Source organism: Neomonachus schauinslandi, chromosome 8, assembly GCF_002201575.2.
Source record: "Neomonachus schauinslandi chromosome 8, ASM220157v2, whole genome shotgun sequence".
NCBI classification, from domain to species: domain Eukaryota; kingdom Metazoa; phylum Chordata; class Mammalia; order Carnivora; family Phocidae; genus Neomonachus; species Neomonachus schauinslandi.
In genome coordinates this window covers 50375757-50664114 of record NC_058410.1, presented here as the reverse complement: position 1 = coordinate 50664114, position 288358 = coordinate 50375757, and the positions used below count along the sequence as shown (strand labels likewise).

The 288358-nt window shown below is 40.0% G+C and overlaps 3 protein-coding genes and 1 pseudogene across 5 annotated transcripts in view; 1 reads left to right on the top strand and 3 right to left on the bottom strand.

The window, feature by feature from the left end:
* SLC22A16 (solute carrier family 22 member 16) overlaps positions 1-39154 on the bottom strand; it is a 110626-nt gene extending 71472 nt beyond the window's left edge. Inside the window, exons 1-3 of the mRNA XM_021693350.1 lie at positions 39088-39154; positions 38891-39006; positions 18438-18493 (exon numbers count right to left, since the gene is read on the bottom strand). Coding sequence (XP_021549025.1) covers positions 18438-18493; positions 38891-39006; positions 39088-39154 — 239 coding nt within the window. The remainder of the gene's footprint in view (positions 1-18437; positions 18494-38890; positions 39007-39087) is intronic.
* Positions 39155-59586: 20432 nt separating this feature from the next.
* On the bottom strand, positions 59587-229827 carry CDK19 (cyclin dependent kinase 19). Its single transcript, XM_021693283.1, is given in 14 exon segments — positions 59587-60268; positions 64653-64856; positions 64858-64920; positions 65822-65900; positions 66796-66893; positions 67296-67368; positions 72092-72161; positions 72329-72472; positions 76834-76965; positions 82277-82334; positions 105513-105653; positions 107866-107976; positions 166616-166691; positions 229635-229827. Coding segments are annotated over 14 exon segments (1509 nt in total). The 5' UTR covers positions 229763-229827; the 3' UTR covers positions 59587-60136.
* On the bottom strand, positions 136457-137236 carry LOC110583133 (annotated as a pseudogene).
* A 49727-nt stretch (positions 229828-279554) lies between the features above and the next one.
* The window catches only part of AMD1 (adenosylmethionine decarboxylase 1), a 22917-nt gene continuing 14113 nt past the window's right edge, over positions 279555-288358 (top strand). For all 3 annotated transcript variants that reach the window (XM_044917381.1, XM_044917380.1, XM_021693315.1), the window contains exon 1: positions 279555-279976. In XM_044917381.1, the coding sequence (XP_044773316.1) occupies positions 279867-279976 (110 nt within the window). In that variant the 5' untranslated portion in view covers positions 279555-279866. The remainder of the gene's footprint in view (positions 279977-288358) is intronic.

Here is a 288358-nt window from a genome sequence, read left to right as displayed (position 1 = left end):
ATTATCTTAAAAAAAAAACACAGAAATGCAACAGATTTCTGTACATTAATTTTGTTTCCTGCAACTTTACTGAATTCATTTATCTGTTTTAACAGGTTTTTTTAATAGGTAATATTATGTCATCTGCAAATAATGACAGTTTTACTTCTTCCTTCCCAATTTGGATGCCTTTTATTTCTTTTTCATGCCTAATTACTCCAGCTAGGGATTCTAATATAATGTGAATAAAAGTGGCAAGAGTGGATATCCTTGTCTTGTTTCTGATCTTAAAGGTAAAGCTTTAAGTTTTCCACTGTTGAGTATCCATGTATGTTTTTATATCCCTATTTAGGCTATAAGTTCCTGAAGAATGAGGAGTATCTTACACTTATAAGTCTCAAGGCACCCAGCAGCAGTGTCTCCATGTATTAAACACTCAAGAAATATTTGGCTAGTGAGTCAACTTGGCACAGTGGAGAAAGTATGCAGGCTTATGGAATAAGGGAAAGATTAATTCAAATCCCAGCTCTGCCATTTACTCGTTAGGTAAACTCGAACAATACTTAATATCCTGAGCCTCAGTTTCCCTAGTTTTGAGATAAAATCGGATAGTGTATATAATCTACTGTTATTTATAGATGTGGATAACTATAAAATGTTTAAAAATGAGTGCATTTTAACATTAAGCAGAAAATTAAAATGCCAGCTTTGAAAACATCATGATTCCTTTTGCCTCCTACTCCCCTGAGTGTAAGAATAACCCCACTCAAATGTACATGCTGGAAGGCACCCCAGCAATGACCCTTTTCTGCAAACCATCTTTTCCCTTGAATAAACTTTCCCCAAAACAAATCTGATGAATAACTAAAATAGGCCAGAGCGTCTTCTGAATTCTGAGTATAATAATATTTCGGCCACAAGAGGGCAGTGTGACTGTGGCTACTGTATGAAGTAGCCATTAGCATTACACAGCAGGACACTCTGTGCCTCAGTAACTGTTTTCATTTGAAGATTGATTTTATATACTTGAATTAATTTTATTCTTTAAAGCAAGAATAATTGAAAGCAGGATATTTCCACCACTTCCTTCTGGAACATCTTTTCTCAGGCTATAACTGGTTAAGTACAAACTTAACATCATTCTTCTCTGTTTAAAAGAGTGATTCATCTCTTTTCCTGGAGTCATTTCCTGTAGGGCCTTAAGAGGCCTTCTAGCTCCAAATTACTGTACATTCCCAGTTCTTGTTATGTTTCCTGCAGGCCATGAAGTTCATGGGTTTTATTATAGCCTTGCAAATTAGTAGAAAAAAATTTACTAGCCCATAAACATTTTATCAGCCTCATCTTGTTCCTGGGGGCAGATTGGTAACAAAATTGCTGAAAGCACTATTAGGCGTAACCTGCTCAGCTATGAAACTAATGATTGTTACGCAACCCGTTTCTAGCTTTTTATTTCCTCCTTGCAAATGCTGTCAACGTACAGTGGCTACGGGCCTGAATGTAACCAGGTAAACCTGTGACCCAACCCTGTGCAATCTGTAGCATGCGTGGTGAAAGTGATACACACACACGATTTCATTGGCAAATGGCAATCCCGCTCTCTTGAAAAGCCTCACTGGCCTCTGCTCAAGGGGATGACTGGCCAGAACATGCCCGCTCTCTCCTCCTCCTCCTTGTCCCTCTGCTCCCCCTACCCTGCAGCCAGACACCCAGAGGGAGAGTGGGCAGAACCTTGGCACACTATTTGACAAAGGTTTCTGATCTCCGGGCTGAGATGGATGTTTCCACACTCAGGAAGCTGACACCTAGGTGGTGTGGTGCAGTGGCCTAAGTCACTGTCTACTTTTATCCCTTTGCAAAGTCACACGTGTTTCTTTGTGGCTGCTATTCCCCACGTCAACTTAGACTTCATGTGGGCCGGCCTTAACATGGCTGAGGATAAATATCCTTAGCCCTACATTTTGGGAATGCCTGCCCCTTTCTGTAAGAGTAGCTGTGGTTCTACATCCTTCTCTTCCACACTGGTTATGGCTCTGCCCACCCACACTGGCCCACCTAGCACAAGGTGGCAGATGAGCCACACAATAATTAATAATGCAAGCAGATGTACCACAAAAGAGAAACAGTTTCCTGTAGGCAAGAGGGCAGGTGAGGACAACCACGGAGAAGAGGCCAGTTCTTTTTCAACCATCAGGACTTCTTCCCTCTTAGGTCAAGGCTCTGAGTAAGTAAGTCAGTGGGAGTTGGACTGGTCTCATTATTGGGCACTGGCTCCTGATTTGAGCTCTGCCCCATAAACAAAGGGAGTTGGTAAGGAAAGTAGAGAGCTGGCAGCAATAAGAGAGGGCGGTTGAAAGTAGGCTCCGCAGTGGTTCCTAGTCCTGGGCTGCTGAGCAGAATGTGAGGATGCTGATGACATGAATTTCAAGACAGACTTCAGGACCACTTCTTCCCAATGAATGTACTAAGAGAAGTTAAGAGATGTCCTGTGAAAATAGACTTCCACAAGGTTTTCTTCATTACAGGATTTCTCAGTCTTTCATAGGCCAAAATTTATATCTCCCAAAGGGAGAGATTATTTTACCACAAAACCTGTTTTTGAAATAATGTCATACAAACCTAATGTTTTAAGTTGCACACAAGGGAACTGTTTTTCTAATCATCTAATTTGGACCAGTTATTCTAAAGGAAAAAAAAAAATGTGGGCAGCTACATGCAAAAGAATGAAACCGGACCACTTTCTTACACTATACACAAAAATTAACTCAAAATGAATTGGAGACCTAAATGTGAGACCTGAAACAATAAAAATCCTAGAAGAGAGCACAAGTAGTAATTTCTCTGACAGCAGCCATTTTTGTTGGAAAAAAATCAGCATTTCCTAGATACATCTTCTTTTTTTTTTTTTTAAAAGATTTTATTTATTTATTTGAGAGAGAGAATGAGATAGAGAGCATGAGAGGGGGGAGGGTCAGAGAGAGAGGTAGACTCCCTGCTGAGCAGGGAGCCCGACGTGGGACTCGATCCCGGGACTCCAGGATCATGACCTGAGCCGAAGGCAGTCGCTTAACCAACTGAGCCACCCAGGCGCCCCTAGATACGTCTTCTATGGCAAGGGAAATAAAAGCAAAAATAAACTGTTGGGACTGCAACAAAATAAAAGCTTCTGTACAGCAAAGGAAACAATCAACAAAATGAAAAGACAACTTACTGAATAGGAGAATATATTTGCAAATAACATATCTGATAGAGGGCTGGTATCCAAAATATATAAAGGACTTACACAACTCAACACCAAAAAAGCAAATCATCCAATTAAAAATGGGCAGAAGACATGAACAGACATTTCTCCAAAGAAGACACACAGATGGCCAACAGACACATGAAAAGATGCTGAACACCACTCATCATCAGGGAAATACAAATCAAAACCACGATGAGCCATCACCTCACACGCATCAGAATGACTAAAATCAACAACACAAGAAAAACAAGCGTTGGTGAGAATGTGGAGAAAAAGGAACCCTTGTGCACTATCAGTGGGAATGCAAACTGGTGCAGCCACTGTGGAAAATGGTATGGAAGTTCCTCAAAAAATTAAAGATAGAATTACTATATAATCCAGTAATTCAACTACTGGGTATTTGCCCAAAGAATATGAAAACACTAATTCAAAAAGATATATGCACCCCTATGTTTATTGCAGCATTATTTACAATAGCCAATTTACAGAAGCAGCCCAAGTATGCAATGATAGATGAATGGATAAAGAAGATGCGGTATATATATATATATACCATAGAATATTATTCAGACATAAAGAAAGAATGAAATCTTGCCATTTGGAATGACATGCTCTAGAGGGTATAATGCTAAGTGAAATAAGTCAGAAAAAGGCAAATACCACATGTGGTTTCACTCATATGTGGAATTTAAGAAACAAAACAAACAAAAAAGACAAGCAAAAAAAACAGACTCTTTAATATAGAGAATAGACTGGTGGTTACCAGAAGGGAAGTGGGTGGCAGGATGGGGGAAATAGGTGATGGGGATTAAGAGCACACTTATCATGAGGAGCATGAGTAATGTATAGGACTGTTGAATCACTATACAGTACCCCTGAAACTAATATAACACTATATGTTAATTATATTGGAATTAAAATAAAAATAGATTAATTTAATTTAATTTAAAAATGATAATGTGTTGTTCCTTATTAAATAAGAGCAAAAATGGTTTTTCCTGTGTGACCAAAAAATAAGATTGAGGACTACCTCCAGGGTGTCTTTAGGGGGTTGGAGGTGGCATTCTCACGTTACATTTACAAATACCCAGGGTCCTAGTGAAGGGTACAAAAATTGCTTTTCATGCAGCTACATCTTTATTTCAACAAGCTCTTAATTCTTCTCAGATGTCACCTTGTAAGAATCCCCAAGTTCTAAAAACTGGTTTAGAGGTTGCCTGGCTCATGGTGTGATAAACTGATAAATGAAGAGGCTCAATGTTTTTTAGGCAGTCTCTGAATGCCTGATATCAGGAAAACCTGAAATAACACGTAACTTGGTGTTGCTGCCATTGTTTTAAATAATTGCCATGGTAACACATGAGATGAGAATGCAAGAAAACGTTTTGGCTGGGTCGTTTTGCAGGTTAGGGAGTGCTCCCTACCCATCTACAAGGCTTCCATGAGTCCTGCTAATCTTGCTCTGCTCTGCACCGTAAGGGCAATGATGAAGTTTGTTGTCCTTAGAGCATGTCTGAGGAAGTGGGGATTGCCAAGAATTACCGTCTGAATTCCAAATGGAGGAAACCAACCATCAGTGTTCAGGGCTCAAGAATAAATGACAATAACTCAGTACATATTGAATTGGGTTCATGTGATCTAGCCACAAACCTATAGATACTTTGCACCTATAGAAACTTCCTCTAGAGTGTCTTGTATGAGTACCTGTGTCAAATTGGCCCAAAAGGTGACCTGCAGAGCTCTGACCTGGTATGAAACTCAGCCATCTATTCTGAGAAACCAAAGTCTGACTTCAAGATGAAAAAACAGAAACTCAAGAAAGAAAGGAAGGAAGGAAGGAAGGAAGGAAGGAAGGAAGGAAGGAAGAAGGGAGGGAGGGAGGGAGGAAGGAAGGAAGGAAAGAAAAAGAAAGAAAGAAAGAAAGAAAGAAGAAAGAAGAATCCTTAATCTCCTCCAGAAACCTAGGGAGAGGGAGGAGGTGCATACCAATACTTGCGGCCACACGGAGAGAGGACTTAAATGGCCTGAGAAAGAATGTGTCATTCTAAGTGGAGAAGAAAACCGCTATTGTCTAACACTTAAATCAAAAATACTGTATAAACAGCTAACAGCTGTTTTTCAGCCTTTGCTTTTTAGAGCAAAAGCCAATAAAAGAAAAGACATACTCCTTCAAATGTGGTTTTTCTTCAGAGCCCAGATTTTCTACAATTAATTTCCAACCCAGAAGTAGGTCCTGCTTTGGATCGATCGTCTTGTTTTGAAGACTAGAGAAAACGACAAAGTTTAGTGCAGCACCACAGATCTGGATGGAGGCTGAGCCAAACGGACTTGCCATACCAAGGGGAAGGCATATACGAGTCAGGGGGAATCTTAGTATTAAAAACCAAAAACCAGTCCTCTCAAAACTCTCCTCAGTAAGTGCATATTGTAAGGAAGAAAAGTTAACTTTGCACACAGAAGTAGGAAACAAGGTGCGTGTCTTTGAGGTATTGTTTGATTTCAGGACCCTGAACTACAAAATCATCAAGGAGAGTAAATGACATGGTTCATTCTTTTGTTGTCCATGTTTGAAAGTCACCTGGTAAGACCAGGAGAACGCTAATGAGCACCCATCTTGTAAATAAGGAAATTACAGGGGACTTTTAAAAGGGATATTCATATGAAAAATTACTAGCTAAGTCTTATAATTATGAAACCAGAGGAATAAAATAACAGTGAGGCGAGGTCTGGTTTATAAACAGAGACTCAAAGATAAGGCCTTACTTATTCCCTCTTGGTGCCTCTGTTAATGCTGTTTACTCCGCCCCGAATACCAGCTTCAGTCCCTTAAAGGAAGTATTATACCTACTTCGGGTATCAGCTCTTCACTCATCTCTAACTTTTCTATTATAAAAATGTAATGTATGTACACACACACATACATGTATATGAAGAGTGACAGAGAGAGCTTTTAAACGTTCTCTTTCTCATATCTGTATTTTATCTTAAAATGTTGATGTGCAGTCTGTGTTTGCTTCCGCATGTGTATATCTTGCTTCAGTGTCCATATGACCTGAATATTATGAACACATGATACCTATTCCCAGTATCATGGCAGAGCCGATCCTCTGAAGGCCCTTCTGCTACCATTCTCTTAGATCCTAAACACAGTGTCATTTTTTTTTTTAGATTTCATTTATTTATTTGACAGAGAGAGACACAGCGAGAGCAGGAACACAAGCAGGGAGCCCGATGTGGGGCTCGATCCCATGACCCTGGGATCACAACCTGAGCCGAAGGCAGACGCTTAACGACTGAGCCACCCAGGCGCCCAACACAATGTCATTTTTAATGTGGGCTTGCAGATAGCAAAGGAACCCTCCAGAGTCCAAAGAAATGAGCAGCGAGCTGAAAGCCAAGCTGAGGTGTTAAGGTCAGTACAGGACCAAATCAAACACTAAGTCCTGGGCCCACTGAAGGTGCAAAAGCCAAACTCAAGTCCTGCTTTAAACTCTGACCCTTGAAGGGGCTAAATCAGTTGTCTCGGTCCTGGAGGAAGCAAATGAAAACCTCTTTTGGGTAAATAACTCTGATTTAGGCCTTCTGCACTACCACAGATCAAGCAAAATGCGTTCAGAATCAAACATCACCAAACAGCAAGAAAATAAGCCACAATAGGTAGGAGAAAGCAGAAAGCACAAACAAATTCATACTTCCAAGACTTTGGTACTAGAATTATCAAATGCAAATTTTTAAATACTGTATATGAAATATGACCAGGCAGATTTGGAAAAGAGCTAAGTAAAACAGTTTTTAATAAAAAATATAATTGTTGAAATTAACAACTCAATGGCTGGAGTAAACAGTACCTAAGACAGTTGAAAAGAGAATCAGTGAACTAGTGTGTCTGAAGAAATTACCCAGAGTACAGCACATAGAGACAGGAATATATGAAAGAGGGGTGAAGACATGGAAGATGGAATGAGAAGTTCTAATATGCTGATCATAAGAGTCCCAGAAAAGACTAGGGAGAACAGGTGAAAGGCATTATTCAAAGAGATAATGAATGAGAAGTTCCAGCACTGATGAGTGATATGAATCCACAGATAGAGGAGCATAACAGAGACCATGCAGGATTAAGAACAAAAAATAAAATCTGCACTAAGATACATCATAGTAAAACTGTAGAATGCTAAACTCAAAAAGAAGATCCTAAAGGCAACAAGCAGAAAAAAAAGGCAGATCACCGACAAAGAAACAATTAGGTTGTCAGCATAGACCTATAAAGGTGTCAACAGAAACGGAAACCAGAAAACAGGTAGAATATCTTCAAAGTGATAAGAGAAAAGAACCCAGAATTGCATGTGCTGCAAAAGCTGCTTTTAAGAATGAGTGTGGAATGAATTATTTTTAGATAAACATGATATGTGAACAAAAAATGAACAATATGAAGGGTGCTATGCTTAAGCCTCTTTCTGGGCATCATACCAGGAATGCTTTTTTGTGAAAAAAGAAAAAAAAAATTTAAGCAGGAGTTTAACATTTACTTAGCTGAGTGACAAAGAGGGTTTTTGGTGTTCCCTGACTCCCTGGGAATTCAGGAAACAATTGAGTTATTGGTGGTTTAAAATGTCAGAGAGCAGTAATCACAATGTGCTTCCCACTCTCAATTACTTTAAGCATTGTCTGATTTTGAGGCTTATTCTTGAGAACTAAATGTTTTTCTAGTATATATTGTGCAGTTTCCACATGCTCAGTATGACTAATGCATTAGTCACAAGTGACAATATAAGAGATTCAAGAAAAGACAGTCTTGGGCTCTGGAATGACTTTCTTCCCAATACTTAGCTCCCCCCCTCCCATCCAACCAATTATTGTCCCCTACCTCTGAGACCCACTCTATTCTGGGCAAGAGGTACCTCCAGAGTACAACCTGTTGCTTCTTGAAGACTTTACTTCAGTAAAAAGTTCCATCATCTCTCTTGGGCAGACATTCTCCCTGTATTTCTCATTCCTTTCCCTATAATCTCTTATCTACCAGTGGGGAAATGTGTGAGCCCAGCTGTTAAGAGAAGAGAAAGGAGGAGACAAGAGAAAAACTTACCTGGGGTTGGTACAACTTCAACAAAGATATTTTAAGCTGTAGTTTTTGTAATATGGAAAAGCAGGAACCAACCCAAGTATCCACCAATTAGGAACCAGCTAAGCAAACTTTAGCATCTGGAAAAAAATGGAATATGATCTTGCCATGGCTGATGATAAATGCAAGCCTGTGTGGACTCTGGCTCCATGTGGATTATGGGATTGCATCCAGTTGCTTATGTAAACTAATGTCAAACTGATAAACATAGATCACAGACTCAATTATGCACCAGGGTTACAATTAGTCATGCAGATAGAGAGCTAAGAATTAAAAAAAGATACAGAGTTTTCTAACTTATTAGTAAATTTGTTACTTATTAGTAAATTTGTGGTGAAAGTGTTTTTATGTTGTTTCCATTGCTTCCATGAATTTTTACATGTTTTTTCATAGAAGAGATACATCTTTATTTAAAATGGCAGACTAAAAAAAAAATATATGGTAAATATATTAGAGTCTAAACAGGAGACAGAAACCACACAGTAATTTCTACAAGGGAAGTTAACTATAAAGAATTATTAGGGGCGGGCGCCTGGGTGGCTCAGTTGGTTAAGCGACTGCCTTCGGCTCAGGTCATGATCCTGGAGTCCCTGGATCGAGTCCCGCATCGGGCTCCCTGCTCGGCAGGGAGTCTGCTTCTCCCTCTGACCCTCCCCCCTCTCATGTGCTCTCTCTCTCTCTCTCATTCTCTCTGTCTCAAATAAATAAATAAAATCTTTAAAAAAAAAAAAAAAGAATTATTAGGGGCGCCTGAGTGGCTCAGTTGTTAAGCATCTGCTTTCGGCTCAGGTCATGATCCCAGGGTCCTGTGATGGAGCCTCGCATCGGGCTCCCTCCTCGGTGGGAAGTCTGCTTCTCCCTCTCCCACTCCTCCTGCTTGTGTTCCCTCTCTCACTGTGTCTCTCTCTGTCAAATAAATAAATAAAATCTTAAAAAAAAAAAAAAAGAATTATTAGCAGGGAATTGGAGTAACAAGAGATTGGCTAGTAAGAAGTAAAGACTGCTCTAAAGAAAACAGTAATCACAGACACAGAGAAGAGCTATCGCCCTTATGGCTGAGACAGAACATTCAGGAAGAGGCCACCTCCTTCTAAGACTGAGATCTAGACCTCATTGGAGAGGGTACAGCCATGGAGCTCCAGAAGAGTTCATAAGGGGCAGCATGGGTGGGACTTTCCAGAGCCTGCTGTCTGGAGTACTGAGGAAGCCATCCATTGAGTGAGATACCATGCCCCAGAAATCACGACAAAGCTCTCCAGTGGGATGCCAGGGGACCCATCCAATGGGAGACAGGCCACCTTTGGCACTCCATTGTGAACGTCCTGTGGGGGCTCCAGCAGAAATCGTTCACAGGGAGGGGCCAGGGGAGCTGCCCCCAGGAAGGCCCCACAGCTGCCGGCCAGCTCGCAGGGCAGAAAGAGCCGTGCATGCCGCAGGACCCTGTCAAGGCAAGCCCGCCGGAACCTGACAGAGAAGGCCCAGCCTCTCACAACACCCCTCTAGGACCCTCTACTGACAGAACTGCACACCACACTAGCTGGCAAAGCAGAACCGCCAATAGGGGCTGGGTCCATTATTGCAGAACAATAATGAAGGGTGAATCAGGATGTGAAAGGCAACAAATTGGCAACTTTCACAAGGAATTAAGCTGATGGCTCTGCCTATGTTCATTCCAGATCGGAAGGCCTGGATTTTCCTATCAGAGAGCCAAGCTCGTGCCGGGAGCCTGGCTGCTGATCAGACAGCTGAGTGAGCTGGTTCTTAGCCTCCCTGTGTGCAAGAGCTTCTATGAAAGCCCGCTGGCTTTCCTTATGAATCATTTCAAGTCTACCCGAGGCAGGCTGGACCAAATGGGTCTCCCAGTCCTGTTATTTAAAATGCATATCTAACAGTACAAATAGATCCTTTAGTTGTGTCAAAGAAAATCATGAATTGAGAATACTGTAAGAATGATTTAAGAATAATGAACAATGAATATGTTTAGTGGTTAAATAAATGCCACTCGTGGTTGTAAAATTTCTGCAACATACTCTGGGACAATGCAGTGAACAAGAGCCTCGGCTCGGAGCGACTTACTGATTGTGTCATCTGGGGCAAATTACATCACCTCTCTGTGCCTCGGTTTTCCCACCTGAAAGTGGGGATAATTACGGTACCTGCTTCAGAGGATTGTTGGGAGAATTACGTAAATTCATGGTAAAGCCCTGCAGACCAGGTAGCCCAGAGCCCCCAGGGAGCACTTTATCTGCGAGGTATAATTATTAATATTTGAGAACAGAGGGGCGCCTGGGTGGCTCAGTCGGTTAAGTAACTGCCTTCAGCTCAGGTCATAATCCTGGAGTCCCAGGATCGGGTCCCGCATCGGACTCCCTGCCCAGCAGGGAGTCTGCTTCTCCCTCTGACCCTCCCCCCTCTCATGCTCTCTCTCTCTATCTCATTCTCTCTCTCAAATAAATAAATAAAATCTTTAAAAAAATATATTTGAGGGCGCCTGGGTGGCTCAGTTGGTTGGGCGACTGCCTTCGGCTCAGGTCATGATCCTGGAGTCCTGGATCGAGTCCCACATCGGGCTCCCTGCTCGGCGGGGAGTCTGCTTCTCTCTCTGACCCTCCCCCCTCTCATGTGCTTGCTCTCTCTCATTCTCTCTCAAATAAAGAAATAAATAAAATCTTTAAAATATATATATATATATATATTTGAGAACAGATACACCCAGACCTATGTATGCGAGGCCCCTCGCAAGTCTCCTACAATCTCTGCCGTTCTCCCTCCGTGGAATGTTGACCTTCCTCCCAAATGCTGTTCCTCGGGGGTACACAGCACCGTGCAACCATGGAATCATGCCGTGCAGCCCGGCCGTTCCTCTGGTCACGTAGGACACTGGCTTGCTCTTCTGTCATCAATGCTGGACAAAGAGGCCGAAAGCCAAAACAAGTAAGCTGTTCCCCACAGCACTGATCCGAACGGCTTGGGGCCTGGCCGTACCAGTGGAAGAGCTTGAAAAGAAAAACAACCAAAAACAACACACAGGCGTGTCTTTGTCATGACTGACCCAGCTCGCAGCCAGGCATGGAAACAGAGCAGCTTTATGAGAAAATGCCTTTCTTTCCACGCAGTAATTGAATCCAGTTGTGGGTTGAGGTTGTACATTAGTGGGATTTAAGAAAGTTTTGCGTCTTAGATACATCTCCTCCGGCTGAACAGTCTTTTCTTTCTATTAAATTCTCCTTAAGCAGGGTGTTAAAGCATCCACGGACGGTACGATGCTTTGGGATCCAGCTCTTGCACTCACCCTAGAGATACACGGGCAATCCCACAGACACTTCAAAAACTAAACTCATGGGTGAAGTCCAAGACGGTCCACTGGATCCTGAACTCCACTTTGTAGCAAATGGTGTTTGGGGCAGTTTTGGGGCAGCTGAATGTCCAGAACACGTTAGATGGACTTCAGCAGAATTCCTCTTCCAGGGGGCTTTCCTTGTCTGATTTACCATCCTGCTCCTGGAAAACCCCTACAGGGGAAGTGTGCTTGAAACTAGGACAGGATGTTTCGGAGTCAGATTTGGTTGCATCTTGTCCCGTGGCTATCGCTGCCTGCTGACAGCACGCTTTGCTCTGTTAATGAAACGAAGCAGTCCCCGTTCTAGCAACTGCCACCCACGTGAGGACAGCGAGTCTTACACCACCCAGCTGGAGTCCTGCCCTGGAGCCCTTGGGGCACACATTCAGAGCTCTTAGCCAGAAGCTCCTCAGCAAAGCATGCTTTTTAAATTTTTTAATTATTTTGGTAGTCTCGCCATGATGAAATGCTCCATATGGGTAGTAGAGTGGGATATGAGTTAAGTTGGAAAGAGTATATTTCCTTTATAAACATATAAGCAAAAGAGGTTATTGGGCGTGAGACTCTGATGTGCAGAGCTTACACCATGTGGCAGTCTCTCCTGTTCCCAGACTGTGAGCTTCTGTCTTCCAGCTTCCCCTTGGGAAAGGCTTCCCACCCGGATAGGTCAGGGTGCAAACACCTGGGGGACACAGACTGCAGGGACCACCCACAGAGGTGTGGGCAGGGCGTGCAGAAACCACAGGGATGGACGATGCAGTGGCGTGGAGCTAGTGACAGTGGGCACAGTTACTGTCCCTTGCCCAAGGATTAAAGGCAACCCACCGTTACTAGATGCAGAGAGAAAAACCAGCAACACTGCCTACCAGGGCAACTCCACAGGAAGGAGCTGGGGGAGCAAGACCCCTCCAGCTCAGAGCTCTGCTCTCCTGCAGGGGATCTCCACCGGCAGAGCCCACCAGAAGCGGGGACGGGGGTTAGGGGCCTATAGATGGCGCCACACAGGTCAGCCTCTCAGGCATAAGCAGGGCAGCGGATGGATGTGGAAGAGCCAGGGGGAGACACCCAGCACACACACCATAGCCGAAGCTCCTAGAAGGCAGGGACTAGGTTTTACTCATCGTTATGTTCAAATGCCTGGCACATAGTTGGTACGTGGTATATTTGTTTCTGAACAAATGTATGAAGGAGAGGATGAGAGCATACATACATCCATGAAAATGATCAGTGCCAGATGAAAAGTGAGTGGGAACAGGGGACAGTACTACCGAACCAGAAACTTCCACAGGAAAGAGAAGGCACTGTGGACCACCGAAGTGGAAACGGCTTCGTGGAGAAAGTAGGAAAGCTGGGTCTCAAAGGAAATGCCTGGTTAGATCAGTGGCGACACCATTCCAGGTGGAGGAAACAGGATGAGCAAGAACCCAGAGCCACATGTTAAGGAAACAATAGCCCAGTGTAGCCCAAGTGGAAGGTTTGGGCAGAGACCAGGAGCTGTCATGGGGACCAAGTTACACAGGGCAGAGGGTGGTGGCCGAGGAGCCTGCGACGTGCTGTGCATGCCGTGGGCAGGCTCTAGGACCTGGACAGCTGAGCACGCAGTGGTCAGACCAGGGGGGACAAAGACCAGAGGTTCCAGATAGGGACACCTGAACAAACAGGAATGAGAAGGAAAGGAGAGAGATGCCCCAAGTGAGAGAAAAGAGGAGTTGGTGCCTTGCGGGGAGGGGGGGTACACTGTGACCACGAGAGAGGCTGGGGAATGACAGCGCTGGTGGTGGAGGACCCTGTCGGAGCTGTGCTCTCCCCGAGGGCCACCCTACCCAGCAGTCATGTCTGTGGCCCCCCGTCACTGTCGTCACAAGAAAACTGAGGCAGCTGCCAGAGGACACTCCCCAGCTCTGCCACTGAGGTCCTCTCCTCAAACTTTGAAAGCTCCCAATGCAAAACTTCCAGGAGATGTGGGGAGCAGGCAAGCTCTGGCGGGGGGCGGGGGGCAGCATGTAAGCCCCACCCCACCTCCTTCAGGCCTCAAAATAGTAGCCGAGCTCTGGCCTGGAGGGGGATCCTGGCCCACATCCATCTCCCCATCTCCGCTAGGATGACACTTGGGTAGGAAGACAGAAATCTCTGTCCCTGGGGAGCCTGGCCCCCAGGAAGGCCCACCGGCACTGGAATTTGGAAGCATGGGCATGGCTGAAATCAGCAACTACTGTGCATCCCAGTTGTGAGGAGCAGGCCCATCTCCAGGCCTCCCCAGAGCTTTTCCCTTCGCCAGCTGCTGCCCCACTCAGGCACAGACTCCCTGTCACCTGGCCTGTGATGAGCACAAGGTGCGATCTCGCAGGGAAGTTCTCCCCTAGAGCCCTCTGGCGCTCACGCGGCTCCACAGCCATGCCTTCAAAGACATAAAGTAAAGAGAAAGCCCTCAGTGCTGAAATCTTTGTTGATTTTCTAAAATTGAGTGGGAAAGAGGAAAAAATGAAGGCAAAGGCAAATTGTCTGTGAGTGAAATCCTGCTATTTCTATTTGAAGCCAAAATTTCTAAATTAATAACAAGCACCTACTTGTGCTGGCCCTGGGCTGGGCACAGGACACTAGATGCCCAGGATACAGCCCCAGGTCTGTTTCAGGACCTCAGCCTGTGACCAAATACCCCCACCTGCACCCACGTTCGTTTCCGAGGCTGCTGGACAAACGCCCACAAACGTGGTGGCTTAAAACAATGGAAATGTATTCTCTCATAGTTCTGGAGGGCAGACGTCTGAAATTGAGGTGTTGGCAGGGCCCTGCTCCCTCCAGGGGCTTTGGGGAAGATTCCTTCCTTGCCCCTTCCAGCTTCTGGTGACACCAGGCATCCCTGGCTTGTGGCTGCATCCCTCCCATCTCTGTCTTTATCTTCATATGGCCTCCTCCTATTCTTTCTTTGTCTTCTCCTGTGTCTCTTGCAAAGGTACTTGGCATTGGATTTCCAGCCCACTGGAGACTCCAGATGATCTTATTGCAGGGTCCTTTAATTACATCTAGAAAGACCCTCTTTCCAAATAAGGTCACATTCCCAGTTCCAGGGGTTAAGATGTGGACATATCTTTTTGGGTGCCACCATTCAACCCACTCTACACCCCCCACCTTCATTCTCCCCCTGCCTTTGGATCCTATACTCAATCCAGAAACATGGTCAAGTTACCTCATCAAAAGAAAAATAAATTCTTTCTATCCTGTTACCCTTTCAAGCTGTGCCATCCTTCCTTTTGTTTCTACACTCAGCTACCAATTTCTCTAAAAAGTAATCTGTATTTGTTACCTCCATTTCTGAGTTACCACTTAATTTTTTTCCCGCTTACTTTTTAAATCAGTTTATTTCAAGCATAGAGAGAAGTATAGAGAATAGTATGACTTCTTTTTTTACTTTTATTTGCATCTATTTTATACAGAATTTACTCCCGGGCCCTAAGATTTTTGTTTCTTTGCTTTCTTCTGGGATATCTTTTTCTTCTCTGCAACCTCCTCTCCTGGTTTAGGAACGGTCTGCTCTTGTTCAGTCAGGATCAGCTCCATGTGGCAGGGAGAGCTCACATACAAGTTAATCCGACCACGAGCCCTCTTAAGTTCTATGCCTCATCTTGGGGGCTTTGTTGGATGTACTTGACGACCAGGGAATCTACATCTAGCCCCTTAAGTTCAGCATTACTCTCTGTGTGTGTAAGCATGTGCAGTAAAAATTCAGCGCTCTATTTGGGCCACCGACCCTTTGTCCAACCCCAGTGTTTGGCCCAGGCACACCTACCAACTCCACCATTGTCTCGATGAAATGGCGCATACACCTTCTGCAAAGTGATGTCCTTCAGAGACTCAGTGGCTTTTCAGATCTGCATACTCTTGATGGCCCGGGCAGTTTCACGTGTGTTCTTAAAGTGAACACGAAGATTTGAACATCTTGATGTGCATGATTTTGTAGGGTTTTCTGGGTCAAGTGAATAGAGAGCCATTTTCAGAGATCACCTCAGGCCACTTACGGAAAGAGAAGACTTTTTTCAATGTTTACATTTTTCTCCCACTTACTTTTTTTGTGGTAAAAGGTGACATAGAGTTTGCCATTTTAATAATTTTTAAATGTACAATTCAGGGGCGTCTGGGTGGCTCAGTTGGTTAAGCATCTGCCTTTGGCTCAGGTCATGCTCCCAGGGCCCTGGGATTGAGTCCTGAATTGGGCTCCTTGCTCAGCGGGGAGCCTGCTTCTCCCTCTCCCTGCTGCCCCACCCCCACCCCGCTTGTGCTCTGTCTCTCTCTCTTTCTCTGTCAAATAAAGAAATAAAATCTTAAAAATAAATAAATATGCAATTCAGTGGCAATAATTATAACCACTTACTTTTTTTTTTTAAGATTTTATTTATTCGTTTGACCGAGAGAGACACAGCAAGAGAGGGAACACAAGCAGGAGGAGTGGGAGAGGGAGAAGCAAGCTTCCTGCTGAGCAGGGAGCCCGACGCGGGGTTCGATCCCAGGACCCTGGGATCATGACCTGAGCCGAAGGCAGACGCTTAACGACTGAGCCACCCAGGTGCCCCAACCACTTACTTTTCAATGTTTTGTAATTTGGTTTCAACCCTCACCAGTGTCCTATAAGCATTCTCTCAAAGGTCAGCAGCTCCCATCTTCAACTTTCTCTGCCTCTTTACCAAATTGGATATTGCTAACCACAGCCTTCTTAAAACTCTTCCCTCAGCTTCCAGGACCCCTGTTCTTTTCTGGTTGGACTATTTCTCTAACCCCTTCCTCCCATTCCCTAAATCAGTATTCTTCAAGGACCTGCCCAGTTCCCCTTAGTTTTGATTGCTCCCTTGGGAACCCCTCATATTCTCATCCAGTGTTACGGCTCCAACCAACCCCTCAGTGTAGGTGACATGAGCTAAAAGCTTAGCTAATAGTTTAATGGGGCGCCTGGGTAGCTCAGTCGGTTAAGCTTCTGACTCTTGATTTAGGCTCAGATTGTGATCTCGGGGCATGAGATGAGCCCCATGTCAGGTTCCGTGCTCAGCAGGGAGTCTCCTTCTCTCCCCCTCGCCCCAACACTCTCTCTCTTTTCAAATAAATAAATAAATCTTAAAAAAAAAAATAAAAACTTAGCTAATAGTTTAAGCCTCTGAGTTGTAGGGGCACACATCCAGTTGCCTTCTAAGCAAACCCACTTAAATATCCTATCGACAATTAACATAAGAATAAATAAATAAATAAATAAATAAAAAATATATATCCTATCGACACCCCAAACTTAGTATATCCAAAAGGGGTCTCATGGTCTCTTCTTTTAAACTTGTGCTTTGTAGAGAGCAAAATGGAGTCTCTCATGTCAAGCAGGAGCCTGGGTCAAGCAGGGACCTGTGTTAGGCAATGACACAAGCAGTTAAGGTACTGCAGCTAAGAGACATCGCCAGGACCAACGTCAGCTGACGCCCCAGAACTGATAATGAGCAGAACCAGAGGAGTCTGCAGAGACCCAAAACTGATTCAATCCCTTTAAAAAGGGGAGGATTTAGGCAGCAAATGGCCAGACTCTTCAGACCTGACCCCTCTATGTCTGACCACTTAAAAAAGGCAACTGCCCCGAAGGCTCTGTCTGATGGGTCTCGCAACAGAACCGAGAGCCTTCCCTGCTTGAACATCAGAAGCAGGAAGTGCTGAGAAATGACCTGGACCAGACCTGAGGCCTTATCTCAGCTGTGCGCCCAGACTGACTTCGAGTTTGGTTTGTTCACTTCCTGCACCCTTCTGATCTTGTTTGCTGTGTGGCGTGTCTTCTGTCCTGCTCTGGGTGGTGTAAGAAGCCAAATTTAATTCCATGGCGAATTGTCGTTGAGTTTGGAATCCTGAACCTGCTTTAGAATTGTTATTTAACTTTGCTTTATGACTGAATAAAGCTGACATCATGGAAAGACACAACTCGTGTGTGTGCCTTCAAAGCGTGCTCATGACACCCTTCCTCCGTGTTCCCCCACCTCTGAACATGGCACTACCGTCTTCCCTGTGCGGAAATCTTGGCACCGTCTTTGCCTTCCATATCCAAATGCAAACTCTGATCCTGTAACTTCTGTCTCTACAGTAGCTCTCCCCCGCCCCCATGCCATCTTTTCCATCCTAACACTCTCCAGATGCTAATGCCTGCCTTCCTGCTTCCACCCAGCAGACTCTAGTGGACCTCTCCTGGGCCTCCCTGTCTCCACTCTCTCTATATTCCATTCTGTTTCACATATTAATAAATTGTTCTCCCTGAAACACAGTTCTGATCCACTTCACCAAAAGCCCTTGGTAGCTCCCACTGCTTTGAAAATAAAGCCTAAACTCCTCAGCTGAACCTTCAGTGCCCTCCCTGAAAACTGGCCCTGACCTCCTTCTGACCACCACATCTCCTTTGCTCCAGCCACACAGATGAATAGTCTGTCCTCTGGACACATCCCATATTTCCTTCCTTACCTTACCCCCATTCAAAATATGGGTTTCATGGTCTTCTAAAAGGCCTCTTTTCTTTCTGTTAAAATATGAGTAACAAAATAAGTGATACTGACTAAAGAGAAGAACTGCCAAATTCCACCAAGTAGGATCACCCGCCTCTTATTTCCTGTACCGAACAGAAAACACATCCCAGATTATTCTTATCATACAGGGTTACAAACAGAGCTTTGTTTGCTTGTGGAATTCACCAGCTTGGAGTGGAACCATCACCTTTGGAGGACTCAAACATTTTCTTGGCAACTCACCTGTCGGGAAAAGCATCAACTTTCCTGCTCTGAATTTCTGTGACAGAAAGGGGACTCTGGGAGCAGATAAGATGGTAACAGAAACTATCACTGCAAACCTGAAATCTTTTGACTGAGAGTTTCGGAAAGCCAAATAACATTAGCGATGTGACGCAAAAATTAAAAGAAAACCAACCCAGAGAAATAAGAGGAGGTACAAAGAGAAAAGGCTGTAATGTGCTCCCCTGGGTGCTCCCTTCTTGTGCATTTCAGTTCCCAAGCCCTTGGTCTGACCAAGAGATGGCATCAGAATGCTTCTACGAAGCCCACGTACACCTCACCAGTCCGGGCACACCAAAAGGAAAGAGTTCTTTTGGAAAACCTAGGTGTGGCATCCTTTAATCCATATTAAAAGGCCCAAGTCGTGCATCTTTTTGGTCTATACAATATCTGAAATTTTAGATTCTTCTTTTAAATCCCTTGTCCATGTGGTGCTATTTCTGTCCCTGTGGCCTTTGAGATGTTCAAAAGCAACTGAAGCTTTGGCTTCTGAAGCTGCAAAAGCACTCTGAGCACAAAAATACCTCCGACGCTCAACCAAACACAAGTTTAGGGAATGGGGTATTTTCTTAGCGGAGAAGGATACTCTGGCGTATACAACCGTGGGCTTGAATCCTGTAGTGGGAGCTACTAGTTGTGTTGCTCTGGGGAAATTATTCACCCTCCCTCGGCCTCACTTTCCTCATCCCTGCAATGAGATGATTAAGTTACTCTGCAGAGTCCTAGTAGGATTAAAAATAACATGTCCAGAGTGTAGGGCAGGACCTGGCACTGAAAAAGTTCTCCTTAATGGTGAAATTATTTTTAACACTGTGAATTTGGTTGGAAATGAAGACTAGATTATCCTTCATTTAGAATCCTCTTTTGTTTAGAAGACACATGAGGGTTTTTTCTTTGAAGAAAAGGAAAAAAAAGAGAAAAAACCCTGTAATATTAAATAAATTAAGGTATGTCCTTCAGATTTGTGTCCATTTAATATGATTTATTTAATTTAATCACACCTCCAGTATGACCCTGGCACTTACTACACTCAAAAGCAAAATCTTCCCATAATCTATTTTGTCATAGTTCTTCTGCTCCATACCAGGAGCTTTCCATATTTTCCTGAGATAGAGATTTCCAGGATATTATTCCCAGAGCAGAGCCCAATTTTCGGGTGAGGATCCAACTCTCCCCGGCCCTTTTAGCACCTGTGGGCTGTATGAGGCTTCAGCCCCCAGCTCCAGGGCTTGGGAAGTGGCCCAGAGGTAGCCAATCAAAACATCGTATTCTCCGGCCAGTCATTGGTTCAGAGATGAGCATGTGACCCAAACCAATCCGGTGAGAGAGTCCCTAGGGAATTGTGGGAACCACACTCACTCTTCCCCGCCGTAGGTGGGCAAATCCGAGAGGGTGCGAAGCGGAGGCCGCGGTCGCTGTGTTATCGCGACATGGCAGTTAGGAAGTAGCACAGAGGCAGGCGGAGCAAGGGAGAGAAGGTTCAAAGCCCCGCGACAGAATGGGATTTGAGCGTGGGGGGAATAATCCAGAGTTGAAATGGCAGAAGGGGCAAAGGACGAAGAAATTAAAGGATGAAAGAGAAGAGGTAAGAGGAAGACTAGAAAAAGAAGCAGATGAAGCAGGTAAACAGAAGGAAGAAAAGGACAAGAGCAGTTTCTCCAGCGTTCTCTGAGGTCCAGCCCTTTCTGTTCCTCCACCTTTTCTTCTCTTCACTTACCTGTATGTTCTCATTTATTCAACTAAGAATGTATATTACTTGCAGAGGAAAAAGAGGATAAAATAACCAAGTGTCGAGGCTTCAACTGGGGTGGAGCTCAGCTGCTAGTCACCTGGCGGGAAGGGCTCTTTCCAGGAGAGCCAGATACCCACCCTATCCTCAAGCAGAGGCATTACCTTTGCCTCTCCAGTAGGACTAACCTGGACCGAAGCTGCCAGAGCCTAGGGAGGCTTGGCCTCAGAAACCACCCCTCTGCTGAAAAGGGACACATGGCATATGAGGTCTTTCCTTGCTGGACCAGGTCTCTCTCCTGTTTTCCTTCCAGGCAGACAGGCAGGCCATGCACTAAACAGCCAGCTGCAGAGAAAAGGCACCAGTCCAAGGGCCAGGCATGCTGGGAGTTCCCCAGGAGCAGGGTAGAGAGGGTGGATGGTCTCATGGCCCCTTTCTGGCCTCATTAGCATCTCACTCACTGCTGGGAACCAGAGTACTAAGATGAAAAGTCTTCACAAAGGTACTGTGCCTTTGTGGGGAAGACAGTTTTTGGGTTTTTTGTTTTGTTTTGTTTTGTTTTCAATACATTAAAGCTTTTTATTTTTCTTAAACACTCTTCCCAAATGTACTATACTAAGTCTACCTTCTCCATTGGGTAGTCTACCTTCTCCATTGGGTAGTAGATCTTTCAATGGCATCTTTGGCAGATCCACAATTTTCCAGTTGTTTTCAGATATTAAACCTCAGTAGAATTTAAAACATCCATTCCAGACTCAATTCTATTCTCACGTTCTCACCTCCCTCATCCTGTGCAACCTAGACCGTGATTGATTGAAGGTCGAATTCTAGGCCACTTCCTACCCCTACTTTCTCCTTCCAGGTCAAATTCCTCTAGTGTGTTGGGCTAAGAGTTAGAGCAGGGAGAGGGCAAGCGTCTTATACAAACAGACCACTGCTGTAGCCTAGCGGTGGTGGCTGCTTCGCTGGCAGACCTAGACTGACTGTTGATGCCCTCCAGGAGGTAGACACCCAAACACTTGCTTCCTGGGGGATACATGTGAGTTCTTCAGAGGGACTTGCAAGGCAGGGATATGGTAAATCCAGGTTCAACCCTTCCATGCTCTTCAGCTCCCATCACTGAATGTATACCTACAGACTCTTTGAGCTCAAGCTCCCTGGGGAGTAGGAGAGAACTATCTTGGGATGGAAATGGAACAAATCCAACTACTTTCTAAGTAACATGCACATGAACCACAGAGAACTCATTCCCTAGCCTTGACAAACTGGGTGCGTTCCAGCTTCTCCTTGCAACCCTTTTTTGTGCCTTCTCTTCTTTCTCCAAGACTCTTCTCTGCTCCTAATGATGTATACTGGTGAATCAGTAAATCCTTTTCTTACTCAATTGTCCAACTGGAGAACTACTTTCTAACCCAATCTTTATTAATGATTTTCTTTGAAACCCCTTAGTGGAGAGAAAATACAGCTATCTCCACTCTCATCCCCACAAGAAGGAGAGGAATTGCCTCTCCTCATACCCACTATACTCCAATGACTCTTAAATTAACTTCTCTCTTTCCTCATCTTGTTACAGAGAAGATGGTGGTTGGTGGTAATAGGGCCACATCTGTCTCCTCTTAGGAATCCTTGGTTCTCTGGCTCTTATGAATGTTGGCTTGAGTATTGAGTAATTTTCTTTTCTCACTCTTGGGTCCTGGTACCCAGGTCAAAGGAAGAGTCCCACCTAAGAGCTTGTTACATGTTTAAATGAAGTTCCATTTCCAGAGTTCTCCATCCCTTCGTGTAGAGGAAGAATTTTATCCTGTTTCTTTTTCCTTCTGCCTGAAGGACTTTCTTTAACATTTCTTCCAATACAGGTTTGCTGGGGATCAATTCTTTCAGGTTTTGTGTGTCTAAAATCTTCCTTTTGCATTCATTTTTTTTTGAGAGATACTTTTGCTGGGTATAGAATTCTAGGTTGACAATTTTTTCTTTCAGACTCTCAAAGATTATTGTTCCTTTGTCTTGCAACTTGCTTTACTTCTAACAAGAACTCTGCTTTCATCCTTACCTGTGTTCCTCTGTTCATAACATAACTTTTTTTTTTCTCTGACTACTTTTAAGATTCTCTCTTTTTCACCAGTTTTGAGCAATTTGATTATCCTGTGCCTTGGCAGAATGTTCTTCATATTTCTCTTGCTTGATTTTCACTCTATTGAGTGCTGGATATTCTTTTATTTTTAAGATATTATTGGGTGTTGTTCTGAGACACCGTTAAGTTACTTGGAAATAGTTTGGTCCTTTCAAGACTTGCTGTTAAGCCTTGTCAGGAAGGACCAGGGCAGCCTTTAGTCTTAGGCTGATTAGGCCCATTCCTGAGACAATACCCTTCTGAGTACTCTACTCAATGCCCCATGAATTACAAAATATTCAACTCTGGCTGGTGAGGATAGGAACTATTCCCTGTCCTAGGTGGGCTCTAGGGATTATTCCTTCTAATCCTTGTGCTTCTTTCCCTGGTCTCATGGAGTTCCCTCACATGCCATGTGCTGATCAGCACTCAGCTGAAGACTTGAAGAGGATGCTCTGTAGAACTCCACAGTGTCCTCTGGTACAGTTCCCTCCTCTGCAGTATTCTGTTCTGTGAATTCTGGCTTCACTGGTCTCCCTGGGATCCCAGCTCCATCTCCTCTATTCAGGGATACTGCTGGGCTCCACCCATATTCCCTTTCCCTGCACTATAGCCTGGAAATTCTCTGAAGGTAGTCAGCTGGGGACGATCACAGGATTCACTTCCTTTGTTTCCACTTTTCCAGGAATCAGTGTTGTGCACTGCTGGGGGTCCAATGTCTGAAAATCATTGGTTCAGTTATTTTTCTGGTATTTCACTCATCAGAATGCTAGTTTGAGTGTGCATTTCCTGGAATTCCCAGAATCTGAATGTTAGCCCTTAGATGGGCTTTAGAAATCAGCTAACTCCATACCTCCCATTCACCAGTGAAGAAACTGAGGTGGGGAAAGGGCCTGTCTGAGTTTGTGGCAGGCCCTGAACTGGGCCAGTTCTTCTGACTTCAGATGAAAGTTGTTAGGAAAGAAATGAGCTCCCAGGAGAGAAGAAGGAGCTTGAGGAACTTCAAATCAAGAGTCCTGTGTGTCAAAGAGTAAGAGTCAGTTTCTCTCACTGTCCTCCTCATTTCAACATTTGCCATGTTTAGTGCCTTCACTGACGTTGACCCCTTACCTCAATTTCTGCATTAATGAAGAGGCTTTTATTCCTTCCCTCCATCCTCTACCATGTCAGTCTTCTAGAAGGATATTGTGGAATCTCAGAACCAGGAAGAGGCAGATAGTAGAACTGGAATTTGAGCTCATACCCCAGAGACTTCCCAAGATCCTCTGAGCAAATGCATCATTGTATAGACAAGGAAACTGGGACCAGACAGGTTCACTGGTGCACCCAAGCAAGGCAAAGATCTTGGTTTTGCACTTGGATGCCCATGTCTGAGAGACAGTGTGTTTTAAGTGTTAAACAGGCAGCTCTTAATGATGCTGTATTTTCAATATATGTTCAGCTCACTTTGTTTCCCTGCAAGAACCACTTCACACCCAACTGGGTTTCTGTGTCAGAAACTTTTCCAAGTCTTTTCGTCCATGTTTTCAGTGCACTTATAACAGTCTGTTTTGTTTGTTTATCCATGCAGTGGGGTGAAAATTCCCGACAGAAACCTGGGGTCACTGTGAAAGGAAGCTTTGGAGAGGAGGATGAATGCCAGAGAAGAGAAGGAGGAGGAAGGAAGGAAGCAATGAAAGCAATAAGCCCATTTCTCAGGTCACTTCAAAAGCCTCCAATCTGAGATACTGAGCAGATAAGTGTCTATTTTTCTTTGCTTTAGGAACTGCCCCTCCCCGTTTGCTTTAATACAATACTAAGCACACACTTCTCAGCACGTAAAAAGTCAGGGACGGTCCAGGTTTTGATGCAGGGGGCAAACTTTGCTTTGCCTTGTTGACTAGTCAGCACAATGGGGCCTTTCAGTGCAAAAGCACATGGTTCTGGGCAACGTGACCTAAGAGCTGGCAAAGGCTCTGGGCAGCACAAAGGAACGGAACTTGTCTTTGTGCTGTGAGTGCTGTGTTAGTGTTTGGAGTTACTTGTGATTGCCCTGTGGTTCAGGGCTCGGGCAATGGTCTGCGCCACTCAGTTGCACTTCCTGATCCCTTTTCCTACACCTCTGTAGCCTGCCCCCCCCCGCCAGCAGGCCTGGAGGAGGAGGTGGGGCCAGGGCGAAGTGCACCCGGGGAAACACACCTGTGTGCATATGAAGCAGTTTTGTAGCAGTCAGAAAACACCCCTCTGTGCACACTGGTCATTCTTTTCATTTTTTTGGTGAACGTGTAAATTTTCAGAGAGCGTTAAATTAAGCAAAGTCTGCAAGTGGAGAATTTTCACATGGATAAAAGTGGGTCATCAGGAAGAGCCTCATGGCAAAATACATCTTATATCCAACTGAAGGAAGAACTATTTCGAACACTGTCCTTAAGGCAATTTAATGGGTGCTACTTAATACCCCCACACGGCCCCTACAGCATGAGGTGGGGTCTCGGGGGACTTTTTATCTCAATCCACAGGGCGAAGAGGAGGGAGCAGGGGGCAGCTGGGCTGGAGTGGCATTCTGTCCATTGACTGATCTTCACCTCTTCCTTAGGGCAGCAAAATACTAACCTGGCCTTCTTAAAACAGCAACAACAAAACCTGAGGAGGTCCTGATGTGTTTTCCAAACATTAGTTCGGCATGTTCAGCATAGTTTTGGGGATTAACTTGAAAAGGTACTCAGCATATGGCATTTACTGAACATCTACTACGTGTACTCTGGCCCTGCTGCCATCCTCCGTTATCGCAGTTTCAGGGAGGACCGATCACCAAGAAAATCTAGAAAGCCATGAGACTATTAATGACAAGATAAAGGATGTTTATCAGACGCTATAGTACTTTGTACTAGGCTCTTCCATGCAGTATCTCATTTCATGTTCAAAACAATACCATGAGGAGGGGATGAGCCTCTCTTGTCTTACAGAGGAGGAAACAGGTTCAGAGAGTTGAAGTGGCCCAAGATCACAGAACGAGAACCTGGACTCGCAGCCAGCAAGTGGACCCACAGAGCACACACTTACCCAGCAGCTACTGTGGGAGCCGGGGAACAAGGAGTGGGAGGCGGAAAAAAGGAAGAGGCAGGAAGGTGGGGTTGTAGTGCAAGTGGGGCTCAGACAACATCCGCTGGGAATCTCCCAGAGCTGACATGGAGAATTCCCCTCCACTGCACCAGACGGAGAGACCGGTGAGAGAGAGAAGGAAAAATAAATAAATAAAAAACAACAAAACCCAAAATACCACCCCTGCTCCAAATGAGGAGCCAGCAGCGGAGTGTTGATGGCAAAATATCTGGAGACATTGCAGTTTATGCTCTTTGTCGTCCTTCTCTGGCTCCCCTAGCAACCGTGGGGTAACTGCAGCGAGCGCTCAGCACGCTTACTTGCTTCTTGCTCCAGGCACCAGGACTGCTAAACAGAAACGCATGCTGATTTCTGCTCCCTTAAGCAAGGGAAACATCATCAGAGTCCGACTGGTGGAAAAGGACCGAAAGCTGACGGAAAGATGCTTAAATTTCAAGGTTACGTGAGAACAAAGAAGAAAGAACAGGTTGCAAATTATTTTGTGAAATATTAAGCTACTAACAAAACCCTGACACTCACTAACACAGACAGCAGAGGAAGTAAAATGGGGCGGTGGGGGGGGGCGGTAGTCGTAACTGAGACTGCTTTGGCACAGCATCTTGCTGCTTCCACATTCTTCTGGAGTGTCTGAAAATCTCAGTCTTTAAAATACATAGGCATTATTTTTTGAGCCGTGTGTGTCTATAGCCCCAGGGCTGAAAAACAAACAACTCTGTTGCCATGAGCTCATGTTGGAATCGGTGTAAATTGTTTCCCTCCTATGTATGATGTTTCTAATTAGGACTCTTACGGAGGATGAGCTTTGTGGGCTGATGAATTGGCTCTTTGTGCTAATTGCAAACAGAGGGCTCTGTGCCGGCCTGTACTGGGCTGACCTGCTTCTTAGATGCATCACTAGGTGGGGTGACCCCTCCAACCCCGCTCCCTGATGGCCCGCATCAGGGGGAACACTGAGGGGATGTGCTCTCTCCGGGTCATCACGCTGACCATTGAACACAAGACCGCGTGAAGAGAGGATGACCCCGGCTTCTAGTTGGCCCTTTCACTCTGATAAAACCTTTCATTCACAGAAGTCCGGGGTGAGGCCGTTTCTCTGAGAGGGGACGGTTGACCTAAAAGGAGGAGGGTGAACAGTATACACTGGCTCCTCCCTCCATGTCAAGAATTTTGGGAAGATCCCACTTTGACGTTTGTGAAATGCAAGGGGAGAAGGCCTCCGCTTCCCTGAACCGCTGAGGCCTCGGAGGAGGACGTAATCCGGAGGGTTTGAGTCTCCCTGGCTCTGACTCTACAGTTCCCCACTTCCCTGTGTCGCTCAGAAACACTTAAGAAATCAATCCTCAACCACCTGAGTAGCTAAGCGCAGGTAATTTGCCTTCTACAGGTAAAAACCTCGGTCATCCTTTTAAGAACCATCTTATTCATTACTACCTCCCGGGTCTGGCTGAGGTAAGCAAGGCCTAGAAACACAGAGCCGGCTTGGCTTAGAGGTCTCTGCATTCTTGGTCACAGAGGACCACGGAAAGGTCCCTTGATGATCGAGTGAAACGTTTCCATTGTGGGACTAGAGGCTCCAGAGTCCACAAGAGGGGCCAGAATTTTAAGGTGGGTGGAAGCTGGCACGGAAAAGACTCCCCCAGGGATCCTGGTAAGCTCGGACGGGGTGATGGCAGTGGTCTTGGGCACGCTTCCCGTTGCCTCAGGCCAGATGTATCAGTGCCTCGTCCAGGCCTGCAGTCAGAATAGCCCAGCCCCCAAAGCCAAAGCCACAGGGAAAGGAGCTCAAACTGTGGCCGGAGAGCCTGACAGCTGCCAGAAACAAGCCCCATCCTTGCCACCCCAAGGCAAACCCTAGACAACAGGCAGATCCTCCTGCCTTTGGGCCCATTGGCAGCTCCCTGGGCCCGGGAACGGAGTAGGGCAGTGAGTCCCCGGAGCCAGCACGACATGGGGTTCTGGAGAGTCTAGCCGCAACCTGGGCCGAGGGGGTAGAAGCAGGCTGCTGGTCTGAACCCCAGAGTCATTCATGCCTAATGCCTGCTGGTCCATCTGGAGACCCTACCCGTGACTGAGTTTTTTACCTGGCTTAAAAGGAGAAAAACCAGTATAGTATAGTGTATTTTTAATGAAGCTCAGTTTGTTCAGTTTTGGAGAACTACCATTCGTTCTGGGACGATATCCTTTCTACTTTTTGTAGAAAAAAAAAACGGGGGCTTATTATTTCAGAAACAGATAGGATAATATAATAGATGATAACATTTTTTGGCTTCGTTTTTTAATATTCCTGTTTATCAAAATAAACTATGGCAATACTATGTTAGTCTTCCCTTCTGTTTGTGAGTGTGTTTTTGTTGGTGTGTGTAGTAGCTTAAAGATGGTCACAAATTCTTTGGCACTTCTCCCATTGATAGGGGCGTCTAATTTGTCTCCCCTTGAATCTGGGCTGGCCTTTTTGACTTACTTGGCTGATAAAATATAGTGGACATACCAGGCGAGATCTTCTGCAACTAGATCATAGGAAGCCTTGCAGCTTCCTCCTAGGCCTTCTGGAACTCTTACTCTTGGAACCCAATGGCCATGCTATTAGAATGCCCCAGAAGCCGTGAGGAGAAGCCTATATAGAAGGGAAGCAAGGCCCCTGGCCAGTACTGGATGAACTCCTCACTGATAGCCACCTCCAACTTGCCAGATATTGAGTGAGCTCTTTTGGAAGAGGATTCTTGAGCTCCAACTGAGCTACCACAACTGATAACCACATGGGCCAGAGATGAATTCCACCAATGCTGCCCAAATGGCAGATTTGTGAGGACAATAAATGATTTTTGTTGCTTTCAACCACTAAGTTTGGGAGTGATTTGGTACACAGAAATAGATATCCAAAATAGCTTGTTTGTCTAAACAGTTTGTGAAATTCAAAAGTCAGAGAACTGTGGGTTCATGTTGTTTGTTAAACATCTGTATTAGGCCGAATAATGCCCCCCTTCCCCAAAGATGTCCATGACCTCATCTCCAGCATCTGTGAATATGTTCTATTACATGGCAAAAGGGAATTAAGATTACAGATAGAATTAAGATTGCCAATCCGGGCGCCTGGGTGGCTCAGTTGGTTAAGCGACTGCCTTCGGCTCAGGTCATGATCCTGGAGTTCCGGGATCAAGTCCCGCATCGGGCTCCCTGCTCGGCAGGGAGTCTGCTTCTCCCTCTGACCCTCCTCCCTCTCATGCTCTCTGTCTCTCATTCTCTCTCTCGCAAATAAATAAATAAAATCTTTAAAAAAAAAAAAAAAGATTGCCAATCCGCTGACCTTAAAATGGGGAGACTTTTCTGGATTATTTGGATGGACCCAATTAATCACAAGGGTCCTTCGTGTGGAAGAGGGAGGCAGAAGAGGAGGTCAGAATGATGCAGGATGAGAACTTGACCTGCTGCTGCTGGCTTTGAAGATGGCGGAAGGAATGTGGATGGCCCCTCGAAGCTGGAAGAGGCAAGAAAAGAAATTCTCCCATAAAATATCCAGAAAGGAAGGCAGACCTGCCAAACCTTTGATTTTAGCCCAGTGACAACCCATGTCAGATTTCTGACCTCCAGATTGTAAGAACATACATCTGTGTTGTCGTAAGGCACTAAATTTGTTGTAATTTGTTACAAAACCATAGAGAATGAATACAGTGCTTAGCTTGTCTACTATGTGCCATTGACCTTTTAGAGTCAGAATAGATGGTTAAATCTGCTTGAAGATCTTGTACAGCCCCTATTTTAAAGATGGGAATATAGAAGCCTAAAGACTCTAAAGTCAAACAGCTAATGTGTAATATAGCCAGGACTGGAACTCAGGTGCCCTCAAATTTAAACTCCTTGAGGAAAGGAAATTTGGGGGATGATGGGGAGTCCTCTTTGGTTCATCATTCTATCCCCAGTGTCTAGAACAGTGAGTGCTGGCACATGGCAGGTATTTGTTGAAAGAAAGGGTAAAAATCAATTCCTCCATGTTCTGCTGTTGTCACTTCCTCCAGTAAAGTCACCAAGGGACAAAATCCATAGTTTCGTCAAAGACAAAAAAAATCTCCATCACATCTTATATTTTACATCCGATTATGTGGCTTTTAACAATGTTCTGTCTTGGGGCGCCTGGGTGGCTCAGTCTTTAAGCGTCTGCCTTCGGCTCAGGTCACGATCCCAAGGTCCTGGGATCAAGCCCCACATCGGGCTCCTTGTCAGCAGGGAGCCTGCTTCTCCCTCTCCCCCTCCCCCTGCTTGTGTTCCTGTTCTTGCCATCTCTCTCTGTCAAATAAATAAAATCTTAAAAAAAAAAAAATGTTCTGTCTTCAATCTCACCATTTGCTTAATGTCAATTATAAGTTATGTATATTTTATATAGATACATGGCACAAAATTTTAAAAATAGGAAAGAGTACAAGGAAAAATAAATCTCATTTTCATCCCACTCTCTACATGTCACCACGGTTACCACTTTCTTGTGCATTCTCCCCAAGATATCGAGCCATATCTTTGAGACTTGAGGCTGAACAGTTTTAAGTATGTTTACTGTAGTCATTGGATTATTACCTTCTCGGCACCTCTGTTGTCATTTGTCGCTTTGGCTCTGAAAGAGTCTGAGCTACTCCCTGTAACTGGACAAGACTCACCCAACAAGGCTCCCCCTGCCCGAGGTGGAAGTCAGGGGTCTTCCCTGGTGCCGGGGCTCACACAGACCTCAGGAATAGGGTTTATGGTGGTTATTTAGCTCCAAGGCTGGTTAGTTGAGGCCCAGGTGAATCTGATGCTGTGTCCCACGTCCCACGGCTGGTGGATGACATGAAGATCTCAGTCGTGCTTTCCCGACACACTCTACAGAGGTTGATGTATATACAGTGTTCTGCTTTAACCACTGGGCACTAATTTAGTTCAAGAGGCGAACTGGCTCCTTTGGCTCCTTTTCAAGAACCACCCGGTCCAAGGAGTAGCCGGTGGGATGCTAAGTGAAAAGGTGGGGGCAAGGAACTGTCATGCCTGTCAGCCTTCCCCAGACATTCCACCCCAGCCCAGGTGAGAGTCCTCATTATGCCCTCTTCACACTACACACACCGCCCCTTGCAGCTCCGTCTCTCCTTATTTACAATTCTACTACAAAAAAAAAGTTTGTAACAGGTACAACTGATTACAGTGTAATTATTTGATTAAAGTCTAAAGACACTTCACATAGACTGGAAGCTTCCTGAAGGCAAGGACAGTGCTTCTTTGCCTCGTGATTGTATCTCCATCACCTAAGGCAGTTCGTGGCAAGTGGGTACACAATACAAAGGTGTTGAGAGGGGGGGGCCTGGGCGGCTCAGTCATTAAGCGTCTGCCTTCAGCGCAGGTCATGATCCTGGAGTCCTGGGATCAGGCCCCGCATCGGGCTCCCTGCTCAGCCGGAAGCCTGCTTCTCCCTCTCCCACTCCCCCTGCTCGTGTTCCTTCTCTCGCTGTCTCTCTCTTTATCAAATAAATTAAAAAAAAAAAACTTAAAAAAAAAAGGTGTTGAGTTGGGCGCCTGGGTGGCTCAGTTGGTTAAGTGACTGCCTTCAGCTCAGGTCATGATCCCAGGGTCCTGGGATCGAGTCCCGCATCGGGCTCCCTGCTCTGCGGGGAGCCTGCTTCTCCCTCTCCCCCTCCCCCTGCTTGTGTTCCCTCTCTCGCTGTGTCTCTCTCTGTCAAATAAATAAATAAAATCTTTAAAAAAAAAAAAGGTGTTGAGTGAATAAATAAATGAGCCAAGAGCCAACCTTTGTGCCAAATGCCAGGCATTCACAAGTGCCCAGTATGTACTTATTCTTCCAATTCTTCCAACAACCTTCGGAAAACAGGCTGTATTATTATCCCCCTTTACGTAGAGGGAAACTAAGGCAGAAAGTGCTTGAGTAATTTGCACAGTGAATGGCAGCCTGGCCCAGAGCCTACCTGCTTAAGCACCACATACGTTGCCTTTCAATAAAATTTGGGGCAGGTGCCCAACGACAGAGGCTCAGATGCCCAGTAAAGCAATAAGCTTGCAGAGCCCAAGGAAGCAGAAGCGTGCGCAAGACCAGGGACACGGGAAGGAGAGGAGAGCCACAGCCCAGTCGACGGCCTGTCCACAGTGACTCTGGGCCGTGCGTCACAGGCGGGAATAGGAAGGCTTGACCTTCAAGCCTGAGGGGTTTCTGCTCAAATTCCTCCTGTGCGTCCTGGCGGCGGCCAGATGCCAGCAGAGCAGATTCTGCGGTGAAGCGGAGTGGAGGCGGTGTTTAGGGTTTGCGGGAGAGGACGGAGGCACGGGCCGGCCGCCTCAAGGGAGTCAAGACGTCACCGGCAGTCCCAGCCTCAGGGGAAACTGTTGCCACACACACCCTGCCCTCAGTGGGCCTCTGCAGCCTGTCCTCCTCTGCCTGTCCCCGGCCGCTCTAGGAGCCCTGCACACTTGCCCCCAACCCCAAGCCCCTCATGCCTCTGACTCCGGCACATGGGCTGTTCTCACTCTCAGTTTCGGTCTCGCAGCCTCTTGCCCATCAGCCACCCTCCAGCCCCCGCTGCACTGGTCGGAAGCTGCTGGGCCAGCCGCCGAGGCCCTCCGATTACCGCTCCTCCCAGTAAATCAGACCCAGCACCTCCTCACTTTCAGTGAGGGATGTACTGTGCGTGTGGTGCTTCTCGGCGTGGTGTTAGGTGCGCGCTCGGAATGAGAGCTGCCACTTCGGTCGTTTGCGAGAAGTCAGCCATGTCGCGGCATAGAATTCCTGGGTATCTGTTATTTAGCCCAGAGCCCGAGGACCCAAAGCTGTTCTTTGACAAGAATACAGAGGCCGTTTTTAGGTCTGGTGGAGAGATGGCTTCCAAGTGTGGACCCGATCCTGTAGGAAGCCCCCTTGGGGGACCTGGAAGTCGCCGCGGTTGGTTCTCTGAATGGGCTCCGTGTCAGTTTGAATACCGGCGCAAGGCTGTCCTCTTCTACAGCTATTAGCACTCTGGACACATGAGGAAATGCTTTCTTGTTAAAGGAGGGTGGGTTACTGTCAAACAGGTGGGGAGGCGTTTGGGGCCCAGGTAGAGAGGGACCCCACAAGTCGCAGGCCCGGTCGCCCCCAAGCCTGCACCCTGCTCATCGGGGCATCGGCACCAGCTCCGAGATCGGCCTCAACTGTCTCAACAGTTAGTCTCTGAATGAGCCCGCTCTGCTCCGGGGGCGCCTGCGTGGCTCAGTCGGTGAAGCGTCTGCCTTCGGGTCAGGTCATGATCCCAGGGTCCTGGGATCGAGCCCCACATCGGGCTCCCTGCTCAGCGGGGAGCCTGATTCTCTCACTGGCTCTCTCTCTCTCTCTCTCTCTCTCAAATAAATAAATAAAAATCTTTTTAAAAAATAAAATAAAATAGGGCGCCTGGGTGGCTCAGTTGGTTAAGTGACTGCCCTCGGCTCAGGTCATGATCCTGGAGTCCCAGGATCGAGTCCCGCATCGGGCTCCCTGCTTGGCGGGGAGTCTGCTTCTCCCTCTGACCCTCCCCCTTCTCATGTGCTCTCTCTCATTCTCTCTCTCTCAAATAAATAAATAAAATCTTAAAAAAAAAAAAGATATGAAATAAAATAAAATTTAAAATCCCTCCCGGTGCTTTCAGAGGTAGACCAGTCCGGGCCTCTCCCCAGCAGAAACTACACAAATGCTCAATAAAATCTTCGGTTTTGGTGCAAGAGCAACTGTCTATTTATAATAACGTTCAAGGTCCCTGCTAAGAACAGGGGATGAATTAATACTTAGGAATTTCTCTTCTCTGCAAGTGTGCTATTTTAAAAAAACTGCCATTTTGATGATTCACATTTCCCTCAAAGAAGAGGAGATAAGCACCTTGATTCATACCCATGTGCAAACGCCCCCATCATGCATGGAAAGTGGTTCCTCTGAAGGGCTGGAGGTCTGAGAAGCCCCTGGTTTTCGCTGAGGACTCTGCCGGACCCCTGCTGGTTTTCGGGAAAGAGGAGGGGGCATCCGGTCACATTTACTGGTTCCTATTTCTTCGTTCCACGCTTTCATTTTAGCTTTTACTTTGTAGAAAGTGAGAAGTGTTTTGTCTTTGTGAATCTTTCAGCCCAATTAGTATTTCTTCTACTCTCTATTGACTCCAGAAAATTCTGCAAGAACATTCTTTGTATGTCTTTTAAATAATAATCAAATTCTTGTTGAGGAAGTAAGCCATGTTCATTATTGGAAATTTAGAGGAAAACAAACTGCCCATAATCCCAGGATCCAGAGATAGTCATGATTCATAATTTGGATGACCAAAATAAACCTGCCTAGGTCCTGATGTGTTACCTTTTTATTCATATTGCTGGATGTGATTTGCTAATTTTTGTTAAGGATTTTTGCTTGTGTGTTCATGAGGAATTTGGGTCTGTAGTGTGTGTGTGTGTGTGTGTGTGTGTGTGTGTGAGATATTTTGTCTGGTTTTGGTATCAGGGAAATGCTTCCCTAATAAATTGAGTTGGAATGTGTTTCCTCCTCTTCTGTATTCTGGAAGAGGTTGTATAGAATTGGTATTATTCCTTAAATGTTAGTAGAATTTGCCAGTGAAAATATTTAGACCTAAAGTTTCTTTTATTGAAAGTTTTAAACTATATATTCAATTTCTTTACCTGTTATAAATTTATACAGAATTTCTCTTTCTTCTTGAGTCAGTTTTGGTAATTTGTGTCTTTTCATGATATTCCTATAAAATCCTTTCATTTTATCAGGGGCACCTGGCTGACTCAGTCAGTAGGGTATGTGATCCTTAATCTCAGGGTTGTGAGTTCAAACCCCATGTGGAGCGGTTACTTAAAATAAATAAACTTAAAATAATAATTAAATTTAAAAATAAAATCTTTAAAATAAAAGAAGTACTTCATCTTACCAGATTGGTAGTGATATCCCCTCTTTCATTGCTGATTTTGATAATTTGTGTCTTACCTCTTTTTTTTAATTGTTCACTCTAATTAAAGGTTTATTTTTTTTAAAATCTTTTCAAAGTACATAGTTTTGATTTAATTGGATTGATTTTCTGTATTACTTTTCTTTTTTTATTTTATTGATTCCTTCATTGATCTTTATTTTTTCCTTTCTTCTGCTTACTTAAGGTTTCATTTGTTCTTCTTTTATAATTTCTTAAGATGAACGTTGAGGTAATTGGCTTGCAATGTTTCTTCTTTTTTAAAGATTTATTTTATTTATTTTAGAGAGAGAGTGCATGCAAGTGAGCATGGTGGGGAGGGGCAAAGGGACAGGGAGAGAGAATCTCAAGCAGACTCAGAGCTGAGTGAGAGCCCAACTCAGGGCTCGATCCCACAACCCTGAGATTACAACCTGAGCTAAAACCAAGAGTTGGGGGCTCCTGGGTGGCTCAGTCGTTAAGCGTCTGCCTTCGGCTCAGGTCATGATCCCAGGATCCTGGGATCGAGTCCCACATCGGGCTCTCTGCTTGGCGGGTAGCCTGCTTCTCCCTCTCCCACTCCCCCTGCTTGTGTTCCCTCTTTCGCTGTGTCTCTCTCTGTCAAATAAATAAATAAAATCTTTTTAAAAAATAAATAAATAAATAAAACCAAGAGTTGGATGCTTAACCCAACTGCACCACCCAGGTGCCCTAATATTTCTTCTTTTTTAGTAGAAGTATTTAGTGTTATGACTTCCTCCCAACCACTGCTTTAGCTGCAGTTCATAAATTTTAATATGTTGTGTTTTGTTTATTTTAAATTCATTATGTTTTGAAATTTCCTTTCTTAAAAAAAAAAAATTTATTTATTTATCTTAGAGAGAGAGAGATCGGGGAGGGGCAGAAGGAGAGGGAGAGAATCTCAAGCAGACTCCACCCTGAGCATGGAGCCTGAGTGGGGCTTGATTTCACAACTCTGAGATCATGACCTGAGCCAAAATCAAGAGTCAGACACTTAACTGACAAAGCCACCCAGGTGCCCCTCCTGGTTTTTGTTTTTTGTTTTTTAAGTAGGTTCTACGCTCAGCATGGAGCCCAACTCAGGCCTTGAACTCATGACCCCGAGATTGAGACCTGAGCTGAAATCAAGAGTTGGATGTTTAACAGACTGAGCCACCTAGGCCCCCCTGAGATTTCCTTCTTGATTTCTTTTGTGTGTGGGTTATTTAGAAGTACATTATTGAACATCCAAATACTTGGAGAGTTCCCAAGTTTCTTACTGTTGATGATCTTTAATTTAACTCCATTGTGGTCAGAGAATATCTTTTGAATAATTTCAGTCATTTTAAATTTACTTAGCTTTGTTGTAGGACCTAGTATATGATCTATCATCCTGGAGAATACTTCATGTGCAGTCTAAAAGGGCATATATTCTGGGGCACCTGGCTGGCTCAGTCAGTAGAGCATGTGACTCTTGATTTTAGGGTTATAAGTTCAAGGCCCATTTGGGTATAAAGATTACTTAAAAATAAATCTTTAAGAGGGCGACTGGGTGGCTCAGTCGTTAAGCATCTGCCTTCGGCTCAGGTCATGAGCCCAGGGTCCTGGGATCCAGTCCCGCATCGGGGTCCTTGCTCAGCGTGAAGCCTGCTTCTCCCTCTCCCTCTGCTGCTCCCCCTGCTTGTGATCTCTCTCCCCCACCTCTGTGTCAAATAAATAAAATCTTTAAAAAAAAATAAAAATAAATAAATCTTTAAGAAATATAAAAGGATGTGTATTCTGCTGTTGTTAGAGTTTTTAAGACTCATTCTACCCTTATATTCCGTCCAGTTATTCTGTCAGTTATCAAAAGGTGCGTATTGGAATCTCTAATGATTCTCTTTTTATTTATTCTGGATCTCTTTTTATTCTGCTTGGAGTTTGTTGAGCTTCTGGGTCTGTAGATTACTGCTTTCACCAAATTTGAGAATTTTTCAGCCATTATGTCATGAAATTTTTCTGCCACTTTCTCTTTTAGCCTTCTGGGACACCAATTACATATATGTTGTTATGCCTGCTGCTATCTCACCAGTCTCTGAGGCTCTGTTTACTTTTCTCTAGTATTTTTACTAGCTGTTCCTCAGATTGAATAATTTCTCATGAACTGTATTCAAGTTCACTGATTTTTTTCTTCTGTGACCTCTTCTAGTAGATTTTTAAATTTCTGTTTTTATATATTTCAACTCAAAATTCCCATTAGGTTCTTTTTTATAATGTCTACTTCTCTGTTGTGATTTTCTACTTGTCAAGTCATTATCACTGAACTGTTCCTTAATTCTTAAGTACAGTTTTCTCTAGTTCTTTAAACATATTTATAAGAGCTATTTTGAAATTTTTTTCTGCTAAATCTAGCTTCTGGGCCTACTCAGAGTTTCTGTTGTTTTGTTTTGAGTATGCGTCACATTTTTTTAGGGTATGAATCAGATTTCTTGTTTCTTTTCATGTCTCATCATTTTTCTTGAAAATTTGACATTTTAGAAAATATTCTATAGCAACTCTGGACTCTAATTTCTTTTTCTGAGGTGGTTATGTTGTTTTTATTAACTTGTCTGGACTTAATCTGTGGAATCTGTGTCTCCTGCAGTGTGTGGCCGTGAATGTTTCTGCTCAGTTTTTTGTTTTTAATTCTTATGTTTAATTTTTAGCCTAGCTCCAAAGCGTTGTCCCTGCGTCTGCATAGTTTTGTGGTCAACTGATGACTGGGCAGAGGTTATGCTCAAATACCTTAAGCCTATAAGATCCATCCTCTGTTGATGGATCTGTGTGTGAGTTGAGGAATGCATTCAAAGGTCAGTCAGTTTTCAAGTCTGCCTGACTTGTACTTTCTTCCAGGCTTTCTTGGCTCTTCCCTGTACATATGCAGTGTCTTAGTCAACTAGGGATGCATGGAGAGCTCACATAGCTTTATTTCTAGGATTTCCCCATTGAACGTCTGACTGGTCAGCCATTCACTCCAACCAGGACTGCAATCTCAGGCTAGTAGCACTGCGAGGTTTCCTTTTTAAATCCTACTGAGTTTGCTGCTTTTACTGACAACACTGCTGGGTGTGGGTTTTCACCTTTCATTCCAAATCAAAACTACCCCCCTCTGACAGTGAGGCTGCTGGTTTTCACAGCCAGTATGGTGCTGGTAAAATTACCAGGCTAGATGTGCTGGGGGCACAGGGAAGGGAGCCCATGAAGGCCACAGACTCTCATCATTTTAACATAAAAGGTTAGCAGCTTCTCATGACTAAATGCTTCTCAATTAGTTCTTTCCCTTTGTTTGATTTCCCAAACCCTGAAATTGTTTTTGCCATTTTGCTCAGTTTTATATTTTATTTTTTAGGGTGAGAATTTGTCAGCGTTTTCACTCTGCCATAGCCAGAAGTCCCACCCAATATATATTTTCAAAATACAATCACACTGCACATTCTGTTTTCTATACTGAAAAGACTATCTATTCTAGATTTTTAGTTTCATTTGTGCATTTGATAAGTTTTCTTCTTTTGGTTGCTTTTCTGAATTCCCAAATTGAATTTTGAGGATCTTTACCTCCTTTGACCTAAGATCACTTTGAAAAACTCAAAGAAATTGTAAATGACCACGTAGTCAGGAGACTTCTAGCCAGGACCCCTTAACCTTAGGAGTAGGCGAAGTAGTGACAGGGACAGGGAGGGGCAATTAATAAGATAATTTCAATATTTGAGAAACACCACATGAACATTGTACAATTACCAGACACAAGGCAAAGCTTACCACAACGTCTCATTTCTAAGTTCTGGGCTGGAATTACTTCACCTCAATATACGGATTCTGGTAATCTTGTGCTGATCAGAGGTTTTTGCTGGTAGTTATAAATAGTGTCAGTTAACAAAAGTGGGAGAGTAAGCCAATTATTACCTAATAAAGCAGTTTATTTTAAACATGGGTGTGGGTCCAAGGGAACAAAGTAACAAAGGGACCTTACAGATAAAATAGATAGAAACCTCTGATGTGGCCCCCACCTCCCTGGTACAGATGAGGAAACATGAAGCCAGTCCAGCAGGCCACATGGCAGGTTAATATCAGGACCCAAACCTACATCTATGGGCAACTCAACTTCCCCTTCCAGCCTATAAACATATTATAGCACAGAGTCCACAGTCACTATCAATTAAGTCCAACAATTTAAATAATATAAAATATAGACCAATGCGGTCTAACAGAACTTTCTGCAATGAAGGAAATATTCATATTTGTATTGTCCAAACGGTAGCCACTAGCCACATATGGCTATTGAGTACTTGAAATATGGCTAGTGAAACTGAGGAACTGAACCGAATTCTTTATTTAATTTATAGTGACTAACGTTTTGGAGAATGAAGATGTAAACCTTTGAGTCATTCATAAAATTAAATTCCTCCTCTAAGCTATTCAAAGCTTAAGGCAGTTAAGTAAAAAAGGTACTTTGCTTTTACATAAGCCATTCATTTTGAAGTTCTCTGCCAACTATGTTTGAAACCTTACAAATTGCTAAATTAAGAGTATTGCTAATACTGACCCTTGTGAGAACTTTGAAAGTATTAATGCCATCATCTACTGCTCTTTCTATATCGTCCATCAGATTGTCTGTAGAGCCTCGAAGCACTATGGTCGAAATGGCACCCTCTTCCTTTTCTGTCAAGAAATTTAAATATATTAATACAAGCAAATGAACACCCCATACTTACATAAACATACTTGACCATTTCTACATACCATGCTTAAAAACCACCACCTGTGTGTCACCAACTTCTGAGAGGTAAACACTGTCACAATGTCCCATTTCTTCAAGAACAGGAGGAGTCTAAAAGAAAGTGACTGTTATAATAAAAGTAATTAAAAAAAAAAAGCTTAAGGCAGTTATTTTCAAAGTTGTTTTTTTTTTTAAGATTTTATTTATTTATTCATGAGAGACAGAGACAAAGAGAGAAAGAGAGAGAGGCAGATTCCCTGCAGAGCAGGGAGCCTGATGTGGGACTCGATCCCAGGACCCTGGGATCATGACCTGAGCCAAAGGCAGATGCTTAACCAACTGAGCCACCCAGGCGCCCTATTTTTTTTTTTTAAGATTTATTTATTCGCAAGAGAGAAAGAGCATGAGAAGGGGGAGGGCCAGAGAAAGAGGGAGACAAGCAGACTTCTGTGTGAGCAGGGAGCTCAATTCGGGGCTCGATCTCAGGACCCTGAGATCATGACCTGAGCCAAAGTCAAACCCTGAACCAACTGAGCCACCCAGGCACCCTTCAAACTTTAACTCACAGCATCCATTCTTTAAAAAAAGAAAATATTGTTCCCAAACTAATAATACATAAACCAGCAGGGCTAACGTGAGGGTGGTCATGGAACCAAACTGCTCCCTCCTCTGCTTTCCACCTTTATTGAGTCTCACCTGCCAGGCCCACCTGGGCCCTTGGGCACCTCCTCAGAAGCCCTAAGACCCCACTGAGCGTAGTGTGATGATCACCAACAAAAAGTGCAGAGAGAGCAGCCGCAGGTAATTCCCCCAACAATATCTACTGAGCAGCAGCTGGGTCTCGATACTCTAGGAATGACACAGTGCAATGAAGAGACAGGAGAAGACAATAATGCTTATCAATAATATCTTAGCCAGATGCTATCTATGCCTTATCTCATTTTATCATCATGTTAGCTCTGTGACGTGTTATGATCTTTATTCCCAGTTTAGTACACTAACTAGGCTCTGGAGAGAAACAGCTCCACCCAAGACCACACACACAACTGGTCAGGAGGAGCTGGGAGCCAGGTCTGCCAGACCCAAAGCTGTGTTGTGCCCCCATCAGGACTCACCAACCAGATGGGGGGAAGGGCTTGTCTGTGCCCAGGGGCTCAAGTACACTCCCTTGGGAACTGGAATGAGAAAAAGAATGTTATTCTGAGGGTTAAACTGTCATTGGATCAAAGAGGACAGAGTCACAAGTAGCTCCCAGAAGCTTCTGCTGTCACCAGATGGAGATAGGGGTAGGTCAGCCATAAAGGAACAGGAAAAGAGAGGCTGAGGCTGATAAAGACAAAGCAGACAGAATCACACAGCAGACAGAATCTCACATCGGTCTCCCTGCTCAGCGGGAAGCCTGCTTCTCCCTCTCGCACTCCCCCTGCTTGTGTTCCCTCTCTCGCTGTGTCTCTCTCTGTCAAATAAATAAATAAAATCTTTAAAAAAAACAAAGAATCTCACTGAGCCCTTAAACTGTGGGGTCTTCACTAAATCCAGGTAATTAGTATCCGAATTGAATTAAATTATTAGACATCCAGTTGGTGTCTACAGAGAATTGAAGAATTCTTGGTGTAGAAAACCCCCACGTTTGGTGTCGCAAGTGTTTTGAGTACAAATGGATCATATTAATCAGTATCTTGAGCTTACAACCAGAGAATCTTCTCATCTTCCAGCTTCCCAGATTCTGTGTCCAGGTTCCCTGTGCCCTTTCTCGTGGGTCGTCTACAAGAAGGATGTGCCAGCGAAGGACACTCTCTTTGGTGATGCCTGTACTCCAGTTCTTCCAGAAGGCCAGACCTCTGAGCCAAGCCACGCAGCCCTAGTTCATATTTCTGTCTTCCCCTACAGCCCTCTATGCTTAGCTGTTCTAAGCCCAGAGGAGGGTGGGAACTGATAAGCAAGTCCATAACCTGAGAAGTTTCTGTCATTGGACAGGGATTTCTCATGGTTTTCCATAAAATTATGACCACAGGAAGTGAATGTGCTGATTGAATATTGAGATGCGAGATTCAGAATTGAGTGACTAGCAGAGCTCATGGACTCTGCTTGGGCCCAGAAATTATATTAAGCAAAGACTTCAAAACAGCTATTATAAATATGTTCAAAGGATTAATGGAAACTATGATGACAAAGACTGAAATAGATACAGAGTCTCGATAGAGAAGTAGAAACTACTAAAAAGAACCAAAGGGACATTCATTTATGGCATGATGGAGTGAGGAGGTCAACATTTCCTCTCACAGAAAATATAAATCTGGACAAAACTGTCAAAACATATATAACATTTACTTCTTGAAACTGAGGAGCCCTTTGCTCAAACAGAAGTATAGATGAGAGCTCATCTGGTAAATGGAACAAATGAATACATCGGCTGGCGAAGCAGACCACCCTCCACCCCCAGCTGAACTTGCTGCGTCCTATGGTTCATCCACAGCACCCCCTTCAGAACTCTGGCAGTGGACTAGTAAACCGACATTTTGGAGCTCACCTCCCGTTCTTAGGGCCTTTAAAGCTGAGGGTCAGGTTCTGGATTGTCTAGTAGTAATCCCAATACCCACTGGCCTTGGTTTAGCTCAGTGGATGTCATTAGAACCAATTCCCCCAGAGGTCTTTTTAGAAATTTGTGGGGACTTTGGGGGTAATCTAATGATTGGAGGGTACTGCTGGCCTGCAGCAGGTGAGGGCCAGAGTTGCTGAGCACACTAAAATGTGCAGGACTGTGCCCCGCAATGAAGAATTGTCCTGCATCCATTGCAACTTTTGAATGTCCTCTCAGTCATTCATTAGGTGAATTTTTTTTTTAAGAGAGAGTGAGTGCACAAGCAGGGAGGGGGGCTAGTACAGGGAGGAGGGGAAGAGGGAGAGGACTTTAAGAAGCACAGGACCCAAGGTGGGGCTCAATCTCACAACCTTGAGATCATGACCCGAGCTGAAATCAAGAGTCAGATGCTTCACCGACTGAGCCACCCAGGTGCCCAGGTGAACATTTTGTTTATAATTATTTGAACCTAGAACCAAACCTACCTTATATATATACAAAAAGTATTTTTGCATTGTTTTAATATACACTGAATTGCTAGGAATGAGACTACCACATAAATCAAAGTAAGTTGTACTTTTTTGTTTATCATTTAAATTGTTTATCATTCATTTATCATTTGAGAAAGTCCCCCCACTAATAGTACCACGGCTTGTGGCATTTGAGCTGCCAATACCACACATGACATCAGTCTGCATTTCTCAGTAATTCACTGTGGCTTCTCCTGCCGTCGTGACAAACATTTACATATTGATATATATATCACTTTATCATAAGTTCCTTTTCCTTTTCTTCTCGATTATACTACAGCTAGAGCATTGAATTCATAAACGGTTGACCTTGAACAACATGGGCCACTTACATGCAGATTTTTTTAATGCAGTACAGAACTGCAAATGTATTTTCTCTTCCTTATGATTTTCTTTCTTTTTTTTTAAGATTTTTTATTTACTTGACAGAGAGGGAGAGAGAGAGAGAGTACAAGCAGGGGGAGCGGCAGGCAAAGTGAGAGGGAGAAGCAGGCTCCTCACTGAGCAGGGAGCCCGATGCGGGGCTCCATCCCAGGACCCTGGGATCATGACCTGAGCCGAAGGCAAACGCTTAACGACTGAGCCACCCAGGCGCCCCTTCCTTATGATTTTCTTAATAACATTTTCTTTTCTGTAGCTCAATCATAAGAATACAGTATATAATACATATAACATACAAAGCATATGTTAATTGACTGTATATTTTTTATTTTTAATTAATATATAATGTATTATTTGTTTGGGATGTACAGCTCTGTGATTCATCAGTCTTATATAATACTCAGTGCTCATTACATCATGTGCCCTCCCCAGTGTCCATCACCCAGTTATCCCATCCCCCACCCCTCTCCCCTCCAGCCATCCTCAGTTTGTTTCCTATGATTAAGAGTCTCTTATGGGGCGCCTGGGTGGCTCAGTCGTTAAGCGTCTGCCTTCGGCTCAGGTCATGATCCCAGGGTCCTGGGATCGAGTCCCACGTCGGGCTCCCTGCTCGGCGGGGAGCCTGCTTCTCCCTCTCCCACTCCCCCTGCTTGTGTTCCTGTTCTCGCTGTCTCTCTCTGTCATATAAATAAATAAAATCTTAAAAAAAAAAAAAAGAGTCTCTTATGGTTTGTCTCCCACTCTGGTTTCGTCTTATTTTATTTTTTCCTCTCTTCCCTTATGATCCTCTGTTTTGTTTCCTAAATTCCACAGATAAGTGACATCATATAATTGTCTCTCTCTGACTGATTTATTTCACTTAGCATAACACCCTCTAGTTCTATCCATGTCATTGCAAATGGCAAGATTTCATTTTTTTGGTGGCTGGATAATATTCCATCGTGTGTGTGTGTGTGTGTGTGTGTGTGTATATACACACACATAATATATATGTATATACCACATCTTCTTTATCCATTCATCTGAATCGACTGTGTATATTGTTGGTAAAGCTGCCAGTCAACAGTAGGCTATTAAGTGGTTAAGTTTTAGGAGAGTCAAAGGTTATACAGGATTTTCAACTGGGGGGTTGGTGCCCCCAAGCCCCATGTTGTTCAAGGGTCAACTGTATTTTAAAGTTATATGTATAGGCCAGTTGCCTTATCTATGAATTTCATGCTAGGTAAAGGGGTGTTACAAAAGTATTTTTCTTTTTTTTTTTTTAAAGATTTTATTTATTTATTTGACAGAGAGAGACAGCAAGAGAGGGAACACAAGCAGGGGAGTGGGAGAGGGAGAAAAAGACTTCCCGCTGAGCAGGGAGCCCGATGCGGGGCTCGATCCCAGGACCCTGGGATCATGACCCAATCCGAAGGCAGATGCTCAAGGACTGAGCCACCCAGGCGTCGCTACAAAATTATTTCTTATAGGAGCGCCTGGGTGGATCTGTCGGTTAAGCGCCGCTATACTCTTGATTTCGGCTCAGGTCATGATCTCAGGGTCACAAGATTGAGCCCCGCGCTCAGTGGAGTCTCCTTGAGATTCTCTCTCTCTCTCTCTCCCCCTCTTCCCCCCCATACCCCACCCCCGTTCACATGCACTCTAAGTAAATAACTAAAGAAAGAAAGAAAATGTCAAAAAAAAAAAAAAAGGCATTTCTTATAAAATGGGTTTGTTGGACCGGACAGAGTTGAGCCACTGACCTGCACAATACTCTTATCATGCCCACCTTCCCTCCACTCCTTTCATCCAACAAATGGCCTAGACAAAACACAAAGGAATAAGAGAAAATGTAGGGTGTTTCAATTAAATGACAAAGTGAATGGTTCAGACTGGTTATCTAGGAAGAACCCTTCCAAAAGGCTGTTTAGTGGAGGCTGGAGTAACTGGGGAGGTTCCTCACGGATGGGACTTCAGCAGGACTGTGATGGGAGTAGGACTTGGAGGAAGGGGATGGGACCTTGCCCAAGCTTTGCACACGGGGAGAACTCGATGCAAAGGAGAGAACAGTCTTGGCCCTGACAACATGCAGCATACGCTGGGCAACCGACAGGGAGACACAGGGCTGTTGTGTGCGTCCTGCTTCCGAAGTACAGCTCCGGCCCCGGGGCTTGTGGTGAGTTAGGGATTTCACTGTTACAGTACTTTGATGATTGTTTATCATCTTAGCCTGCCCCTGCTGTGAAGGAATACATGTTTCATTTTCTAATTTAAAGCCACTAAAAATGGTAATATTAGAGTCATTCGTTTAAATATAAAGGTTGCAGATCCTGGTAATGGTAGTAGACACTCAGTTTGTAATAAGCTACTGCCTTTTAACAATTAATATTTCCCAAAAAATTAACATTTTCAGAAGCAATGCTTTGAATGTTCTGTACTTGTACCAATGGTATTAAGGCTCTGACTGGTGAGAACCCCATATGTGGATGATTTTGAATGCAAATATTAAAAAAAAGAAATTGATGTTTAAAGTAAGGACTATTTATAATGTCCCAGAAGAGAACTCCAGAGAGAGGGCAGTTCCAAGGCTGGCAAAATGGGTGATTCAATGCAGTTCTCAAGACTACAGGCTCTTTCCATTTTTCTTTTCAGTGATCCTTGGTATTTCTGTGTGGCCTCCAAGGCTGGCTCCCTTCATGGTCTTGAGATGGCTGCCACGGCTCATATTTAGAAGACCAGAAATAGAAAATGGAATGTTGGTGTCTTGGTTATCTTTTTAAGCTTAAAACAAATCCTCCTAAAAACCCTCCCTGAAAGTTTTCCCTCAAATTTTGTTGGCCAGGATTGCATTACATGCCCATGCTTGAACCAGTGGCTTAGCAAAGGGAATGAGACCAATGTGTTGGGTTTGGTCCAATCACAATTCATCTTCTGGAGCTGAGGAGGGGCCCAGCCTCCATGGAAGGAGAAAGCCACTCTGGACAGAGTAAACAAATAGGGCTTCTGACAATAAGGAGGAAGCAGGGAAAGGCCATGGAGGAGGCAACAACATTGTCTGCCACAACCAGGGATTTCTAAATTGGTTTCCACAGAACATTCTTTGGAGGTGCAAGAAATAGGAGTTCGTTGGTCAATTAAGTGTGGAAAGGGTGCACTAGATCATCTCCCTGGGAATTCACAATACCATCAGCATATTAAAGGCTCTGAGAAAACCGGTACTTCATGTTAAACCCAGAATTTTCCAGATGCGTGTAAACTTTTTATTGTGAAAACCTGTAAACAATCCAACAGAAGTAGTGTTTCATGAAACATCTGTTTGTGAGACACTGGGTTGGCTATTGGATCTTTTTGTTCAGCTTTTATAACATTTTAAGTTGGATTTAGGTGTTAGTAAGTTTTATGTTAACAAGTTTATGTGTTTATATATAAACAATGCGTTTATAAGAAAATTTTAGACGGTTTTACTTTAGAATGTTTTGCTACTTTTTTAAAAGACCTTAAAAATGTTGCAGAATTCATTTGTTCCCTCCTCCAAATTAGAAAGGGTGTGGTGGTGGTGGTAGGCTGGAGACCAATTCGTTTGCTGAAACTAGATCTGGTGTAAAGATCTAGGTTCTAAATCTATTGTTTTCATTACTTAGCCTTTGAAGCAAACAAAAGTTAATTCTGTTGGCCAGGGTAAGCTCCAGATAAGATGTCCAGCCTTTCTATTATTTGTTTTCCCACAGAACACAGGGACAGGAAAAATCCAAAGAGACTATCCAAGTCACATGGTACATAACCCACTCCAAGGGCAATATAATGGTTAATAGTTTCCAAAATGAGGGTATGCGGCCTCACTTAGGTTCACGAACCAATTAGAGCAGTTTCAACTTAGGAAGTTGCTCCATATACTCAACCTGAATCTTCTGTATAGCTCATTCACAAATGCAATTGAATGTTCATTATATGTGTAAGGCCCTGGGAATTTCAAAGGTGAACAAAACCAGAAGCATGGTACTTGCTTTAACAAGTGCCCTATCAGGGCACCTGGGTGGCTCAGTCAGTTAAGCATCTGACTCTTGGTTTCCATTCATGTCATGATCTCATGTTCGTGAGATCGAGCCCCACGTGGAGCTTTGAGCTCAGCACGGATTCTGCTTAAAATTCTCTCTCCCCCTCTGCCCCTCCCACTTGTGCTCTCTCTCTCTCTCCCCCTCTGAAATAAATGAATAAATCTTTAAAAAAAAAAAACAACAACAACAAAAAACAAGTGCTCTATTTAGTTGGCGTCAAGATACAAGTCCAAATGTTAAAATGATACCAGGATAGCTAAATGATGCAGGGCAACTTCAGAGAAGTCACCAGAGAATATTAATTAAGACTACATGAGACACACCCTGAATTTCTGCCTAAAAACTTATTTTCCTTTGTCCAATCCTCACTGGAAATAAAGAACGTGTTACAACAAATTGTACAAGAATTTTTCACATAATTTAGTTGTTGGAAGCCCCCACTTAACCTGTAGTTCTTTGAATCATTTTCATATGAAAGTTCTTATGAATTACAAATAAGTAATTATATGTGAAAACTATGTACACACATATATTATATCAATGCTAAGCTCTTTGTTCATAGTATGGGTGGGGAAGCAAACATAAATCTATTCCTTGTTTATATGGAAAAAAGTGTGTGGGATTTTTTAAGCCACTGGAAAAATCAAGAAAGTGGTTTTTGAAACGGCTTTTAGATACATGTACAGAATTGAAATGATCATGATTAAAAGAGCTTAATACATTTCTGCAAATACCTTAGGGGGAAAATGCCTCTGGATTTTCTGGACCCATCTCCTCTGCTCCATCCCCTATTTTCATTTGGATCTTCTCTTTCCTTTGGCCCTCTAGCCTATGCCCTGCTCAGTTTGGATGATGATGGCTTTCTGGAAGGGAACTTTGTTTTATTGGTTTGGAGTTTGTGCTCAGACTGCTCCAACTCCAGCAGGCCTTTCCTCCATGGCACTCTCCAGCAGACTGGAGTCTCTGAGTCTCCCAGACTGGGAGTCTCACCTGCTAAGGGCTGCTCTTCTCAGGGGGACCCCTCATGTTGTCTATGTACAGAGAGAGGAGCTCTTTCTCTCTTCCCTCCTATCCCTTGAGCGGCACAGACCTTCCAAACTCAGCCTAAAAGGGCTAAAAAGCAAAACTCAAGAGCTATTTTTAATCCTGGTGATCTTTCTCCAATGAATGATACAAAAGTATTGGTAGCAGAGGGGTTTTGCAAATCTCTGGACCATGTCTTTGTGAGATGTGATGACTCAGGAGTTGGAAGTACAGATGGTAACTTATGAGAACCACAGTGAGGAACTGGAGGAACATGTTCTCTTTGGACCTAGACTTTGTGGATGGCTTCTGCTTCATGTTGCAATTTCATGTCCAGAAAAGATAGTTGCTCTCATTGGTGTAACCATAGCTATAGATGGTATGGAAACACTACCTAATGCATTTATTATCTTTTTTTAAAGTTTTTCTTTTTTTTTAAGATGCATTTATTTATTTTAGAGAGAGAGCATGCACATGAGCGGGGGGAGGGGCTGAGGGAGAGAGAGAGAATCCTCAAGCAGACTCCCCGCTGAGCACAGAGCAGGTCGCAGGGCTTGATCCCAGGACCCCAAGATCATGACCTGAGCCAAAAACAAGAGCCAGCAACTCCACTGACTGAGCCACCGAGGCGCCCCTAAAGTTTTTATTTCAATTCCAGGTAGTTAACATAGAGTGTAATATGAGTTTAGGGGCACACTGTAGGGAACTGTGGGAAAGCCAGAGAAAAGGTGATGGGTAATACCAACAGAACACAGTGAAAGAGCCCCTCATTTTTTGATAGTGTTTCCTCAAAGAATGAACCCAGATGCCTGTTACATAGCCCCCTGCTTAGAAGAGTGCTCCTTGGCACAATGGGTGGGGTCTTTGGCACTCAAATGCCAGGCAAATAATCTGTGCAGATATAGATGTCATTCTCTGTACAAAGAGAGATCATAAGATAAAGGAAATAAAGGATAGTAAACTTCCTATTTATACTAGAAACACATTCAAGCACATAGAAATTTCAGAGGGAGGAGAAAACCAATGGAATCCACATTTACTGAGCGCCTACTATGGGGCAGGGATTCTTCCATGTACAACACATATTAAATCATTTAATCCTTAAACTCTATGAGGTAGGAGCTACTTTTTGCATTTTATAGACAATAATGTAAGATCAGAGAGGTTCAGTAACTTATCCAAGGCCACATAGCTCAGAAGTAGAAGTGCTGGGTTTCAAGCCTAAATTTGTCTCCAAAACCCATGTTCTTTCTGTCATGTCATGTTGATATGACTGATGTGGAGGTGAATATCACAACTCAATAATTATTAGAGACTATAAATGGAAATTAACCCAGTGATTTTTTTTAAGTAATCTTTATGCCCAACATGAGGTTCAAACTCACGACTCCAAGATCAAGAGTCCCATGCTCTACCAAATGAGCCAAACAGGTGCCCTAGCCCTGTGATATTTAACCAGCTCAGTTTTTATGGGGTCTTTTCTGCAATGTGGTGAAAATATAATGGGAAACACCATGAAATCAAATCATGGGGACCTTTGGTCAATCAAGGTTTTTCTGTTCTTGGACATGAGAAAGGTACTCCCTCCCCCCAAAATGTCAAGATCAAGGATTAGGTTACCCCAAACACTTCTGAAGCTATCACTTGGGGTGATTACGAATCTCTGTGCTCCTACACTTATTGTCCTCATTGATATTCAGTACACGGGCACCACAATGCCAAGAAGTACACAGAATTTCAAGGAAAATACACATTTTAGAAAAGGATTGTCATTAACAAAAGTTGAAGAAGACTGTATTTCATGCTCAGGAAACAAAAAAAGATTTTTATATTTATATAAAATAACCTATTTGCTTCTCCCCACTCCTAAAGAATGAGATTAATTTAGCACTCAAGTACCACATGGTTGCCTGACAAGGTTAGAAGGGTTAGAATTGAGAACCCACCCCCAAAAAAGGAAGGTCAATGGAGTCAAAGGCCATGTAGAAGAGAGGAGGCCCAAGCAGGGCAGGAAAGGGGACAGAAACTGACTCTCACTAAAAGGAGAACAAAAAAATACATATATATATATATATATATTTTAAAGATTTTTTATTTATTTGTTTGACAGAGAGAGAGATAGCGAGAGAGGGAACGCAAACAGGGGGAGTGGGAGTGGGAGAAGCAGGCTTCCTGCTGAACAGGGAGCCCGTTGCGGGGCTCCAATCCTAGGACCATGGGACCACGACCTGAGCCAAAGGCAGATTCTTAACAACTGAGCCACCCAGGTGCCCCCAAAATATATTTTTTAAAGGAACAAGACAGGAGCACCGGGTGGCTCAGTCAGTTAAGCGTCTGACTCTTGATTTTGGCTCAGGTCATGATCTCAAGGTCCTGGGATGGAGCCCTGCCTTAGGATGCACACTCAGCGGGGAGTCTGCTTGAGGATTCTCTCCCTCTGCCCCTCCCTCTATGCTCTCTCTCTCAAATAAATAAATCGATTTTTTTTCCTTAAAAAAAGGGGGGCAAGACACTATTCTTTGCCTATCAGATTGGTACATAATTTAAAGATTGCTCATAGTGAGTTTTGGTAAGGCTAAGGGACATGGACACTCTCATATGCTACTGGTGAAAGTAAATTAATCCAGCCTTTTTAGAAGGTAATTTGGGAGTATATGTAAGAAGATTATGGTGCAAATCTGGGGTTCTCATGCATCACTTTAGCATGCATCAGAATCACCTGGAGACTCATTAAAACACAAATTGCTGGGCCCTGCCCCCAGAGTTTCTGATTCAGCAGTATGGGGGAGAGTTGGAGAATTTGCATTTCTAACAAGTTCCCACATGATGCTAATAAGGCTGGTCTAGGGAATACATTTTGAGAACTACTGGTATAAATGGTTGGGAATTTGGCTCTAATGCTTATCAGTTGTGTGACATATACAAGTTACTTAACCTCTCTCAGTTTTGTTTTTCATTTATTAAAAATGAGGACAACAGGGTACCTGGCTGGCTCAGTCAGTGGAGAGTGCAACTGTTGGTCTTCGGGTTGTGAGTTCGAGCCCCACCTTGGGTGTAGAGATTACTTAAAAATAAAATCTTTAAAAAAAATGAGGACAATAAATAGTGTCTACCTCATATAGTTGTTGTGAGAATTAAGAGTTAATAAATGTAAAGTGCATATGGGAAGTGCTCACTAAATGTTAGTTCAATAAATGTTTTAATGTTTTTTTTAAAGATTTTATTTGAGAGAGAGCACACGCAAGTGCACACATGCACAAGCAGAGGGGAGGGGCAGAGAGAGAGGGAGAAGCAGACTCCCATCTGAGCAGAGAGCCTGACGTGGGGCTCTATTCCAGGACCCTGAGATCAAGACCTCAGCCGAAGGCAGACGCTTAGCCTACTGAGCCACCTGGGCGCCACTCAATAAATGTTTTCATAATTTAAAATGTTCATTCTTTTTGATTGGACAATTCCATGTCTAAGTATATATCTCCAGAGAAACATTTATATTACAACCTAGATGAAATAAATTCATTTTTTTATTTTAAGATTTTTTTTTTAATTCATTTAAGACACAGATAGAGAGAGAGAGAGAGAGAGAACATGAGTAGGGGGAGAAGCAGAGGGCGAGGGAGAAGCAGGCCCCCTGCTGAGCAGGGAGCCCAAAGTAGGACTCGATCCCAGGACCCTGGGATCATGACCTGAGCCGAAGGCAGACACTTAACCATATGAGCCACCCAGGTGCCTGATGAAATAAATTCATTTAAAAATATAACTTAATAAAATATTCTTCACTGAAGAATAGAAAATCTGTATAGCTCTATAACCTTTAAAGTAATCCAACTTATAATTAAAATGTTTCTCATAAAGAAAACTCCAGAAGTCCTCCCTGGTGTCTTCTACCAAACTGCTTAAGGAAGAAATAATACAAGTATTGCACAAACTCTCTCAGACAACAGAAGGAGATAAAACATTTCCCAAATCATTTTGAGTCCTGCATAACCTTGACACTAAACTTGACAAGGACATCACAAGAAAATTATAGACCAATATCCTTCATGAATATGGATACAAAAATTTTTAACAAAATATTAGCAAATCTGTTGTCAAAAACCGACCTCCCTGCTCCAGAGCCAAAATATGTATTGCAAAGACAGAGTTTGGGTATAAAGAGGAACAATAGCTTTATTGCTTTGCCAGGCAAAAGAGGCTGCCTTCAAAATTGCAAACCCGGCCAGAGGAAGGGGCTGGGAGTTTTATAGGGAAATACAGGATCTAGCCAGTTTTGGCAGGAATTGTGTACGTGCCGCCAGCCTCCTTTGCCATGTCTTCAGGGTAGTATCAGGTTCCCAAAACAAAAGACTAAGGCGGAAGGGGAGATTTGCTGAAGAGAGGGAAAAGGTTACTTAAAGATTTATGCATTTATTTTAGAGAGAGAAACAGAAAGAGCGCACAAGTCGGGGTAGGAGCAGAATCTTTCAAGCAGACTGACCGCTGAGCACGGAGCCCCACTCGGGGCTCAATCTCAACCCTGAGATCATGATCCTGAGATCATGACCTGAGCCGAAACCAAGAGTAGGATGCTTAACCGACTGTGCCACCCAAGCGCCGGAGGTTACTTAGTTTAAAATCAAGCTTTGCTGAAGCAATAAGTGCAGCCATTTTGATTTTGTTCCACTTTATGTTTTAAGCAGTTTCAAATCAAACCTAGCAAATTAGAAAAATGGTAATACACCATGACCAAAATCTGTATTAGTTTCCTATGCTTGTTGTAACAAATTACCACAAACTTAGGGGCTTAAAACAACAGAAACTTGTTCTCTCTCAGTTCTAGAGGCCAGAAGTCAGAAATCAGTGACGGCAAGGCCACATTCCCTCCAGAGGCCAAAGGAGAATTCATCCTTGCCTCCTCTAGTTTCTGGTGACTGACAGCATTCCTTGGCTTGTGGCTGCATCACTCTAGTCTCTGCTTCCATCTTCACATCGCCTTCTCTTTGTGTTGATCCCAGGAATGCAAGGTTGTTTTAACATCCAAAAATCAGTCAGTGTAGCCCCCGATACACACCCTACACAATTCCCCTCACTTGAGCAGGACTTGCAAATATGATGGAATAGTCACATCGGTGATTACATTATATCATATAAAACTCCACTGTAACAGACTAAAGAGGAATTTCCCTGGCAGCCTTGAAGAAGCCAACTACCATGTTGTTGAAAAGGCCACATGGCAAAGTACAGTCTCTAGGAGCTAAGGATGGCCCTCTCCCGATAGCAGACAAACCCTACAACCACAGGAGCTGAATTCTGCCAAAAACTAGTGATCCTAGAAGAAAACTCCAAGCCTTAGATGAGCTTGAAGTCCCAGCTTCCACCTTGAGATCTGGGGAGACTCCGAGCAGAGGACCCAGTCAACACATGACCACACTCCTGACCCACAGAAACTGTGAGATCATAAATTTGTGTTGTGCTAAGCCAAAAAAAATTTTTTTTAAGTTTATTTATTTATTTAAGTAATCTCTACACCCAACATGGGGCTCAAACTCACAACCCCAAGATCAAGAGTCGCATGCTCTTCCGACTGAGCCAGCCAGGCGCCCTTGGCCAAAAATATTTTTTAGTGTAATTCATCATATTAACAGCATAAAGGAGAAAAATCATATAATCATCTCATATGCAGGAAAGGCACTTAACAAAATGCAGCACCTGTTTGTGATTAAAACTCTTGTCAAAATAGAAGTGGAGGGCGCCTGGGTGGCTCAGTCGGTTGAGCGACTGCCTTCGGCTCAGGTCATGATCCCGGGGTCCTGGGATCGAGTCCCGCGTCGGGCTCCCTGCTCTGCGGGTAGCCTGCTTCTCCCTCTCCCACTCCCCCTGCTTGTGTTCCCTCTCTCGCTGTGTCTCTCTCTGTCAAATAAATAAATAAAATCTTTAAAAAAAAAAAAAAAAAATAGAAGTGGAAGGAAACTTCCTCCATTTGATTTAGGGCATCTATGAGAAACGTTCATCTAACATCATACCTATTGGTGAAATATAGAATACTTTCTTTCTACGACTGAGAACGTTATAAGGTGTTCATTCATACCAGTTCTATTCAACATTGTATTGGACCTGCTAGCCCATGCATTTAGGCAAGAAAAATAAATAAAAGTTATTTAAATTGGAAAGGAGGAAGTAAAACTGTCTTTATTCACAGATGACATGATTGTATATGTAGAAAATCTAGGGGAAACCTCTCATATTAGAACAGTGAATTTGGCAATGTTGCAGGATATAAAGGCAATATGCAAAAAACAATTGTATTTCTGTATACAAATAATTACAAAATGAAATTTCACCCCTCAAAATTTCTACCTTCCATTAAACACTAGAGAACAATTCAGCCATGTTCTTTGCAACTTTGTAAAAAGAATTGCCTTTTCTCCAGTTTCCAATTACCTGTTCCTCATTTCCATCTGAGACGTCACCAGAATGGCCTTTATGTCCATATATTTCTACCATCATTCTATTCACGATTATTGATGTGTTCTCTAAGAAGATGGAAGCTTTCTCTCCAGCTCTCCTCTTCTTTCTAAGCTCTCAGCCGAATTGCCTCTAAAATTTCTCATTTCTAGCATGCACCTCTGACTCCTCCAGCCTCCCTCCAACCCCCAGTTCCAAAGCTGATGCCACACTTAGGTACTTGTTATAGCAGCACCCCTTTTCTTGGTACCAAAATCTGTGTTAGTCTGCATGAGTTGCTGTGACAAAATACCACAGACTGGGTGACCTCAACAACAGAAATTTATTTTCTCACAGTTCTGGAGGCTGGGAAGTCCAAGATCAAGGTCTGGCAGGGTTTGGTTTCTGGTGAAGGGTGTCTTCCTGGCTTGCCAGTGACAGCCCTCTTGCTGTGTCCTCACATGGTAGGAAGAAAAGGCTGTGGGGAGAGAGAAGAGAAAGTGGGGGAGGGGGGCGCAAGGTAAAAAGGAGAGGGAAGAGAGCTCTCTGGTATCTCTTCTTGCAAGGAAATTAATATGATTATATCAGGGTTCTATCCTTCCCCCCCCATCACAGTCTTATCCTTATGACTTCATCTAACTATAATTACTTTGATAAAGGCCTTATCTCCAAATATAGCCACACTGGGGATAAGGGCTTCAACATAAGAATTTTGAAGGGACACAAACATTCAGTTCATAATAGCACCTTTAGGTGAAAAAATTCAGCAGTACTTTCTGAAAAAATCTAAGCTGCAGAAAAAGCCTGAAAAAGCAGAATGCACTTAATACATCTTAATGTTTTAAGTCAGTATTTTCATCTCTTTCCCTTATATTATATTCTCTCATTTAGAACAAATGAACAAATGTTCCTGTTAAGCTTGTGTTTTGCTGGTCCAAGCTGGCTTTCCACTGCCTGCAAGATAAAATGATGCTATTTGAGGTTTTAAAATGCCCACCATTTAATATGATCCAGGAATTCTATGCCAAGGTAAAAAAAAAAAATGATGCTAATGACTTGCTCTATTAATTGCCTGTTCTGTGTTGGGTATCATGACAGGTGCTGGGAATGCAGGAAGAATAAAACCCGGGGGCTGTCCACAAAGAACTTATAGTCGGCCAAGGACATGGACCCATCCTTTCAAAGTGTTCTTCCCAGGAGCAGTAAGAGGTTTGTACCGTCCTCCACATTCTCTTATCCAGGTAGCTGGTTAGAAAGGCAGCTATGGTCAAAGAATAGTTTTCCAAGGGAAGCTCTACCCTCCAAATAGCACTGTATTGAATATACATACGGTCCGTGCCAAGCTGTGAAGCAACTGGACGTGTGCAGAAATGGAAGTTTTGTGTTTGTGCCACTTAAACATTCTTCAATTCACTCCATGATGCCCTTAACCATTGGGGTAACCACATTAGGTTCATCAAGTAAGTTATAGGGGACAGCCAGGTAAAAAAGAGTGTTCTTATAAAAAGGAGAAGAACCCAATGCCACTCTACCCACAAAATGCTGCCTATTTGTTTTTTTCTAAAATATCATTCTAATCTTCATTTTCTTATAGAAAGGATGTTTTCCCAAGAAACGTTTTTAAAACTGTCATTTTGCCTCTGAGGTATATGTAAGCAGCGTGTCCGTGGTTTTGTGACATCAGAAGCATCCTGAATAAAACAGCATATTGCAACTCGCAGGGAGACTTTGCGTCTCTGCAGAACAAGTGTTATCTGAAAAGCTTCTAGGCATGCAGATAAAATTTTGACACTAAAACTTATTAACAGGAGTTTTTCTAGACTTAAAAAAAATCCACAGAGAAACAAAGTCAATTAAATTTTATTACAACCAAGAATATAAAATAAATGCAATGTAATTTATTTTAGTTTTAACAGTCATTTCAAGAAGGATGTCAGGACAACTCAAAAGCGGGGAAACACTCGGGCTCCAAAGTAGCTGCTCTCCTGCCCCCCACGGAGCGCGCCTCGCTGAGGGGCAGCCGGCTCTGAGCGCACGCCTCGCGCCAGAGTGGGGGAAGCATACACGGTCATCTCTATCATCATAGAAAGAGGGGTGCGTGCAGAAAATGGCTGAAAGAAGAGACAAAGACAGGTACACTTCACAAATAGGAATTATGGGAATTACAAACTAGGCAGTTTAGAAAGGATATACTACATAACATATATAAAAAGTACTTTAAATTGTTGTTAAAAAGGACATCTTCAGTCCAGATTTTGTGTAATACTTTTAGTGTCTACACAGACAAATCTTTAAAAAAATTAAATAGTATTAATTTACTAAATATTTAGGAGATAACAGTGCATTAAGGGTTTTTTTCATATAATACATACATATCACTCCTTTGCAGTGATAGCATAGAAGAGTAAGTATGGCCTTAGGTACAACACATTTTTTTAAAAATCCTAAAACAATGAACATTGCTTTATATGATATCTGTGACTACTCTTGAAGATGATGGGGGCCTAAACTGCTATGTTTGATATAAAATATTACTTATACTTGAATCCTTCAAGCCTCCTTTAGGTTAACTGCTATTTTATTGCCTTTCTCCACTCCCTAGAAAGATATCACCAGAGAGTTCAGGATTTGTAATTTTCATAGAATTCTTCCTTCATTGTATAGTTTCTGCCACATCATTTTATTCAAAGCAGATTAAGCTGCAAATCTTATTGCCGACGATGTTTCCTTTTCCCTTGAGCAGAGAAAACAGCATCATTTCAGAGGTATACACCCAGCAGTTGCTTCACCAGGAGTGAGGCAGTGAACATGTAGGTAAACGTCGTCCCTTTCCATTCTTCAATGTAAATTAGGTTTAGAAGAGCGAAAGAGTAGTGCAGAAGGCCAAAGTTCTAAGTACTAAAGTTTTAAAAACACACAGATATAAAAATATACATGCCCTTGGTTTTCATAAGTTACTGCACGATCTACTTTTATCACAAGGATTGCTTCAGCCTCATAGTAACAGCCCTGCCACCAGGCTACCTTCCCCTTGAGCTCAGCTCCCCTGAAACTCTAGAATCCCTTTTCTCAAACACACACCTCACCAGAAAGCTAATTCGAAAAGTGATTTGTAATAGGGAGGGCAGAGAACCTTCACTTGTATTCCTTCCTTCCTTTCAAATAACCTCCCTTGGTTTGGGTGTTCTCATGGGCTGAGGGGGTGGGGGCCCTTCCTGCATTCTCAGGAAACAAGACAGTAATATGTTTTCAGAGAGGAATGAGGTCATTTGGGGACTACAAAGGTAAATTTTAACCTCAAAAAGCTTCACAGATCTCCCTCGAGGTCCCACAGTTTAGGGTCCAAAAGAAGGTTAAAGGCTTTGTTCCCCTTCACAGGGAAAAGGGAATCATGAGCCAAAATTATTTCAAGGGTACTGGGCCCAACTGGGCATCCCCAACTCCGAGGTAAGAACAAGAAGAAAAGGGCCAGTACCAGCACAGTGACCAGAATAATGGGGATATCTGGCTGTATCCTGGAGAACACCGTGGACTAGGAAAAACAGATGAAATCCCCTCATGGTTTCTCTATCAGTTCTGCCAATAAAACTAGCTATCTGCAAGGAAAGCAGGGTAGTTCTGTGATTATATAAGCACATATCACAAGAATAGTGTATCAAAGTTGCTTATAAAGTATTCAGGGGCATGGTATTTTGGTCTATGCACGTAGGTGGGCTTTCCTCTTATTAAATGTAAGTGCCCCCCCAAAGGCAGCAACAGAGCTTCTGTTTTCATTGTAATTTCCCACAACCACTTAAGGAGTGCGTTCTGCTTATAAGGGCCACCCAACTGTTGCTGAAGGCTGCTGTGAACATTTCAGATCCGCACTAATGCCTGTTGTGATAGTTAATCACTGGCTTTCTCTAAGGTAGATAGAAACCTCTGGATAACACTGTTTCTCACACAGCAGAATTTGGAATAATAAGTCTATCCAAGTGAGTTTAGAAGTAAACAAAAGGACCTTCATACTCTTATAAGCCACTCCTCTCATCCCAGGAGAACTTACTGTCAATGGAATGGATCCTAAGCTCCTTAAGGACAGGAAGTGTGTCTTGCCCTTTGAGTCTTCTGGCCAGCCTGGCACTGGGCACGTGGTGAGGGTGCAGGGAACATCTGATGACCCATAACTCTGGACAGTGAGGCTTCAGGGCACAGGATAGAACTTTATACAGGTAGCTATGTTATGCAAAGGGCTATTAATTTCCCATTTAAAAAAAAAAAAAAAACAAAAGGAAGGGGTGAATTACCATTGAGACGATCAGAAATTCCTTCCAATGGAGCAATGCCGACTGTTTCATCTTCGATGTTCATGAGTGTCACTATATAGCTTTTATTATTAATAAGCATTATTATGCTGAGATCAGGAAGGTCCTTGCTGGCTACAGTATCACATTAATAGTGCAAAATGTATACTGGCTTCTGTCTAAAATCTTATTTTGCTTGTGTATGGACCCAGAGTATCATAACCAGGTAGATAAGTTCACAAAGAATAGTTTTTAAAAAATGCATATAACTTGCATATACAACAATCAGCTATTTCTTCTAGCTCAAGAAAACATTTAAAACAAGGCTGGTGCTGCTAGTAGCATTCAGAAGAACACAAATTTCTTGCCCCTTACACTACAATGGGAGATCTAAGTCTTTACATTTCCTGTGACTCTGGGGAGTGAGGGGCTCCTTTCACTGGCTAAGAAAGAACTCAACCTCTAATTCATAGATCGTGGAAATGCAAATATGCACTTTAACTAGTATAGTCATGTATACTATCTGCCCATAGCTTTTTAGGCACAATTATTAAGTTTTCTCCTAGGGGCAAAGAAAGCATTCAGTGCAATGAAAAGATCCTTGATAGAACTAAGTTTCAGTAACAACAGCAAAATTATGCATACATAATACATACTTGAAACATGAATAAAACCTAAATTTTTAACATGCTTTAAAAATAGTCACTCTATGTCTAATGCAAATATGAATGCAGAACGCTGCTCTTTATTTTAAAAGCAGATTAATTTGCAAATTAATTTGTAGGCTTCTATTTGAGTACTCTTGATTATGTAAGAAAGTTACTCAAGCTAACCCCGATGCGAAGAAACCAACAGTTCTTTAGAGAAGCCAACTTTATATACAATACACACTAAAAGCTTTTCCTTCAAAGATAAGTAACACATCCTTTGATCAACATTACTCCTTAAAGAAACCCTAGTGCAGTTAATACTCTCTTCTGCTTTCTGGTATGGGGCACCAGAGGGCTGCAGTTCATCAAAGCTCTTGAAACCCTTTTTAAGGTAGACTTAGCTACATGAAGGTTAAAATGAGAATTCTTAAGTACTGAATACTCTTCAGAACAAGGTGATTCTGGGAACTACGTTCCATATGAATGACTGATTATATAAAAACTAGCACATACTTCAGTTCTTCGTAGCATAAAGCATAGTAACTGTAAAGATCTAGGCTGTTTTTGGTTGTAAGTTCCCTCTGTCCCACGATTCGTCTTTTTTTAGACCTTCCCTGAAACTAGATAAATAAAAACGTAATAGTAAAGTACTTTGGGACAGTAACAATTGCTGTTTAAGACTTCCATGAGCAAAACAGTCATATTCTGTGAAAACAACGTAGTGCTTTAAAAGGTGCATTTTTACCTGTGTTGCTAGATCAGTTCATGAAGTATAAAACTATATACCACTGGAGTCCTGTGTCTAAAACATTAAAATCCTATTAAAAGAGCTTTGAAAAGATAAATCATAGTGATTGCTACAGCATGAGAAAGGTGCACCAGGAAATCCTTCCAAAAAATGCTGAAGGTTACAGAAGTTAAGTGCTGGGATTAGATCAGACTCTGGATCAAAGTCACAATGGAACACATGCAGGGAAAGGGTGTTGGGGAAACTTCACAAAAATCTTCTTTAAGCCCATAAAGAAGAGACATCAGTCAGTCCTGCAAAATGCTCAGGATGGAGTCTTCCTCCTAAGTGGATGAGTTTTAAACGGCATCATCGTTTGCATTTTTTGGTTCTTTCCAATGCGGACATCATATTGCTGGAGTCTGGGCTCTGGGCCGCGGCGGTCAGTAGCGGTGGCCCTGGTGAGACGGGTGGTACTGTGCACTCTGCTGGGACGAGGACGAGTAGCCGAGTGTGCTCTGGGACTGAGAGGATCCCTGAACACTGCTTTGGTAATTCAGGCGAGAACTGGAGTGCTGGAGGAAGGAAAGGGAAAAAGGGAATCACTGGGGGAGGCAGAGAATGGCTGAGGGTGTTCATCAGGACAGGACGGGGCGCAGGAACCATTTTCAGAGGCTCCTGGTTCAGAGTGACAGCAGCGGACAGCTGATGTGAGCTCGTTAACACATCTTGCGTGCTTGGAACCACGACCTGCCGCCACTGTGACGTGTTTTGGCAGGCATGAAGTTTGGCTGGATTTCTTTGGGGGCATAAGCCGCAGTGGCAAAGAAAGGCAGAAGGGAAATGTAGGCTGGCCCCCTGCTCTTGATACTGACTAACTCTGCTTAGTTGTTCTTTGTGTAACTGAGATTTGCAAACAAGAACGCTCAATTTGGCACTGAATTAGTGGTATTCATAATGTATACGGATGTGCTGTTAACTTCCTCATTATAAATAACAAAGCGATGATTAAGAAGTCATTTCTAGAGAAGAGAATTTTCAGAGGTGGAGGTTCCGATAGGACAAAGCAAGGCAGGGTAGGCAGGGTGAGGTGGCAATAAGTGTGTTGTATAAACCTCAGGTAACATTTAGAATGAAAAAAAATGTTCATACGTGAAAATGCCCTCAAGAGAAAGCAGAGACAAATGTATTTCAATTCAATGTTTTTTTATTACCTTAAATGAAACATTCATCTTCATGGTACCAAGGGCAAATATGAAAAATATGTTTAAAAAATCATCTATAGAATAAGAACACGGTGCCTAGTTAGAGATAAGCAGAGCTGGAACCACTGTCTTTAGCTAAGCTCGGAAGGCTGGTTTTTCCCGTGAGCAAAGTGGGAAAGATCTTACTAATAAAACCATTACTTGGAGTAAAAAATGTAAATGACCTTGAGGTGGCACCGGGGGTTTAAGGAAGGACAAACCAGCAGGTTGCCCCCTACTCAATGTGCAAAGGCTGCCAAACTGAACTTGCAACATCTGGTCTAAGACAGCAGGGCCATAAGATAGTCTTGGTGAAAAACAGCTCTGCTTAGCTCCTTCCCCATTACAGAACTCTGGCTAGTTGCAGAGAGCAAGATGGAGTCACTCATGTCAAGCAGGGGCCTGTGTCAAGCAATGACACAGCAGCTAAGGGGACTGTAACTCCCAGATATTGCCGAGACCAGCACCAGCAGATGACACCTCAGAACTGATTATCAGCGGATGCAGAGGAGGTTGGCAGGGGCCCAAGACTGATTAAATCCCTTTAAAAAGAGAGAATTTTTGCAGCAAACTGTCCCACTTCTCAGACACTGACCCTTCTATGTCCGACCACTTCAAAAAGGCACCTGTAGCCGAAGGCTCTGCCCGACTGATCTCTGAACAGAACTGAGATCCTTCGCTGCTTGAACATCCAAAGCACGAAGTGCCGAGAGCTGACCGGGACCAGACCGAGGCCTTATCTCAACTCTGCGCCCACAGACTGACTTCTCATCTGGTTCGATAACTTCCTACCCCTTATGCTACCTCATTTGTTGTGTGACTTGGCTTGTGTTCTGCTCTGTGTGCCGTGTAAGGAGCCAAGTTAATCATGTGGTGAAAAGTCACTGAGTTTGGAACCCTGCACCTGCTTTATAATGTTAATCTTGCTTTATGACTGAATAAAGCCAACATGTGGCAAGACGGAACTGTGTTTGTGCCTTCGTGGCGTGCTCATGACACTAGATGTGTTGTGTAAGAAGCCTTTCGGGCTTCCAAATTCACATGTTTTATTTTTAAGTTTATTATGAAAAACATATTCTTGCCACTCACATGACCTACAATTGCTACGCTGGCTATGATTATTTTACTTTTGCAGATTAAATTCAGCACGAGAGTTCCTCCACTCTAGGCAAAGAACAAACATGTTGAAATGTGAGTCGCAGGTAGGTGCAATAGGGTTCTCCCACCCCCACGTCATGCTGATCTCTCCAACTAAGTAGCTGAAATATCTACCAATTCCATAGATACGCTGTTTTATTTTTAAGTAGATAGCACAGTATGGGACAAAGAAACATTTTGAAGAATTCTTGGATTTGAAAGGAATACAGTAGGAAGGTAATCTGTCCATAATGGACTATACTCAGGTTAATATAATAAAATCAGAGACACAAAGATGAACCAGTATATAATAGAGGTCTGGTGCTCACATAATAGGAATAAACTAAACTACAGTCGGGGAGGGGGAAAGGAATTTATAATAAAATTCAAATAATGTTCATGACTACTACCCAAATAGCAAGCTCTTTTTAGTAGATCAAAATGAAGCCCTTGATTAGTTTCATTGTGTTTAGAGAAGAAAACCACAGGCACCAAATAGTGTCACTTAGGCCAAGTCACCAACCCAGAGCTTAATACCTAATCTAATTGCAGTTTCAACTTTCCCCAGAAATGTAGTTTACCAGGTCAGTCAGGAAATTTTCTGATGGTTGCCAAAGAGTCTGCCACCTGGGCCCTTTCCATTCCCCCAAAGGAAGATGAGGTAATTCGCACACTCAGGCCCCTGCTCTTTCCCCCTAAGGGAAAGTGACCCAGCCTGGAACAATCTTTTCTTCTCTTTTGCTAATAACTTTCTTGCCCTGCCCTCCTTCCTATAAAAACCTTCCATTCTGCACAACTCCTGGGAGCTCCCCTCTGCTTACTAGATGGGGTGCTGCCCAATTCACAGATCATTTAATAAAGCCAATTCGATCTTCACATTTACTCTGTGGAGTTTTGTTTTTTCGCCAGCAGAACCAATGGAAGTATATTGTGTACTCCTCTGCTTGCAGGGACTCTTCCAAGAGAAGTTTTCAGAGAAGAGGTTGTGCGAACACATTCGTCTGCAGATATATTCCAAATGTAAAGCCAGTTGAGGCAGCTACTTATTATGTCTTTCTCGTTAATGTTTCTCTTGGTTCCCGTTCCTCATCAGTGAGTTTATGACTCCCTTGCCTGTGGTTTTGTTTTCTATTATCTCCATCGTCTTGCTCCTCTTCCACCAGCACCCTGAGGATCTACAAGTTTTAAGGGTGTTCCCCCCCCCTTTCTTAGATCTTAGCTGGTTACTTTCCTTGAAAATGAGGGCTTAAAAAAAAAAAAAGAAAGAAAATGAGGTTTTGTGGGGTTTTGTTTTGTTTTGTTTGCAGTATTCCCTATGGTTTTCACAGGTATTTTTACCTCTCTCTCCCCAAATACTAATAATCCTTAGACCTTTTTCCCTTTAGTTTCCCAAATTAGTAGTACAACCTGTAGAGGCCACTTTTAGACAATAGGCTTGAGCAATGAAACTTGATCAAGGCAAAAGAGCCCACAGCGACCCCCTGGCTGCTGAACACAGACAGCCCCCTCAGGGGACCCACCTCAAGATATCCACAGGCCCTAGCTGACCAACGGGCTACTTACAACCAGGCACAGTCACCAAAAAAGGGAGAACTCCATAGTCATCATACCTCCTCACCTTCCCGCTTTAACTACAGCCCCCACCCCCAGCCTCCTGGCACACAGCCTCTCCTCTGTGGTCCTGCCCACTGCTCTCTTGCACTGTATTCAGTAAACTTCTATCTCCTTTGTTACCCTTTCACCGCCTGGACCACCAGCTTCCACCCATCCCCACCCCACACTCGGGGAGCCCCCAGCCCATCAAGAGAGACACCACATTTAGACAGATACCACACAATTGTAGGGGTTTTTTTTAATCTTAATAATAAAAAGTATTTTCTAGTCTCAAAAATACTTACAATGAGATTTAACAGTGATTTCTGAGAAGTCTCAAGCTTAATCCCTTTCTATGTTTACATGGCTACTGACTAATTATTTCCTCTCGATGACAGCAAATCTTTCTCAAGTATGCAGCTTATTTTGTCCAAAATAAGCCGCTGCTCTGCTCTCTTTCAGTTGCTTATCTGTTATCTTTTTCTGACCCAAAGCTGACAGGCAGCTGGAAGGGTAATATGAGAAAGCTTCTTTGAGGAGGGAGATGCCTGCCTCACCTTCCCTCCTCAGGAAGTCCGGAAAAACAAGTCAAGAAATGAAATGTTTTGCAATTACATGAAATATGGCCACAATCTTCATTTTCATATAATGACCTAGAAATAGGATTGTACCATTTGTACAAACTTTAGAGTCAAGTACTACTTAAGTCTAAAAGGCTCTATTATAAAATTGATTTCTGGGGCTCCTGGGTGGTTCAATTGGTTGAGCATCAGCCTTCAGTTCAGGTCATGATTCTGGGGTCCTGGGATCGAGCCCCTCATGGGGCTCCCTGCTCGGCCTGGCGTCTGCTTCTTCCTCTCCCTCTGCCCCTCCCCGCTGCTCGTGTTCTAGCTCTCGCTCTTTCTCTCTTTTAAAAAAAAAAAAATCCTACTTCCCATTTCATAAAACGTATGGCCGCTAGCAAGAACAAAAGCGAGGGCCGTACCTGATAATCTGACGGCATAACAGGCCCGCCGGAGTTTGCGCCCGAAGGCCCCAGGCGGGGCTTCTTGTTGGGAGGCACCTGGTTGAGGCCCGCGTCCTGACTGTGCTGCAGGCCGGCCCCCGCGGCCCCGGCCCCGGCGCCCGCCCCGCCCGCAGTCCCGTTGGTCTGGGTGCTGTTCTGCTGCGGCGGGGGCGCCTGCGGGGGGGGCCGCCGCCTGCTGCGGGGGCGCTGTGGGCTGCTGATGTTGGTTCTGCTGCTGCTGCTGATTCTTGGAAGAAAACCCAAAAGGCAAACTCGGTATGAAACTACATTAACAGGACAGTGCTTTCTTTTTCTTTTCCTTTGTAACAGGACATTACTTCGATTACTGGGTATGCACACGTGACTGCGACCGAGCTGGAGAGCGACCTAGGTGGGACACGGCAGTGACTACAGCCGGGGCATGCAGCATCCCCAGAGGTCCGAGTACTGAGTCCTGAACAGGTTTCATTCTCTGGGGTTCATTTAAGATTGCGCAGTCATCCTCCAGCCCAGTCGCAGACAGCCCGCTGGAGAGCACGCGGCACCCAGGAAGTCGTTCTGCACGCACGGACCCAGCGGTACTGGTCTCCCTCAGGAGTTTGGAGAAGTAGAGGGATACGGGGAGGGCCTGATATATCCAATTACAAGCAAAGAAGAGAAAGATGCTTTGAAAGCAGGCTGCTATAAAGTGATGGTGTTGACACCGAACAAACAAAATGCAACAATTAAGAATGCTGGAATGGGGCGCCTGGGTGGCTCAGTTAGGTAAGCGACTGCCTGCGGCTCAGGTCATGATCCTGGAGTCCTGGGATCGAGCCCCACATCAGGCTCCCGGCTCAGCGGGGAGCCCGTTTCTCCCTCTGACCTTCTCCCCTCTCACGCTGTTTCTCTCTCAAATGAATAAATAAAATCTTAAAAAAAAAAAGAAAAAAGAAAAGAATCCTGGAATAAAATGGGCTCTAAAAGAAATCAGAAATTCATTTATCTGTAAACTTATTATATTTCAAATTGCAAAGTACATCTGCAGTCACGTCAATACATACTTAAATAAAGGCAGTTAAATACGTAGGAATCAGTAGATTATACTTCCCTAAATTCTCTTTTTGCCTCCCTTACTCTCTGGAAGTGAAGTGTACCATAGCTTATACCTTGTCACCTTTCTCTTCGGGTTCATCTTCATTAAGGAATTCCCGTTTGGGGTATGGAATCTGGCAGCCAGCAAACACACTACAAAATCATTAAAAAAAGAATATACATCATGACCTAAAATCTACAATATCATTGACCTTAAATGTTAACTTAAGATCCCACTTTTTTTCCTTAACATATTTTCCACTCTTCGTCTATAGCTAATATTTGCTGGATGCCTCCCAAGACAACTTAATTCAAGCAAATAAGAAAAGAATTTGTGGTATGCCTGGGTGGTGCAGTCAGTTAAGCATCCAACTCTTCATTTCGGCTTGGGTCATGATCTCAGGGACATGAGATTGAGCCCTGCATTGGGCTCCCACCACGCTGGGCCTAGAGCCTACTTAACATTCTCTCTCTCCCTCTGCCCCTCGCCCCCCTCTCTCCCTCTCAAAAAAAAAAAAATTTTGTTGTCTAAGTTTTTTTTTTTTTTTAAAGATTTTATTTATTTATTTGACAGAGAGAGAGAGACAGCGAGAGAGGGAACACAAGCAGGGGGAGTAGGAGAGGGAGAAGCAGGCCTCCCGTGGAGTAGGGAGCCCGATGCGGGGCTCGATCCCAGGACCCTGGGATCATGACCTGAGCCAAAGGCAGACGCTTAACGACTGAGCCACCCAGGCACCCTGTTGTCTAAGTTTTATACTAATTGTATAAACTCATCTGGCTGACTGATCTAAAAGTCCCACCTGTTCTCAGCTTTAGTTTTTTTCTGTAATACTGAATAATGGTCATTCCTAAAATACTTGTTTCATTCACACCTCTCTATAGCTTTGCCTGTTTCACAATACAGGCCCTTTTTCTTGCGTACTTTTTCTCCAAGGTAGTATTAATGGAGAACTTCAGTAACACTGCAGTAAAGCGCTTCTCTTACTTTCAGCCACCATCTGACACCCTCAACCTGGAGCAAAGGACACAGAAAATGTAGGATACATACTCTAATGTCGGCAAGGGGTCCTCCTGAAAATAGGGATCCTGCAGAGCCTGCTCCGAAGTAATTCTCTTGGTTGGATCCATAGTAAGGAGTTTCTGAAGCTAGAGTAACACATGAGAAACCGATAGCACATGGAAAGATTGCTTATAAATCAATGTTTTGACTTTTGTACAAATGTCTAGCAGGATTACTATCAATGCCATTTTGTAGAGCTCACCGCGCTGTTAGTACACTACACACATTGATGTGAAATTGGCAGAAATCATTAGCGTTAAAGCCCTTCGAAAGTGTAACTTTTCTTCCCTGCTGATAAATCATTGGAAAAAATTAAGTCTAGAAGTCAAGGGTGACATCCCCAAAGAAAAATACTTCATTTTGCCTCAGCATCCACCAATTTCTTTTCTTTCTGAAGAGGAGGAAGAGCTAGGACAATCCCATGGTGAACGGGACAAGGTGGCCTGTGCCACAGATCCAACGTCCCCGCCTGGACGAGAGGCACCTACCAAGAGGAACACTTTGCTGTCAGGCTTGACCTTGTGTTTCTCCATGTACTTTATGAGGCTACTGTTGGCGTACCTGCAAGAGGACATGACAATCACACATCACTGGGAACACTCGCACATTTTTTTCCCCATAAAATGTTTATTACTGAAGTACAGTTTACACAGTCTGTATTTTTTAATGGAAAGCTCCCAGATTGGTTTTCCTATAAGATACACGTTTATTAGGCCATTGTTTTTTCTGCTTAATAAAAGAACACATAACCGAATACTGGCAAACGTGTGAAGAAGTAGGAATTGTTAAACACCCTGCGCAAGAGTTTCTATTGTTACAACGGCTTTGGAAAACAATTAGACATTAACCATTAGAGTTGAAAATGTGAACAACCTAAAATCTAGCAATTCCTTTCCTAGGTAGGTACTCTACGAGATTCCTTTGTGCATGTATATTACAGGATACATGAACAAGAATGTTCTTAGCAGCATTTCTGTAGTAAAAAAAACCAAAAAACTGTAAGCAACACAAACGTCTATCAATTAAAGAACGGCTACATTGTTATATATTCACAGAATGGAAAGTTACACAATAGTAAAAATGAATACAGAGGTTGAGTGGGGAATAAAAGCAAATAAAAGCAGACTATAATTTATAAAAAGTTCAAAGATACATTAAACTGAAACAATAATCCACTGAGAGATACATACATCTGTAGCAAAACGAGAATAAAAAATGTGGAATGATAAATACAAATTCAGAACCATGTTGACCCATTGGGAGGGACATGAACAGGAAGGCAGGGTACACAGAGCACTTCAGTAATCTTAGTAATGTTCTATTTCTTACGTTGAAGGGTGAGTAGAGGAGTATTCATTTTATTATTCTAAAAAGACTACGTATCGTGTTTTCATCATATGTTCTTTCCTATATATGAAATATTTCACACTAAAAAGGCCAAAAAATAAGTAATATATATGTTTATGGTAGAAAATTTAGAGAATACAGAAAAGTATAGAGAAGAAAACTGAAATCACTCAGAGTCCAGCCATTCAGTGATTAAAAAAAAGAAAAACAACAAAGCACCCAAACACTGTTGAGATTTTGCTAATTTTCCTTTGGCATTTTTGCTATGTATCTATGTATGATACAAACACAGAGGGGTTTTTGTTTTTATAAAATTGGGATCATACTATACAAACTGTCCTACCTCTTTTCACTTAATAATAATAATGTTTCATAAACATTTTTCCTTGTCTAACACTACCTAAACGACTAATTTACAGTGGTTGTATATTCCTCCTGTTACTGATGTTGTTTGTTTCACAATAGTTAAGAAATATGGGTCCTTGTAGGTTAATCTGATCCGCACGGTAGGGAGACAATGCTGCACAGCAGGTGAGAATCAGGGACCCCTTCTAGACCCTGACTCCTGGCATTTACCAGCTGTGTGATCTTGCGTAGTTCGTTAACCCCTATGAAAGCCTTAGGTTCCTCCTCTGGAAACTGAGGATTATAATCACACCTATCTTATAGAGTTGTTGTGAGGACCGTATGAGAAAATGTAGGTCAGGGCTTAGCACCACGTCTGACACATAGTAAGGACATAGTGAGCCATTTGTGGCTGCTCTGACTGCTCCCATAGGATAAATTCTTGGATTTATTAGGTCAAAGGATATGTACATTTCAAAGCCATTTTTACGTGCTCTAGAACCTTGCTACACAAAGCTGGCCCTCAGCTCAGCAGTATGGGCCCCCAAGAGCCTGCATTTTTAACAAGGTCTCCAGGTGATTTGTATGTACGTTAAAGTTTGAGAAACATTGTGCTCAGCAGTCGCATACAAGGGAGAGTGCCCATTTTGTCGTACCCTTGCCAACTCTAGGTATGTTCATTTAAAAAATCTTTGCCATGTGTATTCATTTAAAATTGCCTCGGAGTGCCTGGCTGGCTCAGTCAGTAGAGCATGTGACTCTTGATCTCAGGGTTATTAAGTTCAAGCTGCACAGATGGGTACAGAGGTTGATTAAAAATAAAATCTTAAAAAAAAAAATTTTTTTTTTACATCTTTTCCCCCAATACCAGGAACATTTTTATTAGCAAGGTAGCCACTAAGTTTGTTAATGGGAAGAAATTTTAAAGTTTATATAGAAATGGAGTTTGTCCACATATATGTCTTTGGTCTTCATGTTAAATCAACTGATCTCTTGGGTTAACTCCAGATTCTAAGTTATTTCTTTCTTTTTTTTTTTTTTTAAAGATTTTATTTATTTGACAGAGAAAGACACAGCGAGAGAGGGAACACAAACGGGGAGTGGGAGAGGGAGAAGCAGACTCCCTGCCGAGCAGGGAGCCCGATGCGGGACTCGATCCAGGGACTCCAGGATCATGACCTGAGCCGAAGGCAGTCGCTTAACCAACTGAGCCACCCAGGCGCCCCTAAGTTATTTATTTCTATCATAATATTGAACCATGCTTATTGGAACATTCAATTTTAAAGTCAACTTAGAGATTTCCTTTTAATTCTACTTTCACCTTGCCTTCTACTGAGCTAATAAGAGCTCTGGGAAGATTACAGAAACTTCTATTCACTATCCTTCCCAATTCACTAAAGAGTAATTTTTTTGGTCCTTTTCATCTGATACAATGAAAGCAAGTTATTTTACCTTTTATGTCATTTCACATCATGTTTTCTGAAATTTTTAAATTATATTTTACTTTAGTGACTTGTATGTACTCTATTAGATTTAGCTAATTTTTAATACAGTCCTTTCATCTTTTGTATCAGTAGCCTGCTTTCACAGGGGTAGAACCATTTGCATAAGACATATGGGCTCTTATGACTGAGCTTTTCCTATTACTTTTCCAACTGAATTTCATTTATCTTTTAAAACTTCTCTCCTTTTATTTCTGGTTACTGTAAACACTATCATTTTATGTGAAAATTTTCCTTTGGTCTTTAAACACTAAAATAAATGTTAAGTGCTTACATTAATTTTCTCTATCTTTTACACTATTAGCGTGTCTTCAACTACTTGTACCACTTTCATTAATACCATTTGACAAGTAACTAATGAGCATGTACTATGTACCAGGCCCTGGGGATACATATAATGGTGTACAGAGTAGACATAACCCATACTATCTAGAGGGAAAGGCAGAGAAGCATTCAAAAGCAAACCGTAGTGCAAAGTCATCAGTGCAGAGAGAAGCAGCAAGGATGCTATGGGAGAACTGAGGGGGACGACCTAGCTCAGACCTAGAAGGTCAAGGGAGACCTCCGCAGGCAAGTGATGCCTAAGCCAAGACCTAAAGGATAAGTAGACAGGAAAAATGGGAGTTAATCTGAGGAGTTAAAATGAGTGGGAGGAAAGTACATCCTAGACTGAAGGAACAGCATATATAACAACCCAGAGGTCAAAAAAAGCTCTGGGTTTTTCAGATTCTTAAAGAAATTCATGATGTCCAGACTACAGAATACAAAGTGGACAGCGGCTTAGTGGATGAATTATGGTGATGTATAAGCCAAAGCTCTATAAGCCATCCTAAAGAATTGAGGGCAGTGGTGATTTAAGAGCAACTAGGAAACCAACATGATCCAATTTGCTTTTGGCAATGACTGCAGTATAGACAGTGAGTTGGCATAAAGACTGGGGGTAGCAATACCACTTGGAAGGCCACTGCAGGATCCTAAGTGAGAGACGGTGGTCTGGACTGTAGTAGTGGCAGAGTAGATGGAGAGGAATACAAAGAACTGACTAGACTTACTCACTGTTTGGACCCCACCAGGTGAAATGGGAGAGAATGGGATAAGAGAAGGATCAGGGATATCTCAGGTCTTGGGCTTGAACAACTGGGTGACTCATGGAGTCATTTCCTAAGATAGGAAATACAGCGGGAGGACAGTGTGGGAGGATAGATGATGAGTTCAATTTTGGACATGTAACTTGAAGTATTTATGGAACATTCAAGTTGGGATTCCATAAGGCAATTAGACAAGTGGGTCTGAAACTTGGAAAAGAGATCCTACTCGGATGCATAAACTGGGAGTTATCGGCATAATCAACGGTAAATTGTCGCCATTAAAATCAGAGAAACTGCCCAGGGAAACGTCCAGAGTGAGAAGAGAGCCCAAGACAGAACCTTGAGCAATATGAGTGTTATCTTTAGGAGACAGATAGAAGAAAAACACTCCACCAGGGACTGTGTACAAGAGGGGCCAAAAATGAGTGCCGTTTCCTACTTCTCTTTATCATGTCTGCTTTTGTTCCTACAAGCCATCCTGTCCTGAAATTTTCCAGTTAAGTTGCCTGAAAGAGAACCTCTTTCGCCTTTTTTCCTCTAGGCGTGTGCATTTATAACAAACTCCTCTCACGCTGTCACCCTTATTCTTTCATTTCTGCTCAATATACCACCAGTGTGTTTTACTCAGCTTCGGGGCCATGCATTCATCCTTCTGCTATCCTTCCTGGTTGCCTAACCCAGCATTTCGGTCACTAGTCATTATTCAGATAAAGATAAAATCACAGTTGCGACCTTGAACTCAGCCCTCATCATGCTAAAATAGGAGAGACGTTTAAACACTATACTGACCCTTAAAATTCTTAAAAGTTTGTAAAATACTACAGCCTAAGCCTCACGTGTACGTTACCAACATCTGGGATATCGTCTTTAAATCATAAGCATAATTAATATATTAAAATCTAAATTTCTGGCTTAAATACTAATCTATATCTGGTTTTTAAAAGGATTAATTTAAATATTCCCATTGAAGTTACTACTTATATTTAACATGAAATTACTTACGTTGTTCTTCTAAAGTCTTTCTGAAGTGTGGGGTATTCTGGCATCTTTCTAATATCTTCCCAATCTTTATCTTACAAAAAAATATTGAATATTGTTATAGAAAATAAGGTTACTTATATAAAAAAATCTACTTATGTTAGCTTAAAAATATACATAAAAATACTCAAAATATGCTTTTGAAAAGGAATTATTTTGAATTATGACTCCAATACTATTTTGGAAAGAAAAATAAATTACCTGCAGGAAACCCCATGACACTAAATATCCGATCAAGTTGATCATGATGAAAGGGATTGCTTGTTTTTATATCTTCCTGACGACAGTGAAAAATAGGTTCTGAAGTCAACAATTCAGCAAATATGCAACCTATTGCCCATATATCTATGAAGGAAGAAAAACAAGTTTTTACACACATTTATTATAGTTCTTGGGTTATAATTCCTGAGTATAATCACAACCTACATACAAAAATACTTTTCAGTGATGGAATATACAAAGTCTGACAACTATATTAAAAAAACATATATATATGACATGAAATAGCTGTATCATCACATAACAGATTAAATGCCAAATAAAAAACATTTACTTATATATTTCCTAATGAAGATATACTTGGGAAACTCAATTTAGCAAGCAATGAATTTACATTTAGGCAAAAGCCTTTCTAACCACTATTAATAATGTAGTCACTGAAGCATTCAATTATAATCTAATGCAGGGTTAAATACTCATGACAGAATAAAACAATACCCAGGGATACATTCCTTTAAAGCAATCAAATGCATAATGATAGAGCATAATTTCTGATTTGTGAGTATAGACAGACAGTATAGACCATATAAAGTGTTTTGGAAAAACTCAACTTTTGTATGCAAGGCTACCAACTTCCATTTTTTCAACAAACTGTAAGGTCTAAAAGCTGATAAATACAAGTACCTACAGGTACAGCATGACACCCATAGAGCTCGGTGTTATTTGAATATATTCACTTGGATTAAGCTGCTCCAATCCTCCAACACTCCAAGACAAAGTTAAAAGTTAAAAGTTTTATTAACTATTTTAAATCACCAGTTATAGATTATTCTATTTGGATTTTACACGTTGAAAAACTGTAATTTCGATTCTGACTATAATATTATATTCACGTTTTGCCAAATGTACAGGTGAATTAATTTTTGTAAGATATATATTCACACTTGCCCACTTAAATAAATACTATTTAATAGTTTAAAAAAAATAATGCACGGGGGCGCCTGGGTGGCTCAGTCGTTAAGCATCTGCCTTCGGCTCAGGTCATGATCCCAGGGTCCTGGGACTGAGCCCCGCGTTGGGCTCCCTGCTCTGCGGGGAGCCTGCTTCTCCCTCTCCCACTCCCCCTGCTTGTGTTCCTGCTCTCACATCTGTCTGTCAAATAAATAAATAAAAATCTAAAAAAAATAAATAAATAACACACAGACCACGGTACAGTATAGAAAAGCAGTGTTTAGTAGCCTACTAAATGTGGGAATCACATTCTGTAGACAAGCTAAATAAGAAAAAAGTCTAATTATATCCATTAGCTAGAATTAACGTTGGTATGCTATTTCATAAAACAAACTGCCAAATGAAAAAAAAACATAAGAGTAATGTCTTACATAGCTGACTCCATTCAGGAGTGGCTTCCTTTCACGTAATGTAGTCTTCTGGATAATGGAAACATATCCCTTCAATAATTTTTTTATTACACCATTACCTGCCATCTTAAGAGGCTATAAAATAAAACCTTTCTTAATGATTCAGAAGGGTCATCACAAACATCCATCATGAAAGAATAGAGTAACAATACTCTTCAGTGTCTACTTTTAAATTCTTTTCTCTCTCCCGCAACATGTTGTTGTCACTCTTGCCTCTGACACAGTCCCATCTCTCTTCCTGCTGGCTGCTTCTACTATGCAGTCAACTGGGGCTGGTACTGCATGTTCCTGGTCATGCCAGTTCCTTGTTTGCCTTCCATTTAAAGGACAGAAGCCAGGATCTAGATTCCCCTGAGAACTGCTAAGAGAAGGAACCTCAGTGTAGCAGGTAATGTTAAGTTCTAGGCTTTCTTGCTTCATATTAGCCTCTAATTTTAAATGGTCATCTGGCTCTTGTATCATCTACACCATTTCTCAGCTCTCATTCCTCTGTCAATGACTTGTTTCTCCCTCCCTCCCTCTAGACACACACACACACACACACACACACACGCACAAACGCTGTCACTCCCCTCCCCCTCTAAACGTTACTCCATAAAATTTCACTGATACCAAATCATCAAACTCTTCTTTCATATGCTCTGACTAGAAATAATACTCATTTCTGGCATGAACCAGGTATGGAGGAGAGTAAGAACGAGTGAATGTGTACATATTATATTTATAATGTCTGCTATGAATATATCTGAAGCCTAAAAATAACTGATTTGGGGATTATTCTTTTTGTGTGTCAGGGTATCAGATAACCCTGATAATTATCTATCCAGAATGGATAATTGCAACTTGACTAAACTTGGAAATTAGTGATTATATTTTTATCTTTATCTGTAAGTTGCAAACGTTTAAATTCAATTTCAGTTGTTCTTGCCCTGAGCAAATAGGAAACATAGTTGATTTCCAATTCATACCCAATTATCTTTATTTCCCCCCAAAACATCTAGTTTTATTTCAATAGTAGAACAGTTAATCAGAAAATATTCACAGAACTGCGCTTCTCAAAGTGTGGGCTGTCAAAGTGTGTGGACCACATACACAGAATCATATAATGGCACATATCAAAAGTGGGACTTACTACCATGGATTTGCTCTATAAGAATCTCTGAGAGTAGGACAGACTTTGGTAGGGAGTCATTTAGTTCAATGGAAGGTTTTGGCTGAATGTGCCTTTTCTTACTGGAAACCTCCCTTCTAGATAAAGACTGTATGGAGCTTGGTAGGAGCCCAGCACATGTGGATTTCTACTGTTACCATGTCCTCTACTCGCTGCCCTGTGCCCTGGGTTATCTCGTCATCAATTCCGCTCTGAGGCACCGCCTGTTACTTCCCAGCTGACAGACCTTTTCTCTGGTGCATTTTCAGTCTCTTCCTATCCCCTGGTGCCTTCTGAGATTGTCTAAGAGACTTTACTGTCCTCAACTGAGAGATCTAATAGAACAAGCAGACAATTCTAAAAGTTGCAAAGATACAGCTCCTCAGTAAAAATCACTCACTGGAATGTAAGTAGAGTCACGCTCTGATTTTAACCCCTCATTCTGAGAGCACTCCATTCCTTCCGTCCGCTTGTGTAGTTCCCCTGTCTGCAGCCTCCACACAGCTGCCATGGTCCGGCCCGATGCCAGTAGCCTGGCCTTGGCAGCCTCTGAATGCGGCCTTACTCTGGGCTCAGCTGCTAGCAGAAGGGTAGAGGGTCGGTTTCCCACTGGCCTACTGTCAAACACTCATAGGCTTTTTCACGAATTTAACAAAATCTTTCAGCAATACTTATAAAGTATTACAAGATTCCAGCACTGTCCTGGCATCTCAATCCTTGGACAAAGTATAAATATGTGCTAGGTGTCAGAGTTTTGCAGAAACCAGATCTCCAGGTGAACGAGGACATCACTATGGTTTAATCTTTGTTTCTCCTTTTACCCACAAATAGGTTAATTAGCGGTCTAATCTTTTCAAACATAGGAACTACCTTTGTAGTTCTTTGCATGCCATCAGGTTTTTTTTAAATAAATTTGACAGAGAAAGTCTTGTGCTCATCTATTTTTAATAATTTTATACTTGTAGTGCCTTTATTCAATGGAACTTAACCAAAGCAGCTAAAGGTAGTAAAAAAAAAAACAAAAACAAAACAAAAATGATATTAGTCTAATACGAGTAAATGGAAAATTCAACAAAAGGAAAATTTCAAGAAATACACCTGGCAGATTTCGGTACCTTAGTGAACTAGCTCATCACAGTGACAGGGCTATCTACCCTTCTCTATCCTCTCTTTTTATCTCAGTTAAAGAAATCTCATGGTTTGAGGAGAGCTCTCCCTTCCTGACTGCCCCAATTCACAGCTGGGCCCTCCGTGGACACTGGAGTGATCAGGTAGCAAAGTCTCTGCTGTCTCCGTTCGGGGGCAGACTTGAAATCCTGCAGGGCGTGTGTTTGTAACAGGTTTTCTTACTCCGTTTTTTTTTTCACTTAGTGAAATGGCAAGATGCTGGGCACAGCTAATCCACCCAGACTCTATTTCCTACTGTGATGGAGAAACCGCCACCCTGATAACGGCAATGGCAGGAGACAGAAAGTAGTCACATTATTTCTGGTTGAGGAAAGGACTGACTGACTGACTTTTCCCCAGATAGAAGGGGCTCTCTCCACACCACACTGTGCCTGCTTTCTGTTGTTCTTTTTGTGGGGAAAACAATTCTAAACCTCTCTCCAGGTCTTCTGATCGACGGTAGGTACGTGCAAAATAAAGTTTGCACATTATCATTTCCATAGCAACTCAACAGGGTCTGATAACTTGATTCCCTAAAAGAAAATGCTTTCTTTTTAAAAAACCATATTCTCCTATAAAGTGAAAAATCCTAATCTACCAGAATATAATATCTAGGAATACAGAAGACAATAGGACTTTTACAAAGAGATATAAAAGTGGTTTTTACAAAGCAGCTTCATTATTATTATACCATTTGGTATTTATGATAATTCGATGCTATGACAGTAAATCATTTTAGACTAACTTACCAATGGCCTTTGTATAATGCCTTGCACCAAGCAGAAGTTCAGGAGCCCGATACCAAAAAGTCACAACTACTGGATCCAAATCTGCCAGTGGCTTTAGAGGAGAATTGAATAATCTGGCAAAACCCATGTCAGCTTAAAAAAAAAAAAAAGAAAGAAACAATATATAGCTCAGTTTGGCATGCTACTAGAACCATGCAAGGTTGATGACAATAGCCACTAGCCTTATAAAGCAATCCTTTCCTCCCTTTTCAACCAGGGGTCTGCACCAGGCACCAGATTCCCTCTTCTGAGGTAGATATTATTACTGTGCCTATTTTACTGATAAAGAAACTGAGGCTTAAAGACATTCTGACTTGCCCAAGGTCATAGAGCTAGTAAACACAGGGTCATAATTAGAATCCAGGTCTGACTTCAGTCCCCTGGCTTTCAGAAACATTGCAATAATCTTAAATGTTTATAAAATTGAAATAGTCTAAAAGTTTCCATGATTAATTACGGCCTCTGTATGCCTATGCATCTAAAAACTGATGCATCTTAGTTTGGTGTGAGCTCAAGTTGGCTCGTGGACACATGAGACCCAATCTGTACACATTTCTTCCCAATTCTGGGTTCAGTGATGTCATGTCAATGACTTGAAATTGGCTATGATTAGGGAATATCTGCATCATGATAAACAGCAAATGCTACAAATTGGGGCTTTTTCACCCCAGAGAGTCACTGTTGTATAATTACCAGCACATCATAAACATGTTTCCAAAGACACGTAAGAGATTATTTGTTATACTTTGTTATAATTCACGATTTAGCAAAGGTCTATACCAAAGCTAAGTGATTTAAATCTTAAGAGGTGTACGCGAGTAGTAAAAAGAATAGTTATTACTATAAAAAGTTCCTGGAGACTATCTAATTTTCTTAAGATTTCATAAATAACAAATGCCTTTTATCTATCAAGCACTTTAGAGTTTACAGATGGTTTTCACATATATCATCTATCACTTCATCTAATCCTCATACGAATGCTGGTTTAGTAAGTATTTTGCTCCCCACCTCTGAGATGAAGAATCTAAAGCCCATGGCAGCTAAATGACTTGCCCAAGGTCATAAGGATAGGAAGTAAAAATGCCAGTATTCAAACAAACCATGTTATAATTTAGCAGCTATATTCTGAATCATTGATCTGACACATCCAATAGAGATACGCCCATGTCACAAAGATAAAATCGTGAGAATGAAAACCCTCTATAACTTGAAATATATGATATACACAGTATATTTTGATTGTATAAGGGATAATGTACATTACGTAATAGTAACTAAGGTTTCAACTCTAGAGAATTATTTAATCTAAAATTAACATGCTATGATATAATGTACATTAAAATTTTAATTTACAGCAATTTTGTTTCTTTGGAGCTTGAATAATTTACAAGATTTTCTGAGAATGCTTTGGAGAACACAGCTAATAAAAAATAAAGCTATCCAAGGAAGCCTGTGCCATGCTTACTCTTTCTTAACTAAATTTCCCTAGAGCAAACAAAAACATTCAAAATCATTCTACCAACACTACGCCTACTTCAAAGCACTGCTTTATGTATTGAATAGATGCTGATTGTTACTGATGGCAAAGTAATATGATGCAATGCTGTTTATCCACTGAAAAGCATGTTATTTTTAAGTAAAAGCTAAAGCCAGTATTTCTCCCCTTATTCTCTACCTTCCTAGTTTTATATAAGCCTCATCTATTCACTGTCAGATGACATTAAGTCGAAATCAAGTCCAAAGGAAACAACAAACATTCTTAAAAATAATTCCTGTCTATTGTTTGAATTTTAAAGGAGTTTCAAATCCTTCCTCAAATAATACTTCAGACGTAAGGTAACTAACAGTTGTTTTCCTAAAATTAGATATGAGTGAAATTGTTCAATTCAATGGACTGCAGTAATAAAATTCTAGTGGGAATGCTAATTAGCTAGTATCAAAGGACAGAGACAAGCAGGAAAAGGCAGTGTCTACCACCAAGGAACTTACACGAAGGTGAGGTGACAAAATACATGGAGTAGATAAAAACAAAAAAGGGTAAGGGCTGTAAGGCTAAAGGAGAGCTGCCAGTGGCTTCTACTAGACTCGACGTCCTTTGAGGGGAGGGCTTATGTCTCCTTCCTGGCTTTAACTGGAACAGTGTCTGGTAAACCTCTGTAGCACTGGACTAAATTGAACGCGGGACTTGAGCTGTAGTTCTGAAGGGTGAATCATTGTGAACAGTAAAGGGGACAAGCAAGCACTTCAGGGAAGGCCTGAAGTCTTTAGGCTGCTGGGGTGGGGGAGGAGGCTCAGGTGCAGCGAAAGTCACGTTGCATTTTCCATTTGCGCTTTTCTTTTCTCTCAAAAAAGGACTGTATTAAAGTGTTAAGCATAGGCATCTGAGCATTACTAATTTTTAAAAAGTGATGTGCTATTAAAACAAAATTCAAAAGCAATTTTAAAAACTAGATTGTTCACTAGACTATTGGTATTGCTTATTGCTTATTTTAACCCTGATTTTACCCCTAATCTTGGATAGAATTACAATCCTAAAACTTATTTTTTTCCCCATTGGAAAGGAATTTGAGTTTTATTCAGGAGGCTGGTCCCCCAATCCTAAAACTCTTAACAGGAGGGCAACGAATGGGCCTGGCTGGAATACAGAATTTATGGTGAGGAGTACTAGAGATATCTGGGAGTGGTGAGAAGAAAGTAAGTGTGGGTGACCAGGATAAACGTGATGACTGGTACAAACAAGGGAGAGTACGGGATGGTGATGAGGAATTTGGTTTGAAACAACGGAGGAGAGGTTGCCAGCAACAAATAAAAGTAAAGATTTCGGCTAGGGTGAGAGAAGAGAATCTGAGATTCAGATCGTAAAATGATTTTTATAGAATCCATGATTTTAAGGCCATAACTTATCAGTTCCTTAAAGGAATAATTATAGAGGGGAGGCTGGGTGGCTCAGTCATTAAGCATCTGCCTTCGGCTCAGGTCATGGTCCCAGGGTCCTGGGATCGAGCCCCGCATCGGGCTCCCTGCTCGGCGGGAAGCCTGCTTCTGCCTCTCCCACTCCCCCTGCTTGTGTTCCCTCTCTTGCTGTGTCTCTCTCTGTCAAATAAATCAATACAATCTTTAAAAAAAAAAAAAAAGAAAGAAAGAAAGAACTGTAGAGGGAGGCCATGCCCCAAGCCAGTGCCTAGGAGATCTTGAAACAAAAGGCTAATAGGAGTAAAAGCCAATAATGAATAAAATGCAGAAGAAAGAGAGAAAGTGGTAAATAGAAAAATAGATTTCTGTGATGCCATATAAGGGAAAAGACAGCCCTGAAGTCAGACTGGTCAGAGGAAGGAATGACTAAGGCAATAAAGGAAAACGGTGACTAACTACGGGCCACTGGCTCTGCTGAGACAGAGGTCATAGGTGACTGACTTGGGAGAGCAGTTTCCATAGAGGGATGGAATTAGAGGACAGATTATAACAAATGAGGGTGGGTGGAGCCCGTGGGTGAATACTGTGTGTTCTAGAAGTAGAGGAACAAGGGGGGAAAAATGAACACATGGTAAAGAAAACACAATGGATATGAGAAGATTTATTCCAGAATTGGGAAAAGGGTTATGAATGTTGAAAGGTGAAGAGGAGAAACCCAGGAAGCGGAGAGTGGAGACACAACAGTGTGAGAGCTTTTTGGTTTTGGGGTTTTTTTTAAATTTTTATTGTTATGTTAATCGCCATACATTACATCGTTAGTTTTTGATGCAGTGTCCATGATTCATTGTTTGTGTATAACACCCAGTGCTCCATGCAGAGCGTGCCCTCTTTAATACCCATCACCAGGCTAACCCATCCTCCCACCCCCTCCCCTCTAGAACCCTCAGTTTGTTTTTCAGAGTCCATCGTCTCTCATGGTTCGTCTACCCCTCCGATTCCCCCCCTTCATTCTTCCCCTCCCAGCAGGAAGATATTTAGAAGCTGGGGGTGGGCGGGGCATCAGACTGGACTCAGGAGGGGAGAGTCACTCTTTGTCGGAGACCCTTTCAAAGGCAGCGCTGTGCTGACAGAAAGTGGTTGGTGAGGGTACAGCAGACAGCTTTGATATGGCTGGGCAGCAACACTTGTAGGGAAAGAGACTCCGGACGGGGAACTCAAGTCCTCCCTCGGAGTGGCTGCGTAAGCTGCAACCTCTCTGAAGCCAGCTCCCCTCCTTGCTCACATTCCACCAGGCAGGGTGCTTGAGTAAAGTAAGTGAGGAAATGTGTGACGGCATTTACCACATGGGACACTGAACTGTCTCTGTCACTGTCCCTCACAGGGAGGGCTACCCGTCACTAGCATTTCCCTGTCACCAATGTCTAGCAAAACGTAGGGCCTCAAATGCCTACAAGAAAATGTGTGAGCGTAAAACAGGAGCAAGTGAGGAGTGCTGGAAAGGGGGTGGGAAGGGGGAAGCAAGGAATGCAGCTACCTGGTTCTTAGTGACCATCAACAATATTTTTTTAGGGCTCTGAATCTCAGTAAACTCAGCGTAGAGGTTTAAAGAAAGGGAAGTTGGTTTAAAACAGCTTCTTCTGGAACTGGGCTAGCAAACTAATTGAAGAAGTAGAAAACCAGGCAGGAGGCAGGCTCAGTTGTAGTAGGACAAAACAGATGGGTAGCTGGTCCAGTTAGCACAATTTTGCATCACCCTTAGTATGATATATTCTAACAGCAAAGAAAGCAGGTTGATGAAACAAAATTTCTTTTAAAATCCTTCTAAAAACCATCAAACATTTAACAAAAGTAATTTCTACTACAAAAAATTACAATAAAGCATTTCTTTAGCTCATTTTCTTCCCCAGTATGTCGTGGGTATAGATGATGCCAGTTTCTTTTAGAACAACCTTCAGGGTTGCAAAGGAAATTTTAATATATAGATAGGGTTCCTGCTGCTGCCTTAACCTAAGACTACCAAGTAAGAGAGTCTATAAACATGTATGCATTTGGAAAAAATATGTTGGTACCTGGCACAGGACTGCAGGGGGCGGGGGACAGGTATCTGGGACGATGTGTGTATCGGGTCAGGTGAGAGATGGGCATTCAGGGAAAGAACACTGGTGAAGCTGAGATGAAAGCAAGACTTAGCAGATTATGTTTAGGGTAACTGTGTAGGACAGTAATCACAGCATAAGCACATGCTTGGGGACTGTATGGGAATAAAGTTTTTGGGCTTGCTTGCCTCAGCTTAGAATCACAGAACCTTCTTTGGGGAATAAACCTAAGGAGTTTTATAAACTATCTATCTACACTCCCCAGTATATTTCCTAAAAATATGATAAGGAAGTCATTTGAAAATTAGCTACTTGAGTAAGAGTCTTAAAAAGGGGATACCACTTTTGCAGTCACTTCAGTTTCTTAATAAATTATTTTAGAAATAATTACCTACCTATTTTGACTCTCCCCCTTTCAGGACCTTCTCCCATTACTAGGATATTGGCTGGTTTCTAGAAATAAAAATAGAGCATTCAAATTACTATGTTTATTCTTTTGACATGCTCTAAAATGGAAAGAAGTTCTTAAAATATGAAAATATCACTTCTGTATTTGCATCAAAACCACAATAGAATATTAAGTACCTTCTATATAAAAGCATTTGACATACCTGAAGTTAGCACTAAACTCCTATAAACATCTTTGCTTTGAAAACATCTTATTTTCAAAATTATATCATACAAGTAATTATAAAGAAATTGAAGCTATCATTTTTGTTTACCCCACAGAAGTAACAAGTAATAATAATTTTTTTAAAACCTGCACATATTATAAACTGTCCACTTGCTGCCCACAACAAAGAGTTTTTGGGGTTGAAAATTTTTATGTAAAATTTCCAACCACAACATCATTGCCTCCATTTAAATTAATCAAATGGAATATTCCTTGCTCAATATTTCTAAACTACTATAGGAAAACATGATCAACATTCAACAGACTCTATTAAAATCCACATGCATTTTCAGCTATAGGTCATGCAAAAGTGAGAAATTCCAAATAGGGGGCGCGTGGGTGGCTCAGTCGTTAAGCCTCTGCCTTTGGCTCAGGTCATGATCCCGGGGTCCTGGGATCGAGCCCCGCATCAGGCTCCCTGCTCCGCGGGAAGCCTGCTTCTCCATCTCCCCCTGCTTGTGTTCCCTCTCTTGCTGTGTCTCTCTCTGTCAAATAAATTTTAAAAAGAAAGAAAAGAAAAGAAAAGAAAAGAAAAGAAAGAAAGAAAGAAAGAAAGGAAGGAAGGAAGGAAGAAAGAAAGAAATTCCAAATAGAATTTCAAAATGTAGGAAAATAAAAACCAGGGCTAATACAGAGCTATATAAAGAAAAGAATAAGCTGCAAATGCATCTGCTGTTTTTTAAGTCATCCTCATTTGTAGATATTTAGAAACAGAGGAACTGTGGAAACAGGCTTTTGGGCAAGTCAGTCTCCTCTGTAAACTATCTAGGGAGAAAATTTACGATTCATTTATTCAATCAATGAATATATTTTTAGCATCTTCTAGGGACAAAAAACATATTAACAATAAAGAGGAAACACAAGCGCCTGATGAACCAAATTCCTAACCTCCAGATGCTCATTATATAAATAGAAAGAAAAAACAGGAGCTTTGTATCTTAAAAGCTAATGCCATTTATGAGTTACAGAGAGGAGTGAGGTCTTGGGTTAGAGGTTAAACCAGATTACTTTTAGATCCCTTCCAATTTGCTGGCTCTTTTTGAAGTTTCAATGAAAACAATAAGACTTTAAAAAAAAAAAAACAGTTCAAAGGGGGAAGTGATTAACCAGAGTTTCCATTGTTGAGGGAAATATTCATTGGATGTGAGGGCAAGGGTGGTGTCCGTTATCCAGATCCTGAAAAATGAACAGGAACTAGCATGGTGGAGTAGAAGGGCAACAGAATGACAGGAGGTACAAAAGGCTATGAACGAGGTAGGCTTAGGAGACAGTAACCTGGACAGAACTCTGGACAGAAACCAGAGGACTCATGTTGGGGGTAGTAAAGTGCACCTAGACTCAGGATAGTCTTAAATACCAGGTGAAGTCATCTGACCTTTATATGACAGGCCGTGAGATGATAGGAGAGGGGGCAGTCTCAGAACTAGGTTCTGTCCAAGGTCTTCTCCACTGAAACAGAGGGGGAGGTATGGAGCTGAGTAACACTCTGAAGGAGAAATTAATAGGACTTTGTGACTAGTTGAAGTCAGAAGACTAAGACAAAGGGTGATAAACATTTCAAAAAGGTTTTGAGTTTCTGTAACTGGAAGAATGATGGTGCCTTTATTATAAAAAAGTTATGAGAGGTCCTGGTTAGGAAGGGGGAATAATGTGAGATGCCTAAGTCCCACTAGCCAGGGGAGTGGAAATAGGAAGATTTGGATTTGAAAGTCATTGTCACTGGAGTGTGATGACTGAAGAAGATGAGACAAAATTAGTTTATCACAGCCAAAAGAGAAAATAGCACTAGACGAAACCCAGACCTGCAAGGTTCAAGTTTGACAACAATTTATCAATGATCCATTATAGATAAAACACTGTACTGCAGACTTTCTGGAAAGAAAGAAAAATAAAACATGAAGCTCTTGACTTCAAAGAGCTTTCAAATCTAGTAAGGAAAGACAGACAAACTGCTTTTTGGAATATTAAGCAGGTTATGAAAAGTACCAAAATAAACCAAAAGAAAGTAGAAGTAAAAAGATAACAGTAAGGGCAGAAATCTATGAATGAGATGGTATTTATGAAGCCTCTAGACAACTACTACAAGAGAAGAGAAGGTACAAATAAACATTACAAATTACAAGAATGACCATAAAAACAGGTTAGAAGGATAAAAGAACCCCACAAAGAACTTTATATTAATTTAAACATGTATACAAAATAGACAAAGTCAAGAAAATGTAACCAACAAATTGACTCAAAATGAATTAGAAAAGCTTAAGAAACCAATATGTGCTAAATAAATTGAAAGTTAAAAATCTTCCTACCAAGAAAACACTGGACCTCAAATCATCACAAAAGCAAGTTCTCCAAATTTTCAATGAACAGACTGTTCAATCTTATTCAAACATTTGCAGAGAATAGAAAAAGAGGGAATGCTCCCAATACATTCTAGAAGGCCAGTATAATCTTGGTAGCAAACCCAAAGTACGGGAAAGAAAAATTTCAGGCCAACCTCATGAATATAGATACAAAAATACTCATGAGTATAGATGCAAAAATATTAAACAAAATATTATTAAGTCAAAAGCCATTAACAGGAATTCCAGGATGGCTTAACATGAGAAAGCCTATATATGTCCATCACCATATTAACATATTAAAAAAGAAAGATGATATAATTATGTTGATAGAGGCTGAAAAAGCAGTTGATAAAACTTAACAGCCATTCTATGATAAAATCTCTCAGCAAGTTAGACTAGAAAAGTACCTCCTTAAACTGATAATGGGTATGTATCAAAAACTAAGAAGTAACATGGGAAGCATTCCCTTTAAAATCGGGACTAATGGGGTGCCTGGGTGGCTCAGTCGGTTAAGCGTCCGCCTTTGGCTCAGGTCATGATCCCAGGGTCCTAGAATCGAGCCCCACATCGGGCTCCCTAAGTGGAGCCTGCTTCTCCCTCTCCTCCCCGCTTGTGCTCTCTGTCACTATCTCTGACTCTCTCTCAAATAAATAAATAAAATCTTAAAAAAAAAAAATCAGGACTAATGTAGGGATACCCACCATTATCACTTCTAAAATCAACATCACACTGTAAGTCTAGTGCTATAAAACAATAATTAAAGGGATACGGATTGGAAAGGCGGAAACAAAATTATTGTTCATTGCAGATGATGTAATTATTTACATAAAAACTCAAAGTATTTACAGACAAATTATTAGCAATAGTAAGAGGGTTTAGTAGGATGTTTGCCTAACTGAAAAATATGAAAAAGTCAACTGTATTTCTATATAACAGCAAAAAAAAAAAAAAAAAAAGGTAGGAAATACAATTTTTCAAAGGCAGCATTTCCATAGCAATCAAAAAAACTATTAAGGCACCTAAGAATACATTAAAGGATGTACAAGTTTTTTATACAGAGAATCTTGAAACTTGATCTTAAATGACATTAGTTAAGTCCTAAATAAATTAAGGGGCCATGTTGACAGATAAGAGGACTCTCTATATAAAGACATCAATTTTCCTCATACTTATCTGTAAATTCAATGCAATTTTTTTAAAGATTTTATTTATTTATTTGAGAGAGAGAATGAGATAGAGAGAGAGAGCATGAGACGGGGGAGGGTCAGAGGGAGAAGCAGACTTCCCGCGGAGCAGGGAGCCCGATGCAGGACTCGATTCCAGGACTCCAGGATCATGACCTGAGCCGAAGGCAGTCGCTTAACCAACTGAGCCACCCAGGCGCCCCAATTCAATGCAATTTCAATCAAACTTCCATCAAAGTTTTGTGTGTGTGTGTGTGCGTGTAAACATGACAAGCTGATTTTAAAATGTATGTGGAAAATAAAATAAAGTAAAATAAAATAAAATATATGTGGAAGAGCAAAGCCCTAAAGATGGCCAAGATACTCATGAAGTGCTAGGGGTAGGGGATGAGGAGAGGCATCTGGCTCAAAACAGACATCACAGTTTATTTTAAAGCCACAGTAATTAAGACAGTGTGATACTGTTACAGAGAGAGACAAATGGATCAATGGAATAGAATGGAGAGCCCAGATAGACCCATGATACTGGGAGAAGAGGAACTTCAGGTCAGGGGAGAAAAGAGGAACCATTCACTAAATGGTGTTGGCACAACAGGTCATCCAAATGAGAAAAAAATAAAATAAAATGAATGCTCGCCTCATACCATACACACAATTTCAGGCAGATTAAGGATTTAAACATGCAAAACTTTAAAACTGGCGGGAGGGAGGGAGAATGTAGAGAATATATTTCTGACCCTCAGGTAGGAAAGAATTTCTTAAACAAGATTAGAAAAAAATCAGAAAAGAAAAGACTGATAAATCTGGCTATTATTAAAAATAACTTTCAATCATCAAAAATAAAGAAAATAAAAAGACAAAGCACAAACCAGCAGAAGTATTTGCAATATACATCAGTAACGAAGATTTTGTATCCAGAATAAAGAACTCCCACAAATCAATATAAAAACAACCTAAGAGAAAAATGGGTAAAATGTCCAAACAGGCATTTAACAAAAGAAGAAACATTTAACCACCAAGCATATGTAGATGCTCAACCTCATCAGTAATGGGGGAAATGCAATTAAAATCACAGTGAGATACCATTTTACACCTAGTATATTGGTTAAAAGTTAAGAACTGTTGGGGTGCCTGGGTGGCTCAGTTGGTTAAGCGACTGCCTTCGGCTCAGGTCATGATCCTGGAATCCCGGGATCGAGTCCCGCATCGGGCTCCCTGCTCGACAGGGAGTCTGCTTCTCCCTCTGACCCTCCCCCTCTCATGCTCTCTGTCTCTCATTCTCTCTGTCTCAAATAAAAAAAAAAAAAATCTTTAAAAGAACTGTTGAGTAGGAAGCGGGTCAGGGGGAATTCCAATACATTGTTGGTAAGAGAATAACTTGGTACAACTTCTTTGGAAAACAATTTGGCATCATCTTGCAAACCTGAACAATTACATACCCTTTGACTCAGTAATTCCATTTTTAGACACACCAGAGAATGTTCATAGTAGCATAGGTTGTAATACAAAAAAAATCTGTGGACACAACCCAAATTCCTAGCTAATAGAAAAATGGAGAAATTAATTTTGGTAGAATCACACAATGAATTTTAAAATAGCAGTGAAAATTTTGGAGTTACTAATAAAGGTAAAAAAAAAATTTGAATCTTAGAAGCATTACGTTGAGTAAAAAAAGCAAGTTTAGAAGACTATATACGGCAGAATACTATTTTCATAAACCTTTAAACCAAGCAAAGCTAAAGAATATACTGTCTAGGCACACAAACAAATGTGATAAACCTATTTTTAAAAAGGAGTGAATAATGGATTCAAAACTTAGGAATATTTGTTACTTCTTGAGGAGGCAGGACGATGGGATGGAGGGGGGAAGCATAACTAGAAGCAAGCTATCGGTAATGTTCCGGTTACTGGGGTAAGTGACAGGCTCTGGACTGTTATGCTTCGTACAGTACATAATGTTCCAAATACTCTTTTGTATATATCATATATTAAGACAATGATAATAAAGACAAAAAACAAAGCGGTGGGGGGGCGCCTGGGTGGCTCAGTCGGTTAAGCGTCTGCCTTCGGCTCAGGTCATGATCCCGGGGTCCTGGGATCGAGCCCCGCATCGGGCTCCCTGCTCAGCGGGAAGCCTGCTTCTCCCTCTCCCACTCCCCCTGCTGTGTTCCCTCTCTCGCTGTCTCTCTGTCAAATAAATAAAATCTTAAAAAAACAACAACAACAAAGCGAGGCATGGGGATACGCATTGCTGGGAGGGTGTCATTTTCAACAGTAATAAGCACTATTTTAAATTGCTCAGAGAATGCCTCCTTTTGAGAAGGTAACTTCTGGGATAAGACCTGAAGAAAGTAAAGTAATAAGCTGCTGGAATCGAAAGGAAGAGCAGTCTAGGCAAAGGGAAGGGGAAGCTGAAATGTTTGAGACAGGAGCTCGCCTGGTGAGCTGGAACTTGCTAGGGAGAACAGTGGGCATCTGGAAGCACAGAACAAGGCGCTGTTGACACCACAGAAGGAAAGTCAACAGAGGGCTTGCTTTCTGTTCCCGATGGTTCTGCTTTGGGCACAAGTCATTTGAGTACCAGAATTGGGTAAGTTCTTGAGCACGGTCTGGCCTGCGCTCTGAGAGTAGGGTGAGGGCTCCTGAAAGATTTGCAGAAGGGCAAAGCCATGGTAGAGCAATGAGGAGAAGCCGTGGTGAGCTAGCAGGCTGGTTAACTGGACAAGGAGTGAAGAGGTCAATGTGGCTGAAGTCAATGAGACAGGAAGAGAGGTGGTACAGGAGAAGCAGTGGAGAGGTAAAGTGAAGCTGGCAGGGGGCCTTCAATCATACAGAATGATGTAGGAACTTGGAAAGGCTAGGTTTTACATGACTAGAATTAGCATCATTTTATTATATATTATCTTTCTGTCTTACCCATGATTCTTATAGGTTGTACAATATGGATTTTGTCATTTTGCCAAATCTCTGATAGAAGGATATGGAGAGACTATCATTTTGTACAACATTATATATTTCTATAATATTTGACTTTGTATTTTTTGGTATGGTTTCTCATTAGAGAAATAGTATTTTTTAATAAAAAATAAACAATGCTGAGAGAAATAAAAGGTGTTTAGAGGAAAACGAGCCTAATGAAAAACCCTATGAAGGAGGAGCCACGGTAAGAAAACAGATAGCATAGGGTTCAAGAAGCTAAGAGAGCTTAAAAAGGATGAGGTGGTCTTAGGTGCAATAGAATGAAAGATGAGAAGAGGCAACTTCTGTCCATTTACAGAAGCCAGACACAGTAAATGAGACCCAAATAAGTAGAAAGAAGGTAAAGGCAGAATTAGAGTATACTATTGAAGGCCTTAGTGAGAATAGACTCTCTGGGATATAACAATTCTTGAGGCGCCTGCCTGGCTCAGTCAGATGGGCATGCAACTCTTGATCTTGGGGTCATGAGTTTGAGCCCCATGTTGGGTATAAAGGTTACTTAAATTAATAAAATTTAAAAAACAATTCTTAAAAATTATCAAATTATCAAATAAACCACCTTACATACTCTTTGCTACATTATTTGTAATTCCTAAATTTTGAGCTTAAACCCTTTCAAAATAAATCTGTAAGATAAAAACACAGTATGTGATACGGGAGCAAAGTTGCTTCGCATAAGAAATGAAAATAGATTGGGGCGTCTGGGTGGCTCAGTCATTAAGCGTCTGCCTTCGGCTCAGGTCATAATCCTAGGGTCCTGGGATCGAGCCCCGCATCGGGCTCCCTGCTCGGCGGGAAGCCTGCTTCTCCCTCTCCCACTCCCCCTGCTTGTGTTCCCTCTCTCTCTGTGTCTCTCTCTGTCAAATAAATAAAATCTTTAAAAAAAAAAAAAAGAAAGAAAAGAAAATAGATGACGAGCCTTTGAATGGGAGAAAAGCACTGGAAGCTGGTCTCAGATCACTGTTAGCTAACTCTCAGAAGTTCCTACAGTCATGCTCTCTAGAAACAGAATATGAACACCACAACGGAATGAGGTTACAGAGAGAGAGAGAGAGAAAAGAGGATTCTAGCAGGTACTGAAGTTTGTAAGGAATACCTTTTATCTAAGATACTTGAAGCCTATGGAAGCTCTAAGTGTGGGGTCCCCCTGTAGAGCCTGAGATGAGGGCAGAGGCAGTGACGTGGTTTGGGGAGCAGTGGCTATAAGCTCTTTTGTACAACCTAAGAAAGGAACCCAGGGCTTGGGCAGTATCCACAGAGAAGGGCTCCTGTAGTCAAGTTAAGATCTAGAATTGCACAGGAAGTCATTTTTAAATACGCACCCCTTAACTGGGATTACATGTCCCCCTGCCCAGAACAAGTAAATACATGTCCAGGTCACAAGATATGTGATGTTTCAAAATAACAATGATAACAACAAAACAAATGTTCTAAGCACCATTAAAATGCGTTTACATTTTCAAAGCATCTTCATATCAATCATTTCCTTTCCCTTAAACAGAAATATTCAAGGGCCTATAGGTCTGGGGCAAGTCTCAGAACTCCACCTGATCCTCAAGATTCCAAACCGAGTCATATTTACAGATATTATGCTTAGTTTTCAAAAAACTAACTTTAACAGTGATTACTTCAAGTGGATGTATATGCTTTAAAAAAAAAAAATTAAGGCAACTGCAGCTCGCGCACACACACCCACACCTGAAAGAACGAAGAAAGGGCACCAAAATTGTTCTGACCTACTTACATCCCAATTAGCACGGACTATGCTTTACTAAAACTCCTCTTACTGCGAACACAAAATGCCAGCTGTGAAAGAAAGTGATACTGCTGGGTTTGCACACTTCTGTTACCATAGAAACAGCAGAGATGGCAGGCGCTGGATGCCTCGCATTTAAGTTATCAGCGATAAAATCGGACAGACAAACCAAGGCTGCAGGGTTCATTTTGGTTAAATTGCATTTGAAAGGCAAAAGTCAGGGAAATCATGTGATAAACAATATGATTACTTAGAAACTATTCTTGAAATATCTGCATCTTAGCAAAATTTAGCTAATTCTTTTTTTTTTTTTTTTAAGATTTTACTTATTTATTTGACAGAGAGAGACACAGCGAGAGAGGGAACACAAGCAGGGGGAGTGGGAGAGGGAGAAGCAGGCTTCCCACTGAGCAGGGAGCCCGATGCGGGGCTCGATCCCAGGACCCCGGGATCATGACCTTAGCCGAAGGCAGACGCTTAACGACTGAGCCACCCAGGAGCCCCAAATTTAGCTAATTCTTGAAGTTACATTCATGATGCTTTGCGTGTACTTCAGATTTGCTTTTTCCTTCTATAGAATCAATTTTTCCCCCCCACAGGGTTAAATTTATTTTAGTTAATTGGCACCTCATAAAAGAACACCCTGAAGATACACAATTATCCTTTACTACATTTCCTTTTGCATTCCCCACCCCAGGACATTTGGAACAAAAATATGAAGCCACATGATGACTCTTATCAAGACCAATAAAGAAGACAGGAAAACACAAACACAATTGTCTACAATCCTAAATAATAGGGACAAAACCAATCAGAACATCCATCGGACTCATTTCTTTTTTTTTTTTTTTGAAGATTTTATTTATTTGAGAGAGAGAATGAGAGAGAGAGAGAGCACATGAGAGGGGGGAGGGTCAGAGGGAGAAGCAGACTCCCTGCCGAGCAGGGAACCCGATGCGGGACTCGATCCAGGGACTCCAGGATCATGACCTGAGCCGAAGGCAGTCGCTTAACCAACTGAGCCACCCAGGTGCCCCATCGGACTCATTTCTGAACAATGAATAGTGCCGGTCTAATACTGATAGCTACAACTATTCCTTTACTTAAATATGGTAGTGGCACAACTCTCCTCACATTTGATACGGAAGTACATTCTCAGGAGAAAACCCTCCATTTATGTTCCTTTCTTTATACTGTTCTCCACTGCTGACCTTAAACAAAAAAGATTTGTGTTGTAACAAACTGCGCAAAGAACTATGAGTGAGATATATGTGCTTTTTTTTCCTTACCAAACACAAGAGTCATTTGCTAAGACCATCAGTTTATCATAACTGTTTATGCCTTAAAATAACCTCCTTGATAGTAAAGGATTTAAAAATATAGAGAATCTGGTCATCGTGATTGGAACCTCCCAAAGGGCAAGGAAGATACTTCTATCACCACTTTCTGTATCAGCTGAAATCCAGGGACACAGCATTTAATAAATATTTATTGGAAGAATGAATAAAGATTGTCAATGGTTAGTAAACACGGTCCTTTGGTAGGCAAGTTTTCAACTTTTTAAAAAGAAGTTGCAGGGCACCTGGCTGGTTCAGTCGATGGAGCGTGCGACTCTTGATCGTGGGGTTGTGGGTTCGAGCCCCATACTGGATGTGGAGATTACTTAAAAATAAAATCTTTAAGGAAAAAAAAATAAAAGAAGTTGCCAGAAACTAGAGTCAGTGCTTACCCCAAAATATGCCAAGCTCACTTCTGAATATGGGTCTCCCCTGCTTTCTAAAAGTTGTTACATCCCTTTACTTTTACCAAAGACCTGCATTAATACCTGCTTTTTCTAATTGAAAGAAATACGAAGAAGATTTTGCTTTTACAAAAAAGGTGAGAAGCGAAAATTGCGTTCAGCTTTTGCTGCACAGCAGCTCTTACCGAGGCAACTGGTCCCGAGCAGGGAGACTGGCTCCACCAAGCTCCTTCCCCCGGAACACACTCAGCATCGACCTGCCATAGCCCTCGACTATGAGCATCATCTGGGCTTTCTCTGGATTGACTGTGTGCATCTGTTAGCAAGATGTGTCCTAAGGCATCAGAAAAGCCTGACAGAGGTTATTTTTGGGGTCTAGGAAAGCTCAAAAACTTTTCCGTATAGAGTAATGGTTACCACTTCTTTACTCCATTTCAGCCTATAAAAGATTTCACAGGAACACTCTACTTTCGGATAGTGGAGAAAACCTGTAGAGGTTTTTTTAAAAAAAATCATGATTTTAGTTTATTCTGGAGTTTCAGCAACCACCCATATGCTACTGATGCTCAAATCTATAACCATAGGTCTCTAAACTTCTATATGCTTAGAGTTATGACAACGGTACGTTGGCTGTCTCCACAATCATCTCCACTTGTTCAAACTGAATTCTTACTGCCTCTTTTTCTGGTATTCCCTTCTCAATCAACAAAAGCAGAAGTCTGAACACCCTGTTCTTTATCCTTCAAATCAAATCCTCAGATCTGATTATCTTACTTCCTAAATATTTAGCTACTATTTCCCCTCCTGTCTATCTTGATTACCTCTGCCAGGTTTTCATCACTTCTCCACCACCTGATTACAACAGCCTGATAAAGCTGCTATCCCTGCACCCTCAAACCAATTCTCCATATCCCTGTGGAGTGTCTGAGTGGTCTTCTTAAGCAAAAAACTGACCAGCTCAGCTCCAACTGGCCACAGGAAAAGTCCACGCTTCTGAATATGATGGTGAAGAATCACCATGGTTGGGTCCTTCCTTTTCTCTTCTGCTTCGTCATTCACTACTTCTTGCTTCATTCCAATGACGCCAACATGCTTGCAGTTTCTTACCCCATGCTCTTACTCCTGCTGTCTCCTCTGCCTGGAATGCTGCCCCGCCTCTTCCCCCTTTCATCTTATAAATTTCTACTCCTCCTTTAGATTCAGCTCAGTGTGAGTCCTCTCAGACAGCCCCCATCCCAACTGGTCGGATGTCCTCCTATGCTCAGTACTTTATGCATAGCGGATCCCTGACTATACCTCATAATGTCTTTTTTTTTTTTTTAAAGATTTTATTTATTTGAGAGAGAGAGAGAGAGAGAGAGAGCACAAGTGCGGGGGGTGGGGAGGGTTAGAGGGAGAGGAAGAAACAGGACACGGGGCTCGATCCCAGAACCCTGGGATCACGATCTGAGCCGAAGGCAGACGCTTAACCAACTGAGCCACGCAGGCGCCCCCATAATGTCTTTTTTAAACTTGTTGTTATATGACGATCCATTTGTGTATCTTCCCCAGCATGCATTCATTGAGGGAAGGGGTTGTATTTTATTTATCTGTGTAGTCCTGGTGCTCAGCATAGCTCCTGGTACATACTAGGAGGTCAAAATCTGTTTATAAAGCAAATATTCTGAGTCCTTCTTTCAGGACTTCCTCCACAGAGATCCAGTTATAAATAAATAATTTAGTTAAAATGACAATTAGGGGGTCACCTGGGTGGTTCAGTCCATTAAGCATTTGCCTTTGGCTCAGGTCATGATCTCAGGGTCCTGGGATGGAGCCACGCGTTGGGCTCCCTGCTCAGCGGGGAGCCTGCTTCTCCCTCTCCCTCTGCCTGCCACTCCCCCTGCTTGTTTTCAAGCTCTCTCTCGGTCAGATAAATAAATACAATCTTAAAAAAAAAAATAAAATGACAATTAGGTTCCACAGTTCTATAAGTGTCACACTTTACTTATATTTTGGGTGAAATGGGCCTTTGTGTTCAGAGAACCTAACCACTGTTTAAGTTGCTGTTTCTAAGCAAAAATGCCTTCTCAGGTCAAAATTATTTATCTACAACTAGATACAGACTATTTGTAACTCAGGAGCCGTCTACAGTATTAAATGCTGTGATTCATTTCATTTTACCTTAAAACGGTCTGGAGGTATCTATAATAGGTTAATCTGAATAACCTCTGTTAATCAAACCTTGGTGTTCACAGTAAACAATGCCTGCCAACCCAGGACTGCGCAACAGTTAACAATGCACTTCTTTGTTTTTGCCTTTTAGGAGTGGTTACAGGCCTGGACAGCAGAGATAAGGTTTTCTTTTCTCTAACAAGAACCAATAAAAAGCAGCCATTATAAAAAGCTTAATGCAAGACAAACACAGGTATCTAGAAGACTACTTACCTAACTAACTGCAAGGTCACTAAGAGTGTAATCAAGATAAATCCTACATTGATGGCAAAGCCAGGACCAATGCTACAAAGACATTCAGATTCTATCTTACTCATTAACGAGTACAATCTGTCCTCAGAGTACCCATGCTGGTAGGAAGTAGTTTTCTATTTACATTTGTGACATTCATATTTAAATCAAGTAATTCAGTCTGATTATCATGAGAAATTCCTGGCCATGTCTTCTCACAAGACTTTTAGCATCAAACGATTCCTGGCTGAGAAGCAAAAGCAGAATCCTCCCATTCCCCCAGTGCATTTGGATGAAAACTGGTGATAAAATCAGGTGCAGCTCCAAGAGGAGACTTGAGAGAAGAGCCAAGCTGGGTCTCTAAAGGATTGCGCATGAGACAGCACACGTGTTTACGCCGCATGCAGGTCACGTGCTCCTACCCTATCACTCCGTAAACATTATGCCTACCTGAACAATAGACATGTTTTGGGGCGGGGGGATGATTGTTCTCTGTTGGTTCAGCAATAAATATGGGAGACCTTTGGTTTAGGGGAAAAAAAAAGAAGGTCAGAGGTAGAAATTATGAAACTGAGCCCTCTCTTTTGACTCATGAAGACACGAAGGTGAAAGACCTACAACCTTACCCAAGTTCACTGTCCCCCCAACAGTGGCAGGCCCAGGCAGGATTAGAACTCAAGTCTCTCAGAAATGCACCACAGGCCAGGGTTATGAGAACAAAAGCACACCTGGAAAATGCACAACACTTAATTGATTTATGGCCCTTACCTCTAGAAGGCTTCTACTCGGATGAGTGCTTAGTTGAGAATACGATCACCCAAAATAATCATCATATGCAGTCTCCCAATGAAATAAATAATCAGTCCATGCATGTCAGATCCCCTCTTGATTAAGACGCTGTCATTCTCAATGAGGGATCCTGAATCACCCTAGAGTGCTAGTCACAAAGGATGCCTGTGGTAGTGATTACCCTCGTATATACATTTCTCCAAACTGATCAATTTCTAACTAAAATGGATACATGTTATTGTATGTGAATTCTACCTCAATAATACTAATTTAATAAAATAGTATGCCTGAAATGATTCTTCAGTTTTAAACACAGGCCTCAAAGTGCTGGGACTCCTGTCTGTAGCCCTTGATTCTTAACCAGGCCCTGCCATTCCTACCACTGTGGAATATATCTTGACTATCACCTCTCAGTGACTTTGGAGTTAGTTTGGCAAACCACCTTCTAGATACACGTGTTTGTCAGTACAGGCCACTAAAACTTTCCGCTTAAGTCTGGGATCATCACAAGAGCCCTATCCCTGAGCTGAACCTTAAGAGCTCTCATCCCCTTTGAAGTGGGTCCTCTGGAAGTGTGATTCTTAGTGTGTATCACCTGTCTGTGGAACAGATGGTGCAGCATTACACTCCAGCTGACACCCACAGAAGGGTAGGACTCTGTAGAAAGCTCCTGTGACTGTGTTATGGGTGTGCACGATGAAAACCTGTCATGCCAAAAAAAAAAAAAAATCACAGCCCAGGGGCGCTTGGGTGGCTCAGTCAGTTAGGCGTCCAACTCTTGATTTCAGCTCAGGTCATGAGCTCAGGGTTGTAAGATTGAGCCCCACATCTGGCTCCATGCTAGGTGTGGAACCTGCTTAAGATTCTCTCTCTCTCTCTCTCCCTCTGCCCCCATCCCACTCACACACTCTCTCTCTCAAAAAAAAAAAAAAAAATCACAGCCCATATCTAGAAAACACCTCAGTAATACCTTCTCACATTTTAAGGTATGTGTCACAGTATCCAGAGCATCTTAAGAAACATTATCTCGCCTCATCTCCACAAGGCCTTATGTACAAGCAGAGTAAGAATCCCTGCACAGGGGTAACATCACTACCATCAAAAGCCTTTAGGCTGCAGACATGAACTGCTGAGCTACAGACTCTCGAGGACCCAGCCCTAAGGAACTAGTAAGGGACCAAAAGTCACCAGCAGGAACCCCAGTGTGATTCATCAGCATGACAAGACCTGCAATCATCCAAAGTCACCTAAAATCGCAAGTTAGAAAATAACCGGGGCGCCTGGGTGGCTCAGTCGTTAAGCGTCTGCCTTCGGCTCAGGTCATGATCTCAGGGTCCTGGGATCGAGCCCCACATCGGGCTCCCCGCTCTGCGGGAAGCCTGCCTCTCCCTCTCCCACTCCCCCTGCTTGTGTTCCCTCTCTCGCTGTGTCTCTCTCTGTCAAATAAATAAAATCTTTAAAAAAAAAAAAAAGAAAAGAACCAAGCCACATTTTCCTTTTTCGTTGCTAGCTCTGCATTCTAAAAGAAATTATGATGATTAAGTCATATTAAAATAAATACTACTTTCGGGGCACCTGGGTGGCTCAGTTGGTTAAGCGACTGCCTTCGGCTCAGGTCATGATCCTGGAGTCCCGGGATCGAGTCCCGCATCGGGCTCCCTGCTCGGCAGGGAGTCTGCTTCTCCCTCTGACCCTCCTCCCTCTCATGCTCTCTGTCTCTCATTCTCTCTCTCTCAAATAAATAAAATTTAAAAATCTTTAAAATAAATAAATACTACTTTCTGCCATAATTCTTTAAGTAGACCATTAACTTAATAAATCAAATAAAAAATAATAGAAAGTCATTCAATTAGCATGATTATTAGAATGAAAAGTAAGTTATTTGAGGCACTTATTCATTTTGATTTCACTTAAACAACTTTTTTTAACTCATATTTTTAAATATGAAGACTTGGCAAAAAATATTAGCAATGTTTAAATATAAACAAGTTGAAACACAATCTATTTAAAAAACAAAAAAACAAAAAAAAACAAAAAAACACAAGAAGCATGTTCACATATTCCTAATAGGGCTCTACTTTGTAAAGCAGAAGGGGCTAGAGTTTCAGGCTAAAGGAATTCTGGGGAAGAAGGCAGTTAAAAGAAAGGGCATCTTTGGACTGCTGATGGGATCCAGAAGCTTCTACAGAAGGGAAATGAGGAGGAATTCAGGAACTCTGGAGCTAAGACTGGGAGACCAACAACTGTACAAAGTACCTATCCTTATTCCCATTTCATAAATCAGTAAGCTGGGGTTTACGGATCAAGATTAGCTATCTTATGCTGTATATATATACGATGGAATATTATGCAGCCATCAAAAAATGAAATCTTGCCATTTGCAACAACGTGGATGGAACTAGAGGGTATTATGCTAAGCAAAATAAGTCAATCAGAGAAAGACAAGTATCATATGATCTCACTGATATGAGGAATTCTTAATCTCAGAAAACAAACTGAGGGTTGCTGGAGTGGTGGGGGGTGGGAGGGATGGGGTGGCTGGGTGATGGATACTGGGGAGGGTATGTGCTATGGTGAGCACTGTGAATTGTGTAAGGCTGATGAATCACAGACCTTTACCTCTGAAACAAATAATACATTATATGTTAATAAAAAAATTTAAAAAGAAAAAAACAATTAGCTATTTTAGAAATAATTTTTTTTTAAGTCTAAGATCTCAAAGCTCCCATTTCATAAGAACTAAGCAAGGCTAAACTCTAAAATATTACTAAAGTTCTTCAAAATGCCAGCATGATGGCTGCAGTCAGATTTTAAGGGGTTCATTGTGGTATAACACATTCACCTTGTCAGGCCCTGTTTAGCATAGACAAAATTAAAGACTTGATGTATCTCCTTGTCAGACAAGGTATGAAGAGAAGCTGTGCCGCACACAGAGATTTCTAGAAGATTCTCTAACCACCAAGCACTTATTTTAATCAAACTTTCACAAAGATTAACAGTACAGTACTTCTTCTCCAACTGAGTGGAGACAGAGGCCATCTCTGACTTTCATATATTGGTCTTTTATACAGCGATGTTCCTAAAGCACCTTCAAATGCTCTCTCTTAGTTAAAGGACTATAATATTTCATGCTTCCACATGGTGTCCTTTCACCGCTTGTCAGCTACCTGTTACAACTCAGCAGCACTACCAATTTTTGGTAGTGGGAAACTTAAATTTTTCTTTGCATTTTTGCCTTCGTTTGACACAAATGCGTGAAAAATAGAAATAAGAAAGTAGTAGTGATAAGCATAGGCCTCAGACAGTGTAACAAAGGTGGGATCTCTAGGTATGTTCAAAGTGAAGAAAAATCCTGGCTCTCAATTGAACATATCCTCTACATTTAAACAGATTAAACCTGTGGTTCAATAATGGGGAAGGAATGGAGGGGACAGGAGAGGAGGGGAAATGTAAGGAACGTATACTGAATTCTGGAAATAAATCACTGAAGAATGTTTGCAAAAGGGAAGGGATAACTGGTACATTATAATATTTTTTAGCTCTTTAGAACCAGAAATATCCCCAAACTCTTGCCACCCAAGCAACTTTTCAACATGGAAAAAAATGATGTATGAAAGAAGGGACTACTTGCACTTTCTTATGTTTCCACTAAATAACAGAACAATAACAGGATCCAAATATCATATGAAAGCCTCTTAGAGTTTGTGGTAGGCAGCTTTGGACGTGGTTTCCGATATCCCCACCCCTAGCAAACACACCCTTGTGTAATCACTCCCCCTGAGTGTGGGCTGCACAAACAACTTCTAGGGAACAGGAGAAGGCAATGGTAATGGGATGTCACTTCCATGATTCACTAACAGAACACTCTGACTTCCATCCTGCTAACACGCACTCTCTCGCCTTCTTGTTGGCTCACTCTGGTGAAGAAAACTGCCATGTTGTAAGACGCTCTGTGCAGAAGCCCATGCGGCAAAGAACCAAGGGAAGCCTCCACCTATCAGCTCCTGAGGAAATGAATCCTGCCGACAACCATGTGAACAAGATGCTTCCTAGTCAAGACTGGAGATGACTGCAATCTTTCAAGGCGACTCTGAAACAGAGGATCCAGATAAACCACAAGATTCCTGACCCACAGAACCTGTGAGATGATAAATGTATAAACATCTTTAAAGCCACTAAGTTTGGGGGGCAATTTGTCATACGGCAGTAGGTAACTAATACAGACTTAAAACATACACAGCCAACAGGTCGTAAACAACCTAGAATGCTGTTGAAAATCAAGTAAGTATTCTGCCTGAACAAGCTGGTGTCCTAAGGAAAAAAATAACAAACCAAAACTATATAGCTCTCTATGAGTTAGTATGACAAAGTATCCAGAGTCATATATTACACATTTCTCTGTAGCTAGAATATCTATTACACCATTTTCTTTAATCAACTGAAATATATCTGACTCTAAGTACTGGCAAGTTTATTATTATTACTATTAACCTCTAATAGAATAAGTAAGTCTTTAGGTCTGTGACAGAAGTGACTTTTTGACAACCTTAAAATGTTTCAGTAGATGTTAACTAATAACAAAACTCAAAAGATTACTGGATACAAAATTATTTTCTCCCTCAACCAGCTCTCACAAAATTTCCATGTACCATGTTTGCAGACGATATAGTTATTTGTGCCCATAGACTTCAAAAGAGTACAAGTTCACCCACTATTGTGAATAATAATTACCATTCAAACCCAAAGTTAGAGTTTTAGGATGGGACTCCCACAAATATTTTTTTAAAAGACAGGGCAGGTCAGGGCCCTGGAGCATTTACTCAGATCTTTCATTTGATAAAGACCTAGCATTTGTCATGTGTTAGGTACTGAAATATGAAAGTGACAGAGATAGTTTAACTTATTGTTCAGTTGATGCCATTGATCCAGTAGCAATACTGAGTAACTAAGGAGCCATAAATCTTAACAACACTATCATTTAGCCAGTATTTCTCTACCTTTGCTAAAGAACAATAGGCAATTGCCAGATGCTTTGCTGAAATTCAATTTAAGTAACTTAAAACACAAACAGTATACCAACGCCAGGAATACAAAAATTACTAAGATATGATCCTTGCTCCCCCGAAGTTCATAATTTTGAAAAAGGGATAAACTATATCTTGGTAACCTTCCAGCCTACCAGAATAGTAATATCATAAAAGTGAGTCATCCTATATTTCATCTTCTTACTCTTAGCTATATCCTGCTGTAAAATTAAAATACATCTTTTTTCCTGTGTGTTTACAAGTCCCAAATATTTATAGACTCATGTCTCTACTTCGCTGTCTCTCAGCCAAGATGAATATATTTAGCTCCTCTTCTCCTTTCCTTTTAAAGCAATTCCTTAATATAAGTAATCTTTTTAGTGACTTTATTTAAATTCTCTATTTCTGTTTTAAGTTCTTGGATTCAAATGGCATAACTAAATACTTACCCCAGATATGTAATCAATCACAATGAAAAACCCCAACTTCTTTGATGATATAATGCCTCTGTAGAGTCCAAAACACTGAATTTTGATTTTCTTTTTAAATTTGGGGGGTTAGACTATTACATTGCAAATTTACATTTACTCTAATGCCTTTAATTATATGGATCTTGCAGGTTTCTCACGTCAAATGAAAATTTAGAAATGGTACATACTCTGAAACAACTGTGACCAACAAATAGTATAAAGCCAAATTTCTTATAGCAATAGGAAATGAAGCATTAAAAAAAAACCACTCCTGACTAAAATCGCAACTCTATTAAGCTCACACAAAAAAATAATTTTTCAAATGTCCCCATCATATTTTTTTTTTTAAGATTTTATTTATTTGAGAGAGAGAGAATGAGAGACAGAGAGCATGAGAGGGAGGAGGGTCAGAGGGAGAAGCAGACTCCCTGCCGAGCAGGGAGCCCGATGCGGGACTCGATCCCGGGACTCCAGGATCATGACCTGAGCCGAAGGCAGTCGCTCAACCAACTGAGCCACCCAGGCGCCCCTGTCCCCATCATATTTTTAACACCACATTCATATTTGATATACTTTATATTTCTATACTGACTACAGAATACATCTAAAGTAAACATACAGTTTAAATCTTCTACTCCTGAAAATACTTTGGCAGAACCATGACAATATGGTCCAGCTATCAGGATTCATGATCAGCGGTAAGAACTGAGCAGGCTGTCCCAGGTAGATTCCTACTGGTTCAAAGTTTCAAATATTATTAGTTACTTACTTGAGGAGTAGAGGCATTCAGTGAATATGAGTAAATTATGAATGTGCTATATAAGGTCAGAACCACATTCAGAATATATTTTTTTCAAAACTGTGTTCATGCTATGGATGAGGTAATAATCAATAGTGGCTTCTTTAGTGGGAGAAAAATTCTCATTCCGGGAAAAAATGTTCATTCTGTTGCTCCCAATTTTTTTTTTTTTTTTTTTAAGTAATCTCTACACCACATGCGAGGCTTGAACTCACAACCCTGAGATCAAGAGTTGACTGCACTACCCACTGAGCCAGCCAGGCAGCCCTGTTGCTTGTAAACTTTTAGTACTTAAGAACAGACAAGGGCGCCTGGGTGGCTCAGTTGGTTAAGCGACTGCCTTCGGCTCAGGTCATGATCCCAGGGTCCTCGGATCGAGTCCCACATCAGGCTCCCTGCTCGGTGGGGAGTCTGCTTCTCCCTCTCCCCCTGCTTGTGCGCGCTCTCTCTCTCTCTCTAATAAATAAATAAATAAATCTTAAAAAAAAAAAAAAAGAACATCTCCCTAGCCTGATATCTTGGGCTTCCTTGATCAGGCTCTAACCGATATCTTTCTAGTCTTTTTTTTTTTTTTAATTTTTATTTATTTATTTGACAGAGAGAGACACAGCGAGAGAGGGAACACAATCAGGGGGATCGGGAGAGGGAGAAGCAGGCTTCCCGCTGAGCAGGGAGCACGATGCAGGGCTCGATCCCCGGACCCCGGGATCATGACCTGAGCCGAAGGCAGACGCTTAACCACTAAGCCACCCAGGCGCTCCCATATCTTTCTAGTCTTAACCACATACTACCACTAGCTTATCCATAGTGGAATCAGACAGAACTTCATACTCTTTCTGGGATAATTCAAGAGCTTTCTCACCTCAGAAGTTTTTACATCCAACACTCCCTTAGGTTACCCTCCTCTCTCAAACCTCTACTTAGGATGTCAGTATAGCCGAGTGGTCTAAGATGCCAAAGTCAAGCTTCACTTCCTCAAACCTCTATTTCAATTCTACTTATCCCTCAGTGTCTAGCTCAAGTGGTAGCTCTGTGAAGCTTTCCCTTCTCCCCTTGCCCCTCGTAACCTCTTCTAACCTTGAGTAGCATTTAGTCTGTTCCTGTCACATGGTCACGATCACATTCTTTCTCATCTGGCTTATAGTGTAATTGCTTGTGTCCGTGGCATATTTCTTCCCTCAGAGTAAAGCCCCGAGGAGAAGGTCTTCCATGCAGTCATATCTGTGCTGTCCCCATCCCTCATGCTTTAAACATACGAGGTAATAATAAATGTTTATTGCAGACAGTGTGCTGAAATGTGTAAATATGTTACGTGATCCAAGAGCACCCCATAATAATCAGTATTCTTACTCATATTCACTCACTGAGGAAATATTTACTCAGTACCTGTTGTGTACTCAGGTACTACTAGTGTGCCAAAATGAATCGTAGACCCTCCTCTCTCAAAAAGTCTAGAAGATGTTCTAAGGCAGCTACATACAGTGCTATAATACTAACAGGTAAGTGTCTTAAGAGAAGGAAAGAAGGACAACAGCAACCAGCACGAAGGAGACATTATTTCCAAGGAGGAATGGATATGAGGATAAGTTTTAACATTTGTGCAAGTCCTCAAAGACAGGTAGTATTTGAATATGAAGAGATGGGGTAATAAAGGCCACTGAGGCAGGAAATCTCAGGACGACACAGGGAACAATCAATAGTTTAATGGTACAGTGTAAATGAAAGACTGTAGGGATAAAGAAAAATTCTAAAGGCGGTTGGAGCTATATCTGTTATGACCTTGAAAGCCCAATAAGGAACTAGAGCTTTAGTCTGTAAGCAAAGAGGAACTATCTCAAAGTTCTTGAACAGGAGCTGTGTAATTATTCAGAAGGTCCAAAGTGGATGGAAGAGAAAGAGACTATTTGCGAGGAGACAAGGTGAGAGGCTAGTACCATCCTTCAAGAAAGAGATAATAAAGGCCCGAACTAGGAATGAGGCACCAGGGATGGAAATGGACAAATGGAGGAGAGATTTTAGAGGTGAAACTGACAAGACTAGGCAAGGTCTACATGTACAGTGCAAGGGTCTGCAAGGGGTAAAAGAACTTTCTAGGCTGAGAGGAGGGTGAGGCCATAACTAAAATAGACACTAAAGCAGCAGCGAACCAACTAGGAGAAAACCGAGCCCTAGTCATACTGAGTTTTAGCACAGGTGGATACTCAGGTGACAAGATCAGAAATAAAATCTGTTAATCTATGCTTTCAGAATAAACTATACAATTTTGTGAAAAAAGAGTTGAAATTAATCTTCAATAAAAGATTCTGATCGATGATTCAAACATGATCAGGAACTCAAAAATAACATCGGTTATATTAAGTACATAGCAAATTAATATCTAAAACCATTTATGAAGAAGGTTTTGAACTGGAACGACCTCATGTACGCATGTAAAAATGTGCTGATTCATGGTTAGTAGTAAAGTGGATAGGTGGAAGTCTTTGAGAACAGTTCAAAATTATGAGGTGACATGCATCTATTGAAAGGGTAAGTCCATCTTTGTGGTCACTGTCATTTGGGTCCAATTTAACTTCAGTGTCATAGCAAGAGATGGTCAAGTCAGACAGCAAGGGGTACTAACTAATGTCCTTGTGTATTCATCGCTTTCTATAACAAATTCTTCTCCTCAATTAGTAAAACCAAGTCGACCTAGATTTATCCCTACCATATCCCTAGAATCTCCAAAAGCCTAAGAAATAATGATCACGAAACCACTTTTTTGAGGAGCGTTGGGGAATAAAATTTCCAATTATAAACTCATGGGTATAACAACTATCCAGTAACCATGTTTTCTCACAAACAAACCAAAAAGATCTCATCAACATAAACTAACATGACAATAATGCAAAGATAACTAGAATTTGACATTAATAAATGCTTGTTACATGTGTACTGAAAAAAAAGTAAAATCAAACATTTGATTTGTTGATAATATTGATAACATTTATTGATAATATTGATAACAACATTCTATTTACTGGATGCAATGTCATTATTTCAACTTAGCTCTTAAGGAAAAAAAAACAATGAGAACTCAATCTTTAATTATTAATGTTTTTACTAACAATGAGCAATAATATGAAAAACAAAATGGATTAAAAGATACTTATTTCACATATGACTATTCCATTAAGATTACGCCAATCATTCATTGAAAACCACACTGACATTTTAGAGCTATGCATAAATATAATGGAAGAACATACACAAAATATTAATAATGTTAATCTTTTAATTGTAGGCTTATGGGTGATTTTATTTCCTTCCCTTTTGCTTATATGTGTTTTCAAAATTTTCTACAATTAATGTTTATAATAATTGCACTAAGAGGAAAAGATATTTTTTAAGAGAAGGTAAAAATCATATGGATCAATTTAAAAGAAACATACTTACCAGATCTCTGTGAAGCACCCAATTTGCATGGAGGTAATGGATACCATCAAGAATCTGGTAAAGTAATGATTTAACCATAGATCTTGGCAACTGCATGGGCTTTTTATTTGCTTTTGATGCACGGTGAAACTTAATAATATGCTAAAAATTAAAAAAAAAAAACATACTAAATTATATATAGTATTTGCTAATATCTATATCAATAAAACACAAGTCTGCAATAAACCCTCTATGTTTAAAAAATACTTATTAAAGGCCAATAATGATGCAAAGAAAAATAATTTGAATAATAAGGTCAACCAAATGGAACCTATATTGGCGGTGAATGTGACAGTGTTACTGAGGGTATGATGACTAGATTTACTGAAACCATTAAGATTTTCATTAAATAAGACCGAAAGGTAAAAAGCATTGATGTTTAAAAGCCTGCATAAAAATTGTACTAGTTGTATTTTCTATTGACAGAATGAAAGACTAAAAAAAAGAAGAAAAGACCCTGTAAATCTTTACTGTTCTTTGTTTTGTTTTGTTTTATTTTTTAAGGAAACTCCATGCCATACATGGGGCTGGAACTCACGACCTTGAGATCAAGAGTCACGTGCTCTACCAACTGAGCCAGCCATGCGCGCCTATATCTTTACGATACTATAAAAAGTTAGCGCTTAGAGCATTTGTGTAATGTCACTATGTGTACATTTGAATTATTGGAAAGTTCTACCTTGTTTTGGCATAGAATGAAATTAAGATACATTCCTAGTAGTTAATTTTAAATAGGAAATCACTAGAAAGGAGAAGGGAGAGAAAATTGGGGCATTCAATCCCATTGAAATAAATATAACTGCATCAACATATTCAAATTTTTATGTCCACATGTTATTTTGTAGGTCATGAAAACATTATAATGATAGGGAAGAAATGCTACCTGAACCCCAAACCTGCACCTCCATCTCCACCTCACCCCTATGCAAAACATGACATAAGGGTATTAAAGGCCATTTAAACCCCTATTAAACAACACTGTTAACATTGCTCTACTAACTTTAAAATGGCCAAATGGTAGGGAAACATTTTAAGCTATTTACATAGCTTTCTTGCTTTTTTATAAACTGTTCAACAATATGTACTTTATTTAAAGAACTAATAGAAAATTAGGGTTCATACTGTAGCATCAGTGTCCCCCCCCCAAAAATATATAGTAGGAGCTACACATATATAACTTTCAACTTTTTACAGCCACATCAAAAGAAAAAAAAAACAGCTAAAATTGATGTACTATATTTTAATTAACCCAGTATATTCAAAATATTATCATTTCAACATATAACATATTAATGAGGTATTTTACATTTTTTTCCTACTAAGTCTTCAAAAGTCAGTGTGTATCTTATATTTATGATGCATCTCAATTTAGACCAGCTACACTTCAAGTGCTCAATGGGCACACGCAGCTGGGGGCCACCATGTTACAAACAACACAGTTCTACAGGACCTGACTAGTCCAATGCACTACATGTTCTTTCATCACATCACTGACATTCAAAGTGAAGTGCACACGTTATCAAATAAACCTTGGCAGAAATATAAAAGATACAGAGAAATGGGGAAAACATAATTTTTATGAATATCCATGAGAGAAATTCATTGGACATTCTTGTCAATATGCTATAATAGCATAAATTCTGAAAGTTCCTTCAAGACCTGTAAGTCTGTTAAAGTTACTCCTAAACAGACGTGCCATATATATAGACACACCAAACTATGTTAAGTCAAAACTTAACTATCAAAAATGTGGACTTACTGCCAAGTTTGAATTTTTGTACTTTTAGCAACTCCTTGGATAAAATGCTTAAATACCCTGATTTCTAACTTAAAAAATTTGGAATTAGAATTTTTGGCTAATATTTGTAAAACTATATATGTACTTCCATTTGGTGGAGTCAGTTTTAATTGGAAAAATGCTGCAAGAGACGGACCTTAACTTAGAAAGGGAAATTATTCACAAGTACATAACTGGTGAAAGCTGAACTACTGTGTGTACCACAAAGGAAAGCAATTTTCACTACACATTATCGGTAAACTGTCATTGATGATTTGCATAAAATTACAATCTCACACACATTAACACTTTCTGAAGTGAAATTTCTGAATGTTACAAATACCATCTTCTCAGTATATGACAGTGTTTATTGCTCGAGTTCTTTTAAATCTGCATTTGCATTTAATATTTATTTTAAACTCTGGTCAACAAAGCAAGTTTTCCTTTACGTGCATTAGCAATATGCAGTGCTTATATACAACTGTTTCTCTGTACCTAGAGGAAAGGGTCCTAAAAATAAAGCGAGTTTAGACTTACCCACAAATCATGTTCTGCATAATCAAAGAGCAGCCACACCTTCCTGTCACTGTGAGAAAGGAACACCTTCTGCAAGGCGATCACGTTAGGGTGCTTCAATTCTCGCAAAAGCTGAATGCAAGAGGAAGAAAGGGGTCACTCTCCTGTTCGCAAGCAGGGGGAAATGATGCACTTTCTAGTGAAATTTTTGAAAATTTAGACAATCCAGATAAGCAAAATAAAATAAAAAAAAATACCCCTACTCCAAGATAAGCTCTGCCCCATCTTGGTGGATACCCTTCCAAATTCTTTTTCCACATGTATGTGAGTGTTTTCAAAACGGGATCATTTTAAACAGTAAAATGTAAAATGGTAAACAAAAGTAAATATTGTATCATGAAGTAATTAAATATAATTTGGAGTATGCTTATTTTTTTTTACTATTGGGGAGCAGGAATGACATATTCATTCTGTTTTTTTCTACCCTAGCACAGGAGGTGTTCAGTAAATATTTGACAAAAAAAAGGAAAGAGATGTAACAGTCCCCACACTTATCCATGCCTACAGCATGTCGTTGAGGTTTTTTAGAAAAACAGTGAGTATAAGGTAATGTCTCTCATACCCACTGATAAAAAAAAAAAAATTGGTGTGGAGAAGAGGTCCCATAAATAGAGAATAAGGAAGAGGCCCTCATAGAGTAGAAGCTGAACCCTGATAGTAAGAAGGAAATCATAAAAAGATAAACCAGATCCACAAGTGAAACCTTAGCACTTGGCACATAACAGGCAGCTGCTTGATAAATTATTTAGCAACAACAACTTTCGCTGTTCAAGGGGAAAGCCTTATAAACATGCCTGCCTCAGGTGGTCCTTAACCAGGGTTCAAATTTAACACTAACATGCTCAATTTGATATTTTGAATGTCTTTTAAACATAAAACTCTGTGGGAGACACAAAACGGAAGAGGGAACAAAATTTCTACTGAATACTTTGTGTGTAGGATGATCATATATACACGTTTTTCTCTCGTTAAATCCTTATAACAACCCTATGATGCACATGGAAACTGAAGTCCAGTGTTATAAAAATAACTTGACCAAAACCAAACACCTAGAAAGAGAAGCGGTTTGGATTTAAAGAGATCTGCCCAGTTCCAAAGTCCATGCTTTGTCCACTATGGCTAAAGTCCTTGTCTTCAATTCCTACAGTGTAAGGGGCAAGACAGACCTACAAATTGATCAATGAGGCAAGAGAAAAATGAATTGCTTCCCCATTCTAATAACTTTTATTATTTTTTCCTAATAACTTTAAATGAGTAAAGTATACCTTCAGTGCCTGTGCTGGAATCCTATAAAAAAAATCATGTGAATTCCATCTCTGGAACTTTTATAAATTTCTTCGCAGTTGCCGAATTCTTCACTACTTTCAATGTTGTTTCCCAGTCCTTCAATTCTCTCATTTTGGCTCTGTACTTCAGCTTTTTCTCTTGACCTGCACTTTGACCACCTTGCTGGAAGGTGGTGCTCTACCAGCTATAATCTGGGCATGGTTCCCGGATATGACTCCCTGGGTTCTCCCTCAAACCACATGCCCTGGGACACAGCTAAGAAGCAAGAGTTAGGATGGGCTGGGCTGCCCCAAGACAGCCTTCTACTTTACGCAGTCTGCCTCAGGGTTCTATCCACATTTCCTACTGGATCTAGGTGGGAAAGGAGAGCTGGAAAGAAATGTCTAGAGAAGATATAATAGTCCTACTCCCTTGGTGGGGAGGGCAGGAGGGGGGCCACTAGGTGGGTGCTCAGCTATCGGCAGCTCTCTCTGCTCCCACTGCCTAAGAAAGGTGAAACAATCCTGCTTCTTGCTTCAGATGCAAATGTTAGACATAATATGCTCCTAATTAGTGACCGAATCAGAGAAAGTGGGGGGAGGGATGCAGAGCTATATCCAGACAGTTTTCCTGTTTTTGAATGGTTAAGGCTCCCAGACTCAGTAGCTTAATATATTTAATGACCCTATTTGCCATGGTCAACCTTCAAGCATTTGGACCCTGGTAAGAGGCCTCATTGCAGGTGCAATGTCTTGTCACCCTCTCTTTCTGACTCTTGGTATTAATGAACTTAAGAGAGTTTGGCTTTATTAAATCTCTACCCAGAATACGTTCTCTTTGTTGCCTGCAGTGGAAGGGAGGTGAAACTCACTTCTTCATCTAAACCAGGCTCTGACTTGTCTGGGGGAGAGGATGTCACATGTAGCAATATTTCAATCAGTATCTCTAAAAAGCTGTTTTCTGTGGCTACAAATTGATGATCCCTCTACAATGAAACCACTTTAACTCCCATGTTTAAACATTATTTTGAATAGGTAATACATTTACATGGTCCAAAAATCAAAAGTACATAAAAGGATATTATACATTGAGATGTCTCATTACCACACCTGCCCCTGGTGACCTTAGTCCTCCTTACCTGCTAGAACTAACAACTTTTATTAGTTAATCCTTCCAGTGTTCCTTTATGCAAATAAAAGCAAATATGACTATATATTTTTATCTGTCCTTATTTACTCAAAAGATAGCACTTGTTTTCAATACAATCTATCCTAGAAATTCTCTCCAATATCAGTATACAATTTTAGTAGGTAGAAATCTTTCTTTTTTTTTTTTTATTACAGCAGCAATGTATTTCTAGGTCTTTTCCTTTCTAGGTTCTATTTTTTTTATTGTGGTAAAATATACATAAGTTTACCATTTTAACCATTTTTAGGTGTACAGTTATCCTTTGATACTCGTTTTGCAGAAATATCTCACTTGTACTAACATGAAGCTGTTACACTCTTTATTCATTCAAGTAAAGCAAGGGATAAGACAAACGCCAAATAATGGAGAGCCCTGTAAGCCATGCAGAGTGTCACCAGCAAGGCTCTCTAATATCACTGAAAGTTTGCTGGGCAGAGGGGGTTAGTGGAGAAGCCAGCTGATATTAAAGGTCTCACACTTTGACTATCTTCTGTGCATGTCTCACGGTCAGGTCACCAAACGAGGAAGTTTGAGGGTGATGGAGTTTAAGATGACGCTCAGATTTGACTTCACGGAATCATCTGTACTTTATGTGTATTTATATTAGTATATTTTTATACTGCTTTAACTGTTTATAACTGCCCCCATTAAACCTTGAGAACAATTTTTAATTTATCCCTGTATCCCCAGGGACTAACGCAGAGCCTGGCCCATAGAAGAAGCCCTGTTTTTAGTGATCTCATCTAGTTTGAGGGCTTTAAATGTCACCGACGTTCATGAACTCCCCAATGTTCATCTTTAGCCCGCACATCTTCCCTGAACTCCCACGATGTATATCCAACTGCATCAGCATCTCTACTTGAATGTCTAAGGGCCCAAACTGAAGGGGTGATCTCCACCTCCCCTGCCCTCTACCTCAACTGCTCTTCCTCCGGCTCAGTTCATAGCAACCTCATCATTCCAGTTACTCAGGTAAACAACTTCATCTACTTTAACTCAACTCACAATATCACCTTCTCAGTGAGTCTTTCCTGGCTCCTCTATTTGAAATTGTAACCTCCCTCTGTACCTTTATTTTTCTGCAAAGCACTATCACTGTCAAATGTATTATGCCTCTATTTCCCTTATCTATAATTCTGAAGAGCTCAGAAAACAAAGCTTTCTAGGAACTCATGTAGGAAAAAAAAATTTAACCTCAGTGGAAAAAAAAATACACTGTCAAGGGCACATCCTTTCAGGTTATCAGATTCTAATTCTATGGAAGCTATTTTCAACTCTGTACATTATAGATAACTGATAACAATGCAGGATAATTCTTGTCTATACTGTCCTGTCCAGAAGAGATTCACTGACTTCCTTCTCCTGTTATGGAAGAGGTGAGTTTTGCCTCAATTTGCCCATCATTTTAATATTCCTGATCTATAAATATGAATCTAAGGATTCTCCTTTGAATGGGCTATACCATCTATTGGGTTCCTTCATTTAAGTTAAATAAAATCTTCAAAATGCATTCATTTTATATCTGTATCACATCACAATTTTATCTTTTTTGAAAATTATCCTTTGATACTCATTTTGCAGAAATATCTCACTTGCACTAACATGAAGCTGTCATAGTCTTTATTCATCCAAGTGTGAATGATCATACTTCGATACTGAAGAATATTAAAAGGTTTGATTACTGCTTCCCTGGGTGTTAGGTAACATAATATATACACCATATTATCTTTCTAAAATCTTCTCAAAATTTTTTAATCTAAAACACATCTGGTTCCCAAAGCTTCATTTAAGGACTTGGGGACCTAGGTATTGTTTATTTATTTTATCTTGTTTATTGTCTGTTTCTCTCCATTAACATATACGCTCCATGAAGGCAAAGTTTTTGCTGGTTTTATATCCCCCGTGCTTAAAATGGTGCCTGGCACATGGTAAGCACTCCATAAATATTTCTCAAAAGAATTAAATCTACTGAACTTATCTAGTTCTTACAAAACAAATCAGTAAAGAGCTTGGAATATTATAAAACTTTGGTATCCTTCCAAAAGGTGTTTTGAACGATTTTGTTTTTAATAAACTGAATAGACTACGTCTAAAGTAGTTTTTCTAAAGATACTGACTTTCTGCAAGCTACATCTATTTTAAGCTTAAAAAGGAATAGTTCTCTCAACCAGCACCCACACTACCAGAAGCAGAAGAGAGCTGCCTTGATGTGAAGAGCAGAAACATAGCTCAGGGTGAGGTATTTCACCTGTGCAGAACCTGAAACGGAAAAGGGCGCTGCGAGGGTGTTTCCTGAAAGGGCTGTGAATGAAATAAGCACTACAAAATTCTGAAGAAAATGCGCACAGGAGAAGGGGACCTGGGGGGGACACACCTGAGGAACAAAACAGAGATGAGTCACTGGTTACTTTCAAGGCTAGTTTACTAACACAATGCTAGACCCTAAACAGATGCCACACAAGAGTGTATTCTCTACCCCAATTTACTGAAGCAGACAAACGAAAAAAAAGGAAATTTCTCTACCACTATTTACTGAAGAAACAAATGAACAAAAACAGCAAACATAAATGTCTGATAATAAGAAATATTATTCACTGACAAGTGAATTACGGTATATCCACACATCGTAGCCTCATGCGCATATACCAAGAGTTTTTTTTTTTTTTTTTTAAGATTTTATTTATTTATTCATGAGAGAGAGAGGCAGAGGGAGAAGCAGGCTCCCTGCTAAGCAGGGAGCCCGATGCGGGACTCGATCCCAGGACGCTGGGATCATGACCTGAGCCGAAGGCAGACGCTTAACCATCTGAGCCACCCAGGCGCCCTATACCAAGAGTTTTTAAATACATGAGAAAAGACTTATAATATTGTGATGTAGTAGAAAAAGCTGCAAAATATTAAATGTCTGTAAAATAGGAAACACATCAAAACATTAACATAGTTATCTTTGGGTGGTGGGATTAGGTGGGATTTTTTAGTTCTATTTTTCTATTTTACAAGTTTTCTATAATGAGCTCTTATAATTTAAAAACTTACTCTTATCATTTAAAAACTCACACACATGTACACACACACACCCAAAAGACAGTTCTTTCTCTCCAGAAAGATATCTCCTGCTAAGATAAGATACTATCAAACTATCACGGTTCTTTACGTGATTGATCTGAAAAGGGACCTGAAGAAAGGAGACAGTTGTGCTTGTACTTTCCTTCATTCTTGGCAATATCAGATTTTACCAATGGACTTGAATCTCTTGTCACACAAATATTTGTTCATCATGACATCATGCAACTATAGATATGCTTTAATCATATCTAAACAACAGTTAAATATAATGTGATTTTCCTGTGAAAATCCCACACTAAATGATAGCATCTCCTGTGCAGATACTTAGAGTACTAACATAATCTCAAAGGAGCCTAATGAAGAATGTGCAATGAACATCCCAAGATTTTACCTGATCTTCAATGGCATCTAAGTGACCATAAAGAGTATCTACTTTTCACTATCCTAAACATATAATTCAAAGTTACAATCCTAATCTTTTTTCTCGAAGGCACTATTTAGGATCCTGACTCACTTTGGGGAGGCTTGGGCTAGACTACCAATTACAGAACCCATTCTAATTTTTATACACACATCTTTCTTCCCTTCTTACCCCTCTTTCTGCTCTCCAAGTCTCTGATGCCCCCCTCCCATGGGTTCCAGATTCCTCTTTTAGGGCATCTGAATGGAAAGGGTCCTCTTATACTTCAATGACTCATTTATCTCAAAGTAAATTCAATTTTCTATTCTTTTTTTTTAAGAGAGTGAGAGAGAGAGAGGTGGGGGAGAGGCAGACGGAGAGAGAGAGAGAATCTTAAGCAGGCTCCACACTCCGTGCAGAGTCTGACGCAGGGCCTGAACTCACGACCCTGAGATCATAACCTGAGCCGAAATCAAGAATCGGACACTTAACCGAGTGAGCCACCCAGGTGCCCTCAGTTTTCTATTCTTATTTGATCTGTTGAAAGTAACTGCAGGAAAAAAAAGAAAGAAAGAAAGAAAGTAACTGTAGGATTCATTTGACTATCAATCTTTCCCGTGGTGAAAATGCCTTTACTTTAGGAAGCACAGAGTTATATCATTTTTTTAAGTGTATGACCCCCTCCCACCCACCCCCCCACACACAAAAGGAAGACAAATGAAGCAGGTTTTTTTTTAATTTTTTTATTCTTATATTATCCCCATACATTACATCATTAGTTTTAGATGAAGTGTTCCATGATTCATTGTTTGTGCATAACACCCAGTGCTCCATGCAGAACGTGCCCTCCTCAATACCCACCACCAGGCTAACCCATCCTCCCACCCCCCTCCCCTCTAGAACCTTCAGTTTGTTTTTCAGAGTCCATCGTCTCTCATGGTTCGTCTACCCCTCCGATTTCCCCCCTTCATTCTTCCCCTCCCGCTACCTTCTTCTTCTTCTTTTTTTTTTCTTAACATATATTGCATTATTTGTTTCAGAGGTACAGATCTGAGATTCAACAGTCTTGCACAATTCACAGCGCTTACCAGAGCACATACCCTCCCCAGTGTCTATCACCCAGTCACCCCCTCCCTCCCACCCCACCCCCCACTCCAGCAACCCTCAGTTTGTTTCCTGCGATTAAGAATTCCTCATATCAGTGAGGTCATATGATACATGTCTTTCTCTGTTTGACTTATTTCGCTCAACATAATACCCTCCCGTTCCATCCACGTCGTGAAGCAGTTTATTTATGGCAAAGAGGGGACTCAGCTAATTCCAAAATGCTGCAGTATTCCTAAACTGCAAGCTAAGAATTAGCATTTAGAAATTTGCCACTTCCACATCTGTGACAGCAGCCCTTTGGGAAGCTGGTCTTTGCAAGCACATAGATACATTATAACCTCCCAGCAGGTGGCACTCATACTCTGAAAAGGGGTCTATAAAACAGTAACCCAGCTCTGGTTCAAGGTGGCCCTAAATTATTTTGCTTTATTTTACTTTAGGGACACTGCTTAGGTACCAGTCATAAGCTTCAGGGAGGTCAATGCTCCGACTGCCCCAAAGGAGAGGCAACAGTGAAGCAGCACGCATAATGCAAAAAGTACAGATTGTAGAATTCCCAGATCTGAGTTTGAGTCCTGACTTACTAGCTGCATGACATAAAGCAAGTTGATTTCAAAACCCCTCTGGGCCTCATGGAATAATGAATATCTACTGCCAAACACAAACACAGGGTCTGTAAGAATTAAATGAATATAAGTACATTGACTATGTAACACAATGCATAGGACATATTAAGTGCTTGATAAATTATAGTTATTACTCTTATTAATTAACTCTTATTAACAAGAATGTGATGTGGACTAAATGACATAATATATGCAGAATGCCTGGCATACTGTAAGTTCTTGATGAATAATAGCTATTATTGCCCACATACATGAGTGGAAGAGACCAACCACTCTGGACAGTCGGAGAACCTGTTAAAGGGAGATGTGCTGCTGGGGCGCCTGGGTGGCTCAGTTGGTTAAGCATCTGCCTTTGGCTCAGGTCATGATCCCAAGGTCCTGAGATCAAGCCCTGCTCCCTGCTCAGCAGGGAGTCCGCTTCTCCCTCTCCTCCTGCCCCTCCCCCTGGTTGTGCTCTCTCTCTTTCAAATAAATAAGTAAATTCTTAAAAAAAAGGAGATGTGCTGTGATCGAGAATGCCATAGCATTTCCTTACCAAATTCCTGAAACTCCCCTGGTACGATCTATAATAATACCATGGCTATAGGAAAGTTACTTTCCTTTCCATTTTGTAGCAATCTGGTTTCCTTTTCTCTCTGACCTCAAGTACTACAGGTACTTGAGAGATACTTGAAACCAAATAAGATCTGTAATAAATAAATAAATATCCCCTCAACTATGATAGCTGATACGTTCTTTTTAAACTATGAGTGTTTTTTAAAAAGATTTAATTTATTTATCTGACAGAGAGAGCGAGAGAGCACAAGCAGGGGGAGCGGCAGGCAGAGGGAGCCTGATGCAGGGCTCGATCCCAGGACCCTGGGATCATGACCTAAGTCAAGGCAGATGCTTAACTGATGGAGCCACCCCTAACTATGAGTGTTTTATAAGCACTCTGAATATACAAAGCTTAAATATGAAAAACAAAACCAATGCAAATCAAAATAAAGAGTTTACAAAGTAAAACCTAAGGAACTGGAATTCTCAAGGGCTTTCTGAGTCAATGAGTGGTAATCAGAAAATCTTTTCTTGTTTCAATGCTCCTGGTTGAAAATCTTCCCTACCTTCACAATTATTGAAACTAAATTTGTCTTTGACTCTGGACATTGTTTTAGAGCCTTGGGGTTTCAATAAATAAACTTCTAACAAATGCTTATTTTCTTCTCATCTATCCTTGTTTTTGTCCTAGAAGCAAAATGAGGAAGGGAAAAAAATCTAATTTAAAACTCCTTAATTAGATTCTTGCTTTAAAAAAAAAAAAAGTATTGTCTTACTCTCCATAATTCTGTCTCTAGTCCTCTTTTCCTTCTCTATTCTGCAGTCCCTCTTAACATCTTACTCATGTGTCTGAGGTTTAGCTACTACTTTTATGGAGAATCCCAAACCTCTAGCTCTAGCTCTAACCTTGCCCCTAAACTCTGACGTCAATTTCCAACTATGCATATCTACATCCACATGAATCTCTCTGTACCTCAAAATCCACAGATCCAAGACTGAACATCACTTGCCCACCTCTCCCTCTTAGTGTGCCCACTATTCCTGCAATTACACTAAAATTTCCTAATTGGCAAGGTAAGCTCAAAACTTATCATCAATCAGTGTTCAGGCACTGAACAAGTGCTACATACCCTGCCTTTTAAATATCACTCATGAATTCTCACCTTTACACATGGGCCCCTGTCTCTGCCTGGAAAGATCTTCTCTACCCTCTGTCTGATTAATGCCTACTTGCTTTTTTAGAAAGGAGTAGTTTGGGGCGCCTGCATGGCTCAGTCATTGAGCGTCTGCCTTCGGCTCAAGTCATATCCCAGCATCCTGGGATAGAGCCCCACATGGGGCTCCCTGCTCGGCGGGAGGCCTGCTTCTCCCTCTCCCACTCCCCTTGCTTGTATTCCTGCTCTCTCTAGCTCTCTCTCTGTCAAATAAATAAATAAAAACTTTAAAAAAAAAAAAAAAAAAGAAAGGAGTAGTTTATCACTGCTTCTAAGAAGTCTTCCCCGAAACTCCTAGTCAGAAGTAGGTATCTCTCTTCTGTTTCCATCCATCCTGTATTTCTTGTTAACACACCACTAATTAAATAAAATTATGATGTAGTTTAATTATCTATCTCCCTTAATAGATTGTAAGGTCCTGGAGTGCAGGGACTGTGTCTTCCATCTCTACATTTCCATTGTCTTGAACGAGCCAGACACACGGTAGGTGTTCAACAAATGCTAGCTGAATTAATGAGTGATGATGTATCACCTATCTCTTCTATTTTTTTAAAAGATTTTTATTTATTTATTTATTTGAGAGAGAGCACAAGCTGGGAAGGGGGGACAGCAGAGAGAGAAGCAAACTCCCTGCCGAGCAGGGAGCCCAACACGGGGCTCCATCCCAGGACCCTGGGATCATGACCTGAGCCGAAGGCAGACGCTTAACTGACTGAGCCACCCAGGCGCCCCTCTCTTATCTCTTCTAATACATCCTATGCATTGACATCAAAATATCTTCCTAAAATAAAAAGTCTGATAATGTTAACTCTCCCATTCAAAATCTTAAATGGCTTCAAAGTTAAAACTCTAAATAGAACATTCAAAACCATCCACCCCAAAGGCTAAATCTATTTTTCCAGAAATAATCTCTGGGGAATGGGGTGCTAGGGGGAGCTAAGACTCAAGATAAAACCGCACTGTAAAGGAGGCAGATGGATAAGATCCAAATTAAGGGCCAGTGAGCTTTTAAACTATGAGTGTTTTTTAAAAACACTCCCTGACAAAGGGAGTATCATAACTGCCATAGGTTGTGGCCTTCGCCATAAGGATACTCCCTATGCCATCATCAGGAATGGGCTCCCAAGGTCTCCACTGCTCAGAATGCTGCCCATTACCCAGTATCTCCCACAAAGCCTTGGCCTAGGACATGCAGATGAGGCAGAAGCATGACAGAAAATACCCAGCAGGTAGCAATGATAAAGAAAAAAAAAAAAAGAAGTCAAAATTCCTTAATAAACCTGAGTGCCTAGCATACTGCGGGCACAGGGAGCCTCAGGTTAAGTTTACGGCATAATAGAGACCAAAGAGGAGAAGGAGTAAAGAAATAATTTTTAAATTAAAATTATGATGAGGTTATTAAGATATATGCATACACAGCAAACCTAACGTGCTCTGGGAAGTCAGAGAAGGTGCTCCTAATGCAGCATACTTGTTGGAAAGAGACCTGAGCAGTACAGAGCCTCCACCAGCCAGCAAGTGCACTAGCAGCTAGCAGTTACTCTCACTATGGCAGGAAGACACCAACTCTAAGAACTCCTTCACCATTCATCTTTTAGGAGCACATATCAAATGAAATTCCCACTTTGTTCTAAATTTGCCATGGCAGACTTCTATCACTGTGTAACAGAGATGTGTCTTTTCTTCCCAGATGAATATTTATAAAACCACCTAGCACAGGACCTGGCACAAAGTAGACACTTGGCAGGTTTTGTTGAATGAAAAAACGAAAGCAGCAGGACATGAATTGGTTTTCAAACACATTGCTTAAATGACATTTATTCCACATAGAAAAAATAATATTTTCAAAACCAAGAAACAAAATTTCTAACAAGGAATTTAGTAAGTCTGAAAATTGAAGTTGGCATCTGATTAGTTAAGCAAATAAAGTAGTAATTTTAGGGACACCTGGGTGGCTCAGTGGTTAAGCGTCTGCCTTAGGTTCAGGTCATGATCCCAGGGTCCTGGGATCGAGCCCCGCATCGGGCTCCGAGCTCCCCGCTCAGCGGGAAGCCTGCTTCTCCCTCTCCCACTCCCCCTGCTTGTGTTCCCTCTCTCACTGTCTCTCTCTCTGTCAAATAAATACATAAAATCTTAAAAAAAAAAAAAATAGTAATTTTATCCTAAACGGCCATAATAAACCTTATTTTTATTTCAGTGCACTCTCAAGCTATCTGGGTTCACACCTAACCCATACCCTTATAGCTTATACTTCTAAAATATATGGTTTACATTTTCTTTAATAAAAGCAGGCAACCAAGTAGCCCTGAAGGTCATCCCTTACCCACTCCCTCCCTGCCCGCCATCTAGATGGTTCCAGCTGAGGATCTTGAGGGAGAGGGAGAGGGTTTTGCTTTCTGAAGGAACTTGTTTCATCCATGTTGGATGTTCTGCTTTTCAGAATGACTGACATTATCAGTGGTCAGACACCCCTCCCATACAACTACAAGAAATTGCACTCATATTTACAATTTATAGCTAAAGGTTTTGATTAATTTTTTTTTTAAGATTTTATTTATTTATTCATGAGAGACAGAGGCAGAGGGAGAAGCAGGCTCCCCGCGGAGCAGGGAGCCCGATGCGGGACTCGATCCCAGGACCCTGGGATCATGACCTGAGCCGAAGGCAGACGCTTAACCGACTGAGCCACCCAGGTGTCCCTGATTAATTATTAATAGCTAAAATACCAATACCAGTAACTCAACGTTTTTCACATCACTATGCTTCCAGAGAAGATAAACACAGTGAAGTCAAGGCTCAAATAAATTAATCATTTATAGCTCCTGAAGACCTCACGGGAATTTAAACAGTAGTAATAAGTAAAGCTACTAAATGATCTGACCAAAATGCAATCCAGGAAATGTCTACTGTATTGTTTCCATTAAACAGAAAATCTACTTCCTTCCTACTCCGCTAAAAAACCTTTGTAGGCATTATAAGCAAACACAGAGGGGGGTGAGTTTCCACAATGAAATAAATGACTTCTTTTATATTAAACATCTACTAGAATAAATCCTAAATATTTCTACTGAGTATTAACTTTACTTTTTTTTTTTAAGATTTTATTTATTTGACAGAGAAACACAGTGAGAGAGGGAACACAAGCAGTGTGGAATGGGAGAGGGAGAAGCAGGCTTCCCACTGAGCAGGGGGCCCGACGCGGGGCTCAATCCCAGGACCCTGGGATCATGACCTGAGCTGAAGACAGATGCTTAACAACTGAGCCACCCAGGCGCCCCTAACTTTACTTTTTTAAAAGAGCTACATTGTGACATATGTGACTTTTATGAAAATATGTTAAAACAATTAGGGGAAAAAAACCCTAGTAATTACTACATTATAATAATGAAAGATAATTCAAAATACTGTAACTTTCAATAATATTATGTTTAGCAGAGCACAGATGCAAAAAAGGACATCAACTTTAAAGTAAGCCTTTTTTGAATAATCTTGGAGCTTTGAAATGTCTTCATTCAGCTGCTTGAAAAATACATATAAAATGTCAAATCTCACTAGACTCTCCTCTTTGAAATGTAATTCTCCAACATAAGTTCTGGTCACATTGAAAACAAACATCTGCCAAAGGGAGAAGCTCCTTTTATTTTTTATTTTATTTTTTTTTAAAGCTTTTATTTATTTATTCATGAGAGACAGAGAGAGAGAGAGAGAGAGAGAGAGAGAGAGGCAGAGGGAGAAGCAGGCTCCCAAGGAGCAGGGAGCCCGATATGGGACTCGATCCCAGGACCCTGGGATCATGACCTGAGCCGAAGGCAGACGCTTAACCATCTGAGCCACCCAGGCGCCCCGAGAAGCTCCTTTTAAATAAAATTCACAGGGAAAAGGTTGATAAATCTGACAACAAAACTGTCTTGTTCAGAAAATATATCCTAAACAAAGTCAAAGGCTAACAACAAACGTGGAAAACATCACCAAATTGTAAGACATTAACATTAAAGGGCTAATTTGCTTGATTTATAGGGCTTACAAAAATCATTAAGAAAAAAAAACCACTTTGGGGCACCTGGGTGACTCAGTTGTTAAGCAGCTGCCTTCCGCTCAGGTCATGATCCCAGGGTCCTGGGATCGAGCCCCGTGTCGGGCTCCCTGCTCAGCGGGAAGCCTGCTTCTCCCTCTCCCTCTGCCTGCCGCTCTGCCTACTTGTGCTCTCTATCTCTGTCAAATAAGTAAATAAAATCTTAAAAAAAAAAAAAAACCACATCAATAAAACAATGGGCAGAGAATATGAATAGACATTTCACAAAAGGAAATACTAAAATAGTAAAAAATTATATGAAAATATGACTATCTCACAATATAAGAATGCAAACTGAAGCAATGGAGATATCTTTCATCTATGAGATAGGGAAAAATTTCTGAAGGAAATTTTAAAGCTTAAGAGTATCGGGCGCCTGGGTGGCTCAGTCGGTTAAGCGACTGCCTTCGGCTCAGGTCATGATCCTGGAGTCCCGGGATTGAGGCCTGCATCGGGCTCCCTGCTCAGCGGGGGGTCTGCTTCTCCCTCTGATCCTCCTCCCTCTCGTGCTCTCTGTCTCTCATTCTCTCTCGCAAATAAATAAATAAAATCTTTAAAAAAAAAAAAAAGAGTATCTAAATGGGGGGCGCCTGGGTGGCTCAGTCGTTGGGCGTGTGCCTTCGGTTGGGGTCATGATCCCAGGGTCCTGGGATCCAGCACCACATCAGGCTCCCTGCTCCGTGGGAAGCCTGCTTCTCCCTCTCCCACTCCCCCTGCTGTGTTCCCTCTCTCACTGTCTCTCTCTCCCTCTGTCAAATAAATAAATAAATAAAATCTTTAAAAAAAAAAAAAAAGAGTATCTAAATGGTATCAATAGGAAACTGGCTGAATAAATTAAAGGCCCATCCCTATGGTGGAAATATTATATAGCCATTAAAAAGAATGCAGTAAGAATTAGATCTGAATTGTTGGTATGGAAAGAGTACCAAGAAAAAATGTTAAGTAATATAGATAGAACAGAATATATAACATCTTTTGGTACTTTTAAAAGATACAGGGGCGCCTACGTGGCTCAGTCATCGGTTGAACGTCAGACTCTTGGTTTAACCTCAGGTCTGATCTTGGGGTCGTGGGATCGGCTCCCTGTCAGGCTCCGTGCTCAAGGCAAAGGCTGCTTGTCCCTCTCCTTCCCTCTCTGCCCCTCCCCACTCACACGCACATTCTGTTTCTCTAAAATAAATGAATAAAGGGAGGCTGGGTGGCTCAGTCGGTTAAGCGTCTGCCTTCGGCTCAGGTCATGGTCCCAGGGTCCTGGGATCGAGTCCCGCATTGGGCTCCCTGCTCCGCCAGGAAGCCTGCTTCTCCCTCTCCCACTCTCCCTGCTTATGTCCCCTCTCTTGCTCTCTTGCAAAAATAAATAAATAAAATCTTTAAAAAAACAAAATGAATAAAATCTTTGAAAAAATTTTTTTAAAATAGAAGATATATATGTGCTAATAAACACATAAAAATACATTGGAAAGGCCAAAAGAAGTCACTGTATTTTTATGTCTATATTAGCACATATATAGCTACTTTAGTACAGAAGCACCAGGCTGAGAAAGACAGAGGTTTAAAATTTTTCCTTTTAAATCTTTCAATATTTTTTGAATTCCTATTATGCTATATTTCTTCAATATTTCTGAAATGTCAACAGGAGTTACCTGAAGGAACAAATTATGCATAATTTGAATTTGCTACCTCATACTGCTCTGCATTTTTAAGTTATATTAAGTTATATATTAATTTATAACTTAATATTATATTAATATTAATATATTAATATTAATATATTAATTAATTAATATTAATAGATATATAATATATTAATTGTATATTAATATAATAAATAATATATTAATTAATATTAATATAATATTAATATTAATATATTAATATTATATTAAGTTATAGATTAATAATATAATATTAAGTTATATATTATTTTTTTAAGTTATAAAACCTACTCTAAGATACAGTGTTTCAAACTGCAGCTTATAACCCAGCTTAATGGATTATGAAATCAGTTTAGTGAGTTGCAACCAGCATTTCTCATCCATCAGGGGAAATCACCTCAATTGGGACTAGAGGAGAAAATAATTGAAAACACCATGTACCTCAAAGGTTATAAGTAAGATAGAGCCAAAGCAAGAGTGGATCAGTCAAAAAGAGCTTGAAAACCACTGCTCTTGGATATTATATGTTAATACTACTGAGTCAGGAAAAATCTTAATGACCTTATCATTTCCATTCCAAAGCCAAGAACCATCTTATATTAAACTGTTTTTATATGCCAATTCTTAGTATGACCAACTTGAAAAAAATACTAATAGTTGAAATGGTAATGAAGAAAAAATATAATTTCTGAAAAATCTAAAGAGATGTATTAATAAGATACCTATACAATGTACATGAAGACTTGAATGAATTTTTTTTAATGAGTGAATTTTTAAAAAATGAATCTACATACATTTATTGGGAACAGCCCTACATTTTAAATTATAAACATTAATAATCTCTGGAATTGAGGGCGCCTGGGTGGCTCAGTTGGTTAAGCGACTGCCTTCGGCTCAGGTCATGATCCCAGGGTCCTGGGATCGAGTCCCACATCGGGCTCCCGGCTCAGTGGGGAGCCTGCTTCTCCCTCTGACCCTCTCCTCTCTCATGCTGTTTCTCTCTCGCTCGTTCTCCAATAAATAAATAAATAAAATCTTTAAAAAAAAATAATCTCTGGAATTGATAAGATCAAAATTAAATAAGTTTGGTTAAGATTGTTTATCTATTAAGAAATCACCAAAATAACTGACTTTTTAAAAATGCTAGGCTATCTGAGAATTTCAGAATATTGACAGAAGATCACATAACTTGAATATATATACAAAAGATATTCATGAAGGCATGTATTTTAGGTTCTTTTTGGTGTCAAAGGATGTGTTTATTCTGGTTACAAACACAATCTATTGCCCAATCACCTGTTTGATGAGGGTAGATAAACAACTAAAAAATGATTAGCCAGGATTAGGAACATAGTTTAGTCACCATAAATTAAGTAAAACTGAAGAACTACAGGAGAATGAAATCAAAAGACTTTTTTTCACTAACATGGCAACTAAACCCTATACATTATGCAGTCAGTGCATCCATAGAAAACTTGGTTTTTTTTAATTTGACAAACTTTAATTTCATGTATCTTTACTCCTTCCATCTTTTTCTCCCTTTCAGCCATGCCCCATCCTCCACTAACCCTTGCTGGCTTTTTGCTTCCTTTGTTCTCTTCCATTCATGAAGGGATTTACCATTAATGATCTCTCACTCTTCTAAATCCCTATGGCAATTATATTATACCACTCATTTTGAATTTAACATATGATGACTTATATTATCTACCTTTTTATACATATTCTAATACTTCTATATATAGTTATATACTTATGTTAACTCTTTGTTAAACTATATGGTTATTCCATACGATGAATATAGTAAACACCAATAAATCCTTTTAGTTATATTTTTAAGTTCTCATATAACCTAGAAGTCAAAAGTTGTTCAGGTTATGGGTTCCATGACTAAATAGATTCTGGTAATCCACATACATCCCAGGAGTGTGGGACCATAGGCCAAAACCAATTTTGGAAGCAGTGAGTCCAATAAGTCTTTAAAAAAGAGATAGGTAGAATACTACTCAGCCATGAAAAAAGTGAAATCTTGCTATTTGCAATGACGTGGATGGAACTAGCAGTATTATGCTAAGCGAAATAAGTCAGTCAGAGAAAAACAATTATCATATGATCTCAGTCATATGTGGAATTTAAGAAACAAAACAGAGGACCATAGGGGAAGAGAGGAAAAAATAAAACAAGATAAAATCAGAGAGGGTGACAAACCATAAGAGACTCTAATGATAGGAAACAAACTGAGGGTTGCTAGAGGGGAGGGGGTTGGGGGGATGGGATTACAGGGTGCTGGACATTAAGGAGGGCATATGATGTAATGAGCACTGGGTATTACATAAGACTGATGAATAACTGACTTGTACCCCTGAAAGTAATAATACATTATATGTCAATTAGTGGAATTTAAATTTTTTAAAAGGTTGGGGAGAGACAGGGAGGGAAGATATTACTGGACATGAACAATGGCAATAAGGATAGAAAGGAAGTCAATAAAAAGAGGGCTGGGCAGAATTAATATGATATGTTAAGGGTGAATGATCCAGGATGGTACGAACCACTGAATAGATAGTGGTGCGATTTTGGGGCGCCTGGGTGGCTCAGTCGTTAAGCATCTGCCTTCGGCTCAGGTCATGATCCCACGGTCCTGGGATCGAGCCCCGCATCAGGCTCCCTGCTTGGCAGGAAGCCTGCTTCTCCCTCTCTCACTCCACCTGCTTGTGTTCCTGCTCTCACTATCTCTCTCTCTCTGTCAAATAAATAAATAAAATCTTTAAAAAAAAAAAAATGGTGTGATTTCTTTGATTTTTTTTTTAAGATTTTTATTTATTTATTTGACAGAAAGAGAGCATGCACAAGCAAGGGGAGCCAAAAAGGAAGAAGCAGACTCCCTGCTGAGCAGGGAGCCCGATGTGGGCTCAATCCCAGGACCTGAGCGGAAGGCAGATGCTTAACCTACTAAGCTACCCAGACGCCCCGACAGTTGTAAAATTTAGAGACAAGGAAAAGCATTAAGCTTTGAGGTTGGGAGAAATGTTGATTTTACTATCAAACATGATTGAGTTTGAGATGTTCGTGGGGCACCTTGATAGCAGTCTTGGATATGTGGATCTGGAACTCGGGAGAGAGTGTGCAATTGGAGACAAAAAACTGAGGTGTCATCAGCACAGGGATAAGATGGCCCCAGAAGTGTTTTGCATGCAAAGGTGAGAAGGGCAATTAGTAGAGAGCACTTTTGGGAAATAAAAACTTTTTTTTTAAGGATTTTATTTATTTGGGGACGCCTGGGTGGCTCAGTCGGTTAAGCGGCTGCCTTCGGCTCAGGTCATGATCCTGGGGTCCTGGGATCGAGTCCCACATCGGGCTCCTTGCTCAGCAGGGAGCCTGCTTCTCCCTCTGCCTGCCTCTCCCCCCTGCTTGTGTTCTATTTCTCTCTCTGACAAATAAATAAAATCTTCAAAAAAAAAAAAAAGGATTTTATTTATTTGACAGAGAAAGAGAGAGCATGAGCAGGGAGAGGGGCAGAGGGAGAGGGAGAAGTAGGCTCCATGCTCAACAGGGACTCGATCGCAGGACCCTGGGATCATGACGTGAGCCAAAGGCAGACGCTTAACCGACTGAGCCACCCAGGCGCCCTGAAATAAAAACATTTAAGAGTCTGAAAAAGAAACATTTAAGAGAAAGAGGATGACACAAAGACTCAGAATGTGTACTCAGAGGGAAAGCATTCTTCTCCCAGGAGAGAGGATATTGGTATAAAAACCAGAGGGCTTCCCTCCTCTCAGAAGGGAGAATAGATGATTTCAAGTGTTGAGAGAAGTGTCTATTAGATTTGTCAACATCTATTGGAGGTCTTTAGGAAGCTTAGAAAGAACAGTTTTCTCCACTGACACTTCCAAAGGAAAAGTATCACAGCTGTCTTGTTCACTGTTATTTACTGCATGGAGAACAAGGCTGGTTATTTGGTGGGCACGCAATAATTTTTTTTTTTTTAACTAAACTGAAAGTGGAAACAAAGTCAGATTGCAACAAATGCTAGGCTGCCCTTAATAGTTAGTGGTGAGGAGAAACTGACAGGCTATGAACGGGGGCACTAAGGCCTCAGAGAGGTGGTTTTATACTGTTTTGCTTTCTGTGATAGGAGAGTCTTCAATATTTTTTAAATATGGAGAGAGAAGAATCCACAGGGCAGGAAGAAAAAGTAAACATCTGCCCAGACTTCATATAAGACCCTTCCCAGAATTATTTGCTAACTTTGGCCCAAATGAATATCTAATTGGTTAAAGATCTGAAATTTTGTTTTAATGAGTAGGAAAAAAAACAAAGCAAGCAACTAGGATTATGATCCAGAACAGAACAGCCTCCTTATAAGCGAGCAAGTATGGCAAAATCAGCTACTGAACCACTACAGGTCTTTCCCCAGCTTCCTCCCTTCCTTTACTTCTAACTCACAAATTCTTTAAAGGGTCCCTATAGCAGGGGCAACAAGACCTCGTGGGAGTCAGAGTTTGGTACAGGTGCAGTGGTAAGAAGGGGGAACTTAGGGAATAGGGAAGGAAGAAGGAGCTGAAAGAACCTTCAGGAAGGCTATTCTTAAATCAGGAACTACCAACATAGTTTCAGTTGTCAATTTAGTGATATGGTAAGATCCACATCGTTTTAAAAAAGAAGAAGGAGGAGGAGAAGAAGAGGAAAAGAAAAAAAAAAAAAGAAAAAGAAAGAAAAACTATGATCTCACATAAAACTTCCATGGTTCAGAACACCTCAAATCTAAATCTATGGCATCTATTAAATGTGAGCATTTTGGGGGGTGCCTGGGTGGCTCAGTCGTTAAGCATCTGCCTTCAGCTCAGGTCATGATCCCAGGGTTCTGGGATCGAACCCCGCATCGGGCTCCCTGCTTGGCAGGAAGCCTGCTTCTCCCTCTCCCACTCCCCCTGCTTGTGTTCCCTCTCTCGCTGTGTCTCTCTCTGTCAAATAAATTTAAAAAAAAGTGAGCGTTCTTTAAAAGATCTGATCAAACAAAAAAATGGTCAGCAGTTTCTCTTATCCTAAACCTATTTCTGAAAACATCAACACTAGAGTTCCTTGACCTGATTCTCCAGCTTTCTCACTGGCTGGCCTCTGGCTTGTATTCTACCTTAAGCCACACCAACCCACTTTCAGGCTGCCCAATACCCCATGCTGCCTCAAACCACAGCTGGTTCACTGCCACAAAGGCCTTGACCCCAACCTGCAAATACTGAGACACTCACCTTCAAGATCCAGCTCCACATCCTGGCCTTTTCTTGATAGCCCCTTTTTACCTTTCTCTGCCCACCATCCGCCCTCACTCAAAATATAATTGACCACTTCTCCACTGGTACCCTACTGTACCCACTTACTTTTATCATACCCACCTTTAAGATCTGACTATTCTGGTTGTTTGATTGCCTACCTGGAAAGACTGCCACCTTTCTTGTTCATCTCATTCCCCAGAGCCTAGAACAGAACCTGACACATGTAAATTCTAAGCAAAGTGAAATATAAAAGATTGTGGCCAACAATTTTGGAAATACAAAATTCAATGCTCTCCACCAAAGCAATACTCTACCTAGATGTCTACAGCTTTGCCAACCATCTACAACACCATTAGAGCGACTGAACCCCAGAAATAAGCAATCACAAACAAAACCATTTCCAAATAGAGATAAATGTACTGTTTTTGCCCAGATTATGAAGGATACAAGTTAAAACATAACTTGTCTTAGTCTTCCCAGATGTAAACATGATTAAAACTCTAATTCTACATTTAGGAATGTGTTTCGATTACACTACTACATTTCCAACAGCCTTAATTTTACAGATTTTGTATAATCACAAAAATAGTTGTGCATCTCTAAAGAGAGTGATGAAATCCATATTATAAATCTGTATCATAAATCTTTCATCCACTTACCATGAGTCATTTTTGCTTAACTGGTATTATCATTTGTTAATTACCTAGGCACACAGAAAGTTGTGGGTTTTTTTAAGATTTTATTTATTTGACAGAGAGAGAGAGAGAGAGAGAGCACAAGTAGGCAGACCTGCAGGCAGAGGGAGAGGGAAAATCAGGCTCCCCGATGAGCAGAGAGCCCTGGAATCATGACCTGAGCTGAAGGCAGAAGGCAGAAGCTTAACCGACTGAGCCACCCAGGCACCCCAAAAGTTTTAAACATTTTAAACATTTTTAAATTATAGAAGTAATATTGCCCAAATGCAATACCAGAATCCGAAAACATAGAAAAGCACAAAGAAGAAAACATAGGTCACCTGCAATCCTACTAGACATCTTTAAGTACTTTTTATGTACTCCTAAGCTTTCTCCTACGCACATACACGTGTGATACAATAATAATCACCATGACCACGAAAAAGCTGATGCTTTATATGATCTTATAACAGGATAATACAGGCATCCTGCTAAGCAATTCTGCCATGTTATTTCATTTAATCTTTAAAACAACCCAATGAGATAGGTGCTATTTTTAATCCCTCTTTTACAGTGGAAAAACTGAAGAAGCTGAGAGGTTAAGTAACTTGCACAAAGCGAATGGCAGAACGAGGATTAAGATAAATCTTTTGGGGGTGCCTGGGTGGCTCTGTCATTAAGCGTCTGCCTTCGGCTTAGGTCATGGTCCTGGGATCGAGCCCTGCGTTGAGCTCCCTGCTCAGTGGGAAGCCTGCTTCTCCCTCTCCCACTCCCCCTGCTGGTTTTCCCTCCCTCACTGTGTCTCTGTCAAATAAATAAATAAAATCTTTAAAAAAAAAAAAGATAAATCTTTTGATGCCTAAATTCCAGATCCTATTTATCTATGTATGTGTTTACATACACACACACAAAATATCTTCAAATATTTACACAAAAATATGGGAACACACTAACCACATGGTTTTGTAACCAATCTCCTTTCACTTAACATACTGGAAAAACTTTTCTGCCCATAAATGTCTATCTATATCAGCATTTCAATGGCTGCATACTATCCCACTGTCTGGGAATGAAACAGACTGCTTTAACCAGTACATTTCTGTTACTCTGATATTACATATGCTTCTTAATATTAAAAACAATGTTGTAATGAATAGCTTTTGTCTATCAACTCCTTAAGAGAAAAATAACCGAAATAGGAAAGCCCTTTTTAAGGCTTTTGGTGGTTATTCAGTTCTTAGCCACATTTCAAGGGCTCCAAAGATGTGTGACTAGTGGCCACATACTGGACAGCACAGATATTTCCCTAACTGCAGAGAGTTCTACTGGACAGCACTGGCCTACACTGTACTAGATGGTGCAGATCACAGCTGAATTCTTGAATAGGGCACAGCCTCCCCATTTAGCCTGAAGCTGGCAGGGGTAGGAAACTCCACTATATTCACTTACTACTAAGGACCCCCCCCCTCCACCATGACGTCTACTCTGACCCCACAGCTGCAGCACACAGGATATACACTGGAGAGTCAGCTCCCTCCTGCAGCTTCACCCAGGGTAGGATACAGATTTTACCTACTGACAACACTGGTCCCATTTTTGTCTCCAGCCCTAGCTCCCAGCCTGCATGTGCTACTAAGTTTACATGGAGAGGCAGGCTTTCTGATCGACCTCCTTAGCCAATTTCTCCTGAATGGGCTGGCTGGCAACTGGCAGGCTGACGTATACCCTCACCCTGCCCTTACCTTTACTGTTTCCTACCACAGCTCTTCAAAAGGATGACAGTGGGAATGAGACTCTCCATTAGTTTTCCAAAGGTGATATAAATTTTTTTGCATTCTACCATTTGGGTTGTTTCAAAAGGAAATTGGTAAGAGGGTGAAAATAAAAAATAATCACCACCATGGACTTAGAAGTTAAAGCTTTTAAAGTTTATAGATATTAAAACAGTTTTAGATAGATATTAAAACAGCTTTAGATAACAACTTGATACCTCAACTATCTCTCTTTACCTTTCCATTTAGAATCCTCTTAAGAAATAAGTACCTAGTGATGTAATGAGCACGGGGTATTAAATAAGACTGATGAATCACTGAACTCTACCTCTGAAATTAATACTATACTATATGTTAATTAATTCAATTTACATTTTAAAAGTGTTTTTAAAAAACAAAATAAAAAAATAAAAGAAATAAGTACCTAGAAAAGGTTTGCCTTGGTAAAGTGTCAGAATACATTAAGCAAGAAATAGTAGATTATCCCAAATTTACTACATAAATAGCAACTAGACTTTACATGGGATCTTTATTCATGGCAATGCAATTTCTTTGAGGTAGAAAAGAAGGAGGTATTTTCCAATTTTTTACATAAGAAAATAAATACCAGCCCACATGTAATTACAGAATGAAAGAGCAAAGACTAAAAAACAAGAATTGAAATTCCCAGTTCTTGGGCGCCTGGGTGGCTCAGTTGGTTAAGCGACTGCTTTCGGCTCAGGTCATGATCCTGGAGTCCCTGGATCGAGTCCCGCATCGGGCTCCCTGCTCGGCAGGGAGCCTGCTTCTCCCTCTGACCCTCCCCCCTCTCATGTGCTCTCTCTCTCTCATTCTCTCTGTCTCAAATAAATAAATAAAATCTTAAAAAAAAAAAAAAGAAATTCCCAGTTCTCGTTCACAATCATGCTAGAAAGCCTTTTTTAAAGAGTTTATTTTTATTTATTTATTTGAGAGGGAGAGAGAGCATGAGTGGGGGGTCAGGGGAAGCAGACTCCCCACTGACCAGGAAGCCAGCCACTGGGGCTCAATCCCAGAATCCCAGGATGATGACCCGAGCAGAAGGCAGATGTTTAACCGACTAAGGCACCCAGACACCCCATAGAAAGCCTTTTTTAAGAAGCTATATTATTCTCTAAATTTTTACATACCATCAAAATATATATAGGAGAGTAGAATCTGACCAAAAACAGTATTCAAGATAAAACTTCCAGTGGACAAATCATCTGTTTGCTAGGGATATATATCTATATATCATTATGGGTTACTATTTTTCCAAACAGACAAATAGGATTTTGACTTTAGGAATTCATCATCACAAAAAAAAAAAAAAATTTACAGTAGCAATTCTAATTTCATTCTCAAACTCCCTCTAATTCAGACAACAGAATATGTACAGAATTGAAAATATTATGCCATAAGAGCCGGTAGATCACATCTAACAATGCAAAGTACATGACACCATTTGAGAAGAAAGGCTGCCTGTGACTAGAAAAAGCAAATACAAGAGAAAAACATTAATTTCTAAGCAAACAAAATTAAAATTAGTCTTAAAGCCAACTCAAACAAAAACAAAAAGCTTTCACTTCATGCTTTGTCGAAATGCCAAGACGGTCTTGTGAGAGAAGATCTGTTCTGGTTCATCAGGAACGCACCTGCGAGTCATTTTTACTTCTTGGTAAATCTGGGCGAATCTCTGAAAGACCATGTTCTATCACTGCCCGACATGGCTGAGTTGTACGGGACCAGGAGCCAACCACCCAGAAACAACTCTGAACAGAAACCTGGGTCATCATCAGTCAGAAGACAGAGGAGGAGATCTAAATGGAAATATAATACACCCCTAAAAACACAAGAGGAATCCAAGCCACAACGCCGGAGGCTTTATTTCCCCATTAGATTCAAGCACTGTGCCTAAAGAAACAACAAAAAAAGGGGCAAGCCACAACAATCTAATCTTATCCCGTCTATAATAAGAGAGCCTCACAGATTATTGATGAATATTAGTGATATCCATTATAAACTATAAAGTTCTCAAAAACAAGAAAGACAATGTAACAAGAAAGACAAAGCTAAAATCCTACACTAATTACACCTGAAAGAGAAAAAATGATACCTACTATGTATTTCATAGGAATGTACTGTGATACATAATTTCAGTGCCTACATATTTATATGTTAATAAAGGATAAACACTGAGTGCCAGCTCTTTTCTGTAGAGAAGAATTAACAAAGTAATGAATTGTGCTTATTTATTAATTACACCTTCTACATCCAAGGCTAATTACTTTTTTTAAGAAAGGGCCTGTCTCAACAAAAATCCTATTTTTGAAACATGACTTGGATTTCAAAGGGTGTTTGAATTAGACAAGTCTGAAATTTTATAACAGGCTCAACAAATACATGTACTACAGCTTTAACAGAGCTGTTTACTTATTTAAAACTGGGAATGTCCTAAGTGCTTTAGTCACCCTTTCAAAAAAATATTTTGATATGATTAAGGAAGAAAGAACAAGAAAATCACTGAAAGACAACAATCTGACACTTGTAAGGAAAGGGGAAAAAATGAGGTCTATCTTGATAGAGAATTTATAGGTTAACTATATACATATGATGTATATTACATAGAACATATGAAGGACAGGTAGTTTTTGGTACTAGCCGGTAAAAGTAGCTACTTTTTGGAATTAAAATAAAAACTAAAAAAAGGAGCGCCTGGGTGGCTCAGTCGTTAAGCGTCTGCCTTCGGCTCAGGTCATGGTCCCAGGGTCCTGGGATCGAGCCCCCATCAGGTTCCCTGCTCAGCGGGAAGCCTGCTTCTCCCTCTCCCACTCCCCCTGCTTGTGTTCCCTCTCTGGCTGTCTTTCTCTCTGTCAAAAAAATAAAATCTTAAAAAAAAAAAAAAAACTAAAAAAACTAAATAATAGAACAGTATATGTTAACTAACTGGAATTTAAATAAATAAGTAAATAAATACAGCTACTTTTTTTTTAAGCTGCAGTTGTAGAAATTTACAATGCTCTAAGACAATGTCTTCCCAACTGATATTATTATGTAAGATATTAATAGCTATGCTGTCTCTTTCCTCCCCACCAAAAGTTCTGGGCTCAAGTAAGTTTGGAAATGCTGAGTCAAACAAGTTTCTTGACTATGTTTCAGAGACCTTAAAGACTACAGTGTGCTATGGACTTCCAAGAGGGGATCAAGCAGCATTTTCTAAATATATTTGACCATGGGATCCTCCCCCTTCCAAAGCAGAGCTTCTAGTAATAATACCAGGGACTAGTATTCTGTGGAACGTATTTTGGGAAAGAAATAACTACTCTCAAGACAGCCTATATGTTCTACATTGAATAAAAACACAAATTTACTAGATAAGCTGTACAACAAACATTAAATAATGTTTGATTTCTGGAAATAGCAGGTCTATATGGAACCATACTGCTCACATCTATGGACAGTTCCTCTTCTAACAGATTTCACAAAGAAGACAGGGCCTTTGTTTCATTAGCTCTCATTCACCCCTCCCCCTATTCCTGTCCTTGCGGTCCTTGCTGTCCAGGTTTCCTTGGCAAGGTCGAAGAAGTGAGAATGCTGAAACATAAAAGGATCTAGATAACTGAACAGGACCGTGGGGAAGCAACATAAACCAGGTGTTTATCCAAAGTGGCTGGAAACAGTGTCAGTGAAGGAGTAGGTTAGTTAACGATAGAGACCCTATTAATGCTAATTGAGCAGTATATAGTTTCATGTCAGAAAGGCATGCATGAAGCTCACAACAGTAAGCAGTCAAGCAGATCTAGAAGATGGCAAGGAAAGTGTAAACAGTTGAGAGACACTGCTCATGACTACAAAGAGGGCCAGCCAGTTAAAAAGCAACGTACTAGGGGCACATGGGTGGCTCAGTTGTTAAGTGTCTGCCTTCAGCTTAGGTCATGATCCCAGGGTCCTGGGATTGAGCCCTGAGTCCGGCTCCCTGCTCAGCGGAAAGCCTGCTTCTCTCTCTCCCACTCCCCCTGCTTGTGTTCCCTCTCTCGCTGTCTCTCTGTCAAATAAACAAAAATTTTTAAAAATTAAAAAAAAAAAAAGGCAATGTACCAATCATAGTACCCAGCATGAGACTGCCTCCTAGTGCTTTATTCTACCCGGCAAAATCCCTCTGAATGAGGCCCAAAACACACATACCTTGTATTGAAACCTGCTCTAAAGAATATTTATTTGACTTCATACATATTTTCACGAAACATGTTGTGTAATTTTTCTAAGCACAAAATAACAATGTTGAAATAAAGTTTCCTTTGATTTTAAAATTCTTACTTTAATATTTCACTGAGAATTATAATCACACTGAATATTCTTTTTTACTGAGCTAAAATTCCTATAATATAAACTTTACCATTTTAAAGTTTATTTAAATGTACTGGATGTTCAGTGACTTCCAGGACATTCATAATGTTGCACAACCAGCACCATTATTTAATTCCGGAAAATTTTCATCATCCCAAAAAGAAACCCCATACCCATTGAACAACTACTCCTCACTCCTTGCTCATCCCAGCCCCTGGCAACCATTAATCTGCTGTCTCCACAGATTCACCTATTCTGATCATTTCAAATAAATGAAATCATACAATATGTGGCTTTGTGTACCTGGCTTCTTTCACTTAATATTATTAAGGTTCATCCATATCGTAGCAAGTATCAGTACTTCACTCCTTCTTATGGCTGAATAATATTCTATTGTATGGATATACCACATTTGGTTATCCACTTATCAGCTGATAGACATCTGGGTTGTTTCCCTTTTTTGGCTATTACGAATAGTGCTACTATAAACATTTGTGCACCTGTTTTCAGTTCTCTTGGGTATTTACCTAGGAGCAGAGTTGCTGGGTCAGATGGCAGTTCTATGTCTAACTTATTGAAGAACCACAAAAATATCTTTCACAGCATCTACCTTATTTTACATTTCCACCAGCAATGTATGAGGATTCAAATTCTCCACATCATCATCAATAGTTCATATTTTCCTTTTATTATTTTTATTATTGCCATTCCAGTGGATGAGAAGTGGTATCTCACTGTGGGTTTTAAGTTCCTTAATAACTAATGATGTTGAAAATCTATTCATGTGCTTATTGGCTATCTGAATACCTTCCTGGGAGAAATGTCGATTCAAGTCCTTTGTCCATTTTTAAATTAGATCGTCTTTTTTGGTGAATATTCATTTTTAAATCTATTAAACAACTATCTTTTCTTTAATTCTTCATGTCTAGGGGCGCCTGGGTGGCTCAGTCGTTAAGCGTCTGCCTTCGGCTCAGGTCATGATCCCAGGGTCCTGGGATGGAGCCCCGCATCGGGCTCCCTGTTCAGCGGGGAGTCTGCTTCTCCCTCTCCCTCTGCCCCTCCCACCTGCTTGTGCTCTCTCTCTCTCAAATAAATAAAGTACTTAAAAAAAAATAAAGTACTTAATTAATTATAAGTCTCATGAGTATTGAAAATCTTCACAATGATGCTACCATTCATTTCATGTGTTCAGTTCCTTGGCAAAAACTTTATTTAAATGATCTAATCAAATCTCTGAACTCTGAAATGTCATGTAGTTTGCGTTTCATAGCACTTTTTTTTTTTTTCTTTTTCCGTTCAGGAAGGATTTTATTGTTGCTCCAAGTTTAGGAATTTTCACTGACAGAAAATCAACACTTTCAGAAAACTTCCCGCATGGCCCTGCTGAGCTTCTGAATCTTGGTTTTCGCAGACATATCAGTGTATCTCTCTCCAATACAGACAATCATTCCACCCATGATTGAGGGGTCAGTCTTAACTTCCAATTTCAAGACTTGGCCTTTACTTAGGAAGCTCTTCAGGACCGTTTTTAATTCAGTAAGAGTGGCTTCATCTAAAGGAGATGCAGTGATCACTGTGCACGGTACTTCTCCACAGTGGATGCTCATCATGGTCGAAAAGGCAGAAATGACTCCAGGGGTATTGTCCAAGCGACCATTCTCAGCAAGCAAATTGATCAGGTTGAATGTGAGAGGAAAGGACCTCTCTTTTGCGCTCATGTCATTTAAGCTTTTCACTTTCATGGAACGCTTTATATAGGGATTCATAATAGAAGCAGCCATTTTGGGTTCCTTCAAGATTTGTGCTACTCTCAACAATTCTTTCTCTACTTGTTCCAGTTTATTCTGTTTAGATGCAGCAGAATAAAGAGCAGTGGCATAGCGACTTTCAATACCATATACCTGAACAGGCGGCCGCATGAACTTGGAAAATGGCCTGACAACAGTCATACTAAAGCATCGCACCTAAGTTGCGAGGTGTCATGACATGCAAAGCATAGTGTTGATACGTAGTATAAAGAGCACGAATTTTCCTTCCAACTCCATCTTCTACGTGACTGTGTGGGTTAGAATCTCAGCTCTACCTACCCCTTACTGGCTGAGCTGCCGGGATAGCCCGGACACTGCTGGGACGGCCATCTTCTCCCTTTTCATAGCACTTTTATAAGATTAAGTAATAGACTAAAAACAATGGAACATCTTTCTAAGAATAATCTTAAAGTATTTTTGGATTGTAAATATTTTTATGTTAGTATCCTAAAATAGTTGGCACTACTCAATGACACTCTTCATGAACAAAAGCATATTACATTTATTTAAAAAGCATACATTTTCTCTATGGAAGGAAGTGTAACAATGCCAATTGTGTTTTAAATCCATGGGGACCATTAAAAGGAGTTGCATAAATAATACTGTGACTTTTCTGAGCTTTGGGGTGGGCAGATTATGAAAAAAAGATAAGGCAATTAATTTACAGATATAAAACATTTCTTTCATTCCACATCTAACACTCAACTTTTAAGAACTTTTTTTAAAATAAAGAATGCTCAAGTATAAGGAAATCATAGATATAGCAACATATGTATCATTTTTATCAGAGTATTTAACATGATTTATACCATAGAATTAATAAGTACTCTCTGTATAAAAAAAAAATCAAGCCATAAAATTCATACTTTATCTATTTATAAAAAGTACCCATCACTGGACCACCTATTAGTTCAACCATTTTATCAAACTTCGGGGCACCTGGCTGGCTCAATCAGAAGAACATGCAACTCTTGATCTTGGGGTCATGAGTTTGAACCCCACATTGGGTGTAGAGATTAATTAAATAAATTAAATTAAGAACAAAGTGCCAGAGCACCTGGGTGGCTCAGCTGTTAAGCGTCTGCCTTCGGCTCAGGTCATGATCCCAGGGTCCTGGGATCGAGCCCCGTATCGGGCTCCCTGCTGGCAGGAAGCCTGCTTCTCCCTCTCCTACTCCCCCCCTGCTTGTTGTGTTCCTGCTCTGGCTCTCTCTCTCTCTCTGTCAAGTAAATAAATAAAATCTTTAAAAAAACAAAAACAAAGTGCCAATCCAAATATTTTATCAAACTTTAATTTAAAAAGCATGACAGGAGCGCCTGGGTGGCTCACTCAGTTGAGTGTCTGCCTTTGGCTCAGGTCATGATCCCAGTGTCCTGGGATCGAGCCCTCAGCGGGGAGCCTGCTCCTCCCTTTCCTCCCTGCTTGTGCTCTCTCTTGCTATCCTCTGTCTCTCTCTCTAATAAATAAATAAAATCTTTTTTTAAAAAAAAGCATGACAAAGAAGAATATCTAATGAATGACAAGGGAACAACGTATACTATATAATCCCACATAATGCTGGTACTGAGGATTTAGGAACCATACTCTAAAAACCACTACCTTAGATTATGGCAAAGAGTCTTTCTATAGAAAGATTCATTTAAAGAAGTATTAAAAAAATCTTCCAAGATCGTTAGTCATGCCTAGGGTGGTTGCAGACTTTGATAGACTCAAGTTAAACAGGAAACAGGAGCTCAAGGGTATCGTCCACAAGGGCTGTGTATATAACAAAATGTCACTTTTAATCTCTTGGTCAAATAAAGCAATCAGTCAATCAGTCAATAAGAACTCAGAGCTCTGGACATTATTAAACACTTCAGCTAACATTAAGAATAGCACTCTGGAGGTGCGCCTGGGTGGCTCAGTCAGTTAAGTGTCTGCCTTCGGCTCAGGTCATGGTCCCAGGGTCCTGGGATCGAGACCCGCATCGGGCTCCCTGCTCAGCAGGAAGCCTGCTTCTCCCTCTCCCACTCCCCACCGCTTGTGTTCCCTCTCTTGCTGTGTCTCTCTCTGTCAAATAAATAAATAAAATCTTAAAAAAAAAAAAAAAAAGAATAGCACTCTGGAAATCTCCTGTGGTAGAAAAATAAATCTCCTGTTTTCAAGACTTTCATTTTTTTGTTTCCTACTGTTAAACACATGTTAAATGGAGAATCCAAAAAGACAAAAAAGAAGATTCCCAGGTGCCAGGAACAAAGAGAAAAATCGAATCAGAGCCAAAAGAATAAGCTGATGTATAAAGCCCATGGAGATTTGCGACCTGGATACAGGCCCTAAGAGCTGAGATTCTAAATCCCAACTGGAAAATGGAAGACGACATCTTCAGTATTTAAGACTGGGGTACTGGGACAAGCCCCTCCACAGAACCCTGAGCCCAGGAGGTGCTACAGTGAGAAATCAGTGAAAAAGGGACCACAAACTCTATCCTCTGGCTGGAGAAGCAGTAAAGAAGTTTGCTGTATATCCTGGTCCTTGCGTTGTGCAGTATGCAGAACACGTCAAAGGCAAAGGGAAAACCTTAAAATCAGAGAGAAAACGAATTACCCAGAAAGGCAAGACCATTACGCTGACGCAGACATGACATCAGCAGGAATCAAGGCCAGGGGACCATGGAGAAATCCTCAAAGTGCTGAAAAAAACTGATATTTAATTCTATATCTACCTAAATGATATTTCAAAAGTGAGGGCAAGACAGACATTTTCAGCCAAAGACTAAAAACACTGGTTAAACAAGTCCTTGCTGAAAGAACCACTAAAAATATACCCCAATAAGGAGTGTATGCAAAAAGGAATCATAATATAATAATAATAATAAGTAAATCTAAATAAGTCCTGACTATAAAGAAACCTAAAATATACAAAGTTGGGGGTGGGGAGAGGGGAGATTAAGTAAAACCAAGGTAGAACAAAAATAATAGAAGTAACAGGAGGGAGAGAGCGGAGTTAAAGAGATTTGAAGTCCTACCACTTGGAGGAAATGGGGTAAATTTGAGAATTTAATTCAAATATGCATGTAAAAATATTAGAATAATTGCTAAATTAGAAAAAAATGTGATTTTCAAACCAGAAGTTTAGAAAAAAGGGAAATAAAGGAAACTCAACCAATACTTTAGGAGCCAGAAAAGAAGGGGGAAAAAAAAAATCAAAGCATGAGACATAGAAAACACAAAAATTAGAAATAAAGCAAAATACATGAATAACACATTAATGTAAACTCTCCAAACTTAAAAAGGATGCTTAGATTAGAAAGGAAAGGATATTAAATTTAACAGAAAAAATTAAAATTAATTCCACAAAAATAAATTTCAATTAGAAGAATGCTAGCGTTTCTCTTGAATAAAGAGCTAAAATAATAAGCAGAATGGTTTTTAACATGCCAGTGGTTTTAACAATCCAATAGATTGCTACAAGTGTTCTGGAAACTCTGATTCACAAAGTTATGTAACAGCAAATGGAATCAGAATTCCCCAGTGGTTTGAGACTTATTCTTTGGAGAATCAATGAACTTCTCTGCAATAGAAAACAACCTTATATTCCACTCCCATCTCACAAGAGAAGCTCTAGACAAGGCAGTAATTCAAGGCCCTGACTGGGATAAAGTGTGACTTTCAAGACATCGGACAAGACTTCTTTCATGATCTTTGGCAGAGTCTTTGATGCTAATGTAAAAGCAATGATTCATAGAGACCTATGGAGCTTCCTTCTTCATCAAAACAGCAAAACCAGATGTATCACCAGGTATGCCATCAGTTTTGATGGCAAGCCACTTTTCACTGTTTTATCTCTCAATGGTCTTTCCAGTGTCCAAAATGGGTTCACAAAACAAGAATCTTGATGGCTTCAGCATGCTCTTAAAGGACACAAAAGAGCAACTATCTTTACTAAGGAAACATCAGAATTTCATTTGGTTACATGCTCAAAGAAAATGGCTAACTGCCAATTCCTTTAAAACCTTGATTTGAGAGAAAACAAGGAAAAAGCATCAACCGTTCTAGAAGAATGTCATCTGAAAGAGGCCTTCATGGTTTGGCTCCTGGTCACAAACCGTCAGGAGTTCAGAGAGCTTCACTAAGGCCTCTCCAATCATATCACTACTTTCACTTACGAGATTTTATAAGATAAGGCTTTTTGGTGCTGGGGCAAATCCAAATTTCGGTAAGGTTCAAGCCTTTTCAAAGTAAGCCACCTTCTTGTCAAAAGAATTCACACTATCCAGTATGTTTTCTGGCTGGGCAGACATAGAGGCTTCTTCAGCTGTGTTGGCTTCAGGCCTCCATTAGCAAGAATCTTGCCAGAGAAGGGCGCCTGGGTGGCTCAGTTGGTTAAGCGACTGCCTTCAGCTCAGGTCATGATCCTGGAGTCCCTGGATCGAGTCCCGCATCGGGCTTCCTGCTCCGCAGGGAGTCTGCTTCTCCCTCTGACCCTCCCCCCTCTCATGTGCTCTCTCTCATTCTCTCTCTCAAATAAATAAATAAAATCTTTAAAAAAAAAAAAAAAGAATCTTGCCAGAGAAAAAGCAAGACTTTGTATCTCTGCATATTCAGTCTTCAGAATAAGATCAAAGGACACAGGAGTTTTGTCTTACTTTCTTTTTCTTTTCTCTTTTTTTCTTTCCTTGTCTTTTTAATTTTTATGTAGCCTCTGTATCAATACAGATAGCATGGTAAATTTTCATTGATTCTTTTTATATATATATTTTATTTATTTGAGAGAGATAGCAAGAGAGAGCATAAGCGGGGAGGAGAGAGGCAAGCAGACTCCCAGCCGAGCAGGGAGTCCAATCCCAGAACCCTGGGATCACGACCTGAGCTGAAGGCAGATGTTTAACCAACTGAGCCAACCAGGTGCCCCCAGTTTTCATTGATTTTTTTTTTTTAAGATTTTATTTATTTGACAGAGAGAGAGCAGGGGAGCACAAGCAGTGGGAGTGGCAGAGGGAAAGGGAGAAGCAAGCCGCCTGCTGAGCAGGGAGGATGCAGGGCTCGATCCCAGAACCCCGGGATCACGACCTGAGCGGAAGGCAGTCAGTCGCTTAACCAACTGAGCCACCCAGGCGTCCCTGGTTTTCATTGATTCTTATCAGTGGGAAACTGTCTGACATTGTCTCCACATGCAGCAACAATGAAAACTGAACATAATCTAACTAGATACACTAGTGATCCACGACACTATACTTGTTTAAAGTAAGAGAAAGAAAAAAATACCTAAGCAATTTTGACTTTAAGGGGGATGAAAAAATGTTTTTAAAAAGCCAATTGTCAAAGTAATAGATACTTTTTAAAACCTTTTTTGTGAACCTTCAGTTCACAGACTCCTAAAGTCCTAAACTCCCTTCACGTAAACAGGTAAAGAATTCTTGGTCTTTTATCTCTAAAGTCATTATAAATATGCATTTGAAATGAAAAAATATTAGCAAATATTGGACTTGACTATTGTGGCAGGATGTATTTTCCAAAGATGGCCATAATAGTATCTCCAGTACCAAATGCTTTTCTAGAATTTGCCACCCTCCCAGCAAGAGGTGAAGTCTATCTGGGTGTGCATATGCACATATTTATAACCAACAAAATGCAGCAAATGTGACATACATAGCTCGTGAGGCTTTATTAAAAAAACAAAACAATCCAACTTTCTCCTCGTTCACATTAACACTTAAGTTGGATCTGACTATGCTGAAACTACCATGTTGCACAGAAGCAAGGCCACATATATGGGTACTCTGGTCAATGGTCCTAGACTCTTCAAGTCTTCCCAGCCCCGATGCCAGAGATGGTGGTGACAAACCTTCAAATTATGAAATAATTATCCAAATTATTCCAGCCCCTAACAGTTGATCCCAACCTTCAGGTTTTCCCAACTGTAACAGCCATCATCATAAGAGCTGAGAAAACTATCCCTACTGTGTCCTTTTGGAGTTCCCAACTCACAGAATCTATGTGCATAATAAAAAATGCGTTTTATGCTCTTAAGTTTTGTAATAGGTGTTAGGCAACCATCCTAACTGGATCTGAGGGGGAAGAAAGTTAATCTCATTTCTAAACTTGTATATTTTTTAATCTAAACAAAGTGAGTCTTCCTATCTACAAAAGATTGGGGAAAATGTGATAAAATTATACCTGGGCTTTCCCTTTGTCTACCACCAAAACCTTTAAATAAATAAATCAAAATTTGTACTAACCACTCCTGATTTTCACAAATACATTAAAGTTCTCTTATAATTCAACTCTTAATTAAGTCCCACAGAAATTTTATGAACAGGCTCATAGGCTAGATAAACTGCTTATCTAAACTGTGATTTCCTTTCCTTTGTCAGAATTAGAAGAATATTCTCTTCCCACTATTTAGAAAGAATGATTAACACAGTCCAACAATACCTAATATGTCTTCTGTATGTAGTCTACAATTGATAGTGATCATTACTGCACAAGCTAAGAGCCTGGAAAACATACAAACATTCTAAACAAACTAGTTTTAAAGAGAATAATCCAAACCAGCCATTATAAATGCAACAAAGTAGATGAAATCTTACTAAAGTGCAAACAATGACTCAAGGCAATAGAAACTGGTTCTGAAATAAACTGTCTAACGTGATTATTCAGAAGATTCCTTTTATCTCTTCTATAGTCTGGAAATAAAAATAAAGAAAAAACATATATATCAACAAAAGTACATAACCTGGTGAGGAGTGAAAAAGCATGACTTACCACTGCCCTGCTAATCCCCAGGGACACCAAGGTTGGGTTGCCCACCACCCCTACCCTCCCCAAATCTTAGTGTATGGTTCTTGTTCTAGCTAGAAACACTGTGGAGCAAGGAACTGGTAAGATCACATCTATAGCTTAAGAAGACCAATCTGGTGGCTATGTTTGGGCCAGGAGAGGCAAGGAGAAAGAGAATACTGTTGCTAAAGTTTAGGCACAAAGACGGCTTAGATGAAGGCGATGAAAATAAAAATAGAAAAGCTAAAGATGAAAAGCTTTTTGAAAGAAAAATTAACAAGATTTGGTAACCCAGCTGGGTAAATCTTGAGCTATTACAAAAAAATACATTAGAGAAGATATATACCTAGGTAAGATTAAGTTTTGGTTTCTGTGCCTGAATTAAATATAACTGAAACTATAGTGCAACACCAGATAGTATTAATATATAGACATCTAGCTGGAAAATGAAATATACAAAGTCACCCAGAACTCTAAATTATACGGAAATGGAGAAGGTATCAGCCAGTGGGGTCTTTCAAATTGGCACTGTGAATATAGAGATGAAAAGAGCCAACTGAATAAATGCAAAGGGTGTTCACAAAAGCATTCAGAATAGTTAAGTCTTGGGAGGGGAGTGGAGGGATGGGGTAACTGGGTGATGGACATTAAGGAGGGCATGTGATGTAATGAGCACTGGGTATTAAATAAGACTGATGAATCACAGGCCTATACCTCTGAAACCAATAATACATTATATGTTAATTAACTGAATTTAAATTTAAAAATGTTTAAAAAAATAGTTAAGTCTTCAGTTGATATCCACTCTGTAAGCTTCATTGGGACAGAATTTTTTTTTTAAGATTTTATTTATTATTATTATTTTTTAAAGATTTTATTTATTTGAGAGCGAGAATGAGAGACAGCATGAGAGGGAGGAGGGTCAGAGGGAGAAGCAGACTCCCCGCCGAGCAGGGCGCCCGATGCGGGACTCGATCCCGGGACTCCAGGATCATGACCTGAGCCGAAGGCAGTCGCTTAACCAACTGAGCCACCCAGGCGCCCAGATTTTATTTATTTTTTGACAGAGAGAAAGATAGCGAGAGAGGGAACACAAGCAGGGGGAGTGGGAGAGGGAGAAACAGGCTCCTCACTGAGCAGGGAGCTGACAAAGGACTCGATCCCAGGATGCTGGGATCATGACCTGAGCCGAAGGCAGACGCTTAGCAACTGAGCCACCCAGGCACCCTGGGACAGAATTATTAATGTCAGTATTTTTTTCACTATTATATCTCCACATCTGGAATTTATTGAATGAACCAGTAATTAAAGTACATTAAATACCACCGCCATAAATATATATATATCTCCAAAAAATATAACCTATGGCAACTTCAAAGGATTTCTTATGGATCTATAACCTTCAAAAATTCCAGCAAGAGAATGGAAAGGAAAGAGCATGCTAGCCAAACTAGAACATACACTTTTGGAAGTGTGAAAAAGCCAGAAAGTCTGAGTTAATAGGAATTAAACCAAATTCAGAGTAAGAAAACTAAAGTAATTAGAGATTATTACACTGAGTAAGTCAGAGAAAGACAAATACCATATGATTTCACTCATATGTGGAATTTAACAAACAAAACAAATGAGCAAAAGAAAAAAAGGAAAGACAAACCAAGAAACAGACTCTTAACTGTGGAGAACAAACTGATGGTTACGGGGGGGGGGGGGGGGGGGAGGATGGGTTATAGACGGGATGGGCATTAAGGAGTGTACTTGCTGTGATGAGCACCAGCTGATATATGGAATTGTTGAATCACTATATTGTATACCTGAAACTAATCTTACATTGCATTAATAAAACTTATTAATTTAATATAAAATTTAATTTTATATTTAATTTATTAATATTTTATTTAATTTAAATTAAAACTTTTAAAAAGAAAACTAAAGTAAACAGAAGAGGAAAATATGGTTTAATAATTTGTTATAAATATAATGTCTTCCCTAAACCTCCTTGAAAAAATAATGAATTAAATTCTGAGATGAAACTGAGTATTACTAAAAGCAAACAGATAGTAAGAAGCAGCTTAAAATGGATAAAACTTATAAAATTTAAATGTAAAAAGATTTAAAATTACTTGACACTGATTTTACAAATGAGTAGACAAAAAAAACTCACAAAAACAAAAAGCAAAAAAGAAAAGAAATCAGAGGAACAGATCCTGAACAAAATCCACCATGTAGCCTAAGAGGTTGGAAAATCATAACAAGAGTATTATGAGCATTGCTCTTTGCTCTAACAGTCTTTTTTTTTATGATTTTATTTATTTGACAGAGAGAGAGCGCATAAACAAGGGAAGCAGGAGAGGGAGAAGGAGAAGTAGGCTCCCCCTTGCTGAGCAAGGAGCCCAATGCGGGGCTCAATCCCAGGATTATGGGATCGTGACCTGACCCCAGAATCATGACCTGAGCCAAAGGCAGGCGCTTAACCGACTGAGCCACCTAGGTGCCCTGCTCTAACAGTCTTATAAGCAGCCTACAAACTTCTGTGTACAGGTATTGCATTTAAGCAGAACTTACAAATTATTTAAGTGAAATTTGGCAGGATTTCCATTTTTTATTTAAGCTGTTCAAATCTTATTATGAGGGGAAAATGTCAATTTAATACAAATTCAAAAATGAACTTTTACATAAGCAAGAAATTCACTGGGAAGCTCACATTACATCGATGTGTAAAATTCTCTCTTACAGTCTGCTTTAAAATGCTTTCTTAAAAATAAACAAGTTATGTTCTGTTGGCTTGATTTTATAAATAAACTCTTCCTGAAAGCATTTCTCTTTTTCAATCCAACTTGTGAAAGATGCAGCATTTGCCATAAGAAATCGGTAAGGTGTTGCTATGGGAACAATATTTTAATATCATTTTAAAACACCAGTAGCTTCAAAGAACAATGAAGTAAAGAAAAATTAAGGAAAAAAGGGGGGGGGAAGAGTACCCTAATATTTCAAACAATATTGAAAAGAGTACCCAATAATACAACCATTATTAATCATGCTGCAACAGTTTCATATACCTTTTTCTTTCTGTACCTGTAGGGAAAGTATCAGGAGACACTTTAGGAGATAATAGGAGACTATTAGAGAAAGCCTAATAATCCCAGGTGTTTTGAGTAAACAGCTATAATCAGGTCCTTCTTCCAAGAGTTAAAGAAGGAAAGGACTCAGATGTGAGTGGAAACTATTAAAGGGCCATCCCCCATTCATAATTCTGGAAAGCCCTCAGAATCAGAGTAAAAGTGTTCTCACAACTCAAGCCTGGAGAAAATGAGGCAGGGGGAATTGATTAAGTAATAATTGATAACAGGTATGGCCTGAAAATATTCCCTACCTAATCATAGATACTTAAGTGGGGTTTTTCCTTAAATCTTATCTTTATTGGGTAATTGAGAAAAATGTTTTAAACTACTGGATTAAGTTTATTTTAACTATGTTAATAAAGAACTATTTTTTTTTAAGATTTTATTTATTTATTTATTTATTTATTTATTTATTTATTTATTTGACAGAGAGAGAGAGAGAGCACAAGCAGGGGGAGCAGCACAGGGAGAGGGAGAAGCAAACTCCTCGCTGAGCAGGGAGCCTGATGTGGGACTCGATCCCAGAACCCTGGGATCATGACCTGAGCCAAAGGCAGACGCTTAACTGACTGAGCCACCCAGGCACCCCAAGAACTATACTTTTGTTTATAGCAAACACACCATAATTAAGTGGGAAGGGAAGAACACTATATAATTCCAAAATATCCCTTGCTACAGAGAATGAAGCTCCTCAGACCCCTAAGACAAAGACTTAGGAGGAAAAAAGTCCACTGATGGCGATCCTTTTGCTACAGAACAAAGAATGTTTACTTCTAGATTCTAAATAGTAGCATAGAACATATGGAAGGGTTAATAACAATAATACTTTGCATTAGCATAAAACCATAAAGTCTACAAGGTACTCTCACATAAATTAAATTGGATGCCATTTTTTTCCCTAAAATATCAAGCTAGAAAGATAGCCCCTACTACATGGCACATCTGAACAGGTCAACAATATAATACTGAGTTTAAATAATATGAACTTTTCAGTAAGTAGGAAAGGTGGAACCATATAAGATAGAATTGTGTTATATAAGACAATTTTTCATGAGGGCTATCAAAACACATTATACAAGTCAACTTAGATATAAAAGATTCTTGGCTGAGTTGTGATTAATACTAATCTAATACTAATACTAACACTAATATTATCTATGAAACTTTGAGAATACCATGTCCAAAGTGGCCTCACTCCACTTACTTTACTATTCTTTCAGAATGTATTCATTCAAAACCTTGTAGCACTAATTATATTCAAAAATGTGTCTTGTGGGGTGACTGGGTGGCTTGGTTGAGCATCTGCCTTTGGCTCAGGTCATCGTCCAGGGTCCTGGGATGGAGCCCCGGGTTGGACCCCTGCTCAGCGGGGTGTCTGCTTCTCCCTCTCCCTCTGCCAACCCCCCCGCCATGCGTTCTCTCTCACTCTCTTCCTGTCTGAAATAAATAAATAAAAGCTTAAAAAAAAAAACTGTCTTGTCTCCCCAGCCAGCATATGATCAGCATATAAGCTCCATAAGGGAGAGAACCATGTCATAGATTGCTATCTTTGACAGGTGATATATAGGCCCCTAAAGTTTGAAAATTTCTGGACTATAGAATGATGAGCTGTGATAATAATGGAGATAGGATAATATAGAAAGAATACAGGCAAATTCATAAAGATAGAAAGTAGATTAGTGGTTGCCAGGGGCTGAGGGCAATGGGGGGGGGAAGGGAAATGACTACTCCTGGGGGGTACAGGGTTTCTTTGTGGGGTAATGAAAATGTCCTGGAATTAGATAGTAGTGACGGTTGCATAACTCTGTGAATATACTAAAAATCAATGAATTGTACACAAGAATGTAATAGCACTGGGCCCATGCAGTCCCTCCCCTGAAGGAGTCTGATTGCTTCAATACTATACGGTTGACTATTAAAATTAAATATGGAAAGTTACACGGAAAATTATTCTCTTGAATAAAACCACCCAACTTCCTCTATTTGTATAAACTATCCTTTGTTCAGTAGTTGTATTTTATATAGACTGTGAATGGCAAATCATCTATGTCTTCATAAAGAGAAAAGAGAAGGGATAATGAACAGCTTCAGCAGAAAGAAATATATAATAATTGAGACCATAATAATTCCTTGAAATTTTTGTCTTATTATATTTCTAATTATATTACTATTATATTATCTTCTGTATCTTTCCCAAAACTAAGCAATCAAATCTGTGAAATTCAGGTCACCATCTTCCCCTAACCTCCCCGCCTCTTGCCTACCTCTGCTCTTTTGCTCAGTATATCATGCCATCATCCACCTAGCTGATCAAGAGAGAAATGTTGTGGTCAGCCTTGTTCTCTCTTGCATTCCCCATCACTAAATGTCTGCTTCCTCCAACCCCTTTATTACATTCCAATACAAACTACTATCATCTTTCATTTTGGCTTCAGCAAAAGCTTCTCAACAGGTCTTCTACATCCATCCTTGCCCCTCTCCAATCCACTGAGAAGGCAAGTATGGTTTTAAAATCGAATTTAATACTGTCTCTTAAAAACCTTCAATGGCTTCCTGATATTCTTAGGATAAGCCTTAGTAATTTACAAAGTCATTCAAGATGGCCCCAGCCCAACATAACATTCCTACCCCCAACTCTTCCTCTCAACCCAACCATATTAGACTTTTGTTCCCTTAATGCACAAACTCTCTAGTCTTTATTTTGTATTTTTTATACTACTAGTATTTTACTGAGGTAAAATTTACATACAGTAAAATACATAAGTCTTAAGTGATCGGCTTGAATTCTGACAAACATATACATCTATTTAACCATCAACCAGATCAAGACAGAGAATATTTCCATCACTCCATAAAGTTCCCATGTGCCCCTTTCTACCCAACCCTTCCCCCCAACTCCACGCAATCACAATTCTGATTTCTATCACAATAGATATTTCTGTCATTCCTGAATTTCATATAAATGAGATCATACCCATATGTATTCTTTTGAGTCTGGCTTCTGTTATTCAACTTAACATTTCTGACATTCATCTATGTTACTGTATCAGTTTTCTTTTTTAGAGTTGAGTAGTAATCTTTCTTATAGATATACCATAAATTGTTTATTCATTCTCCTATTGATGGACATTTGAATTGTTTCCTGTTTGGGGCTATTATTAATAAAGCTTTTATGAACATTCTTCTACAAGTGTCCTATGCTCGTATGCATTAATTGTTCTTGGATATATACACCTACAGATGGAATTACTGGGTCATACAATAGGTCTATATATAAATTCATCAGAAACTGCCAAGTTTTTTACCAAAGTGGCTATACCATTTTATACTTTCACCAGTGCCAGTTACTCCATATCCTCACCAACAATGATCACTCTTCTTAATTTTAGACATTCTAGTGGATGTATAGTAACTTTTAATCTAATTTTTAATCAAAATAATAATATACTTATAGTGCTCAAAAACAAAACAACATAGCAGAGATTATAATCAAACAATCCTCTGATCATCCCTCCCCTTCCCTATATACAACTACTTTTAACTTTCTCTGGTTTGGGTTCTCCTGATTATTTCCTATCTCTAAGTGTTTATATCACAATTCTTGACTTAACTTTAAATATTATTGGGGGCGCCTGGGTTGCTCAGTTGGTTGAGCGTCTGCCTTCGGTTCAGGTCATGGTCCCAGGGTCCTGGGATCGAGCCCCACATTGGGCTCACTGCTCAGAGGAAAACCTGCTTCTCCCTCTCCCTCTGCTGCTCCCCCTTGCTTGTGTGCTCACTCTTGCTCTCTCTCTGTCAAATAAATAAATAAAATCTTAAAAAAAAAAACAACTTTAAACATTATTGGTTTTCTGGTATAATAGATGGAAGTATAGTTCATTTATAACCCTCCATCTCTATGTTCCCTCTCTATCTTCTTATACTCAGATGATCCTTTTTAGATCATCTATTGTTTACTTTAAAAATTATCCTTAACACAAATTTTTTGTTTCAACTTTGGATAGAAACTTTATTATTCATACATTACTGAAGGTGACCCGAGCTACCGTAGTAATTAAACCCAAAAATTTCAGTTGCTTAACACAATAGAAATTTATATAATGCTCTTACAATAACTAATAATTTGATAGGCTTAAGAGAATTAAAACGGTGTACTTCTCCATAGTTGTTCATAAAATTAAGAGCATCATCCAGGCTCACTCTCTCTCACTTCTGGGCCTTCCTGCCTGTTGTTTCCTTAGGCCAAATGCTCTTCCCACTTCTTCCCTTCTTTACCCAGACAGCTCCCGAAGTGTCCTTCAGACTTATACTACCACAAAATCCCTATGGAGCCCTCCCAGACTCCCACGTATGGGCTATGTGTTCTTCCAGCATTCTGCTTAACTGTCATAGCACTGATTACATTGTGTTGAAATCTGTGTTTTCTTATCTGTGTCCTCCAAAACTATAAACTTTTTAAGGGAATAGGAAAAATTTTGTTCATTTCTTCTTCCTGGATTACAACAGATACTCAAATACTTCATGAAAAATCAACTTATTTAAATAATTATTCATATACATATTATTTCTATCACTTATCCATTAAGTCACACATGGTTAGGGGAAGGAGAATCAGAAAGGATCCCAAATTTCAGATAATACAAATAGTCCACAAAGTTTAATTTTATATTTCAAATAATAATTAGCTTAAGTAGAAAATTTTAAATCTTCTACTACTGGGAAAATTTCAGAAGAAACACAACTGTTAATACTGTTAATGTAACAAATTCAAACTGTTGCTTTTATTCAATAATTTATGAAGAGCCCACTTTGTTCCAAGCACTGTACTAGACAGATTCCAAAAATTCAAGAGTGAAAACATCAGACACAATCCCTGACCTAAACATTATGAAGGTAGGGTGAATCTATACTAAAAATACCTTTAAAATGCTAATATATGAACAACAACAAAAAACCCACAACAATGAGAATCTCAATTTCAAAAAGTCCAATGGCTTAATTTTTGTTTTACAAAAAAGCACTTCAAATTATTAATTAAGAACTTAATTGAGAATTGTTTATATAATAAAGGATTTCCTTATGCCTCTGGGAAAATTCTGAGTATGAACCTACATACCTTGCATAACTGAACAGATAGGAAGACAGTCCCAGATAAGAAGAAAAACAGATAAAACAAGGATAGTCTTTGTGGCTACAGTTGTGAAACATCTACTATTGGCAAAGGGTAGAAAAAAAGAAAACACATAAGAAATAAGGCAGAAATAAAAAGAGAAAACAGCAAATAGGATAAACACTAGGAGAAAAAGAAGTGAAGTGAAAATTCAAATGACAAGATAAAAATATTATCTAACATGCTAATGAGCTTCACTCTTACATTCCAGATCCAAGGTAAGAACCTGGGGAACAATTAGAACTTCTTTTCAGAATCTCCTATGGAATTGTGAAGCCCACAGGTTAATTTATATATACCACAGTATACATTTCGCACAACACAAAAAACAGCGCTAATTCAAAGGTACCCAAAACCACATACTGCATCACCCCAATTCCATGTTTCACAATTAGATATGCAGCTAGGATCTGATTAGCATTTAGATATCATAATAAAAATGCCTGATTCTGCGGCGTCTGGGTGGCTCAGTTAAGCATCCGACTTTTGATTTCTACTTAGGTCATGATCTCAGGGTTGTGAGATTGAGCCCCGTGTCGGGCTCTGTGCTGGGTGTGGGGCCTGCTTAAGATTCTCCCTTTGTCCCTCCCCCTCTTCCCTCTCTTTAAAAAAAAAAAAAAAAAAGCCTGATTCTTATATATTTAAATATGTTATTTCATTATAAATTACTTTCTTTTGCTTTTTTTATAATAAAGGATTATCATCATTTTTTAGGTATGCATGAAAATAGGTTATATCATCTATGCATTTCAGTTCAGGGTAGTAAATAGACCTATACAATAATTCTTATAAAGGGGGAATTAATTAGGTCAACTGGGGCTGAGAAGCACTGCTACAGCATCTACATCTAGGAATGAAGTTATTGGGTAATAAGGCATGTGCATCTTAACTTTACTAGATAAACAAATTGTTTTCCTCAGTGTTGTAATATAATAATTTACAATTCTACTAGCGCTACATGACAGTTCTAGTATTCCAAATCATTGCAAATACTGGATACTGTTACCAATCTGGTGGGCAAAAAGTATATCTTATTGTGGTTTTAGTTTTTATTTCTCTGACAACATAATTGAGCATCTTTTTTATTTATTGGCCAATAATGTTTCACTTTTTTTTTTAAGTTCCTATTTAATTCTTTAAGACTCTTTTTCCATTGGATTAAAAATACCTAACTTTAGTGGCGCCCGGGTGGCTCAGTTGTTTGAGCGTCTAACTCTTGATCTCAGCTCAGGTCTCGATCTCAGGGTTGTGAGTTCAAGCCCTGTGTTGGGCTCCATGCCCAGCGTGGAGGGTACTTAAAAAAAAGCAAAAACAAAAACCTAACTTTAAGAATTCCTTCTGAGGGGGAATAAATTAAAATGAACACCATACACCATGCTGGCAACATACAAAGGCCAAAACCACAAATAAAATTAGGTTTCTTAATCAGATTATTTTAATACAAGATGGTACAGCACACTTAGCAGAAAGGCAGACAATCTGGAAGGAGAAAAAAAAACTTCTGTTTTTAATTAGAACTTATAGAGAAAAAAAGGTGACAAAGCAGTCTGAACTCAAACCTTAGTTATTTACTACTCTACAAATAAGATTTTCAAATATCTTTTTCTTTTCTTGATATACTTTGACTATGAAGAATACCTAGCATTATCTTGGGTAAATTTTAATCCTCTGGTAGTTATTCTGTTTCAAATGCTAATTTACTTTCAACTATTTGAATGCTATATTGTCTAATAATATCAGTAAAGTCTACAAACTGTAGAAATTGCAATCAATTAGAATGAATTTCTTCTAAGCAGCCTTATCAAACTTTGAAATTACTGAGCTGCTGAGTATGTTCAGAAGCTTGTAAACCAACATTTATGTTTTATCAGTTTATCCCATTCCCATTATATACTGCCTTTTATAATAATACAGAATTATCTGGGGGTGCCTCGGTGGCTCAGTCAACTGAATGGCTGACTCTTGATTTCAGCTCAGATCATGATCTCAGGGTTCTGGGATGGAGCCCCACGGTAGGCTCCATGCTCAGCAGGGAGTCTGCTTGAAGATTCCCTCTCTCTCTGCTTCTGCTCTTCCCCTCCCCCACTTGCACACACTCTCTCACTCTCTAAAAGAAATAAATCTTTAAAAAAATAGAATTATCTGCTTTTGAATAATAATCTTCATCCTTTCAAAGTGCAGTCTGTTAACTCTAGTTTGTATCTGTTAAAGTTCTACTTCATCTTGACTTTGCACCATTCTGATAGTTATTTAAGTCAAAGACCTATATTAAAAATGTGAAGAGCTTATGTCACCAGAAAAAGAGATATAAAGCCAAAGTAAAAGAATAATAATATGAGACTATGTCATTATGATAATCCACTGGTACTCGAAGTAACTAAACTTCTTTGCCTAATTATGCGAAATTCTTTGCTATCTCGTGTTATTGTATCAAAACCCTAATTATGGGCTTTCCCTGTTTCAGATCCCTATCACTTTAGATTACCCTGTTCACTAGCTCTCTCTACTGATTCAAGACAGCTACTGACTGACCAAGTACCTCCATTCCTCATTTGACCTGGTTACTTCCTGAAACCCCACCCGCTGCTTCCCAGGTCCCCAGCCTTCTCAGCTCCCTCATTATCCCCTCCCTCCTTTATTCCTCCCAGGCAAAATCCTAGTCCCTGATCTTCACTGCTTGGATAATACAATTTCTATCCCTTCTTCTGATTGCTAAAGCCCCCTAACCTCTGACACTACGTCTAATCTTCCCCAATCCCTACTCTAGTTTCTAATGTCTCAGACCCCCAGCCAGTGACCTGGATGTGAAGAGCCTGTTTCCTTTTAGAAAACTATGACAAGGCAAGATATAGCCTAACATATAAGATTTTAATTATGAACATGTTTCTCCATCAAAACAATGTTATAAGTAGTTCTCAGGTACTGCAATACTAGAGTACCATAACTCAGTTACCTATAGGCTAAATAGGTTTTGGTGTAGTAGACTGGTAACCTGGGCATGACTTATATCAGTGTTCCCTGAAGCATAAGGCATTTCAAACAACTGGCTTAAAAATAAAGACTTACAGGGGCACCTGGATGGTCCAGTTGGTTGAGCCTCTGCCTCTTGGTTTTGGCTCAAGTCATGGTCTTGGGGTCATGGGATTGAGCCCCACATTGGGCTCTGCACTCAGTGCAGGGTCTGCTTGAGATTCTCTCCCTCTGCCACTCCCCCTGCTCACACGCTCTCTCTCTCAACTAAATAAATAAACAAATAAATATTTTTTTTAACAAATAAAATAAAGACTTCCATCTTCCGAAAAAAACTGTTCTGTATTCTCTCAGCAAGCAACGTTATGTTACAAAGAGTAGTGATCAATTTCTGTTAATTGACCCATATATTTGAAGGAATAGGGGCGTGCGGGCAAAACTGTATCTGCTGCTGTAAGTATGTTTTAAATATAATCCAGCATTCACAGACCACAATGAAGTAACTGAATTTTTAAAAGTGCATTTACTGGCCCCCTGTTTATTATTACTGATCAAAGCTAAGGCCACTAAAACCTACCTTTCCATCACATTAACAAATTCAACTTAAAAGAAAGGAGGAAACCTAACCTTCACTGAGACCTGATTATGAACTAAAATGTTTATGTGCTTTAACTTATCCTTACCACAATTCTGTGATAGTAGGTACCATTAATCCTATTTTAGATATGAAGAAACTAAGGTTCACAGAAATCAGATACTTTGATAGTTGGTTATAGAATGAATAATTTTTATTAGGCCAAAAAAGAAAAAAGAGATTGGATGTTTAACTCCAAATCCAAATAAATCAGAATAAGTAGTCTGAAGGATGAACTAGAAATATAATTAGAAATTAGCCATATTTTAACCCAAGAGCTTAGATGCACATTTAGTGTGCACCACTAAAATTTATGCTAGGGTGAGACTCTGCTCTCACGGGCAACTCCTTCCTCCTAAGAACTTTTAAGATTCTTGAACATATCTGGAAAAAAGCACCTTGTCAAAAGATTTCATGTGGTTTAGCTGATATTCTGGTTCCAAGGTAGAGCTGAGAATGGCCTGGAACATTAGCAAGAGGCTCAGAGGGTCAGAGAATCTGAGAAATCTGGGCAACCTGTGGACTGCTGCATGGCCTGCTTCCTTGGAAATGCCAGCCCTAGAAGCAAATCAAGATATAACCCGATCCTCCATTAAAATAGCTTCATTTTTAAATCCCGATTATACTTCAATATAATTAATTAATTAAAATAGCTTCATTTCTATAGCTACCTAGAAAATGGGTCCTTGTAGTAAGAGCAACTTGCCCAAGACATACAAGAGTAATGGTGAAGTCTAGACATGACTCCGAGTCTATCTGAATCCAAAGTCCATAGTCTCTCTCACTTTACAATCTGAAACCGAAGGCATATTTTCAAAAAGTGTTTGAAGTTTCCCCACTTCAATCTCTTTTTTTTTTTTAAGATTTTATTTATTTATTTGACAAAGATAGACACAGCGAGAGAGGGAACACAAGCAGGGTGAGTGGGAGAGAGAGAAGCAGGCTTCCCGCTGAGCAGGGAGCCTGATGCAGGGCTCAATCCCAGGACCCCGGGATCATGACCCGAGCCGAAGGCAGACACTTAATGACTGAGCCACCCAGGTGCCCCTCTCCACTTCAATCTCTTATTCTGAATCTATAATTACCAAATTTAAGTTAAATTTTATAGTTTAGTATTTTCTGTAATAATAAGCTTTAAAAATTAAATGCACAGATTCTTAAAAATAATTTACTTTGACCACAGTGAAAACAATTTCAACTAAAAATTATATTTTCTGGGCGCCTGGGTGGCTCAGTTGGTTGAGCGACTGCCTTCGGCTCAGGTCATGATCCTGGAGTCCCGGGATCGAGTCCCGCATCGGGCTCCCTGCTCGGCAGGGAGTCTGCTTCTCCCTCTGACCCTCCTCCCTCTCATCCTCTCTGTCTCTCATTCTCTCTCTCTCAAATAAATAAATAAAATCTTTAAAAAAAAAAAAAAAATTATATTTTCTTTGATTAGAGTTTAAATAGGAAAAAGTTGTTATTATCAATAATAATAATAATAGTAATAAAAACCATTTACTGTGCATTTACACTCAGGCTCTAAGATAAGCCCTTTGCATACCACTATCATATTTATTTTCAGTCCTTTACTCTGCATAATATCACTAGTATAATTTTGCTTCAGTACTATTTAAGAGAAAAATAAACAACACTAAAAATAGGGAATAGCCAATTAAATCTAATCTAATTAGAGTAGGAATATGAAATTAATCATTTTATATTTTTAGAATGGAAATAACTGATTTATTTGGTAGGGAGGATACTGACACAGCAGAAAGCCAACTCTTTAATTACCTACCCATTCTTCACGGAGAGAAAGGAGCTACAGAAACCACAGGCCCCTAAAGGCACTGCTTCCAACCAACTAGTCTGTTCTCCTAGACATGGGGAAGAGGGAAAAGTGGGGCAGTTTTCAGTTACATATATGACTCATGTAACCACATCAATCCATCTTCCCTCACCATAACACACACACACACACACATAAAAAAGTGGTGAACAAAACCAATATTATCTCTTCCAAAACTGTTCCTTCTCACCTTAGTCACCTTTATAAAAAATCTCAGAAACCTACAGGTGACCCACCTCTTTTCTACCACTAGAAACAATAGGTAGGGGCGCCTGGGTGGCTCAGTTGGTTAAGCGACTGCCTTCGGCTCAGGTCATGATCCTGGAGTCCCGGGATCGAGTCCCGCGTCAGGCTCCCTGCTCGGCGGGGAGTCTGCTTCTCCCTCTGACCCTCCTCCCTCCCATGCTCTCTGTCTCTCATTCTCTCTCTCTCAAATAAATAAATAAAATCTTTAAAAAAAAAAAAAAAGAAAGAAACAATAGGTATTTAAATCAGCTTCTGAGAATACAAAGATTTATTAGTCTTCTCAGAAGAAACAAAGTGGCTTGAAATAGAAGCACACACAGACAGAGAGACAAACACACACACACACAATAATAAATTATAAGAGACTCATGACCTAACATATATAGTAAGGCAGATAGATCACCACAAGACTGAAGAATCTGCTTGTGACTCCTCTTACCCACCCCCTTCTACCTTCTCAGCTCTTGAAAGGAAATGAAAAGTGCTATAGCATGGTTCTTCCCTATGAACTGACACCATATCCATTTCTCAGATTCATCCTAAAATAATCCCAAACCCCATCTCCAACTCATACAAGATTCTATTTTTCATTATAAGAGTCACCAAGAATATATTTATTTTGCCAAGAAAGCTAAATATTATATATATGAGAAAAGTAATAACTATCACTATCCAATCAATGCAAGAAAAAAAACACATTTTAAAGAGGAAAAAAATCTACGCGAAGTCTTCAGTCCCAAAAGTAAACTTTTGTTCGTTTCTAAGGAGAACACAAGGACCACACCAAAAAAAAGATTTTGCTCAAAGGCAATTTCATACATAATTTATTTAGTTCTAGCCTCCTAAAATCATGCCAAACTTTTTATATAGTTATCATTATATAAAAATAATTATTAAATAATCATTTAAAAGTCTACTGGAAAAAAAAAAAACTTTTCTACCCTTGGTGGTTTTCACAAAAAACTTAATACTATACTTTGATTTTGTCTCCTTCATAGAAACGGTAAAATACCTGAATTACACATCTATTTCCACAAATCTATACTTCTATAAAGTTGGACATATATTTAAAGAAAAATTTGTATTCCATGCAACATAAAAGCAATTGAGAGGATATAATTAATTTAATGAGAATAAGCAGGGTATTTCTCCATTTTCAATACATGAAACTTTAACAAAATAGTTTTAAGGTTGATAAAAAGAAATATAGTAGTAAGAATTAGAGCCTTCCTCATAAACATTTTTTTTATTTTTAGATTTTTTTTCTTATGTTATGTTAATCACCATACATTACACCATTAGTTTTAGATGTAGTGTTCCATGATTCATTGTTTGCATATAACACCCAGTGCTCTATGCAGAACGTTGCCCTCTTTAATACCCATCACCAGGCTAACCCATCCCCCCACCCCCTCTCCTCCTCAAAGACATTTTAAAGTTCTTCTCAAGGAATCCACAGCAAATGTACATTTTATCAATTGCATTTCATATATTTAAAAAAGCAAAAGCTTATTCCTTGATGACAGGGGAAAGTTCCAGGCATTCTACTGAAGTTTACATAGTGGCCTGTTACACAACCATAGTGGCAAGAGAGGTGAAGAAATGGCGGCAAGTCTGTTAACTGCCACTCCACCCTGCCTGCTCTGTGCTATGTGGAAAAACTGCAAGGGACAGTACATTACAGCTGATCCCACCTGTCACCCATCACCATGGAAGCATCAATGCCGGGGTGCCGGCGGTTACATAGAATCTGGACAAAACTGTGCAGAGGTGAATGAGGAAGTGGCAAATGAAAACCAGCAGTCAGGAAGATAGCAAGTATGACAGAAAGTCAGGTTTCCCTATTTCTCTTCCCTCCTCAGCCTATGCCTCTGCCCTACTTCCCTGACTAATTTTCCTTTCAGTCTATCTTCACTTTCTTTGGGAACATCTCTATTTTTTGAAGAGTACTCAGGAGTTATAGATAGGTAGGTAGGTAGGTAGGTAGGTAGGTAGATAGGTAGGTAGGTAGGTAGGTAGGTAGGTAGGTAGGTAGATAGATAGATAGATAGATAGATAGATAGATAGATAGATACAGATAGAGATATTTTTTTTAAGATTTTATTTTTAAGTAATCTCTACACCCAACATGGGGCCCGAACTCACAACCCTGAGATCAAGAGTCACAGACTCTACCAACTAAGCCAGCAAGGTGCCCCCTTCAAGGGTTATATTTTTAAATCTTTCTTACAGCCTGCAGAACCTAACATGATTAATAAATGTTCCACCAACTTATTTTTTTTTTTTAAGATTTTTTATTTATTTATTTGACAGAGAAAGACACAGCGAGAGAGGGAACACAAGCAGGGGGAGTAGGAGAGGGAGAAGCAGGCCTCCCACGGAGCCAGGAGCCCGATGCGGGGCTCGACCCCAGGACCCTGGGATCATGACCTGAGCCGAAGGCAGACGCTTAACGACTGAGCCACCCAGGCGCCCCCCAACTTATTTTGATAGTTGAAATTTACCTTTGTATCACTCCAGCTAAAATTACATTTTATAAAAAAACAATAGAATCTCCACTCTTATGGGAAAAAATCTTCTGTATTTTTGCAAAGAAAAAAGTCTAGAAGACTATACACAAGATGTTAATAATGATTATTTCTAAATTAGCATAACAGATGCTTTTAACATCCTTTTTCCATACTAAGAATTTTTATTTTTATTTTTTTAAGCTTATTTACTTATTTATTTAAGTAATCTATACACCCAATGCAGGGCTCAAACTCAGGACTGGAGATCAAGAGTCACATGCCCCTTTGACTGAGCCAGCCAGGCACCCCCTGCCTGAGAATTCTGTAACGAACATATCTGAATTTCATAATCTGGAAGGAAATGAATAAGATTTGAATTAATGACATTTACCACATTTCTTTTTTTTTTTTTTAAAGATTTTATTTATTTGAGAGAGAGAACACATGCACATGAGCCATGAACAGGGCGGAGGGAGGGCTGGGGGGAGATGGAAGGAGAGGGGGGAAGAATCTCTAGCAGACTCTGCACTGAACACGGAGCCCAGCTTGGGGCTCAATCTCATGACCCTGAGATCATGACCTGAACCAAAACCAAGAGTCCGATGTTTAACTGACTGAGCCACCCAGGCGCACCATTTACCTCATTTCTAATCCAGCAATCTTATGATTACATAGGCCCCAAAGGTAATCAACTTTATATTAGAACTTCCCTGTAACCTCAGGCTAATGTTCATATGTTCCTGATATGTTCATCACCCAGAATTACTCCCTACTATGGCATATTGTAAACTGGAAAGCGCCATATAAAGATATAAATAAGGTTCAAATGAAATTTAAATTTGATATGACATTCTTTATTAATGAGACTTGAGCTAATAACACATTTTAGTTCTTAAACTTCTTCCCATTCTGTACAAATTCTTCCAAGTTCTTTCCATGGCTGCAGGTTCTTTGACTTCTTTTCTCATCCTCCAACCCTGCTCTCAGAAGTTCTTTTATGGGCAACAGTCCCACCATTTTGGAGTGAAGAGGGAAATGTTCCTAGCGTTCTCCATATCAAAAGCCTCTTACCTAGGTGAGACTATGTGAACTAGAAAATACTAGGAGTTGGATATATCATGGGATAGAAAAGAAAAAAGGCAGAGAACAAGCTCTGTCTACTCTTTAACTTATGGTGTTGTCTACATCTCCTGGATCTATCAGTCCAGTCCCTCTTCACCTCTCTGACTCTCACCCACCTTACACTCTCTGTCCTTCTACCACATCAAACAGAAAAATCCAATTCTGCTTCTCACACTGGGCTGTGAATGAAGAGAACCATACAATCATGCAGACTGGTCCCATGACTCATCTCCTACTTTAGGTGGACTACAATGCTTCTATAATCTTATCTTTGATCAGCAAATTTTCACATATCCTTCATCAATTACCTCAAATGCTCATCACTTAACACCACACCCACAAAAAAGAGGCACACAAGAATGTAACTACCTCATCATCTGCCTAGCAAATGGACATATGTTGACAGCAACATTTATTCTCTCACTGCAGTTTCAGAGGATAAACTAGCTTTTCCATTTCCTATTCAAGGTCTATCCCTCCAGCTGTGCTATGATCCACTGATTTTTTACAAATTCTTCATGTACAGACCTTTTGTCCACTAATAAACCCATACAGCTTTATTGATTTTCTTCCAAATTTACTGAGATATAATTGATGTGCAATAAACTGCACAAATTTAAAGCATACCATTTATGAGTTTTGATATAGCTACACACCCATGAAACCATCATGACAATCAATATGATGAAGACTTACATCATCTCCAAAGACTCCTCATACTCCTTTGTAATATTTCCATTTCCATTCCCATCCTCAAATAGTCACTGATCTACTATCTACTACCATAGATAAGTTTGCATATTCCAGAATTTTCTATAAATGGAAACAGGTAGGAAAGAGTGTAACTAGGAAAAAGAAAAAGGAAAAAAAAAAAAAAAAAAAGACTGTAACTATGCCCAAGTGCAAAACTGTGGACATGTCCAGGAAATAGATAAAAAAGGCTCTAAATTCTTAAGCAGGATATGAAGGCTAAAGCAGAGTCCCAAATTAAACAGCAATAAGATACTTAGAACAGCTAATATCCAGAATACTGACAACAATAGATGCTAGCAAGGATGTAGAGCAACAGGAACTTTTCATTCATTGCTGGTGGGAATACAAAATGGTACAGCCACTTTGGAAGACAGTTTGGTGGTTTCTTCCAAAGTACACATACTTTGACCATACAATCCAGCAATTGTACTCGTTGGTGTTTACCCAAAAGAGCTGAAAGTTATGTCCACAAAAAGCCTGCACACACTGTTTACAGCAGCCTTCTTCATAATTGCCAAAACTTGGAAGCGACCAAGATGTACTTCAGTAGGTGAACAGATAAACACACTACAGTACACCCAGACAATGGAATACTATTTAGTACTAAAAAGAAATGGGCTATCGAGCCATAAAAGACATAGAGGAATCTGAAATGTCCATTCCTAAGTGAAAGAAGCCAATCTGAAAAGGCCACATACTGTATGATTCCAACTACAGGCCGTTCTGGAAAAGACAAAACTATGGAAACAGTAAAAGGACCAGTGGTTGTCAGGGACCAAGGCAGGGTGGGAGGGTATGTAGGATAAACAGCCAGAGCATAAAGGATTTTTAAGGCAGTGGAAATATTTTGTATGGTGCAATAATGGTAGATACATGTCATTAAACATTTGTCCAAACCCACAGAATATACAATACCAAGAGTGAAACTTAATGTAAACTATGGATTTTGGGCATCAACATAGGTTCATCAATTATAACAATTGTACCACTCTGGTGGGGGATGTTGATAATGAGGTAGGCTATGCATGTGTGGAGTAGGGAATATATGGCAAATCTCTAGACTTTATACTCAATTTTGCTGTAAACTTAAAACTGCTCCAAAAAATAAGGTCTGTTAAAAGAAACATAGAGTAATTTTGGAGTTGAAAAGTACAACAACTAAATGAAAATTTCAGCAGCATATCCAAGTTGGCAGAACAAAGAATCAGCAACCTTGAAGGTAGGCAATTGAAAGTATCCTGTCTGCAACAAATAGGAAAAATAAGGAGAGCCTCTGAGACCTATGGGACACCAACAAGCCTATAAACATGTGCATGATGTGAGTCTCAGGAGAAAGGAGAGAAAGGGGCTGAAACAATATCTGAAGAAATGATGGCTGAATATTTTCCAAATTTGATGAAAAACATTAATCTATACATCCAAGAACTCAACAAATTCCAAATAGGATCCACACTTACACACATATAGTCAAACTGTCAAAAGAGAAAGACAAAAAGAGAATCTTGAAAGTCGCAGGAAAAAAACTCCTTGTATACATGAGATTCTCATAAATTTAACAACTGACTTCTCATCAGAAACCAGGGAGGCCAGAAGGCAGTGGATTAACATAGTCAAAGTGATGAAAGAAAAACACTGTAAATAATTCTATATCCAGCAAAATTATCCTATGAAATCAAAGGAGAACCAGGTGAGGAAAGAAAAACAAAGAAGCAAGTAAGACATTCTCAAATACAAAAACTGAGACAATTCATCACTAGCAGATCTGTTTTATAAAAATATACTAGGGCGCTGGGTGGCTCAGTCACTAAGCATCTGCCTTTGGCTCAGGTGATGATCCCAGGGTCCTGGGATCGAGCCCCACATCGGGTTCCCTGCTCAGCAGGAAGCCTGCTTCTCCCTCTCCCACTCCCCCTGCTTGTGTTCCCTCTCTCACTGTGTCTCTCTCTGTCAAATAAATAAATAAAATCTTAAAAAATAATAATAATAATAAAACCTTTAAAAATAAATAAAAAATAAAAATATACTAAAGGGAGACCTTCAGTTAAAATGAAAGGACTATAGACAGTAATTCATCTACACAAAAAATAAAGGGCACTGGTAAAGGTAAAAACATGGGTTAAAAAAAAAGAGCATAAATGTATTTTTGTAACTTATTTTCCTTGTATATGATCTGAAAGACAACTACATAAAGCAATAATTATAAAACTGTGTTAGCAGGCTTATAAGGTACAAAGTATATATGCACTTAGCCACTACATAATAACGTCCATGCTCAACTTATGTCAAAATCACTATAACACTGGGGTTAGGTCATTCAGGTAGTGATAAAATACTATTCAAGCCAGAAACTGCATACTTCCTAAAGGTCTATTAAGCAAATTCTCGATAAAAAGATGAAGACTGTGGATGGGTCATGCTTTTCCAGCTTCTGCACAGCAAAATAAACAATCAACAAAATGAAAAGGCAACTTACAGAATGGGAGAAAATATTTGCAAGCCTTATATTTGATAAAAGGTTAATATCCAAAATATAGGGGCAGCTGGGTGGCTCAGTCAGTTAAGTATCTGCCTTCTGCTCGGGTAATGATCCCAGGGACCTGGGATCAAGCCCCGCATCAGGCTCTCTGCTCAGCACGGAGTCTGCTGCTCCTTCTGCCCCTCCCACTCCCCCACTCATGCTTGCTCTCTCTCTCAAATAAAATATTTTAAAAGAAAAAACAAGAAGAGCCAAAATATATCAGAAATTCATACAACTAAGTGAAATCATTCATCATTACTAAGTGAAAGAAGGAAATGCAAATCAAAACCACAATGAGATATCACTTCATACCTGTATAATGACTATCATCAAAAAGACAAGAGATAACAAATGCTAGTGAGGATGTAGAGAAAAGGGAACACATGGATTCCTCATCATAGAGAAGTCTCTGTTTCAAAAACAACATCTACAACTGGGTTTTCATTTCCTAATAATTAATACCTTAAATATCAACTTTTTTCCCAATTAACTCGTAGAAAGTGAATTAATGCTATACTAAATGATGGTACGCTATAATAGCAAAATTGTACACCATATTCATATTGGTTGAGATAATATGTTTAAGAATTTTAGGGAATTAAAAATCACTTACCAAAAATGCTTATTCTGGCAAGGCATTACAAATACCATTTCATAATTAATAGAAAACTGCCAAACTGGAGTTTTTAAACAATATATTTATATTCTAAAGCAAACTTAGGATCATGGACTGCTAGTAGAATTTTTTTGTTCTGTTTATTCATTAATTCAACAAACATTTATGGACCACCTGCTATGTGCCAGGCACTATGCTAGGAACTGGGGATAAAAAGACAAAGTTTCTGCCCCTTAAAGTGTGCACAGTCTAGGGAGAAGCTCCCATTCTGAAAGCAAAGAATTTATGACTAGAAGAGACCTTATAGTTCCCTTATTTCACAAATAAAGAAAATGGTACTCATGGCTAATTAGCCACTCAGGCCAACAGACACTCAGGTCTACAGATTTCCTGCCCCTGTGTTCTTTGAACCACACACTTTCTTTGAGCGGTGATGGCGTACTTCCATGTGGGTGAGGCAGAAACACGGAACTGTGTGCAATATGTGTACAGCTACCAAGTTAGAAACGGAAATACCTAATGGATATAGACAATATAAATATTTAACAATTTAGAGACAGAAATCCCTAACTGATGTGATATCATGATAAAGCCCCAAGAAGAAACTAAAGAACTAAAATAAGAAACTGAACTAAAGGTAATATAATGGTAAGCCTTCTAAGCCATAATCATGGCTTCACCTCTGTTTACTGATATGTTAGGTGGGGATATTAAAAGTACTTATTTTATATGATTGCTGTGAAAAGTAAATTAATTAATTCTTGAAAGCACTTAGTAAGCCTGGTACCTAGTAAACATTCAGTAAATGTTAGGTATTCTTATAGACAATCATTTCTTAAATGCACAAGTATGTCATATAAAGACAAAAAAAAAGAAAAAGAAATGATCTTTCTTTAAGGATTTATCCTATTATTATAATGATAGCCGTATTTTTCTAGCAACTAGTAAAATCTAGTACTAAAACATGTATTACAGAAAAAATATTTAATATGCATAATATCTAATATCTAATATCACCCCTTTCTCTGTAGACATGTATCAGTCTTAAAATTACAAGAAAAATAGACATTAATCAAATTATTACTTTAACAATGAATTGTATTAATAATGAATTATATTATCAATATATCAATCAATTATACTGATTAATTATCAATATAATTATTGATTAGTTATACTGATTAATTATATTAATGAATTGTATTAATTCATAATTTAATTAAATCATCATGTAGCTCAGTATTCCTAAGATTATAAATCCTAAATATCACTGAGAATGTTTAAAGATGACTTTCAAGTAATTAAAAAGTTTAGGCAGCTTTTCTCATCTTATCTAAAATATTAAACTAATTGACACCTTTGAAATAATTATGCATGGAATACATATGAAACTATTTCATTTTAATATCACTCATCATCCAATATCAATAACAAAATAAATAACATATTGATATCCACTTACTGCAATCTCTCTACAAGCCGACATGGATATTCCTGTGCCTTCAATTTGCTTCAATGCATATTCCTTTTCATCTTTTCTGCATACAAACAAAAAAATATTATTTTTTCTAAACATTATTTTCAGATTCAAAATCATACCTACAAAAACAATAAAAATACTCTAGTCTCTCAGTGATATATAAACACTCTCACTATGCATGCATTGCTTACTGCTTCTGATAATATTACAACTACAGAAATATGAAATACCAAAAAAAATTCATGTTACAATGAAAACAGTAGACAGAGCCAAAACACAAAATTCAAAATTGAAACAGGATACTAAACACAGCACTACTTTCAAAAAGTAAACAAGCATAAATATAAACCCAAGCATATTGCAAGATAATTCTACTCCTGTCTTAATTATCTGTAATCTAGGGCGCCTGGGTGGCTCAGATGGTTAAGCGTCTGCCTTCGGCTCAGGTCATGATCCCAGGGTCCTGGGATCGAGTCCCGCATCGGGCTCTCTGCTCCTTGGGAGCCTGCTTCTCCCTCTGCCTCTCTCTCTCTCTGTCTCTCATGAATAAATAAAATAAAATCTTTAATTATCTGTAATCTATGAAAGCATTCTGTTATAAACATTAACTACAAAAATAAATGACAGATGTAAACTTCTATATTTGTTTAAAGTAATTTCATAGTATAAGAACCACTTAATAGGAGGGATGGGCTCTAGAAATATGTCAACCCATTGGGACACCCTACTTCTGACCTAGGATAGGGGACATTCAAAAGCCTCAAGACCTCAACCAAAAGCCTTGGAAAGTCTTTAAAACTCTAGCCACCAACATCTCATTCTCAAGAACTCTAGGAAAAACCTAGTAGGTACAGTGAATTTTCCAAAAAATGGAGGCAGGGTTAGGAATTCTGGGAAATCCCAGTAATTACCAGGGTGCTCAACCAAGGGAAGACATCAGTTCAATAATGGTGATACATGGGGCGCCTGGGTGGCTCAGTTGGTTAAGCGACTGCCTTCGGCTCAGGTCATGATCCTGGAGTCCCGGGATCGAGTCCCGCATCGGGCTCCCTGCTCGGCGGGGAGTCTGCTTCTCCCTCTGACCCTACCCCCTCTCATGTGTTTGCTCTCTCTCACTCTCTCTCTCTCAAATAAATAAATAAAATCTTTAAAAAAAAAAAAAATAATAATAATGGTGATACAGTCCATAAAAAAATAGTATCACATGAGGGGCGTCTGGGCGGCTCAGTCATTAAGTGTCTACCTTCGGCTCAGGTCATGATCCCCCGAGGGTCCTGGGATTAAACCCCACATTGGGCTCCCTGCTTAGCGGAGAGCCTGCTTCTCCCTCTCCCTCTGCCCCTGCCTCTCTCCCTAACTTATGCTCTCTCTCTAATAAATAAATAAAATCTTAAAAAAAAAAAATAGTATCACAACACAGTATCCTCAGGGTACTGACACCAGAACCAGACATAGCAAAATGTCAGAAATGTGGTTCATATTATGGGTTGTTCTGATAAGAGGAGTATCATCCACACCTATGAGTTTTGTCTTTTGATTATATTGGAGCCTCAGCAAACTTTCATCATGTCATGATGGTTTTCTCAAATGATAGCACCTAAATGGTGCCACATCTGTCTTACTTACCTATTCCTTATCTTCCCCATTCTGTGTTTACTAGCAGATAAAGCAGTTTTGTAAGTAGGCTCCACACATAGCATGGAGCCCAACACCGGGCTTGAACTCGAGACCCTGAGATCCTGAGATCAAGACCTGAGCTGAAATCAAGAGTTGGACACCTAACTGAATGAGCCACCCAGGTGCCCCACAAATAAAGCAGTTTAAGAGGTTATTTGTTATTTTAAAACATTTTACATGCCTTTTGAAGATTTTCACAATCATCTATGGTTTGGGCAAATAAGTGAATTATAGTTACTTTTCCCCCACAATTTGAAAATTATATCCATATTTTTCTTCCAATATATGGCATTCAGGAAATAATTAAGCAGCATTTTGATAAACAGAAAACACACCAGATATATCAAAAGGATATAGACTGTTATGCAATTATTAAAATGATATTCATGACCATCATCAGAAAATGGAAAACATTTACTATATATTAGTGAGAAAATACACCAATTATACCATATAAAAATATACATACATCTAGACATATGCTGAAGATGATTAAAAAATGAAAATTAGTGTGTTAAAATGTAGGAACTTATGTTAATTAACTTTAGTGCTAATATTATATTATACTGTCTTTTAAATTAGAATTAGAGGGAAAAAGAGAAAAGCCAAAATAATTTGACACGCTGAAAATAGTCACCTACTAAAATAATCCTTAGTATCTTCAAAGTATTATCTCAGACATGTTTTAAAAAGCGAAGTCAAAACTAGGGAGAGCTTAAGTGATCACTTTTTCCTTTTTCTCTATCCTGTTTCCTCCAAACATAAAGCTAGACTTTTTTCAGACCACCCAGAAGCCATTAAGAAGTACAAACAGCAGGTGACTGAATGTAATTAAAGCCAAATGTGCCCCCCCGACACACACACCTTAAATGTGCGTGTGAACATGTGTGTGAGAGCACTTAGGCCTGAGATGTTTAACACAACGCTCACGATGCAAATTTCACATTTAATAATTAATTTAACTACCAAGTACTATTGCTAAATTTTTAAGAAATTTGTTAAATTTATTAAAACAAAATTATATAAGCTTTCTGGAAATTTTTCAATGAAATCATAATTTTTTAAAACAGAAGTATTTCAATCCCCAGTTCCCCTAAATGAAGTGCTCCAGAAGCTCATGTAATTGCATGGTTTTATTTTTAATACCGTAAAGAATATTACACAATCTGGATAGGTTATTGTTGCTATGGAAACTATAAGATTTTTTTTTTTTTTGCAGTAAGTCAAAAAGTGCAAAATTAACACATCACATTAATGACTTTTGAATTTCACATCCAGGCTGTCAAAGGAATTTGAAAGCAGAATAAACTGACGCATAGGCCTTTACTCTGAATTTTATGGATGGGATCTAGGAACAAACCCAGTAATTATTTCACTTAATAAATTTAAATATAACTTCTATCTCCCAAATTAGCAAAATACTCAAAGATCTGCAAACTTAAGGTTTATCTGCAGCTTTGAAATTGAAAATGAAAGAAAGTGGGTATCTCATGACCATTTCTCTTGTATATTAACTGTCAGACGATGAGTGATAATGTGGCACCTCTGAGGTTCACCATATGAAGAAGTGGCAGATCCCGGAGGGCACATGGGACTCACTTTCACCATTGCACTATGTTAGTGCCAGTCTTTGGTCAGATGCCAACACCTTAGTTATGGAAACTACAGATGCATTCTTTCCCACAATGCCCACAAATACTTCAATGATTAGCAGGTGGGGCAGAGAGGCTTTGTTGCTCTCAACGTATGGGAGTGCTGCCCCTCTTAGGAACTTTCTCTAAGGGGTAGTGACAATTCATACCCCACAGCTTAGGTGTCTCAGGCACACATAACATTAAGTATCGTAAAGGAATAATTTGTTCTTTTACATGACAAGGCTGAAAAGCAGGTAAACCTGCCCTACCTACATTGCTATGAGAGTCTGGCTTTTAGAGGCAGCTTGTTCTTTCTTAAAATGATCTTATTTCTAAATTACTTTAACTTCTAGGGTGCCTGGGTGGCTCAGTCGGTTAAGCGTCTGCCTTCAGCTCAGATCATGATCCCAGGGTCCTGGGATCGAGCCCCACATTGGGCTCCCTGCTCAGCGGGAAGCCCGCTTCTCCCTCTCCCACTCCCCCTGCTTGTGTTCCCTCTCTCGCTGTCTCTCTCTTTCTCTGTCAAATAAATAAATAAAATCTTTAAAAAAAAATAAATTAACTTCTAAATAAAAATACTTTATTATTTACTGTATTAAAGGCAGACAAAGCAATTCCAAAGCCTTCAGAGAAACTGCTTTCTAAATCAGTGCATATTAGATACTATGGTTAGAGCAACTGCATATTGATAATAATCAAAGGAGGTTACTAAATAAATCCAGGAGAATCAAAAATACATAAATTTGTAGCATAAACATGTATATATTTAATATGTAATTTTTTTAATTCAAAGACATTTCACATGAATATGGCTGCAATGTATATCAAAACCACGTGGGCTTCACTCTCAGCAGTGACAAAGAAAAACAATTATTCAACAAGAACATTATGTAATAACAAAATAGAAAAATAAATTTGGAAGAGACTGCAATTCTATTAAATTTTCCATCTGAGACACTATGTTCTGGAAAACTCGTGATGCAAGCAATTCTATAGATAGTAGAAAATATAAGAACATGTATTTGTACAAATTGTAGAAATTGCTGCCTTAAAATGAAAGCTTGATCCCAGGCAGAAAACCAGTATCAGTGTTAGAATCTAAATGTAATTCAGGAAAGAATTTCTCAAGCTTAAAGAAGCAAGTTCAGGAACATCTCTTGAATAAAATATTAGGAACTGGTTTAATGAAAAAGATAGTCTTATGCCTTTCAATAATGTCCAAACTTGGTGGCCAGCCTCTAGTCACTTTTAGCAAGGTGAAGCACCATTCGGTAGCCTGTATGTACAACTATAGGCCAAAACCCCATCTGTTATCATCATAATTAGGCCCAAGGCTTTTTTGACTCCTATCAATACTACTACCAAGTGTCCAGATCAGCCCTGGGCCATCTTTGGTCCTAAGGATCTCTGACAGACAAAAAAATTAGAAGCATCTTTCAAGATAAGATGAGGAAATTCAAGCTCAAGCAAGGCTGAGATAAAAATTTTAATCTTCATGGGGCGCCTGGGTGGCTCAGTCCAATGAGTGTCTGACTCTTGATTCTGGCTCAGGTTATGATCTGAGGGTCCTGGGATCAAGTCCTGCGTGGGGCTCTCAGTGCTGGGGAGTCTGCTTGAAGCTTCTTTTTCTCTTCCTCTCCCTATGCCCCTCCCCCTGCTCATTCACTCTCTAAGATAAATAAATAAATCTAAAAAAATTTTAGTCTTCAAACTAATAGGGTTAAAATCCTTTTCTTATTGTTTATAAGGAAAACAGAAGAGGCTTACTATTTTATTTTACATCAACCAACGAAAACCTACTGAGTAAATATTGTGTGTCCCAACACTGTGCAAACTCTGAGGATGAACAAAATTAGAGACTGACTATCCTAGATATCATGGAGTTCACAATCCCCCTGGAAAGAGATTCTGGGTGAGTGGGAAATATAAACAAATAACTCTGATATGACTTCCACTAAACCCAGGATGTATGCATAACAGACACAGAGAGGAGGAGACTAATGTTTCTTTCAGAGCTTCAGGGAAGGTAACTCCATGAGTGATGCCTTTAAGGGAGGAGTTCCCCAAACAGAGAAGGGATGAAGGGGTCAGAGAATTGCAGGCAGAAGTACAGCATGAGAAAAATAACAGAGGCATATTCCGGAAAGTGCTACTATTCAGTATGGCTTGAAGCTGGGGCAGGATGAAAGGAGCAAGAGACAAGGTTAGAAAAGTAAAGGGAAGGGACCCTATGAGTCCTGCAAAAAAGCTTGTGTTTCATATGTCAACAGTGTGGAGCAAAAGGTTTTTAGAACAGAAAAGGTAGTTAACAGATCTTAGCTCAGAAAGATAACTGTGGTAACTAGAAACTGGTGGCAGAGCAAACATTTGGTAGTTTGCGTCAAAAGTCCAGATAAGAGAAGATGAAGAACTAGATTAGAACAGTGGCAGAAGAGAACAAATATGGATTCAAAAGACATTTCTGAGTCAGAACTGACAGAATTTAGTAAACAATTTGATTCTGTAGGTGAAAGAAAGGAAGACTCTGAAGATGGATGGAGTCTCCACTTTGTCCAATTGTGTAAATGAGAACACCACTAACCAGAGAGATGATGGCGTGAATAAATGGAGACCAGGAAATATAAGATTTTACTCTACAGGCAATGAAAGTTACGTATGAAGATTAATCTCATTAGGAAGGACTGAATTAAAGGTATGAAAAACAATGAGGAGGTGACTGCAATGTAAGTGTGAGCAGGTTAAGGACCTGGATTCGTATAAAAGAATGTTAGCTCCAAAACGGGTATAAGACGACCCTGTTAAGCCCTCCTCATTTTAAAGATAAAGAAGCTAGGCAAGCAGCCGGAAGCAGAGCTGAGACAAAATCTTCCAATTCCAAGTCCAACATTCTCCGTAACAGAGTGGTAACAGTAAGACTGGAGAAAAGAAGGAACACTTGTGACAGTCATTCTAAAAAGGGAATTGGCAGGACCAAGTTAACAAATAGTGAAGATCAAGAAGGCTGAATCAAGGAGAAGTCTGAGGTTCTGAGCTTGCTGATGGGAAGGATGATACCACAAAGAACAAGACTTGGGCAGATCTCAGGAGGCCCTTCAGCTCACAAATGATTCTTTTCAATAGAAAGAAAAACTCCAACCAAAAATGAAAATATCTGAGAAGTTCAAAAGAGAGATGCCCTAAAGATGTTTACTTAGGAACTACCATAGTAGTTTCAGATTGAAAGGACTTGAGCCTACATACGTGATATTGGATTAGAGGAAGTAGAACAAAGATGACCTTCTTGGTGTCTAGAAAAGAACTTGAGGCAAGAGGGGGGTAGGGGGAGAGACAGAGAAGGAAGAAAAGACAAAAGGCAGAACAATTTCTGAACACTTCTCTCTCACATCCCTTAAGAAGACAAACTATTCTATGAATTCGTCAAATTTCCTTTTCCAAACCTTAAGAGTAGAATTCAAAAAAATGAAATCATCAGAGATATAGTATCCAAGATGGTACAATATTACCAGTTTTTATAGTTAGGTGTTATCAATAAGACATTCTTCAAACAATATGACACCTGAGTCTTACCAACAAACTTTTCTTCAAGAATGTGTACATAAAGCAATATCCTATCCCTTTCTTTTAATATGTGATGATTGGGCTTAACAGATTAAGAGCCTTCCTCTTATGGAATAAAAAATTTGGAAAAACAAAAACCAAAAAAGATCACTTAGTTTCACACTGGTATCATTTTGAGTTATTCAATATCATGAACTCAGTATTCAGCCAGCCTAATAATAACAATTCTTTATTTGGGAACGCTTTCCTTTATTATATAATACCATAATATTTTTAAATTTTTTATCATGAAATTTTCCAAAACTGAACAAAAAAATACAGTGATATTCTACGTATCTGTCACACAGCTTCAACAAATCATCAACACATGGCCAGTCTTATTTCCACTGCCTACCCCCTCTTGATTATTTTGAAACAAAACCCAGACACCACACCATTTCACTCATAAACAGTTCAACACCATAATATTTTTAATTATCAGAAATTTTTTTTGTTTAAATAATAACAGACTTTTAAAATAATTCTGAAATATTAAAAACCTGTAACACAAGTTACTCTATTTTGTATTCCCCTTATTAATAAAAAATTCCAAATAGTATTAGCACCCTCTTTATGTCTTCATCTATCAAACATTTCATCTACTCATTCTCTAAACATCACCAAAATACAGTAATGGTCTCCTTACTGAAGTTCAGGATTCCCTTGCAACATGGAAATTTGACAAGAGTTTATCGTTTTGTCTTCATTCTTTAGAAAGACTGTCTTTATTCAGGTTTTCTTAAAAACTGATCAATGTATCTCTTTCTCTGGAAAATAACCTTTCATGTTATACTGTGTCCTTCATTCAGAATTCCAATTCAAATAAACATTTACTAATTCAAAGGCTCTAAAATGATAAAATTTCAGAAACTCCTATCATGGCAGATTTGTACTGCTCAGAAGTTACTTTAATTAAAACAAATATAGGGGCGCCTGGGTGGCTCAGGTCATGATCCCAGGGTCCCGGGATCGAGCCCCGCATCGGGCTCCCTGCTCGGCAGGAAGCCTGCTTCTCCCTCTCTCACTCCCCCTGCTTGTGTTCCCTCTCTCGCTGTGTCTCCCTCTGTCAAATAAATAAAATCTTAAAAAAAAAAATTTAAAACAAATATACCTGCAGTAATACTTTAAGACATAAGGCATCAAAGCGTTAAGTTTAAAACAAATAATTCAGGACTGTATTACACAGAAAGCAATCATTAGCAAATATTTCATATAAACCAAATTGTTAATATAAAATATTATCTTCCTAGGAGCATTCTTGAATCTCAAATCAGATTTGCTTACTACAGAGGGTAATAGAGCAAGAATGCCACACTGTCCTTTTGGTAATATTTTACTAAGCATGTGCTGTGTGCCAGGCCTTGTGTTGGGCATCAGGAACAGTAGGAAGAACAAGATGATCCTTTCCCTTGTGAACCTTCACATTGAGAGGCACACCAGCAATGGACACAATCTGATAAGCACAACAGCAGATGCATATGCAAAGTACATCAGATAAAGAATGCAAAGGCTTTGGTTCTGGTGAAAGGGACAGACAGAAGGCTATCAGGTAAGTAAGTTTCAAAGGGAACATCTGAGTGGACCTTGAGAGGTGAGTAGGATTCCATCAAGCAAAAAAGAAGGGGCAGGGTCTTATGGACACCAGAAATGTATGGACAAAGTCTAAAGATTAAAATCTATGCTACATTCAAGATATTAGCAAAAGACTTATATAACTGGAACACGAGATGAAATAGCACAAAAAGAGCAAAGTAGAATTAGCATAGTCTTTATGGTATGCTAATAAGTTGGCATTTTTCCTGTATAATGAATGGGAAACCATCAGAAGTTTTTAAGCAAGAGAAACATATGATCAAACAGATACTCCCAACAAGCAGACAGTGTGCAGGATGGATCAGAGGATTTAAAACCAGAGGTTGGGCAAATAGTGTAAAAGTTCTGGAAAGGGTTGATAAGGACAAAATCAGAGTAAATACAGTTAAGAATGGAAAGAATGTATGCAAGAGGCATTCCAGAGATAGACGCATCTACCATAGCCAAATATATATAGGCACACTGAAGGCATTAAAGAAATACTTGATGCATAAATGTGTATGCACATCTGTGTATGTATATGAGAAAGAGCTGAACAGCCAGAGAAGCAGCTAAACATGACTGAGGTTTCTAAGCCAGAGTGTTGTCTCAGTGAAAGTAAAGCCATTTACACTGTACCTTCTACACCCTCCCCTTCCCCACAAATAATACTGACAATGAGCCAGTTCATAAGTAGAGAATAAATTCATTTTGGACATGGTGATTTTGAAGTGGCTACTAGATAGCCAGAAGAAGATGAAAAAAAGGAAATAACGGAATTTGGAAAAGAAAACATCACTACGGCAGCAACTGTTAAAACCATAGAAGTAAATGTGATCACAAGAGAAAGTGCTCAGAAGAAAAAAAGAGCTGAAGATGGTAGCCATTGCTCTTTCATATCATGGCACCAACCTACCAGGGAAATTAACCATGCTCACAGCAGAGGTGAAGGGACTCATAGGCTTCCAGGGCCCCAAAATCCACCGATGGCCAAAGAACTTAGAGGATTAGGGGTGCCTGCGTGGCGCAGTCGGTTAAGTGTCCAACTCTTGGTTTCAGCTCAGGTCATGACCTCATGATCATGGGATCGAGTTCCGTGTAGGGCTCCATGCTCAGGGCAGAGTCTACTTGAGATTCTCTCTCCCTCTAACCCTCCCACTAATGCTCTCTCTCTCAAATAAATAAATAAATCTTAAAAAAAAAAAAGATATTAGAGGATTAAAAATAGGACCCATATAATGATGTACTGTAAAAAAATTACAAAAAAAAAAATAGGACCCATAACCCATACACAACGCCCGTGCCCCTGGGGTTGGTAAGCCCTCCTCTAATTAATGCCACCCTCCAACAGGCTACAGGAAGAGAAACTTTCAAAAGACCTTGACAGGCAAATCTAGATGTGAGACACTCTACAAGAAAATTGGCCTGGCTCCTAAAAAGAAAAAAAAAAAGAAAAAGGTAGACTGGGGGGGAGGGGGGAGTCTATTCAAGACATGTAACAACTAATAGTGTGCATGAAAATCCCGACTAGACTGTTGTTCAAATAAAAACAACTAAAAAGTCAGGGCATCTGGGTGGCTCAGTCAGTTAAGCATCTGACTCTTGATCTCAGCTCAAGTCTTGATCTCAGGGTTGTGAGTTCAAGTCCTGTGTCGGGCTCCATACTGGACATGGAGCCTACTTTAAAAAAAAAAAAAAAACAGCTAAAAAGGTTTATTTGTGGGACACCAGTGAAAATTTAATTTATACACTAGACAATTTATCATTGTTAATTTTATTTTTTAATTTTTATTTTATTAATTTTCTTAAGTAGAGGATAATTTATGATGGCTATGCAGAATATCCTCATTCTCAGGAGATACAGGTTCAGGTATTTTGGGGTCTCATGTCATGACACTGGCAATTTATTTCAAATGGTTCAACAGCAACAAAAGACACACACACACACACATATACAAAGTGAGAGATAAAGCAATACAGAAAAATGATAACAAAACTGAAATCTAGGTGGAGGGTATGTGGATGTTTATTGTTCTACAGTTTAAACTTTTTGGTTTTGTTTTTTTTTAATTTTTTATTTATTTGTCAGAGGGAGAGAGCAAGTGAGCACAAGCAGGGGAGTGGCAGGGGAGTGGCAAGCGGAGGGAGAGGGAGAAGCAGACTCCCCGCTGAGCAGGGAGCCTGCTTCTGCCTCTGACCCTCCCCCCTCTCATGTGCTCTCTCTCTCATTCTCTCTGTCTCAAATAAATAAATAAAATCTTTAAAAAAAAACAAAACAAAACAAAGCTGGGCAAAAGCATAGAAGCAAAGTCAAACGGGAGGGAATAGAGGAAAGCTGGTCATATTTGGCAGCTACTGATGTTTTGTAACAGCATGGACCAGTAGAACACGCACTTTGCTCAAACTCTCTCAAGATCTGTAACATACTCTACTTTGTTATTAAAATTACTTAGAATTGACTCATGTCTTATTTCCCAATTCCCAAATGAGGAAGGAGACTATCTTACTCATTTCTCTATATTCTTTAGGAGCTAACAAAGTGTCTTGCAAATCGTAGAAACTAAACATTTGTTGCACTGAAATAAACATATTTATTAGTCTTGATAAACTTAAAAAATATTTTCAGCATATAGAAAATCTGAAAAAACTTCTTTAAAAAATATATTTTCTAGGGGCGCCTGGGTGGCTCAGTCCTTAAGTGTCTGCCTTCTGCTCAGGTCATGGTCCCAGGGTCTTGGGATCGAGTCCCACATCCGGCTCCCTGCTCAGCAGGAAGCCTGCTTCTCCCTCTCCCACTCCCCCTGCTTGTGTTCCCTCTCTTGCTGTGTCTCTCTGTCAAATAAATAAATAAAATCTTTAAAAATATATATTTTTTTCTAAAGACAAAAGTAAAATATTCCGGAAGATAAAATAATAGTCATAAGCAAATACCAATACTTTTTAATGGAAAAGTAATCATATCTAAAAATTTACCAGAAAGCAACTATCTCCTTCTAGAAGGAAAGGAGAAAAATATGAATATTTTGTCATTCTCGAACCCAGCACTGTCAGATCAAATAGAACTAGATCAACAACTTGTTCCTTTAGGTACATTTCATATTTCAGTCTTCACAAAATCATCTCAAATCATAAGTCTCAATGAAAAATAAATACTTAAAAGAAATTAACAGTCAAAACTATAGCCAGGGCACTGGGGTGCAAGAGCACCTGGCTCCAGGGGTCCCAAATAGACCAGGTTTGGCCACTCGCAGCTGACAAAATCCAAAGGCAGAGAGACAGGATGAGTGTGGTGAAACAAAGGAATTTATTTCTGTGAGGCCAACAGCCGGAAGACTGCAGACTAGCCTCTCAAAGACAGTCTCCAAAGGGCTGAAACTAATTCCAGGTTTATATAAAGAAAACGTGGGGCAAAGGTGGGTGGGTACATGCAGGTAGTCAGTGAAGGTCAAATGGATCACTGTCATGGAGTCAATACCAAGTGGGGTCTTACAGGCTCAGGGCAGTCCTTATTGCGTCAGGGGGTAGTTTTGATTCCCATTAGGGGATGCTCTGCCCTCAAGGTCTTCCGCCTGAGCCAAGAGACAAACAGGGAAAGAAAAACCCAACTAAAAAGTTTGAGTCAAAAGGGAGGCAGCTGAAGTCCTCTTTTAAGATTCAAAATCAACACTTAAAATTTAAATATATATCACTTTTTCACCATATGACTTAAGTTTCTGCCAAACCTAGACCACTGAGGAACCTTCTTTTGATAAAATTTAGGTTTTCCATGTTTTCCTGCCTGACCTTAACTACTGTGATAATAGAAAATGTGTTATTGTGATAGAGTAAGAAATATGTATTTTGGTCTTCCTCCAAGGTTCCTGGCTCACATCTCCTAAAACCCTTGTAATTTCCTAAGTGTTTAGAGCATAGAAGCATCTTTTATTATAATATTTGGTTTTTGTTCCTGGAATAGCTCCAGAAGGATAAAAGTGAAAGAAACTCTTTTGTTATTCATAACAAGTCCCTTTCAACCAGACCTGAGTTTATGTTAATGAGGTGATGTTTAGAAAGCCTCTAGATAACCACTGGACGGGGGCTGGTCAATAGGGGGAAAACTAGGTGATGAGAACTTTCACCCCACCCCTCAACCTCACCCACATCCCTAAGAAGGGGGCTGGAGGTTGAAAATCAATGATCAACAATTTAATCAATCACGCCTGCATAATGAAGCCTCAACTCTGAAGTACAGAGTTCTAAGAGCTCTAGATGGATGAACAAGAATACATATACTTGCCAGGAGGGTGGCATACCCCAAAACTCCATGGGGACAAAAGCTCCGGTGCTCCAGACCTTCCAGACACAGATCTAGCCCTATATATTCTTTATCTGGTTGTTCATCTGTATTCTTTAATATATCCTTTGTAATAAACCAGTAATCTAGTAATTAAACCGTTTTCCTGAGTTCTGTGAGCCATTCTAGCAAATGATTGAACTTGCAGATGGTGTCATAGGAACCTCCAATTTGTAGTCGAGTTGGACAGAAACTGTAGGTGACTTGGGAACCCACCACTTTCTATGGGGGTCTGAAGCTGGGGGCAGTCTTGTGGGACTGAGCCCTTAGGCTGTGGAGTCTGCACCAACTTCAAGCAGTTAGTGTCAAAATTGATTAAATTGTAGAATACTCAGATGGTTTTGAAGAACTTGTCAGTATGAGAAAATAGTCACACATCTGGTATCAGAAGTGTTCTGGGAAGTGTTGGGTTTAAGTAAGTAGAACTGTGAATAGAGAGAAACAAGAGTTTTTCCTTTCGGAGAGTCTATTTAATAATACAGTAAGTATCCTTGCTAGATCCCAAACCATTTGAACCATTATAATCCACAATCTCTGAAATACACTTGAAAGAAAAAAGTGAAATCCTTTAAAGGACTTTACTTGAAACCTTAATCAACATGGCACATAAATCATAAAGTAAAAAGTCAGGTATTAGTTATTAAGAATTAATTTTTTTTAAAGGTTGCCATGGAGGGGGTTCCTGGGTAGCTCAGTAGGCTTAGCATCTGACTCTTGGTTTCAGCTGTCATGCCAGGGTCATGAGATTGAGCCCTGCATCGGGTTCGGCACTCAGTGGGAAGTCTGCTTGGGATTCTCTCTCTCCCTCTCCCTCTGCCCCTCCTCCCACTCATGTACTCTCTCTCTAATAAAATAAATAAATAAAATCTTTTTAAAATTAAAATAAAATAAAAAAAATAAAAGTTTCCATGGAGGTTTACCTGAATTAGTTTGTATAAAAATTCAGGTAAACAATGTTGTCAAATGATCCATTTCATGAGATGTCAACCTAAGGCCAAATTTTAGTCACTAAAAAGCTAAAACACAAGAAGTTAGTAATATGCATGCCTGGGTGGCTCAGTCAGTTAAGCGTCTGCCTTCGGCTTGGGTCATGATCCCGGGGTCCTGGGATCGAGCCCCACGTTGGGCTCCCTGCTCAGCGGGGAGTCTGCTTCTCCCTCTGCCTCTGCCGCCCCCTCCCCACTTGTGCTCTCTTGCTCTCAAACAGACATATAAAATCTTTAAAAAAAAAAGAAGAAGAAGAAGAAGTTAGGAATATAAAGCTGCTGCTCACCCAAGAAAAAAGATAAATACCAATTATAAGAACCAGCCAATTAACTCATAATTTATGGGGAAACAACATATTTTTTCTGTTATCCTTGAATCATCTTTAGAACAAAATTTAATACCATCCAATGGCACAGCACATTTATAATAAGAGTTATAATAATAGCTATATTTATATAGTCCTTAGTCTGAGGCAGGCACCACTTTAAAAGCCTCAATGATACTAACTTGTTTAATCCTCACAATATACTGTGAAGCAGATACTATTGCCATTCCATCATATAGATGAGGACACTGAAAGCAGAGAGGTTAAGTAACTCACTCTAGATCACACAGCTAGGTAAGTGGCAGATCAGGATTTGCCTGGATTTAGGAAGTCTGTCTTCAGAGTCTATGCTTTTAATCACTGCAGCTTCATCTCTTCTTATTCCCCTTCTGGAAAAAGGGAATAGCATGTACCACAGGCAAAAGAGTTCTATGCATTTGAAGTTCAGTAAGGCTGATTTAGAATAGGGGAAAGCAATTTAAAGCTGAAGAAGGAGGCGGGGCCAGATCAAGCAGAACAGGTAAGCCACATTAAAGAAACCGGACTTTTTTTTATTTTTAAGATTTATTTATTTGAGAGAGAGATTTAAAATTTAAGATTCCTTTGATCTTCCATTTCTCCCCAGCTTTTGCTCTCTCTGCACTTGCTATAGTGATTGCTCTAAGATAAGGTTAAGGACTGATGACATGGGAGTTATGTTCTGTGATCTACTCTCTCATACTCAAAACCTAATAAGCAAATCCAGTTGAAATGATTTTAAGAGAAAAATAGAGGATAGGAGTTCTCATTTAAAATAAAAGACAGGGGTGCCTGGGTGGTTCAGACAGTTAAATGTCTTGATTGCAGGTCAGGTCCTTAGATCAAACCCCCATCAGGCTCTGCACTCAGCGTGCTCTAAATCAATCAATCAATCAATCTAATCTTTAAAAAAATAAAAGACAAAATTTGTTCTATTGCATTTTACTACTACAGCAGGAATTCTTCTTATATTTTTATATTATATTGTCAAATCACAAAATACTTCCTATTTTTGACCCTCTGTCTTTACCATGGTGACGAATCTCCCTGATCTCTCTTTCCCCTTATTATTCCTATCCATTAGACCAAGCTTTCCAGAAATTTGTAACACTTTAGTCTAAGGTCAAAGCTCTCTTCTCTGCATTGACCAAGCACAATTCTGTATTATACATATGACATTCATCACATACCACTTTGTATGGTACTTTTCTATAATGTATGACTTAGAGAGCATGGGATATGGAATTATACACCTGTTACACTAAGTCACACAGTTAATAAGTTAAGTTACTTATACCCTCAGGTTGCCAGTTTTTGCATTTGTAAATTGAGAATAATAGTAACAACATTGCACAACTGTTTTGAAGATAATTGAGATCACATATGTAAAGTGCCTAGCACTGTGTCCAGCTATAAGCTCAATAATTGTCAGTTCTTGCATCAAAACTGTAAACTTTTCTTAGAATAATACTAAAGATGTCCATGAATAGACATTTCAATTTGAATGCTTGGGAAGGGGGGCGCCTGGGTGGCTCAGTCTGTTAAGTGTCCAATTCTTGATTTTGGTTCAGGTCATGATCTCAGGGTTGTGAGATCCTGGGCATGGAGCCTGCTTAAGATTGTTTCTGGGCGGGGCGCACCTGGGTGGTGCAGTTGGTTAAGCATCTAAATCTTGGTTTCTGCTCGGGTCATGATCTCAGGGTCATGATCTCAGGGTTGTGAAATCAAGTCCCAGGTCAGGCTCTGCACTCAGAGCAGAGTCTGCCTGAGACTCTCTCTGGCCCTTCCCCGATCCCTCTCTAAAATAAATAAATCTTAAAAAAAAAAAAAAAAGGATTATCTCTCTCCTTCTCCCCTCTGCCCCTCACCCCCAAAAAAGAGTGCGTAGGAAGTGACACAGGAATATGAGTTTTTGGCAAATATTAACAAAAATGGAACAGAACATTTGAAATTAACATTTCCTATATGGATAATAAGTTTTCTGAAACAAGATGTCATTATCATGTGTATCTTTGTAGCCATCACAATACCTAGCAACTAACAATCAAATATTTCATGGATTAATTGATTAGAGGACTGATGTTATTGGTTATCTCCCTTTTCTACCTCCTTTCTAATGGAGGTTTACAGTAAGAGTCTAGAATTAAGTTTTTTATTCAACAAACTGTTTTGCCTATTGTAGTGCCTATTGAACCCTACAAGTGTTATAATAATATATTGAGCTAAAATCTTTGTTCTTTGGAAGTTGACAAGAGAGTGGAGGAACTAAGTAATATGTGCAGTTTCTAAATATAAGGTATTATATGAAAAACTACCTGAATCCCATGATTTAAAATACTTTTATAACCATCAATTTAATCTTATCTTTCTTTTTTTTTTTTTAAGATTTTATTTATTTGTTTGAGAGCGAGAGAATGAGAGAGAGCACATGAGAGGGGGGGAGGGTCAGAGGGAGAAGCAGACTCCCTGCTGAGCAGAGAGCCCGATGCGGGACTCGATCCAGGGACTCCAGGATCATGACCTGAGCCGAAGGTGAGCCACCCAGGCGCCCGTATCTTTCTTTTTGTTTCTTAAGATTTTATTTATTCACTTGAGAGAGAGAGAGAGCATGAGCGATGGGGAAGAGGCAGAGGGAAAAGCAGACTCCCTGCTGAGCAGGGAGCCCATTGCTCAATCCCAGGACCCTGGGTAGACGTTTAATCGTCTGAGCACCCCCAATCCTATCTTTCTTTTAGAAATTTCAATGAGGGGAAGGAGGCCTCCTATGACCTAATATGAATAGTACATTACATCTCTTATACTACTGACTGGGATAATCTATCAAGATTGTCATACTTCATGAAGAGAAACTAGATGGGTTTCCTGCTAAGATTAGGAACAAGGTACTCCTATTCAATATCACACTGGAAGTCCTAGCTAATACAGTAAGATAAGGAAATAAAAAGTATACAGATTGAGAAGGAAGAAATAAAACTCTTCGTTCACAGATGATATGATTGCCTTGGGAGAAAATCCTAAAGAATCAACAAAAAACTCCTGGGACAAATAAATTATTATAGCAAGGTTGCAGGATACAAGGTTAATAAACAAAAGTCAATTACTTTCTTATATACCAGAATGAAAAGTTGGAATTTAAATTAAAAACACAATAACATTTACATTAGCACCCCCAAAAATGAAATACTTAGGTATAAATCTAACAAAACATGTACAAGATCTATACAAGGAAAACTGAGGAGAGAAATAAAAAAAGATCTAAATAAAGGAAGAGATATTCCATGCATGTGCCTAAGAAGGCCCAATATTGACAAAATGTCTGTTTTTCCCAATGTGATCTATGGATTCAACAAAATCCCAATCAAAATCTCAGCCAGTTATTTTGTATTGACAAAATGTCTCTCAAGTTGACACGGAAAAGCAAAGGACTCAGAATATCCAACATAATATTGAAGAAGAAGAAGAAAGCAGAAGATTGACATTACCCAACTTCAAGATTTACTATAAAGCTATAGTGATCAAGACAGGGTAACATTCGCAAAAGAACAGGCCAATAGATTAATAGAATGGATAGAGAGCCCAAAAATAGGCCCACATAAGTATATTCAAATAATCTTTGACAAAGCAACAAAGGATAGCATTAGAGAAAAAAAAGTCTTTCAACAAACGGTGCTTGAACTAATGGACATCCACATGCAAAAATACTAATCTAGTCACAGACCTTGCACCCTTCACAAAAATTATTTCAAAATGGAACATAGATCTAAATGTAAAATACAAACCAATAAAACTCCTATAAGATAATGGAAGAGAAAATCTAGATGACTTTGAGTTTGGAGATGACTTTTGACTAAAAATTAAAACTTCTGCTCTGCAAAAGACACTTAAGAGACTAAAAAGACAAGCCACAGATTGGGAGAAAATATTTGCAAAATATGTATCTGTTAAAAGACTGGTATTCAAAATATACAATTTAATATTATTAAAATGCAACAATGAGGGGCACCTGGGTGGCTCAGTTGGTTAAGTGTCTGACTCTTGATCTCAGCTCAGGTCTTGATCTCAGGGTCGTGAGTTCAAGCTCTGCATTGGGCATGGAGCCTACTTAAAACACAAAAACAAACAAACAAAAAAAACCCTCAACAGTAAGAGAACAAATAACCCCATTTTAAAATGGGCAAAAGACATCTCAGCAAAGAAGATATGCAGATGACAAATAAGCATATGAAAAGCTGGTCAACATCACATGTCATTAGACTGTTGCAGATTAAAACACAAAATGAAGGGCACCTGGGTGGCTCAGTCCTTAAGCGTCTGCCTTCTGCTCAGGTCATGATCCCAGGGTCCTGGGATGGAGCCCCACGTCGGGCTCCCTGCTCCACAGGAAGCCTGCTTCTCCCTCTCCCACTCCCCCCACCTGTGTTCCCTCTCTCGCTGTGTCTCTCTCTGTCAAATAAATAAATAAGATCTTAAAAAAAAAAAAAAAAACACAAAATGAGATACCACTATACACCTATTAGAATGGCTAAAATCCAGAAGATCAAATGCTGACAAGGGTATGAAGCAACAGTAAAGCTCATTTATTGTTGGTGGAAGTACAAAATGATATAGCCACTTTGGAAGAGTTTGGCAGTTTCTTACAAAACCAAACATTCTCTTATCATATGATCTAACAATTACACTCCTTGGTATTTACCCACACGAATTGAAAACTATATCCACACAGAAATCGGCACATGAATGTTTATAGCAGCTTTATTCATAATTGCCAAAAGTTGGAAGCAATCAAGATATCCTTCAGTAGGTGAATGGATAAATAGACTATGATATATCCAGACAATATGTTATTCAGCACTAAAAAGAAATGAACTATCAAGCCATGGAAAGGCATGGAGGAAGCTAAAATGTTTATTACTAAATGAAAGAAGCTAATCTCAGGCTACATGCTGTGTGATTACAACTATGCCATTCTGGAAAAGGTAAAATTATAGAGACAGGAAAAGATCAGTGGTTGTCAGGGGCTCAAAGGAAAGGAGCCAGGGATAAATGGGTAGAGCACAGGATATGTTCAGGGCAAGAAAATTATTTTGTATGATATCATATTGGTGAATACATGTGATTGTACATTTGTCAAACCCATAGAGTATCTACAACGAAAAGAGTGAACTTTAAGGTAAAGTGTGGATTTTAATTAATAATGATATAACAATACTGGCTCATCAATTACAGCAAATGGACCACACTAAAGCAAGATATTAATTATAGGAAGGGGAAGCAGTAAGGGGATATATGAGAACTCTCCGTACTTTCCACTCAGTTTTTCTGTAAACCTAAAACTGCTCTAAAAAATAGAGTCAATTATTTTTGAAAAAATACTTTAAGAGCCATCCGTTTCATCACATCTTTCTCATAGAAACTGGGGGGTGAGGACCTGGGGAGGAGAGTCTTTCTCTGCTTTGATAGAAGCAGAACTTTATATCTTTTATACTAGTGCTTAGAATAATCTATTGAGATTCTCAATTGGTAACAAAATATACCACATGCAGAATAGTTAAGCAAATATAAGGCTGTAGAGCCAAGTGGCCTGAAAATGAAGCATGAGCAGGCCTTTAAGAAATTACTTCCAATATACTGGTAAATAGAAAATATCCTCCAACTGGCCACTGAAAAGAGTAAAAGAAAGGAGAAAGGGCCTAAGAGGTACCATTGTAGCTAACCACAATAAACAGTCTGAAACTCATCTACCTTCTCATTAACTATCTCCCAGTTAATAAAAGAAGCTTCTCTGAAGAGGAGGAAGTGAAAGAAACAGTTAAACTCGGTTGATTTTAAGATGGAGTCTGTGTTGGGCACAGAATAGAAATTTAATAAATATGTATCACCCTAATATATATATCTATATATATGTACTATGTTGACTTTGCATATGGTATACAATCCGCGTATAAGGTATAATGTGCAGCCACTATAAATAAAATTTCCAGAAGACATAAGGGAACCATTCCTCTAATTCCCATTCAGATTTCTCTCTAAAAAACGCCACATTATGAACTTTATGTCTAAGAATACATTTTGTTAGCGGCTATAGATCTTTAAACAAAACAAACAACAACAACAAAAAACCTCTATACAAGTATCATCTGAAGAAAGTTCATAAATGGTTTTACAAGGTCACGGAAAGTAGTAGCTATAATATCTGGCACATATAAGGCAAAATGTTTCTATTTAAAAAAAAAAAATCAAAGAAGCATTACCCAGGAAAGGTGTGTCGCATTATTTTCTTAAAAAGTAACTCATTAAGAAGGTCTCTATAAAAACATATTTTACAAATATGTGGGATGTGTTTGTTTCTCTACTGAAACAAGAACTAACTTGAGAGAAGAGCATATTAACACATTCTGAAAAGAGAGGTAATTAACATACCGGAAACTAACATTTTTGGCACTTGGGACCTACAGCAAGAATGTCTATCCTCTAGCCATGAGTCATGGACTAGGCTGTCTCTATTGTGAAGCAATCTTTCAGCAAAGGAGCAGCAGGGAAGAATACAACAGATGAATAATGACTTGGACAACTTCCCAGGAAGAAATCATCATGAAGCTAGGTCTGAGAAAGCTAGATGGTAGATACTACACATTATGCTAATGCTCTTTTCTTAATCACCCCTACTGTTTTGTTAACAGCAGAGGGTGACATTTAGTCTTTAGTTCTATCTAAAGTTTTCTATTTGGTATGGATTTTAATAATACTGAATAAAATTATACAAGTTGGCCTTAAATTCTGTGAATTATTTAATGTATCATTATAAATTATTTCTGATGACATTTGTGAAGAGTTCTCACCTGTCACATACCCACCCCAGCACACACACACAATGACACCAGAAGGCAACACTCTGCTTTACCTTCTGCTGAAAAGTCTGCTACCTCCAACGCTTGAGGTCCATACACGAAGCCCTCCTGGTATCTATGAACACAGCAGAGGCAAAAGGCAGAGAAGTTTATGTAGATTTAAAGTTACACTGCCCAAAACATAAAATGCCAAATGCCTATCACAAGTCTACATATCTGTCAAGGAAATCGGATTTTAGATTTGACAGTGATCACATCAACAATATATTGATAATATTCAGAGTTCATTATATTTTATGTAGCTAATTACGTGAAAAAAAGCAGAAGTGGAGCCTTAATTAATATATACTCTCACCAAAAGAAATGATTTATACTCTCTGAAATACTAAAAGAGAAACAAAGTATGAATTCATATGTAGTCAAAGTAACAATTTAATTTTTAAAATTATGTGAGAGATGGGGCACCTGGCTGGCTCAGTCAGTAGAGCATGCAACTCTTGATCTCAGGGTGATGAGTTCAAGCCCCATGTTGGGCATAGAACTTACTTATTAATTAATTAATTAATTAATTAATTAATTAATTATGTAAAGAGCCAATACACACATAAGGAATATAAAAGAAATTAAGTAGAAAAATATTCTTCACAAAATGGAGTGTCATAGACCCTACAGCTCAAGGTAAATTCCTTCTTAGGACATGAGATTGTTGGGGATATACGAGAAAAACAATTAGAAACAGACCTGGAAGAGGACAAGGTAGAGGAAAAAGGGAAAGTAGAACCGAAAAGATATTCTAATGCCAAGTCTGACAATAATTTTGAAATGAGCAAGGTACTACATATGCTAGGCAGTAAGGGGTAAATCTACCTTGTTCCAATATTATAAAATAAACATAAGCAAGAAACGTGAAAAGCTTTTCAGAAAACATCCATGTAAAAAATTAAGTATGTAATCAGGGAAAATATTTAGAACTCAGATTTCATCTCATTCTTTTCGAACGACAGGGATAAAAGACTGCAAAATGCAGCTCAGGTATGAGAACAGGAATCCGATAAATTTTACAAGCTATTAAATTTGAAAGAGGGGGCACATGTTATCTTTATGTAATATTTAGAAAACCTTAAAAATGTCATCAAATAATTAGGAAAGAAGAAACAAAGCGTTGTCTTAAAACATGGTATGTCAAGAAAGAAATATAGTATTACAAAACATTGGCCCTAAAGTCAGGTGGCTTGAGTTCAAGTTCCAGATAAATCATTCTGTTGCTTTGCAACATCAGGCAGCTCACTTAATTTCTTAGTACAACCAGAGCTGTTCAATGAGGGCTCCTTCACCATCTCACAGATTTACATTGAATATCAAAAGAAGTTAGATTTTAAAAATCACAAGATGCTATATTTTGTAAGAATTTAAATCAGTGTATTTGACTTAAATTAACAATAAAAGTGGTCATATAGGGGCGCCTGGGTGGCTCAGTCGGTTAAGCATCTGCCTTCGGCTCAGGTCATGATCCCAGGGTCCTGGGATCGAGCCCCACATCGGGCTCCCTGCTCAGTGGAGAATCTGCTTCTCCCTCTCCCTCTGCTGCTCCCCCTGCTTGTGCTTGCTCTCTCTCTCTCTCTCTCTCTCTCTCAAATAAATAAATAAAATCTTAAAAAAAAAAAAAAAGTGGTCATATAGAGGGAATGCAGAGTGCCAAGCCAAGGAATTTGGGGAAATGGATGAGGAAGGAAGCCCAAAGCAAAAAAGACTGAGCTGGCCAGAAGAGCCTAGAGTAGCTGTCAGGGCTAAATGGCAGCCAGAAAGGTCACCATCCCCAGGAGGGGATTGTATCATATTACTAATTTAGCATTTTGCCCAGCACTATCAGCCTCAGATTTATCTTCCCCCAAATCCCAAAGCAATCTTATAGACTGCACCCTCCTCTAAAGTGCTACTTGGGACAGTCTAAACTAACTGACAGGATGTGAGACACAGGAACTATCTGCATGTTGCATATATTTCTAAAAACCAAACAGATAAAATCCCACCCGATAAAACAATAATGGCAGCAAAGTCTCCTATTGAATGTATGATGTGCCAGGCACAATTCTAAGAGCTCCACGGGTATGAGGTCATTCAGTCTTCATAACTCTGAGATATTACCCTCACTTCACAAATAAAGAAACTGAGACACAAGACCTTAAGAAACTTGCTTAAACACACACAGCCAGAAGCAGCAGATGTGCAATTCAAACACATGACTTCAAGAGCCACACTCTTCATCACTGTATCATCCAGTCTATGGAATTAAAATCATACAAACCAGGTACTTATCTCTATGTAAGAAACCACACAATAATAAATATTCAATTTATTCATAAATGTTCAAATGAATTCAATGTAGTCAATCATGCTATATGGATCCTTCAGCATTTGCAACATTTTCCTGGAAAATTAAAATTCAAATGATTGTTGTACAAAATATGTAAAAAATGGGAAATGCTTATGAGCCCAGTCATGAGTAAAATATATATATGGTCATACATAGCCAAATAACATTAAAATAATATTGGTGTTAGAGTAGCAAGACTGAGTTGGGGAGTACTTTCTGTTCCATTTTTTTTTCATTGCTGCCATGTGGGGCACCTGGCTGGCTCTGTCAGTACAGCATGCAACTCTCGATCTCAGGGTTGTGAGTTCAAGCCCATGTTGGGTGTGGAGCCTACTTAAAAATAAATAAATAGGGACACCTGGGTGGCTCAGTTGGTTAAGCATCTGACCCTTGATTCAGCTCAGTTCATGATCTCAGGGTCTGTGGATCGAGCCCCACGTCCGGCTCCCTGCTCAGCTGGGAGTCTGCTTATCTCCCTCTTCCTCTGTCCCTCCCCCTGCTCTCTCTCTCTCTCTCCCTTTCTCTAAAATAAATAAATAAATCTTTAAAAATAAATTGATTAATTAAATTGCTGCCATGTGATTATATAACTCACTCTTATAAACATTTTATAAGCTTAAAAAAATTCAACATAATGAGATACTACCACATGCCCATTAAGATGGTTACTATCAATTTTTTTTAAAGGAGGGAAATAAGTGTTGGTGAGGATGTGGAGAGACTGGAACCCCTGTGTACTGTTGGTGAGAATGTAAAATGGTGCAGTTGCAAGAGAAAACAGTATGGCAGTTCCTCAAAAAATTAAAAATAGAATTACCATATTATCCAGCAATTCCACTTCGGGGTATATAGCCAAAAGGATTCAAAGCAGGGATTCTCAAAGAGACATTTGTATGCCCATGTTCATAGCAGCATTATTCATAATAGCCAAAAAGTGGAAGCCACCCAAGTCTCCATTGACAGATGAATGGATAAACAAATTGTGGTTATACTTGGGGCATACCTCCTGTAATCTCCAGTGATGGACGCACCCACTTCACTGGGCAAATCACACAAGCCTTAATGAAGCACTTGCAAACTTCTTGGAATTATCATTGCCCTTATCACCCTCAATAATCAGGCAAGGCTGAAAGAACTAATGGGATCCTCAAACTTAAAACTGCTAAACTTGCTAAATCTACTGGACTTCCCTGGCTAAGCTACTGCTTTTGATCTTACTGACTGTTCCCAGGATCCCCTTTGGGAAACGAATTTATTCCACACAAGAAAATCACCAGCAGACCAATGTCTACCGGCATACCACCTTCTGCTAATCCCTTGTTACTTCAGGTATATGATCAACTATTGTAAGTCTCTAATGTCTCATGCTCAAGCCTATTATCAACAGGTTAAGAAGCCATCCCAGATCCCAATTCAAAGGATCCTGTTGGTCACAGTCTGGAGCCTGGTGATTGGGTATTCCAGAAACATCCTCAGGGGATGGCAGCCCTCAAACCTCATTGCAAAGGATCTTACCAAGGGCTCCTGACCACTGACGCTGCTGCAAAATTAAAAGGCACTGAACCTGGGACGCCTGGGTGGCTCAGTCGGTTAAGCGTCTGCCTTCAGCTCAGGTCATGATCCCAGGGTCCTGGGATCAAGTCCCACATCGGGCTCCCTGCTCCGCGGGGAGCCTGCTTCTCCCTCTGCCTCTGTCTCTCTATCTCTCATAAATAAATAAATAAAATCTTTAAAAAAAAAAAAAGGCACTGAACCTTGGATACACATCTCACAGAAGGCTCCACCCGACATCTGCTACTGTACAGACACTGGAGACCCCCAAATCAATTTGACGAGGAAGAGAAGTAGCTGACATCAAGGTAGACTGTTCCCAGCCAAGACAATGAACCAAGACTTCATACTTTAGTTAACTAAACCTGAAACTTTCTCCTTTTCCTTTCCTTTCCTCTGGCATTGGCCTGGAAAGATAACGCCCTCATCTTTATCTCCCAGGCCATTGCTAGGGGAGTAACTTCTGGAAAGTAGAACAACCTTTTATATCAGGCTAGGAGAAAATCTAACTGTGCCCCTAATTTTTTACAAGCAAAATGAGACATCTCACTGGTAGGCTCCCCTCAACTTACACTGTTGATTTAAAAAGGACCTAGCAGGAGATACTCATGATTCAGGATCCACTGCTTTGACAGGTCCCTATTTCCCTGGTTAGGGATAAATGTAATGAGGTTATGATCAAGAACTCCTTAATTCTTAAAATTATTGCAAAAACTGCTGCTAAAGCAATAGCTGCCCAAAAAAAGATCCTTAGACTTTCTAGCCAAAGTTGTTCTTGATAATAGGATAGCTCTTGATCATCTTTTAGCCAAGCAAGGAGGTATTTGTGTTACAGCACCAGTTACAGCAGGATTAACATTTCTGGGGAAGTTGAAACTTAACTACGAAGATCACTGAGCAGGTCGCTTGTCTAAAAAAGGTGACTCCTTCAGTGGGTCTTTCTTTGACCTATATGATTTTGACTTGAGTCTTGGGGACCATGGCTCCAAAATGCACTCCAAACATTGGAAATTATCCTGTTTACAGTAATCATAATAATCTCCCTGGCAAACTGTATTCTCACAAAAGCTTTAAATTAAATGACTGTTTGCAGCCACTAACCACCAAGTAAACAAAGAGAATGACTGACTTAAAAACTGCACACCTTAACTTGTTACTTGTGAATATCACAGAGATTAGAAAAAAACATCATGACCTACGGATACCGCACAAAGAAATCATAACAACTGTGGGAACTTTCCAGGGCAGTAGCTGAGAGCGGTGCTAATGCCTTAAATTTTGAGCACATCTCTCAGTTAAACCAAGTGTCTGATCCCCAGGGGGTAATTGTTAAAAAATCACAGCGGGGCACCTGGGTGGCTCAGTCAGTAAGCAGCTGACTCTTGATTTCGGCTCAGGTCATGATCTCAGGGTCGTGAGATTGAGCCCTGTGTCAGGTTCCATGCTTAGCAGGGAGTCGGCTTGATTTTTCTCCCTCTGTCCCTTTCCCCTTCTTCACACATGCACATGCACCCTCATGCTCTCTAGCACTCTCTCTCTCTCTAAAATAAATAAACAAATCTTAAAAAAAAAAAAAAAAAAGAAAGAAAGAAAAAGAAAATCACAGGCCCCAAATGCCATCACTTAGTTTAAGGCCCCAAGTCAGTAAACCAGGGCTTAATACCAGATCTAACTGTAGTCTCGACCTCCACTGTCTTTTTTTTTTTTTAAGATTTTATTTATTTATTTGGGAGAGAGAGCGAGCAGGAGGAGGGCAGAGGGAGAGGGACAGGCAGAGCGCAGAGCCCAACAAGGGGCTCGATCCCAGGACCCTGAGATCATGACCTGAGTTAAAGTTGGACACTTAACCAACTGGACTACCCAGGCGCCCCTCAATCTCCAGTGTCTTAACTGGTCAATTAAAAATTTTCTAATCAGCACCAATGAGGTAATATGTGCCATGGGCTTTCTCTATCCCCCAAAGGAAGATGAGGTAATCTGTATAAGACGACCCTCAGCCCATTCCCTTCAGGGCACATGATCTTGCCTGAAACTGTCCTTTCTTCTCTTTTGCTTATAACTTTCTTGCCCCACACTCTTTCCTATAAAAACCTTCCATTTTGTTCTACTCCTTAGAGTAACTCTCTACTTGCTAGATGGGATGCTGTCTGATTCATGAATCATTTAATAAAGCCAATTAGATCTTCAATTTTTTTTCTGACACATACTACAACATAGATTAACCTTAAGAATATGCTTGATGAAATAAGTAAGTCACAAAAGGACAAATACTGTGTTATCCTACTTCTATTGAGGAACCTGGAGTAGTAGGCAAATTCATAAAGATAGAAAGTAGAATGGTGGTTGCCAAAGGCTGGGGGAAGGGGAGAAATGAGTTATTCTTTAAAGGTACAGGGTTTCAGTTTTGCAAGATGAGAAGAGTTCTGTAGATGGATGGTGGTGATGGCACACAAAAATATGAATGTACTTAATGCTACCATACACTTAAAAACGGTTAAGATGGGGGCACCTGGGTGGCTCAGTCGTTAAGTGTCTGCCTTCAGCTCAGGTCATGATCCTAGCATCCTGATCGAGCGAGCCCCACGTTGGGCTCCCTGCTCTGCGGGAAGTCTGCTTCTCCCTCTCCCACTCCCCCTGCTTGTGTTCCCTCTCTTGCTCTGTCTCTCTCTGTCAAATAAATAAATAAAATCTTTAAAAATTTTTAAATAAAAAAATAAAAATGATTAAGATGGGGGCACCTGAGTGGTGGAGTCAGTTAAGCATCAGACTTTTAGTTTCAGCTCAGGTCGTGATCTCAGGGTCATGAGGTTGAGCTCCACACTGGGCTCCATACTCAGCGCAGAATGTGCTTAAGATTCTCTCTCCCTCTCCCTCTGCCCCTCCACCTGAGGAGGAGAATCTTAAGCAGACTCCCCACTGAGTGCAGAGCCCCACAAGGGGCTCAATCTCATGACCCTGAGATCATGACCCTGAGATCACGACCTAAGCTGAAACCAAGAGTCACTTAACCAACTGTGCCACCCAGGCACCCATACCCCATTTTTTAAAAAATAATATGTGCTAAGTGTATAAAGTTTAAAGAGAAGTAAAAAGAAGAAAAATAAAATCATTCATTATTTCCTCTCCCAGAAAAAATACATTGTAAATCCCCTTTCATTGTATATTATTACCCAGTTGCAAAAGTCATGCTATAGTTTTTTTAATGTAATTCCTATTCATGCCATTCTTATCGGTGTTAATCCTCTTTAGCAACAAAATATTTAATTTTATGAAAAGCTTAGTTGGAAAGAATTTAACTCAAGGGTTAAAATAATTAAAGCATAATTTTTGCTCCCAGAAACTTGAACAGAATGGTATCAAAATAATGGCTTCAATCCTCTAGTTTTCCCAGAATAGCTTTTCTACTTAGTAACCAAACACATTCTTGCATTTCAAGATTATCAATGAAATCTCTTCTTTAAGAGACTGCAAGTATTACTACTTAACTGTTGTACTAAATTGGTCTCCCCACCTCCATTCTCAATCCTCTTTGTGACAGACACCGCTGGCTGTCTACATACCCATTCTCTCTTTTCTCCTCAGTAACAGACCCTGGCTTTATTCTGGATGGCATTCCCCCAGGTAGAAGTGCACCGGAAGTGGAAGTCATGAATGTGACTTCCAGAAAAGCTACTTCAAGGGAACTCACTTAGCTAGGAGTGTGTCCGTTTACTGGGACATGATGGAGAGCACTCCGGTAGTGATTTTGGACTGCAAGGTAATAGAAGCAATGCCAAAGGACAGTGAAGCAAACAGAAGGAACCCAGTCCTTGATGATCCCAGCTTCATCATACAAAGAACAACTTATAGGCTTCTCATACCACCCTGCCTTTGCACAAGCTGCTTGCAATGTCCTTTTCCGGAAACTTTCTCCACCTGTCCTTCAAGTCTCAGCTCTTCCAAAGAGTTTGCCTGCTGCACCTGTCATTGACACAGGCGCAGACAACACTTTCACGCACCAAATATGAATAGACAGTCTTCCTCTGCTATGTTCACCTTTTCTGTGCTGGTCCTATAGTATTTTTCAATTATAATGTAACGTTGGTTTTCTTATCTGCCTTTGTCACTGAAGTAAAAGTCCCTGAGGACAGAAACCATCAGTAATTCTTCGGCTTTCCATAGCCTTTAACACAGGGTCTAGAGAACACAGAAGTACTCAGTAAATGTGGGGTGAATGAATGAAGTTCAGAGAAAGTCATTCTTAAGCCCTTCAAAAATTTCATATCCTCAAACTTTTTTTTTTTTTGGGTGCAGCAAAGCAAAGTTTATTGAGTGCTAGTAAAGTTTATTGAGCAATAATACAAAGCTCCTGAAGACAGAGGGGACCCAAGAGGGTTGTCCATCCTCAAACATTTAAAAGCATACTGTTGCCTTCATTTCAAATCACAAAAATTCTGATATCATGGAATATATCATTAAACATCAGGATTTTTAGCCAGTCGGTAACACTGTACTTAATTTCCTAAATATAAAATATCATTTCTCTTCCAAAACAAGCCAAGTATCTTGAGTGGATGAGTAAATCTATATAAGTAAACAACTTGTGAGGTGTTCAAGAGAAAAAAGCAATAGAGAACATTTTCTCTCTTTGCAAGACATCCCTCTAACACATATTGAGGAATATTTATGTGCCAAGCATTATACCAGGCAGTTACAAAACAGAATAATGAGCTCTTTGAAAGAGAAAAAGCCCCAAGAAACTATGAGTGCATCTATCCCCATCGCCACACAATGACAAGGCTTAAAGGAGATGGCCTTTAGATTTTTTTTTTTTATTTTTTGAAGAGAGACTTTAATTTTCCATTTTTTTATAAACTCAAGTTTGTTTTTAGGTATGACAGAAGGAGCCGGTGTCTTTTAGTGCCCACTATGCAGCACTGTACCAGGTTCCAAACATACATAATTTCAACTAAGCTTCATAAAAGTTCTGTGAGATAGTTCTTCACCTCATTTTAAAGGCTAAGTAGTACACGATCTGTGAAAGTTAAACAGCTAGGATCTGAACTCAGAAATGTCTATCTCTAACAACTGTTGTCCATTACCTGCTAGCTCTTAAATTCTTGGATATAAACATAAAATATAGGAGCCAAGAGAAAGTTATCAATAAATAATTCACCAGTTAACTAAGCTTTAATATGCTTCATCACTCTTTACAACATTTGGTTGGGTGCAAGGAAGCCATTTTTTAAATAATGAGAAAAAAACTGACTTTAAAGAGCCCCCGGCTGGCTCAGTCAGTAGAGCACGCAACTCCTGATCTCAGGGTTGTGAGTTCAAGCCCCATGCCAGGCGTGGAGCCTACTTAATTAAAAAATAAGTAAAAAAATAAAGAGTACAATTGATAGAACCAAACATATTTCCAACCTCCATCCCAAGTGCTTACACTAGCTGTCCTGAATTACTTGCTGTGTTTCTTTTTATCATAATTTTATACATTTTGCTTCTTCTGTGTAGAATACAGAGATGTAACAATAATTCTGAGTCTGTTCCTACTAGTCAAACTGCCTCCAACTGGTAGTTATGATTAGGTCTGTAATCTAGGAAGAATAAGCTCTCATTTACCTCATTTTGCTCATGCTATTCCTAACTGTAGCCTACAGCGCCGCAGCTATACCAAGACACTAAATTCCTTCCTTCTAATCAAGGTAACTGATGTTTTTAAAAGGATAAAATAAGATGGTGCTTTGTATCCACAGCCTAGGAGATGATATGGGAGGAAGACAATGCAGAGTACTAAATCTGGGAGGGGGATGGAGGAGTAGAGAAAAATAAAGCAAGGACCCTGGATAAATTTGCAGCATAATTTTTCAGAGTACAAGATCTTTATCTGAAGTTATTATAAATTTTCTTATCAAATAAAAGCATATAAAGTTAAACTTGAAAACAATAGGAATATCCATATTACTTTCCCTCCTCCTTTTAGTATGAAAATTCCAAAGTTGGCCACTTTTTTAAAAGCACATAATTGGCTTTGCCTTCCTTCAGTTTCTTCTACCACATAACAAGTACCAACAATCAAATGGAAATTAGAGACTATGTAAACTCTTCTTTTGATTGTAAGTTACATGTAATTCTCTTTCAAATCATATAAAATACAGAAACAAAACCCAGATTTTTAAAAATACAAACACATGGGAAAAAAAATCAAAATATTCCTTTCATTTGATTGTGTAATTGGGTCAAATGAAAGCAGCAAACGCGCTACCCAATACAGATTTCCATCTAAAGAAAAAGATAGGAAGGGCGCCTAGGTGGCTCTGTCGGTTAAGCGTCTGCCTTTGGTTTTTGTTGTTTTTTTTTTTAAGCTAGAAAATAATTTTTATTTTATTTTATTTTATTTTATTATGTTATGTTAGTTCCCATACAGTACATCATTAGCTTTTTGGGTTTTTTTATTTTATTATGTTATGTTAATCACCATACATCATTAGTTTTTGATGTAGTGTTCCATGATTCACTGTTTGTGTATAACATCCAGTGCTCCATTCAATATGTGCCCTCTTTAATACCCATCACCAGGCTAACCCATCCACCCACCATCATTAGTTTTTGATGCCTTTGGCTCAGGTTGTGATCCCGGGGTCCTGGGATCAAGCCCCACATGGAGCTCCCTGCTCCGCGGGGAGCCTGCTTCTCCCTCTGCCTCTGCCTCTTTCTCTCTCTCTGTCTTTCATGAACAAATAAAATCTTTAAAAAACAATTTTTTTTAAAGAAAAAGATAGGTAAAGAGTAACAGGGATAAAGACAGTTCAATAGATTACAAAGTTGAAGAGCAAACCTAAGGATTTTCATACTTTTTGTGCTACATTATACAGTTCTATTAAAAAGAACAAAATTATAATGTTCTTAGCTGTAACAATGGTATTACGGTTATGCAGGAAAATGCGCTTATTTTTAGGAGATGCATGTTAAAATATTAAAGGGTATAGAGCACCATGTTTAATCCTATCTGAAAAAGCAAGAGAAGTTAGCATTAGTGACCCAAGTCTTTCTCACGCAGGAATGAATGCCTTAGCTCCATAAACCCCCCACCCGCCATTAACCAACCAATCATTTAGTTAACTGGATACTGAAGATCCTTCACTGTGTCCCAGAACTCAGAGTCTATGCTAACACTGCATTACTGTGAAGATGACAATGAGCCAAAGTTTCACACCATAAATTCTACAGCCTTGTTTCTAGTGATGAGAAACATAGCAGAATCTGGTGAAAGCAAGATGCTACTCAGAGACCTAGACAGCCCTTAATTCAGAGTCAAAGAACCTCCGCCAATAACTTGCCCAAGTGCCCCCTTTACCCCACTCCAATCCCAGTTCCTCAGAATAAAAATTTAAAGACTGCAACAAGAACTTTGTGAAATGTAAAAGTTATGCTACAGTTACACACCAAAACAGAAGCTGCTAACCTTAACTAATTCAAGAGTGGAACAATCAGTAAGAGAAAAGGACATGATATAATATAATATAATAGCTCTTATCTGTCAAAATATAATTGAATTCTTATTTTTACCCTCCCCTTCTAAATAAGCCTGGAAACAGGATAAAAATAAGAACAAAGGGGCGCCTGGGTGGCTCAGATGGTTAAGCATCTGCCTTCGGCTCGGGTCATGATCCCAGGGTCCTGGGATCGAGTCCCGTATCGGGCTCCCTGCTCCTTGGGAGCCTCCTTCTCCCTCTGCCTCTCTCCCTCTCTGTCTCTCATGAATAAATAAATAAAAAATCTTAAAAAAATAAAATAAAATAAGAACAAAGGACACACTTTCCACTCGAATTCTGCCATATTTTTCCTTTTATGCCCCCTTCAAATGACCCCACAATTTGGTCCCAAGTTCTAGAAAATCCACTCAACTACCATCCTGGCCACTTCACTGGGGGATCCTTCAGCCCATTCATCCAACTAGTCAGTGAATCCCATCTATCTCCAAAATAGCCCTTGAACTGTTACCCCAGCCTTGCCCTTTGTCTACTCTCATAGCTGCTACTAAGAAACAGGTCCTCATCATTTCTCACCTAGACCTAAGAGCCTCATACTTCCACTCTCACACCTCTGGTCCTCTCTACCAACCACACCAATACAAAACTCATCATGAAATTCCCCACTGTGAGGCTACACACCTAACTGTTGGCAGTGGAGAGCTCTCATGAATGCCTACATTTTATATTAATTGTCTGCGTTTTACAACAAGTATGTGTTCCTTTTACAATCAGAAAAAAAAAAATTGCTATTTCCATTTGCGGAAATATTAGAATCTATTCCATTTGGAATCCATTACTCTATGTCTCCGTCAGGTTAAAGGCCAAGTTCTGAAGCCAGGCACACAATGATTATGCCATGACGATTGCCACTTAACTTTGAAGTGGTTCAGAAATACATAAACACATTTACAGAGAAAACAAACATAGCAATCTGTTAACTATTTAATCTGGATCTGGGGATGGCAAACTACAGCCCAGGCCAAATCCAGCTGTGTCTGTTCTTGTAAATAAAGTTCTGTTGAACACTGCATGTCCATTCATTCACCCGCTCTCTATGGTTGCTTACTCACTACAACTACAGAATTGAGAAGGTGTGACAGAGACTATATGGCCCCCAAAATCTAAAATATTTACTCGCCCTTTACGGAAATACAGAAAACACTTGGCCCTTTACAGAAAAAAGAATTTGCTAACTCCTGGTCTAGACAGTGGATATACAGGTGATCATAATAGGACTAAGTCTTTAAAATACGCTGTATGTTTGAGATTTTTTATAATCAAAAGTTGGAAATGAATATAATTTTATACATGAGTTTTTTTGATTTCTCAAGAAAACAGATGAATACAGAAACAGATCATTGAGACAGAGAGCGTGGACACAATCATAATACTGATATGATACTGCAGCGAGTTATTATGCAGGTTTTAGTGCAAAAGGAACAACTTTTTAAACCAGTAATTTGGTGAACTCTATTTTCAAACACGGCTACCCTAGTAGGGATTTACCCTATAGAAATATGCAAGTGTGAAAAGACCAATAGTGATAGCAGTGCTTGTTATCTGCTAGACCCTGTTGCAAGCACTTCACATGTCATGCAGTCCTCACAACAACCCTACAAGGTAACTGCTGCCATTATCCCCACTTTACAGATGAGAAATCTAAGACGCAGTTAATTTGCCCAAGTCACAACAGCTAAAAAGTGGTAGAGATGTGATTATGAATCCAGATAATACAACTTCAAAGCCCAATATTAATTGCCATACACACTGCCTACTGAAAAAAGCACAAAGGAAATGAATGTGAAATACCCAAAAGATGAATACAAGAATTGGCTCAACCTACTTGGAGAAAGAGTATGGCAATACTTCCTAAATTTGAAACAGGCATACCCTGTGATCCAACAATTCTGCTTCTAAGAATTTATTCTAAAGGGATTATCAGACAAGTGGGCAAACATACTATGCGCTATTCAGTAAAAAAACTAGAAGCCACCTAAATATTCATCAATAGGGGATTAATCACATTAAAATATTGCCAGACAATGAAATACAATAAAACAAGATGATTATATAGATCTATATTTGCTAACACAGAAAGATAACCTCATAAAGCATTTAGATTAAAAAATAAGATTAGGGGCACCTGGCTGGCTCAGTCAGTAGAGCATGTGACTCTTGATCTTGGGGTTGTGAGTTCAAGCCCAACGTTGGATGTAGAGATTACTTAAAAATAAAATCTTTGGGGCGCCTGGGTGGCTCAGTCTTTAAGTGTCTGCCTTCAGCTCAGGTCATGATCCCAGGGTCCTGGGATCGAGCCCCACACATTGGGCTCCCTGCTCAGTGGGAAGCCTGCTTCTCCCTCTCCCACTCCACCTGCTTGTGTTCCCTCTCTCGCTGTCTCTCTGTCAAATAAAATAAAAATTTTAAAAAAAATCTAAAAGAATAAAATAAAATCTTTTAAAAAAAAGATTAAAATTACACATTTAAAATGATCTGAACTTTGTAAACTGTTTTTCTAACAGCAAATGAGTGTGTTTGCGTACACACCAAATGGATGAAAAGATGTCAGAAAGGAAATACACTGGGGCACCTGGGTGGCTCAGTTGTTAAGCGTCTGCCTTCGGCTCAGGTCATGATCCCAGGGTCCTGGGATCGAGCCCCACATCAGGCTCCCTGCTCCGCAGGAAGCCTGCTTCTCCCTCTCCCACTCCCCCTGCTTGTGTTCCTACTCTCGCTCTCTCTCTCTCTGTCAAATAAATAAATAAAATCTTTAAAAAAAAAAAAAAAGGAAGGAAATGCACCAAAATAGTAAGTAATTATCACGTAATGGTGGGATTTTGAATATTTCTTACTTTCTCCCTTATAGCTTTCCTTACTAATTACTTTTGCAGATTGTATAACTTTTATAATTATTTTAAAAACCAGTCAATTTAAAATATTTGCTTTTTACAGCTCAGTAATCACCATCTCGTTATTAACATGCATAGCCATTTCCTTGTTTATAATATGCAGTGTATATTTAAAATATTAAGAAGAAAAAAAAGAAATTCAGAACAACGTTCTTAAGGACTTCATGATACCCCAGAAATAAAGATACTAAAAAACCAATGATTATCAAAATTTTATGTTAAAAAATTAATGGTAACAGGATTAACACATATATTTCTTATAGTATAAAAGCATCATCTTCTTTAATCCTCACAACTCATAAGTAAAAGACACCATCCCCATTTACAGATTTTTATTTTCTAATTCTTTCCTGTTCCTCCCAAGGTATAAAGAACTTTTTATACACATTTAGAATTTATCAGGCTCAAACAAGAACTGAAATCTCCTCCAGATCTCTGAGTTTATTACTTTTTTCACCTCTATACTATGTATTTACCACTCATCTTACTAAACTAAAAACCACTTCTCTGTCTGGCTCACTATTTGGCCTTCAAAATTCAATTATCATGGGATTTCCCTATACTGGAAAGGTTTCCCAAGCACCCACACACTCATGAGTCAGTTCAGTGTCCCTCCTAGTTACCCACACAGTATTCTGTGCATACCTATATAAAACGATTCATAGCCCTGTACTGTAATCTATTTTTTCTCTAGATGGTAAGGAAAGGAACTATGTCTTTTATTCTTATACTACTAATTCCTACATAGGGTTATTCAGTCAGTGCCAAATAAATGAGTGAATGGTATTGCTAGTTATGCCATATATGTCTAATTTAGCCAAATACACTCTAAGTCCTAAAAGGCTGCAACCCTGTCACATGTCCCCTTCACTGAAAAAAAGAAAACACTGCCAGACCTAAAGGTAAGAACTGAAACCACAAAACCCTTAGAACAAAGGAATAAACCTTTGCAAGCTTAGATCAATCAGCAGTTTCCTACTGTAAGCAACAACAAAAGACATAAACTGGACATCAACAAAATTAAAAACTTTTATGCTTCAAAGGACACCATCAAGAAAATGAAAAAGCAATCCACAAAATGAGAGAAAATATTTGCAAATCATAAGTCACATAAGATCCTAATATCCAGAACATATAAAGAACTCTTATAACGAACAACAACAAAAAGAATAAAAAGAAAACCCAATGAAAATATGGGCAAAGGACTTGAATAGACATTTCTCCAAAGAATATACACAAATGGCCAAAAGCACAAGAGGATATTCAACATCATTAGTTATTAGGAAAATACAAATCAAAACCACAATGAAATGCCAGTTCACACCAACTAAGATGGCTAAAATCAAAAAGACAGACAAGCAGCACCTGGGTGGCTCAGTTGGTTAAGCATCCAACTCTTGATTTCAGCTCAGCTCATGATCTCAGGGTCGTGAGACAGAGCCCCAGGTCAAACTCTGTGCTCAGTGGGGAGTCTGCTTTAGATTCTCTCTCCCTTTCCCTCTGCCCCTCCCCCCTCTCTAAAATAAATACATCTTTTTAAAATAAAAATAAAAATTTAAAATAAAAAATAAAAGAAGGATATGCAGTTGACCTTGAACACAGGTTTGAACTACATGGGTCTGTTTATATGCAATTTTTTTTCAATGAATATACATATAGTACTGAAAATGTATTTTCTTTATGGTTTTCTTAATAACATTTTCTTTCCTCTACCTTATTATATGAATGTTGTATACAGGGACACCTGGGTGGCTCAGTCGGTTAAGTGTCTGCCTTTGGCTCAGGTCATGATCTCGGGGTCCTGGGATCGAGCTCCACACGGGGCTCCCTGCTCCATGGGGAGCCTGCTTCTTCCTCTCCCTCTGCCTGCCACTCCCTCTGCGTGTGCTCACTCTCTGACAAATAAATAAAATCTTAAAAAAATAAAGAATACTGTATATAAAACATAAAATATGTGCTAATCAACTGTTTATGTTATCAGTACGGCTACTGGTCAACAGTAGGCTATTTGTGGTTAAGCCTTGAAGGAATCAAAAGTTATATGAGGGTTGGTGTACCTAACCCCAGCATTGTTCAAGGGTCAACTATATTCACACATTGTACAACATGGATGAACTTTGAAAATACTATGCTAAGTGCAAGAGCCAGACACAAACCACATATAGTAGGATTTCATTTTTATGAAATGTCCAGAATAGACAAATCCATAGAGACAGAAAGTAGAATAGTGTTACCAGGAACTAGGAGAATGGGGAAATAGAGTGACTGCTAATGGGTACAGGGTTTCTTTTGGAATGATGAAATGTTCTAAACTTAGATAGGGGTAATGATTACACAACTCTGTGAACATACTAAAACCACTGAATTGTCAAAAAAAAAAAAAAAAAAGCCTCTGCCAAGGTGGACCTAAATAAATATTTCACTGATGAAAATGGCAGTACTTGGGGCACCTGGGTGGCTCAGTCAGTTAAGCAGCTGTCTTCGGCTCAGGTCATGATCCTGGGGTCCTGGGATCGAGCCCCACGTCCAGCTCCCCGCTTAGCAGAGAGCCTGCTTCTCCCTCTCCTTCTGCCTGCCACTCTGCCTACTTGTGCTCTCTATCTGTCAAATAAATAAATAAAATCTTTAAAAAAAGAAAATGGCAGTACTTATCAGTCAATCAGTATCTTAGAAAGTTTAGAGAAAAGTGCATCCCAACAAATGATAATTAATTTGCCTTCATCCAGTCTCTTCATTAAAGATTATGAATGATCCATAGCTCCAAACCATTCTCATTACCTTTGTATTAGACTTCTTATAGGTAAGAATGTTGGGTAGGAATCAGAAAATGACAGAAATATACCAGATACTGAAATATACCATGTGATCTTAAGGGAGGCATTAATATTTCTGGACTTGTTCTAAGGCAAGTGATTTGAACAAGATATAGGATTCCATGAAGTTCTATAAACACTTATGTTGTTTTTATTTCTACCTATAAGTACATCCAGAAAAAAAATTTTTTTAAGATTTTATTTATTTAGAGAGAGAGAGCACGAGCGAGCAGGGGGAGGGGTTGAGGGAGAAGGAGAGAGAGAATACCAAGCAAACTCCATGCTGACTGTGGAACCGATGCAGGACTTGATCCCCCAATCCAGAAATCATTACCCAAACCAAAACCAAGAGTCAGTTGCTCTACCAACTGAGTCACCCAGGCACCCCAGGAAGAAATATTTTAAGTTTTTAATTAAATTATATAAATCCTTAAAATCCCTACTTTATTCAGATCAATATAGTAATACTAGGAAACATCAGTTCACTTTGATGTTTCCTAATGGTGGTCTCCATTTTAAAATCAAATAGTTAAGCACCATTTTGATTTATGTATTCTCTCCTTTTCACTTTAATTTTTCACTTTAGAAAATTCCCCTCTCAGAAAACCAAAATTTTTACTAAATATCTGTTGATCACAGTGCTTTTTATAACAATAAAAAGTTACAAACAACATAACCATCAATCAATCAAGTAACTTGGTAAACAAGTAACAGTACCTCCATACAGTGGACTATGGTCCCTAAAAATAAAGACAGTGATTTTCTGGGGAAGGAAGATCAGAAAGCAGACTTTTTTTACCCATACCCTCAAGAATAACTGCATTTAATTAATGATATTATTGATGGAAGAGTTGTATATGTAAATGGTACAGATTTTCTTTAAAAGAAAACCATTGCTGGGGTACCTGGGTGGCTCAGTCATTAAGCGTCTGCCTTCAGCTCAGGTCATGGTCCCAGGGTCCTGGGATTGAGCCCTGCTGAGTAGGGAGTCTGCTTCTCCCTCTCCCTCTGCTGCTCGCCCTGCTTGTTCTCTCTCTCTCATTCAAATAAATAAATAAAATCTTCAAAATAAATTTTTTTAACTTAAAAAAAAAAACACTGCTGGAAAAGAACATTAAATGAAGTAGAAAAATATCCATTAAATATTTTTAATGGAGGGGCGCCTAGGTGGCTCAGTCGTTAAGCGTCTGCCTTCGGCTCAGGTCATGATCCCAGGGTCCTGGGATCGAGTCCCACATCGGGCTCTCTCCCATTCCCCCTGCTTGTGTTCCTGCTCTCGCTATGTCTCTCTCTGTCAAAAAAATAAACAAACAAAAAATATATATTTTTTTAATGGAAAATTCAGGTTATCAAAAATCATGTAGAATACAATCAGATTCTTGAAAACATATAGAAAAATGTATACCATACCATTCATAGTGTTCCTCTATGAATTATTTTACTTTTCTTTGCTTACCTTAATTTGTTTCCAGCTTTTAGATATAACTGACATATAACACTGTATAAGTTTCAAGTATACAATGTGATGATTTATGTATGTATTGGGAAATGACTGCCATGGTAAAGTTAGTTAACACATCTATAATCTCATAGTTACAATTTGTGTGTGTGCTTATCTTTACTTTCTTTTCTTAAACATATTCTATTTATAATAAAAATTTTTAATCTGGGGCACTTGGGTGGCTCAGTCAGTTGAGTGTCAAACTCTTGATTTTGGTTCAGGTCATGATCTCAGGGTTGTGGGATGAAGCCCCATGTGGGGCTCCATGCTCAGCATGGAGTCTGCTTGTCCCTCTCCCTCCGCTCCTCCTCCTGCTAGTGCTCGCTCTCTCTCTCAAATAAATTAAATCTTTTAAAAAATAAAAATGAAAAATAAAAAATTTTAATTTAATAAAAAATAAGGTTCTCCTCTTTCATCTGTTTTATTTTGAAGGCTTAAAGTAAAATAGCCCGTTACGGAACAGATTTTTCTTTCCTAATACAATAAAGTTTTTTATAACAATTCATTTATAACAATTCCTGTAACATTCATTTTATAACAATTCATGTAAATGGGCAAAAAATTCTAGCTTCCTACTGACCCTAAGAAGATTAATCCTTATTTCCAAAACTAAAGTGACTATAATTTTTACTCAGTACCTACACTTTTTTATTTGCTAATTTAATCTTTAGGGAAATTTACCATGGAAACCCCCTTAATATATTTGGAGAATAAATAAACCAATACTTTGCTGGGGAGTTTTATACATTATGGTTTGTGGGGTTTTTTTTAAGATTTATTTATTTATTTATTTGACAGAGGGAGACACAGCGAGAGAGGGGACACAAGCAGGGCAAGTGGGGAGAGGGAAGAGCAGGCCTCCCACAGAGCAGGGAGCCCAATGAGGGGCTCCATCCCAGGACCCTGGGATCATGACCCGAGCCGAAGGCAGACGCTTAACGACTGAGCCACCCAGGCGCCCCTACATTATGGTTTAATTACTCCTCACAGCAACCACATGAGACAATATTTTATCATCATACAAATTTTAACAGGTGGGGAAATTAAGGTTCAGAGTTATTACCAAAATCCCGAAGTTAGAGAGTACTAGCTCAGATTTGAGGGGTTCCAGTTCCAAGTTTTCCTGATACCACAGTTGTGCTTTTCATTTATATGTATATTTATTGAGAATCAGAAGCAAAAACCCCTCAGGGAGAAATGACATTCAAGTAGTTCTTTAAGAAGGAATAAGCTTTATTTAAATCATTTGGACCCAAAAGTATTTTGTGCATTCAAATGCCTTTGTAATGGAAAATGTTTTTCTGATAAAAGTACCGAATTTACAACCCCAATAAACTAAACAAAGAAGCTTAGTTAGTTGGCCTAGAGCAAAGATCACATGTAAAATTTAATATGACTAAATTCTGTTCTCTTTTAGGTCCCAAAATTCTCTCTGGTGTACCTACCATATGTATAAAAAGATAAGGGTTCCCATAACATCATATGGCTCTACTTAAAAGCCCATCTTCATCCATCTAAATTTTAAACCTTTATATGGACTTGAGGGTCTACAAAATTTGTTGTGGTTAATTATGGAAAATCTTTATACAGTGTGGAAAACAGTAACAGTTCACAAATTGAATTTATCATTAAGCACTTGAGTGATAGCTAAGCTTTGTTAAAAACAAGACAACAGGCCCAAAATGGAATCACTTATGCTAAGCTGCGTATCACCCAACCTAGCTCTATTTAATTAGTTTAGGCTCTCCCAGAAATGGAAACTTGAACCAATCAAGAATCTCCTAATCAGCATTAGTTAGAGATAATCTGCCTGACAGATTCCTGCCATGCTCTAAAGGAAAGTAACCTTGCCAAAACCAATCCGCTTTTTTGTCTACTAGAACTTTCTTGTTCCCTCTCCATTTGGCCTATAAAAGTCTTTCATTTTGTACAGCTCCTCAGAGCTCCTTTCTACCTGCTGGATTGGATGCAGCCCGATTCATGAGTTGTTAAATAGAGCCAATAAGATCTTTAAAATGTATTTGGTTGAATTTTGTTTTTTAACAGTTTAAAATTAATTCAAAGGTTCCTTTCTCCTTCAACACCTCAAAGTGAACTCTGTTCCACAATGTGTCACAGATTATTATTAACTAGTTTCCCAAAAGCCATTCACAGCCTGCTTTTCCTCTGCCTTCCTCTACACCAGAGAAGGCACTTGCTTACCACTTGGTTGGCAGAGCCCCTTTTGTCTTTCAGCCTTTGCCTCTTCTCCTGCTTCCTGCCTAGAACCTGGAATCAATACTTGGAGGTATAACAATCATTTGACCATGTGTACAAAAACCACAAAACTGAGGGAAGGAGGTGGATCTCTGGAAATATTTTTGGCTAGCTGCACCAGCACAGCACTCTCCAACTCTGGACTTTTTGATACGAGAAGAATATAAACCCCTTACTTGTTTAAGTCCATTATCAATTGGTTTTTCTGTCACATGAAGCTACAACTGACACAAAAACATACCTTAGCATGTGTTCTTTCCAGAATTTAAAGGACAGCTAGATCTGTTCCTCTTTCCAGCAGTTTGAAATTTTTTTTAAATGCTTTTGACCATTTCTATATGTAAAACACAACATGTAATTTTCTTCAACACACAAGTAGGGAAAATGTGGATGCTAAGTTACATAAATACATAGTTTTCCAAGGTAAAAAAATTCTTCTTTTTCATAAGCCAAAAATATTAACTATAAATTGGGTAAACACCGGTGACACAGATAGAAGGAGATGAATTACAATACCTAAGAAGCTAAAGAGAGATGTAAATTGTAAAGCTGGCCAGACCTTTATCTGAGCTTTAGGAGAAGTATAGAGAAAATAGCTCTAATTCCTATCAGGCTAAGACAGAAATGATTGCACCTATCAAATTGTGATAATGAACATTCAAAGCATGAAAAGTATTTGAGTTGGGTGGGAAGATGGTAGAGTAGGGGGACCCTAAGCTCCCCTGGTCCCACAGATACAACTAAATAACACTGAAAACAACTGAAAAACTGACAGAACAAACTCCACAACTAAAGTTAGGGAAGAGGACACATCAAAGAACATAGGAAGGGCCAAGACACAGTCCAGGAGCAAAACAGACCTTGGTCATCCTTGGTGGGGAGGGCGGTGGTGGCATGGAGGAGGGCGGTGGTGGCATGGAGGAGGGCGAAAAACAGACTTTCACACTAATGAGGACAAATCTCCGTATTTGCCTTTGAAAGCGAGAGGAGCTGAATTTCATTAGTTCTTACAACAGTAGAACTTAAAGACTGGAATTTTAAAACCTGTGGGCTCCACTCTCACAGAGCCAGAGCCTGGATGATGTTAGGAAGCAGAGTCCCCACCCATAAAGAGACAGCAGACAAACAAACCATGCAGATACAGTATAAAACCAGCAATTTGAAAACTGCCAGGGGCAGACAGGAGGGACAGTGATTTGCTCATCTCAGAGCATGCCTAGAGAGACAGGGATCACAGGGAGTCTCCTCCAGGAAAAAAGGAGCTGGCAGGTGCCATTTCCCTCCCCCACCCCACAGTATAAACAGCCACCTGTGGAACCAGCACAGTGCAGACACTCACTACTTAACTTGCTTACACCAAGCCCTAGCCCCCTGCACTTTAGCAGATCCACCCTTCCCAGGCATGCTCCCCTTACAAATGGTGCTGCGGGCCCCTCCCCCAGAAAACCAGCAATTCTGCCAACACCACCTCTCCTGACCACCTGTTGTAGGACCTCAGTTCTGGTGGCAGCAGGTATCCTTTCACCAGCACACTACCACACATCTTGTTAAAACACACCCCACCCATGCTGGGGATCAAACACTGCCCACAATAGGCAAAGAGAGCCTCTGCAGACAACTGAACTGAAGGGAAAAGAGTCCAAGACTCAACAGCAAAGCACATGCAACACATATAGGAGACCCTCCCTGAAGCACCAGGCCCTGGGGAATAGGGGACACTGCACTGCAGGGCACTATAGGACCTCTTCTTCATAAGACTATTATCATTAAGAGCAAGAAAAGTAGCTAACTTTCCTAACACACAGAAACAGATAAAGTCAGACAAAATGAGGAGACAGAAAAATATTTCCCAAATGAAGCAACAGAACCAAACCACAACAAGAGACCAAAGTGAAACAGATAGAAGTAATATGCCTGATAGAGAATTTAAAGTAACAATCACAGAGATACCTGTGTGTGTGGAGTGGAGGACATCAGGGAGATCCTTTTACAGAGATAAAAAAAGAACCAACCACAGATAAAAAACACAATATATGAAATTAAAAATACACTTCAGGGGCGCCTGGGTAGCTCAGTTGGTTAAGCGACTGCCTTCAGCTCAGGTCATGATCCTGGGGTCCTGGGATCGAGCCCCACATCGGGCTCCCTGCTCAGCAGGAAGCCTGCTTCTCCCTCTCCCTCTACCTGCCACTTCCCCTGCTCTCTCTCTGTCAAATAAATAAATAAAATCTTAAAAAATAAAAATAAAAATACACTTGATGGAATATAGCAGGCTAGATGAACAGAGTAATGGAATGTAACCAAGCTGGACAAAGGACAGGAGAGAAAATTATGCAAATCAAGGGTAGTCATAAGGAACTGAGTACTCCATCAGGCATAAACATTTACATTATTGGGATCTCAGAAGAAGAGACAGAAAAGGGGGCAGAAAATTTATTTGAAGAAATAATAGCTCAAAACTTCCCTAATTGGGGGAAGGAAACAGATATCCAGATGCAGGAGGCACAGAGATCACCCAAAAATTCAACCCAAGGAAGTCGACACCAAGACATATAGTACTTAAAATGGCAAAAAGTAGCAATAGACAAAATTTTTTAAAGCAGCAAGAGAAAGGGGTGCGTGGGTGGCACAGTCACCTGAGCATCCGACTCTTGCTTTTGGCTCCGGTTGTGGTCTTGGGTCATGAGATCGAGGCCAGCATCAGGCTCTGTGTTCATCTGCTTGGGACTCTCCCTGCCTCTCCCCACCCCCCTGCTCTCTCTCGTTTTCTCTCATAAATAAATAAATAAATAAGTAAATAAACCTTTTTTAAAAAACCAGCAAGAGGGGGCGCCTGGGTGGCTCAGTCGTTAAGCGTCTGCCTTCGGCTCAGGTCATGATCCCAGGGTCCTGGGATCGAGCCCTACATCGGGCTTCCTGCTCTGCGGGAAGCCTGCTTCTCCCTCTCCCACTCCCCCTGCTTGTGCTCTCTCTCTCGCTGTGCCTCTCTCTGTCAAATAAATGAATAAAATCTTTATAAAAAAATAGATAAATAAATACATCTTAAAAAAAAAAAAACCAGCAAGAGAAGACAGTTACATAAAAGGGAGACCACATAAAGCAATCAGCAGATTTTTCAGCAGAAACTTTGCAGGCCAGAAGAGAATGGCATGATATATTCAAAGTGCTGAAAGGGGAAAATCTGCAGCCAAACATACTCTATCCACCAAGGCTATCATTCAGAATAGAAGGAAAGATAAAGAGCTTCTCAAATAAACAAAAACTAAAGGAGTTTATGACCACTAAACTATCACTACAAGAAATATTAAAGGGGACTCTTTGAATGGAAAGGAATGCCCATAAGTGAGAGTATGAAAAGTAAAAAACACAAAAGCAGTAAAAATCAATATTTCTGTAAAAATTAGTGGAAGGATTCATAAAATAAAAGGACATAAGGGTCACCTGGCTGGCTCAGTCAGTAGAGCATATGACTCTTGATCTTGGGATCATTTGTTCAAGCCCCACGCTGGGCACAGAGTTTACTTAAAAAACAACAAAAAAAAGTGTATAAGATACAGCACCATATACCTAAAACATGATGGGGGAAGGAGTACAGAATGGGTTTAAATTTAAGCAAACATCAGCTTAATATAGACTGCTAAATGCAGAAGATGTTATATACAAACCTAATGGTAACCACAAATCAAAAACCAGTAATAGACATGCAAAGAATAAAGAGAGAGGAATTCAAGTCTATCACTAAGGAAAGCCAATAAACTATGAAAGAGAGCAAGAGAAGAAAGAACCAGAGAAAATCTATAGAAACAACCACAAAACAGTAACAAAGTGGCAACACATATCTATCAATAATTACTTTGTAAATGGACTAAACACTCCAATTGAAAGACACAGGGTGAGGGAATGGATAAAAAAGCAAGACCTAGCTATATGCTGCCTACAAGAGACTCATTTCAGACTGAAAGACACCTGCAGATTGAAAGTAAGGGGATGGGGAAACATTTATCATGCAAGTAGATTTCAAAAGAAGGCCGGAATAGCAACATTAATACTGGACAAAATAGACTTTAAAATGAAGATTGTAACAAGAGACAAAGGACACATAATACTAAAGGGGACAATACAACAAGAGGATATAACAATTGTAAATATTTATGCACCCAACATGGGAGCAACCAAATACATAAAACAGTTAATAACAAACATAAAGGAAATAATCCATAATAATACAATAATAGCAGGGGACATTAACACCCCACTTACAGCGATGAAAAGATCATCCAAAACAGAAAATCAACAAGGAAACAGTGGCTTTGTACATGTGCTGCCAAAGCAAGCACAAGGAAACAGTGGTTTTGAATGACACACTGCACCAGATGGACTTAACAGACATACTCAGAACATTCCATCCTAAAACAGCAGAATACACATTCTTTTTAAGTGCACATGCAACATTCTCCAGAATAGATCACGTATTAGGCTGCAAAACAAGTCTCACCAAATTTTTAAAAATCAAAGTCATAGCATGCATCTTTCCTGACCACAATGCTATGAAACTAGAAATCAATCACAAGAAAAAATTTGGAAAAAAACACTAATAACATGGAAGTTAAGTAACATGCTACTAAACAATGAATGGGTCAACCAAGAAATCAAAGAAGAAATAAAAAATGATAAGGAAACAAATAAAAATAAAAACACAACAGTCTAAAATCTTTGGGATACAACAAGTGGTTCTAAGAGGGTAGTTTACAGCAATACATACCTACTTCAAAAAGCAAGAAAAATCAAATAAACAACATAACCTTCACTTGAAGGAGCTACAAAAATAAGAATAATCAATTAATCTTCAACAAAGGAGGAATTGTATAATGGAAAAAGATAGTCTCTTCAACAAATGGTGTTGGGAAAAGAAACATGCAAAAGAATGAAACAACCATTCTTCACCATACACAAAAATAAACTCAAAATGGATTAAAGACCTAAATGTGAGACCTGAAGCCATAAAAATCCTTGAAGAGAACACAGGTAGTAATTTCTTTGATTAGCCATAGCAACATTCTTCTAGCTCTGTCTCCTAAGGCAAGGAAAATAAAAGCAAAAATAAACTATTGGTACTATATCAAAATAAAAATTTTCTACACAGCAAAGGAACCAATCAACAAAACTAAAAGACAAGAACGGAAGAAGATATCTGCAAAAGACATATCCAAAAAAGGGTTAGTATCCAAAGTATATCAAGAACTGACATAACTCAATACCCAAAAACCAAATAATCCAATTAAGAAACGGGCAGAAGACATGAATAGACATTTCTACAAAGACATAGAGATGGCCAACAGACACACAAAAAGATTTTCAATATCACTTATCATCAGGGAAATGGAAATTAAAACTACAATGAGATAACACCTCACACCTGGCAGAATGACTAAGAACAAAAACACAAGTCAAGTGTTGGTAAGGATGTGGAGAAAAAGGAACCTTCATGCATTGTTGGGGGGAATGCAAACTGGTGCAGCTACTATGTAAAACAATATGGAGGTTCCTCAAAAAATTAAAAATAGAATCACCCTACAATCCAGTGATCACACTACTGTGTATTTATCCCCAAAATTATAAAAACACGAATTCAAAGGGATACATGCAACCCTATGTTCATTGCAGCATTATTTACAATAGCCAAACAATAGAAACAACTCGTGTCCATCAATAGATAAATGGATAGGGGCGCCTGGGTGGCTCAGTCGGTTAAGCGTCTGCCTTTGGCTCAGGTCATGATCCCAGGGTCCTGGGATCAAGCCCCACATCGGGCTCCCTGCTCCACGGGAACCCTGCTTCTCCCTCTCCCACTCCCCCTGCTTGTGTTCCCTCTCTCGCTGTGTCTCTCTCTCTCTGTCAAATAAATAAATAAATCTTAAAAAAAAAAAGATAAATGGATAAAGATGTGGCATACACACACACACACACAATGTAGTATTATTCAGCCATAAAAAAGAATGAACTCTTGCCATTTGCAGCAATGTGGATAGAGCTAGAGAGTACAATGCTAAGCAAAATAATCTGGTCAGAGAAAGATGAATACCATATGAACTTACTCATATGTGGAATTTAAGAAACAAAACAACAAGCAAAGAAAAAAGAAAGAGAGACAAACCAAGAAACAGACTTTTTTGAAGTTTTTATTTTAATTCCAGTTAGTTAACATACAGTGTTATATTAGTTTCAGGTGTACAATGTAGTGATTCAATAATTCCAGTGCTCATCACCTTCTTAATTCCCATCACTTACTGAAATAGATTCTTAACTGCAGAGAACAACTGATGGTTACCAGAGGGGAGGTAGGTGGGAGGATGGGGGAAATAGAGGATGGAGATTAAAGAGTACACTTATCATGATGAAAAAAATAAAATGATTAAAAAAAAAAAGAACATTTAAGGCTACTGAAGATGAGATAAGACGGGCACATATATACTGTCTGTGGTGGTGAATGAAACTACATATGGAAAGCAATTAGGAAATATATATTAAGAGCCTTAAAACAATTAATATACTTTGACACAGTAAATTTCTTTATAAAACTACTGTAAGAAAGAATCAAATATATGGACCAAAATTCACATACAAAAACATCTACTAGTGTTATTTGTATTATCAAAATACTGGAAAGAACTTAAATGTTCAATAATTAGAAAGGGTTAACTAAAGCATTACAAATCCACATGATAGAAGAATATAGACATCCATTATAAATCAAGTTTTCAAAAGAAATTTAATAATACGGATAAACATTCTTCACATCTTAAGTAAGAGGATCCCAAACTTAAACAATCTTGGTATCTTACTAACTTGTTCATGACACCTCTAGATCAAAATAGATACCTAATAATTCTGGTATGGAGGTTTCTCAAAAAGGTAAAAATAGAACAACTATATGATCCAGCAATTCCACTTATTGGTATATAGCCAAAGGAAATGAATCACTATCTCAAAAATGAATTACTAAATATTGCAGCATTATTTACAATAGCTAAGACATTGAAACAATGTAAGTGTCCATTGGTAGATAAATGGATAAAGAAAATGTGGTATATAAGTACAATGGAATATTATTCAACCATAAAAAAGGAAAGACTCCTTCTATTTGTGACAATATGAATGGACCTTGAGGGTATCATACCAAGTAAAATAAGTCAGAGAAAGGCAAATATTTTATCATCTCACTTATATGTGGAATCTTTAAAAACTAAAATAGAAACAAGAACATATTGGTGGTTATGGGAGTGGGGAGGAAGAGAGAAGAGTTAAAAGTAGTCAAAGGTACAAATTTTCAGTTATAAGATAAATAAGTTGTAGGGATGTAATGTACAGCATGATGACTACAGTTAACAATACTGTACTGTATATTTGACAGCCGCTAAAAGAGTCAATCTTAAAAGTTCTCACCACATGAAAAAAATCTGTAACTATGAAGTAGTGGATACTAATTATGATAATCATTTCACAACATATACATATATCAAATCATTATGCTGTACAACTTAATACAATGTTATATGTCAATTATATCTCAATAAAACTGGTAGTGGGGAGAGAGAAACCCAGAATGAGATAACCACTTTACACCCACTAGAATGGCTATAATAAAACAAACAAACAAAAACAGAAAATAGCAAGTGTCGGTGAGGATGTAAAGAAATCAGAACCCTTACATACTGTAGATGGGAATATAAAATGGCACAGCTACTTCAGAAAACATTTGTCAATTCCTCAAAAAGTTAAATATAGAATTACCATATGACCCAGCAATTACACTCCAAGAGAACTGAAAACATGTTAAAACAAAACTTGTCCACAAATTTTCATAAGAGCATTACTCACGATAGCAAAAAGTGGAAACAACCTAAATTTCTGAGTGGATGAATGGATAAACAAAATGTGGTACATCCATACAATAGAATATTATTCAGCCATAAAGTGTACTGAAGTACTGATATTCATCACATATGGACGAACCTTGAAAATATGCTAGGGGTACTTGGATGGCTCAGTCACTTAAGCGTCCAACTCTTGATTTCAGCTCAGGTCATGATCTCAGGGTTGTGGGCTCGAGCCCTGTGTCCTATGGCTGACTCCGCTCAGCAGGGAGTCTGCTGGAGATTCTCTCCCTCTGCCCCTCCCCCTGAGTATGCCCACTCTCTTTCTCTCTCTAATAATAAATAAATAAATCTTAAAAACAAAAAAAGAAAATACTATGCTAAGTGAAAGAAGCCAGCCACAAAAAGCCACATAGTATATGATTCCATTTACATGAAATATCCACAATAGGCAAATCCATAGCAGAAAGCAGTTAGTGGTTGCCAGGATCCAGGGGAGGGGAAATCAGAGTGATTGCTTAACAGGTATGGATTTCCTTTTGCTATAACAAAAATGTTCTAGAACTATCTTAAGTTCTTTAGTAAGGAACTAAGTAATGGTAGTGGTTGCACAATGCTACAAATGTCCTAAAACTCACTGAATTTGGAGTGCCTGGGTGGCTCAGTTGGTTAAGCTTCTGCCTTCAGCACAGGTCATGATCCTGGGGTGCTGGGATAGAGCCCAGCATCGGGCTCCTTGCTCAGTGGAGCCTGCTTCTCTCTCTCCCTCTGCCTGTAGGCTCCCCCTGCTTGTGCTCTCTCTCTCACTATCTCTATGTGTCAAATAAATAAATAAAATCTTTAAAAAAAAAATCACTGTATTGTATAATTTTAAAATGATGAACTTTATGTTTACCAATCAAGATTTTTATTCTATCTTTATGAGAGAATCAATTAAACCTATTGTGGTAAATCATTTCACAAAAATATAAATCAAACCATTATGCTATACACCTTATTTTTTTATGTTTTATTTATTTAAGTAATCTCTATACCCAATGGGGGCTCAAATTCATGACCCCAAGATCAAAAGTTGCCCTCTCGATGGAACTAGAGGGTATTATGCTAAGCAAAATAAGTCAATCAGAGAAAGACAATTATCATATGATCTCATTGATATGTGGAATTTGAGAAACAAGGCAGAGGATCATAGGGGAAGGGAGGGAAAATGAAACAAGACGAAACCAGAGAGGGAGACAAACCATAAGAGACTCTTAATCTCAGGAAACAGACTGAGGGTTGTCGGAGTGGTGAGGGGTGGGAGGGACGGGGTGGCTGGGTGATAGACACTGGGGAGGGTATGTGCTATGGTGAGTGAATTGTGTAAGACTGATGAATCACAGACCTGTACCCCTGAAACAAATAATACATTATATGTTAGTAAAAAGAAAAAAAAATTTGACCTCTCTTCCAACTGAGGCAGCCAGTTGCCCCTACGCAATACACCTCAAACTTATTCAGTACTGTATGTAAATACTGTCTCAATAGAACTGGGGGAAAAAAAAACACCAGGAGAATATACCAAAATATTATCAAGGCTTATCTCTGAGTGGTCTTATTTTAAGTGATTTATGTTTTCTTTTTCATGTTTCTATAATTCTTAACTTTTCTTTAATAAATACATATTGGTCTTTTTGTTAACACATTGATTTTTATAAGATAATAGAAGCTATTTTGTTTTTTAAAGATATCTGCCTTTTTTACGCCTGGTTGGCACAGTCGGTAGAGCGTGCAACTCTTGACCTTGGGGTCATGAGTTCGAGCCCTCATGGGGTATAGAGTTTACTTTAAAAATAAATAAATAAATGTTTTTAATAAAAAATAAGGGCACCAGGCTGGCTCAGTCAGTAAGCAAGCAATTCTTGATCTCAGGGTCATGAGTTCAAACCCCACATGGAGCATACTTAAAAAGAATAAATAAATATTTAAAAAATTAAAAATAAAGGCATTTTGTCTTTTTCCCTTAAGTTATATATACTCTACAGTTTAATGTTTTATCATTTTTAAATAGGTAATATAAATACAGTAAAATAAATATGTAGATATTTTTCAAATAATGCAAGAGTATACACTTTTTTCCAAAAGTCTTCCTCTCAACCCTATTTTTCTTCCTGTAGACCATCACAATTAGCAATTTGTTGTTTTACCTCCAGTCTGGGTTTTTGCAGTCTGGGACTATCCTTGTATACTCATTACGTATGGCACAATACTTGGCTCAAGGAAAGGAATCAAATGATAAATAGTAAACAAGTGATAAGTGAATGGATACCAGAAAAATGAAGACAGATGAAAAGAGATAATAGTCAGATAGATAGAAGATAGGCAGATGGAGGATGAATGGATGGAGATTTGGATAGAGATAGGTTGATGAATATGTGAATAAATGGATGTTGTTGAGAACTTACTATTATATTAAAGTGACAGTAAAACCAATATAATTTCTATATATGTGAAAACAGAAGGGCACATGGGTGGCTCAGTTGGTTAAGTGGTTGCCTTCAGATCAGGTCATGATTCCAGGGTCCTGGGATGGAGCCCCACATAGGGCTCCCTGCTCAGTGGGAAGCCTGCTTCTCCCTCTTCCTCTTGCCACTTGCCTTGCTTGGGTGCTCTCTCTCTCTAATAAATAAATAAATAAAATCTTTAAAAAAAAAAAAAAAGGCATTTAAGGGGGGCCTGGGTGGCTGACGGTTAAGCGTCTGCCTTTGGTTCAGGTTGTGGTCCCAGGGTCCTGGGATCGACCCTACAAAGGGCTCCCTGCTCAGTGGGGAGCCTGCTTCTCCCTCTTCCTCTGTCTCCCTGCTCATGCTCTCTCTCTCACTCTATTTCAAATATAAATAAAATCTTTAAAAAAAAAAGGCATTAAAAAAAACAGAGAAGCGGCGCCTGGGTGGCTCAGTCAGTTAAGCGTCTGCCTTTGGCTCAGGTCATGATCCCAGGGTCCTGGGATCGAACCCCACATCGGGCTCCCTGCTCAGCAGAAAGTCTGCTTCTCCCTCTCCCACTCCCCCCTGCTTGTGTTCCCTCTCTCGCTGTGTCTCTAATAAATAAATAAAATCTTTAAAAAAAAAACAAAACAGAGAAATGTTTCCATTATCTTGGTCTAGCACTCAGATTATAAGAAAAATATTAAGAAGGAAAAGCTAAAAACAGCACACAGTACATACAAAAAAATTACTTAAGAAACATTAGAAACAAGTTAAATATTAATAAGGAATTTATTTACTTTATTAAACCAATGTCCTCTTAAACTCAGGCACTCAGACTCATCCTGTAATAAAAGAATAGCGACCTCCACCAAAGACCAAATTGGTAATCTAGAAGATTAAATAAAGGAAATCTTTCAGAATGTAGAGAGAAAAAAGAGTTGCAATTTTTGAAAATGAATTTAAGAAACATGAAAGATAGAGCCTAAAAGGTCAACATTTGTTAATAAGCATATTTGAAGAAGAGAACAAGAAAGGCAACAGAGGGAGAAGAAAAAATAATCAAATAAATAACAAGAAATAAAAATTGCCCTAAACCAAAGACAAAAGAAAAAGGCTACTATAATAGTCATATGAAACTGGCAAGATTGGAAAAGGGGAGTGAAGGTGTAGGGAACAAGGCAGAAGGAATGCAACTAGACTAAATATCACTTTTTACCTCAAATTATATGCATAGGTTATCTATTTTAAAAAAAATACTTTGTTAAAGACATGGGAACAAAACCACATAAATTAAAAAAAAAAAAAAAAAAAAAACCTACGTTTTCTAGACAGGCTTTGGTGAAATTTTAGAATGCCTAGATAAAGAGAAAAATCCTGAGATTCCAGAGGGGAAAAAGCAAGTTTCCAATAAAGAAACTCCCATGAGCAACAAGAAATCCCAGAAGAAATAAAGCAACAGTTTTGGGTTCTGAGACAAAAGTTATTCTTAATATAGAATTATCTATTCAGCCAAACTATTAACCAAGTATGAATATAAAACACATTATCAGACACACAAGAACTCAGAATATGTACACATCCTATATGAAAAAGCTACTCAAAAAGATGTCCTCAACTGAACCAAAATGAGGAATCCAAGAAAAATCACACATGAGATATAAAGAAATGCTATTAGCTAAGTAAGATCCAAAATATTTGAAGAAAGGGCAAAATATCTTAAAAAGACCCATTAGGCCTTAATACCTGGAAGACTTTTAAGGAGCAATTACTTAATGCACAAGATTACTTTTCCTTCTCCATGGGTCTTAATATACTAATTCATCCCACAATAAATAATTTCATAATCACAATATTTTAAGGCTGTTAAATGGTTTTCAGTGTTCCCTTTTTAAAATCAACTCATAGACAAAAAGCAGGATGCTATAAAAATTATACTTTATTGGCAGATGGAGAAAAAGAGTAAGACAAATATATTACTTTCCTTAATACTCATATCAGAAAGACCACAAGTAATATCTAAACTAACAAATCAAGAAAAAGAAATTTATGATTTAAGTCATAAAAGTATTCACCATAAAAAATTTAAAATAACAAAGGTAATAAATTTGAACGTTGAGATGGGAAAGGGGAAAACAGGAATTAGTGAGATTTCACACAATTGTTCGGCTTTTCTAATGGAAAAACAAAAAACATTTAAAGTTGATAAATCAAGAAACAGAATTATGGTGGTGTCTGGCTGGATCAGTTGGTTAAGCACCAGACCTTCAGCTCAGGTCATGATCTCAGGTTCCTGGGATCAAGCTCAGCCAGAAGTCTGCTTGTCCCTCTCCCTCTCCCTTTGTCCCTCCCCCTGCTCCACTCATGTGCACTCACACTCTCTCTCGCTCTCACATAAATAAATAAATATTTTTTAAAAAGAAACAGAATTATATGCTTATTAAAGTTATAGTGGTAAGCACCAGCAAAACTTAAAACAGAAATAGTTAACATTGGTTACCTCTGAGAAATGAGGGAAGCTTGAGAGTGGGCAATAAGAAGGAAAGCTTTTACTTTTCATTTTATATAAGTTGTACTGTTGGAGTTTGTTTTAATCATGTACAACTATTATTTAATAAATTTTAATAGCATAAAAATAAAAATATTTCCACTTTGACACGAATGTATTATAAACATCAAAAACTGCTGAGAAATTAGTTAACAGAACTCTGGTTTTCTAAGTTATACAAGTTCAAATTACATATAATTTTTCAGAAAAAAGGAAGGTCACTTTTTTTTAAAATTTGCACCTAACAAAGCAATAGGATTCACTCGGTGTTTAAGTCACTCTTAAAATGCAATTATAATAATTACACCGCAAAAAGGGAAAGAGAAAAAGGAAATTAACTTTTGTAAAAAGCAACATACTTTGTGCCTCAGACCACTTGGTACTTTCATAGGTGAGCTTATTTAACAATCATAAAGAAAATTATAACTTCCCTACAGAAATATGCAACTAACCTGTAAGGCAAACTAACCACCTGTAAGGCAAAAGTTTTACCTTATTTTTCCAGCAGCCTTGGATTCACCTTTCTGTCCAAAAATAAGTATCTACAAAACAGTTTGCCATGACATGGTTTTGGTCTGTGGTCACAGTACAAAACAAAATTAAATCCATCTCCTAATCACGTTTTCCTTGGTAACTGAGATCATCAACCACAAAATCTCACTGAAATAATATTTTTAGATAGAAAACACACAACAGGGGCACCTGGATGGCTCAGTCAGTTAAGCATCTGCCTTCAGCTCAGGTCATGATCCCAGAGTCGTGGGACTGAGCCCCGAGTCGGGCTTTCTGCTCAGCTGGGAGTCTGCTTATCCCTCTCCCTCTGCCCTGCTCCAGTTCTCTCTCTGCCTCTCATATAAATGAATAAAAAATCTTAAAAAAAGAAAAGAAAACACACAACAGGTTTAAAGCCTCTATAAGGAGGGTGTGTTTCTCCTTTAGAAAGACTCATTATATTAGAAATTAAAGATATTTTATAAGGATACCAATTATTTGAGGACTTCACAGGTTTTTACTTCTCTTTGATCCATCACTTACTTTTGGATAAGAATTCAAACCCTCAATAAAAAACTACTGCTGCACACTTGTATCCTGAATTACATCCTGTCTCCTCTCTTGAGACTCTCTTTTATCCTGCACAATGTGAGCTCAAAAGGCCTATTACAGGAAGTGTTGAACTATCAGCTATTTATAAATGGACAAAATCTTCAAATAGCTTTGTTGGCTACTTCTTCGTGGTTCTAGACCTTAAAAACTACCTGTTTTTAAAGAAACAGTCATGTTAATAATTCAAAACATTAAAATGCTCTCTGGGGAAAAAATATCTTGTCCCTTTGTTTTGGGATCCAAAGGCAGGACTAACATTATACAATACCAACATCACAAGATAATGAACAGGCTGATCTTTAAAAAAAAACAAAAAAAAAACAAAAAAATTAACCAAATAGCCTTACTCTCATCATTTACCACCAAGAAGATTTAAAATTGTAATATATTGCCTTCAAGTCTTCTATACTGATGTCTAAACTTCACTATGCTATGTGAGCATTTTGCAAAACAAGCACACAGTTTAACATCACGTATTAATTTTTTATCCAGCATATTCAGTCCAAACATACAATACACAAAAGTAAAAATCCTTAATTCATCAATATTGACATCCATTACATCAAAAAAAAAAAAAACCTTTCCATAGGTCTACTTTTTCCTACATAAAACTCAGAGACATGCCTTTCCCATGCTGCTAAAATAGTAACCTGTATTTCCTATAGCAAACTAGTGATTTAAAACTCATTTTTATATATTATTCTTAAAGCCTTAAACATTTCTTTTCCTTATCCTCAGCCTCCTTGTCTCCAGTCTTCAGAGATTTATATCTCATATATCACCATGTTAGCAAATCATTTCAAGCCAGACTTCCAAAGGTAAATAGCTTACAGAAATTTTAATTAGCTACAGTAATATGCACAAAAACTGTACCTACTAGGATATTTATTCACTGTAGTATTAGTACTAGCAAAAGACTGGAAACAGCCTAAATATCCATCAAGAGGGATGGTTAAGTAAATTATGTAAGTCAATACAATGGAATACAGTAAAACTATTCAGAAGAACTAGGCATCTCTGCATATCAGTTATGTAATGATCTTCAAATTATATTTGTTTAAAAATAGAGAAATGTAAACTATTTATTAAACACACACACCCCAAGAAAATCTCTCTAAAATGGAAAACCAAGAACGGCTGCCTACGGAAAGGGAAAGGGGTGGGGAAAGGGAAGGCTTATATATTACATTGTATATCTTTTTATGTACAAGCACTTACTACTTACTGAACACATGCTTTTTTTTAACAAAATATTTTTTTGAAAAGGTGATCTTGACTGCATTCACAAATTGACAGTTTTTCAGTTCCAAGTTATCAGTTTGCATCATCAAAATGTTTCAGCCTCAAAATCCCTCCTATAACTTGAAAGACATGAGCTTTCCTATTTCATTTGTCCACACCCTCATATACGCATTTTTATTAAATGGTCACCTCAGGGGCACCTGGCTGGCTCAGTCGGTGGAGCATGCAACTCTTGATCTTGGGGTAGTGAATTTGAGCCCCATGTTGGGTGTAGAGATTTAAAAAAAAAAAAAAAAGTCACTTCATGGATTTGAAAATTATGTGTTGCTAAGCCACTCATTTCAAAAACTAAACCTTCCCAGTCCAGTATCACAGCAACTAGCCAGTTTCTCAGTCACAGTCGTCACATTCCTTGAGCCACATGTGGCTAGTGGCTACTATACTGTAGAGCACAGATGCATTTTCATCACTGCGTGAAGTTCTATTGGGCATCACTGCGCTAGACTAAGGGTTGGTAAACTAAGCAGGGCAAACTACAGCCTACAGACCAAAGCCAGTTCACCACCTGTTTTTGTAAATAAAGTTCTATTGGAACACAGCCACTCTAATTTATATTCATTTATATATTATTTGTGGATACTTTCGCACTACAATAGCAGATTCAAGTAATTACAACATATATGGTATGGCTCACAAAGCCCAAAATATTTAGTATATGCCTCTTCGTGGAAAAAAGTTTGTCGGCCATTGCTCTAAACAATCAAATTTCATTGAAAAGAGCATTTATTTCCCTTAGGCTTCAAAAATAAAGTTCTGAAAGCTTGCACTGCATAAATGAAGAACCAATTAAACATAAACCAATGACCATTTAATTTACTAAGTGTTAAAGATACTAAATTTATTAACATAAACCCAAAATATCAATAAATTTCCTAAAGTATGCTTGAATGCTAACATTTTCTAAGCATCTCTATAAAATTGCTAGTAAAAGCACAGAACGGGCACCTGGGGTGGCTCAATTAGCTAAGCTTCCAACTCTTGAGATTTCGGCTCAGGTCATGATCTCAGAGTCGTGAGATCAAGCCCTGCGGGTTATTACTTATAGTGATATTACACACCTAAGAACAAAGAAGGACAGAATCACAGCTAATGAATATACTTGGTGAATAAGAGAAGGCTTCTGGAAGCAAAGCTATTTGAATTGGGTATTAAGGATGAGCAGGAGTTTGCCAAGTTTTGGGGAGTGAGGAGACAAGGCAGGGAGTAGCAGAGCAACACCATTCTACTTTGACTACAGAAAAAAAAAAATAGAAATGAAAAGGACTTACCAAGTCCTAGAAAATATGAGTTCAATGCTACAGAAGCATGGCTTGAACACTCTGGAAAAAAGGAGGGAATTGGTGGCAAGCATAAAGGCTGTAAAGACGAAAGACTTCAGGATCCAAATGCAAATGGCTTTACATGCCAAAGTAAGGAATTAAGATTGGATGTGATTGTATGAGCCAGAGAGACTGCACAGTTTTCCAAGATGTGACATGAGTGATTTTATTAGAAAAATGACCCCAGGCAACTTGGATCTTGGACTATCATGAGGAAAGACTAACCTAACAGCAGAGACCAATTAAGCTACTGCACAAATCAAAGATGGTGGACAAAAGTAAGACAGTGAGAATGCAGAGAAACCAGATAAAGAGAACTACAGGCCTGCACTTCTACTTTTTTTTAAATGTCCATGTGATATTTTCCCTTTTCTGTATTTGTTGGTATAGATGTATCCTTTACATGGAAAAAGTTTATACAATAAACTGGAAGCAACATGACCTTTTTTGTTTTGCTTCCTATGGTATTAAAGAAGGAAAACACATTAGAAAATGCAGTAACTGGGCGCCTGGGTGGCTCAGTTGGTTAAGCGACTGCTTTCGGCTCAGGTCATGATCCTGGAGTCCCTGGATCGAGTCCCGCATCAGGCTCCCTGCTCGGCAGGGAGTCTGCTTCTTCCTCTGACCCTCCCCCCCCTCATGTGCTCTCTCTTATTCTCTCTCTCTCAAAAATAAAATAAATAAAATCTTTAAAAAGAAAAATGCAGTAACTCAGTCACGAGATCTGGATTACTGTCTTGCAATTTGCTGTGAGGCTTGTCTTTGCTGTGAGACTATGGTCATGACAACCTCTAACAGCTCTGGTTTTCTCATTTGTAAAGAAATGAGACTAAATAATCTTAAAATTCTTAATAGCTTTCTAAAATGCTATGATCCGGGCGCCTGGGTGGCTCAGTTGGTTGAGTGACTGCCTTCGGCTCAGGTCATGATCCTGGAGTCCCGGGATCGAGTCCCGCATCGGGCTCCCTGCTCGGCAGGGAGTCTGCTTCTCCCTCTGACCCTCCCCCCTCTCATGTGCTCGCTCTCTCTCTCTCTCATTCTCTCTCTCAAATAAATAAATAAATAATCTAAAAAAAAAGTTATAAAAAATAAAATAAAATGCTATGATCCTACTGATACATCATCTTTAATCTTCGTAGATCTCAAAAAAAAGAACGCAAATATAATCTATTTTAACTACAAACCAAATATGAAAAATCTATCAAAACCAGGCTGTTACGACCATGCCTATTATTATTTACCTATATGTATCCACATGTACCTAACTACATTTATTTGTGAAGGATTTCGTGACCTATATTAGTAGACATGCAGACACCAATTGCTCATCTGTAACTTTATACATTAAGATACATAGTCACCTACTCATCTGAAACCCTAAGGCAAAACTGAAACTGTTGTCAGTTAGCCATTTCACTTTCAATTAACAAGTATCTTTCAGACATCTCCAAAAAGGAGCATTCTTCGATTAGAGTGGTTCAAAGACTAAATGAATGTCTGCAAAGTTGAATAGTAGTATTGTTGGGTACAACAGTTTTCAGACATAACACTATCCTATGGAACCAAGTTTGTTTGAACCTCTTATTGACAAAAGAACTTTTTAACAATATTCCTTTATCAATCAAAACAAAGTTTTTCAAATTTAAGAAATATGGTCTTGAGATTTGTAACCATAAACCGTTATATGTGACTTGTTACTATCAAAAGAAAAACTATTACAAATTCTTGCTCATACTAAAAAATCTAGAAATATTCTGAACTTGTTTCTCAAGAATAACTTTTAAGCCTCAGTTTATTTAAAAAGGATGGTTGGGTCAAAAAATTCTCTTCCTTCAAAACAAAAAGAAAAAGTAACATTTTTATTAAAAGTGAAAAACCCAAATGTAATCTTTCATTTCCACTGTTATAAAGTTATGTAGTATAATTAACATAGTCTAAGTTAAAGTCGTATTTCAATGAAAATATTCTAAGGTTTTTTAAACTAGTATTAAACTACAAGCAGAGGCTTTTCCAGTGATGTTTTGTGTTACATTACTTCTTCCAGTGTTTCTCCAAAAGACCTGAATGATTTTTTGGTTACATACTATGTTATATACATCAGAATAATTTCTCTTTAATGAACCCATGTGACTTTTTTCTTGCTCCCTAAAATAGCATTACACATTTTTTCTGAATTAACCAAAATAAATTCTGTAAAGAGCTAAACTGTAATGGACCATGATCAGAGTGTAAAATCCTTTACGTTGCAAATCTGCATCACAGTTTAGAACCATCACTGAAAACTTTCTATTCTTTCAAATTTCTGGTATCAATGAACATAAAACTAATCCTACCAACCCACAAGAGATGTGTTTACTGTAAAGCCTCAAATCTCAACTAGACCCTTGGTCCAAGAAAACCTACCTTTATAATGATTTTTCTTACAAGTAATACAGTGATATCAACTAATGCTTTCAGATCCTACAAGTTTCTTTAAAAAGTATATTTTGAAAATACACAAACTGATCTTATTCTATTAAAGAAACTTTATTAATTCTAATCAAACAAACTTCACTCAAGAAGAAAGTGTAGTCGAATCAAGAACTTTATTAGAGGGGAAAATATTCGAAAAGAACAATTAGAAGCAGGAATTATCTGTTTTTTGTTATAGCCCATGCTATCGAAATACAATTCAAAAGCAGAATTTTCAATTTTTCTCAAAAGTTGCCTACTAAAAGGAAGCTATTTTAACAAAAATGAAAATACATTTTAGAAATTCCAGATCAAGTATATTATAAAGTTAGCATGAGGAGTATGAAAAACACCACGTGTAATTTGTTTTGTAATGCCAATGTCCAAATAGGAAAACTAGATGTCCTCTCCCCGAGTATATCTGATAAGATTACTACAGGGACACCAGTAAAACAAGTAAATATTCCAAAAACAAAATACAAGTTATAGTACCTCACATTCCAAGATATTAATTCAAGGACACCTGGCAATTAACTGAAAGAATTAGGAGAAAAGTTTACAACTGAATACCATGGGGCCTGTTCAGTTATAAGACAAAAATTACTTCCAGTAACAATCCTTAGACACGTGTATAGTACCTGGTGATCTCCATGATACTTTATGATAAAACAATCTGTAAAGTTGTGCTTTCTCGTTCTCTGTACGAAATTAGCACACACACTCCAACTACTTTCGTCCTAGAGCTCGTAAATCAATTATATCAATTACAACAGAGTGCGCAGAACGATAGGCAACACTTCAAATCTTACTAATGTCATTTTGGCTGATACTCACTTTATTCAGAAATGTTCCGTTACGACCCTAAAGACTCTCTTTCATATAGTTTTTGAAATCTAAGTCTTTGAAATCTAAGCGGGACAGGTAGATGATAGACGTTCCTGGGCTCCTAACTCTGGGGGAGGAGAATTTCTGCCAGGATAGGCGGTGAAGAGGCGATTGGTTTACACCTACCCTTCACAGGCAGGGAGCTGCAGCTGTTCCACCTGTCCTACAGGACGAAAGACAGGTGTTCTCAATACTTTATCCAGCTCGCCTTCTCCTAAGAGAACAATCAATAAAGGCTTCCTAAAGAGGTTACTACGGTTCTCCCTCAACTCCCAGGAAAACAGAGATTGAGGCCCAGATCTCTGTCACTTCAATTCCGTTCTGGATAATCTAGGTGCTCGATAAAGCCCAGCACGCATTTAGCCAGGGGACGGAGTGCAGGACATCAGAATATCCCAGGTTGGGGGAAATGAGTTACCAGAGAACTAGGCGAACTCTGAAGTTCTGCGGGTAAAACGCGGTTAGTTTCCCAAGAGGTCCTACATTCGAGGTAAGGTGCGGAATTCAGAATGTGAAAAAGCGCAATCGGGGGCGAATGAGGAGGGATCCAGGAATCGCCAGGTATAAACTGGGATGGGGGGGCTGCGCTGAGGAACCAATGGGCTGGCTGGCGCCAAGGGCAGAGGTGCCCGGCGGGTCAGACCCGTGAGGCTGGCTAGGACCCCAGCACTCGGCCGCGCGACCGGCTCCTCGGCTAGGTTTCAAACCGCCGCCCCCGGGAGGCGCTCAGCCGATTGGAAGTTCCACAACGACCGTCACCAGCCCAGGGCCGGAGCGGCAACTCCTCGGCAAAGCTCTCCCATCCCTCCGCGTCTCCCCAAGAGACCAGACCCCACACACTCCACCTCCAACCGAGGTCCCAACTCGAGTCCCGCCGCCAGCTCCATGCACGCGGAAAGCGCCCTGTGGGACGGGACCGACGCCCCCCAACTGGGCTGCGCCGCGGGAGTTCGAGGGGCGCGACGGGGCCGCGCGGGAGGCGGACAGCACCCGCGTCCCTCAGTCCGCGCTGGGACACGGCCCCGCGACCACCTCCGCCTCGCCACTCGGGAACGGCCCGACCCGGCGCCGACCCACCCATCCCGCGCGGTCGCGGGCTGGGCGAAGACCCAAGCGAGCCTACTCCCCCCGCCCCTGCTCTTACCCATCTTTCCGCCTCGCCTTGTAGACGTGCCCGTAGGTGCCGCGTCCCACTTTGCACCCTTCGTACTCAAACAAATCCTCCACCCGCTCCCGCTCCGCCGCCAGCTTCGCCTTGAAATCATAATCCATTGTCTGCTTTCCCCATAGAGGCACCGGGACGCGGGGGCCGCCGCCGCTCAGTCCCTCCTCCTCCTCCCCCCGCGACCGCCGCTCCACTTCTCCAACAGCCGCCTCTCGGGCGCGCGCGCGCCGCCCGCCGCCCCGCGGTCCGCCTTCAGCAAGGGACTCCTCGGCGGCCGCGGCAGCCACCTCCTCCACCACCACCACCTCCTCCTCCTCCTCCGCGGCGGCGGCGGCGGCGGCTCCCGCAGGCAGCCCCAGTCCCGCCTCCCCCCTTCATTTCCTTGTTTTGGAACCTGGTGGGCAGCTCCGCGGCTTCCTCGAGCTCATTAACGAACCATCCCGCCCACCCCGAAGTCGCGGAGGATCCTGGGAAATACAGTTCTGAAGTCTACAGGAGTGCCTGAGTTTTGCCAGCAAAAGAAATACAGCACCCAGGTTGCTTTGGGCCGCCACAGCCCCGCCCCCACGAGGCGTGCACGCCTGCGCACTGGGGCCGCCCCTCCCCCTCAGGTACTGCCGGACTGCTAGTTCCTGTGAAGGTAGAAAGCTCAAAGTTGCTGTATTCTTTCTGAGAGTCTGTGGGAGCTGGTGGAAAGAAGGCTTGTTCTGGTGTGAGGAAGGTACTCCACTATAACTGCTCCCGGGCGAGAAAGAGAGTGGAAAGTATTTGACAAGTGGTTTGCTCAGGAGTTTGCTCCAGCGGTTTGAGAGGCGAGCGCTGTGGTTAAGGCAGTTGTACTGCAGATTGTTTTTTGTGGCAATTGGTCTGCCTGTTACCCCGCCCCCTCCCCCGTCCAACCGTTCATTGGCTGAGACTAGAGAATGACGTCCTCGTTGGTGCGTGGGTATCCCCAGGCTTTGGCTCCTTTCCCGCTCTTGATTGGTAATTGGGTGGGCTCGGTTGTTTCTGATAGGTTAATCTTTTTTCTTTACAATGCGAAAACCGTATTTCAAAAGCTGAACCATCAGCAGTTTCCTAGTCCTAGCTTAGGTCTGAGGAGAACTTCTGAGCCCTAGCTGCCAATCATCCTTTTCCTCGCGCTCTAGTCATGGTCTCCTCCTACCATATGCGGTTCCCACAGCCAAGCTTTGGCCATCTGTCTAAGGACAGTTAAAGTGCCAGGGGGATGCATCATTTTAAAAACAATCATCAGGTTTGGATTGTAAAAGATTTTTTACAGTCTATGCATAATGGTGACATTCTCCTAGAATGTTCAAGAAAGTCTCCTTAATCAAGGTGAAGATTGATTCATTTAATTATTGCGTGCTTAATGTGTCAGATAATTGGGATACAATCTTAAACATGATTGCTGCTAGGATAGCACTAATATACTACATTTAGTGGGAGCACAAAGGAAGAAATGGTCACTCGTATCTAAAGTGGTAAGGAGGGTACCTGGGTGGCTCAGTCGGTTAACCGTCTGCCTTGGGCTCAGTTCATGATCCCAGGGTCCTGGGATTGAGTCCCGCATGGGGCTCCTTGCTCGTCGGGGAGCCTGCTTCTCCCTCTGCCTGCTTCTCCCTCTGCCTGCCTCTCTCTCTCTCTGACAAATAAATAAATAAAATCTTAAATTAAAAAAAAGAAGGCTTTCTTTAAAAAATAAATAAAGTGGCAAGGAAAGTTGATAGTGAGCTGCCTGCTAGGTTTTGGAAGAAACCTGGAAAACTTGGGGTGGGGGGGAGATCATTTATTTACTAGAAGAGTAAATTTCTTGGGAAACTTTCTCAGATCTTGAAGTCAATCAAAAAGTATCTGAGTTTCTCTTATTTCCAGGAGCTGTGATAAGTGCTGAAGATACCAGATGAAAATTGGTCTTTTTCCATCGGGGGAACTAAAACCTATTGAAGAAATAAACATGCAGGCAAATTAAAAACAAACTGTGTGGGAATAAAGAGCAATGGTAGAATAGGAAGACTTTTAGAGGAGTCAGGCTAGGCTTCACAAGGGAGGTCAGTTTGAGCCAAAATTTAGAGAACCTTATGTGAAGGGCAAGTGGACAAGTAGCAGGAAATTATTTAAGGCAGGATGGCAAATACATATATCATGAGAGAACATGATATAATCTGAGAAATGCAACTAGTTTGTTACAGATTAAAGCAGGGAAAGGGGATATCTAAAAAGAGGTTAGATAAGCAGAGGTCAGATTATGAAGAGCCTATATATATGTCAAGTAAAAGTTTTAAATTTCATCATTTTAGAGGCAATCGGAAGCCATTAAAGACTTTTTTTTAAGATAAAAAGGTGTTTTTTATTATGTTATGTTAATCACCATACATTACATCATTAGTTTTTGATGTAGTGTTCCATGATTCATTGTTTGCGTATAACACCCAGTGCTCCATGCAGAACGTTCCCTCTTTAATACCCATCACCAGGCTGACCCACCATGATTCATTGTTTGCGTATAACACCCAATGCTCCATGCAGAACGTGCCCTGTTTAATACCCATCACCAGGCTAACCCATCCTCCCACCCCCCTCCCCTCTAGAACCTTCAGTTTGTTTTTCAGAGTCCATTGTCTCTCATGGTTCGTCTCCCCCTCCGATTTCCCCCCCTTCATTCTTCCCCTCCTGCTATCTTCTTCTTTTTTTTTTTTAAACATATAATGTAGTATTTGTTTCAGAGGTACAGATCTGTGATTCAACAGTCTTGCATAATTCACAGTGCTCACCAAGGCACATACCCTCCCCAGTGTCTATCACCCAGCAACCCCATCCCTCCCACCCCCCACCACTCCAGCAACCCTCAGTTTGTTTCCTGAGATTAAGAATTCCTCATATCAGTGAGGTCATATGATACATGTCTTTCTCTGATTGACTTATTTCGCTCAGCATAGTACCCTCCAGTTCCATCCACGTCATTGCAAATGGCAAGATTTCATTCTTTTTGATGGCTGCATAATATTCCATTGTATATATATACCACATCTTCTTTATCCATTCATCTGTCGATGGACATCTTGGCTCTTTCCACAGTTTGGCTATTGTGGACATTGCTGCTATAAACATCAGGGTGTATATACCCTTTCGGATCCCTACATTTGTATCTTTGGGGTAAATACCCAGTAGTGCAATTGCTGGGTTGTAGGGTAGCTCTATTTTCAACTTTTTGAAGAAACTCCATACTGTTTTCCAGAGTGGCTGCACCAGCTTGCATTCCCACCAACAGCGTAGGAGGGTTCCCCTTTCTCCACATCCCCACCAACATCTGTCCTTTCCTGACTTGTTAATTTTAGCCATTCTGACTGGTGTGAGGTGATATCTCATTGAAGTTTTGATTTGGATTTCCCTGATGCCGAGCGATGTTGAGCACTTTTTCATGTGTCTGTTGGCCATTTGGATGTCTTCCTTGGAAAAATGTCTGTTCATGTCTTCTGCCCATTTCTTGATTGGATCATTTGTTCTTTGAGTGTTGAGTTTAAGAAGTTCTTTATAGATTTTGGATACTAGCCCTTTATCTGATATGTCATTTGCAAATACCTTCTCCCATTCTGTCGGTTGTCTTTTGGTTTTGTTGACTGTTTCTTTTGCTGTGCAAAAGCTTTTTATCTTGATGAGGTCCCAATAGTTCATTTTTGCCCTTGCTTAACCCTTGCCTTTGGTGATGTTTCTAGGAAGAAGTTGCTGTGGCTGAGGTCAAAGAGGTTGCTGCCTGGGTTCTCCTCAAGGATGTTGATGGACTCCTGTCTCACATTTAGGTCTTTCAACCATTTTGAGTCTATTTTTGTGTGTGGTGTAAGGAAATGGTCCAGTTTATTAAAGACTCTTAAGCTAAGAAGTATTATAATCAGTGCTGTGTACTCAAAAACTCCTGACAGCAGTGTTCAGGATAGATTGGAAGAAGGTGGAAACAGTAAGGAAGGTATTGCCTTAGGGCACCTGGCTGGATCCCCAAGTTGGTAGAGCATGTGACTCTTGATTTTAGGGTCTTGAGTTCAAGCCCCATGGTGAAGCCTATTTAAAAAAAGAAGAAGAAGCAGCTGTTGCCTTAATACTTATAAAATACAGGGATCTAGGGGCTCCTGGGTGGCTCAGTCAGTTAAGTGGCTGCCTTCAGCTCAGGTCATGATCCCAGGGTCCTGGGATCGAGCCCTGCATCGGGCTTGCTGCTCCACAGGAAGCCTGCTTCTCCCTCTCCCACTCCCCCTGCATGTGTTCCCTCTTTCGCTGTGTCTTTATCTGTCAAATAAATAAAAATAAATCTTTAAAAAAAAATCATGATCCCAGGGTCCTGGGATTGAGTCCCACATCGGGCTCCTTGCTCAGCGGGGAGCCTGCTTCTTTGTCTGCCTGCTGCTCCCGCTGCTTGTACTTTCTCTCTCTCTAATAAATAAATAAAATCTTTAAAAAAAATTAAAAAAAAAATACAGGGATCTGAACCATAGAGTGATAGTGCTGATCATGAGAAAAAGACAGATACCAGAATTATTTATGAATCAAATTCAACAGAACCTAGTGATTAATTAAATGTGGGTTTAAGGGAGAAAGAATAATCCAAAATGTCTTCCAGGGTTTTGACTTTAACAATAAGGTAAATAAAGGAACAAGAGCAGTTTTTAAGAGAAAAATGATAAGTTTGGCTAGAGCACGTTGAATCTGAAGTGCTTGTGGGGGCATCAAGATAGAAATAACAAGTAAGCGGTGCCTGGGTGGCTCAGTCTTTAAGCGTCTTCCTTTGGCTCAGGTCATGATCCCAGGATCCTGGGATGGAGCCCCGCATCGGGCTCCCTGCTCGCTGGGAGGCCTGCTTCTCCCTCTCCTACTCCCCCTGCTTGTGTTCCCTCTCTCACTGTCTCTCTCTCTCTCTCTCTCTGTCAAAATAAATAAATAAACCTTTAAAAATAAGAACGGGGCGCCTGGGTGGCTCAGTCGTTAAGCGTCTGCCTTCGGCTCAGGTCATGATCCCTGGGTCCTGGGATCGAGTCCCGCATCAGGCTCCCTGCTCGGCGGGAAGCCTGCTTCTCCCTCTCCCACTCCCCCTGCTTGTGTTCCCTCTCTCGCTGTGTTTCTCTCTGTCAAATAAAAGCTTTAAAAAATATAATAAAATAAATAAATAAATAACAAGTAAGTTGAATTTAAATTAAAAATTTTTTTAAATGAAAGAACGGGGCGCCTGGGTGGCTCAGTCGGTTGAGCCTCTGCCTTCGGCTCAGGTCATGGTCCCAGGGTCCTGGAATCGAGCCCCACGTCGGGCTCCCTGCTCAACAGGAGGCCTGCTTCTTCCTCTCCCGCTCCCCCTGCTTGTGTTCCCTCTCTTGGTGTCTCTCTCTGTCTCTGTCAAATAAATAAATAAAATCTTTAAAAAATAAATAAATAATGAAAGAACAAGTAAACAGATGAATATTTTTACCTGCCAACGAGAAGTCTGGCCTAAATGTATAGATTTGAAAATCATCAGTGTAGAGTATGGAGAATATTTTTTGGTTGGTTGCTGTTTTTAACTATTGAGTTTTGCATTCATTTTATCCTCGAAATATCCCTATTAGGTTTGTTGATTTATTATTCTTATTTTACAATGAACAAACTGAGACAGCTAGTAAATTACAGAGCCAGGGCTTAATGAGTATGTACTTGGGAGTAAATGAAAAGTGGGAAAATGTGTAAGTAGAAAACCAAATATAGATTATGAGAAGGTTAACTAAAAAAATAAAGTTTTACCACACCCTGTGTTACTAAGGATATGAGGAAATAGTCTACATTGCTAGTGGAAGTACACATTCACAAAATATATACATTAGATTTTGATCTTGGCAGCATCTATCAAAATTACATAGTAGTTTACAAAAAAAAAAAAAAATACATAGTAGTACCACTCCTTGTGGTAGATGCTGTGATGTACCTCCCAGAATGGATAAATAAAGTATGGCACATCCATCAGTGGATTATTATGCAGCCCTAAAAATAATATGAAGGTTATGAACTATTCCTCTCAGATCTCTTCCCTGCAGGGAGGCTCCATCTGCTAAGCCCTGAATCTACCACCGCATTTGCAATGAGGCCACACTCCCCATGAACTTCTCCCAGCAGATGACTGAGCATAGCAGGATGTTCAGGCAGGTCCATTCCTGCAGGATGCAGGATTCCTCTGATGTGTGACTTTGTTTTAAGGAATCCCCAGGTTTAAGCCTGTCTGAAACTTTCTTAGAACTATGTTGCAGTCTGAGTCACTAACTACCCCAACCCTCCAAATTCCCCCCACCCTTCCTTCATGGGGCTCAGATCAGCATCACTATCTGATTGTCTCCAGCTCTCTCCTTTTTCTCCCTCACAGGCATTTCCTCCAGTAAGTCTCTTGCATGTCTAATCCCATCTTGGCATCTGCTTTTGAGAACACTTTAACAGTGAGGAAATTGTTTAGGCACTGATATGAAAAGACCTCCAAGATATATTTTTAACTGAAAAAAAGCAAGAATCAGAAGAGTGTCTGCCATATGCTAAAATTTTCATACAAAAGAAAAATACGTATTTGCTTGTATATGCATAGAAAGACCACAGGAAACCATTTGCTCAGGGAAGGTAAATGGCTTAAGAATCAGGGATAGGAGGGAGAATTTGTACTGGCCTTTTTGAATTTTGATTCATAAAATGTTGCCTTTTCAAAAGGTGAATATTAAATAATTTAAATGAAAAAAAAGTATGGGCACCTAGAGGGCTCAGTCAGTTAAGTGGCTGACTCTTGATTTCGGCTCAGGTCATGCTCTGTGTTGTGAGATTGAGCCCCATCTGGAGCCCCACGTCGGATTCCCTGCTTGTGAGAAGTCTGCTTGAGATTCTCTCTCCCTCTGCCCCTCCCCCCGTTTTTGCCTCTGTGTGTGTGTGTGTGTGCACGCGTGTGCATGCTCTCTCTCTCTCTCAAATAAATAAATCTTGAAAACAAAAGTAGGAGCTTGGCTAAGAATGGAGAAAGATAGAATTGAACCTAACATAGGGGCGCCTGGGTGGCTCAGTTGGTTAAGCAACTGCCTTCGGCTCAGGTCATGATCCCGGAGTCCCGGGATCGAGTCCCACATCGGGCTCCCTGCTCAGCAGGGAGTCTGCTTCTCCCTCTGACCCTCCTCCCTCTCATGCTCTCTGTCTCTCATTCTCTCTCTCGCAAATAAATAAAATCTTAAAAAAAAAAAAAAAGAATTGAACCTAACATAGTCAAGAGAAGTTCAGACTTTGGTTTTGTTATTAGTTTGTTTTTAATAGGAGGAAGAAGCTTTTCATATACTGAAAGGAAAGAACTGTTGGAGAAAGAAAAGTGAAAACATAGGAAATATTGGGGGTAAAATATGGAGCTTCTAGGGGACAAAATCCAAACAGAGGTAGCTTCACACGGAAAGGGAGAAATCTTCAGAAGGTGAATGGGGAGAGTAAGACTAGGCCTCCATGAAGGAAAGGGAATTGAAGAACTGAGACATTCCTAGCCTCCTTATAATAAAAGTAATAACTTCTATATAACATGGGAAGCATGATCAAATGCAGAGGAAAAAAAGCAATGGGGCTTGAGCAGGGGGCTTGAAGAAGGAATGATGGTTTTGGCATATTTTTTTTTCTTTGACAAGTAAGCAGAGAGAATGAAAGCTAACATTTATTGAATCCTAGGCATTTTATATAAATTAGCTTACAACCATTCTATGAGGAAGATATGTATTATCTCCATTTTGCAAATAAAAAAACCAGAGGCTCTAGGAAGATAAACTATGGAATGTTACAGTTAGTGATAGGATTTAACCCCAGGTTTCTATGACACTAGAGGATGATACTGTCAAGTATTAACAGGGCTGTTTATCAAGATCAAATGATTCTGAGACATTCTGTCATCTGTATCTTAAACTCTACTTTGTATATGTTAAAATTACTACCTCTACTTTATTCTTCTTCATATTTGGTTGATATTAGTCATCTCTTTCTGCTTTCTCAGTGCGTGGAAGAGTCATAGGGCTTATGAAATACAGAGACTATCATTGCCACAGCCATTGAGATGTTCATTGTCCTAGTATTTTTTTTTTTAAGATTTTATTTATTTGACAGAGGGAGACACAGAGAGAGACGGAACACAAGCACTGGGAGTGGGAAAGGGAGAAGCAGGCTTTCCGCCTGGCAGGGAGCCCAATGTGGGCCTCAATCCCAGGACCCCGGGATCATGACCTGAGCCGAAGGCAGACGCTTAATGAATGAGCCACCCAGGTGCCTCATGATGTTCATTGTCCTAGTATGTTAAAGAGGCCTTCCTTGCCTTTGCTTTTCCAGTCAAACAGCAACAGTTCTCTGGCCAATCAGATTTCAGAGTATTAATTGCCATGTAAATACCTGTAACTCTTCTGGGAGGTATATTCAGACTATTTAAACATTGATTAAAAGTCTGATAACAAAGCTTCATATAATAAGGATGGTCTGGGGCGCAATTCTGGAATTCTGGAATCAAGGTATAGCAAGGTTGGTTCATTCTGGGAGAATCTGTTGCATGCCTCCCTCCTTGTTTCATGGTTGTCAGTAGTCCTTGGCCGTCCTTGGCTTTCCTTGGCTTTTGGCAACATAACTCTAGTCTCTGCCTCTATCTTCACATGGCCATCTTCCATCTGTGTCTGTGTCCAAATTCCCCTCTTAAAAGGACATCAGTCGTATTGGATTTAGGCCCCACCCTAATCCTCATTGTACAAGTTAGAACCTCGTTGTAACTTTCATACATCTACAAAATCTTATTTCTAAATAACATCATACTCTCAAGTTCTAGGTAGGCATGAATTTGGGGAAAACACTATTCAACCAGGAACTGTGCTCAGTTTTGACTGTCACTGAATGAGGGGCCATTCTGAAAAAAAGGAAGAAAATTATCTTTTCCCTCATCCCATACAACATTCAGTAGGAATAAGAGGGAATTTTTGGCATCCCCAGAGTGGGCTTTCTTATTTACATTTTTCTTTTCATAAAGGAGAGTCTAGGGGCCCCTGGGTAGCTCAGTCAGTTAAGCATCTGGCTCCTGATTTAGGCTCAGGGCATGATCCCAAGGTCCTGGGATGTAGCCCCATGTCAGGGAGCCTGCTTCTCCCTCTGCCCCTCCCCTTGCTCGTGTAAGCCCGTGCTCACTTTCTCTCTCTCTCAAATGCTCTCTCTGTCTCAAATAAAATCTTTAAAAAATAAATAAAAATAAAAAATAAAGGAGAGTCTAACTACAAGAATGTTATTAAAACACTCCCTCTCCATCTTTTAGCCGTATTTCTCTGCTCTGATAACAAAAACATGTCATGGTGAATGAATCTGATCTTTAAAAATTGGCCTTGTAGGAGTGCCTAGCTAGCTCAGTCGGTAGAGCATGCAACTCTTGATCTCAGGATCTCAGAGTGAGTTCAAGCCCCATGTTGGGCATGGAGCCTACTTTACAAAAAAAAAAAAAAAAAAAGTACCCTTGTAAACAGATTACAAGATCTTCTTGTTCTTCTTCTTATCATTTTTTTAGTAGCTCAAGTATGGGAAAATATAGGATTTTTCAAATATATAGTAACTACAGTGTGCTACAAAATAACAATGAAGTAGGTCTATTCAGCTGATGCTCATCTCAAAGAGAGCTGGGACATTTTTTTTTTTTCATTCAAAAAAGAAAAAAATTCCAAGTAGGAGCAAGACTTCATAGGTACCTTATTTGTCTTTTTGGCTTACTATGTTTTCAGGAAAACAGAGAGAAGAAGAAATAGGAAGTCACAAATATGACTTTGATGGCTATCTTTTCATTCTTTAAACTTCTTAGCCCCAATACAGCACAAATCATTCTCTGACATCCGAATATAGTCTGCCCTGGGATCTAAGCAAAAAACAAATAAATGATAATCACACAGAACTTAGTAAGGCCTAACTCACATGCCAATAAGGAATTTGAAAAGTTTGGCCTAAACATTAAAAAACTGAGTGCATTTGACACAGGTAGAGAACCACAGTGAAAGAAAAAAGTGACGGTTTCAACCATTTGTTCAAGTCAGAAGGAAAGGTAGGTGTGCCTTACTTCCAATGGATTAGTCATGAGGAGAACTGAGCTGCACATCTTGCAAATCAGGTTCAGTGCATATGTGATAGAAGGAGTGAGCAAAATCATGATGAGTTTTTAATGCTTATACCCTTAGTCATGACCAGTTATAAGCTATGTAGAAGTCAAGTTTGAATATGGAGATAAAGTTTCTCTTACCACAGTCTACTCTAGGTCAGGGAAATTTATTGAAGAGATTTACCAAGTTGTTTTCTCATGGTTCAAGGCTCAACTCAGGATCATCTTCAAGAAGTCTTCTCTGGCCTCCCCAAACTAGGATGGGTGCCCCTCTCCATGTTGGTAACACCTGTGAGACCTGTTTATACTTTCTTATCTTAAGCATATCATGTTTACCTGTCTTTCTTCCCAGACAGGCTGTAAGCTCCTCAGTGAGCAGATTAGATTGGTTGCTTTCCAAACTATAAACTGTTTGATTATTTTTTGGCTGAATATACAATTCCAAGTTAAAAATGAAATTTCCTCAGAACTCTAAAGGCATACCCCCACTATTTTCTAACAATCAGTGGTTCAGTTGTATTAGAAATCTGTTTTGGGATGCCTGGGTGGCTCAGTCGGTTGGACATCTTCCCTCAGCTCTGGTCATGATCCCAGGGTCCTAGGATCGAGTCCTGCATCAAGCTCCTTGCTTGGCAGGGAGCCTGCTTCTCCCTCTGCCTGCCGCTCCCCTTGCCTGTGCTCTCTCCCTCTCTGATAGATAAATAAATAAATAAATAAATAAACAAACTCGAAAAAAAATCTGTTTTACCTTCCTACTTTAAAAAAATGGGGTTTTTTTAAAGATTTATATATTTGAGAGAGAGCACATGAGCTGAGACGGGGAAGGGCTGAGGGAGAGGGAGAGGAAGAGAATCTTCAAGCAGACAGCCTGCTAGGCATGGAGCCTTACACTGCTGATCCCATGACCCTGAGATCATGGCCTGAGCTGAAATCGAGGGATACCCAACTAAATGAACCCAGGCACCACACCCCAAAAAGATTTTATTTCTAAATAATCTCTACAACCAATGTGGGGCTCGAACTTACAACCCTGAGATCAAGAGTTGCATGCTCTACTGACTGAGCCAGCCAGGTGCCCCTAGGATCTATTCTTAATCATGGAAACAGAATCTTTCAGGATGTGTCTGGGTATGGGTATTTTGAATTCATTTTGCTCTTTTATTTTCTCTTTGATTTTCCTTTCCCCTCTTCACTATCGTCACATCACCACTCCTTTTTGCACCCTTTTGAGGACTCTCATTAACTCTCATGTTGGACCTCTTAGATTGATTTTTTAAATTAATCTGTAGGCCCAATGTGGGGCTCAAACTCAAAACGCTGAGATCAAGAGTTCCAAGCTCTTCTGACTGAGCCAGCCAGGTGCCTATCTTAGATTGATTCTTAATGCCTCTTAATCAGTTATTTCTTTCTCTATCCTCTGAGGAGCTAATACGTATATTAGGGGCCTTAGCATTTCCCTTCTCTTAGAGAAGGCACTCCTGTGTTTGGCTTGGTGCTAAATGTCTAATGCCTTTGTTTTGACGGTACTTTGCCCATATGAAGAATGGAGCAGATAAGGGAAGGTCAACTGTTCTATATGCAATTCTTCAGTTAACATCCAAACTCTAACGTCTATTGCTGTATTTCCTTGTATGCCAACTCCAGCAGCCCCAACACTTAGAGGTTTGTGGCAGACCACCTGCATCTCTCCAGCCTCATAGATGAGGCCTGTAGCTTCCTCATTCCATGTGTCAGAATAGTCTCACAGAAATGTTTTAGGGGAGCCTGGCTGGCTCAGGCAGTGGAGCATGCAACTCTTGATCTCAGGGTTGTAAGTTCAAGCCCCACCTTGGGTATAGAGATCACTTACAAAGAAATCTTAAAAAAAAAGAAAGAAAAAAATGTTTTAAAAGCTCATTCTCTGGTCTCTTCACTACTACTTTATTCCTCTTTGTGCTTCTGAATCTCTATTTCAGTGATGTCGTAAGAGGGACAGGAAGGGAAAAAAAAAAACGACAGGAAGGAAACATGTTCACCACCCCCATCTTTAACCAGAAGCAAGAATCATGGTACAAAGGGCAAAGGCTATGTCTATTTTACGTACCAGTAAATAACCAATGCCTAGCAGTTTATAGTATTCCATACACACTTAGTAATTTGTTAAATAAAAGAATGTTTCAGGTATCCAAAGAGTTTATCCTTCTTTTATATGACTTAACCATCTACAGTAGCCAAGTGAACATGCAACAGAATTGGGGATGTAGCACTCAGCTTTTTGTTTCTTTGTTTTGTTTTTGTGTTTTTAATAGACTTTATTTTTTACAGCAGTTCTAGATTTACAGCAAAATTGAAAGGAAGGAACAGAGATTTACCATGTACTTTCTGTCCCCACGAATGTGTAGCCTTCTCCATTATCAAGGGATATAGAACTAGTTTTAAGGATTCAAATACATCTAGAGAAATTAAAGATGATTTCATCCATGAGGAAAAAAAGAGTGCTTCAGGTAGCCTAATTTTATTTTTTTTAAGATTTATTTATTTATTTTAGTGGGGGAGGGACAGAGGGAGAGAATCTCCAAGCAGACTCCCTGTTGAACATGGAGCTGGACATGAGGCTCAATCCCACGACCCATGAGATCACGACCTGAGCCAAAACCAAAAATCTGGCACTCGACTGACTGAGCCACCCAGACACCCTGAGTAGCCTAATTTTAAGAATAAATTAAACTGAGGGGGTGCCTGGGTGGCTCAGTTGGTTGAGCATCTGACTCTTGATTTCAGCTTGGGTCATGATCTCGGGGTTGTGAGATCGAGCCCAGCTTCAGGCTCCACGCTAGGTGTGAAGCCTGCTTGGGATTCTCTCTCTCTCCCTCTCCCTCCTCTTTCCCTGTCCCCCACCTCCCCCCTGCCACTTGTGCTTGCACACATGCTCTCTCTCAAAAAAAAATAAAAAATAAAAGAACTAAGTAAACTGAAATTGAAGGTGGGAACCACTGTCAGTGAAGTAGATCATGAGAAAGAATGTACCTGATTAAATATTCTCAGAAATAGCTGAGTTTAATTTCTCCTCATTGACTTTATTATTGTTTGATAAATAGTGTTTAGTCTATATAACTATATACTTTTTGTAAAATTTTTATTAAAGTTGATTTTTTTAAAAGATTTTATTTATTTATTTGTCAGAGAGAGAGAGCACAAACGGGGGTGGCAGGCAGAGGGAGAAGCAGGCTCCACACTGAGCAAGGAGCCCGATGCAGGACTCAATCCCAGGACCCTAGGATCATGACCTGAGCCGAAGGCAGCTGCTTAACCGACTGAGCCACCCAGGTGTCCCTAAAGTTGATTTTTAAAACAAGACTCATAGTACACTAAATACTCTTAAACTCTTTGGACTCTGTACTCCTTAACCCTCTTAAAAATTGAGGACCCCAAAAACTTTTATATGTGGGTTATTTTTATAAATATTTAGTGTATTAGAAATAGACACTAATAATTTTTAAGTAGTTTTTATTTAAACATAATAATAAATATACTAGCACATTTATATGAAAAATAACTGTTTCCCAAAACAAAAATAAAATTAGTGAAAAGAATGTCATTGTAAATCTCTATATTTGGATTACAGAATACAGGTAGATTTCCATCTCTGCTTTTGCATTCATTCTATTACAATAGGTTGAGGGTTTTTTTAAGATTTTATTTATTTATTTGACAGAGAGAGAGACAGCGAGAGAGGGAACACAAGCAGGAGGAGTGGGAGAGGGAGAAGCAGGCTTCCCGCTGAGCAGGGAGCCCGATGTGGGGCTTGATCCCAGGACCCTGGGATCATGACCTGAGCCGAAGGCAGACATTTAACAACTGAGCCACTCAGGCGCCCCTTGGTTATGTTTTATTATGTTTGCTATGAAGAAAATCTAGCATCACACAGATTTTTTTTTTTAAAAAGTAGGGATGTGGGGTGCCTGGATGGCTCAGTTGGTTAAGCAACCGATTCTTGATTTAGGTTCAGGTCATGACCTCGGGGTTGTGGTATCGAGCTCCACATCAGGCTCTGCACTGAGCATGGAGCCTGCTTGAGATTCTCTCTCTCACTCTGCCCCTCCCCCCTTAAAAAAAACAAAAATAAAAAAGGAGGGGTATCTTAACAGACTTCTCAGATAATTATGTGGGTATTATACTCTGATACTGTATCAAAACTTAACAAGTGATAGTTTTTTTTTAAGATTTTATTTATTTATTTATTTGAGAGAGAGTGCATGCACAAGCAGGGGGGGAGGGGCAGAGGGAGAGGCAGGCTCCCTGCTGAGCAGGGAGCCCAACACAGAACTCAATCCCAGGACCCTAGGATCATGACCTGAGCCAAAGGCAGATGCTTAACCCACTAAGCCACCCAGGCACCCCAACAAGTGGCAGTTTATTAAAGATGATTACAGTGTAAAATCTGAAACCAATAGCAATGAGGTTTTCATATTCTATTATCTAAAAAGTCAACATTGGTCTATCTTGAACTTGAATGTATCTTTTTCTCACACATTAATTTGTAACATCACACATTCGTCATTTGGAAAATGTTTTCCAGAGTTATGCAGATCTGACAAATGTTGACACATTCCGTGATCATAAAAATCATATTTGCTAATATCACCATGATCTCATCAGGAAACTCTCACAGTGTCAGATAAGTTTTTCAAAATACTAATTTTTGCTTGAAAACTCAACTGTTATCATTGGTAACAAATACCATCAACTCTTTTCCTTGAAGTAACAGTGTCACTTCATTCATTTCCTTTTTTTTCTTTAAATATATATATTTTTTAATTTTTAAGTAATCTCTACACCCAACGTGGAACTCAAACCTACAACCCTGAGATCAAGAGTCACATGCTCTACTGACTGAACTAGCCAGGCACCCCCGCTCCATTGAATTCTAAGAAAATGCCAAATACCCAAGTCTGAATAATCATAGTTTTTTAGGCAACTATTCTCTCAAGTAGAAATGATAGTCTGTGGGAAAAGGTGGCTACTTTAGCTCACAGTTCCAGTGATTACACAAGTGTTTCCCTCAAGACAACCATTGTACTTCAATATGCAGCAGAAGCGCTTTGTCAGACAAAGCACTTGTCACACAAAATATTAAAGAGCTATGTACTCTAGGGTCAAGATTTAATAAAGCTAATAATTTTTATGCTTCATCAAGGACATTCCTATACAGACTGGCATTTTCTTTATTGTGAGTATGGCAGTGAAGAATACAACAACTGCTAGTACAGTTTGGTACCATTATCTCATACATGTTGAGACACCAGCAATGTTACCCCCATTGATTGCTCTTGCACCATTATTGAAACATCAACGCAGTTAAAAAACAAAGGCAAATAAAGTTTTAACATTACTATGAAAATAGTTTTAACCTTGTAGACTCCTAGAAAGGGCATTAGGGATACCCAGGAGTCCATGGACCATACTTTAAGAACTGCTTGGTAAATAGCTAGTGCCCTACTTCATAAGTTCCCAAGGGTTGCTATAACAAAATATCACATACTGGTTGGCTTAAAGCAACAGAAATTTATTCTCTCAGATATGGAGGCTAAAAGTCTAAAATAAGGATATGAGTAGGGCCTTGTTCCCACAGATGTTTCTTCCACCTTCTGGTGGCCCCAGGCATTCCTTGGCTTATGGCAGCATAACTCCAATCTCTGCTCCCACCTGCATGTGGCCTTCTCTGGGTGTCTGTCTGTGTGCTCTCCTCTTTTTATAAGGACACAAGTCATTGGATTTAGGGCCCACTGTAATCTAGCATGAATTTGTAGGGGAGGAAAAAGTTTTCCTGGACCCTCTTAAGGTCCCTAGCTGGGTCTGAAAATAACTTTTACGTGACATGGGAGAATTTCATAAGGAAATGAAGACTCATAGAAACAGACCTGAGATTTTTATGCTAGATTTGATGAAGAGTAGACAGTTGTGGAGGAATATGATAAGTTCAAGAGAATAAATATAGTAAACTGGGGGAAACTTAGCAAGGCCTGTCTTGTTCATATTCTTCTTAGGGTCCCTTTGTTTTCCTTCAGCTATATGGATGCTCCTTTCCCCTGGGATGTAGGGAGGCCACCTCTCACAGGAGTGTTTTATGATCTCTTTCAGGGGATGAGAAGAGGTGGTCGGGATGACTTTACTGCTTCTGCTGTTTTCTCAAACTCCTTCAGCTTAAAATATTCAATATGCCCCGGGCCATATTTTGGGGTAGTGTGTCCTGACTCAATATCATGTGATATTTTGTTATAGCAACCCTTGGGAACTTATGAAGTAGGGCACTAGCTATTTACCAAGCAGTTCTTAAAGTATGGTCCATGGACTCCTGGGTATCCCTAATGCCCTTTCTAGGAGTCTACAAGGTTAAAACTATTTTCATAGTAATGTTAAGACTTTATCAACCTCACCTTAGCTAATTACATCTACAAAGAACCTATTTTCAAATAAGGTCAAATTCTGAGGTTCTGGGTGGACATGAATTAAGGAGGACACTACTCGATTACTTGACTAGGATACCCATCAATATTCCCTGCAGGAAGGTACACCCATCCCAGAACTGCTATGAGTGTTGGCAGCTAAAAGTTCACAGCTGTCCTTTCTCTAGAGTCTAGAGAACTGCCCTTGACAAAGGGAACTGTTTCACCTAAGAAGGTGGTTACCCCCTCCCAGAGGCAGCTCACGGTTGGTCTTTTTGCCTCAGGGCAGTACCTTTGTGGTGACATCATATACCAGAGGTCCCCTTGGGATAAGGCTAAATGGAGCTAGTCTGCAGCTGAGGTGATAACCTGACTTAACGTTTCCCCCTACTCCATACTAATTCCCTAACTCCCTTTCTTTTGAGAGCATAATCTAAAATAATTCCTGAATCACTTTTCACCTCTCTGATTTGCCAATATATAATGATTGCTGCTTTTCACTAAAGATAGGGAAATTGGACAATGTTATACATTCTCAGTGGTAAGGTAAACTGATGTAATCTTTCTTTCTTTCTTTTTTAAAGATTTTATTTATTTATTTGACAGAGAGAGACCACAAGCACAAGCAGAGGGAACTGCAGGCAGAGGGAGAGGGAGAAGCAAGCTCCCCGCTGAGCAGGGAGCCCGATGTGGGACTCGATCCCAGGAACCAGGGATCATGACCTGAGCCGAAGACAAACACTTAATGACTGAGCCACCCAGGCGCCCTGATGTAATCTTTCTTGAATGCAGTTTGGCAATATGAATTTAAAAATTTAAATATATATCCCCTTTAACCTAACAATTCCACTTTTGAGAACTCTTAAGAAAGTAATCCAGGAAAGGGGGGGGGAAAAAGTAATCCCAAGCAAGTGTGTAAAGATATATATGCAAAGATGAACATGACTATGGTTTTTATGATAAAAAAAAATTAAAAATAGTTTAAATATTGGTTAAATAAGTAATAGTATATCCCTTCAGTGAATTTTGCTGCAGCCATTTAAAAGAATGGTATAGATATAGTTTGTATTAATAGGGAGGGATGCCCATTCATATCACAGAGTAAAAAAACCCAGAAATTTTAAAAATATTAAAAACACAATAGATTATAAAAAACTTGCCAAAATATTCTTCATTTAGGACATCTCCCAAATATTTCTGATCATGCATTTTTTTGTTTCAAACTAAGAAATTAATAGGAGTTCTATGCTATTTTTATTTTATTTTATTTTATTTGAGAGAGAGAATTAGAGAGAGAGAGAAAGAGCACATGAGGGGGGGAGGGTCAGAGGGAGAAGCAGACTCCCTGCTGAGCAGGGAGCCTGATGTGGGACTCGATCCTGGGACTCCAGGATCATGACCTGAGCCGAAGGCAGTCACTTAACCAACTGAGCCACCCAGGCGCCCTCTATGCTATTTTTATTTTAAAATCATTCTAGGGGCACCTGCCTGGCTTGGTCAGTAGAGCATGTGACTCTTGATCTCAGGGTCATGAGATCAAACCCCACACTGAGCATAGAGCTTACTTTAAAAAAAATCATTATAAAACACAAGACATCAACTGGCTTAAGTTTTGTTTTGTTTTAATATATATACCTTCATTTATTTTACTGGGAATTAATCTAGTGAAAAGAGCAAGTTAATATTTATAGGCTAAAAAAGAGTTGGTCCCTATTGGTAGGGAAAAAAGAATACTTTCTTCCATCTGTCTATATGTCTCCTATACAGGTTAGAAAAATTCTGGGTGACGTTTTACCATGCCTATAACTGATATATAAAATATTCCTCTGACTGTGTAAATTAAGTTTTCCAAGAATTGTAGATAATCCATTTCTAGAGAGCTTATTAAGAAATTTTCTTTCAGGGCGCCTGGGTGGCTCAGTTGGTTAAGCGACTGCCTTCGGCTCAGGTCATGATCCTGGAGTCCCGGGATCGAGTCCCGCATCGGGCTCCCTGCTCAGCGGGGAGTCTGCTTCTCCCTCTGACCCTCCCCCATCTCGTGCTCTCTCTCTCTCTCTCATTCTCTCTCTCAAATAAATAAATAAAATCTTTAAAAAAAAAAAAAGGGGGCGCCTGGGTGGCTCAGTTGGTTGGGCGACTGCCTTCAGCTCAGGTCATGATCCTGGAGTCCCGGGATCGAGTCCCACATCAGGCTCCCTGCTCAGCAGGGAGTCTGCTTCTCTCTCTGAACCCTCCCCCCTCTCATGCTCTCTCTATCTCATTCTCTCTCTCAAATAAATAAATAAATAAATAAATAAATAAAATCTTTATTAAAAAAAGAAATTTTCTTTCAGCCTGTGCTGGTTTTTCATAATTAAGGAAGAAGAAAAAATTCTGTTTAGATTCTATCTTTAGTTTTCAATTATAAAGAACCAGAGACCCCTTAAAAGTCACGTTTTCATTATCTTAACAGCTACTTTCCAGTTGTACCATTTAAATATATCCCGTTAAATTGTTTGATGCTCCTTGGACAATGATTCATGCATTATTGGACCTTAATGCCAAGGAAATTGTCTCTGGAATAATTTCCTTATGTAATCTACTGAGTTTTCCTCTTTGCTATGGTGATTAGGAAGCTCAGCGTTACATTTCAAACTTGCCTAGAGTAACTGATAGGCTATGTGGTAGGTATTTTTCCTATTCAACATCCAATGATTTTCATTTGTTTGTTTGTTTTTCACTTTGTTTTAATTTAAATATTTTTGTATGTATCTCTTTTAAACCGTATTTCATCATTTATGGAAACTTTTATAATTTATATCTTACCTATTCATGAATGTAATTGTTTTAATAACTGACATTTCTTATGGATTTATAAAAACTATTTTCTACACACTTGAATGATAGAGGGAAAAGTTATTCTTTCTAGGCAAGACATGAAAAAGGAAAGAAAATAAACTATTACTGCATACCTACTATATGACAGGTGCTGTCATAGGCACTCTTTACATTATCTCTTTTTATTCCTTTAACAATCTTGTGAAATAAGATCCTACATTTTTTTAAGATTTTATTTATTTATTTGACAGAGAGAGACACAGCGAGAGAGGGAACACAAGTGGGGGGAGTGGGAGAGGAAGAAGCAGACTTCCCACGGAGCAGGGAGCCCGATGCAGGGCTCGATCCCAGGACCCTGGGATCATGACCTGAGCTGGAGGCAGATGCCTAACAACTGAGCCACCCAGGTGCCCCAGTGCATTTCCTTTCTGACATCTTTTCATCCATTTGTCGTGTGTACACGAACACACACATTTGCCTTTAGAAAAACAATTTACAAAAGTCAGATCATTTTAAACATGTAATTTTAATTACTGAGCCACCCATGCACCCCAGATCCTACATTTAGAAATGTTAAGTGATTTGTTGAGGCTCATACTGTTACTCAGGAGTGGACCTCAGATTCTGAGTCTTAAAATCATGCTTTCTACATTGTATTACACTGCCTCCAAATTTTATGACTGCTGGAGTCATCAGCAACAACTGTACCTTCTTCAAAACATTTTTCTAAGGTAGTGCTTCTCAAACATTAATGCACAGGGGCACCCGGGTTCCTCAGTTGGTTAAGCATCCAACTCTTGATTTTGGCTTGGGTCATGATGTCAGGGCTGTGGGACCCAGCCCTGCATCAGGCTCTGCACTCTGCACTCAACGGTGAGTCTGCTTCTCTCCCTCTGCCCCTCTGCAGGTGTTCTCTCTCTCTCTCTTTCTCTCTCTCTCAATCTCTCTCTCTCTCTCTCTCAAAGAAACAAATATTGAAAGAATAAAAAGCATTAATGCACAAAGGAACCACCTGGGAACTTTGTTAAAATGCAGATTCTGGGTCAGTAGGGCTGGAGAGGGGCCTAGGAATCTTCATTTCTAACTGCACCCAGCTGGTACTAATGCTGATGTTGATCATGGGCTACACTTTGAGTAGCAAGTTTTCAGTGTCTATTAACTCTGGAGTGATCCAAGTAGTTACTATATCAAAGCTATGAAATTGAATACCTGCAATATTTCTAAAGTTGCCAACAAAATAATCAATGCAACTGTGCTGTGACTATATACAACTTAGAGAATCCTGAGGCTTTGCTTCCTGTATATGGCAGCCTTACGTGGGTATAACCCCCCAGTTATTCTTTAGATATAAAGAATATTCTGGGGGGAAAATCCAGTTAACTAAAACACCCCATTTCCTAATCATATTGGTGTCTCCCTCTAGACCAGAGACAGCTTTGTGTACAGCCTTAGAAGATAGCCAGAAAGTTCACCTCTGGAGAAAAAGGTAGGCATGCTTACTACCCATTATAGAATGTGCATGTTCTGGGACGCCTGGGTGGCTCAGTCAGTTAAGTGTCTGCCTTCGGCTTGGGTCATGATCCCAAGGTCCTGGGATTGAGTCCCGAGTAGGGCTCCTTGCTCATCAGGGAGCCTGCTTCTCCCTCTGCCTGCTGCCCCCTCTGCTTGTACTCCCGCGCTCTCTCGCTTGCTTGCTCGCTCTCTAGCAAATAAATAAAATCTTTAAAAAAAAATAAAATAAAGGGGCACCTGGGTGGCTCAGTCATTAAGTGTCTGCCTTCAGTTCGGGTCATGATCCCAGGGTCCTGGGATCGGGCCCCACATCGGGCTCCCTGCTCCGTGGGAAGCCTGCTTCTCCCTCTCCCGCTCCCCCTGCTTGTGTTCCTTCTCTCGCTGTGTCTCTCTCTGTCAAATAAATAAAAATTTTTAAATCTTTAAAAAATTAAAAAATAAAATAAAATAATAAAACAAAATAATGCATGTTCTGTAAGTTCAGGGTTCCTTTCCTGTAATGCAACCCACTGCATATACAGATGTCACCTGGCCTGCTTTGTGTTGCCTGTGGGAATTGGCCTTGGGGAGGCAACACAAATGCTAACACTCTGGCTATTGCTATTGCTTGAGTAATAACCAGTCTTTGGTCTCTGACCCAAGAAGTAGTGTACACTGTCTTCTGCCAAAATCCATGCAGTTAAAAATAAAAAATCCATGCAATTAAGGCAGGCTAACTATGGCAGAGTAAAATCTCAAATCTTTCACAGTTCTTCAAATGTAGATGGTTCCACCACACACCTTATGCTTAGGGGTGCCTGGCTGACTCTTGGTAGAGCACGTGACTCTTGATCTTGGGGTCATGAGTTTAAGCCCCACATTAGATGTAGAGCTCATTAAAAAGGAAGGAAGGAAGGAAGGAAAAAACCTTATGCTGAAAATATATTTTAAATTGGTCCTAAGTTGGTCATACCCTTAGAAAGCTAGTACAGGTCTCAATTTATGATGGATTATGTCCCAATATACCCACTGCCAAATTGAAAATATTGTAAATTGAAAATGCATTTAATACACCTACCTAACCAGCCTACTCTAAACATTTTCAGGCTCTTTCATTACCCAATAGTTGGGCAAAATCAACTAATACAAAGCCTATTTTATAATGAATGTTGAATATCTCATGTAATTTATTGAATACTGAAAGTGAAAAACAGTGGTTGTATGGGTACAGAATGGTTTTAGGTTTTTGTTGTTGTTGTTTAAATATTTTATTTATTTATTTGTCAGAGAGAGCAAGCACAAGCAGGGGGAGCGGCAGGCAGAGGGAGAAGCAGACTCCCCACTGAGCAAGGAGCCTGATGCAGAACTCGATCCCAGGACCCTGAGATCAGGACCTGAGCCGAAGGCAGACACTTAACTGACTGAGCCACCCAGGCGTCCCTGGTTTTAATTTTTTTTTAATTTTTTAAATTTTTATGTTTTTATTTGAAGTACAATCTACTCCCCTCCAACATGGTGCTCAAACTTGTGACCCTGAGATAAAGAGTGTCATGCTCAACCAACTGAGCCAGCCAATCGCCCCCAGAATGGTTTTACGTGTATTGGTTGCTTACCTGTGTGATTGGGTAGCTGAGTGGGAGCTGCAGCTCACTGACACTGTCCAGCATCACGAGAGAGTATGCACCACATAGGGCTAGCCAGGGAAAAGACCAAAATTCAAAGTACAGTTTCTGCTGAATGCATATTGCTTTTAATAAACTGACAGTGAAAAGTCAAAAAAATCCTAAGTTGAACCATCATTAAGTCAGGGACCATCTGGGGGCACCTGGGTGGCTCAGTCGTTAAGCGTCTGCCTTCGTCGCAGGTCATGATCCCAGGGTCCTGGGATCGAGCCCGCATCAGGCTCCCTGCTGGGCGGGAAGCCTGCTTCTCCCTCTCCCACTCCCCCTGCTTGTGTTCCCTCTCTTGCTCCGTCTCTCTCTGTCAATAAATAAATAAAATCTTAAAAAAAAAAAATCAGGAACCATCTGTATAAGCAAGAGAAAATCCTCCCTGGAAGAACTGAGACCTCAGACAGTTCCCATAGATAATGTATCAAGGAAACATGAGCTTCTAGTCAAGTCGGGCTCCCCGCTCCGCCAGAAGCCTGCTTCTCTCTCTCACAATCCCCCTGCTTGTTTCTGCTCTCGCTAACTCTCTCTCTCTGTCAAATAAATAAATAAAATCTTTAAAAAAATAATAATAATAATTAAATAAATAAATAAAGTGAACATATCTAAAATGAATTATACTTACCTATTAAACCTTTCAGTTCATTCAGCCTGTGGATAACGAGATAAGTTTTGTGATCATGGCCTTTTGAAAATAGCTCTACAAAATACAAAGAGGCATTTTTTAAATTCCTAAGTTATTCATCTGTTTCTAGATATGAACCTCAGATGTTTTTTTAAAGTTTTATGAGTTCTGAAATTGGATTTCATAAATTTACTTTGAAACATGACTGTTAATGCCTGAAGTTTTTTTGAAATTAAAAAGTTTGAAAATCTAATTTTGATTTTCTCTCAGCAAGGGTTTTTAAAATTTAGTTTAACATTTTTATAATATCTATATTAAAGCTACCTGAGTTCTCACAGAATCACTGAATGTGAAGGTTTTCCCTCTCTACCACTGATCCCCCTCCATTTATCTTTCACAAACATTGCCCCCCAATAAATCTATCACATTCCTAATTCCTTCTTGACAGCTACTTCACAGGCACTGACCATATTTTCCTTACATAGTAAACAGACTCTCAAGAAGGTAATTTGGGGATTGAGTTGCTCACCTAGTACAGCATAAATGAAGTGAAATTAGGATACTGATAATCCATGCAGAACTGCTTCATGGGCTCATGGGCCTCACATAAGAAAGGCATCATACTTAATTTTATCTTTGAACTTGTGTTTTGGTTTTTTTGTTGTTGTTGTTTTTTAAAGATTTTATTTATTCCTTTGAGAGAGAGAGAGCACAAGCAAGGGGAGAGGCTTTATTCCTTTGAGAGAGAGGGAGAGAGAGCACAGGCAGGGGGAGTGGGAGAGGGAGAGGGAGAAGCAGGCTCTCCGCTGAGCAGGGAGCCCGATGTGGGGCTCGATCCCAGGATCTAGAGATCATGACCTGAGCGGAAGGCAGACGCTCAACCATCTGAGCCACCCAGGTGCCCCTGAACTTGTGTTTTGTTAGTGAAGCTCAATAGGGCAATGAAGCATTCTTGTGAGCAACCGAAATACACTGGGAGGGAAGGAGGCAGCCCATGCAGACAAGGGTTCAGAGCCATGGGCACAGCAGATAGCCTGGGTATTGAACAATTGACCTGGCAGCCCAGAGCTGTCCCCGCCTTTGCCTGGGCCAGGGTCTGGGTCCAGCCCGGTGTTGGTGATGATGGAAGGGGCAACACAAGCGGTGGAGGGGCAGCATCGGCACAAACGCTAATTCTCTGGCCTGAGTCCCCAGACAGGAACTGCCAGCACTCTGGCAAGAGACACTGTCAACAAATTACTATAAAATGAAAGTGTGCTCGTGGATATTGTAATAAATCATTTCAGAGAGTTATCGAAATTCTTGAGTTTAAATTCCAGAAGTTTGAAAATGACAGTATTGCAAAGCAAGTATTCATGGTTTTTACAAATAATTTAAAGATTGTCACATGTAATGGAAAAGAACACTATTTTCATATGAAGCTGTAGGTGAGCAAATTGAGAAGGAAGAGAATTTGAAAATTAACTTTTTCCTTTTAATTGAATACGCCATAACAGAACGCATAAACAGCCATCTTGAATTATATACAAATCACAAAGCCACTTTAAATTTCTTGTATGACCGTTACAAATTACTGGAAATGTCAGAAGAAACATTAAAATGCCATTGCATAAATTTACATTTACAATTAAATTCAGGCTTACAAGAAGCTGATATATATGTAGAATTAAATCTTTTTTTTTAAGTTTATTTATTTTTTTTAGTAATCACTACACCTGGGCAGCCGGCTGGTTCAGTCAGAAGAGCCTGCAACTCTAAATCTCAGGGTTGTGAGTTCAAGCCCCATGTTGGGTATAGAGATTACCTAAAAATATAAATAAAAAACTTTGAAAAAAATCGCTACACCCAACGTGGGGCTCGAAGTCTCAACCTCGAGATCAAGAGTCACGTGCTCTTCTGACAGAGCCAGCCAGGTGCCCCTTAAATCTCTTTAGAAAAATTATTTCATGTAAATCATTACCTCTAGGTGAATTAAAATATACATTTCATGGGTGGAGCACACGGCTGACTCGGTCGGTGGAGCATGTGGCTCTTGATCTTGGGGTTGTGAATTCAAGCCCCTCACTGGGCATAGAGCCTAAATATATATGTAAATAAATACATATATAAAAAATATATAACATAAGTTATATGTTATATTTTCAATTTAAGTTATCAGAAAATTACCCCAATGTTGTCAAAGTCTATGAAATACTGTTAATAGCTCCAGTAACAGTTGCATCAGTGGAAAGATCCTTCTTGAAATTTAAAATTATCAAAAATTATTTCCAATCTGGCATTTGCCAAGACCAACTGATGTTACTTTCAATTATATTGATTAAAAATGAAGTTGCTAAAAGTATAAATTTTGATGACCTAACGAATGAATTTTCAGGCAAGCAAGTCAGAAAAATCTTAAGATCAATCAAGATATCATATTAATAAAGTATTATTTATTTACTAATAAAGTATTATTTACTTACAATATGACAACAAAAATACATTTTTGTAATTAGTTTGTGTTGTTACTCATGTATCATTGCCTCCATGTGTTTTATAAATAATAAAATATTTTTAAAGGAAAAAGTTTTATGTTTTAGTATGGCACTTGTTTCCTGCTTTTTTGTTTCCTGCTTTTCATTATTTTTTTTAAAGAATCCCCATTCCACATTTGGATTGTATTTGATTTTTTATTTTGAGGATGGGGAGTAAGTAGAGGCAGAGGGAGAGAGAGACTCTTAAGCAGGCTCCATGCCCAGCACAGGCCCGCCGCAGGGCTCGATCTCACAACCCTGAGATCATGACCTGAGCCTAAATCAGAGTCAGTTGCTTAACCAACTGAGCCACCCAGGTGCCCCTGTTTCCTGCTTTTTTTTTTTTTTTTTTTAAGATTTGATGTATTTATTTGACAGAGACACCGCGAGAGAGGGAACACAAGCAGGGGGAGTGGGAGAGGGAGAAGCAGGCTCCCCGCCGAGCAGGGAGCCCCATGTGGGGCTCAATCCCAGGATTCTGGGATTGTGACCTGAGCCAGAGGCAGACGCTTAACGGACTAAGCCACCCAAGCGCCCCTGTTTCCTGCTTTTTGAATAAGGGTCTCTACATTTTCATTTTGCAGTGGGCTGAACAAATTATGTAGCTAGCTTTGAAATGGCATGTGTATCAGGGTTCTGAAGTATCAGAGAAACAGAATCTAATATATATATTTATCTAGTACATATACAAATATGTATATTTCAAGGAATTGTTACCTTAAGCAGTTATGGGGACTGACTAATCAAGTCTGAAATCTATAGCACAGGCAGGCCCTCTGGGTAGAAATTCAGGCAGAAACTGAAGCTGAAGTCCATTCAGTGGAATTTCTTCCTCACGTACTTTGTTGTTTTTGTTTTGTTTTTTTTAAGATTATTTATTTATTTATTTGAGAGAGAGAAAGCGAGAGACCGAGCACAAGTGGCAAGGAGGGGCAGAGGAAGAGGCAGAAGCAGACCCTCACTGAGCAGGGAGCCTGACGACATGGGGCTCAATCCCGGGACCCTGGGATCATGACCTGAGCCTAAGGCAGATGCTTAACCGCTTAACTGAATGAGCCACCCAGGTGCCTTTGCTCTTAAAGGCATTCAACTGATTGGATGAGAATAATTATCCAGTTAATAATAATAATAGAGGGTAATCTCCTTTACTTAAAGTCAACAACTGTAGAATTTAATCTCCATCCCACCTACAAAATCCCTGGATTAGTGTTTGATTGAATTGCTAGGTACTATAGCCTAGCCAAGTTAACACATGAAACTAACCATTACACCATGGGATGACATAATTTCTTTTTTTTTTTTTAAAGATTTTATTTATTTGACAGAGAGAGACACAGCGAGAGAGGGAACACAAGCAGGGGGAGTGGGAGAGGGAGAAGCAGGCTTCCCACGGAGCAGGGAGCCCGAAGCGGGGCTCGATCCCAGGACCCTGGGATCATGACCTGAGCCGAAGGCAAATGCTTAACGACTGAGCCAGCCAGGCGCCCCGGGATGACCTAATTTCTTAAAATGTGATCTGTTTGAGATGGAGGGTCTGAATAGGGCAAGGCTCTGAGAATTCAAGTACTGGCTAGTCTAGTAGGATGATAAAGATGGCCACAAGAACTGAGAGGTGAGATTCCTTCTAGCTATACTAGTGAGTAAAAGAATATTCAGTAAAAATAAGAAAATGTCAGGACATTGGTTCTGAGCTCAAGAAATAGGTAGAAAACCACAGAAATTCTATAACCTTAAAAAAAAATGATCTCGGGGCGCCTAGGTGGCTCAGTCGTTAAGCGTCTGCCTTTGGCTCGGGTCATGATCCCGGGGTCCTGGGATCGAGCCCCGCATCGGGCTCCCTGCTCCACGGGAAGCCTGCTTCTCCCTCTCCCACTCCCTCTGCTTGTGTTCCCTCTCTCACTGTGTCTCCCTCTGTCAAGTGAATAAATAAAATCTTTAAAAAAATAAAAATAAAATAAAAATAAATGATCTCTTGCAAGTGCCTGGTAGACAAGGCCCCAATTTAATTTTGCAGCTGACAGAATTACAACAGAACAAACAACTTCACCAAGTCTTTTTTTTTTTTAAGTTTTATTTATTGAAGAAATCTCTATACCCAATGTGGGGCTCAAACTCATGTCCCCAAGATCAAGAGATCAGGAGTTACATGCTTTTCCAATTGAGCCAACCAGGTGCCCCCTCACCAAGTCTTATGTTAAGAGTAGGATATAAGTTGGGAAGGAGGGAAATAAGACCTGAGTTAGAGATATTTGGATGGACTAAGGCAAAGCTGAGAATCTTGTACACAAATTCCCCTGAACCTCCCTTGCAAGTAAAAACAGAACCTCCTTCTCTGCCTGAGGAAACCAATTTCCCTTGTTAAAAGACTCTGTAAAACCTTGCCTAAGGCTGTGACCTTAGTAGAGGATGCCCATTTTCCTGAAGATTCACCCCCACAATTCCTTCCTGCCTCCAGAAACCAGTTAACTTTCCAGGGTACCCCCAGGGGAAAGCTGCATTTCTGTTCCAAGAAGATACGGCTTTACATACCAAAATAATTGCAAAACCATGCAAGTCTGTATTAATAGGAAATTGGGAAGCTTGTGGGAATGGATTCTAAAAGTGTTAGAGCAAAGAAGAATATAATAACAAATTGGGCACACGTTATCAATATAAAGGCTCTGACTTGAGATCCTGAATTTAGTGTTCAAACTGGAGTAGCTGAGATGGCTCTAACAGCTGGCTTGATTAGTTGACTGAAACCTAGACTGAGCAGTTGTTATTATTTGGAAAGAAGACATCCTGATTTTAGTTCTATTTGTGATTAATTTTTTAATTAATTCCTAAGTAGTTTTTTTCCCTAAGTAGTTTTGAAATATGTAAGTAACATATGATCATTATAATACCATTCAACTAATAAAAAGTTGTATAATATTTAAAAAAATCAAAATCCAGATTGGATACCCCCAATCTCATTCCCCAGAAGTAGCCACTGTTAACCATTTGGTGTATATTTTCCAAAATTTTTTAATGTATATGCAAATGTAAATACATACTTTTTGAGCACATTTTTTTTTTTTAAGATTTTATTTATTTGACAGAGAGACAGCTAGAGAGGAACACAAGCAGGGGGAGTGGGAGAGGGAGAAGCAGGCTTCCTGCTGAGCAGGGAGCCCGATGCGGGGCTCGATCCCAGGACCCCAGGATCATAACCTGAGCCGAAGGCAGACGCTTAAAGGCTGAGCCACCCAGGTGCCCCGTGAGCACATTTCTAAGGCAGAATTATAGGGACCGAGATTAGGAATAAATCATATACTACCAGGAGTGAAAGATCAAGAATGAAAGGAGGATCATATCTACAAGCGCTATACGTACATCCCAAGTTTTCTGGGCTGAACCTGATTTCAATGATCTGCCCCTTTGTTGGACTATTATTCAAATCATATGTCCCAAGCTTAGATTTGGAGAATATAGTTATCATAATTAGGCCTCAGAAACAAGAAACGTACTTAAGCAGAGGGAGTGGATGAGGGTGTATGTGATGAGTGAGATTAAGTAAAACGAGGCTAGGCAATGAAATGATAAACTCAGAATAGTTTTTGCTTGATTTATTAGGTACTTTGGAACTACTAAGGATGTAAGAAAGCATGTAGGTTAATCAAATTCATCAAACAGTTATGAAGCATCCCTGGATCCAGGCCCTTCTATGACAAAAGAAACAGACCCACCTCACAAACTCCGGCACATTGAACCTTCTAAGTAGATCTCAACTAACAAACTGTGAACTTTTGAGTAAATTTTTAATCTCTCTAAGCTTCAAAGAGGAATTGTTTAAGTAGGAATCCTTAATAAAAAAAGGCTAATAACACCTACCTCACAGGGTTAATGAAAAGAACAAATGAGAGGATATTTAAGTGAAGATGGATGTTAAAATGTAAATAGTCATAGAAATAAAGGTCATCATTATCTCAATCCTACTTTATGTAATAACTTACATTGAGGGCTTACTATGTGCTATGTGTCCTAAGGGTTTTATGTGTATTAACTCTTAAAATTAATTAACACAAGGCATAATAAGATACTCAACAACTAATTACTGTGAAGACTCCATTAATTATCTCATTAACTCTTCAAAGCAACTCTGTAGGAATTTACTACTAATACAATCTCCATTTTGCAGATCAAAAAGCTGAGGGGTGGGGCGCCTGGGTGGCTCAGTTGGTTAAGCATCTGCCTTCGGCTCAGGTCATGATCCCAGAGCCCTGGGATCGAGTCCTGCAGCAGGGAGCCTACTTCCCCCTCTACCTCTTCCCTCTGGTTGTGCTCTCTCTCTCTCTCAAATAAATAAAATTAAAAGGGGTAGAGAGGTTAAATAATTTGTACAAGATCACTTACCTGGGAAGTGGCAGAGCTGGGATTTGAATCCAAATGCTACAGTCGCTATCATTTTGTGTGTGAATTATGTGACCCAGAAATCCTGAAAGTTTTGTTCTATATTTTATATTGTGCTCGATTCTGTAATATTCCTATTAACAAGTAGTTTATTTGGAAGTAGTAGAAAAATAAGCCAAACTTATTTATTAGATGATGTCATAATACAAACCTAAATTTCATTCTACATTTTTTTTAAAGATTTGATTTATTTATTTGTCAGAGAGAGCACAAGCAGAAGGAGCGGCAGGCTAAAGGAGAAGCAGGCTCCTCACTGAGCAAGGAGCCTGATGCGGGACTCGATCCCAGCATCCTGGGATCACGACCTGAGCGGAAGGCAGACGCTTAACCAATTGAACCACCCAGGCGTCCCTCATTCTACATTTTTATGCATAGCTATAAATCAAAATACGTTAGCTTCATTATTTCTGGTAAAAGGCAATGTTTTTCCCATTTCCCTAATGGGAAAGCTTACCTAGGAGAAAGTTAGCAACAGAGATTCCTGGGCCCCAATCAAGGCTCAATGAATCAAGATGTCCAGGGGAGAGACCTGATAATCTGCAGATTTGACAAGTGGCCCAGGTGCTAGGGATGTTTGGGAAAGCCTTGTATAGAGAAAATGAGCTTCTGGATCCTACTGGCCCTTAGCTTTGTTTAAGATTTAGTTCCAACTTTTTTGATGGTCCCTTTCTCAGAAATACCTAATCTTAACACTCCTTGGAACTTTGTCCGGTTACTTCACAATTTAATATGGTCTGTGATGAAGAGCTGATTTTTTTTTTAAGATTTTATTTCTTTATTTGAGAGAGTGCAAAAGAGTGAGCGAGAAAGCTAGCGAGGTGAGGAGCAGAGGAAGAAGCAGGCTCTCCGCCGAGCAGGGCGCCCAATGGGGGGCTTGATCCCGGAGCTCCGGGATCATGACCCGAGCCTAAGGCAGCCGCTTAACCAACTGAACCACCCAGGCGCCCCTATTTTATTTATTTTATTAACATATAATGTATTATTTGTTTCAGGGGTACAGCTCTGATTCATTAGTCTTACAATTCACAGCGGAAGAGTTGATTTTAAATATAAAATATTTTTAGGGGCTTTTGGTTGGCTCAGTCTAGAGCATGCAACTCATGGTCTTGGGGTTGCAAATTCGAGCCCCACGTTGAGTGTAGAGATTACTTAAAATATATGTAGGGGCGCCTGGGTGGCTCAGTTGGTTAAGCGACTGCCTTCGGCTCAGGTCATGATCCCGGAGTCCCTGGATCGAGTCCCACATCGGGCTCCCTGCTCGGCAGGGAGTCTGCTTCTCCCTCTGACCCTCCCCCCTCTCATGTGCTCTCTCTCATTCTCTCTCACACAAATAAATAAATAAAATCTTTAAAAAAAAAAAAGATAGGAATCAAAAAAAAAAATTAACTCTACGCCCAGTGAGGGGCTTGAACTCACAACCCCAAGATAAAACCTGCCATGCTCTATTGACTGAGCCAGACAGGCGCCCCCTGTCCTTTTTTTTTAATTAACCTTAGTTTTATTTTGTTTACTTTATTTATTTAATGACTTCTTTATAAACAACAGAAATTTATTGTCTCAGTCCTAGAGGCTAAAAGTCTGGAATCAAAACATCAGTAGGGTCTGTTCCTCCTTAGGGCTGTGAGGAAGAATCTGTTCCATGCCTCTTTCCTAACTTTTGATAATTTGCTGGCAATCTTTTGCATTCTTTGGCTTGTAGAAGCACCACCCCAATCTCTGCTTTCAACTTCACATGGTGTTCTCCTTGTGTGTCTCTGTCCACATGTCCCCTCCTTTTTTTCAGTGAAGTATAGTTGATATGCAATATTATATTAGTTTTAGGTGTACAACATAGTCAACATTTATATACATTACAAAACAATCACCACAATAAGTCTTGTTACTATCTGTCACCATATGTAATTCTTACAATATTATCCACTATATTCCCTATGCTGTACTTTATATCCCTGCAACTTATTTCATAACTGGAAGTTTGTACTTCTTAATCCCTTCACCTATTTTGCCCATCCACCCCACCCCTTGCCCCTTTAATAACCATGAGTCTGTTCTCTGTATTTCTGAATCTGCTTCTGTTTTGTTTTTTTAGATTCCACATACAAGTGAAATCATATGATATTTGTCTTTCTCTCTCTGACTCATTCCACTTAGCAAATTACCCTCTAAGTCCATTCATGTTGTCACAAATGGCAAAATTTCATTCTTTTTTTTTTGTATTTGGTAGAAATTTTTTAAAATTTTAACTCCAGCATAATTAACATACAGTGTTATATTACAATACAATATAGTGATTCACCAGTTCTATACATTACTCAGAGCTCATCACAGTAAGTGTACTCTTTTTTTTTTTTTTTTAAAGATTTTATTTATTTATTTGAGACAGAGAGAATGAGAGAGACAGAGAGCACATGAGAGGGGGAAGGGTCAGAGGGAGAAGCAGGCTCCCTGCCGAGGAGGGAGCCCGATGTGGGACTCGATCCCGGGACTCCAGGATCATGACCTGAGCCGAAGGCAGTCGCTTAACCAACTGAGCCACCCAGGCGCCCACAGTAAGTGTACTCTTAATTCCCATCACCTATTTCATCCATCCCCCCACCGGCCTCCCCTTTGGCAACCACCAGTTTGTTCTTTATAGTTAAGAGTCTGGTTTTTCTTTTTTCTTTTTGGTCTGTCTCTTTTTTTCCTTGTATATTTGTCTTCTTTCTTAAGTTCCACATGTAAGTGAAATTGTATGGTATTTGTCTTTCTCTGTTTTACTTAGCGTTATACCCAAGATCCATTCATGTTGTTGCAAATCGCCATATTTCATTCTTATTTATTTATTTATTTATTTATTTATTTATTTATTTTAAATTTTATTCATTTATTTGACAGAGAGAGACACAGCAAGAGAGGGAACACAAGCAGGGGGAGTGGGAGAGGGAGAAGCAAGCTTCCCGTGGAGCAGGGAGCCCGATGCGGGGCTCGATCCCAGGACCCCAGGACCATGACCCAAGCCGAAGGCAGACGCCCAATGACTGAGCCACCCAGGTGCCCCTCATTCTTTTTTAAAGCTGAGTAATATTCCATTGTGTGTATAGATACCACATTTTCTTTATCCATTCATCTATTGATAGACACTTAGGTTGCTTCCATATCTTAGGTATTGTGAATAATGCTGCAATGAACATAACTAACCTTAGTTTTACTATTTGTAAAGTGGAGATAACAGTATCTGCTTCTTAAAACCTAAGTGAGATACAGCATGTAGTATTTAACATGACTCCAGGTTGTATAAATTAAGCAGTCAATAAATGTTAGCATTATTCATATATTTTAGGCATATTAAGTTTGCCAGGAAAAAAAAAAAGGAAAGTTACACTAGACAAAGAATAGGGGCTGAATATGCAAAAATAAATAACAGGTACAGCTCACTTTATTATTTTTTTTAAAGATTTATTTATTTATTTATTTATTCGACAGAGAGAGACACAGTGAGAGAGGGAACACAAGCAGGGGCAGAGGGAGAGGGAGAACCGGACTCCCTGCCGAGCAAGGAGCCCGATGCGGGACTCAATCCCAGGACCCCGGGATCATGACCCGAAGCCGAAGGCAGACGCCCAACGACTGAGCCACCCAGGTGCCCAGTACAGCTCACTTTAGACAGTAATGTGCTTTTGTGTGTGTGTGAGCTCTACACTCTACACACCTTTTTTTTAAAATTATTTATTTATTTTAGGGTGAGAGAGAGCACAAGTGTGAGGGGCAGAGGAAGAGAGAATCCCACACAGACTCCACACTCAACCCAGAGCCTGATGAGGGGCTTGATCCCACAACCTTGAGATCATAACCTGAGCTGAAACCAAGAGTTGGACGCTCAGTGGACTTTGCCACCCAGGTGCCCCTACACCCTTTTTAAAAATAATCTCTACACACAAGTTTGACTCAAACTCAGGACCCTCAGATCAAAAGTCATGTGCTCTTCCAAATGAGTGAGCCAGGCAATCCAATGTGCTTTTTTTTTTTTTTTTTAAGATTTTACTTATTTAGGGGCGCCTGGGTGGCTCAGTTGGTTAGGCAACTGCCTTTGGCTCAGGTCATGATCCTGGAGTCCCTGGATCGAGTCCCACATCGGGCTCCCCGCTGAGCAGGGAGCCTGATGCAGGGCTCAATCCTAGGACCCCAAGATCACGACCTGAGCTGAAGGCAGATGCTTAACCAACTAAGCCACCCAGGTGCCCCTGCTTTTTTTTTTTCTTTTTTTAAGATTTATTTATTTATTTTAGAGAGAGAGGGGAGGAAAGTGGGCAGAGGGAGAGAAAGAATCTCCATCAGAATCCCCACTGAGTGTAGAGCCCAATAGGGGGCATGATCTCACAACCTGAGCCAAAACCAAGAGTCGGAGGCTGAACCAATGGAGCCACCCAGGCACCCCTTTAAAATGTGTATAAATTGGAACACCTGGCTGGCCCAGTCGAAAGAGCATGTAGCTGATGATTTTGGGGTCGTGACTTTGAGCCCCACACGGGGTGTAGAGATTACTTAAATAAAACTTTAAAATATATATAAATAGGGGCGCCTGGGTGGCTCAGTCGTTAAGCGTCTGCCTTCGGCTCAGGTCATGATCCCAGGGTCCTGGGATCGAGCCCCGCATCGGGCTCCCTGCTCAGCGGGAAGCCTGCTTCTCCCTCTCCCGCTCCCCCTGCTTGTGTTCTCTCTCTGGCTGTGTCTCTCTCTGTCAAATAAATAAAATCTTTAAAATAAATAAATAAATAAAATAAAATAAAATATATATAAATTGATTAAAGTCAACTGAAAGCTGCTGTTTAAAAGGGAACCCTGGTAAATTCTTCTATAACCTAATGGATTTTCTAATGTGTATTATAAAAACTATTCATGTTTAGACTTTCTCCCCACCTCCTTTAACAGCTGGGAAATAACTGTTTTCTAACTCAGGCCTTTCAAATAAAGGCTCGAATTCTAACGTTACCTCAAAAATAAAATGCAACAATAATAACTGATTGAAGGAATTGCTGATTTTGATCTCTATTCTTGTTCATTTTTATAACAAACTGCTTATGGAAACCTCACAATATCATTACAAAGTCTCAATTTCAATAGCTAAGACCTAGCAAAATTTCATAATAGGTACTCAGTGAATAGTTGTTGAATGAATGAATGATTGGATTAATTAGTTAACTAATTCATGAATACACAAAAATGATGCCTAAACCTAAAAGTGTTCTGGGAAAAAAATAAGACTAACAAGAAAAATTCATAGGTATAAGTAATCATGTCCTTTTTCAACTACCTGACTTTCTGGACTAACAATTGAGGTTAGGAACTCTCTATTTTGCCTCTCTGTATCTACATAATATTGCAGCTCTTTTATTATATTGCAGAATGATTGTAAGCCAGCACAAAGCTCAGGTTGTGCCATCTGATAGGCCCACTGCACAGCTGTACGCCATGTGTTACTTAGCAACATTTCCCTGCCACCCTCTCTTATCTCCTGTTGGAAACCTACTCAGAGGAGGCAGAACTTGGCAGGGATGAAGGAAAATCCAGTGACCACTTCTTTATGTCCAGGAATTTTCAGACACTATGGATGACTCTTGGTTTTGGATGGTGATATTTGTTCTTTTTTTTTTTTTCTAGCTCTTTTTTTCTTTATTTAAAAATCAGAATCTATATATTAGAAAGTTTACTCCACAATGGAAGATGCAGAACAGAAGTGCGTTTGACTGGAATGGGGTTCAGCAGTTCTAGTGATGCCACACCTTAATTGCTAAAGACACTGCTGTTGAGAAACACTGACACTCCCATTCTCACACTTTGGGTTACAGTTAAGCAATACACAACTTCACACCAGAGACTGAATTTAAACGAGCTACAACTAACTTTTATGTAGGTCAGCAAGGTGCACAAAAAGGAAAATAAATGAGTACAAAGGAGAAAGGAATCACTTCTTTCTATGTAATTCCTTGGGTGGAAGTATAATGTGAGTGCACAAAGTAAATTCTCCTTCAATGTAATTATAATTCTAAGTGGCTGAAGTGTACACATCAAACCAGCCTATTTGAACAAAACTAGGCTATAATTACTGTATTACTTTGTTCACATAATTGCTTTCTTTAAAAAAATTAAGCTTTAAAATACTCAATGGAAAATTAATAAAAGTAATAAATAAAGTGAAATAATTAATTAATTACTTCTTTAAACATTGTTTTTCTGGGCGCCTGGGTGGCTCAGTTGGTTAAGCAACTGCCTTCAGCTCAGGTCATGATCCTGGAGTCCCAGGATTGAGTCCCGCATGGGGCTCCCTGCTCAGCAGGGAGTCTGCTTCTCCCTCTCCCGCTCCCCACTCTTGTGCTCTCTCTCTCTCACTCTCTCTCTCAAATAAATAAATAAAATCTTTTAAAAAAATAAAAATATAAATAAATAAATATTGTTTTTCTTAGGAATATTCTTTTTTTTTTTTAAGATTTTATTTATTTATTCATGAGAGACAGAGAGAGAGACAGAGGCAGAGGGAGAAGCAGGCTCCCTGCGGAGCAGGGAGCCCGATGCGGGACTCGATCCCAGGACGCTGGGATCATGACCTGGGCCAAAGGCAGACGCTTAACCGACTGAGCCACCCAGGCGTCCCTCTTAGGAATATTCTTAAGGAAAACTAAGCTTATAAGTAATAAAAAGGTTATTTTCTTTTTAAGGCTTAGTGCAAGTAATACTAGACATGAAATAGGTTATAGAAATATCAAAATGAATGGAAAACTTTCACATTTCATTTAGATATGAAACAAATAAACAGTACTGTGACTTCACTATTCAAAGTAGATAAAAATTAACTTGTCATACATAGTTAAACTCATTAAGATATTTTAATTTTTAATTACCCAAGGGTAGAAGCAATTTATTTTCTTTCATCCACGGTAATGATGATTTTCATTTTTGGTCCACCTTACTTTCATAAGGATTTAATGATTGTAAACACTGTGACTGACTTATAAATAAATGTATGGTTTTTAGTATCTCAGAATTTGATAGTCATTTAAAGAGGACTCTACTTTAAAACTTCATACTTTGGGGATACCTGGGTGGCTCAGTTGGTTAAGCATCTGCCTTCGGCTCAGGTCATGATCCCAGGGTCCTGGGATGGAGTCCCACATCAGGCTCCCAGGAGGGAGCCTGCTTCTCCCTCTGCCTGCCACTCCCCCTGCTTGTGCTCTCTCTCTCTCTCTCTCTGACAAATAAATAAAATCTTTAAAAATAAAATAAAAATAAAAATAAATAAATAAAAGTGCATACTTTGTAAAAAAGAAAAAAAATGCATACTTTGTGATATGACTAGATACCAGAGTACCCATAATTATCTGATGTTTGCCTATACAAAAAGTTACCTACTCTTCTTAACAGTATTTCTCCTTCAAATTTTTGTAATTCTTTCATTCTATGGATTGAAATTCATTAGTTGAATTTACACTGAGATGTATAAATTCCTAGATTCATGCATTTTATGTATGGTCCTTTGAAGGGTCCTCATCTTATACTTCCACATAGTGCTAAGTACATAGCAGACAACAAAATTTTGCTAAGTTGAAAACTACAATTGTGGATTTTGGTTTTCTTCTTTTTAAAGATTTATTTATTTATTTGAGAGAGAGAGAGAGAGAGCACACAAGCAGGAGGGGCAGAGGGAGAGAGAATCTAAAGCAGACTCTGCACTTAGTGCAGAGTCTGACATGGGGCTCAGTCCCAGGACCTTGAGATCACAACCTAAGCCGAAACCAAGAGCTGGATGCCTAACTGAGCTACCCAGGTGCCCCTACAATTGTGGATTTTGAATAATACTAAACTGGTTCTGTTAAAAATGTGAAGATTAGGTATGTTTACAAATATTTACCTGGGGAGGTTCTCTCCACATTCTCTGAGTACATGGCTAAAAATTCTCTATTTTGACAATTACTCAGCAGAGACTTTCTCAAATAGAGATCTCAATACTGGTATTTGTTTTTTTTTGTTTTTTTTGTTTTTTTTTAAAGATTTTATTTATTTATTTGACAGAGAAAGACACAGCGAGAGAGGGAACACAAACGGGGAGTGGGAGAGGGAGAAGCAGACTCCCTGCCGAGCAGGGAGCCCGATGCGGGACTCGATCCCGGGACTCCAGGATCATGACCTGAGCCGAAGGCAGTCGCTTAACCAACTGAGCCACCCAGGCGCCCTGGTATTTGTTAAAATAAAGTTTCAACAAGGGACCAAGAAAAAACTCCACAAAAAATATAACCTTATATTTTTTGAAGATTTTATTTATTTATTTGAGAATGAGAGCGAGAGAGAGACCAAGAGCATGAACAAGCAGGAGGAGAGGGAAGGGAAGAGGAAGAAGCAGACTCCCCACTGATCAGGGAGCCTGACGTGGGGCTCCATCCCAGGACCCTAAGATCATGACCTGTGCCGAGGGCAGACACTTAACCAACCGAGCCACCCAGGCACCTCAAACCTTACATTTTTAAAAAACAAGAAAATAACTAAAGGGAAATATCTTGAGGTACCTGGCTGGCTCAGTTGGTAGAGCATACAACTCTTAATCTGAGGGTCATGAGTTCAAGCCCCATTTGGGCGTGGAGACTACTTAAAATTTAAAAAAAAATTTTTTTTTTAAATAGGGGAAATATTTGACTGTCATGTGGGACAGTGTTTTCAACATCTGATGGTGAGGACCTGAAAGTATTATTGTCCAGCAAAGCATTATCAGTCCCATTAATTATGTCAGTGTACAAAGGAGAGTTTTATCTTGTTTATAGACTTTAATTTACTGAATGTATTAAAGGTACACTTTTATTTTATTTTTAAAAGATATTTATTTAGGGGCGCCTGGGTGGCTCAGTCGTTAAGCGTCTGCCTTAGGCTCGGGTCATGATCCCAGGGTCCTGGGATTGAGCCCCGCATTGGGCTCCCTGCTCTGCGGGAAACCTGCTTCTCCCTCTCCCACTCCCTCTGCTTGTATTCCCTCTCTCGCTGTGTCTCTGTCAGATAAATAAATAAAATCTTTAAAAAAAAAAAAAGATTATTTATTTAGAGAGACAGAGAGAGCAAATGCGCCTGTGCTCACAAGCGCGGGGAGGGAGAGAGACAACCAAGTTACAACCAAGATGTAATAGCTTTATTTTACAAAAGAGTACTGAAACAACAATAAACCATAACAAATCTTGTAACTTTTACTCACAAATTATAGTTTGATATAATTCTAAGTTAATAAATGGCATCAAATTATGTAGATTATTCATCAGGTTCATCCTCTGGTTTCTTCCAACATTGATCAGAACTGCTGAAGAGCAGGCTGAGTCTTAAAGGGATGATCCTTTAAGCACTTCTAAATCCCTGTAACTAGAAAGACCCAGGCATCCCTTCTGTAGGACATTGCAAGGAAATGTCTTTTCTTGGGGCACCTGGGTGGCTCAGTCGGTTAAGGGTCTGCTTTCCGCTCAGGTCATGATCCCAGGGTCCTGGAATCGAGCCCCACATTGGGCTCCCTGCTCAGCAGGGAGTCTTGCTTGTCCCTCTCCCTCTGCCCCTCCTTGCTGCTCATGCTCTCTCTCTCTCTCAAATAAATAAAATCTTAAAAAAAAAAAAAAAAGGAAATGTCTTTCCTTTGATATTTCTGTGTTCCCAAATAACTTAAAACAAATTACAGAGGACCTGTAGGATCCAGATGGTTAGAGAGGTATGAAAAGGTAGAGTCATGGGTGCCAAAAATGAACTTTTAAAAACTATTGAGTCAGGGATTCTTTGGTTACAAGTAAAAGAAAGCTATCCAAATTAACTCAAGTAAAAAGGAGGTAATTAGAAGTCCCAGAGAGGAGGGGCTCCTGGGTGGCTCAGTGGGTTGAGCTTCTGACTCTTGGTTTCAGCTCCAGTCATGATCTCAGGGTCATGGGATTGAGCCAAGCATTGGGCTCCACACTCGGTGCAGAGTCGGCTTGAGATTCTATCCTTCTCCCTCTGCACGTGCACATGTTCTCTCTCTCTCTAGAGTAAATAGATAAATCTTAAAAAAAAAAAAAAGAAGAAGTCGTCCCAGAGGAGAAATCTCATGGTTCCCAACACAAATATAGAAATAGTCCAACTTGTCAGACCATTCCTTTCTCTATCTTTCTCTAGAGCTGTATGATTTCTGCTTCCTTTGGCACATCCAGGTTATGGCATATCTCTGAGGACCAGATTTCTCAGTTTATTTGCATGTATACAGCAAAAAATGACTGCCACTCCTTAGCCTACCTGACCTTATAGCTCTAGTTTCCTCCACAGAGTTACTGACTCAATGTCTAGGTCTCTGGGTTCAAATAATCAAGCAAAAGAACCTGACTGGGTTAGGTGTTCTCCCCTCGTCCAATCAGCCACAGTTCAGGAGACAGGGTCTAATGGAAGTAGGGCTGCCCTTTCCAGGGACTGTGGGTTGGGCACATTCTCTGAGAAGGGGATCGGAGTGAAGATGAAACAATTAGCATCTCAAGTTACCAGATACCATATAGGTTGAAATTGGACTTTGTTGGCTATTTATATGTCTCTTTCAGCTTGGGAGTTCAGGCTATGGATGGCAGAAATGTCAAATCCTATCAGCATATTCTTCTTATTACAAAACAAGGTAGGCTTTTGGTTTGTGGCAGATATAGTTTGTTCTATTAAAAATGGGAAGGGAGAGCACCTGGCTGGCTCAGTTGGTGGAGCACGTGGCTCTTGATCTCTGGGTTGTGAGTTTAAGCCCCATGTTGGGTGTGGAGATTACTTAAAAATAAAATCTTTTTAAAAATGGGGTGTATGAAAGGTTCTTGGTTCCTACCTACCTCTCTAGCTTCCAGAATGAGTGGAAGCTTTGAATGACCAACTAAAACCTGTTTCCAGGTGCCAGAACAGCTTTTATTCTTCAGCTCCAAATGAAGATATCCCAAGAGCGATAACATATTTATAGTGAAAGATTATTGCTCCAATTCTTCCAGTTATTATCTTTCTCAAATAAGGAGAGTACAAGAGAATAAGCCATGAAAAAAACTTAAACACTTTATTTTTAAAAAAGATTTTATTTATTTGAGAGAGAGAGTGAGTGAGAGAGAGCATGAGCGGGCAGAGGGAGAGGGAGAAGCAGGCTCCCCGCTGAGCAGGGAGCCCGATGCGGGGCTCAATCCCAGGACTCTGGGATCATGACCTCAGCCAAAGGCAGATGCTTAACTGACTGAACCACCCAGGCTCCACTCTCAGAGATATCTTAACTATTTCTTAACTATTTTTTATTTTTATTTTTTAAGTAGGTTCCACACTAGGCATGAAGCCCAGTGTGAGGCTTGAACTCACAACTTTGAGATCAAGACCTGGCTGAGATCAAGAGTCAGGCACTTAATCCACTGAGCCACGCAGGTACCCCAGAGATTTCTTCAAATTTATCTCCTACCTTTTTTTTTGTGTCAGCTATCCTATTTTTAATTTTCAAGCACTCTCTTTTGTTCTTTGAACATTTCTTACTTATGTAGTATTCATACTACATACTACATAAATTTATGTGGTATGAATACTACATATCCACAATGTTTTTGGATAGAATAATTTTGTTTTTATGGATAGAATAATTTCTCCTATCCCCATGGTGTATAATTATGGTCTTTTTTCTTGGAAGTTTACTTCTACTGCCTACATTATTTGTTTCCTCTGGTTTCCTTTCTTTCCTATTTACTTTGATTTCTCTCTAAATGTTGAAGGTTTTCTTTGAATATCTGATACTTGGCTGTAACTATTTAAGCTCTATAAAAGAGATTGTAAACTCTTGGCTTCTGAACTTGTGGGCTTCACCATAGAAAGACCAAGCTGAGGGTGTGGTTTTTGTGGGGTTTTTTTTGAGAGAGAGCACCCATGCACCAGGTGGGAGGGCGGGGCAAAGAGAGAGAATCTTAAGCAGGCTCCTTGCCTAGCACTGGATCCCAGGACCCTGAGACCTGAGCCAAAATCAAGAGTCGGATACTCAACCAAAAGAGGCACCCAGGCACCTTGAGGTTTTTCTCCTCTTGAAGTGAGCCTGAAATGTGAGTATATAGATAGAGTTCTTTGACTTAGAGGTACTCAGCTTCTACAGAGTATGAATCTCCAAACTCTGAGAAGTTTTGAGTTGCTTTCTGAAAGTAGATGTTTGACCTGAGAGGGAGAGAATGGGGCTAATCTTCCCTTAGAACTTAAAATTGAAAATTCAAAAGAACCCGACTTAAAAATTTACTGTAAGCAATAGATACAATAGCTGAATTTCTGTAAATATTTTCCCTCAGTGAATGCGAGCTTTTTTATTTCAGTAATCTCTACACCAATGTGGGGCTCAAATTTACAACCCGAGATCAAGAGTTGCATTTTCTACCATCTGAGCCAGCCAGGCACCCCAGGGCTTTTTTATTTCAATCTGACAGATTTTTTTAGATAGAATGGCTGGTGGGGGGCGCCTGGGTGGCTCAGTTGGTTAACTGTCTGCCTTTGGCTCACGTCATGATCCCAGAGTCCTGGGATCAAGCCCCACATCGGGCTCCCTGCTCAGCAGAAAGCCTGCTTCTCCCTCTCCCACTCCCCCTGCTTGTGTTCCCTCTCTCGCTGTCTTTCTCTGTCAAATAAATAAATAAAATCTTTAACAACAACAACAAAAAAAGAATGGCTGGTGGGACCCAAAAGATTAAAAACTTCTAAGAAAACTTCATCTACCAGTGGCATAGAAGGACTAGGAAAGAGATGGGGAGTTGGGGCTTTAAGCCACAGGTATAAAGAGCTATTAGAAGCTACAGTGAACTCTGAAACCAGTACCTTAGACCCAGCAAGAAGGACCCTGCCTTTGCATGTCACAGATATACACCAAAAAAGCACTTATTAAATAACATACAAGTACCCCTGTCACTTGAAATTCAGGGCACATCGTTGGCATAGTGTGACTCATAAACTTAAACGTCCACTCCTGGAAATAACACCAATTAGACCCCAGGGAAACACTCTTCCATATCTCTTGCCCTATATTCACTATGCAAAAGGCAACGAACACAAATGCCATGAAGGTTTATGGTTTATGGTGCTGTTGACACAGAAGCAAGACCTTTGGAATGTGGGGAGGATCTGAATAGCAAAAACTGATAAGAGAAGAGACAAAATAACTGTCAAATTCTTCCTCTTATTGTGAATGCAATAGCTTTGGGCCTCATGAAGTATCTTTTCCTGGTACCAAGTATCCATTTTCTTGCTTCTCTCAGGGCACCAGAGATACTCGCAAATTAGGGTGAAAGTTCGAACAGTTGAACATGATGGCTGAGGAACATTTTGCAATACTGAACACTTTTATATTATTCTTAAATTTATGTAGGGGCACCTGGGTGGCTCAGTCAATAGAGCATCCAACTCTGGATCTCAGGTCTGGATCTCAGGGTTGTGAGTTCAAGCCCTGTGTTGGGTGTGGAGCTTACTTTAAAAAAAAAATAATTTATGTATAGGTAGGTATAGGCATAATATACATGAAATGTGATACAGACTCTTTACATTAGTAGCAAAATGGACATGTTATATGAGAATTGCAAATAGTTGAATTTTCATAAAAATATTTAATGTTTCATAAATTTGTAAAAATTAAATTTAAAAACTTACCTTTAGGGGCGCCTGGGTGGCTCAGTCGGTTAAGCATCTGCCTTTGGCTCAGGTGATGATCTCAGGGTCCTGGGAGTGGGGAGCCTGCTTTTCCAACTCTTCCTCTGCCTGCCGCTCCCCCTGCTTGTACTCTCTCTGTCAAATAAATAAATAAAATATTTAAAAAATAAAAAAAATAATAAAAAACTTATCTTTATAATTGTAAATTGTTATTAATTATAATTCATATATGTATTGTTTTTTTTTTTTTAAGATTTTATTTACTTATTTGACAGAGAGAGACACAGTGAGAGAGGAAACACAAGCAGGGGGAGTGGGAGAGGGAGAAGCAAGCTTCCCGCCGAGCAGGGAGCCCAACGCGGGGCTCAGCCCCAGGACCCTGGGATCATGACCTGAGCCGAAGGCAGACGCTTAACAACTGAGCCACCCAGGCGCCCCTGTATTGTCTTTAATTTTAACATAATTATACATTTTGAAAAAATAGTTTTTGAAGTATCTGAAAATAATTTTATTTTGTAAAAAAAAGACATAATTTGTGATATTTTTACCTTTAATTTATATTTTATACACATTCAAAACACTTACTTTTTTAATCCTTTAGATGACAGAATGAGTACAAGTTGAGGTCATAACAGAAAAAGACAGTACATGGGATGCCTGGGTGGCTCAGTCATTGAGCGTCTGCCTTTGGCTTGGGTCATGATCCCAGGGTCCTGGGATCGAGCCCCGCATCGGGCTCCCTGCTCAGTGGGAAGCCTGCCTCTCCCTCTCCCACTCCCTCTGCTTGTGTTCCCTCTCTCGCTGTGTCTCTCTCTGTCGAATAAATAAATAACATCTTTAAAAAAAAAAAGAAAAGAAAATACAAAATTATAGCTCAAAAACAGTAAAAAAAAGTCTCAAAAGAAAAAATTAAAAAACCTTTGAATCAAAGAGGCTATCTGCTTAAATATTTAAAAACTAAAACAAAGTGTTTATGAACCACATGAAATTTGCTAACAGCACATTACAAATTCTTTGCTTACTGAATATTTAATTACTGGTGAAAACAAGAAAATTGTTAGCATATTTTGCCAGGACAATGGCCAGTATATTGTTTATAAATGGCTTTGCCCATTTCCATTAAGGTCATTGTCAATCTGTTCTTATTTTTAAGTTTGTATCTGTGGCTAAATATTTAATTCAGCCTAGGAAATACCATCACTAAATTTGCTATATTCTGAGATTTTTATTCTCTCTTACTAGTTCACTTTCTTATGTTACTTGTCCTTCCCCTATGTCTGATAAATTGAAATACAACACAAAACAGTAAAGGGAATCATTCCAAAGAAAACTGCATTTTCACTTTTGGCATATCTTCTCCTTTTCACAGTAGTCACACCGATGAAGTCAACAGTTTTGGGGACAGATTATATCTGGGCACTTTTGTTTCACAATTTAATGTAAAACATATCAGGTATTCCTCAGTACTTTTGTTTCTGTACTTTGCAGTGATAATGCCATGTCTTAGCTTGTATAAGGTTCTGCAGTTTCCAAGACACTTTTATCACTTATAATCCCACAACAGCCTTGGGTGGTGGAACTCACATTTACATTAGAGAAAACAATGTTTACAACACCATGAATGTGACAGATTTGGGACCACCAGTGGTATACTGGTCAGTGTTTTACAACTGAATCTTAGAAGGTATGGAGAACCCTAATTGTAGAGTTTACCAATTTCCTTGAAGTAAATGCTCCCACCATGGCCAATTCAACCTACCTGTGTCAATTGGCTCCTAAGTGTTCTGAAAACTTAACAAGTGGCTCTTGCAAACAGGAAGAAGCCAGCTCTAGCACACCCCCCAGTCACATTAAATTCATTCCAAAAGTTTATGAAAACTTACATATGTGCCTGGTTTTGAGATTGGGATATCAAAATAGAAGATATGGATGTGCCAGTTTAGTTGGCATATTAAACCAACAATGAAGCTATTAAATGGTAAATTATGTGGTCTTAATTATAAATGCTCCTGGAGGGGCACCTGGGTGGCACAGTCGGTTGGGCCTCCAACTCTCGGTTTTTGCTCAGGTCATGATCTCAGGGTCGTGAGATTGAGCCCCATGTTGGGCTCCGCGCTCAGTGTGGAATTGGCTTGGGTTTCTCTCTCCCTTTCCCTCCGCCCCCTCCCCCCTCAAAAAAATAAGTAAATCTTTTTAAAAAATTAATAAATGCTTCTGAGTGTGATGATAGGTAGGTTCTAAACTGGCCCTCAATGATCCCTGACTCCCAGTATTCACACCCTTATGGAATCCACCCCCTTCAGTGTGGGTAGAACTTGTGACGTTATTCTAATTTTCTTAACCAATAGAATATGATAATGGTGCAAAGCTGATGGGATGCCACTCCGTAATTATGTTATATTAAATTGTAACTTCTGGCTTACTAGCATACTCTGTTTCTGGGTTTGATGAAGCAAGATATGGCAAGGACCTATGGCAAGGAACTAAGGCCCTCAGTCTAGTAGCTTTTAAGGAACTGAATTCTGCCAACAACCACGGGAACGAGGAAACAGCTCCTTTCCTAGTCAAACCTTCAGATGGGACTGCAGCACAGGCCAGTATCTTGATTGTGGTCTTGAGAGAGACCCTGATACAGAGGACTCAGCTAAGCCATGTGCAAACTCCTGACCCACACAAATAGTGAGATAATAAATGTGTACTGTTTTAAGCAACTAAGTTTGTGTAATTTACCACGTACCAAGAGATAATACAGTGTGTGCTAGAGTACTGTCCTAGAAAATGTTATGTGGAATTATGGCTAGTATGGAAATTGAATAAGATTTTTATAGTGTGAAGAATTGGGGGAGGGGCTTTGAGGGCATGCTGGGAGATAAGATTAGTTTGAAAGAGCAGGATCTATCAGGAGGGCACTTAAAAATTCATGTTTCAGCCTAATACTGATTTAATACATTATGCCAAATACTTTTTTGGGGCAATGCTATACAGTTTTAAGCAAAGACAAACAAGCTTTTACATAGCTTAAAATCTGACAGAGACCTGACAATCAACAAATAAGTAAATACAAGAGAACAGTAAGAATTATGCAGAGAATTAAAGCAGAATGGTGTGTTGGGGAGTATCTACTTGGCTACTGTAGATTAGAAAGTAAGGAAAGGTGTGGCAGGTCTGGAGAATGGCCCCCACATCCATTCTCTCCCTGTTTCCTCTTACGTAACAGAATCGGCCAAGTTTTGACCAGGCAACTAACTACCCAAGTAGGAACCATACTTTCCAGCCTCCCTTGCAGCTAGGTGTGAACATGTGACTAAGTGAGCAGAACTGATATTGCAATTTCCAGGTCTTATTTTCATAAGAAAATTGTTTTTTCTGCATTTTCTCTTTTTCCTTTTTTTCCAGGCTGGAATATAGACAGATGTGGATGAGCTTTAATCATGTGAATGAAGACTGTATCCTATGGTAAGAACAGGCTAGAAGGAACCAGGGTCCCTATATGATCTCCCAAAGCAGAGCTGCCCACTCACCCTTAACCACCTCCCTGCCTCTGGATGTTACATGAAAGAGAAATAAACTTTAAACTTTCCCTTGAGTTACTGTATTTGGGGATCTCCTTGTTATCTTAGTTTAGCCTATGCCTTACTACTACAGGTGACCTCTCAGAGGCAGTGACATTTAGGCTAAGAGCTAAGTGAAAAGAATGAAAAAGCTATACAAAGTGGAGAGAGAGCATTTGAGACAAATGAAAAGGACCTAAAAAGAGAAAAGTCAGTATGCCTAGGGCGTAGGGAGTGAACAAACAATGGAGATGGGCTTGGAGAAAAATTAGTTGAGGACCACATCATGTAGGGGTTTGAAGGCTAAGGTAAAGAATTTTGCTTTTAAGTATAAGGGGAAACCAGTGGAGGATTTTTAAATATTAAGAGAAGTGTCATAATTGGATTTATGTTTAAAAAAATCACTCAGGCAGGACGCCTGGATGGCTCAGTCGTTAAGCGTCTGCCTTCAGCTCAGGTCATGATCCCAGGGTCCTGGGGCTGAGCCCTGCATTGGGCTCTGTGCTCCGTGGGAAGCTTCCTTCTCCCTCTCCCACTCCCCCTGCTTGTGTTCCCTCTCACGCTCTCTCTCTCTCTGTCAAATAAATAAATAAAGTCTTTAAAAATAAATAAATAAAATTTAAAAATCACTCAGGTTTGCTCTGTGGTAAATCATCTGAGGGAGCCAAAGATATGTTTTGGACATATTAAGTTTAGCAAAATATTCAAATGAGATTAACTGACCAACTTAGTAATTAGTACAAGGGTCTTTGAGCCTCAAGATGGTAATGATGCTTAAGAAAAATAATATGTTTTACAAAGGACCAATCCAATTGGTAGACACTATTTAAATTATCCTCTGTCAAATTAACAAGGACTTACCTTGCCAAGATTCTTGGCACTTTTATATTAACTTAAATTGCATTGGGAAAAAGCATAATAGTAATTGAAAAGCAACTAATTATAAGCAATTATAAGCCAAATTATGTTTACACCACAATTAGTGTTTGAGGTGGTTTAGTAGACAGATTCTTCATTTCAATAAGCAACCATCAAATAATTGAATAGTTTGTAAAACACGTAAATACTTCTTTTATCTTTATTCCAAGTATAACTGCCACATTCTCTTTGAATTATTATCATAAAATAAGCAACATTTATCTTTTGTCCCAATTCCCAGTTTGAGTTGGATGCTTTTTAAAAAATGGCAAGAGTAGTCTATGTACCTACCACACAACATAGCTTCTTTCAACAGGTTTCATGGAGAAATGTGAACAAATTCACGTTCTTGTAAGACAAATACTACCCTGGAGGGAATCTAGAGTGCAAATTCAAACCACGGCTTTTTCACTAGGTTTTTCATGCTTAAAACAATCTCATTTCACTTTCGGTTGAGGGAAGTCTTTCTCTAAGGATGACAGGGAAAAGTCTTTTGTGTTGTGACAATGGTAATTTTTACGTCAGGATGGGTTTTTTTCTCCCCTATTCCCGAGTATAAGTCATAACTTTGTTACCACAATTTTGCCACTGTTTGAAAATTATGACTTGCCAACTATTTTACAGTTCACATTGATCACTGAAGTATTAAATTTATGGTTCTTTATTTTTTTTAAGTTCATGGTTCTTTAAATCACCACTAGTGATATGTCAGAATGCCTGTTACATGAATTTCCAAATGCTTCTGAAGCACGTGAGATGATATCACTGTAAATTCTGGAGGGGGGGGCTTTCAACTAGCTCATCAGTTTGAGAACATTCAAAGAAAAAAATTATCAAACAATTTCAGATTATATTTAATAAACCAGTTTCTAGAAATAGTTTTGCAAAATAAATTCCCACCAGTTGACTTAATCGAGCACGGAATTGCCAGTGCTTTCACGGCCGCTGCTGCACTCGGCCAACTCCAAGGCTTGGCGAGCCACATGGTGGGAGGTAGGTAGAGCCAGAGCCCTCCAAGGCTGGGCGCCACGTTGCTTTTCTCTTTTAAATAGGGAGACAACGCTTCTGGCTATTGTGTAAACGGGTCGAGAACTGCGTTTACTCGCACATCAGCTAAGGCACGAGCAGAATTAAAGCGCCTTCTAATCCGACCCTTAGCAACATGTGCGTCACGGACAAATGTTGAGTTTTAATGCGTGGCTTCTTTCGCCTTGGGGAAACGCACTTTAGAGAATGGCCAAGTACCTCAGCAATCGCGGTGAACTGCACAGGATCAAAACCACCACGCCATCCCAGCAGTGGCCACCGCCCCCGCCGAACCCCGCCAACCCTTCCTAAGGACCCACCCATGTTCTCTGCTAATCAGTTGTTTAACGCAGCGCGGCACAGCCTTTCCTCACTACTTTCCCGTTCTCCCCACCCATTCCTCATTCGACCCCAGGTTCCTAATCCCCAAACGGACCACACAGCGCCGTCTCCCGCCCAGGGGACAGCGCGAAGCCGAACCGCAGCACGGCGGGCAGCTCCCCGCGCTCCCGGCAGGCGGGCCGCCAGCCAGCCGCAACTCGGCGGCTGCTGATTGACAGGCGGCAGCAGCAATGAGCCTCAGGGGCGGGATGCTGCGTCACTTCCTGGCCTTTCGGGGGAGATGGGGTATATAAATGCGGTGCTCACGCAGCGCCCTCGCTTCCACAGTATGGCCGGCGACATTAGCTAGCGCTCGCTCTACTCTCTCTAACGGGGAAACAGCGGACTACAAGAGACTGAACTGTATCTGCCTCTATTTCCAACAGACTCACGTTCAACTTTCGCTCACAAAAAAAAAAAAAGCCGGGAAAATTTTATTAATCCTTTTTTTAAAAAAAAAGTTAATATAAAATTATAGCAAAAAAAGGAACCTGAACTTTAGTAACACAGCTGGAACAATCCGCAGCGGCGGCGGCAGCGGCGGGAGAAGAGATTTAATTTAGTTGATTTTCTGTGGTTGTTGGTTGTTCGCTAGTCTCACGGTGATGGAAGCTGCACATTTTTTCGAAGGGACCGAGAAGCTGCTGGAGGTTTGGTTCTCCAGGCAGCAGCCCGACGCAAACCAAGGATCTGGAGATCTTCGCACCATCCCCAGGTGGGTGCTGGGGGCTGTCGCCGCTTCGAAAGCATCAGCCACGGGCGGGGGCCGGGTTCCCGCAGCCTTCAGGTGGGGGCAGCTCCCCAGGCGGGGCTCGTTTCGGTGGCCGTGGAGGGGGCCCCGGTGCTGGGGGTGGGGAGCGGCCGCGTCCACGCGGGGCGCGAGCCGGCTCCTCCCGCCGCCGTTGCTGGGCCGGGCGCTGCCCGGGGGGAGGGGAGGAGGCCGGCGCGCCGCGTGCTCAGGTAACGTCTCCCGCGCGGCGTGCGGGGCGGCGGGCGGCGCCAGTCGGGGTGGTTTGTGGGCCCGCGCCGTCCGACTTTCCCCTCCGGAGTTGGCGGTCCGGGGCCCCGGGTGGGGACGTTTTTGGGCCGCGCGGGCTGCCTCCCGGCAGGTGTGGCTCGACAGGCTTAGTCAGGCGCTAATTTGGGCGTGCCCGTCTCTGAGAGCGAGGAGGGAGGGAGCGAGTCTGAAGCCGGGCTCGTTCTCTCCGCGTGCTGCGGGAGGAGGGGGCTCTCCAGGTCTCGGACTGAGGGTCTGGCGCGCAGGCCTCCCGCCCGCGGTCCGCGCTGGCAGCATGTGGCGCCCGGGCGGCGGGGATTGGGCGGGAGCAGTGTCGCAGTGGCTGGGCCCCACCGCCGCCTTAACGTGCTCTGCACCAAATCCTTTTCGGGGCGGCCCCGGGAGACGGCCGCGGAGCCCACCGAGGCTTGCCCCCGAGACTCTTGACCTTGGGAGTGTAACCTGTTACCGCGTCGGCGGGTTCCGGGCGAGGTGCGGGGTGCTGGAAGGTTTGACTGCATTTACGGGCTAGAGGCCCGTCCGAGCCAGGACATAATACCTTTAGTGCCTAAACCTGCAAAGGAATCTGGGGCCCCAGCCTCCCACCCCGGGCAGTCACGCGAGAGGGCTGGGCTGATCGGGCAGAAAAGGAGAGGTCTTCTTGTGGTTTGGGGAAAGCTGAGCGCAAAAGCGCAGGCGGTTGCGAAGGTGCTGGGCCTTTCTCCGCGGCGCTCACACCACTAGCCGCCCCTTGCCTTTCGGCGCACAAGTGCGGCGAGTGTGGCGGTGCGGCGGAGGAACCGGCGCGGCTGCCTCATTGAGGCGACGACCAATGAGCTCCGGGGCCCGACAGAGAGCCTGGCCCCAGGGTGTGGGCCAATGGGCGTTTCAGGAATGTAGGCTGCGCTCGCTGCTGTCCCTGACAAAAAGCAACTGGAGAAGGGAATCCAGGCGGACACGTGCTGCCGGGACTTTTAAGGCAGTATATCTATCTTGAAGGATTCTCCTGCTGGAAAGCGTCGTGTTAGCTAAAATGTGACAGGTCTCATTTTTCAAGCTTTGTGCGACACTTAAGATGTCTAACGTAGCCTTTTACTACGTGCCAGGCTGAGCTTTAAACATTTTATAGTATAGGAAGCAGTTACTTATAAATAAGGGGAAGCTTAGTATTTCCTCCATTTCACAAAGGGGAAAACTCCCTGGTGGTGGTGGTGGTATGCGTCTGATGAAACCATTGTGATTAGATAATGTTAGAAAATCCTGTCGGTGAAGAACTAGTGAGTGAGTCGTATACGGTGGATAACAAATTGTTTTGCTCTGGCTCTTTAAATGTTTGGAAGCTTTATTTGTAAGCACACATTCTTTTTTTTTTTTTTTTTTTTTAAAGATTTTATTTATTTATTCATGAGAGACAGAAACAGAGGGAGAAGCAGGCTCCCAAGGAGCGGGAAGCCCGATGCGGGACTCGATCCCAGGACCCTGGGATCATGACCTGAGCCGAAGGCAGATGCTTAACCATCTGAGCCACCCAGGCGCCCTGTAAGCACACATTCTTAATAAAGGAAAGAGGGTTTTTCCTCCCTCCAAGTTCTTAGGCAAAAATACCAGAATTTAAGCTTGGGCTTTTCTCGTTAAGTTCCCTGAGTCGAAGGGGGGCGGAGAAAGGCTCATAAAAGGGTAGTTTGGTTTCTTTAAATGTCTGAGAACCACTTTTCCTTTGTACTTTTCGGCTGCTGAAATTGTTTTGCTCCCTTGGTGTGGCTCTTAAAATGATGGCAAAAGTTAAACCTTCAAGGACAGAATATTCAATTTTGTTCGTGATTTAGTGCCACGTTTTATAGACATTAAACATTGGTTAAAGCACTATTTTGAGAGTTTATATCACATTTCAGCTGTTGCAGGTAGAGCAAGTAAGAACTGAAAAATCTTCCATTTAGCTGAAGTCCATTGGCAACCTTGGTAGGAACTTTTCTCTGTGACCTGTCGAGCAAGGATGCACAGGTTAGGTTATTAACTAGGAGGTAAAAATACGTGAAAAATAGTAGATGCGAGGTAAATCATCTAAAATCAGTGGCCTGGCCAGAGATCATTGGCTTCTGGTCTTTTGAGGAGTTGGGTGTTAGGCGCTTCAGAGGAGGATTATAATCTAGAAGAGTAATTCATAATGAAATGGTTAAGTAAGTAAATTGCCTTGGAATATCTAAATTTGAATTCAGACAGCATTCAATAGCTAGCTGTTTGATACCTCATCTCTAAAATGAAAATAGTGTACCTACCTTCATAGGGTCATTGTAAGGATTAAGTGGGTTCATATATGTACAGTACTTAAACTGACACAGTAACCACTCTAAGTATTATATCATCTTCTGGGGTGAGTTGTTTTGTTTGCCTTTAAAGACCATCCCCGCCCCCTTTTTTCAGATTTTATTTATTTACTTGAGAGAGAGCAAGCCAGAGAGAGCTTGAGCAGGGGGGCAGAGGGAGAAGTGGACTCCGGGCTGAGCAAGGAGCGGGACATGGGGTTCAATCCCAGGACCCCAAGATCATGATCTAAGCTGAAGGCAGACATTTAACCTACTGGGACACCCAGGCGCCCCTCCTTTTCTCCTTTTTTTTTTTTTTTTAAAGATTTTATTTATTCGTGAGAGATAGAGAGAGGGAGAAGCAGGCTCCCCGCTCTGCGGGGAGCCCGATGCGGGACTCGATCCCAGGACCCTGGGATCATGACCTGAGCTGAAGGCAGACGCTTAACCGACTGAGCCACCCAGGCGTCCCCTTTTCTCCTTAAGCAAACAAGCCTGGGGAAGAAATTGTCAGATTGTAGTGTACATGTTAAAAGACTACATGTTGAAGGGTGTCCTAGCAATTCAATGTATTTTTATTCGAGTAGAGAGTTTTATATTGCATCATTATATTTTTATCATTAAATAGTGTATTAAAATTTAAAAGCCAGAAAGTCCTTGCCTCCACACCCCCACTCAGTAATTCCATTAAAATGCAACTAAAGTCATAGAAGACATTAACAGACTGGAGTAAAATAAACAAGTAAATAAATTACACTCTTCATAAAACATAATAACCTAAGGGCATGGGAAGAATTAACTGTGAAAAGGCACAAATGTCCTAAGAGGGCCTTGCTATAGATGCTAGACATTAAAAAAGATAAAGTTGTTACGGGAAAATGCCCCCTTGTACTTTTTTCCAGTTACCGTCCTACCGTCTCCTCCCAACTTCTAACCACTATAGATTAGTTTTCCCTGTTTTTGAGCTTTAAATAACATGGAATCATTTAGTATGAATCATTACGTAAGGCCTCTTTTGGTCAGCCTTATGTTTGACATTTTGTGTAGTGTTTTGTCAGTGTACACAATTTTTCATTCTATTGTTAATGGGTATTTGAGTAGATTACAGTTTGCTATTACAAATATATTGCTATGAACACTAGTATGTCATTTAGTGAACAGTATGCTTTTCTGTTAATAAACATCTAGGAGTAGAATTGTTAAATCATAAGGTGTGCATATATCCAACATGGGGGTGCTAGTTGCTCCATATCTTCATCCAACACTTGGTATTATCTTTTTAATTTTAGCTATTGTGGGTGTATAAAAGTATGTACTTCCCATCAGACTAATGGAGTTGAGCATCCTTTCATGTCTTCATTCACCATTTGGATATCTTTTGTGAAATGCCTATTTTGGAATGCCTTTTCAGTTTGTACGAGTTCTTTATATATTGTGGATGAATTCTAATATGTGTTATTATAGGTATCTTGCACCCTCAGTGGCTTCCCCTTTCTTTCTATTAGTGATATCTTTAGAAACAGAAGTGCATAGGTTTTGTGTTTTGGGTTTTTTGTTTTGTTTGTTTTTTAAGATTTTATTTGAGGGGCGCCTGGGTGGCTCAGTCTGTTAAGCGTCTGCCTGCAGCTCAGGTCATGATCCCAGCATCCTGGGATCGAGCTCTGTGCTCAGCAGGGAGCCTGCTTCTCCCTCTCCCTCTGCTTGCCTGCTTGTGATCTCTCTCTCTGTCAAATAAATAAAATCTTTAAAAAGACAAAGATTTTACTTATTTGAGAGAGAGAAAGCATGGGGGGAGGGGCACTGCAGAGATGGAGAAGCAGACTCACCGCTGAGCAGAGCGCCTGACATGGGGCTTGATCCCAGGACCCAGGGATCATGACCTGAGCTGAAGGCAGAGGCTTAACGAACTGAGCCACCCAGGCGCCCCAGAAGTGCATAGTTTTAATGTAGTCCAGCTTACCAATATTTTCTCTTTAATGGTGAGCAGATTTTTGTTTTTGTTTTTTAATTTTTAATTTTTTTTAAGTAACCTATACAGGCAACATGTGGCTTGAACTTGATCAAGAGTCTCGTGATGCTCTACCAACTGAGCCAGCCAGCTGCCTCTGGTTAGCAGCTTTGCATCCAATTTAAGATATCTTTGCTCATTTTAGATTAATGAAGATGTTCTTTTTTCCTCCTAAATTTCATTTTGCTTTTCATATTTAGATCTGCATTCCATCTGGAATTTTATTTTTAATACAGTATGAGGGAATACAGTGCACTTGAAGTAAAATTGGCTCATCTTTCCAGGCTGCTTTTTTTTTTTTTTTTTTTTTTTTTTTTTTTTTTTAAGATTTTATTTATTTGAGACAGAGAGAATGAGATGGAGGAAGGTCAGAGGGAGAAGCAGACTCCCTGCCGAGCAGGGAGCCTGATGCGGGACTCGATCCCGGGACTCCAGGATCATGACCTGAGCCGAAGGCAGTCGCTTAACCAACTGAGCCACCCAGGCGCCCATCTTTCCAGGCTTTAACTCCCAAGTCAATCTGGAACTTCTCTGTTAAACATTTCCCCACTCTCCTATAGGCCAATTAGAAGAATTTACCTCACCTGTAATCTGAACAAATTACAGAACACTGAGAATCTTTTTACTAACTTTTTGAGGGAGACAAAGGGTACATTATATAATTTTTGTTGTTTTGAGAGAGTACAAGAGGGGGCAGGAGGGACAGAGGGAGAATTTTTGTTTTTAAGATTTTATTTATTTGGGTAAGAGGGAGAGGGACAAGCCGACTCCCCACCGAGTGCGGAGCCCAACTCAGGGTTTGATTCCCAGGACTCCGAGACCACAACCTGAGCGGAAGTCAGACACTTTAACTCACTGAACCACCCAGGCGCCCTGGGGGGAGAGAGAGAATATTAAGCAGGCTTCATGCCTGGCATGGAGCCTGATGCAAGCCAGATCTCACAACCCTGAGATCATGACCTGAGCTGAAACCGACTGGGAGTCAGTCGCTTAACTGGCCAAGCCACCCAGACACCCCTTTTTGTTCTTGGGTTGTGAGATTGAGCCCACATTGGGCACTAAAAAATAAAAATAAATTTTAAAAATGGAAAATCTTGTGTGGCTCAGATTGAAGAATACTGGTTAACAACATGTTGAAGAAAAGCTGCAGTCCAGTGTACAGTGTATCCATATGAAAAAAGGAATAGATGATATGTTCTAAAACAGACTTAATTCACACATTACTTGAATTTGAAGTGTAAAAGGGGTGGTATATTAGGTTTAACCTGCAGTTTCTCCAGCAGTTTTTCAGATTTCAAAAGGATCTGAACAGAAATCAGTGATCATGTATTAAAAGGTCTTGGGATTGCAGGACCAAACAAAAGCCTTTTATGTTAAGGAAATGACAGCTATGGGGAGGAAGTCTGTTAGAAAATAAGAAATTTTGCTGAGAAGAAAGATTTTTGCTTTTGAATTTATAACCCTGAGCTATTTTTCCTAGTAATGAGGTGGGTTCAGATGGGAAATTATAGTGGACATGAAGAGAGTAAATATTAACTATGGGAAGGTTAGAGGTGTATTTTTGCACAGTTAATGTGAAACCATAAAAACTAGAATCTGTAGTGTTCATGTTGAAGGCATTTAGGACTAGTGGGATATTCTGCTATTTTTCTCCTTCAAATTTTGTAAGCTAAAATTTAATTTTTAGTAAAGGATTGGGGCAGTTGCAAAGATTGTAAATCACACCTCAACATTAACTTTCCCAGAACTCCTGTCTTAACCACATCATTGCACAGTATTGCAGTATCAGTGATTTTACATTGAAGAAGTTTACAACCCATTGCCAAAACCTTTTAGTGTAAATGTTTTTAGTAGAAAAGCTTCATATTGAATTAAGCTTCTCATTACATTCTTCAGAAAAGTTTGAACTGCTATCCCCAAAGCACCCTTTCTAAAGTATGCATTAAAACTAATAACTGTAGCAGTAATTATACCCATTGTGATTAAAATTAGCCTATTTTCAGTTGATTTCTTTGAACAAAAGGGGAAGGCTTTTATTTTTCTGGATATCTGAACTAACTGCCCTGATTCAGGGAAGATATCCAGAATTTCTGGTCAGTCTAGGCTTCGCTAAAGAATGATCTCCTGGTTGGGGCGCCTGGGTGGCTCAGTCGTTAAGCGTCTGCCTTCGGCTCAGGTCATGATCCCAGGGTCCTGGGATCCAGCCCCGCATCGGGCTCCCTGCTCAGCTGGGAGTCTGCTTCTCCCTCTCACTCTCCCCCTGCTTGTGTTCCCTCTTTCGCTGTGTCTCTCTCTGTCAAATTTAAAAAAAAAAAAAAAAAGAATGATCTCCTGGGGCGCCTGGGTGGCTCAGTCGTTAAGTGTCTGCCTTTGGATCGGGTTATGATCCTCAGGGTCCTGGGATCGAGCCCCACATCAGGCTCCCTGCTCCTGGGGAATCCTGCTTCTCCCTCACCCACTCCCCCTGCTTGTGTTCCTGCTCTCGCTATGTCTCTATCAAATAAATAAATATTTTTTTAAAAAAGTGATCTCCTATTTTAGGATGGTGTTGACCCAAAGACTAATACACTTGGGTAAGGTATAGAGGCCTGAATGTAGTGTGGTAAGGGGAAAGTCTCTAAAACAGATTAGTGTGACTTTTGGGTAAATTACTAGGTAACCCTGAACCCAGTTTTTATTCGCATGGAGGCCTTTTAAATGCAAATTTCTAGGCACCATTTGCTGCATGTCTGACCTACTGGGTCTGAGGTTAGGATCCAATTCATCGGGCGATGAGAGTGGTAACTCTGCTCTGACGGGTTTCTTCCACCTGCCAGCAGCATTCTGTTCTCTCAGACATTTATTTGTAAAATTGTGACTTATTTTAAGTGGGTAGTATTGTAAGTAGAGTCACATTGTTGATCTCTAGAACTTTTTCATCTTACAAAACTGAAACTATACCCATTCATTTCCCCTTTCCTCTTCCTGGAGTCCTTGGCAAACATCTTCCTTTAGGATTTTGGCTACTTTAGACACTTCATAGGAGTGTGAGTACCTCTTAATGGAATCATACAGTATTTGTCCTTCCATAACTGGCTTATTTCACATAGCATAAGGTCCTCAAGATTCATCCATGTTGTATGTATATATCACATTTTATTTATCTAGTAATCCTTTGATGGACATTTAAGTTGCTTCCATCTCCTGACAGTTGTGAACAACAACAAACATGGGTGTGCAAATACCTCCTTCCAGACCTTGTTTTGAATTCTTTTGGATATATACCCAGAGGTGGGATTACTGGATTGGTCATATGGTAATTCTGTCTTTAGGGTTTTGAGGAACTTCCATACTGTTTTCTGTAATGGCTGTACCATTACACCAATGATGCACAAATGTTAAAATTTCACCACATCTTTGCCAAAACTTCTTGTTCTCTCTTTTTTTTTTTTTTTTTTTACAGTAGACATGCTAATGGATGGGAGGTGTTATTTCATGGTTTTGATTGGCATTTCTCTTATTAGTGATGTTGAGCATCTTTGCATATGCTTGTTGGCAGTTTGTGTATCTTTTTGGAGAATTGTCTATACAGATCCTTTTGTCAGTTTTTTAATTGGGCTAATTTATTTAGTTTTCTTTTTAAGTGTTCTCTGTACCCAATGTGGGACTCGAACTCACAACCCCATTTGAAGAGTCCCACACTCCACTGACTGAGCCAGCCAGGTGCCCTGTTGGGTTATTTGTTTTTGCCCTTGGGGAAGTTCCTTATAGAATCTGGATATTTACCTTTTATCACCTATATGATTTGCA